The 278,892-nt window shown below is 45.0% G+C and overlaps 23 protein-coding genes and 2 non-coding genes across 45 annotated transcripts in view; 13 read left to right on the forward strand and 12 right to left on the reverse strand.

The window, feature by feature from the left end:
- The first annotated feature begins 9,141 nt into the window (after window positions 1-9,141).
- On the forward strand, window positions 9,142-28,409 carry Verm (LDLa and CE4_CDA_like_1 domain-containing protein vermiform). Its single transcript, XM_076791715.1, has 6 exons — window positions 9,142-9,232; window positions 12,059-12,191; window positions 14,410-14,540; window positions 24,177-24,326; window positions 24,793-25,715; window positions 27,413-28,409. Exons 1-6 carry the CDS (start codon window positions 9,184-9,186, stop codon window positions 27,644-27,646), a joined length of 1,620 nt encoding a protein of 539 aa, XP_076647830.1. The 5' UTR covers window positions 9,142-9,183; the 3' UTR covers window positions 27,647-28,409.
- A 1,015-nt stretch (window positions 28,410-29,424) lies between these two features.
- LOC143356075 (guanine nucleotide-exchange factor SEC12) lies at window positions 29,425-32,083 on the reverse strand. Its single transcript, XM_076791460.1, has 4 exons — window positions 31,706-32,083; window positions 31,241-31,617; window positions 30,466-31,160; window positions 29,425-30,396 (listed from the first exon to the last, which is right to left on the reverse strand). Exons 1-4 carry the CDS (start codon window positions 31,841-31,843, stop codon window positions 30,311-30,313), a joined length of 1,296 nt encoding a protein of 431 aa, XP_076647575.1. The 5' UTR covers window positions 31,844-32,083; the 3' UTR covers window positions 29,425-30,310.
- An 11,302-nt stretch (window positions 32,084-43,385) lies between these two features.
- LOC143356186 (uncharacterized) lies at window positions 43,386-46,677 on the reverse strand. Of its 3 annotated transcripts, none has more exons than XM_076791666.1 (6): window positions 46,469-46,677; window positions 45,673-45,704; window positions 45,487-45,588; window positions 45,217-45,403; window positions 44,799-45,131; window positions 43,386-44,459 (listed from the first exon to the last, which is right to left on the reverse strand). In XM_076791666.1, the coding sequence occupies exons 1-6, from the start codon at window positions 46,541-46,543 to the stop codon at window positions 44,013-44,015; spliced, it is 1,176 nt and encodes a 391-aa protein (XP_076647781.1). In that variant the 5' UTR covers window positions 46,544-46,677; the 3' UTR covers window positions 43,386-44,012. The 3 variants fall into 3 exon arrangements, with proteins under 3 accessions (XP_076647781.1, XP_076647780.1, XP_076647782.1); XM_076791665.1 differs by having other exon boundaries at window positions 45,478-45,588; window positions 46,469-46,674; XM_076791667.1 differs by having other exon boundaries at window positions 45,478-45,588; window positions 46,246-46,593.
- Window positions 46,678-47,217: 540 nt separating this feature from the next.
- Window positions 47,218-88,334, forward strand: LOC143356120 (uncharacterized). 5 transcript variants are annotated; one of them, XM_076791548.1, is made up of 11 exons: window positions 47,219-47,531; window positions 58,598-58,721; window positions 72,011-72,955; window positions 78,801-78,875; window positions 80,057-80,300; window positions 82,378-82,780; window positions 83,508-83,635; window positions 85,419-85,538; window positions 86,211-86,228; window positions 86,752-86,899; window positions 88,069-88,334. In XM_076791548.1, the coding sequence occupies exons 3-11, from the start codon at window positions 72,011-72,013 to the stop codon at window positions 88,163-88,165; spliced, it is 2,178 nt and encodes a 725-aa protein (XP_076647663.1). In that variant the 5' UTR covers window positions 47,219-47,531; window positions 58,598-58,721; the 3' UTR covers window positions 88,166-88,334. The 5 variants fall into 5 exon arrangements, with proteins under 5 accessions (XP_076647664.1, XP_076647663.1, XP_076647665.1 ...); XM_076791550.1 differs by having other exon boundaries at window positions 86,211-86,222; XM_076791549.1 differs by lacking the exon at window positions 58,598-58,721 and having other exon boundaries at window positions 47,218-47,531.
- On the reverse strand, window positions 59,916-59,987 carry Trnaa-ugc (transfer RNA alanine (anticodon UGC)). Its single transcript has one exon. It is a non-coding gene; the product is annotated as a tRNA-Ala (tRNA).
- On the forward strand, window positions 73,543-73,704 carry LOC143356880 (U1 spliceosomal RNA). The gene has a single exon (XR_013082744.1). It is a non-coding gene; the product is annotated as a U1 spliceosomal RNA (small nuclear RNA).
- A 97-nt stretch (window positions 88,335-88,431) lies between the features above and the next one.
- Ars2 (arsenic resistance protein 2) lies at window positions 88,432-97,034 on the reverse strand. 4 transcript variants are annotated; one of them, XM_076791544.1, is made up of 16 exons: window positions 96,753-97,034; window positions 96,219-96,363; window positions 95,840-96,130; window positions 95,423-95,617; window positions 94,130-94,196; window positions 93,790-94,049; window positions 93,548-93,720; window positions 93,325-93,456; window positions 92,931-93,175; window positions 92,720-92,860; window positions 91,909-92,157; window positions 91,670-91,840; window positions 91,344-91,606; window positions 90,936-91,211; window positions 90,715-90,840; window positions 88,432-89,537 (listed from the first exon to the last, which is right to left on the reverse strand). In XM_076791544.1, exons 2-16 carry the CDS (start codon window positions 96,338-96,340, stop codon window positions 89,459-89,461), a joined length of 2,790 nt encoding a protein of 929 aa, XP_076647659.1. In that variant the 5' UTR covers window positions 96,341-96,363; window positions 96,753-97,034; the 3' UTR covers window positions 88,432-89,458. The 4 variants fall into 4 exon arrangements, with proteins under 4 accessions (XP_076647659.1, XP_076647661.1, XP_076647658.1 ...); XM_076791546.1 differs by having other exon boundaries at window positions 95,840-96,118; window positions 96,219-96,360; window positions 96,749-97,034; XM_076791543.1 differs by having other exon boundaries at window positions 96,219-96,360; window positions 96,749-97,034.
- A 412-nt stretch (window positions 97,035-97,446) lies between these two features.
- Window positions 97,447-102,104, reverse strand: Alphasnap (Alpha-soluble NSF attachment protein). Its single transcript, XM_076792759.1, has 5 exons — window positions 101,881-102,104; window positions 101,094-101,290; window positions 100,753-101,018; window positions 100,498-100,671; window positions 97,447-100,377 (listed from the first exon to the last, which is right to left on the reverse strand). Exons 1-5 carry the CDS (start codon window positions 101,967-101,969, stop codon window positions 100,228-100,230), a joined length of 876 nt encoding a protein of 291 aa, XP_076648874.1. The 5' UTR covers window positions 101,970-102,104; the 3' UTR covers window positions 97,447-100,227.
- Window positions 102,105-102,472: 368 nt separating this feature from the next.
- Window positions 102,473-105,675, forward strand: Hdm (meiosis specific with OB domains hold'em). Its single transcript, XM_076791422.1, has 8 exons — window positions 102,473-102,823; window positions 102,898-103,029; window positions 103,441-103,709; window positions 104,322-104,544; window positions 104,647-104,763; window positions 104,837-104,996; window positions 105,089-105,296; window positions 105,446-105,675. The coding sequence occupies exons 1-8, from the start codon at window positions 102,703-102,705 to the stop codon at window positions 105,638-105,640; spliced, it is 1,425 nt and encodes a 474-aa protein (XP_076647537.1). The 5' UTR covers window positions 102,473-102,702; the 3' UTR covers window positions 105,641-105,675.
- Window positions 105,676-105,713: 38 nt separating this feature from the next.
- On the forward strand, window positions 105,714-108,073 carry LOC143356053 (uncharacterized). Its single transcript, XM_076791423.1, has 7 exons — window positions 105,714-106,301; window positions 106,412-106,624; window positions 106,686-106,867; window positions 106,932-107,124; window positions 107,201-107,369; window positions 107,446-107,586; window positions 107,937-108,073. The coding sequence occupies exons 1-6, from the start codon at window positions 106,056-106,058 to the stop codon at window positions 107,580-107,582; spliced, it is 1,140 nt and encodes a 379-aa protein (XP_076647538.1). The 5' UTR covers window positions 105,714-106,055; the 3' UTR covers window positions 107,583-107,586; window positions 107,937-108,073.
- Window positions 107,581-109,964, reverse strand: LOC143356054 (uncharacterized). Its single transcript, XM_076791424.1, has 5 exons — window positions 109,280-109,964; window positions 108,778-108,992; window positions 108,382-108,454; window positions 108,214-108,300; window positions 107,581-108,100 (listed from the first exon to the last, which is right to left on the reverse strand). Exons 1-5 carry the CDS (start codon window positions 109,507-109,509, stop codon window positions 107,917-107,919), a joined length of 789 nt encoding a protein of 262 aa, XP_076647539.1. The 5' UTR covers window positions 109,510-109,964; the 3' UTR covers window positions 107,581-107,916.
- Window positions 109,965-112,558: 2,594 nt separating this feature from the next.
- On the reverse strand, window positions 112,559-116,749 carry LOC143356794 (uncharacterized). Its single transcript, XM_076792768.1, has 6 exons — window positions 116,585-116,749; window positions 115,693-115,905; window positions 114,771-114,946; window positions 114,350-114,508; window positions 113,316-113,664; window positions 112,559-112,734 (listed from the first exon to the last, which is right to left on the reverse strand). The coding sequence occupies exons 2-6, from the start codon at window positions 115,892-115,894 to the stop codon at window positions 112,574-112,576; spliced, it is 1,047 nt and encodes a 348-aa protein (XP_076648883.1). The 5' UTR covers window positions 115,895-115,905; window positions 116,585-116,749; the 3' UTR covers window positions 112,559-112,573.
- A 1,747-nt stretch (window positions 116,750-118,496) lies between these two features.
- Window positions 118,497-153,321, reverse strand: Picot (putative inorganic phosphate cotransporter protein picot). Of its 2 annotated transcripts, none has more exons than XM_076792685.1 (8): window positions 153,004-153,321; window positions 125,427-125,617; window positions 124,237-124,479; window positions 123,618-123,705; window positions 122,376-122,602; window positions 121,969-122,118; window positions 121,354-121,728; window positions 118,497-120,832 (listed from the first exon to the last, which is right to left on the reverse strand). In XM_076792685.1, the coding sequence occupies exons 1-8, from the start codon at window positions 153,086-153,088 to the stop codon at window positions 120,647-120,649; spliced, it is 1,545 nt and encodes a 514-aa protein (XP_076648800.1). In that variant the 5' UTR covers window positions 153,089-153,321; the 3' UTR covers window positions 118,497-120,646. The 2 variants fall into 2 exon arrangements, with proteins under 2 accessions (XP_076648800.1, XP_076648799.1); XM_076792684.1 differs by lacking the exon at window positions 153,004-153,321 and adding an exon at window positions 137,099-137,761.
- A 9,915-nt stretch (window positions 153,322-163,236) lies between these two features.
- LOC143356747 (putative glutamate receptor) lies at window positions 163,237-170,125 on the forward strand. Its single transcript, XM_076792681.1, has 11 exons — window positions 163,237-163,519; window positions 165,352-165,515; window positions 166,134-166,457; window positions 166,776-166,891; window positions 167,479-167,649; window positions 168,135-168,376; window positions 168,644-168,852; window positions 169,056-169,330; window positions 169,411-169,605; window positions 169,681-169,833; window positions 169,904-170,125. Exons 1-10 carry the CDS (start codon window positions 163,369-163,371, stop codon window positions 169,787-169,789), a joined length of 1,956 nt encoding a protein of 651 aa, XP_076648796.1. The 5' UTR covers window positions 163,237-163,368; the 3' UTR covers window positions 169,790-169,833; window positions 169,904-170,125.
- On the reverse strand, window positions 169,578-171,888 carry LOC143356753 (dynactin subunit 5-like). 2 transcript variants are annotated; one of them, XM_076792688.1, is made up of 6 exons: window positions 171,765-171,888; window positions 170,862-171,043; window positions 170,593-170,780; window positions 170,123-170,234; window positions 169,819-170,050; window positions 169,578-169,714 (listed from the first exon to the last, which is right to left on the reverse strand). In XM_076792688.1, the coding sequence occupies exons 2-5, from the start codon at window positions 170,907-170,909 to the stop codon at window positions 169,853-169,855; spliced, it is 546 nt and encodes a 181-aa protein (XP_076648803.1). In that variant the 5' UTR covers window positions 170,910-171,043; window positions 171,765-171,888; the 3' UTR covers window positions 169,578-169,714; window positions 169,819-169,852. The 2 variants fall into 2 exon arrangements, with proteins under 2 accessions (XP_076648803.1, XP_076648804.1); XM_076792689.1 differs by lacking the exons at window positions 169,578-169,714; window positions 171,765-171,888 and having other exon boundaries at window positions 169,807-170,050; window positions 170,862-171,056.
- LOC143356741 (protein PTHB1-like) lies at window positions 171,780-178,368 on the forward strand. The gene is made up of 12 exons (XM_076792670.1): window positions 171,780-172,054; window positions 172,117-172,205; window positions 172,842-173,106; window positions 173,398-173,708; window positions 174,109-174,239; window positions 174,507-174,684; window positions 174,824-175,069; window positions 175,663-175,908; window positions 176,855-177,147; window positions 177,220-177,390; window positions 177,813-177,950; window positions 178,032-178,368. Exons 1-12 carry the CDS (start codon window positions 171,780-171,782, stop codon window positions 178,266-178,268), a joined length of 2,580 nt encoding a protein of 859 aa, XP_076648785.1. The 3' UTR covers window positions 178,269-178,368.
- A 12,297-nt stretch (window positions 178,369-190,665) lies between these two features.
- Cv-2 (crosveinless 2-secreting protein) lies at window positions 190,666-212,953 on the forward strand. 2 transcript variants are annotated; one of them, XM_076792678.1, is made up of 11 exons: window positions 190,666-191,455; window positions 197,717-197,860; window positions 203,506-203,591; window positions 205,056-205,158; window positions 207,472-207,648; window positions 208,284-208,466; window positions 208,685-208,944; window positions 209,322-209,481; window positions 209,792-209,979; window positions 210,064-210,461; window positions 210,713-212,953. In XM_076792678.1, exons 2-11 carry the CDS (start codon window positions 197,773-197,775, stop codon window positions 210,969-210,971), a joined length of 1,902 nt encoding a protein of 633 aa, XP_076648793.1. In that variant the 5' UTR covers window positions 190,666-191,455; window positions 197,717-197,772; the 3' UTR covers window positions 210,972-212,953. The 2 variants fall into 2 exon arrangements, with proteins under 2 accessions (XP_076648793.1, XP_076648792.1); XM_076792677.1 differs by lacking the exon at window positions 190,666-191,455 and having other exon boundaries at window positions 197,555-197,860.
- A 613-nt stretch (window positions 212,954-213,566) lies between these two features.
- Epsiloncop (coatomer subunit epsilon) lies at window positions 213,567-215,226 on the forward strand. Its single transcript, XM_076792533.1, has 3 exons — window positions 213,567-213,996; window positions 214,147-214,620; window positions 214,699-215,226. Exons 1-3 carry the CDS (start codon window positions 213,901-213,903, stop codon window positions 215,005-215,007), a joined length of 879 nt encoding a protein of 292 aa, XP_076648648.1. The 5' UTR covers window positions 213,567-213,900; the 3' UTR covers window positions 215,008-215,226.
- Window positions 215,227-215,489: 263 nt separating this feature from the next.
- On the forward strand, window positions 215,490-221,573 carry LOC143356742 (poly(A) RNA polymerase gld-2 homolog A). 6 transcript variants are annotated; one of them, XM_076792675.1, is made up of 11 exons: window positions 215,492-215,733; window positions 216,296-217,075; window positions 217,142-217,530; window positions 217,612-217,799; window positions 217,868-218,151; window positions 218,232-218,400; window positions 218,479-218,622; window positions 218,697-218,825; window positions 218,898-219,087; window positions 219,398-219,513; window positions 219,587-221,573. In XM_076792675.1, the coding sequence occupies exons 2-11, from the start codon at window positions 216,890-216,892 to the stop codon at window positions 219,748-219,750; spliced, it is 1,959 nt and encodes a 652-aa protein (XP_076648790.1). In that variant the 5' UTR covers window positions 215,492-215,733; window positions 216,296-216,889; the 3' UTR covers window positions 219,751-221,573. The 6 variants fall into 6 exon arrangements, with proteins under 6 accessions (XP_076648788.1, XP_076648786.1, XP_076648790.1 ...); XM_076792673.1 differs by having other exon boundaries at window positions 215,490-215,766; window positions 216,296-217,530; XM_076792671.1 differs by having other exon boundaries at window positions 215,490-215,733; window positions 216,296-217,530.
- A 2,339-nt stretch (window positions 221,574-223,912) lies between these two features.
- On the reverse strand, window positions 223,913-229,459 carry Upf1 (Upf1 RNA helicase). 2 transcript variants are annotated; one of them, XM_076792544.1, is made up of 5 exons: window positions 228,807-229,459; window positions 227,746-228,023; window positions 227,512-227,667; window positions 226,678-227,271; window positions 223,913-226,606 (listed from the first exon to the last, which is right to left on the reverse strand). In XM_076792544.1, the coding sequence occupies exons 1-5, from the start codon at window positions 228,993-228,995 to the stop codon at window positions 224,464-224,466; spliced, it is 3,360 nt and encodes a 1,119-aa protein (XP_076648659.1). In that variant the 5' UTR covers window positions 228,996-229,459; the 3' UTR covers window positions 223,913-224,463. The 2 variants fall into 2 exon arrangements, with proteins under 2 accessions (XP_076648659.1, XP_076648658.1); XM_076792543.1 differs by having other exon boundaries at window positions 228,795-229,459.
- Window positions 229,460-231,468: 2,009 nt separating this feature from the next.
- Bib (MIP channel family protein big brain) lies at window positions 231,469-250,812 on the reverse strand. Its single transcript, XM_076791848.1, has 4 exons — window positions 250,025-250,812; window positions 248,599-248,725; window positions 235,383-235,590; window positions 231,469-233,379 (listed from the first exon to the last, which is right to left on the reverse strand). The coding sequence occupies exons 1-4, from the start codon at window positions 250,332-250,334 to the stop codon at window positions 232,225-232,227; spliced, it is 1,800 nt and encodes a 599-aa protein (XP_076647963.1). The 5' UTR covers window positions 250,335-250,812; the 3' UTR covers window positions 231,469-232,224.
- Window positions 250,813-254,612: 3,800 nt separating this feature from the next.
- Window positions 254,613-261,608, forward strand: Gli (carboxyl ester lipase-like protein Gli). Of its 3 annotated transcripts, XM_076792668.1 has the most exons (10): window positions 254,613-254,750; window positions 256,040-256,347; window positions 257,073-258,231; window positions 258,397-258,587; window positions 258,657-258,843; window positions 259,007-259,112; window positions 259,186-259,381; window positions 259,513-259,628; window positions 259,821-259,849; window positions 260,184-260,352. In XM_076792668.1, the coding sequence occupies exons 2-10, from the start codon at window positions 256,084-256,086 to the stop codon at window positions 260,216-260,218; spliced, it is 2,283 nt and encodes a 760-aa protein (XP_076648783.1). In that variant the 5' UTR covers window positions 254,613-254,750; window positions 256,040-256,083; the 3' UTR covers window positions 260,219-260,352. The 3 variants fall into 3 exon arrangements, with proteins under 3 accessions (XP_076648783.1, XP_076648784.1, XP_076648782.1); XM_076792669.1 differs by lacking the exon at window positions 259,821-259,849 and having other exon boundaries at window positions 259,513-259,638; window positions 260,184-260,320; XM_076792667.1 differs by lacking the exon at window positions 259,821-259,849 and having other exon boundaries at window positions 254,616-254,750; window positions 260,184-261,608.
- LOC143356722 (armadillo repeat-containing protein 3) lies at window positions 261,595-267,309 on the forward strand. The gene is made up of 14 exons (XM_076792633.1): window positions 261,595-261,615; window positions 261,679-261,941; window positions 262,164-262,488; window positions 262,584-262,771; window positions 263,021-263,039; window positions 263,080-263,283; window positions 263,351-263,513; window positions 263,575-263,732; window positions 263,793-263,948; window positions 264,020-264,258; window positions 264,341-264,505; window positions 265,968-266,177; window positions 266,338-266,725; window positions 267,018-267,309. The coding sequence occupies exons 1-14, from the start codon at window positions 261,595-261,597 to the stop codon at window positions 267,294-267,296; spliced, it is 2,778 nt and encodes a 925-aa protein (XP_076648748.1). The 3' UTR covers window positions 267,297-267,309.
- Egr (TNF superfamily member 12 eiger) lies at window positions 267,305-271,838 on the reverse strand. The gene is made up of 6 exons (XM_076792683.1): window positions 271,769-271,838; window positions 271,314-271,685; window positions 268,837-269,483; window positions 268,632-268,743; window positions 267,687-268,007; window positions 267,305-267,610 (listed from the first exon to the last, which is right to left on the reverse strand). Exons 2-6 carry the CDS (start codon window positions 271,677-271,679, stop codon window positions 267,437-267,439), a joined length of 1,620 nt encoding a protein of 539 aa, XP_076648798.1. The 5' UTR covers window positions 271,680-271,685; window positions 271,769-271,838; the 3' UTR covers window positions 267,305-267,436.
- Window positions 271,839-277,057: 5,219 nt separating this feature from the next.
- Window positions 277,058-278,892, forward strand: part of LOC143356666 (caveolin-3) — a 5,296-nt gene continuing 3,461 nt past the window's right edge. The window contains exon 1 of the mRNA XM_076792549.1: window positions 277,058-277,211. The gene's annotated coding sequence lies outside the window, so the exon portion shown is untranslated. The remainder of the gene's footprint in view (window positions 277,212-278,892) is intronic.

Raw genomic sequence — 278,892 nt, forward strand, 5'->3', positions numbered from 1 at the left:
GACCGTTCTGCTGCTCGATCCTGAAGATGCTCTCGAGGATCGTCCAAGGAGTGCTCCTCGCGATCGTTGTAAGCATGAAGGAAGAAGAAAAGAGCAGGAGAAAAAGGTCTGCGGGTCACTGTGCTGCTCGATTACGTAACCGTGTGACCTTCAGCATTCGATTCTCGCGTGCGAAACGTAATCTCTGCGTTTTCCCCCAGGACAAACCCCGGCGATCGCCGACAATGATCTCATAATCCCGTGAAAAGAAACGCGCTATCGATCTTGCGGCCGTTGTGTTCTAAACGACGAACGGTGCTTGTCATTTTGTAATTTTTAATTTTAATACATTCTTTTTATTAGGAACACCGTCCGAGAAATCGATAAAGAAATCAAGAATCTTCAGACAGTCTTCGAGAAGCAAAATGGCGGTCGTCCATCGGCAGGGTGCACGAGCAAAATGGAAAACATTGTCATTTTGAATATTGATATCATCGAAAAAATCGATATAATTAACTCTTTGCACTCGAAGCTATTTTTACTCCAAAACGAAGCATTCCTTCCGACCTAGAATATTTTTCCCTTCTATATATTCTTTGTCATGTTATACATAGAAAAATGGCAGAATTTACTCGGTACAATAATGCAATGTTTAGTAACTTATTAAATACAAACAAATTTAATAATGTAAAAGATATTTTGAATAATGATACAGCCATTTTTAGTAGTGCCTTACAGCCACCATTCAAGCGTTAAGGGTTAAAGATGTTCAGACGGTTCAGACAGTTTTCGAGAAGCAAAATGGCGGTCGTCCATCGGCAGGGTGCACGAGCAAAATGGAAAACATTGTCATTTTGAATATTGATATCATCGAAAAAATCGATATAATTAACTCTTTGCACTCGAAGCTATTTTAACTCCAAAACGAAGCATTCCTTCCGACCTAGAATATTTTTCCCTTCTATATATTCTTTGTCATGTTATACATAGAAAAATGGCAGAATTTACTCGGTACAATAATGCAATGTTTAGTAACTTATTAAATACAAACAAATTTAATAATGTAAAAGATATTTTGAATAATGATACAGCCATTTTTAGTAGTGCCTTACAGCCACCATTCAAGCGTTAAGGGTTAAAGATGTTCAGACGGTTCAGACAGTTTTCGAGAAGCAAAATGGCGGTCGTCCATCGGCAGGGTGCACGAGCAAAATGAAAATTGTCATTTTCAATTTTGATATACCGCGGCGGTCTTTTTATTAAGAAAACCATCCAGAATATCGATAATTAACTCGAAGCTATTTTAACTCCAAAACGAAGTTTTGCAATGTTTAGTAACTTATTAAATACAAACAAATGTAATAATGTAAAAGATATTTTGAGTGATGATACAGCAATTTCTGGTGGTGCCATACAGCCACCACTGAAGTGGCTAAGGGTTAAAGATGTTCAGACGGTTCGGAGAGTGTTCGAGAAGCAAAATGGCGGTCGTCCATCGGCAGGGTGCACGAGCAAAATGAAAATTGTCATTTTCAATTTTGATATACCGCGGCGGTCTTTTTATTAAGAAAACCATCCAGAAAATCGATAATTAACTCGAAGCTATTTTAACTCCAAAACGAAGTTTTGCAATGTTTAGTAACTTATTAAATACAAACAAATGTAATAATGTAAAAGATATTTTGAGTGATGATACAGCAATTTCTAGTGGTGCCATACAGCCACCACTGAAGTGGCTAAGGGTTAAAGATGTTCAGACGGTTCGGAGAGTGTTCGAGAAGCAAAATGGCGGGCATGCATCGGCTGAGCACACGAGCAAAATGAAAAGTCAACGAGGCGAAGGGTCCTAGGCACCATTAGTGGGTCTCTCGTCGATTTGTCTGGTGGCCGGTGTGTTGCATAGGTCAACAGAGGAAGATTAAAAATAGACAGAGAAGAAAGGGGAGACGGGGCACCGTTGCACGGTGTGGTGAACTACGAAAACTGGTTTCCCTACGGCTCCCCATATTTATTCTACGGTGAACGTGTGCCCCCGTTGGCATCCCGGCGGGTGCATCTCAACTCGTCAAGGACTCGGCTGGCTGGCTCTCGGCTCTCAGCACGCGTTTAGAAATGCCATTGGATCCTCCTGGATCACAATGCACGCTCGACCCGAGACATTAGTCCACGTCTACGGTTAATTCCTGTGTTCGAAAATACCCGTGCAACAGAACTCCCATAGAAACCGCGAGACGGTCTACAACCGCTTATAGAAATTGCGAATTTCGTTTCGTTTTGACTGTCTTTCATCTCGAGAGACAAAGACGATGTTCAAAGAGCGACGGTTTCGGTTTTACTTTCGAAAATGACTGGGAGAAATTTTTCTGGCGGAGCTGTGACATTTGAAAATAATTTTATGTACATGAATATTGTAGCTCAACCTATTCTCAAGGATACTTTCGATTTTTAATGTCTTCGGGATTTTAGTGTCTCCCTGCAATGCTTGCCGACTGTCCACAAAGCCTTCAGAGTTTCTCGACAATGTCCATTTTAGAAAACCATTCTCCAGGATCCCGACATGTCCTTTAAACTATGCCTCGCACTTCTCCCCCCCCCCCCCTCCCCCCCCCCGCGTTGATGCTCTCCAGAACACGGAGCTCGTGCAACTCGTGCAACAACCGGCATGAATTATTCATAATATTCAATATCCAGTCGATCGAAAACTAAGAGACACACACAGCATCGCCTCGCGCGCCTTGCTCGAAGAATCGACGGAAAACAGACACGCAGAGGGAAACCGGTAAATATCTGTTATTCTCGGCAGAGATAGCGTCGTCCAAGTTCAATAACGAACACTTCGCCCCTTTCCGGCGTCGGCATTGTGCCATTTTCACCGCGGGGAATATTGGCTCTCTTCCTCCTCATCGGGGAGATACAAGCGAAAACAGGATTTACAACCGTGTGTCGCACGATACGGGCCTCCATTGTTCAGTTTCGAACGATATTCCGCGGGCGACGATGAATCTAGCGTAGGACGGCGGCCATTTCAATCCTCCGCGCACTGAAACGATAACATAGTGCTCGCCCGGACGGTTGGTGCTTCGACTAAATCGATTATGCAAACCAGCACTGCATATTATCGTTTCCACTGCGTTGTCGCGGAAGTTTCTATAAAGTGGGATACATTGACAAATTTTCGTGTCCTACACTAGATTCAAACTAGGTCTTCGAATAGACTGAAAGGCGCGTGGACTTATATCTGATTTGTTAAATAAATAATAGTCGTGCAAGTTGATGCGATGTCAATGGATTGTCGTAGTACATTTGTTTCAACTAAAAAAAAAAAACTTTTACACAAGCTGTCCCAAGAACGTTCGTATTTCCTTGCAAAAGGTGATTCCTGAGGTCACGTGAAATCATTTTTTCCTTTACGAAAATGTTCTACGCGGCTTCGCTGAGGAGTTATTAACGAAAAACGTAGGCCAATCAGAGCGCGGCTGCAGCAGACGGGTTCCGGCTCGGCGAATCAGGTCCCGCTGCGCGTAGCGTTGGCATTGGCCGAGCCGGAATCCGTCTGCTGTAGCCGCGCTCTGATTGGTCCGCGTTTTTCGTTTATAACTCCTCGACGAAGCCGCGTACAACATTTTCGTAAAGGAAAAAGTTATTCCAAATTACCTTAGGAATCATCCTTTCGTCGTAATACATTTTTGGAGGGCATCCTTATATCGTATTCTTTATATTGGACTAGGATGTTGTAACTTTTCTGGTACAGAGATGAATTGAAAATTTAGCCGCATCCCATCTGCGTCCGACTTTATTAAATTATTTATTTCGTAGATCGGCGGTCCAATATTAACCAGACGCGTTCAAGATGTCGGTAAAAAAACCAATAAAACGAAATGGAACAAGGAGCCATTCGACGGTTCCATAGCACTGCAGTTTCGACGCTAAACCGAACGATGCAGTTCCGAAGGCCGTTCGATGCAGCTGCAATCTTGCCACGCTTCCAGACCTCTCGAAATTTCGCTCTAGAATTTTACGATTCCCCGTTTGCCATAATCCGTCGCCTCTTCCGAGCACCTCGCACTTTGGACAATTAATTTCCCCCGGCCACGATAAATCACGGAGGTTGCAGCAATGAAAAATTTCTATTAATGTTGCAACGCTCATCGACGTTACATTTATCATCGATTTTTATTAATCGCGGCGCGTCGAAGGTGGAGAGAAAGAGATTTGTGATTTACGATCGCTCGGATATGTTAAACAAGTTATCCTTAGCTATTTTTATTGACAACTGGGAACACAGTGCAGGAAAACACTTGCGTTCCGTGATTAACGACCAGGAAACGTCGGTTTCCTCGGTTTAATCCGCGAATCACAGGGGTTTCGCGGGATCGATGGAAACTATGGCTGTGCGAGAAATCAGATTGCGACCGGCGGATCGTGAATCATTCGATCTCTTTGTGATCGATCGCGCATGCATCATCCACTGTTAAAATCGTCGAAACCAGCAACGACGTTTCTATTCGCCTGTCTCTTGCGATCGAGGCAGATCATTTTTAACTTGCACAAAGATCCGCGATAATTACCGTTTCTATGGTTTCGAAAAATTTACCACCGCACACACAGTCACGCCAATGATCTATTTTTACCGGGAGCCTTTCATGCACCTATCTCCGAATGATTCACCGAATCACCGGACTCGGTTTCGCCATCGTCATTCGCACCGCATTCCGAGCGAACTATAAAATCAAGCCTAATATGCCTTCTTCAATTATTCGTGGGTTTCGACAGCCTCGTTTCCGCTCGAGCGGGTTCACGAAAGCAACTAACATCTTGTTCCCATTGTTAATTACGCTTCCAACTGGGAAAGATCCACAGATTGTGGATCCTACGTTCAGCCAACAATTCTTCGCGCTTCTGTGTATTTTTGCAGACAGCACTTTGGTTGCAACGTCCTGCCGTGTGAAATACAAAAATACAAAATTGATCATTACTCTTCGAGCTTTTCGCCAGAGAGAATGATGCAAGAGAAATCGATTTTTCAAACCGGAATACCACCTTGTGACTCGCGTTTTACTTTGTTTCAACTTGAAGTTAGCTTTTGTTTCCCTGCTTCGTCTTTTTCGGCGAGCTTAGAGCCACGTTGTCCGGGCGAAGGTATTCCTAGCGCCGAACACGATACTGTTATTAACCATTATCTGCAACAGGTTCCCCTTATCTCAGGATTTATTGATATTCCTCGGGAGTCCTTCCTCGACGGACATTATTCGTCGCCGGTGGAACGAGCGTGTCGAGATAAAGGTGAAACACGGTTCTGTGTAGACTATGCGGTCTTCGTGCGAAATGAAAATTCTCTGTATCGATTGCACGGTACTGGGACCAAATAAAAGTTTATGCCTTCTATTAACACTTCGATTGCCAAACTAGAACCGACAAAAATTCCATAAAATCGAAGTAAGTTATTTAACGAGATAAAAATTTTAAAAATTTGGATGCATCATATCGAGTAGTCCTCCAACTTTCTTCCATTTTACAGATCCCAATCGAATTTGTTACAACGAATATATAAGCGTAGAAATTTATTGTAAAACCTGGACGAATAATTCCGTCAACGTGTTAATATGGCGGCTACTGTGCCATTCGGTATTCAAACACTACACTTCCAATTTTCGAAAGATTCTTGATACTGAAACTATTATAGTCGCTATAGTCATGAAGAAGCACTGTTCAATCATAAACCTCTCACGTCGGGGTCTAATTCGATTAAATTGATTAATTAACAATAGAACTACCGAGCCCCAAACGTGACTTAGACTTATCCCTTTATAATAACAGCAGGATTGAATTTGCTCAGGTTTCACACGATTTTTATGGTAACATGTACTCCAAAGAAGAGATGTATTAAAAAATTGAAAACGTTTTCATAGTTTCACTAATGAAAGAAAAAATCATCCACCAGTCATTTTGACTGGTTCGGTAGTTCTAGTGTTAAATTGATCGATTGGAAGATTCTGCTGGAAATATCTTCAAAAATATGTTTTAAAAAATTGCTAAACAAACCTGCGAATCTGGTCCTGAGCAACGTGCATTTTGTAATGAATAAAATCCACCGAAAAGGTCCGCCCTTTTCGTCCGAGGGTTAATAATGCCGGTGCTTTGTACCTACCCGAACGATTTTAACATTTATGCAAAATCAGGTGTGTCGCAAACGTTATTGGGAACGAGCGTGCCGTGAATCTGTTTTTCGGCGGGTTTCGCAGAAATTTCGCGAACGTCGCCGAAAGAGACCCGAGGACAGGGCTCACACGCGCGCAGCCTCGAAATCGATTCGAGGACTATCACCGATGATAGGTTCGCTTTGTCTTTTTCTTCTTTTCTTTTCTTTAATCCAGACGAGAATGTCGTTTCCGCCAATCATCGCTCGGAACGCTTTCGGAGGCGATTAGGAGGACCGGAATATGTTTCGTTTCACAGGCGAGACAGGCAACTTTGAAATCGACAGAGTGCGGAATGTGTTATTTACTGTGAATAGCTGACGCAGCGTTTTATGGATTCTGGCTAGTCATCGGACTTTGTAGAATTCTTTTTTTTTTTTAACAGGGTTCTAAATTATTTCGCCATTTGTTTAGTTTGTCGAACAATTCCTATCCGAGAGTGGAATATTACAACGAGGTCCGTTTTCTTGACATTTTCAGTACCAGCTCGGCAGCCTTAAAAATGCCATGAAAATCATTTATTTGAAATCAAAAGTACACTCTCGACGTTCTCGCATTTCGCAGATCCTCACCGAATTCGTTGCGTTGAACACAATAACGGCAACATTCATGCATTCGAGAAACTCTGTCCCCGAATTTTGGTGGGGACTCGAACAATGGACTAACGAAAGTAAACTAACGAAAGAAACAACAGCAAACGGTGCTCAACCAACGATGTTCAAGTTGGACGCCGTCCAATTTATTTTCGGACGGGAGAAATAGAAAGAAAGCGTTATGTGTGTATTACTAAAAATAACTGCTGTAATTTCTAAGAGAAAGCGGCCAATTAACAATGCTGAAAAAGACGTCGGTTATGTGGCGTTTAAGCGATAGGATCAAATAGACTATTACTATTACATCATTGAAAACAATTACATTAACAAACGTACATTGTTAAACCTACCGCGGTCAAAATGACCGGTTTTATATTTTACGATTACTGAAACTGTAAAAATTCATTTATGGAAAATAGTGAAACCCTTGTCCAAGCACTTATTATATTGAAAATTACGAACAATCTTAATAAATTTAGTTAAAACTACAGTTTAAATACTGTTAATGCTTGTAGTAGGTTTAGTGTTAATATTTACAAGTGGGTCGATGGCTTTCCGGAAGAGTAATAAGATCGTAAAAATATGGCGGCCCGATTTTTCAGTGGATCAACAAAATCGCAAAAATACGCGGGAGTGAACGGATCAAACTGACGCTCGAAAGACGCTATTCAAAAAGGTCTCGGAGTCCACCCAACGGTAATAATAATTTTCGGAAGCACGTCCAAATGGGTTTTTCGACGTCCACAGTCGTTCTACGCGTAAGAATCGAATCGATACGAGCATCGTCACGATAGTTCTCGTCGGATTGCGGTATTCTCTCGCAATAGTACGTCTCGCAGAAGTTATTTCGCCGGGAACGACGTCGGTAACCTTTTACCGCGTAAACCGCAAATTTATTGGCCACAGGGTGCATCCCCGTGTTGCGCAAAACGCGTCGCGAAATAATAAAAGAAGAAACGGGGCATTATTGCTTTTTACACCGGCCGGGTGCATATATTTTCGAAGCTCGTTCGCGAATATTATAATTTACGGCCGCTTTTAACTCCTTCGAGATTGCTTGAACAATTCGTATCTTGTCGGCTTTATTCATTTATCGCGTCGCGGAATGTTTCGTCGAAGAAAACGAACGTCCGAGCGTGTGTTAAATATTCATCGTGGAGAAGATCGATCGAACGTTCGGACGCGTGTCGTTCTCGATCTCTTTCGATGGAGGAGACGAAGAAAATCGATACCCAGAAGAAACGATCTGGGTGCTAGAAAACTGGGGGAATCGAAGAAAGTGGAACAAAAGTTACGATATTCGGGCCGGTAGAATTTTTCCCAATCATTTCGGATGATCGCGGACTTTCTCGAACATCAGGATCGACGCTAGAAATTTCAATCTTATTCCTGTCCGCGATTCATTTGTAACCTGTCCCTAATCGCTATCCACCATTATTCGCAGCCATGAGGGTCCACAGCAACATAGTGATCACCAGTCTTTACATTTGCAAGCTACTGGAGCTACACAGACATTTATGTCTTTTCTTAACACTAGGTTTACGGGACCCGTCAAAATGGCGGATTCTAATATTATTAATTTACGATTATTGAGATTGTGAGGATCCATCCACGTGGAATTACTCAACAAACTTATTTCCTTAGGTATACATTATTTAAAAAATGGCTGAAAACTTGGATAGACACAATCTTCTTATTTTTATAAAATAATGTAAAATACTCGCTTTTAATGCTCCGTAAACCTAGTGTCAATAACTCCAACAATCCTCAAATACTGCAACAGCTTGTCTAAATTCCTCGAATGTTTCTGTGCGTCAAATCCACGCATTCCCGACACGAATATATCAACCTCACAGCCATAGTAATCGCTGGACTGCGGATTTCGATGAGAAAGATGACTAGATGAGATAGAAAACTGTGAAAACACTCGAAGAATCCACAAATCTTACTGTATCACCCTAAAAGAAATATCTATGTAGCTGCTGTCTCTCGCAATCAATGCAGAGAATTTTCATTTTGCCACATATGCCTGGAAAATCGGCCATAGCTCTTGTTAACCGGTTACGAATCGTGGAAAAATCAATTTTCGTGGACAACGGTGCTCCATCGTGTTGCATATTTGCGAATGCGAAGTGGCGGAGACAAGTTTTCGGTTGGTCGTTTTGCTCTTAGAGGAGCAGAACGAGAGAGACGCAGACAGAATGGAATTCGTCGGATCGGTCTCGGGTTAGGATCGAAGGATCGGTTCGGATCTCGGTGTGGAGAAGGTGGCAGCACCGTCCGGAAGGTGAAAGTCCTTCGTCGAAGAGGAAGGAGTGGTGGTGCACATATAGAGGGGCGAGAGGGCGCGGCTTGTCCAGACACTCTTTGTCCCGACGACGACGACCACGGCGACGACGACGACGACGATCACCATGTCGCCGAAGTTCCTGTTCCTCCTCGGATCCCTGTTCGTGTTCGCCGGTGAGTACGCAAATGAAATCTCTTCCGTGTTTTCCCCGCGACACCCTCGCGACATTCAAATTTACCGCCGGAAATCGCTGGTGTCTCCTCTTCGAGCGTCTCGGAGATCTTCTCGAGTCAAAAGTCTCCGGCGATATACACCCATCGATCTTTTTTCGATACCGTTGATCCTCGTGCATCTGGTCTTCCACAATCTTTCCTCGCAAACATCGAATCACTAATCGCGCGCGTTTCTGTACGTCGACGTGTAGATTTCGTCCCGTTTCTCAGTGAAAGTTCTTCGAACAGAACCGAGAATCTCAGTCGACGAGAACGAGTTCTCTCTCGAAAGAGACGCATTCAGGTTCCGATCGGCTGTTTACTGGCGGTGAAAGTTGTTTTCGACGCTCTGGACGTTCCCTCTCGATCGTACGAGATCCCGAGAAACCTTCGATTCGCTCTATTACAGTTATACTCTCAAGGATTTATACTACTGTTTTCGTTATTCCCGTCGATTCTCTTGTTTTGCCTTCGGGCGAGGCTCTCGATACTTTTCTGATATATTTCAATTCTCCGAGCGATTTAAACGTTTATAGATCGCGTTTATACGATCCCCGAGGTGTCGGAAAAGTGAGCAGTACGTGTAAAAATGTTAGGGTATGGTTGTAATAATTAGTTGAGAATTCGGGAGGTTTGAGATGCGCGCGAGCGCTCAGAGAGATCCGGAGACTTCAACGGCTGCATAAGCGGTGCGTTTTACTGCGGTGCGCAACGGTCTCCTTCTGAACCTTCCCATTTAATTATTTATTTATCTGTAATTATAAAATCAACATCGATATGTTGCCGAAGCTGTAAGGAATCGTTCTATATAATTTTATTTCGTTAATCTCCGAGAACTTCAGTTTTGTGGATTTTCTATCTTAATCTGTGTTGAGGCTCTTGAAACTTGTAGCTGCTGGAATATTTATTTATTTACAGGATTACACATACACGATTACATGAATTCGATACATATTGAAATTATACAGAATATTCCACTCAAGACTCCTCCAATGGCTAGAACAGAATTTACACTCCTAACCTTCTCAAAAAGAAAAAAATATATATAAACCCATTCTACTTCAATCTCAGCAGTCGCAACATTCATTAATTCGTCGAACGAGGTATACACATAGTCGTCACATAAAATTGTACAATTAACCGAACGAGAACTTTGCCTGTTGTATTTTTATACGAATTCAGAAAATCATTTTCTTTATGACACAAGATTAGATTTTGCAGAGTTCGTCGCGTAGGTCGAGTTAAGAAAATGAGGCTGTGTTAAGTGGCGAATTGCTTGATCTTATTTAAGAATAATTATTTTCGTATTGCTCTGTACATTCTCCCCAAAAATTCCGTCATTGACCGCAAAAATGAAAATTCTCCGATAGGAAACAACATAAAGTACTCCGACGAGCGAATTATTTTTCACTTAGATAGAATAGAATATTTTGACGCCGTTGGAACAAAGAAACGTTTTCGAAAAGGACGACAAAGGCGGCAACGGGAATTTTTGCATTCGCAGTGACCGTCGCCGACGTGAAAGTTTAATGAAAGACGGCCGAGGTCCGGAAGCGGTCGATCACGATCGCGGATCACGATCGAGGGGGATCGAGAAGGGATCGAGGAGTCGGCTTTAACCGGAGAACCTACTTTGGAGAACCGCTGTCGCTTCCCTCCCCACCCCCGCCGTTCCGTTGCCCTGACATTTCCAAGACTTTCTACTTCTACGGGGGTTCACCGACCCCTGAACGTGTTCTCTCTGTGTCTCTACGATCTCCCTGGATCGCAACGATCGCGACATTTTCCGCGGTCGATCCCGCCGCGACTAGAGAACATGCCCTTTTTATTCAAATGTCAGAAACGACGCGCTCCGTTGTCTCTCCGTGTCCTTTGGCATCTTCGAATCGAACGGGGGCTGTGATCCCTTCGTTGATCCACGGTGGGAGAAACGGTGATCATGCTTCTTCTTCAGGTTTTTCTAGATTCTTATGCAGGATTTTCGTAACGAATTTTTCTTAGGGACTTTTCGTTAGAATTTATGTGGGGAATTTTTCTTTAAGGATTTTCATAGAGAATTTTTCTGGAGGATTTGTTTCTTTCTTTAGATTTTTCTCGGAGAATTTTTCTTTAAGGATTTTCATAGAAAATTTTTCTGGAGGATTTTCTTTTTCTTCAGATTTTTCTCGGAGAATTTTTCTTTAAGGATTTTCATAGAGAATTTTTCTGGAGGATTTGTTTCTTTCTTTAGATTTTTCTCGGAGAATTTTTCTGTAAGGATTTTCGTTGGAAATTTTTCAGAACTTTTGGTAGAGAATATCTTTGTGCAGGATTTTCTTTGAACAGGAAAAGGGGAAACTTTTATTTTTAATTTTAAATAGGAAAGTTTTATCAGTTCATCGATGGCAACTCAAGTTATCATTTCAATCTAGCCGAATAAAGATTGATTGTATTATTAAACCGGTTCTTTCTCAATTCCTCGAGCAAAAGAACGAACTGTTTCCTTTTCCTCGGGAAAGGAACAAGATGGCTACGTGTGTATGTAGGACTTTTTGTCGTGGAGCGTAGAAAGGCGTGAAGTATTATATTGATCGTGTGGTCGCGTTAGAGATTGTGCTCGTGAATCGAGAGTCGTTTATGTAATCGTCGATAGAAAGTACGTAATTGTCGATGGAGGGATGATAATGTTTTTCCTTTTGAAATTGTTTCTCTCTCCGCGAATTATCGAGCAGTCGGAGTCGATGTAGAATTAATGCAATCGTTGTTATTTAAATTCAGGTTGTAGTAACGTAACTTTTTAATTTTCAGTGTCGCTGGTTGGAGCCCAGGATGACGAGGGCGGCGACGGACTCGACGCGAATGCTGAAGAACTGTGTCAGGATCGTCCTGGAGACGAGTACTTCCGGTTGAACGTCGAGGGAGACTGTCGCGATGTCGTGAGGTAAATTTTGCAAAATCATTAATTACAAGGATCGTCTGCTACCACAAGATTTAAATATTTCGATGGTCAATTTTACGGAAGATTAATTCTCCAAGATTAAATTAAGCTCCGCAAAACATATGGACTTTTTCTTTTACAATTGAAGAGTAGTGTCAATCAGACAGATCCATTTCTCTTTTAAACTTTTACTTGTTAAGTCCGACATGTTTGTATATATTGCTGATTTGTTAATTACAAAGCAACACGTGCAAGTTTCGTTTAGTATCACTGTTATTTGACACAGTAAATTTTTCAAAATCATTAATTACATGGATCATCTGTTACCACAAGATTTAAATATTTCTATCGTCAATTTTACGGAAGATTAATTCTCCAAGATTAAATTAAACTCCGCAAAACATATGGACTTTTTCTTTTACAATTGAAGAGTAGTGTCAATCAGACAGATCCATTTCTCTTTTAAACTTTTACTTGTTAAGTCCGACATGTTTGTATATATTGCTGATTTGTTAATTACAAAGCAACACGTGCAAGTTGCGTTTAGTATCACTGTTATTTGACACAGGAAGTGTAAAACAATACCCTAGCTATTTTAACACTAGGTTTACGGAGCACTAAAAATGACTATTTTACATTTCCTTATAAAAATAACATGAATATATCAATGAAAATCTGTAGCCACTTTTTTAATAATATATACCTAGAGAAATCAATTTGTTAAATAGTTCCTCATGGATCCATGTTTGCAATCTCAACATTCGTGAATTAAAAATATTAGAATCCGTCGTTTTGACGGGTCCCGTAAATCTAGTGTTAACGCTGACAATATCAGTTATTGGAACTAAGAACATTTAAGAGTCCTCGGGTTGAAGGAAGTGAAAGGGTAGCGAAAGAGTAACGGCGGGAAATTCGAATCACGCGGTGCCGGTAAAACGAGTCCAGAAGGACGCGGCGGGAATAAAACATGTCAATAAGTGATCGGTGTTAACGGTATGCAGCGAGGTAGTAGTCAACAAGTCGGTAGAAGGCAAGGCGACGTCAAAGGGGAATTCAAAATGGCGAATTCCTCCGGTTCCTTGGCGATCGAATTCCGCGTTCGAAGGTTCAAGGCGAGCCTGATACCGGATACAGGACTACTCGCCTTCCAACTCATGCAAGTGACGACACATAATGTCCTGACTCATTCGAGCGTGAATTTACCTAGCCAAGGACGCGATCAGAATCGTGTGCAATCAGTGTTGCCAAAAATATAGACGCTGCACAGTCTCCCCGATAAACACAGACAGGATACACAGTCGATTTTTGAAGATGATTTCCAAACAAAATAGTGTCCAGCATAAATGTGTCCAAAAATATGAACATGATACAGTACATTTTTAAACACGATTGCCATCCACTGATCGAAATAACTAAATATGGCCATAATACAGTATATAACACTAGGTTTACGGAGCATTAACCCTTTGCACTCGGCGCTATTTTCATTATAAAACGAAATTTTTCTTCCGTATTAGAATATTTTCATTTTATTCATGCGAAACTGATTCGATTTCGATTATAATATTTAAACGTTTAGTAATCTGTTAGATACAAATTTTGTAATGTAACAAATATTTTGTAAAATTTCTCGCAATTTCTTTGAAATAATGCCACAATAATTTCTAGTGGTGCTTCAGAGTCACCACTCGAGTGCAAAGGGTTAAAAGTGAGTATTTCACATTACTTTATAAAAATAAGAAGAATGTGTCTGTCCAAGTTTTCAGTCATTTTTTAAATAATATATACCTAAGGAATTAAGTGTGTTGAGTAATTCCACGTAGATGGACCTTCACAATCTCAATAGTCTCAACAATCTCGTAAATTAAAAATATTAGAACCCGTCATTTTGACGGGTCCCGTAAACCTAGTGATAATATCCACTAAAAATGTTTCAAAAAATATAGACACAATACACTAGTAGGGCGTCCAACAAAATTGCGAAGATCGGGTTAAAGTAATGTCCAATAAATCAATAAAATTTCCAACTAGTCGATATAACATCCGTCGGAAACGCTTCTACAAGCACGTTACAATACAAAATTCCAGTAAAAAAAAAACAAATTGCAAAAAACGACCAGAAAGAACATCAAGGTCGGTGGAACAGTGTAAAAAGCGTCGCGAATTGTTGGCGATCATTGTCGACCGATAAAATCGAACCAAAGGACCGTGAAATTCGCAGATGCGACAAAGCGACCGAGATCGGCGTGACCAGGTTGGCGACGGTGCGTTGCCCGACAGGGTTGGCCTTCGACATCGAGAGGCAGACCTGCGACTGGAAGACGAACGTGAAGAACTGCGACCAGCTCGAGAGTAAGCAGAACGTTTCACGAACCCGTTAACTAAACAACGCCCCGTTTTTTCTTTCTGCCCGGATCGAACAGGTGCACCAAGTCTGGACTGAAACAGATCACCTGCCCGAGCGGATTGGCCTTTGACCTGGACAAACAGACCTGCGACTGGAAGGGCAAAGTCACCAACTGTGACAAGCTCGAGAGTAAGTCGAGATGCTGAGACCTGGCTGGACCGGTACAGCAATCTCCGTTTCCGGTCCCGGTTTTCCCGAAAACGTGCGTTCGTATCACCTGCTTCTTTGCGAAATCTCACCTCTGTCCCACCATTCAGTCTTTTCTCTGTGGTTTTTTTTACTGCTCCGGAGAGTCCTTTACAATTTGTAGAAGCTTTGAAAATTAGTCCGAAGATCGCCAATTTTGCTATTCTCTTGGAGCGTTGTTTCAATTTTTCTGAGGGTTCAGAATGTGTCGATCTTATTTTCCGAGCTTCTATAAACGATTTCTAATTTAGTTTTGACTTTTCTCAGTGGTTTCTTTTTTACTGCTCCGGAGAGTCTTTTACAATTTGTAGAAGCTTTGAAAATTAGTCCGAAGATCGCCAATTTTGCTATTCTCTTGGAGCGTTGTTTCAATTTTTCTGAGGGTTCAGAATGTGTCGATCTTATTTTCCGAGCTTCTATAAACGATTTCTAATTTAGTTTTGACTTTTCTCAGTGGTTTCTTTTTTACTGCTCCGGAGAGTCTTTTACAATTTGTAGAAACTTTGAAAATTAGTCCGAAGATCGCCAATTTTGCTATTCTCTTGGAGCGTTGTTTCAATTTTTCTGAGGGTTCAAAATGTGTCCATCTTATTTTCCGAGCTTCTCTAAACGATTTCTAATTTAATCTAATCTAATTTGTCTTGTACAATTTTTTAGTGAATTTTTGAATTTTTCCGAGCTTCTGTTTTCAATAAATAGTCAATAGGGAATTAAAAATACAGTTTCGAGGATTTAGATTGAGCTGTGTCTCGATCGGCATTTTATATCATTTTTGGATCGTCCACTTTTATTTGAAGAGTTGATTTTTGTGTGTTTCGAGGAAGTTCGCAGAGGCACGGTGTGGATGCATTTTTTGGGGAAAAGCGCAGGTTCCTGAACATTTAGACTGCACCTTCGTGTCAAGGATGCTGCGAAATGTTGTAGGGGAAACGGAGTAGCCCGGTTCGTTCGTAGACTCGCAACGTAGCACGCACCATTCTGTAATTCTACTAACGCACGATTTATCCTCACTTATATCTTGACTCACCCTTTACTCTTCTCGTCTCCTCGTCTCTCTACAATCTTCAAACCTGGATCTTCATGCGTTTCTAGCATAATCAATCGTTTCAACATCGGCACGATCGGATAATAAAAAAGAATTTCATTAATCGATATACCGAATCTCAACTCTGAACAGAAAATGTAAATTAATTTCGAAGGATTTGCAATTTGTTTCAATAATGACATTACAATATCGGTGTGATCGGTTGATAATTTCATTGCTCGATGCTCGGTTACAGTTTTGTCCGTAGATTTTGCAACACTTTATTATCCGTGTTATAGTATTCTGCTAAATAGAACGTTACGCGAACGTTGTAAAAATGGCCGTCGATCGCGCGAATGCCAACAGAAAGTGAAAATGTGCCGGCAGTTGCGTGCCACAACGTTCGTAATTATTCGAACGGCTCGTACGAGCAGTCTCCCTCGATTACAGCTTTCTAAATTTCCTAATTAACAAGCAGCCCGCTCTCGAAAGATCAACGCGTTTCTTTCATCCTGAATCTTTCGGGAACATTCGCCAACAGGATGAACGACGCTGAAAACTCGTTCCGCCATTTTTAACCGGAACACGTACTCTGATAATACTTCTTAAGAGGGTATGTTCATTCAGAGCCGTCAATTTTCGACAATTTAGGAGAACACAAATGATTAAGGTTATTACAGATCAAGTGTTCCAAAATTTCGCATAAATTTCTTCACACACATACAACAGAGATATCTCTTTATACGGTGAACTCAAAATTATATCAGTATCAACGATAGTTTTCTTTTTTACCGCTTTAAAAAGTTTCTGCTTCATACGACTGCCATTTTGTTGAAAATTGTTTCTCCTTCGTCATTCTTTTCGAAAGATAAGAGGCATGTGTGTAAAATTTGAGGGGTATTGACCAATTCATTGTTGAGACGTCACGGGGCAGCCGTGTAATTTAAATAATAATAACTTGCACGAAAATTACAGTGTTATTATTTTTAGTTTGTTAAAAATTGTTTCTCCTTCGTCATTCTAGTTCGAAAGATAAAGGCGCGTGTGTAAAATTTGAGGGGTATTGACCAATTCGTTGTTGAGACGTCACGGGGCATCCGAGTAATTTAAATAATAATTACTTGCACGAAAATTACAGTGTTATTATTTTTAGTTTGTTAAAAATTGTTTCTTCTTCGTCATTCTAGTTCGAAAGATAAAGGCGCGTGTGTAAAATTTGAGGGGTATTCACCAATTCGTTGTTGAGACGTCACGGGGCAGCCGAGTAATTTAAATAATAATAACTTGCACGAAAATTACAGCGTGTTAAAAATTGTTTCTTCTTCGTCATTCTAGTTCGAAAGATAAAGGCGCGTGTGTAAAATTTTAGGGGTATCGACCAATTCGTTATTCAGACGTCACGGGGCAGCCGTGCAATTTAAATAATAATAACTTGCACGAAAATGACAGTGTGTTATGCTGAAACACATGCGGTAGAAGTATAGAAAAATTTCGAGACGCTATGATAGCCTAACTTTTGGGCTTTTGATCTCGAAAGTTGATCTGAAAAGTGACAGCTCGGCATATCCCGTGAAGCGAAAAATTCGGCGTTGATTGGAAAGAATCGAGGGAAAACGGAAGATTAGAGTAGTCGTATTCGGTGCTGGCACGTTCGAATAATTGCGAACGGCACCGTGCACGTAAGTGACTTTCGAGAGACGCTGTAATCTCCGGTCCGGCCACTTTCGATTCGCCGGTTTCAAGACAGGTTTCGATTTTGAGCGAAAGTATGCTCGCGGGTTCTGGCCGAGAGACGGGGCGCGGAGACGAGAAGCTCTCGAGCGGTCGCTCTCGAATTATTCTAACCCAGTTTCGAGCCCATATTCTCACCGGTTTATATATATATTCGCTTACCCACCTTTCCTGCTCCCCTGCTAGCTCGGTGTCCCGTCGACTCACCTTGCTCGACTAACAACCGTGAAAATGTGAACACGCACTATACCCACCGCCTACGGTCCGGTGGAAAACGCTTGCCAGATTTGTTGCTTCACGTGCCGGCCTCCTTCGCAGACCTCGCCGTGCGGGCCCCGCCATTTTTCCGATAAATGTACAATATACCCCGTTCAGAGTAGTACGAAAGAACACACTTCGGTTCGAGTCTCGGATTTATTTCGGCCGAAATTAATTCCTTTGGTGTGGATCTTTACGCAAAATAAAAATGTCCCGACTCGATCGCGAGAAACGGAAGTGAAATGAAAGGAAACTTTTTCTTTTAAGAGTAGCGAAAGAGGTCAGGAATAATGTCACAATGTTCTTAACCAGTTGAGCGCGTTCGACGTGTGTACGCGTCAATCCGAAACGTAATTCTTTCTCGTTTTGTTTTACTGTTTTCGTAAAATTTATAATAGCCGCATTTGGCCTGCGTTCGACGTATATATTCCTCATTTGCTCGATTTTAACTCTTAGCACTCGAGTGGTGACTCTGAAGCACCACTAGGAATTATAATTGTTGAAATTGTTGGCATTATTTCAAAGAAATTACAAAAAATATTGCAAAATATTTGTTACATTACGAAATTTGTATTCAATAGATTACTAAACATTTAAATGTTATATGTGGAAATCGGATCGGTTTCGTATGAATAGAATGAAAATATTCTAAGACGAAAGAAAAATTTCGAGCGCAAAGGGTTAATTCCGCGCCGTGGGGGATTTCTCAAATTAAACTCCACAGTTAACCGGTTAAAGTCTTCCCTTCGTTTTTTTTTTCATTAATAATCATACCGATACAAACGTTCTTGTGGAGAGTTTCGTTTTTTGACAAACATGGCTACAGTTTGAGACACTGTAAAAATTGGAAAGAATTGTTAATAATTAATTGAAGCAGGAAAGAAATGTTTCGATTGTTATTACCGTCTTGTAACGGACGCAGAAAATTTGTGTTTCGCATAAAGATCCGCAGTCTAACGCCGACCGTTGCTGTTACCTCGAGGATTTTCATTAATTTCGCCGCAACTACGAATAAAAATGAACTGTCCAATTTCTCGAAATCTGTCGAACAAGACACCCCGAAATTCGAAAACAAATGTCCCGGTCGATTTTCAATAATGAAACTCTCGATTGCCAGCTACCCCACGCGCAGAACGCGTGGTCTGATCGCGCAAAAAACCGCAAAGAAACCTCGACCGATCTTTGAGACACGTTCCTGTCGCAACAGCCCCGGCCGGCTATCGAATCCGCAATTTTATCCGAAACCGTTTTTGTTCGGCAACAAAACCTCGTACCGTAACCGTAACCGTTCGGCCATTTTGCACGGGCGTCGGCGAACAAAAGGAAAAGTTCGCGTTAGACATATTGCCCCACGGTCTGTCTCTCGTAATCGAGGCTGGCACGCAACCGCTTCTTAGCTTTACAGTAAAATCCGCCTCACACCTGTACATATTATTAAACACTGCCCACGTATACATACATACATACATACATACATACATACACAAGTTCATACATGCGCGAGCAAACGTATAAAATTCTTTTCTCCTCGCTCCAGGTACGAGGTAGCACGTTCTCGATCGCTGATCTCTATTTTTTCTCTCGTCTTTTTCTTCTTCTTCTTCTTCTCCCCTTCTAGGCATCTCTTTCTCTGTCTGTTTCTTCACCGATCACTCTCTCTCTCTCTCTCACTCTCTCACTCTCTCTCTCTCTCTCTCTCTCTTTCTGCATCTAGATCGGTTTCGCTTCGACGATCTGGCCTCCTTACACCAGAGCTCCTCGTTATTCAGACTCGAGGCTCGCTTTAGCCGCGAGTACCACGGCTATCGATCATTTCTTTCTCCATTCTATCAGCCTCCCCACCTCTCTCTCTCGCTCTCTCTCTCACTCTCTCTCTCTTCTCTTCATTTCTCTCTATCTCTGTCTCCAATTTTCATCTCGTCCTCGAGCCGTCATCGAGCCGAGTCCTGCGTGAGGCTTTTCTCATAATATTCCCTCTCTCTGTCTCTCTCTGTCTCTCTCTCTCTTTCTCTCTCTCTCTCTCTCTCTCTATCTCTGTTTCTCTCTCTCTCTCTCTCTTCTCTCACGGTCGAACAGACTCGTCAGTCGCAGACTCGTCCTCCCAGCAGATTTAATTGCTCCGATTCGCTGTTCCGAGGGGCGACGCGCCTTTGAAAGATGCAACAGGAGAGGGAATCGCAATTAGAAGCTCGCGCGTAATTGTTGCAGTTCTGTCTTGGGCTCTCTTGTAAATTCGTGGCTCTCGAAATAGTTTTCCTTTTTCTTTTTTTCGGGATCGAGAGCCGTCGTCCTTCTTTCGGGGCTACTTTTTCTTTTTCTATGTCTCGGAGAGTCATTTTTTTATGGTTTCTGATGATATACCTGTGGAAGTCATATTTTTATGGTTCCTGAGGATATACCTGTTGAAGTCATTTTTTTATGGTTTCTGAGGATATACCTGTTGAAGTCATTCTTTTATGGTTTCCGAGGATATACCTGTGGAAGTCATTTTTTTGTGGTTTCTGAGGATATACCTGTTGAAGTCATTCTTTTATGGTTTCCGAGGATATACCTGTGGAAGTCATATTTTTATGGTTCCTGAGGATATACCTGTGGAAGTCATATTTTTATGGTTCCTGAGGATATACCTGTGAAAGTCATTTTTTTATGGTTTCTGAGGATATACCTGTGGAAGTCATATTTTTATGGTTTCTGAGGATATACCTGTGGAAGTCATATTTTTATGGTTCCTGAGGATATACCTGTGGAAGTCATTTTTTTATGGTTTCCGAGGATATACCTGTGGAAGTCATTTTTTTATGGTTTCTGAGGATATACCTGTTGAAGTCATTTTTTATGGTTTCTCAGGATATACCTGTTGAAGTCGAAAGTTTACTGGTGACTTTAATGTTTTTTCTTTTCTCGAGGCTGTTTTCTTCTGAAACTTGTCTCTTCGAAATTCACTCGTTTCATGCTGTACGCCTGAAAAACAGTAACACCGTTAAGCCTTCGTTAAGAATTGTACGTTGTTTTATTCGCCACAATTGTGCAAAGCGATACATTCGCACTCCGCGCATTAACGAATTACAACACGAATATATTAAAACAGGAATTGAGTGTACGCTAATTGCATCAGCGAGTGGTTCGATCAGATAAAGAAGAAATAACGACCGTGTTGTATTCTAATCTTGTTATTATAAATGTAGTGTAGAATTTGATAGACTTTCGAGAAAATAAAAGTAAATGCAACACTCTATCCTTTGTTGTATATGATTCGCGTAAATAAAATTCTAATCAATTTTTGAGAATCCGGTGTGTTTATCAGGCCAATTCACAGTGTGTAACAAATACTATGCATAAATTACCAGAACAACAAAGTCAAAGTCAAATGAAAAATACTCCGAGTATTTCAACACTTTTAAAAATTAATTACTCTCTCTCTCTCTCTCTCTCTCTCTCTCTCTGAAGCACCTGTTGCGTAAACAGTCGACCTCTCAAACAGAAAAGCAACCATATCAAAAAAAGCCTCACCAGAGTCACCAGACAAATCATTTAACATGTTCGCTACCACCAACAGTCTAATTAATTTTATACACTTTGCTATTTAAGACCGTAATACATAGCATAATATTTGACACAGTTTACTCATAGTTAAATTAATTTTATCCACTTGGTTGTCGGATTTTAATAATGTTCAGAAATGTTACGACAATCTCCTGCCAATTTCTTTCGACATTTCATGGAGGAACGTTTAATAAAATATTTGAACCATTAAGCTAAACGACAAAAAGCACTAAATTGTTTTAGTATTCCATAAAGCTGGCGCGTTGCATAAAACATCGTAACAGTGATAGCGAGCATGTTGAAACGCCCAAACCATATCGGAGCAGTTGAGTCGGTTTTCAAAATCGAATTCGAACGCGTCTCTGTTCTAAAAAAACAAATAAATAAATGAACAAAATCAAAACGGAAGAGAATCCGTCTCTCCTGAAATCTTCTGCTATCTGTTCTCGCCTTGGTCCGCGGCCATCATTTCCAGAAAAATCGCCTCTAAATGTTTGTCTCTCACGTGTTCTTTGCGTGCGAATCGCTGCGAGCCCACGAAAAAAAAAGAAAAAAAGAAAAAACAGCCGAATCACACGCATCTCGACGTTCGAGTATAGTTTATTGTTTCCTCGCGATGGTTCCTCCGAAAATAGAGCTGTCTGTTCGAGGCTCGAACGAGATCTCTCGATGGTTTCCTCGAGGAATCCGAGGAGAAATCGGCGCCTCTCTCTCTGGCGCACGCGCGCGGAAAATAATTACTTTCGATCGTAAGAGAAACTTTCGTTTCTCGACCCCTTCCGGTGGATCGTTTTGCATCTTCCCGTCGCAAGCTGACAGCCAGCAAAACCAGATCCGCACCCCGAACAGAAAGAAAAACTGAATCGGCGAACAATCCGCCATGGAAACCCAGCCAGTGGCGTAGGAACGACTCTCGATCACTCGAAATATACAAACGACAGATACCAGCAACAGAAAGTTCTTTCCACGCACAAAAAAAAACCCATTTCCCTTAATCCGATATTCATTAACACTTTGAAAACACTCGAAAATCCCATGGAATCGAAGCGCAGTTGATTCAGCGACACGGGGTTGCAAAATTCCATAAAACTCGGAGTAATTTATCTAGTGAAACGAGGATTGCAAAATTCCATAATATCGGAGTAACTTATTTAGCAGAACAAGGATTGCAAAAATTACGAATACATTAGCGTAACGATTAATTTTCACTGTTAATCTCCGTGCTTGTGAAATTTTGCCGATTCAAAGGAAGGAAATGGATTTAATTTGCTGTTTAATTATTTTCGGGAAGAACTTTCTCGGCAAACTTATTGACGCTTTCGCGACAGAGATTGAATCGTTCGTCCCGTTACGGGGTGACGTTTAGGATCGAGATCCCGGGAATCTTGATCATAGTTGGAACAGTCACGAAAGCGTCTAGCTCCCAAGTCACACGTGTATATAATAATGTTTGCGTGTACATATTAGACGACACAGCCGAAACCAACAACGGTGAATCGTGATTCTCCGTAGAAGAGGTAATTAGTTTGACGATTAATACTTGAGATGGCGAGAGGTACCGTACAGCTTTGGACTTGGGTAAACATTAATTCAGCACGTGACGGCTTTAACCCTTTGCGGATCGTCCCAGAAACGACGGATCCGACGTGTGTTGGATCGTTCCGATCGATTTTCATTGATCCGAGCGTTCCGTGGGAACGCCGCGCCGCGGAGGGTTAATTGCGTTGCGTTTGAGACGAGCCTCGTAATTGGGATCGATTCCTTCATCTCGCTTCGCGTGTCGATTCGGCATAATTCCCTAGACAAATCTTCCTTGACCCTTCAGCACTCGAGTTGCGACTCTGTGGCGCCATTATTAAATTTGTTCGTATTTAACGGATCACTAAACACTTAAGTATGAGATATTACAACAGATTCTTATCCATAAAATTAACAATAAATGCGACTGACGTATATTGCTTTGTAACAGTGACAAGACCGTGCCCACTCAGACTTCATACAACTTTTATTGTAATATGTGCTTCAATGAACAGGTTCATTAGAAAATTTCCGATGAAAACATTTTTACAATTTCAGTAATTGTAAAAGAAAAAATTAGGAACCAGTCATTTTGACTGTTCCGGTCGTTCTAGTGTTAGAAAAAGAATATCCTAGATCGGAAGAAATATTTAACACTAGAACTACCGAACAAGTCGAAATGACTGGTCCCTAATTTTTTCTTTTACAGTCGCAGAAGTTACAAAAATGTTTTCATCAGAAATTTTTCAATGAACTTATTCATTGAAGCACATATTACAACAAAAGTTGTATGAAGTGAATGGATACAGTCTCGTCACTGTCACAAGGCAAAATATACATCAGTCGCATTTGTTGCTCGGTAGCTCTATCGTTAAAAATCAACGCTTGATTAATAAAACAGTCGAAGAAGTAATTCCCGCGATAAGTTTTAACTCAGCTATTTTGATTGCAACGATCACAATTAAATTTTTAGGTAATAAACGGGTTAAAATAGCTCCGAGTGCGAAGGGTTAAGTTCGTTCCGAATCGATGCTATTTGACAATGTTTAAAGTTCCGTTTCGGGGTAATCAGAGATAATGAAGAGTTGTTAACCGTGTTTGTTAATCACTGTGCGCCAGTCGCGCGACTCGTCCTTCGATCCAAGTAGATTGTGGTTCCTGCGCCGCTGTGTAATCCCTGTATATAAATTGGGGGAGAAATGAAAGTAGACCTGTACGACACCCCGCGGTAAACGTCGAACAGGAGAGCAGTAGTATCGATGTAGTTGGTGTGTATCGAGGTCGCGGGAACCGGCCCCGCTAACGAGTATTACGTTTGCAGAGCCGCGTAAGGTCTTGCCCATCCTGAGGACCGACGAACCGGTCTGCCCCGAGGGGAAATTGTCGTGCGGTAACGGCGAGTGCGTCGACAAGGAGCTCTTCTGCAACGGTAAACCGGACTGCAAGGACGAATCCGACGAGAATGCCTGCAGTGAGTACCTACGCTGACGATCGATCGATCCCCTCCCCGATCCCACCGACGTCCATCCTTCACAAAATTACCCGAGACGAGATTCCGAAAGGATTCTTCGTTCAAAAATCCACGAGTTCCAAAGGTCCAAGATCTCTGAACTCAAAGGTCCAAAGGATTATGCTCCGAGAATTTCGAGGTCTACAAGTCCTAGGATCCAGGGATCAAAAGGGACCAGAGGTGGGTCCTTGGGTCCAGAGATCCAAGCTCGGAAGAGTTCTATAATCCTTCAAAAATTCTATAATCCAGGATTTCAAAATCCTGCAATCCAGGGACTCGAAGCTCGGATCTCCCCGTAACCTCAGAAATCAGAGAAAACTCTCCGCGATTCCAAAACCTCAAAAGAGACTCCGAAGAATCCCTGGATCCGGAATTTCCAAAAGCCGAACCCCGAATTCCAGGCTAACCGCGTCGTTTGCCATTACAGCCGTGGAGACCGACCCTAACCGCGCGCCGGATTGCGACCCGACCCAGTGCGTACTTCCGGATTGCTATTGTTCGGCGGACGGTACTCGAATTCCTGGGAACATCGAGCCGTCGCAGGTGCCTCAGATGATCACGATCACGTTCAACGGGGCGGTGAACGTGGACAACATCGATCTATACGAGGACATCTTCAACGGGCAGCGTCAGAACCCGAACGGCTGCCAGATCAGAGGCACCTTCTTCGTCTCTCACAAGTACACCAACTACTCTGCGGTGCAAGATCTTCATCGCAGAGGCCACGAGATCTCTGTGTTCTCTTTAACGCACAAGGACGATCCCCAGTACTGGACCCAGGGAACTTACGACGACTGGTTGGCCGAAATGGCGGGTGCCCGTTTGATCATAGAGCGTTTCGCTAACATAACCGACGGCTCCATCATCGGTATGAGGGCTCCCTATCTTCGCGTCGGTGGCAACAAGCAGTTCGAGATGATGGCCGATCAGTTCTTCGTCTACGACGCTTCCATCACCGCTTCCCTGGGACGCGTGCCCATCTGGCCCTACACCCTCTACTTCAGAATGCCGCACAAGTGCAACGGAAACGGCGGAAATTGTCCCTCGAGGTCGCATCCGGTCTGGGAGATGGTGATGAACGAGCTGGACAGAAGAGACGATCCGACTTTCGACGAGTCGCTGCCCGGTTGTCACATGGTCGACTCTTGCTCCAACATTCAGAGCGGGGAACAATTCGCCAGGCTGCTCAGGCATAACTTCAACAGGCACTTCAACAGCAACCGTGCTCCGCTCGGACTTCACTTCCACGCTTCCTGGCTGAAGAGCAAGAAGGAGTACAGGGAGGAGTTGATCAAGTTCATCGAAGAGATGCTGGCCAGGAGCGACGTGTACTTCGTTACCATGGTCCAGGTCAGTGGCTCTTTCGCAATGCTCTGTATTAGACTACATCCTCTTGTCTTGTCTTCTCAGGTCCTACGGAAAAAATGGACGAATCAAATGAAATTTTCGCGCAATTCAGACACCGTTCCCAATTGATTAAAATTATTGAGGAAAGGGAACGCACATTTTTGTTCGACCTTCGTCTCTCGGAATTGATCGAGACGATTTTTATTTTTCATGAAGACCTGCTGTGTAGATTCTTCTTTCTCACTTTTGTCTTTCTAGTTTTTTCTTCTTCTTCCTTGTTCTCCAGTTTGGAAGAAGCATCCTTCAATTCTTCACGATTGATCCTTTTTTCTTCGTCTTCTCGTTGGAATTTCCTAAAAGTAGATTTCTCAACTCGCTTCTTTCGTATAAAACGTTCGCAGAATTGAGAATATTATTACAGCATCTTCCCGAACACTGTGTCCAAAGTGTGTACAATGTCTGCGTGTTTGAACGTTATCGACGAAAAATGATCGATGAGGGAGCTGTTAGCTGGACAGATGATGAAGGAGGGATACAAGCTGGATTCTTTTAGAATTTCAGTTTGATGGAGATGCGGAGGAGTGCCCGCAACGACAAGATACGCTCGAAATCGGTTTCCGATCGAGCCACCGCGTCGCTAAAACTGTTACCACGACCGTTTCAGATTATTTCAATCAATCTCCGTCGTTCAATCCCGCAGCATCACCGAGTTTCTCATTCCTGATCCACGAAGCCCCGCGTCGTGGTTTTATTTCGCTTCGCTGCAATTTATTTTCCGCTTTCAATCTGACCGGTTATTCTCTATTTTTCTCCCCCCTCTCTCTCTCTCTCTCTCTCTCTCTCTCTCTCTCTCTCTCGTTTTCTCTTCGTCTCGTTCTGACAGGTTCGATTTGCTTGCAAGCTCCCTCGACCGCTGTTGTAATCCATTAAGACTCCTTCTACAGCTTCTATTCCCGAACGCGTTGTTTCCATTTTGTTCACTGAACCACAAAATTATTCCTTATATAATAGTAAAAATCGTCTGCGAAGATCGTTATAAAAATATTTGTCGAAGAAAATGAAAATCGAAAGATGATCGAACACAATTGAACAACATCAAATTACAGCACCGGACATAATGTTACTGTCGTGATTTTGACAAAGTTCAACGCTGCTACTAGTCTCTCAAATTTAACCCTTTGCACTCGAAGCCATTTTAACGCGAAAACGAAACATTTTTTCCGACCTAGAATATCTCCCTGCTATATATTTGTTTTCATGTTGTACATACGAAAATGGTGCAATTTACTCGTACAATACTGAAGTGTTTAGTAATTTATCAAATACAAACAAATTTAATAATGCGAAACATATTTTGAATAATGATACAGCAATTTTTAGTGCTGCCTTGCAATCACCATTCGAGTGCTAAGAGTTAATGCTAATTCACTTACACGAAATATCTATCTCTCTCCTCAATAATTCAATGAAACAAGTATGATTTCAAGTTCGTTTTCAGAAATGAAACGGAGACGTTAGAGATGTAATTAAACATGGAATTAAATCTTTTCCAAGAAAATAATGATCGAAAGCCACAACAGTTAAGAGTACCTGATACTCGTCAACGTCGAACAAAAATGAGAATTAAAAATATGAGCAGTACGAGATTGTAGAATCGTATCGAACATTGTCTGACCAGCAACGTCCCATTCTACTTGCAGGTGATCAAGTGGATGCAGACTCCGACAGAGTTGTCAGCCCTCCGGGACTTCCAGGACTGGAAAGAGACCTGCGACGAGAAGGGTCAGCCGTACTGTTCCCTTCCGAATGCGTGTCCCTTGACGACCAGGGAGCTGCCAGGTGAAACCCTTCGCCTGTTCACCTGCATGGAGTGCCCGAACTATTACCCGTGGCTGTTGGACCCGACCGGTGACGGGTTCACCGCGAACAAATGAGCGGTCGCAGACAGCAAATCGGTCGATCGAGACCGCGTCGGATCGAGGATCACGCGGGATCGATCCTAAAGACCGTGCAGGATTTTCCATTATAGAGAGAGAGAGAGAGAGAAGCGGGGAAAACGTTTCGCGACGCAGGATGTTTCCTACCGATGAGATTGGAGCATCCTTCGAGTCGAATGCTGACGCGAAATCATTGCAAAATTTCATTAACGGAACCCTATCGATTATTCTAGAGGAATCGTCATTCTAGAAAATTTCCTTCAGAGCGTCAAAGCTCGAAGGATGTCTGCAAAAATTGATCGATAACGCGTACAGACTTAGGTAGAATTTTTCTTTTTGTTTGGAAGGGTATGTAAGAAACGAGTTGTAATTTGTGAATTAATTTGAGAGGATTGTCCTTCGCGTCAGGATTTTACAGCAAGCGTTCGCGAAACGTTTCGATCGCCGATTGCGAACGAAAGGATTCGCCTCTTGAGAGGAAGGAGCGAGTCCTCCGAGAGGACACTCGACTTGTACATAACCACCGTATTACCTTGCCCTCCCTGAGTACCCTCAGCTCCCCAGAATCTCACCGGCTCGTCGGTCCTTTTGCTGAGGATCGATCGTCATCCGGAAGGATCGTCGCTCGAAGGACTCGACGCCGGATTGTCCCTTGGTTACACGTTTTTTTTTTTTAGCGGTTAAGAGGCGCGCGAGAGGTTAACGTGATTTTTAGAATATTCCTTAAAGTATTTCTGAATAAACGTTTTACGAAAACTTACGCCCTGCGGTGTCCCTTCCGTCTCCAGTTCATTACAAAAGATCCTTCTCGTCCCTAAAAAAGAAAGGAAGAACATTTTCCTTGATGAACAATTCATTATTCGAACGCGTTAAGTAATTAAGGATTTGTTTCTTTAGCTCGAGTAAATTGCCAAAATTCTTATTCTTATTATTCGAACGATCATTTCGACTGTTTAAAATTGCAATTTCGAAAAGAGTAAAAACAAAATGAAAGCATCGGAGTTTAATTATCGTTAGAGCGATCAATGTTTACTTAGGTTGCAATTTCGAGGATTGCAAGCGTTGTGTCGGTCCTAGGAAGCTTCCCGTCGACAAATTATCGTGTCCTGCGCCAGGATCGAAGCATTTTATTATTCCAATCGAGGACACGCTCCCGGTAGCCTTGAAAGTAATCGATAGGCGGCAGCCTGCGGTTCGTAAAATGTCACTTCATGCTCGTCCTTTCGATTTCGGACAACATTCCTTCTCGGCCACGAGTCCTGATTCAGCAATCGAAATGGCGGGGAGCATTCCTTGGACTTTCTTCGGGATCGACTCGCGAGAAATTTCTCTTGGCAATTATCGAAAGATGTTTACTTATTTTGTTGCTTCTAAAAATATGTTTACCCATTAACGATAATATTTAGCACTTTACTTCGTTACAGTATGTCCATTCGTTTCGAACTGGTAATTGTGACTACGACAGTAGTGTTTAGTTACAATAAATATGTATTACCTGTGCACTAGCTTATCGTCAAAATGAATGGATAATTAACTTGAGAAGTTGCTTGTTAACACGTAATTTGTTTCGCTATCTTATCTTCTCCCGTCTCTAAGATTTAAAGTGACAAATATTGCGTAAAGATTTCACATTCTTCGCGAAGCAAGAATTCATCTACAAAATTTATATTAATCATGGTATTTGCAGGTTTAGCGGATAATTAACTGTCAAACCTACCCTTTAACGTACAGTTTGTTTTATGAAGAGTTGCACGCTGTAAGGGAAATGAGGATCCTTTCTTTCATACGTTACAGTTTATTGCATTAACAAAATGTACATTCTTATGTCCCTATACACAACTCGTCGCACAACTTTGATTTATGAATCGGTGAATCATCCCCCTGGTATGAACTCTCTATGGCATTCTTATTCCTTACGGGAAACTCTCGAAACGACAGAACGCTGTGTACCGTGCGAGTGTGTGCTATTTATACGCGACCAGTTCACCTTGATCTGTCTTTTAAAAAAGAAAGAAAAAAAAACGAAATCCGTCGACCATTTGTAGGAGACACGGATTGCGAGAAGAGGAAAGGATAATGGAATAAAAATGGCGTCGGACGCCGAAGAATATACACAAATGTGGTCACCGTGTACTAGCTTGGCTAACTATACATGGAAATATTGTACAGAGTAAATTATTTAATTTATAAATAAATGCAGTAGCCGAAAGAAGTCTCGCCAAGTGTTCCGTGCACGAAGAAACTGCGGCCGTAATACGTTTGTCTTTAACGAAGATAGTGTCTCTAACACGTGGTAAACCATTGAGCTCTAGACATCGACGTATCTAGGGAACGCGGGAAATTAATAAAAGAACGTCTATGTACAATAATGCTTGCCGAAAACGGTGCAATATTAACTGTTTATCACAGTAGCGTCGGATTCAACGTTGTTAAATAACCGAGGGTCCCCGGAGGACCCTTCTAGGAAATTGCAAATAATTCGGTGCATCGCTGGAACCGTGCACACACGCGTTTGTATAAGGCCTACTTCCTTCTCTCTACTTCCATTAAGTTTTACGAGCCGGGAAAGGCGTGTGAGAAACTTCGATATTCGGTCCGATATCAGACAATCCTAGAGAAAGTGCTGCTCCTCGTGATCGCATCGTGAACATACGTCTTGGGTCATATCCCGAGGTAGCTGCAGAAGATGAACGCGGCGCAGATGCTGAGGATGATCACGATGGTGACGAACCAGAATGGCAGTGTGTCTGAAAGAAAATATATTATCAACAACTCCTCCTTCATTTTCTGTAAGATTAGGTCGAGTAGATCCTCACGTCTAAATGGGATGCTGTGTATACAAATCTTGTTGTCCACCGAGATGCTGACGACAGCAGTTTCGGTGTTACTGGTGATCGCTGGACCATCCAGTTTGGTAGGCAAGAACTCCAAACCAGTTACGAACATGCTATGCGCCCCGGGAACGTGTAGAGCTCTCCTCAAGCTAAAGGCCACGTATATGTCCACGCTGCCCGAGAACATTGTCCCGACAGCGACGAATTTTCCATCGTCGGATACTGCCAGCGCGGATAGCGTTTCATAATAGGGCGCTACCTTCACTATGTTCCCAGAATCGATGTCCCACATCTGCAGGAAGCTGACATTCTTCCCAACCACGGCGTTCGACAACATGAACAGCTGCGTCTTGGACTTGTCTTCCACCAATTTCGGGAATCGACATCTTTTGTACATGTACTTGAGGCCATTCGGAGGCGACCATGTCAGTTCTTTGTACTTGCTGCCGCTGTTCACATTCCACAGGAAAGCTTTACCGTCTTTCGCGATGCTAGCGATCAGCACGCCGTCCAGACTGAAATCTATATCGTCGATCTCTTTCGTATGCGCGTTTAGATCGTGCAGCAGTTGCAGTTGTGGGAACTTCCACAGTCTTATATGACCATCCGTGCCACCGGTGGCCATGTACTTTCCGTCTAGGCTTATTCTGACGATCCTCTGCAGGGGCTCCTCCTCGCTGTGAACATAAAACATAGAAGATAAAGAATCAACTCGAGAGACAAGTAAACGCATCGCATTGTAAGTATCGATAGCTACCTAAAATCAGTCTGTACACTGTCGGAAGGCTTGACGATCAACTGTAACTTTTTGGTCTTTATATTAGAGTTATCATCCTTGATCTCCTCTATCCTCTCTCTCGAAGCATTGCTCTCCTCTGTGTTTTCTGTGCTCTTCCTGTGCCTAAGACCTTGCTTCCCACTATCCGTCTCTTTCACAACTTCTCCATTCTCCACAGTGACCACCCTGGTGTTTACATTGTACAATTGACAGTGGCTCTCCTGGCCAGCTGTGATCCAAGTTCTCCTGCCGTCGTTGTAAGCTGTGCAGTTCATCACAACGCTGGGACCCGTCTCGTGTCTAGTTACCTCTTCGGCTACGAACTGAGTCCCGTTGTGCGACAACTCAAATATTTCCTGCAACGGGATGATGCGAATGAACGTGGTACCGACTGTTGAACATGATTTTTGTTCGACTATAAGGAAAATTAGAAGCAGTACTCACAAATCCATTGGCCACACCAGTTTTCGAGGATCCTCCGCCGCCACCTACGAGGATGTGTCTGCTGGTCAGCATCTGCAGGGTGTACAAGGGGAAGTTTACCCTGGCCAGCAGGCCACAGTTGTTCCTCCTGGGTGGCATGATGTCAAGTGAACGCCTGCTGTGCCGCAAACCTTCTCTGTTTTTGATCGCTGTCGCCCAGACAGGTGTCCGTCGATAGCCGAGGATCGCGACCAGCTAGAAAATCCGAATGCCGTCCAGTTGCTCCATCACGTAACGAGAAATCTGTTCCCACCGAACATTGTTCAATGTTCAATGTTCATTCGGTCACGTTCAACCCTGGCGAAACAGACGACAAAACAGCGATGAACACGTATTCAATCACAGACGAGGTACAGGATAGACCTATCGTCGAATGTATTTTTGTGGCCCAACTGAACCAACTGGTGGCTGTATTACCAACTGAAACTAAAATCTGCTGACAGCGTCGTCAGTGGTAGGAATTAAAATTAAAGATAGCTATATATAGTCACTGCAGTCTCGCGAATGCAATAGAATATTGTTTTCTAAAATGCTTCGACGATCTCAAATACTAATTTTGATTATGATTAGTTAAACTTTGTGTTGGGTATAAATAATAAATTAATGAATCACAGACGAGGTAAAGGAGTAGACCAATCATCGAATGTATTTTTGTGGCTCACGTCCGCAGGGCTCTAGAGCCCCCTTACCATTTTTGTGTCAAATCCTACCGTATCGGTCGGAACTAATATTGTGGAACCAATATCACAGACGAGATGTAAGAGTACGCCAGTCACATTATACTGTTTCGTGTCAAATGATATGAAATACCGAGTAATCTTAATTAGAAATCTTAACGAGAATCGAGTATCTTGTATACTTCGAATAATCACGCATAAAAGTTACTTTGACATGCTTTAAGACATGCTCAAGACATGCTTTAAAAGTTACTCTGTATCCCGAGTTCTATTAGCCATTTTTACTAAAAAGATTAGGTGGTAAGATAGCCAAGAGGGTATTCGACAGCATCATTCGTAAGAGGAATTCTTACAATCGTTAAACAAGCAGAGACAATAAATTTATCAGTGTACATTTATCCGTGGTTCAAAAGTTATTCTGTACCTTGAGTTTTATCACTTTTCTTTACTAAAAAATTAGGTGACAAGATGGTCAAGGGAGTGCTCGTCGACATCATTGGCGAAAGGAATTGTTATAAACATTTATATTATAACAGGAGGTAAGGTTTATACAAACGGCGAGATGATAAGGCGGTAAATCAAGCGAGCCAAGGACGATGGGCAGCGGATTTGATATTTCGGAATTTTGGAAACGATGGCCTCGCGACAAGTATGACAACAGACGTAAACAAAAGGTTTACGTTCACCCGAGGCCGGCCTCGAGCTCGACCAGCTGAGCTATTGTCAACGCCGGGACACGGTCGCACCGAGGCAGTTCTTATATGGATGCCATAAACTTTTTGTTTGGTAATCCACATAAGAACTGTGGTGGCCCGAAATGGTTTTTGCGTTACCGGAGTTACCTGTACGATAAATTAATGCGTGCGAATATTCATGGCTTGAAAGTTATTCTATATCTCGGTTTCTATAATTTATTTTTACTAAATAATTAGTTAGCATGATGGTCAAGGGAGTGCTTATCGACATCATTGGCGAAAGGAATTGTTATAAACATTAACGAGCCACAAATAACAAATTTTACAGTGAACTGCGTACATAAATTAATGCGTACGAATATTCATGGCTTAAAAGTTATTTTATATCTCGGTTTCTATAATTTATTTTTACTAAATAATTAGTTAGCAAGATGGTCAAGGGATTGCTGGTTGATACCATTACCAAAAGAAATTGTTATAAACATTAAACAGTCAGAAATAATAAATTTTACAGTGAATTGCGTACGATAAATTAATACGTACGAATATTCATGGCTTAAAAGTTATTCTATATCTCGGTTTCAATAATTTATTTTTACTAAATAATTAGTTAGCAAGATGGTCAAGGGATTGCTGGTTGATACCATTACCAAAAGAAATTGTTACAAACATTAAACAGTCAGAAATAATAAATTTTACAGTGAATTGCGTACGATAAATTACTGCGTGCGAATATTCGTAAATTAAAAGTTACTCTGTATTTAGAGTTCTATAATTTATTTTTACTAAATAATTAAATGGTAAGATGGTCAAGGGAGTGCTTATCGACATCATTGGTGAAAGGAATTGTTATAAACATTAAACAGTCAGAAATAATAAATTTTACAGTGCATTGCGTACGATAAATTACTGCGTGCGAATATTCGTAAATTAAAAGTTACTCTGTATTTCGAGTTCTACAATTTATTTTTACTAAATAATTAAATGGCAAGATGGTCAAGGGAGTGCTTATCGACATCATTGGGGAAAGGAATTGTTATAAACATTAAACAGCCAGAAATAATAAATTTTACAGTGAATTACGTACGATAAATTACTGCGTGCGAATATTCGTAAATTAAAAGTTACTCTGTATTTCGAATTCTATAATTTATTTTTACTAAATAATTAAATGGCAAGATGGTCAAGGGAGTACTTATCGACATCATTGGCGAAAAGAATTGTTATAAACATTAAACAGTCAGAAATAATAAATTTTACAGTGCATTGCGTACGATAAATTACTGCGTGCGAATATTCGTAAATTAAAAGTTACTCTGTATTTCGAGTTCTATAATTTATTTTTACTAAATAATTAAATGGCAAGATGGTCAAGGGAGTGCTTATCGACATCATTGGGGAAAGGAATTGTTATAAACATTAAACAGCCAGAAATAATAAATTTTACAGTGAATTACGTACGATAAATTACTGCGTGCGAATATTCGTAAATTAAAAGTTACTCTGTATTTCGAGTTCTATAATTTATTTTTACTAAATAATTAAATGGCAAGATGGTCAAGGGAGTACTTATCGACATCATTGGCGAAAAGAATTGTTATAAACATTAAACAGTCAGAAATAATAAATTTTACAGTGAATTCCGTACGATAAATTACTGCGTGCGAATATTCGTAAATTAAAAGTTACTCTGTATTTCGAGTTCTATAATTTATTTTTACTAAAAAATTAAATGGCAAGATGGTCAAGGGATTGCTTGTTGATACCATTACCAAAAGAAATTGTTATAAACATTAAACAGTCAGAAATAATAAATTTATCAGTGAAATGTGTTCGATAAATTAATACGTGCGAATATTCATGGTTCAAAAGTTACTCTGTATCTCGAGATCTATTAGGTATTTTTACTAAAAAATTAGATGGCAAGATGGTCAAGGGATTGCTTGTTGATACCATTACCAAAAGAAATTGTTATAAACATTAAGCAGCCAGAAATAACAAATTTATCAATAATTACTATCGCGGCGAACGAAGTCTGGCGAAGTTAGTTTGGGGTGGGGGAGTTGCGCACCGCGCACCGCGCACCCCACCACGGCGTCCGCGCTCAGTCAGTCAGTCGTGGTGCGCACTCAGGACGGAACGGGAGGGCTCCGGGACCAGAAGGACGAAGGACCTTGGAGTTGACCAGAGGTTCTCCAGAGCTGCCCTGGCCCACCCTGGCCTACCCTCACCTACCTTCGAGTGGACCAGGGATCCTCCAGAGCTGCAGTGGACATCAATGGTCAACCCTGGTCCACCTTAAGGTTCGCGGTCGGACAGCGGTTCCTGGAAGCCGTCTCCGCTCACCTTGGTCAACTTTCAACAGCTGGTAAGTGACAATACAAATATACATTTTCTATTTTGGTATATGTGTTTATTCAACGAAAGCCGTCAATTACACTGTCCAACACCAAAAAAATTTTGCAATACCTTTTGGGTGATTCTTATACACTTTGTCATCCTAAAACCGAATCTGAAAGTAGAATTGCTCCATCACGCAACGTTTTCGAAAAATTTTGGTTTTTGTAAAAATGCCCGATTTTGATACGAAACGACGTGTTACGCAAAAACTAAATACGCGAGAAAGTTCAAATTTGAGTCAAGGGATAGAGGGGACTCTCCTCTACATATTCATATAGTCAATTATATTTTTATGTACTTCCTAATAGTTGTAAATGGTTGTTAAAGTTTGAAAATGTGCCGACGCGGGTACTTTGTACGCTCTATTTTTGTATTTATGTGAAAAATCCTTTATCTAGCAGGAATTTACTATACAGGAATGCATTCTACAGACATTTCTGGTAAAGAAACCATTCACGAAAAGTATTTGGTTCCCTTAATGTACGAGAAGGATCAGAAAATGTTAATTGACAGCGTGTGCGCGACGCGTTCGCGCCAGACGGCCATTGCAGCCTTTTCGCGACTCGCCAGGGCCGTCGCTATGCGTAGTCGATGTTGCTACCACTCAAGTATGTCTTTGCTTACTATGCTTAATTAAATACATTTTTTTTTGTCTTTTTGGGTGCCAATCATTACAAAAGATTATAAAAATACGAGTTATATTCACATTTCATTGTGGAAATTAAGCATTTGTAATGATCAGCATTTATCTTTTGTAATGATTGGCACCCAAAAAGACAAAAAAAAATGTATTTAATTAAGCATAGTAAGCAAAGACATACTTGAGTGGTAGCAACATCGACTACGCATAGCGACGGCCCTGGCGAGTCGCGAAAAGGCTGCAATGGCCGTCTAGCGCGAACGCGTCGCACACACGCTGTCAATTAACATTTTCTGATCCTTCTCGTACATTAAGGGAACCAAATACTTTTCGTGAATGGTTTCTTTACCAGAAATGTCTGTAGAATGCATTCCTGTATAGTAAATTCCTGCTAGATAAAGGATTTTTCACATAAATACAAAAATAGAGCGTACAAAGTACCCGCGTCGGCACATTTTCAAACTTTAACAACCATTTACAACTATTAGGAAGTACATAAAAATATAATTGACTATATGAATATGTAGAGGAGAGTCCCCTCTATCCCTTGACTCAGATTTGAACTTTCTCGCGTATTTAGTTTTTGCGTAACACGTCGTTTCGTATCAAAATCGGGCATTTTTACAAAAACCAAAATTTTTCGAAAACGTTGCGTGATGAAGCAATTCTACTTTCAGATTCGGTTTTAGGATGACAAAGTGTATAAGAATCACCCAACAGGTATTGCAAAACTCGAAAAAAGTTTAATTTTGTTGGACAGTGTGATTATTTCTGTATTTTTAATTCGAATTTGCTCCGGAATTTTTCACAAGTTTCTTTTCTTGAAATTACATTATATTATATTTTTGACATAACATTAGTACTCTGAAATTTTATTATATCATATTATATTTTTGACATAAAATTGGTATTCTGAAATTATATTATATTATATTTGTAATATAAAATTGGTACTCCTCCGATCGGAGGTCCATCGGGGGCTCACTCACGAGCCGGGCCGAGCTTGTTGTTTGTTGCGTCCTAATTTCGCTATATTTATTTGTGATTAAAATTGTTCAACTTTCAAATTAAAAATTATTTCTGAACTTTCAAAAGTTCTTATCCTAAAATTTATTTATCTGACTTAAAATTGGTATTCCTCCGAACGGAGGTCCCTAAGGGGCTCACTCACGGGTGCGTCCTGTGGGTGAGTGCGGGTATTAGCGAATCCGGAGCGATCCAAGCTTGTAGGTTGTTGCGTTCTAATTTCCCTATATTTATACCTGATAAAAATTGTTCAACTTTCAAATTAAAAATTATTTCTGAACTTTCAAAAGTTCTTCTAAAATTTATTTATCTGATTTAAAATTGGTATTCCTCCGAACGGAGGTCCCTCAGGGGGCTCACTCACGGATGGGGCCGTGGGTGAGTACGGGTATTGGCGAACCCGGGGCGACCCTAGCCTTTATGTTGTTGAGTCCCAGTTTCGTTTGATTTATTTAGGATTGGAATTGTTCATCTTTCCAATTGAAATTTATTTCTGAACTTTTTAAAAGTTCTGTTTCTTAAAATTGCTATGACCCTAACCTTTATGTCGTTGCGTCCCCATTTCGTTTGATTTATTTCCTATTGGAATTGTTCATGTTTCCAATTGAAATTTATTTCTGAACTTTCAAAAGTTCTTATTCTAAAATTTATATATCTGGTTTTAAATTGGTATTCCTCCGAACGGAGGTCCCTCAGGGACTCACTGCTGTGGGTGAGTACGGGTATTGGCGAACCCGGGGCGCCCCGAAGCGCCACCTCAGTAGATGGAAGTTCTGACTTCATCTACTCTTAGTTTCGTGTCGGGTAGGCCGTACTTGTGTACGGGGTTATTTTGGCTCTCGTGAGCACGTTAGATTCGCACTCTTGTGCATGTTAGGTAGGCCGTACTCGTGTACGGGGTTAGTTTGGCTCTCGAGAGCTGGTTAGATTCGCACTTTTGTGCATGTTAGGTAGGCCGTACTCGTGTACGGGGTTAGTTTGGCTCTCGAGAGCTGGTTAGATTCGCACTTTTGTGCATGTTAGGTAGGCCGTACTCGTGTACGGGGTTAGTTTGGCTCTCGAGAGCTGGTTAGATTCGCACTTTTGTGCATGTTAGGTAGGCCGTACTCGTGTACGGGGTTAGTTTGGCTCTCGAGAGCTGGTTAGATTTGCACTCTTGTGCATAGTAGGTAGGCCGTACTCGTGTACGGGGTCTTCATTTCTTCATCGAATACTTCGGCGTTACTTCATTTTGTGTCTAATTATTATTAGTCTGTTTCAGTTAAATCACAACAGTTCACCATGATTATCGTCGAACGAAGACAACGAATTTTAAGAAGACTTCACAGTATTTATAAGTTCGTATTAGTTCTCGAGCAATTATTGTGTTAGATTTACTTTGTTAGTTTCGCTTGTTGATTTTGGTCACAGCCTTCTGCTGTGACCAGTTGGTAGCGTCACCCTCGAACCAGAGCCTTCTGCTCTGGTTCGCTTCTTTCATTTTTCTTTTTTGTAAATCTGAGCCTTCTGCTCCATTTTTATTATCTCTTTCATTGTTCAGAGACTTGTCTGACTTAGTTTTCTTTTCTCACAATAATTGCTCGACTTGCATGCGTGCGTTAGTTATTAAGCTTGTTTGTTAGTATTATATATATGTCGAGTAATTTTTGCCCTAATTTGACTTTGCTTGGCTCGATTTTTGACGCCGACACAGCCTTCTGCTGTGTCGGTCCTTGCTTGTATGTACCAGACCGGTTGGTATCGGTATTCGGCGTAGATCCATTGAGAGGGATGGTTGAGAGACCTGTTCACTCGTGTAAAATCCTCTCTGCTGTAAGGCCACCCGAGTCGCCTCAACGCTAGTCGTTGTCTGGCGACAGGTGGGTGGGGGAAATGGGTATCGTTTGAACGCTTCTCTCGGCCATCGCTCTTCGTGAGGACACGTCGGGTATCGGTGCTGGCTGGAGTTGGTTCTGCAAGCATTGTACGCGTCGCGTCACCCTCGATCCAGAGCCTTCTGCTCTGGTTCGGTTTTGTTTCTCTCTTCGAAAGAATCAGAGCCTTCTGCCTGATTCGTTTTTCACCCACCGTGGATCGGAGACTTCTTCTCCGACTCACACATTTTTTATCCGCAATAATTACTCGACATACGCTGCGAAATTTAGTTTGTAAAACTCGAAAGCGTCGTTGTAAGAAAGGGAGTCAGAAGGAAGCGTATTGAATTCCTTCTGGCTTCCTTTCGGGTCTCTCGTGCAGCAACCTCCTCGTGGTGAGACCCGGGCAATCGATAATATTCTCTATTTGTTAGATCTTCTATTATCTTGCAAATAAAGAATAATATCGAGCTAATGGCTGCTCATTTATAATTTGCGATAACATTGTGAAATCAAATTTAAGACGTACTGATAATAAAAACTTGTGTATTTAATTGAATTGTGTGTCTGAATTTATTTTAAACCTGCATGGGGTGGGCCAAGGGTCCTTCCTGCTTTCCTTCGCTCTTTCCTTGTTTACCTTTGGCCCACCTACGCCTTCTTGGCACCTCCTATTAATTATTAATCGAAACACACACTTCTTGTTTCGGAATACTTTTTCATTTAATAAACATCGTACATTTTTTCTGGATTTGTAATTGAAATTTGCTCCTGAACTTTTTAAAAGTTCCTTTTCTTAAGATTGGAATTGTTCATCTTTCCAATTGAAATTTATTTCTGAACTTTCTAAAGTTCTTATCCTAAAATTTATATATCTGGTTTTAAATTGGTATTCCTCCGAACGGAGGTCCCTCAGGGACTCACTGCTGTGGGTGAGTACGGGTATTGGCGAACCCGGGGCGCCCCGAAGCGCCACCTCAGTAGATGGAAGTTCTGACTTCATCTACTCTTAGTTTCTTGTCGGTTAGGCCGTACTTGTGTACGGGGTTGGTTTGGCTCTCGTGAGCCGTTAGATTTGCACTCTTGTGCATGTTAGGTAGGCCGTACTCGTGTACGGGGTTAGCTTGGCTCTTGTGAGCTGGTAGATTTGCACTCGTGTGCATGTTAGGTAGGCCGTACTCGTGTACGGGGTCATCGTTTTGTCTTTATTTCATCGTCTTCTTATACTTCGTTGTTCCTCCATTGTTTTGTGTCTAATCATTACTAATCTGTTTCAGATTGAGTACAACAGTTGCAGAAATTTATCATCGAACGAAGACAACGCATCGTACGAAGACTCGTTTCTTCTTCGATTATTTCTGTGTTCCTCCATTTTGTGTCTAATTATTATTAGTCTGTTTCAGTTAAATCACAACAGTTCAGCATGATCATCGTCGAACGAAGACAACGAATAGTAAGAAGACTTCACAGTATTTATAAGTTCGTATTAGTTCTCGAGCAATTATTGTGTTAGATTCACTTTGTTAGTTTCGCTTGTTGATTTGGGTCACAGCCTTCTGCTGTGACCAGTTGGTAGCGTCACCCTCGAACCAGAGGCTACTACTCTGGTTCGTTTCTTTCTCGTAAATCTGAGCCTTCTGCTCCATTTTTATTTTCTCTGGAATTGTTCAGAGACTTGCCAGATTTAGTTTTTTTTTTGGCTCACAATAATTGCTCGATTCGAGTGCGTGCGTTAGTTATTAAGCTTGTTTATTAGTATTGTATAAATGTCGAGTAATTATTGCCGTAACATCACTTTGCTCGGTTCGATTTTTGATTCCGACACAGCCTTGTGCTGTGTCGGACCTTGCTTGTATGTACCAGACCGGTTGGTACCGGTGCTCGGCGTAGATCCATTGAGAGGGATGTTCGAGAGACCTGTTCACTCGTGTAAAATCCTCCCTGCCGTAAGTCCACCCGAGTCGCCTCAACGCTAGTCGTTGCCTGGCGACAGGTGGGTGGGGGAAACTTAGGGTATCGTTTGAACGCTTCTCTCGGACATCGCTCTTCGTGAGGACACGTCGGGTATCGGTGCTGGCTGGAGTTGGTTCTGCAAGCATTGTACGCGCCGCGTCACCCTCGATCCAGAGCCTTCTGCTCTGGTTCGGTTTTGTTTCTCTCTTTGAAAGAATCAGAGCCTTCTGCCTGATTCATTTTTGATCTCCCGTGAATCGGAGACTTCTTCTCCGACTCACACCTTTTGCTCCGCAATAATTACTCGACATACGCTACATGGTAAAGTGACCTTTTCCGTCTGTGGAAAAGGAATCTTTACCATTTAGCGATCTGCGAAATTTAGTTTGTAAGATTGTAAACCGTAGTTGTAAGAAAGGGAGTCAGAAGGAAGCGTATTGAATTCCTTCTGGCTTCCTTTCGGGTCTCTTGTGCAGCAACCTCCTCGTGGTGAGACCTGGGTAATCGGTATTATTCTCTATTTGTAAGAACTTCTGGTAATCTTACAAATAGAAAATAGTATCGAGCTAATAGCTGCACAATTATAATTTGCGATAACATTGTAAAATAGAATCGCGTAGAGGGCGTAAGAAATATAGTTGTAGGTATTTCCGGTATTGTCGGTATTATATCCTCTCTGACGTGGATGTGGGATCTGATCCAGGCTAAAAGTTGGTATAGGGGCAGCACTATACCAGAGGCACATAACCACCGGGCGTGAGCACTCTTATACCCTCTTCGGTTTCAAAAATATTTGAAGAAATGTGAGGGAAAATTGTGCGCGAGATATAAAGATATGTCCAACATCTTTATTAATAACGTCGGTCGTTGGAACGAGCCGCAACGACGGACTTACACAGTAACAGGTGCAACGATCTCTTAAAAGCTTGGACTTTTTATTTCGTATTTTGATTTATAAAAAAATACACGTTAATACATGGTGTGTACGTGAAATGACGCGGTACAGTACATATTTTTTGTTCTCCGGAGTGACGAAGTTTTATCCCGTTCGGTCTTTAAGAATAAAGTCTGTGATCGGTTGTAACAAATGTTTCTGTTTAAACCTTATGATTATGAATGGGAGGGGATCTGTATCGATTCTCTTCGCACAGTATATCAATACTTCGCGTTGTCTCGCGATTAAAATTACTTCGAACGACGCTGTAATCGTTGTGCTCACGATAAGTCTCCGGTTTACAATGAAATCTTTGCTTTCCTACATCGCTCGACGGAATTGATATTGTACGCTTTAACACGTCGAAACGATTACTTCTTATTTTTCCGGTTTTTCCCCGTTTCTTTTTTTCTTTTTTTATCATTTTCGTGTGCCGCTGTTCCATTCACACACTCGCGCGATTCGACTCACTCGCTCTCTCTCTTTCTTTCTCTCCCTCTTACACGTACATATTGTCCTCAACTTCATTCTGGCTGGCTGCTTTTGGATGGACACTGTATTATTGTGTACGATTAAAACTCATCGATGCGACAACTAACGTATTTTCACTCCTAAACTTATCGCCTTATCGACACCCGAAGCGCTGTAACGATCAATGCCGCCATTGCACGAATTGCATGCAATAATTGGAGCATCTGAAACATTTCCGGCAAATACGCAGCTTTTATCGAGAACAATTCTTTCGATCCGAGAGCGTCGATGTTCTAGGCCGAAACGATTTATTCAAGGCCGTATATTACGAGACTACAGGAGAGGTCATCGACGTTATGACCTTCAAACGACTTTGAACGTATACACCCTCGGATCGAACAATTTTCTCTTTCGCTCGTCCAGCAAATAGAACTAGAAAACATCTTGTATATAGTGACTGAAATAAGGATTAGAACGCTCAGTTTTTTGGGCACAATTTTGCATAAACAAGTGCCATATTAATGTATAATATGTGCACTTCTTTACAGAAAGCTATACCTAAAGGAACTGGCGATTCCCACATTAATTTCAAATGTTTCGCGCCATGGTACGGTCGATAAGGCGTGGTGGCGATATACGTTTCGATTAACAGTTACGCGGGAAAATTAAATTCGATGTATCAAATGCACGGTTCGATCGAGATCGAGAACAAGCCGGGCTCGAAGATCGTCTACGTAAGATCTATATCGTCGGTAACGGTTCGTTAAAAGTTAACGTGTCTTCTGGGAAAAGGTGTTTGTCATATTAAGTTAAACTGCAAGCTATACCACAGAGCTTAAGTAGTATGTACGCCGTTATCGATTATTATCGCTATCCGGTTCGGTTCGCAAAGAGACTCGCTAGAAAATAGAACGTGTACTAATGGCGGTGGCTGTAGACGCGCGCTCGCGCGAATAATAACAGAAATTACAGCATCGAGTCGTTTCTCTTAATCTTGTTTTCTTTTCTTTTTTTTTCCTAGGAGCTGTAGGCGGTGTCTGCTTTTCGTTGGACGAACTTAACTGCCAAACGTTACGCTCCCATTCGCTTGGAACTGCGACGAGGAGTTGGCCAGCCACGTTTAAAAACACAGTAATCTCTCGATATACAGGGTGTTTCGTTTATCCTGAATTCCTTGTATTTCAGTTGTATTCCGCGGATACAAAGAATCGTACCAAGAGGAAGTTGTTCGGTTCGGAACGACGGACATTGTGATACATGAATTTTCTTAAGATCATCAACATTTCATCCGTGCTAATATCGGTTTTTGTTATACACGAGTTTCAAGTCAGTAGAATATATGATAAAAAATATAGAGTTTCATTTAAAAATTTAAACGTGACCTTCGCAGGACTCTCCGAGGTCGTCGCAAAGTTAGATAACTATCATCGGGATATGTCTTCCTCGATACCGCACAACGTTCGTCTGAAACATTTCTTTGGGGTTTTTAATTTAAACCTGGCATACTGTATATCGAGACATTACTGTATACTGATTACTTGTAGGGGGAGGGACAACGACATCTGACGTTGAATTCTTAATGATTAATTAATCGTTTCTTGATACGCTTAGACGATTTGTCATGTTTGCTGCGGATCCTCCTCTTGCTCGGACAGCAACGGGATGCCGTTCAGCTGATCCACGTTATTGTTCTCCGTCTCGTCCTGCTCGGAGAGCAGCGGCACCACTTGCTGGTTATTGTTGTCCGTTTCGGATGGTCGCCTGCTCTGCACGGACAAAAACGACATCGGTATCGTGCCCGATGGGGTCGTCGGCGCCGATCGCGACAACCATCGTTTCGTTTTGTTCCTTGAGCTTGGAAGTCCTAGCGGCATGTACATCTTTCCTCTTGTTCTCCGGTCTCGGTGAGAACCGGTCACGTCGCCTGGACTTAGAGGCCGTTGCGTAGAGCCGTTCCCGTTCGTCGTGCACAAAACTTGCGGTCGGTTCTGATAACAAGGCAAAACGGTGCTATGCCCACTGGGTAGCTGTGGCAGCTGCTGAATTTTATCTAGAAGTTCACGTAACTACCAAACGAACCAGTGTGTTAGAAGACATACGAAACACAAGGTCTACAACAACATACAATTCTTCTATTTGTAACCAATAGATTACGCTGTCCACCAAATTTTAACCATCACGCGAAACACAAAGAAACGGTTGAAATTTTTGTGACAGCGTAACCTGCGACATTTTCTTGCGAGAACAATTTGCAGAAGCGTGTACACCTGTATTATTTGCACATTATCTCGCTCTTTGAAAGCAACTGTCGCAAGTGAGTTCAACTTGCCAGTTTTGCTCTCTCAAGAAATGTCCCAAGTTATTTGCTAGTGTATTGGCATCTTAATCAATGAATGGATTAGCACCTCTATCGTTGGACTAGTAGCCCGTGGCGGTGAACACGGAGATTGAGCAGCTAAACTCGATATGTCAGACGTTGTCCTATGATTAGCCAACGAAACAACAGACCCCACGTCCATGTTCTCCATCCTCTCGCATTCGACTGCCGAAAGTTCGTCGGCGCTGTTGTTACTAGAATACGGTGGTGGAATTATGGTATTCATTTCGTTCACCAAGGAATCCAGCGTGCTGGCCTGAGAGAGCGACCTGAAGTACCGCATTACGAATCCTGAAGTTCCTTTGCCATTCCCCTCGTCGTATCCAATTACTAAGGGATACAGATCTGGCTTGGCTGTGACCTGGAACATACCACGTACATTGGAAAGCGAATTCACACAAAAATTCATTAAGTTGATGGATTCTATAATACTGTACAGAGTGTACCTCATTGTACGGGGGAGGCAGGGCTTGAACAAAGGAACTACAGTGACTGTAATGCGGAGATGGATACCAAGGGCCGGTGGAAGCTCTGTCGGAAGAAGCACAGTCTTCCACCATGACCGAACGATGGCGTCTCCATAGCCAGCAACCGCATGCTGCTGCTATTGCCAATCCTATAAGTACTGCTGCCCTGAAGAGTCAAACAGTACGACATTAACACAGCTGTCAAGACACATCGGATACACATAAATCTAAAACACCGACCATAAGTACCAGTAAGTCCAAATCAAGAAATTGAACATGTCTGATGCAGAGTGCAGCTGGAATACACCGTAACAACAGCCGAAGGAACAGCACTCTTTTGGAGGCGAGCAGCTGAAAAGTATCACCAGGACATAGTTGATACACTTCCGTAGCAACATAGCAAGTTCAACGGTACAATATGTTGATTCAACTTACACATGCCCCCCATTGCACAGCCTAGAAGAAACCTTAAAATCAAAGAAGAAACATCAGCGATACGCTACATACAAAGTTCATAGAATCTCAAACATGGTCTATGAAAATGAAGCGGATACATTGCATGCTATTATTATTAGATTGTGGATTTTGTGCATTTTTGAGAAAAGATTAGAAGAATTCAAGAGCATGAACGTGTAATCTTCGATTGATAGAATTTATTAAAGAATGGCTGCTGTGTCTTACAATTGATTGATGCAGAACATTTTAATTTCGCACGAATATCCACAGTCTACTTATTATTTCCCATAGGTGGTCGAATCGAACACGGAACATAACTCGGTGGTAAAAATTCGGAAATGTCCCAACACTCGTTGCGAGAAAGTCCGTGGATGCTGCCGTGTCTTATCGAGGAGCATCCGACTTCGTAAAGGATTGTTTTCGTCGCACGGTAACGAGGTACGAGGGTACATGGACGGAAGAGGACGAAAATTAAAAGACAGCTCGGGCGTGAATAAAACGGGACTGCGGCGAGCTTATCGTGAAAATAAGTGGACGTGATGAAAGACTTACGCATGAACGAGAAATACAGCGGACAGGGGTTCATTGTCTAGACACGGGCGAACCGTGCGTAAAACCGACGTATTGATCGGCCTCGGGCCGAGCAGAATAGAACAAGGAGACACTGGTACACGAGATATGCGCTAACATTCTACGGGGCTATAGCATGCTGCAGCGGTACACACGACGGCTGCATCATTTGAGTAGCCGAGTTGTTCGTCGTCGCCGTCCTTACTTGATCGACGAACAGCAGCGTCAGGAGTGCGGTCAGCACGAGCACATCGAACGCGCGGCCTACAGCTTGCACCATAATTCTATCACGGAGTGCATGCCACCGCGCCACCTTATATATGCATTTCGTTTATCATATATGTATCTAGCGAAGGCTGCGGAACAACCCGCCTTCCTTCCTAGTGCAATTCGCTCTTCCGGGCCTCGCGCTCCCCGTGATTAATCCATAATTAACCACCATCGTTATTAGTCGAAATTGACCCAATTTCCCGTTTCAGGTAACCTTTCGTTTATTTCTGTTTATCTCGTTACGTACAGTCAACATATAATTAAACGAGAAACATTGTTTGCTAGATTGAAGCTATTTTATAATTTGATTGGATGGAAAAAATGATCAACTAAAATATTCCGATAACTCGACTGTCTCCTGCTTTTTAAAAATCAAAGTTTATCGATATATTTACAAGACTACATATCTTGATAAAATGATTTTACGTATTTATGATAAAAATGAGTAGATCGAATGCAAAACAGCAAAGGCATTTAAAGAATTTAAATTCAAGTCAACAAGACTTTCTCCCGCGCATTTTTGTCCGACCACCCCCATCGTTCGTCGATCGATACATCGATTCCTCGATTGCCCGCGGTCGGTAAGGTAGATGATGGTACGGCCAGAGAAGGGGTGGTGGCGCGACGATCTGATTGGGCCGCGGGGCAGCCGCTGATCGGCGATTGGTCGCCGCGGGTTGTGTACACAGTCGGCATGGGGGCCAGCGTATCTCGTGCTCGCGATCATTCGGAGTTCGCGCGTCGTGGAGCGCGGGAGTGTCGCTGCGCGATAGTCACGCGCCCTTCTACACGTTGTGTGTTGTGTCGTGTCGCCGAGTGGAAAACGCGGGCTCGATCAAAATGTGACAGCCCGAACGGTCTTTCTGGTGCATCGAAAACAATCGACAGATCGTTCGACGAAGAACGAACTTGACCCGGACAGTCGACGACGTGCCGGCGACCGCGAGAAACGTTCCCGGGGAGCATGAGTTTGGCGAGCGCGTGAAGTTTGGCCAAAGGTGAGTCGATGTTTTGTGAATATTGCATGCGTACTTTGCGCTGTCCGTGAACGTTGTTTCCACCGAAAAATCGTTCGCGGTTCAACACCGGGAGACCGGAAAACGTTTACTTTCTTTACTCGGTTGTTTGCCGGATTACGCTATGGTGTAATCTTGCTTACGGAACGTCACTCGGACGTAACGCGATAGTGTAACGCACTGGCATTGCGGGACAGTGATTTACGGCATGAGTAACGCGTTCCCACGCGGCAGCTGGGTCGAAATTGATAAACGAACTGCCGGATGTTTATGCTGCTTTTAATTGTTGCATACAGGTTCTGGTTCGTCGGTCAGCTTTGTTGTACAGTTTTGCCAGATTTTGTAGACCGGTTTTTGAGGGTAGATGCCGGCTCGAATACTTACACTGTGTTCTTGATAGATCGATCAGTTCGATTGCTGGATCGATATTGATCGATGGATCTGTGGAAATAGTAAAACATTTTATGAAATTCTTATGTAAATACTTTCGGGAAGGACAGGATCGAGGATTTAATTGCGAATAATTAATGAGATTACGCGCATGATTTAATTTGCTCCCACGAATCAAATTTACCGCGCCTCGGTTTTCGACTTCCTGTCACTGGATGCGTTCCACGAAACTCGTACTCAATTTCTCTTCCTCGAAACTTCGCAATGTGCTATTATCATTATAATTTTACGGTATGGCGAGCAAATACAGCGGGGGGTAAAACGAAACGATTAACAACAATATACGAACAATATGTTAAAAAACCTAGATAAATAACTGAATAAATAATGGGAGAAAATAACAATTGGTTTGCAAGAATTAATAGTAAGAATAAATATCACGAATTAGTAGGTAGAATTAGTAGCAAGAACTAGTAGTAAGAATAAATATCAAGAATTAGTAGCTAGAATTAGTAGCAAGAACTAGTAGTAAGAATAAATAGCAAGAATTAGTAAAAAGAATAAATAGCTAGAATTACTAGATAGAATTAGTATCAAGAACTAGTAGTAAGAATAAATAGCAAGAATTAGTAAAAAGAATAAATAGCAAGAATTACTAGCTAGAATTAGTATCAAGAACTAGTAGTAAGAATAAATAGCTAGAATTACTATTAAGAATAAATAGCAAGAATTACTAGCTAGAATTAGTGGTAAGAATAAATAGTAAGAATTACTAGCTAGAATTAGTAGTAAGAATAAATAGCAAGAATTATTAGCTAGAATTAATAATAAAAATAAATAGCAAGAACTACTAGCTAAAATTAGTAGTAAGAATAAACAGCAAGAATTACTAGCTAGAATTAGTAGCAAGAATTACTAGTAAGAATAAATAGTAAAAATTACTAGATAGAATTAGTAGTAAGAATAAATAGCAAGAATTACTAGTAAGAATAAATAGTAAAAATTACTAGCTAGAATTAGTGGTAAGAATAGATAGCAAGAATTACTAGCTAGAATTAGTAGCAAGAATTACTAGTAAGAATAAATAGTAAAAATTACTAGTTACAATTAGTAGTAAGAATAAATAGCAAGAATTACTAGTAAAAATTACTAGCTAGAATTAGTGGTAAGAATAAATAGCAAGAATTATAATCTAGAATTAGTAGTAAGAATAAATAGCAAGAATTATTATCTAGAATTACTAGTAAGAATAAACAGCAAGAATTACTAGCTAGAATAAGTAGTAAGAGTAAATAGCAAGAACCACTAGCTAGAATTAATCGCAGACAACACGAATAGATAGGAAGAATTATTATCGAGAGTAAATATCAAGAATGAGGAGCAAACTAATGATAACAGATTGAGACCAAGAGTGAATAACAAGAATTTCGAACGGGTACAAACTCGTGCGAATTGCGAGGGTAGTAATGTTGACAAAAATCAGTATCGGCGAGTGTTCCGATGTCAGTTCAAACAAAGCGTTATCAAACGAAGTTGTACAACTTGTGTCGTACGATAATCGCGCGTGACGCGCGCTTGTATGTTTGTGTGCGTGTGTGCGTAGGGTCCCATTAAACGATAGTGTGCGTTTCATTGATTCGCGACGGGCACTCGATTCACGTTTCGCTCGGGAACGTTAATCTCGACGGCCGCTTCCGGGAAACGGAAGGCGCTTCCAGCGAGTTCCTCGTACCGGAAAGGGTCGCGTACACAGCCGACTGAAAAGTCTTTCACGATTTGCTCGTCCGAAAGCATCAAGGCCGCTCGGACTAAAATTTATTTATATACCTATTATACGCACATCTATACATAGAACATTTCCGCCATCAACGACGTGGTTCCCGGAGAAACATTGTCGTCGAATCCTTTACGGGCATTACGCGATCGGAGGCGAAATATAAAAGAAAAAGTTTGTATTTATCGTCGATCCCGCGAACGATTATTTTATCCAGGTATGCATGCTACCGCTCGCGAACTGGCACGGCTTATGCATATTGCATGCGTGTTCGCGTACTATCGCTGGGAAGAGGGTTTAGACTGTCCTGGCCATCGAGTTTCCCCGCGCTTCTTTGTTTTCACGAGCCTCTTCGACACGCTTCGAGTCCGATTCGATGATAACGGGCCCCGGCCAACGCTGACCATGCTCCCGACCAATCGATAGTCGAAGCTAGTCACCTCGATTTCCCACAGTCCCCATAAATCCATCGCGATCCGTCCTAAATAGATCAAGAACCATTCCGTTACCTGTAAAGCTTGCTCGAACGCGAAAAACGATGATGCACCATCAGATTAAAACGATTCAGGAAAGAAACGAATATCTATTTGGCTCTCCTATACCTTGCAATTAATACAGTTTTTATTTTTCAGACAAATCCGGGGTCTATTAACTCCTCGATGTGGCGGGTAAACGGTTTGAATTTCAAATGAAACTCCAATTGATTAATCACGAGGCTCTCGGATTCCAGCGTTCAATCACTATAATATCCATCGAAACGCACCGCTAAAAACGGAAGCTATCGATTCGACGCTATTTGAATCCCGTTCTAAATTCGGTTGGTCCCCGATCGGGAACGAAACGCGTTCAGAACCGCGATGCACCCGGTTCTCCTCGGAGAGAAAGAGAGAGAGAGAGAGAGAGAGAGAGAGAGAGAGAGAGCAAGCCATTAATATCGAATCGATCGTCGCGCAACTATGGTCGATCGGAGCTGTTGCAAAGGGAACTCTCTCCTTTCTTGGCCGAACAAAGAAGTTCGTTCATAGTTGGCGAACGGTGTGCACTCGACCGCCTGAAGTGCATCCAGCGCGGCGATGCACTCGCGCCAGCCTTTGAAAAATTCGGCGCGAGCAAGCGTCGACATTCCTCTTCCGGACGTTCCGCGCTCATCCCGCGGGAAACCCGACGAAATAACAAACCACCAGTGTTTGGTAACACGTCTTGAACGAGATACCTCGCGTTTCATACGTGGAACTTTGCTGTTGCGAACATTCCACTTTATATTGCTTCACTGCACTTCATTCATTGATCCTATACATTTTGTTTTGTTATATTTTATTTTGATCTATTTGGTTATATTTTATTTTGATCTATTTGGTTATATTTTATTTTGATCTATTTGGTTATATTTTATTTTGATCTATTCTATTATATTTTATTTTAATCTATTCTATTATATTTTATTTTGATCTATTTGGTTATATTTTATTTTGATCTATTTTATCATATTTTATTTTAATCTATTCTATTATATTTTATTTTAATCTATTTTATCATATTTTATCCCGTTTTCTTATACTATCTCCTTACATCCAACTTCGTTTTCTTTAAACATTCCTTTTTTCCGCCGCATATTTTCGCCGTATTGTTTATTGCAGAATCGAGTTCAATAGGGCTTGCATTGTACTTTGTGGAAAATTGATTTTCGGTTTATAGCCAGAGTTGCAGGGGCCGAGGGAGTTTTATTGTGCGCAAAGATCCGCAATCGGATAAATCGATGTATATTTTAAGAATGTATGTAAATTGCTGCCGGGCATGGCCAGCGATAAAATCGTCAGGCAATGTATTAGCCCACGTGTACTTGTTACGAGCGTTTTCTTCTACCGGAAGTGGTACCAGACCACGTGTCGGCAAGGGCGTGATCGCTCGACTGCGAGTTATTGCACAGCATTTTTCGGACTTCTTCAAGTGTCTTGTTGAGAAGCGAGTAAGGTGAGATGTTCGTTTTCTAAAATTTTCAAAGAACGCAACAAAACTAAGGATCGATTGTTTCTAGATGAGAATATAACTGGTCGGCGTGAACCCTCTCGGCAAGAAGAATGCTAATAAAATGGAAATGCCTGGTTTTGTGACAAATTACGTCGAAGAGCGTGCGGGGGTTAGACGCGTGTAGGTTTGGGGGGTTGAAATATGGGGAACACGGGTCGAGCAGGTGAGAATAGGCTCGCGGTGCTCTTCCGCAGCGAGTCGGGGCCGGCCACTGGGAACTTTTCCTGGATTCGGCCGACTGACGCCGCCTATTTATATACCCCGTCGGTTGTAACTGGCTGCAATATAGCCGGGTAACTCGGTTCAAAGTTTGCCTAGCCCCGGTGGCGGATCAGAAAGGGTCACGTGAACTGGTCTCCAAGCCTAATCGATTTCATCGCCGCCTTCCGGCTTCTTCTTCTTACCCGAAATCTCTCGGCCTCGACTTGCGTAAGCTGCTAGCCTAGAAAAATTCACCTCTAGAAGTGTCCACACCTATACAAACGTATCTACATATCAACAAAAATCGTACTATAAAGATTTAACCCGTTACCGTTAATTTTATAGGACGGTCAATAGGTTCCGTTGAAAATCTTCCAGTGCGAGTCGATAAAGCAAGCCGCTAAGTTCAGAGTTCGTTGTACAGTGGGATTCCATTCATTAGAACTTCATTTATCGGAACCATCGCTGTCAGAATACCCAATTTACCGAACTGGTTACTGGGCTCCTATTATGCGAACTAACTGTTCGGAGCTCGCAGCATACCGTTTATCCGAACTTGTAGTATTCGTAGAAACAATCGCGCAACGCTTCTTCCGCTAATGCTTGAGAAACACAGAAACCCTACTGTCTACGTATTCGAATAGGTGAGCAGAAATCCAGTTATACGGACGAAGAAACGATAGTGGAGGGGAGGGTTAGCGGACTCGGTTCGTTCCCCGAAAACAGTTTGCATAAATCGAGTCCCACTGCATTTCACTGTGGCACACTCTCCAGACATGGCCCCGGCAGGCTGTCATCTGTTCAGGCCCCTCTAACGTAATTTTTCCGGGGAAATAATTGCATTAAAGAACTGAAAAAATGCGCACTGATCACTTCATAGTCAGGAAACCGCAGTCCTTTTCGAAAGGGCATCCCTAATCTACAAGCTATATGGGGAAAAGTACTACAAAATGGTGGAGAATACTTCCAAACATAATCTTGTAGTCTTGGATAAAAGCTGAACACACCGAATTCAGTTGTGCAAACAAAATAATTTGCGAGAACGTTAACCGCTTGCGCTACAATTTATTTTGTGATCAGAACTTCTTTTATGGCTATAATCTACTAGGAAAAATAGAAAATTTATATTTATTGTATAACCACGGCCAAATACTGACTGCGATAAGATAGAATTTCATTTCAATTGAAAGGGAATTAATGATATACGTATTTAGAACATTCTGTTCGGTCTTCGTCACGAGTCCGACTCTTCGAGTTTCGAATTCGGAAAAAATTGTGGGATCACGTTGGCATAAGCGTCGCGTGGCTTGTCCTATGTAGCCGAGTGCCGCGCGGCAGGTGTAAATAAAAGCGAGCGGGTATAACCAACCCTCGGGCAGCGAAGCGCGGCCAGCCGTGACCATTCTCTTCTGCCAGTTCCATTGTCAGCTGGTCTCTTCTCTCTGTTCTTGCCACCGCGGGCCGCGCTCCGCTTTCTCGCATACTAATTCCCCATCGAGGAGCAGTCGACGCTCCCGTCAATCCGACGGGATCGTGGAAAACTTTTTTCAAGCCGGATCCCCTCGCAACAGCACTCTTTTACGAGGCCTCCTTAAAGCGGCCGGGAGAGAAAGAGAGAGAAAGAGAGAGAGAGAGAGAGAGAGAGAGAGAGAGAGAGAGAGAGAGAGAGAGAGAGCCTCGCGTGGAAACGAGTCCGGTGCGTCGACTGGTGACAGGAAACGATGAGGAGGGCAGCAATCATTGTCCATTGTAATACTTTCGAGACGGGAGGGAATGCGCCGCGAAAATTGTACCTCGTCGTCTCTCTCTCTCTCTCTCTCTCCCTCTCTCTATTTCTCTCGTTCAACTGATAGAGTCTGATAAGAAAACTTGTCGCTCTGAACTGCTCGGACCTCGAAATTTCAATTAGCAGCTGTACCAATGCCCTTTACAAATTAAATCCAGCCCTGTTCCATTCAGGAACAACTGAAATACATTCTGTAAAACAGTCTCGATCACTTACTGCAACCTACTAGTAATTGACATAATGATCGATACAGATGGAAACACATTTCTTCCGATCTAGAATATTTCTGTTCTATTCTATTCTATTCGTACAATATTCAAATATATATATATAATTTAATTGTTTAATGTTGCTTCAACATCAGAGGTCATTAGCAACACGGTACATTTTCTTACAATATATTACACAAATTTGTATCCTTGATATACTTGGCAAGACCGGCGATATACTCCTTAGAACTTAACAGAACGGCTAAGGATCTAGGCAACTTAGCATTTTTCCTTTTATCCTCATATTTTTTGCATTCTATTATTAGGTGGTTTATGTTAATTGGTACTTTACATATATCGCAGATCGTATTTCCATTCTTATTCAACAAAAATTATTATTATAATAATAATAATAATTCTGAGTGCGGGGTGTGTGGTTATTTCTGAGTGCCCAATTCTGATTCTAGAAATTGAAGTTTGAATATGTTTTATTCAAATGTTTAGTGATCTGTTGGATATAAACGAATTCAAATTGAATTTTTAGTGGCGCCCCGGAGTCCCAACACCAGTGCCAAGGGGGACTATGCGAGAGTACTATGCGAGAGCCACGAATTAATTCGTAAACCTAAGCTTTGCTTGACCAAGAGGAACACTCGTTCGCTTTCCGCGCCGAGGTGTTTTTAACGAAGATAAAATGACGATCTCTCGGATCTCGCTCGGTTTTCCAGACCGGAAGAGGTCGGCACCTGAAATAGAAGCCACCCGTTCCGAAATTAAACCGGCGGACACGTTTGATAGAGGAAAACCAGTCGGCCCTCTCTCGAGTCTCTTATCTGCCGATTAAGGGCATGAAATTAAAGAGGGCTCTCTCCCTCTCTTTCTCTCTCTCTCTCTCTCTCTCTCTCTCTCTCTCTCTCTCTCTCTCTCTCTCTCTCTCTCGGTATCAGTATGCAGACACGACGCGGTCAACAGTACTGTAGTTAAACCACGCCGGGTATTTATATCCTCGGCTGCGATCAAACGAGCTCTCGCGACTGCTGTCTTCGGTAAATCGCTGAAGTCGGCTCCTCGTAGCCGCCTGAACACGTGTGGAGTCTCGTGTCCCATATATGGGCCATTGTAATTTGAAAAAGTTCGTGAATCACGCGTGATTGGGGGCAACTAGACGAATTAACCTGCGAGCGAAACAAATAAAACGATCAGATCAATGCTTCCTGACGTTTGATGCTGTCTAATCTCGTTTGAACGGGTCACTGTGTATATTGTAGCTCGCCGTGCGAAGTTGCCGAGCTTTGAAATTCGTCTCCCGCGTGTTGCAATGAATGCAAACATTTTCTATTTTGCATAAAGATCCGCAGTCTACGTAATGACGTTAGCAAACTTGTTAAATCTTCTCGCAAATCTTCATCAAATTTGCTACACTGAAAATATTACCGCACAAAATTAATTTTTAAACTTATCTAGCTTTAAACTGTCACGAAGCAAAGTTTGCCAACGAACCGAGAACCGTGCCTGAATTTTTGTGCAAGACTCGAGGATCTGGTAGGAAACGTAGGAGAATGATTAGGCTAGCGGCGAAAAGGAAGTTTAAGGGGTCGTTTGCCCCGGCGCGGCGCGGCGCGGCGTTCGTTCGACGGGAGTAACTTTTGATCTAAAACTGTTAGCGCGCGCGGAGATCTATGCTGTTATAATTGCCGATGGTAGTTATGAATCCCCGTGGAATTTCTCGAGGCATGGGTCGGGAAGCTCGAATCGTTGCGATCCCACGTAAGGAACCCGCGCTCGCGCGCTAATTGGCGCGATAATCTCGGCGCGCATTCCCTCGCGTAAACGCGAGGAAACGCTTAGGAAGCGCGAAGGAAACGCGGTGATTCGGGATCGCGTGACTACGGGACGAAACCTGTTCCCTCGGATGCTCGGGGTCACCGGGCAACGAATCCGCTGGATACCGCGGATCCGACTGATAATCCCTAACCCATTTCCTAAGCGATACGTCGCCGGATCGTTCCGACGTCGATCCCGTCGATCACGATTCTTCGTTTTCGCGAGCGCGAGGGTGCACGACCGAAGACGCTGCGAACACGTGCGAAGGACTCTGAGAGGTGTCCGGAGAGTGCTGGGAAACTCGAGGAAACGATACCGAGGGCTTGGAGATGCTAGAGGACGCGGTCATGCGATATAGCGCCTCCGGGGACATTCAATGACCGCTCGGAGAGGAGCGCCACTGAGATAATCTTAGGCGATTTTGGATACGTTCAAGATATTTTTAGAAAGTGTCGAAACTCTCTAAGAGACCAGAGACAATTTTAAATGATAGAGAGCTCTCTCTAAGAAAGTCTACCGAAGCTCTGAACAATTTATTTGCAAAGAATTTGTTTTGCTTTTAGTTCTGTACCGATCGTTGAAGAGGAAACAGCTTTAGGTAAAGCAGACTGTGTTCAAAATATTCTAAAAAGTATAATTTTCTTTTACAACCCTTTTACACACTTTTTCATTTTCATGCGGGATTTAATGCAACGGTAACAACAAAGAAAATTTGCGATGTTTACGGAGATGTATCGAAGGTCAACAAGTGTCAACGTTGGTTCAGAAGGTTTGCTGCTGGTGATTATGATCTCTCTGACAGGCCTCGGACGACCAGTTGAATTTGATAATGACACCCTAAAATCACTGGTGGAAGCTGATCCAAAATTAAGTATACAAGAATTATCGAGAAGCCTTGGGTCCGCATGGTCAACTATACAAAGGCACCCACACGAAATGGGAAAGGCATACAGGCAAGGAATATGGGTACCGCATCAATGATCTGAGACCAACAAGAATATTCGTTGATCAATTTGCACTTGATTGCTATCCAGATTTCGTAGAGATCCATTTCTTAGCAGAATCGTTACCGGAGACGAAAAATGGATTCTTTACGATAACATAAAGCTTTCCAAGCAATGGCTTTCTGCAAATCAAACCGCAATATCAACCCCTAAACCTAGCTTATCACTTGGAAAGGTGTTACTGTGCATTTGGTCAGACTGTCGTGGCATAATTCGCTTTGAGTTGTTGAAACCTGGAGAAACAGTTACTGCTGAGTTGTATTGTCAGCAATTACAACGGCTGTATTCAGAACCATTGAAAAAGAGGGCATCTTTAGTCCACAGAAAAGGTGTAATGCTGCAAATTGACAATGCCAGGCCCCGTACAGCGAAACTCACTCAGGAAAAAATTAAAAAATTGCAATGGGAAGTTTTACCGCACCCCCCGTACTCACCGGATATTGTTCCCTCTGATCTTTTCAGATCTCTGGAGCATTATTTAAGAAATAAAACATTCTGTAGAAGATGCAAGGAGGCACCTTGAGTCATATTTTGCTTGACGAACTCTGGATTTCTATAAGAGGGGGATTGAAAATTTGCAGGAAAGATGGCAAACCGTCCTTGATATTGATGGAGATTATATAATAAAAACTTGAATTTACTACAAAGTTTGTTTTAGATTTCAAAATAATTGATTACCTATGGGTCCCCCTAATATTTTCAAACCTCTTGGGAACTCCGAAAAATTCTAGGACGCTCTAAGACTCTTTCAAAAAATCTTTGAAGCTCCAGAGTACTTCAGCAGACCCTAGAAAATTCTGCGACAATTACAAGGACGTCCAACAAGCTCAGATTGGTCCTCCAGGGAGTAGAGTTCGAATTGCAGATCGGTTTGAGCGACTGTACGAGAAGAGAAACCTGTTTACGGTCAGGGTCACCCGCGGAGTGGCCTAATCGCGGATTCCCGCGATAATCCGTAACCCATTTCCCGTGACGCGATCCGCCCCCGCTTCGATATCGACCCAGATAGAGCGTGCTTAGGATCGCGAGCCTGACTCCTGCCGTTTTATTTGTTCGATGCTCGGAGATAGTCGCGCGACACCGCGCGATGAATTGATAGTTTAGAAAAGAGAAGAGAGAGAGAGAGAGAGAGAGAGAGAGAGAGAGGAGGAGGAGGAGAGAAAACGGCCGATTACCGCGACGATCGAGTCTAATTAGGCTCGCGAGACGAGCGCGTCGCGTCGACGGCGCCCGTTTATCACTCGACCAAAGAGAGGAAGAGAGGGAAAGAGAGAGAGAGAGAGAGAGAGAGAGGGAGAGAGAGAGTCGAAGAGGGAGTCTTTCAAGCGACGCGGAACAGTGCGCTCCTTTCAATTATTTATTTAACAGGCAATCGACCTCTGAATGCCGGCACTCCGTAGTTCTCACTGACCGGGCTTTTGACAATAATAATAATAACCGGTGGCTTTATTGGTCACGCTACGGCCGTGGCAAACATAAAAATGAACGAGACCGAGCGTAAACATTCGGTGGTAAGGTATATTAAAAAATGTCGACTCGCGATGCAATAAACACTGTCCACCGGTACTGGATTATGAGGTCACGCCACACGAGTCGTTCTTTTTTTTAACCGCGTTTCATACGGATACGAAAGTCCGTATCATTTTATTGACCAGATAGCTTTATCAAAACTTCGTCCTTTATCCGTCCCTTGAAGTGTCCTCCCATACGATAGTACGATCCATACAATGTGTTAAACGCGATGTGTTCCTCTATGAAATACTGAAACATTTAATTAGATCTCCAACGGTCCGGGCGACACGACAGAAATAATTGTTAATAATTTCCTTTAGCCAACAGAAGAAGAAGAGACCGGGTCGAGCGAATCGCAAGCGAAGGCAAGAGAAGAAGAGTGGGGGAGGGGAGAAAGATTTCAAGAGAGCCCGTCATGCGATAAGGGGATACGTAACAGCAAACGTAAGTAGTTCCTTTCTTTCTCCGTGGTGTCCAACAGGTTCGCGATAAATAAACGAGCGGACGAGGGACGTGGGGTTGGGGGGGAGGGAGGGAGGGGTTTAAAAAAACAATTGACCACGGTGGGTTCCTCGAGGAAAGGGTGATCCCGAGGGACGGGTCGGGCGGGTCGGTGCGCGCGTCACTCGATAACGAACTTTCTTTTTTCATCGACGGTTTCTCCGAGTCGGTGACGGCCAGTTATGAATTTTATGATTTATTCGTGTTGCTCGTGGCGAGGGGAAGATGAGCTGGAGGAGGATGAGGAGAGGAGGTAGCCAGGGCCGAACCAGGGCCGGCCATTATAGCTGACCGTATGAGTTACGACTGTGTGCATGCCAGTGACGTGCAGTCATCGGGCCAACGCTTGGTGTGCCGATAGCCCTGCGCTTTTCGACCCTATACTTAGCGGATAATCGACATATAGCGATATACTGCGCTTATTAGCGGGTATAATAAGCCGGTCGGCTTCTCCTTCGATTATAGTCCGCTCTTAGAGCCGGCTAGCCTGAACCCTTTTAGCCAAACTTTCGTTTGATATTGCCATTCGACCGTTCCGACCCCGGGAACTCGGGATGCATTAGGCGCGCAAATAAATTCGACGTCTTTAGCTTTCATTCAGAAAGAAGAAGGTATACATTACGGCCTCGAAGTATTATTCGCCATCATTTTGTAAAATCTCGAGTCGATTGCCGCTTTAATTGTCCCGAACTCTGCCCGGGATCGGCGATTACGCGTTGAAGGGTTCAAACGCTGCTAAGAATCGAGTCCATTATCAAACGTATGCACGCCATAACGAATCCATGAGAAATTTAACGATGCACGTTAATTACAGTCCCGCATGGATCAGCTAACACCGTTTTACCGAAAAAACTGCCTCCAAGCTGTGCACCGAAGTCGAACATCTTCCGAGCTGGAACATCTCGCGAAGGAGAATAAGCAGTCGACTCGGCGCGGCTCATTTTTCAACGTCGAATAAATAAATAAATCAACGGATAAGAATTTTACGAGCGCGAGTTATCTGCGGCAGGTCGGGAGTGCATCTGTCGCCTATAAATATCGGGTATTGCACGTAAATAAAATAACGCTTGCCACGCGTTGTGGGTGTGAGGTCTTAAAAAAAAAAAATTCACGTCGAAAAAGAAGAAAAAAAAAATTTGGAGATGCCGGGGATCGAACCCGGGGCCTTTCACATGCAAAGCGAACGCTCTACCACTGAGCTACATCCCCTCTTGAAAGGAACGGCTCAGATATCGTACTATTGGTCGGCGGAGCGACGCGTGCGTGCCGGTGCCACTTACTCTCGATTTTAGAGGCCACACGATTATTACGCGAGCAATGATTCGCTTGTTAATTGGCTGCGAGACATTGCACATTCATAACCTATAAAAATCTGCCACAGGTAGTCGAACATTTCATACATAAATCCAGCAGTAACACTCCGGTGTGTTTATTGCGTTTTTTAATCGTTCGCGACGACGGCTGTTGAATGATGCAGCTGCTAGAGTACGGATTTCGTGCACGTTTTATTGAAATGATTGATTTTTTACTGGAGATCGCGATGCTTAGATCCGTTTAGGCAGCTGCTCATCAATTTTAACCTTTTAACGTAAAAGTCCGAGAATACTCGGGTGTTATAATATAATATAATACACACTTTTACAAAATAATTGTTAAGTTAAGAGGTCAAAGTTGCCCAGAAAATATAACAAAGTCTACCCTCCGAACTCTTATGTCGATAACCACAATTTTATACGATGTTCAATAACGTTGCACTTTATAGCTCCAACGAATACTGTTATGCCCCGAATGTGAATCAATCTATAATCACCTACGTGCGTAAAAATCTACAATAATGTTGCCACTTGTCGGGAAAAATATTAAAGAAGTTTGAAAACGAAATGGAAGGTGCGTAGATAAGGTAGAGTGACGACATTACCGGCAAAAAATGGTTTTACGTGCCTCAACTTTTCATCCTTATATAAGAATATTTTGTCGCTGGTAAAGGGCTCATTGGAAAGAGGAAGGTTCAATCTAGTGCGCGCTGGTCAGGAGCTGCCGAGATTATGCAGATATTTGGTAACATAAGCGTTCGAAGTAGGCCAAAAATTGACGATGCGCGTGCCGTGGAATCCGATTATTTTTATACCATTGGATGAGTTTTCTGGATGAAATCGAGAGCAGCGCGGGCTAGAAAATATCTCCGGCTACAAATTGAACTATATTTTGTCTTAATTAATTAAAAAGTCACGTGACTATGCCGGGCCCTTAATATTTGGAATACTTTTGTGCCAGTACTGGAAGGAGTCGGGGTACCGTTGATCCTCGGATGCAGGATCTGTCGTTCCGCCGATCGACGATCTACGAATTAGCAAAGCAAATATGAGGCGGGCGGAGATAATAAGCGTTCCGTTGGGAACGCGGAATTAATGGCCGCGGACCCGCCGCGAAACCGGGTACCGTCGGGTAATCGCGATACCCGTGCCCAGAAAAATCGGGAGAGAGCCCCGAGTCCAGAGTCGTGGCTCGGGCCACGCTTTCGTATAATGCGCCATTGTTGTTCCCTCGATATCACCGCTGCACACGAGAATGGAATAACGGCCGAGGAATCGGCGGGTATCGTTGCCGAACAATCTCTCTCTCTCTCTTTCTCTCTCTCTCTCTTCGATCATTCCGGGGGTGTGACTCAGCTGGACCCCCCTCGTTCCGTCTCTCTCCTTTCTTTCTTTTCTGATTCTTCAAAGAACAGGAAACGCGACCCCCTTCCTGAATCGATTAAAAGAAACTAGCGAATTTCTTTGGCAACAGCTTCCTTAAACCAGCCATTTTCTTTCTCTGTTCTATTCCTTGTGCGTCCATCCTTCGCTCATTGTTACTGTTTGCTCTTGCGTCTTGCAATTCTCTGAAAGACTGTCGTGGATGCATGAAGCTTTGCGGTTGCACCGGTTGGAGAATACGAATATTGCATTTCTATGAAACTGCGCCATTTTATTGGCCAATTGCCGCATAGAATGTGTCGAAAAAATACTGCAGTATCATTGCAATTTTCTGTTTAGATAAAATTGGAACGTCACAATTAAATATTTCAATAGAATTACAAAATTTTCCGGAGAGTGTAGACGTTGCAGTTTTAGGGAGCTGTGCCATTTTATTGGCCGATTACCGCACAGAATCTGTCGAACAAATATTGCAATATTTGCAATTTTCTGTATAAAAAAAATTGAAACACGGCACTTAAAGATTTGAATAGATTTACCGAATTTGCAAAGCATCTGAAGAGTATAGAGATTGCAGTTCTAGTAAGTTGGGCCATTTTATTGGCCAATAACCGCACAGAATCTGTCGAAAAAATATTGCAATATCTACAATTTTCTGTATAGATAAAATTAAAACACCGCAATTAAATATTTGAATAGAATTACCAAATTTGCAAAGCATCTGGAGAGTATAGAGCTCTAGGAAGTTGTGCCATTTTATTGGCCAATAACCGCACAGAATCTGTCGAAAAAATATTGCAATATCTACAATTTTCTTTATAGATAAAATTAAAACACCGCAATTAAATATTTGAATAGAATTACAAAATTTGCAAAGCATCTGGAGAGTATAGAGTTCTAGGAAGTTGTGCCATTTTATTGGCCAATGAGCGCACAGAATCTGTCGAAAAAATATTGCAATATCTACAATTTTCTGTATAGATAAAATTAAAACACCGCAATTAAATATTTGAATAGAATTACCAAATTTGCAAAGCATCTGGAGAGTATAGAGTTCTAGGAAGTTGTGCCATTTTTTTGGCCAATAAGCGCACAGAATCTGTCGAAGAAATATTGCAATATCTGCAATTTTCTGTAGAGATAAAATTAAAACACCGCAATTAAATATTTGAATAGAATTACCAAATTTGCAAAGCATCTGGAGAGTATAGAGTTCTAGGAAGTTGTGCCATTTTTTTGGCCAATAAGCGCACAGAATCTGTCGAAAAAATATTGCTATATCTACAATTTTCTGTATAGATAAAATTAGAACACCACAATTAAATATTTGAATAGAATTACAAAATTTGCAAAGCATCTGGAGAGTATAGAGCTCTAGGAAGTTGTGCCATTTTATTGGCCAATAACCGCACAGAATCTGTCGAACAAATATCGCAATATCTGCAATTTTCTGTATAGATAAAATTAAAACACCGCAATTAAATATTTGAATAGAATTACAAAATTTTCAAAGCATCTGGAGAGTATAGAGCTCTAGGAAGTTGTGCCATTTTATTGGCCAATAACCGCACAGAATCTGTCGAAAAAATATTGCAATATCTACAATTTTCTTTATAGATAAAATTAAAACACCGCAATTAAATATTTGAATAGAATTACCAAATTTTCAAAGCATCTGGAGAGTATAGAGCTCTAGGAAGTTGTGCCATTTTATTGGCCAATAAGCGCACAGAATCTGTCGAAAAAATATTGCTATATCTACAATTTTCTGTATAGATAAAATTAAAACACCGCAATTAAATATTTGAATAGAATTACCAAATTTGCAAAGCATCTGGAGAGTATAGAGCTCTAGGAAGTTGTGCCATTTTATTGGCCAATAACCGCACAGAATCTGTCGAAGAAATATTGCAATATCTGCAATTTTCTGTAGAGATAAAATTAAAACACCGCAATTAAATATTTGAATAGAATTACCAAATTTGCAAAGCATCTGGAGAGTATAGAGTTCTAGGAAGTTGTGCCATTTTATTGGCCAATGAGCGCTATTCTATAATATGCCGAAAAATGATTGCAGAGCAGGACGGAGTAGATTTCCACGAATTCTGGGATACGGGATTGAATATTCGAATCGACGGTGAAAAATGTCGGCGGTGAAAGGCCGGACGCGCAAAAACCGGCGACGGGGTTCGCAATTCGCGAGCGATCAGCGTAAAAACGCGCGACTCGAGCCGCGAAACGCTCGATAACAACGTTGTCCGGTGCATCGATTGCGGGCGGACGATTGCGATACATCCCGGCCACGGGAACTGGAACGTTCCTAACGAACGGAAATTCTTTCGCTTGTCGATTGAAATCGAGGCGCGTTTTCCTTGTCCCACGGTGACGAGGCAGCCACGCCGCTAACGATACACCATGTCGTTTCAACCGGCGACTATCTGTTATGCGATCTACAACTGTGTCGAGCCAAAGTTTCGAATCACCTGAGAACTATACTGAAAATTCTCCCAGAGTCTGTCGCGATCGTCGGACAGAAACAACTGTCGAAATTATTCGCTCTCACCTGTTCGGACTTAGTGCAACGGCGCTGGGACACACTTCAAAAACCATTGTCATCAATTTTCTGAACGGTCACTAAATTATTTTCACTATTTCGCCGTTTCGGAATTAATCCTGTAGTGTCTTCTGGATACTGAGAAAAATTCTCTGTTGTCAACAGTTTTCGAAACAGCCGTCGAAATGATTTATGTTCTTACCTCTGTCTTAAATTCGCGCGTCGCTGCTGGATCCTCGATCAATTCTATATTCTCGTCAACGATTTATAAAGTAAAATAACAGTCGCAGAAGCCCTAAGCTTTTCTACAATGGATCTCGTTACTCGTAGATCCGCAGAAAAGATCTCTATTACCATCGACATCTTTTAAAGTTCGTTGCAACGGAAAGAAATAGAATTCGTCTCGTTACAACGTCGTTATGCGCAAAACTATTTTCGTTCCTGTTCCATCGTTTAGAAAGATCTTTGATTGCGTACGTTGAGGATCGTACGATCCAGAAATATGTTTGGTAAATGTATGTAATTATCAAGCGGTACGGGGTTATCGTTTATTCAATGTATTCAACATATTCGCGAACGGTATTCGTTATTCGATGGAGATCGCAATCACGCGAGTTTCTTTCAGAAAAATTGCTACATATCGAGCGGAGCGACATGCGATCGAGGCCGGCATCGATCATTCCTCCCTCGTCGAACGGTTTCCGCGGGAAAAAATTGGGAACGGCTCGTTAGAGGAGTCCCATTCCTCGCATAATTCGAAATTTAATAACCGCGTGCCCGTTGCCGATCCCTTCGCGATCGACTACTATTAACAGCGCCGCAATTAAATCGACAACCGTGTCGATTTAATCACGAGCACGCACCGGAAAGTCCTTCACTGCGGGATAAGACACCGCAAACCTGTTTCTCGAATGTTTTCCGATTCATAATGCAGGAAATAGGATTTATACATCTGAAAGTTTCAAAGACACGGACCATAATGCATTGCATTGCCATAATGCATTGCGGGTCTTCATATTTTGCAACTACCGGGCATGGGAGAGTCCCGGGAAATTTTTGTGGACCCAAACAATTCGTCCTCAAAACGCGAAGTACGAAATATATAGTAATTTTAGTCATTTCAATTTTCACTCGTGAAACCTCTTCTGTTTAATGGCGCCCTCTGTTTAATGGCGCCCTCTGTTTAATGGCGTCTGTCGGCCCCGCAAACTTTGTCCTCGATTTTCGCAGAGCCAACGCGCGATACAGAAAAATCTGGTACGGCTTTCGAAAAGTTCACAGCCGACGTTCGCGGGGATATCAAAGATTCCGAGATTGCTTCTGGTTACTCGTCGAAAGAGGGGTCGGAACTCTCGAGGTGGAAGAATAATGGCGGCGCGAACGGTCGCGCAATTAGCGTCCGACGATCCGTCGAACTGAAGTAAATGGCGGCGAGGGGGTCTCTGCAAATTGAACGAAAGGCGAAACAGAGTGGCGAGGGAGCGGAATTAAGTGTCTCGTTGGGGAGCGTCCCGAACGATTGTCGCAATTATCGCGACTTGACTCTCCGATTGATCCCGGGATAGCGAAAGCGTGTCTGACGTCATCGCCTCGTGGATCCTCGGCTCGCGATCCGCGCGCGATCGAGGGGAGAGCTTCTCTGGCAAACCGGTAAAAATAAACGCAATCTTCCAGAAATTCTCCGTTTACCCTCGTTACGCTCCTCGAAAATAGCTAGATTTCTCTTTCACACTTTAACACTGCCGAATCAGCCACTTGAAAAATTCCACAAAATCAAAGTAATTTATTTAACGAAACAGAAATTAGAAAAATTAGAAATTTTCCGAATCTTAGCCAGATAGAACGAATTAGCTAATCAAATCGTTGTTAAATGTGGACAAACAATTTTCACCCACATTATGTGTGTTTCCGAACGTCTCGGTGAAGAGAAAACGGTTGATCAAATTCCTTTTCGCAAGACAAGGTAGAATCACGCCTTAGGATCTCCGACAAACGGAATTTCGTTTTGAAACTTCTAGTTTGTATGCTCGTCGCGTCTCGATCATTCCCCACGCGCGTCCATCTGCTCTGAGTCAACCGCGGCTTCGATTGTGACGCATTCGACGAGGTAACAGGATCGAGCATCGTCTTTTACAAGCTAACGAGGAACGCGTTTTCCGACGAAAACGATTGATCGATCGACGACGATGAAAATTCCGGTTGACGAAGGACGACGACGAGCATGACGCGCTCGGAGACAAGCGGAACAGCCACGGATGAGGGAATCTTCGATTTTAGAAAGGATTCGCTTGCTTCTCGACTCCCAACAGGATTCCGACGATCGCCAATTGGATTCCAAGCGTTCCCGATAGGATTAGAACGACGGGATTATACCGCCAGTTCTATCGCGTGCGTTTTTAGGGTACATTGTGCGCTTGGAACGCGAGGGCGGGAACCTTTAATTTAGATTACGCGTTTGTGGAGAAAATTAGTGGCTGGAACCAGTAAAAACGTCAGAAGAATTCGAGAGAACGTTCAGGATCTTTGTGCAAAGTAAAAATGTAACCGAATCAAAATTTGTTTCCCCGTTTAATAATTCGAACTCGTTGACGACAATTACGCACTTCATGCATTCATGTAGTAGGCGCCATTTTGACGATTGTGAAACTACACACACATAGAAGAAACTTGATAGTGTTCGCGGGAGCTCAAACTGACGCTTCAATATCGCAACGAGCAATCCAGAAGTGGTCAATTTGGATTCCCAAAAGTCCAATCTAGGACTGTACGGTCTCCAAAATGCCCGTTTGCACGTTATCGTGGAGTGATTTGTAATATTCGGCGGCATACTGCCTCTCGCAAGTCGTCCGAAGCGAGCGTGACGTCACAAGATGGCCGCCGCTCACAGATTTTCTTAAATATCGCGACATTTAGCATGCGTATCGCGAAAATAAGACCGTACAGTCCTAGCCGGGACACGTACAATGTCGGTGCTGTGTATTTTTAGTCGATTACTTATTCGAACACGAAAAACGAGTAATTAGCTTTGCCTATTGACCGTTCGCAGGACTATAGCGTGACGATCAACTCCGTCTAGATCCAATCAGGCCGTCCTGAAGTAGAAGAATCGAAACGATCGAAGAGTACCGACATGCTATTTTCAACGTTTCGAAAACGGTGACTCTGAAGCACCACCGGAAATTGTTGTGGCATTTCAAAGAAATTACAAAAAATATTACAAAATATTTGTTGCATTACAAAATTTGTATCCAACAGATTACTGAACATTCAAACACTATATGTACAAAATCGGATCAGTTTCGTTCGACTAAATTGAAAATATTGTAAGACGGAAGAAAAATGTAATTTTACATCGAAAACAGTGGCGAGTGCAAAGGGTTAAAATCCGGGGGACAGGAATCAGTTCTGTTTAAGTACCCGTGGAATGTCCACCGCTTATGAGCTCGGGGTGAAACGCGCAATAAGATGGCGGCGGTGAGGGGGGGAGGGACGGGGAACGGCGTGTCGCGTGCCAAAGGCAGAACAACAGGTCCCGGCAGCGGACTATAGCGTACAGAGCAACGCTAACATCGATATACCTGTGTGCCGACGGAGGACGTGAAGCCGGGCCACTGACAATGAATGCGGAAACCGGCCGCTGCCGATGAAAAGATCGATCGATCGACATTGGGCAGCAATGCAATGCGGGTCCGTGGAAGGTGCGCGGCGCGGGTAGACCGGTTGTTTGCTCGCACGTGTCGCGCCATATGTCCAGTGCAATGGGTGCAATGGTTGCAATGGGTAGCCGGGAGCTAACGTTACGCACCTATCGGCGTCGATTACGTCAGAGAGACCCGGCCCGGTTCGAAACACCCGACATTCTTGCCCGAGTGAATTTGCGAGCGTTGCTACAGCTGTCGCAGATCGGCCGATCTTTTCGCGGAGTCGAAATATGGTCCGGTCGTAGGAAACTTGAGTCACCCCGTTTGCATTGTTAGCGAACACACCGGGTGAGTCAGTTGACTGTCAACGAAAATTTACTCGTAACCTACTTGTTGCGTCGGGAAACGTTTCGAACAAAAGTTGTTAGACGATGAATGTGACGAACCGGATCCGGTGTAGACGAGCGTCATGATACGAGGAAGCCCGGAGGATCGGTTTCCATCGAACGGACGCGACCGTTTGACCGTTTTCGACCGATCGAGCACGAGCCAAGGGAAACAGAGTGGCGAAAAGGGTGGCGGTAATCGGTCGGTCGAGTCCCGAAGCTAATTGCTTCTCGTCCACGCTTCTAGGGCTGCCCTGTCTCTTCTTACGTTTCGCTCTGTTCTATTCGCCGTGTACTCAATTAAAGGTTAACCAATTAGCGGCGCCGCGAAAGGATTCGGCGCAGCTGACGCGCGCACCACGGTGTTTCAGCGAACCCCGGGGGGGTTACAATTGCGGAATAATTGAGGAATTGCTACGAGTGCTGCCGCGTGGGTCTCCGACACGATAAACAACGCGTTTCTCCTTTTTCGCAATTGTCGAGACGACAAACTTGCCGATCGTGAAGTCACCGGGTTATTATTGTTATTGTCGTAAAGGAATACGCCTCGTTCGGGGCTCCACGGTTCTACTGTGGGGAGGGAACGACTAGGCGAGCAGGGCCGCGCATCGGTTGATTATGGCCGCGATATTTGCATAAACGATCCGCGATCCACCGTCGCACGCGTCTCCGCAACGTGACTAATTGCGCGCGGGACTGCGTAGCCGCGCACGTGCGCGCCCGTGCGCTGCCCCTAATTGTCCGTCGCGAGCCTAAGCGTCGAAACGGGCCCTCGATTAATCACCGACCGAACCAATTACGACACACGCTGGACCGGAACGGAGCCGTCGAAGAAGAATCGGTATCTCGGCACGCGCCGCACACGATTCTCCCGCGATCTGACAAATTGCTCCTTCTTTTACGGCCCCTTCTCCCCCCCCCCCCTCCCCCCATTCGAACGACTATACGAAACTGCTCCGAACCCTAATTCTCGTTACCCCTTATACAGTCAAAGACGTCATCCTTATCCGGTGACATGCGATTGCAATTAATCCACGAAACTGGTGAAATATCTACTACACAAGGAAAATTATTCCGGTATCTTGTCAACTACTTAGGATTAGGATACTCTGTTTGATTCGCGACGCAAAAGTCTGATTCTCGAAGGGTCATCGCGTTCGAAGGAATCAGGGTGACCTTGAAATCTCCGGAACGCCTTCACCCACGGAAAAGATGTTTGCATCACAATATTTCTCTCTGTGTGCCATGTAAATTTTGTATGTACAGTGAATTCTCGATATATGTCAGCTACACGGGTCTTGTCCAGGTGACATATCCGTATATGACATATGACGTATACCCCACATTGGTGGGGATAATTCCGCGACGATTATCGTCCAGGCCTTGGCGACATATATAGAGAAATACCATTTTTCTATATTGTTACTAATAACGAAAATATTTTAGGTGGACCGTGTGTTACTCAGCCTTAACAATTTCAAATATTTTCGTTTATCATTCCAAAGATTGAAAGCCTGTATAATGTATCGGAATGATTGCGAATCGTGTTGTTATCGTCGTTAACGTTATCGTGGAGGGATTGTTGTGTCCGGGGAAGGTCAGTGGCCACCGGTTCAAGGGCCGGGGGTTTAAAGACCGATCGAATAGTTGACCGATCAACGGCCGATCGTCTCGATATCGATTCGTTTAAACGGTCATAAAGCGGGTCTCGGTGTTCGGTGGTCGTGGGAGCGTCCAGCTTTTTCTCTACCCACATTCGATAAACGAATCGATAAACGAATCGTTCGGCCTCGTCGCTTCCTCGGCCGGAGCCACACCGAGCGAGGAAAAAACGAGCCGGCGATCATCGGGGACACGATAATTGGCGAGGAGAAGAGGGCCGGCACCGGCCCACAAAACGCTTAATTATATCCACGAGGCAGCCCGCTTTTTTCCCCGTTCTCTCTCTCTCTCTCTCTCTCTCTCTCTCTCTCCTACCCTCGCTGTTTATCTCTCTACCCCCTTCTCTCTACCCCTCCCTCCCTCTCTCTCTCTCTCTCTCTCTCTCTCTCTCTCTCTCTCTCTCTCTTTCTCTTCTTTTTCCGTGGGGAGCATAAACTGTCATGAATCGATCAAACTACTCGTCGAAACGCTGCGAGCGAGGCATCGTCGATCGCGTGGACGACGCAGGTGGTCGACGGCGCGAACTCCTTGATCTTTGACCACCTCTACCCTTGTACTCGCCATAAAAAACTCACTATTGACACAGTAATCTTTTGCTCGTATTTTCCTCGCGAATCTCACAACTGCAACATCGCGGTGCTGTCCAGGACTACGGATTCGCTGGCCCACGAATTTTCCTTTTTTAGTTTATGCACGACACTGTAAGTCCTTGTGCCACCCATTCTGGATATATTAAACACCCTGTATAAGTGAAACAGGCAAAATACGAACACACAAATTCACTAATAATTGCGTACTAGTATAAATCGTTGTTTCGAACAAGTCTTGTCGCATAATTATTTGGCCATTTTCCTTGTGCCACCCATTCTGAAACACCCTGTACGAATGAAACGAGCGAGATACTAACGCACAAATTCGCTACTAATTACGTACTAGCATAAATCGTTGCGTGGAACAAGTCTTGTCGCATATATTTGGACATTTTCCCTGTGCCGTCCATTCTGGAACACCCTGTACAAATGGAACAAGCGAGATACGAACACACAAATTCACTAACAATTGCGTACTAGTATAAATCGTTGCTTCGAACAAGTCTTGTCGCATATATTTGGACATTTTCCCTGTGCCATCCATTCTGGAACACCCTGTACAAATGAAACAAGCGAGATACGAACACACAAATTCACTAACAATTGCGTACTAGTATAAATCGTTGCTTCGAACAAGTCTTGTCGCATATATTTGGACATTTTCCCTGTGCCATCCATTCTGGAACACCCTGTACCAATGAAACAAACGTGATAGGAACACACAAATTCACTAATAATTGTGTACTAGTATAAATCCTTGCTTCGAACAAGTCTTGTCGCATTTGCTTTTCCATTTTCCTTGTGCCACCCATTCTGGAACACCCTGTACCACTGGAACAAACGTGATAGGAACACACAAATTCACTAATAATTGTGTACTAGTATAAATCCTTGCTTCGAACAAGTCTTGTCGCATTTGCTTTTCCATTTTCCTTGTGCCACCCATTCTGGAACACCCTGTACAAATGAAACAAGCGACATACGAACACACAAATTCCCCAATAATTGCGCACTAGTATAAATCGTTGTTTCATACAAGTCGTGCCGCATTTGTTCGGCCATTTTCCTTGTGCTATTCTGGAACACCCTGTACAAGTGAAACAAGCCAGATACGAACACACAAATTCACTAACAATTGCGTACTAGTATAAATCGTTGCTTCGAACAAGTCTTGTCGCATATATTTGCCCATTTTCCCTGTGCCGCCCATTCTGGAACACCCTGTACAAATGAAACGAGCGACATACGAACACAAAAATTCACTAACAATTGCGTACTAGTATAAATCGTTGCTTCCAACAAGTCTTGTCGCATATATTTGAACATTTTCCCTGTGTTACCCATTCTGGAACACCCTGTACAAGTGAAACAAGCCAAATACGAACACAAAAATTCACTAACAATTGCGTACTAGTATAAATCGTTGCTTCGAACAAATCTTGTCGCATATATTTGGACATTTTCCCTGTGCCACCTATTCTGGAACACCCTGTACAAATGAAACAAGCGAGATTCGGACCTACAAATTCCCTAATAATTGCGTACTAGTATAAATCCTTGCTTCGAACAATTTCCGCTGCCTCGTCTCCAACTCTCCGTGCAAAATCACCGGTCCTCCCTGAAATCCTGTCACCGGATCAGGAACACCCTGTACATTCGGTACTGGTTCAGGACAATGTCTAATGTCTGATCCTTCGTTGCAGATGGAGAATCAAGGTTTCGAGGAGGAGCATCAGCCAGGTATCGGCTCATCCGAGCGATCCTTCCTCGCGTCGAGGATCGATTTCTCCGGGCACGCGTCCGGCTTGCACATGGCGGACAGCCACGTGTACGAGGACATTCTCCCTGGCGTGGAGCAGATCGGCAGGATCTCTGGATCAGCGGATCGCGATCGGACACCGGCCGATCGGCAGATGATCTCCCAGATGGAAGAGGAGCGGATCTCGCGGATCGGCGAGTTGACACGCGAGCAGGAAGAGTCCTGCGGTTTCCGGCGGAATTTGACATTGCCGTTTCGTCGATCGAGCGTCCTCGATCTCGCGGGCGCGAACAGTTCCGTCCGCGTGACCAGCAGAGAGAAGAAGAACAGCTGGAACGAGGAAGCGGAAAACGCGGAAACGATCGCGACGATCGAGAAGGATCGAGAGCCGAAGCAATCGAACGAGGCCCGGCCGAACAGGAGGCGCAGGAAGAAGGACTGCAAGCACTGCAAGAGCAAGATCGCCTCGTACGATCGAGAATGCGAGATCGACGAGAGGGAGAACGAGGAGGAGACGGTGCTCAGGAAGAACAGGGACAATAAGCGGGGACAGTTCTCGCCGTTGATTTCCAACGATCCCAGGACCATCCTGGATCCTTGCGACCTCGCCGCGATCAGGACCTGCGCTCCCAACGGTGACGCGATCCCTGTCAGAGGAAACAACTCGCTCTGCGTCTTCACCATTTCCGAGAAAGCTACCGGATCGCCGAAAAGCCAGGCCAAGCTGATCCAGCTGGAGGACACCAGGATCAAGGAGGACAAGCCTAACGGCGCGCAGGAGAAGAGCAGGGCTGGGATGAGGGTGAACTCCATCTACTCGCAGGATAGATGGTACGCCAAGGAGGCGCCTATCTTTTGCACCGATGTCAAGGAGCATGGATCCTTTCAGGTGAGCAACAGTATTTTACATTCTTTGTTGCTCTACGGAACCGTTAGAACTTTGCCAGCCGACGAATAGACTGTGGATCTTCGTGCAAAATCAAAATTGTCCTCGATTTAAAAAGCACAAGATGAATGAAAATGCCCCTTTCAAGAATTTTTAGTAAGTAGAAAATTGTCTGCGCCAATTGAAAGACACAGTAGTCATCTAGAAGCTGTTTTCCAGTTTTAATAACCTCAAGTAGTTAAAATTTTTTTTCCACAAATAAACTTTCATAATTCCAATATAATACCGGCGATGAAACCGTGATAGGTTTAGCGTTGAACAAAGTTAGGATTTTGTAACATAATCATTGTATACGTTCATTAAACGATGTTAGAAAAAATTCGTGTAAGAAACGTAGGGTTCGGTCATCGGGTGCTGGTCTCTATAGATTCAGTGTAGAATGAGAACCGCTGCACCGGCGGTAGAATGAGAACCTTTGTGGCACGAGTAGTACTCGAGTCGACCGCTAGGTGGCTTCGCCAGGGATCAGTTTCTCGCAAGTAAAGATGTACGACGAATAGTATAAGTAGGAACGCAAAGCGAAGGAAAGCATACTTACCTGGCGCAGAGGTTACCGTGATCAAGAAGGCGGTTCCTCCAGGGCGAGGCTTTTCCATTGCACTACGGTTAGGCTGACCCTTGCGAATATCCCTAATGTGGATATCTCGGGCGTATAATTTTTGGTAGTCGGGACTGCGTTCGCGCTGTCCCGGACAAAATAATTAAAAAACAGAAAATTTTTTCTATCTTCTCTCTCTATTTAGATTTTCTTTGACCCGTCTGTTTTCAATGTCTGCCATTTTAGTAAAATGCCTAACATTGAAACATGCGGTCAATCCGTTTTCGAATATTAACTACTAATTCTATAGACAATATACCTGCTATTTGTTTTCAATTCCGTCTTTTCGTCTATATAATTATTAAGAGTTTTATAATTTTCTTTATAATTATAACTGATTTCCAATTTTTGTAGACAAATTTTAAGAAAATAGAATGAAATGAAAATGTAGTTACAAATCAAAGAAAAATCGTACTGAATTCTATCGAATTTTATATTAACCAACCCCTTAGCACACTCGAATGGTGACTAAAACCATTCGTGGGTAAGGGCACCACTACAAATTACTGTAACATTATTCAAAATATTTTTTACGTTATTAAATTTGTTCGTATTTAAAATAAGTCACTAAACATTTCAGTATTGTACAAGTAAATTGCACCATTCTCGTATGTATAACATGAAAAAATATATATAGAGTTAAAATAGCTTCGAGTGCAAAGAGGTTATAGCATTCTTTCAAAATTTTTATAAACCTTCTTAAAGATCCGCAATCTAGCTATATAATAATTTAGTAAAATTGTAAACTGAATTGACTCCAACCGAATTTTCCAAAGTCTCTGAACAATTCGGAAAATAGTGAGTCCAAGAAGATGGTGTCTGATTCAAAATCTGTACTTTGCTGGATTATATTAGGGGTACCCATAAGTAATCAATTATTTGCAAAGAATTATTTGTTTTGCTTTTTAGTTCTGTACCGATCGTTGAACAGGAAAAACGCGTATTCTTTTACAGTTTTCGGTAAAGCAGCCTGTGTACAAAATATTCTAAAAAGTATAATTTTTTTTACAATAATAAAATGGCGTTGTACCTTCCGAGGATCATATTCGTCATTGCATACGTTTTCATTTTCATGCGGGATTTAATGCAACGGTAACAACAAAGAAAATTTGCGATGTTTATGGAGATGTATCGAAAGTCAACACAAGTGTCAACGTTGGTTCGGAAGGTTTGCTGCTGGTGATTATGATCTCTCTGACAGGCCTCGGACGACCAGTTGAATTTGATAATGGCACCCTAAAATCTCTGGTGGAAGCTGATTCAAAATTAAGTATACAAGAATTATCGAGAAGCCTTGGATCCAAATGGTCAACTATGCAAAGGCACCTACACGAAATGGGAAAAGCATATAGGCAAAAGGAATATGGGTACCGCATCAATGATCTGAGACCAACAAGAATATTCGTCGATCAATTTGCACTTGATTGCTATCCAGATTTCGTAGAGATCCATTTCTTAGCAGAATCGTTACCGGAGATGAAAAATGGATTCTTTGTGATAACATAAAGCGTTCCAAGCAATGGCTTTCTGCAAATCAAACCGCGATATCAACCCCTAAACCTAGCTTATCACTTCGAAAGGTGTTACTGTGCATTTGGTGAGACTGTCGTGGCATAATTCGCTTTGAGTTGTTGAAACCTGGAGAAACAGTTACCGCTGAGTTGTATTGTCAGCAATTACAACGGCTGTATTCAGAACTATTGAAAAAGAGGGGCATCTTTAGTCCACAGAAAAGGCGTAATACTGCAAATTGACAATGCCCGGCCCCGTACAGCGAAACTCACTCAGGAAAAAATCAAAAAATTGCAATGGGAAGTTTGACCGTACCCCCCGTACTCACCGGATATTGCTCCCTCCGATCTTTTCAGATCTCTGGAGCATTATTTAAGAAATAAAACATTCTGTGGAAGATGCAAGGAGGCACCTCGAGTCACATTTTGCTTGACGAACCCTGGATTTCTATACGAGGGGGATTGAAAATTTGCAGGGAAAGATGGCAAACCGTCCTTGATAATGATGAAGATTATATAATAAAAACTTGAATTTCCTACAAAGTTTGTTTTAGATTTCTAAATAATTGATTACTTATGGATCCCCTAATGCAACTACCGGGTTGCATGTTGTATCGGGGGGTCAATTCGACCCAGATTCGCACCAGGTCGACTCAAGGTTCCGACTCGAGAAGAATGGCAAAGAGTCGTCGCTGGGAACGAAAGGGTGGTCGGGAACAAATGAGACGAGTGTCTCGGCTCGCCCGGGGAGTCTGTCTAGCGCGACAGGTGGGGTCTCTCGTCCCGACCAGCAGTCTCTTCTCGAATCTTCCTCTTTCCGTTCTATTTCGAATCGTAGACGACGACTGGCTCTCTAGCCCCCACTCTAATCCTCTCTCTCTCTCTCTCTCTGTTTTGGCTAGTCCACGTGGAATGCTCGGTTTTCGTCGACGTGATTTCTTTTCGGTCGGTCGGCTTCAAAGAAAGGGATCTCGTCTGTTCGTTCAGCTCCTCCCCCTCGACTTCCTCTATCTTTCTGTCGACGCGTCGAAAAGACTCGCGGCCGACGGGAATATATTCGCGTAATTGATGCCTCGTTTGTCTGGAACCACGCTGAACCCGCACCAGCACGAGATCGTTGAACCACTCTCCGCGCTAAACTCCTTCCACCGTTAAACGTTTCGACGCTTTTGTTCCTCGAGCATCATCGAATCTCTTTCATGCGAGATCGATCAAATCCGAAATAGAAATTTTCTCGTCATTCCAATTTTATTTTCCATGCGTTGGAGTCAGGGTGGAACTACTCACACCACCGCGGTGAAACGCGAAAGACATTTTCACAGTCTTTTATGACTTGTAGACGGATATGACTGTTAGGTTTCCAGCGTGCCCTGTGTATTTCAAATGCGACGGCCGCCGACAACCTGAGATTTCGTCTAAGAGTCGGTCACCAGAGCGGCGCAACTGACTCGTAACGAGAATTCACTGTATCTAGTTACGAAAGCCGTTCAGTTCAGGTGTGACGCAAGGTGGCCGTCATTATTATTATCGCGACGATTATTGCTAACGCGGTGTGCGTCATCGCGGCGTCGTTATCTATTCCGACGAAGCGCGATCGCTTCGGCCGTTGGTCGGCAATATTCGCGGCGATCGAGAAAAACGCGATTAACGGAAGAACCGCGAAGGCAGCGTGTACGTACGAGCTTAATTTAGTGGTAGCGAGCGGTTTCGAGCTGTCAACGTCGGCTTCCTCGGCGAACAGTCTGCCCGAGCAGACGGACGCGAGGAAATCGGGCGCGCATGTTCTCTCTCTCTCTCTCTCTCTCTCTCTCTCCTCTCGGCTCTTGCCGTTCCTCTTTCTCTTCCCGCAAGACTCGTCCTCGTTCGCGTCGCCCGACGTCTCCAAAGGAACAAAACGGAACGGAAGTGGAAAAGGTCTATCTATAGCCAGACGCGATGAGCGTCTGCCGGTACCAAGCCGCCCCGCTCGAGCCTCTCGTAAGTGAACACGCGTGAATTCCTCCCGAAATCGCCCAACTAATTCTCTTGTCAGCCCGACTCAGTTCTCCACGAAGTATTCACGTTTCGCCGCGAAATTCGCCGTCTTGCAGATCGTAGTCGCCAAAACCAAATTCGTGCAAATCGAACCCGCCCTTTTGAAATTGAAATGCAAAATACTTATTTAACCTCTTAAAAGCCACCGTAGTTGCGTTACCGTTACCTCTCGCAAAAGCCACTATAGTGGCGTCATCGTTCGAACCGATGCTTTCCACACGGAAAGCCACTATAGTGGCGTACAGTGCTCAACCAGTTAACCCTTTGCACTCGGCGCTACTTTCAATCTAAAACGAAATTTTTCTTCCGTCTTACAATATTTCCATTTTATTCGTACGAAACTGATCCGATTTCTGTATACAATATTTCAATGTTTCGTTATCTATTAAATTCAAATTTTGTAATGTAACAGATATTTTGCAATATTTTTTGTAATTTCTTTGAAACAATGCCACAACAATTTCCAGTGGTGCTTCAGAGTCACCACTCGAGTGCAAAGGGTTAACTGTGTCCGACGAGTATACTCGTCACGAAGGAATGGCAATATTTTCTGTCATGACGAGTATACTCGTCAAAACAGCTGTAATTGAAACAGCGGTTAATTTTTGCGACGCAACTTAGGTACACATTTTTCGAAGAGGTCGCAACAGCTAACTGGTCAAGAGGTTAAGTATTTTGCTTGATTCTTGAATATTTTCACTTAATTCTTAAATTCTCGAATATTTGCGACAGTTTGAGGGGAGCTTCTCCGATTCGTCAAACCGTGTAGATGTTAGTTAATAATTTAATTTTGAGATTGCCATCTCCGTTCTCGATCTTTTTCTACCAGCGACTCGGACGTCCTGAGATGACCTTCAATTCGGAAAATCGCGGTTCTTCGTCGAAGAAAATTCGTGGAAGAGCTAAAATGTAGCAATCTCGCTTTGTCGCGGAGTTGACGTGACGAGACGATTTCGCGAATCAGATTACGACGCAGTTAGGGAGATAACAGAGCCCGCGGATCGAACGTCGATTCCCGCGGAAGGTGAAGCGCTCTCGGGAAACGGCGGTCAGTTCGACTCGAAGCACCGGCTCGGCATGTTTCTTCGCTCGCGTCCTATCCCCGCGGAACATCTCGCGTCGACGATTGCCGATCGTCGGTGTTAACACTTCCGGCTTGTCGCGCATGATCATCCTGATGGTGAACGTCCACGTGATTCGAAGTGAAACGCTGTTCCACCGTCGGAAGTTCGAGTTCCAAATCGGCGCGGCCATCGGGGAACTGTTCCGGTTCCAATTGAATTGTCAAACTCGACGACAATTATGCAAAAATACACGCCAGTATGTAAACTAATAAGTCCACGGCTCCACCGTAACGAAATTGCACGAATTCATTTGTCTCGCGCGGATAGAAAGTTTCGAATCGAAAGTCTTCTTCGGGAGATCGTTAGATTGTTGATATTGACGGCTATGTATGTTCGAAAAAGGGAAAAATCGCGAGACACGAAGTTAATGTATCGCGATCTTCTGGGAAAGGTTCGCGAGAGACCATGCTCGGACGAGTCTCGATCGGATTCGAGAATCTTCGCGAATCTTCGTCATCGGTGGCGACACCACGCCTCTCTAGCTTCCTGGTAACTGACTTTGAACCTCTATCGGAACACAGATAAACGATTATCGAGACACAGCGAACGAGAAAGGCCAGCTCGAAGAGAATGCGGTGCCGATGGCTGAGTTTCAGGTAAAGAGACCGAAAGACGCACAGCGCGTTGACAATGAACAATTAAAAAATTCAACTCTCGTGTTGATATTACCCCTTCGTTTTGCTCGGAGAACTTTCCGACCATGACGCAGGTTTCGCACTCGAAAAACATTTTGCAAACGAAATTCCAGACCAAATACTCTGGCAAATCTAACTCGCTCTTTGGGGAAATTCAAAGTCCGAACTGTAAAAGGGTGAAATTAATCCCTTGCTATTTATTTTGTGGCTGTGGTGATTGGAAGTTATCGTTCAGAATTTCGTAGAAAAAAGAAGAGAATTTTTATTGTTTGTATTTCGGTTTTCTGCAAAATGCTGTTATATCGACAAAATGGATGTTTATTTCGGTTCAAAGGAAATGAACCCCTTGCGCTACCATTTATTTTGTGATTATAATGAGTAGAAATGTTTCATCGTTCAGAATTTCATAGAAAAAAGAAGAGAATTTTTACTGTTTGCATTTCTGTTTTCTGTAATATGGCTGTAATATCGACAAAATGGATGTTTATTTCGTTCAAAGGAAATTAACCCCTTGCGCTACCATTTATTTTGTGATTATAATGAGTAGAAATGTTTCATCGTTCAGAATTTCATAGAAAAAAAAGATAGTTTATATTTATTGTATGCCTATCTTTTCTCCAAAGGATACATACATCGACTACAACAAAGTAGAATTTTATTTCGGTTTAAAGGAAATTAACCCTTTGCACTCGAAGCTATTTTAACTTCAAAACGAAACATTTCTTCTGACCTAGAATATTGCCCTTCTATATACATATTTTCATGTTATACATACGAAAATGGTGCAATTTACACGTGCAATACCAAAATGTTTAGTAATTTATTAGATACAAACAAATGTAACAATGTGAAAAATATTTTGAATAATGATACAGCAATTCTTAGTGGCGCCTCAGAGTCGGGTTAATAGCATACATATTTATTAGACTCTGTTCAGAATCTTCATCACGAGTCTGACTCGATATTGTAAGGCAAGGGGTTAATTACATATTTCTCAGACTCTTCGGAATCTTCGTCCGACTCGTTGAAATTGAAAATGTCGAATTTGGTCCGTGCGGGAGCAAAAATTGTTGAAAATCGCGACACGGCGAGATGTGGGAAGGGAAACAAAGATCTGAGGAAGCGGATCCCTTTGATTTCAGAGGGCCTATTCCCTTCCGGTGCGAACGCAGACTCCGTCCTCGCAGAATCGCGCGAATCAACGAAGAAGCGTCAGGGCAGAGCCGCCACCGCATCCGGCCAGACTGCGAAAACATCGGCACGGCTGGACTCTGCACTTGGCGCGACCTCTGAAGACTTCCGGTTGCTCGAGGTCCTTGGTCCTTCTGCTGATACTGATCCTGGCGCTCCTCGGGATCGGCGCCGTTGCTCTCTACATCGTCTTCGGTGAGTTCTTCCTTCGATACACAGTGTTTACTCGATGTGTGTGTCCAAAACGCGGGTCAAGGGACATATATGGGTCACGAGATTCTTCGATCCACGCGACCGAGGTGTCTCGAACTTCTTGGTGCACAGTGGCGCGGTAGTGGGGATAGTTCTGAGACTCTTATCGGCTAGGCATTTGGGACATATACAGAGTAAACACTGTACAATTCTACAACATTCTTCAACATTCTACAATTTCCCGAACCAATATCGCATTCGGACAAACTGCCTTATCTAATCGGTGGACTGCAGACTTGTGCATTCCTAGCTGATAAAATTGGTCAAATGCGATGACATACTCGATGGAAGCCAATACAAATTTCAATTATTTTTTTATTTTCTACACGAAAATTGCTGACCTCTAAGATCTGCGAAAGGACCTCGGTATAATTGATTCACTGATCAGATCAAGGACGTTCTTGTCCCAAGGCCTTCTAGCACTGCTTTGCCACAAAAATGTTCGGAATGCTCGAGGATGATCGACTGCGGATTCTTAAGCAGAAAAAGAAATTTTCTAAATTAATCGCGAGATGCAGGAGCCACATAGTCATTTATTTCCTCAATTCAGTAAGTTGAAAATACTACATCTTGAAATTCTCCGGAAGTTTTTACTGTTTCGCTTTTGATCTAATTATTTTTATTCGTAAATATTCCCTTGATATACGACACGTTCTGGAAAAATTGTCCACATTGAAAATATAAATAATTGCACCGATACTCTTGAATTTTCGCCAGTGTCGAGAGATCCGGTTTTGTACAAAGATTATAAAAAACATTGAGGGTCAGAAAGCGAACCGGAAGTCGAGTAGATTTTTGCACAGCAGGGGCGAACTTGGCAAGATGGCGACAGACACGTGGCACAACAACGCGTCGGCCAGAGTGGCGAAAACAAATGGCCGAGGTTTTGTTTCTTTTTCTCTTTCTTTATTTGTCAACGGGAACATTGTTCTTCCGCGGCGGATGGCCCGATCGAGTTGAAGCCGCGTGCACAGTCTCGTTTGTGTACTCAAGGCGTTGACCGTTCGTTATTTTCCGAGCGACCAGTTATTTCTAGAAGACGAGACCGACGTGTCCACTCTTTCATGCATCATACGGCCACGTGTGCCCCGCAAACAGTATTTCCAAACAGATCGAACAGAGAACAGAGATTTCAGCGATCGAGCGTTGCACTCTGTTGGCACTGGGGCCTTCGTGAACGACCATGATCGTCTCAATGACGTCCAGCGTTGCGTATTGGCCCACCTGAAACAATTTTACCACCGCCATTGTTCGTTCCACCACATTTTCCTCAAACATCTATTTTTCCTTCCTTGGAAAGGAACCTTGAAAGTAACTGATACGTGTTGTCTCATAAAAATGACGAGGTCAAATCTATTCGGATTTATATTTATTTAATCATTTCCCACGAAAACATCTTTATAAGTAATTGTAAAATAAAAAATCTGGTCATTCTGGGAGGATTAGTGTTAACCCTTAGCACTCCCTTCCATATTTCCCTTCAATATATATTTTTTTTTCATATTGTTCATACGAAAATGGTGCAATTTACACGCACAATAATGAAGAGTTTAGTAGTTCATTAAATACAAACAAATTTAACAATGTAACAAATATTTTGAATAATGACACAGCAAGTTTTAGTGGCGCCTTATGGTCGCCATTCGAGTGCTAAGGGTTAAGTCGATCGACTTCGAAATAAGCTTAACAAGTAAATAATAAGTGCTGGACTATCTTTAGAGCGTCTACAATCTTTTTGTTGGTCGTCTAGACTCTAGATTAGTATGTTTAAGTATGTTGTTGCGTCATCAAAGCGAGACGTCGCGACGTGAAAATTGTAATGTTCACGATGTAACGCGTACTCGCACAATCAATTAAGAGCACGCCAAGTAAGTATCATCAAATCCGCCGGATTTTCTAGACTCTAGAGGTATGAATCTAGAGGTTAAAATGGTAGACTATTAAATTTGCTGTAATAGACGATATTTGAAAATCGGACGTTGTGCAACGAGCTAATGTGATTATTTTGACGGATTGGCAGAGCCGGAGAAGCTGCAGATCATCCAACAGTACCTGAAGTCGTCGGCGAACGACACGTCGACGGACGGAAAGACGACCGCGGGAACGTTGTTGACGAACGCGTCGACGACGACGCCGGCGAGCAGCACCCTGATCGCGAGCGTGCTTTTAAGCGGCGACCAGTCATTTCCGGAGAGCGGCGCTCGTACCACCGCGGAACCGGAAGCGGAAGCGAGCAGTACGCCGGCCGTCAACTCCACCAGATACTGCGACGACTGTCTGAACGGGGAGGTGTGCGTCGCCCTCGTCGACGAAGAGGTGCCGATCTGCAGGACCAGCCTCGATCTCGAGGACCCGACCGGATGCGCCGGCTTCTGCCTCGTCAACAAGCAGAAGTGCCATCGCCTCGACGTCGACGCGTTCAGGTGCAAACCCGTGACCCAACGAAAGTCCGACTGAATTCCTCTTCGGTCCAAAAATCCAAAATTACAGAGAATCGCGCTAACTTTGTTAACGCGTGTACTGCCGCGAGAATTTCACTCATAGGAGCTATCGAGATTATTAACACTAGAACTACCGAGCAATAAACGCGACCGACGTATATTGATTTGTAACAGTGCCCATTACTTCGTGCAACTTTTATTGTAACATGTGCTTCCATGAAGAGAAAACATTTTTACAATTTCAGTAATTGTAACAGAAAAAATTAGGAACCAGTCATTCTGACTGGTCCGGTAGTTCTAGGGTTAGAAACAATCGTTACTTGATAACTAAGCTCTGTCATACTATAGCCCAGCTCGTTTCAACGCTAACAAATTCAGTGGTATTAAAACTTCCGAAGCTTCTAGTTGCTGGGCCTAAGTAGCCAAGCCAATTTGGCATTCTTTTCGAAAAGATAGGAACGCAAATTATGTCTCTTCTGGACCACTGCGTATGAACATCTGTCTTCTTTAGTCGAGACATAGTGAAATACAAAGCAGAATATAGTTTCATAGAAAGTTGATGTCATAAATAGCCTCAAAAATAGTAAAAAGTAGTTCCCCGACTCTGTCCCACTCGTTGGACGGAGTATAGCAACGGAAGGCCATTACGCATGATTTACACTAAAATTCGTAGCTAACAGATGCGTATAAAGAAAATGTTTGTTGAAAGGTGCGTGGAGGTGGAGCACTACTGCCTGGACGACGAGTGGACGTGCACAAACACCCTCTGCATCCCCTTGGAGAAGCGTTGCGACGGCCACATGAATTGCTACGACCATTCGGACGAGTTCAATTGCGGTAGGCGTCGTTCTCCTCCGTTCTGATCCCATTGGCCCACTTTTTTCTTCGCGACCCATAACTTCTCCGTGTGTGATCGGCTTTGTCGCGGCTCGCGAGGCTTCAGTTTGCCATCTTTCGCTGGAACCGTCGCGACTAATCCGTCGGGTAAAGACCTCCTCGATGGAACCGACCGTCTCCGAGCTTTCTCCGATTCCAATCCGCGTCTTCGCTTCCTTCCGTAGCCAATGGACTTCTCAACGGGGCACAGAAGTTTGCCAGACACTTGCAGTGACTTACTAGAACCTTCACAGAGGCCACAGAATTTTCTCAGAACCTCTACCATTTTTGTTGTTGGTCATATTGGGTCTCCGAAAGCTCTACGATGTTTCTCGAGGCCCTAGAATACTTTTTTGGACGTCTACAATTTTTTGATGGGCCATGCAGAGTCTCCGGAAGCTCCACCATTTTGTTGAAGAACCTAGAATAATTTTTTGACGGTCTACAATTTTTTGATGGGCCATGCAGAGTCTCCGGAAGCTCCACAATTTTGTTGAAGAACCTAGAATACTTTTTTGGGCGCCTACAATTTTTTGATGGGCCATGCAGAGTCTCCGGAAGCTCCACAATTTTGTTGGAGAACCTAGAATAATTTTTCGACGGTCTACAATTTTTTGATGGGCCATGCAGAGTCTCCGGAAGCTCCACAATTTTATTGAAGAACCTAGAATTCTTTTTCGGGCGCCTACAATTTTTTGATGGGCCATGTAAAGTCTCCGGAAACTCCACAATTTTTTGATAGGACATCTAGAGTCTCCGGAAGCTCCACAATTTTGTTGGAGAACCTAGAATAATTTTTTGACGGTCTACAATTTTTTGATGGGCCATGCAGAGTCTCCGGAAGCTCCACAATTTTGTTGGTGAACCTAGAATAATTTTTTGACGGTCTACAATTTTTTGATGGGCCATGCAGAGTCTCCGGAAGCTCCACAATTTTGTTGGAGAACCTAGAATAATTTTTTGACGGTCTACAATTTTTTGATGGGCCATGCAGAGTCTCCGGAAGCTCCACAATTTTGTTGGAGAACCTAGAATACTTTTTTGAGCGCCTACAATTTTTTGATGGGCCATGTAAAGTCTCCGGAAACTCCACAATTTTTTGATAGGACATCTAGAGTCTCCGGAAGCTCCACAATTTTGTTGGAGAACCTAGAATAATTTTTTGACGGTCTACAATTTTTTGATGGGCCATTCAGAGTCTCCGGAAGCTCCACAATTTTTTGATAGGACATCTAGAGTCTCCGGAAGCTCCACAATTTTGTTGAAGATCCTAGAATTTTTTTTGGACGTCTACAATTTTTTTCAGTGGTCATATAGAGTCTCCGGAAGCTCCACAATTTTTCTGAAGGCCCTAGAATTTTTTTATGGACGTCTACAATTTTTCTAGTGGTCATATAGAGTCTGTACAAGGTCTACACCTGTTTTGGAGGCGTTGGAATTTTTTGAGAATGTCTACAATTTTTCAAAACATCATATAGAGTCTTTGGAACGTCTAAAAATATTTTGGAGGTCCCAGAATTTGTTTGTACAATACTTTAACAGATCGTATAGAGTGTTTAGAAGGTCTACAATTTTTGTGGTGAATTGTTTTATAATCTGCAATTTTTGTCGTGGGCCCTAGAATTCTGTTGAAGTTGCTGCAATTTTTTGTACCCCGTGTAATGTTCGCGGGTCATCGACGCAGACGTGATGGAGTAACGTTAATGAAAGTATGAGGTAACGATAACGCGTTGGTTTGTTGCAGCCTGCGATCCGGAGACGCATTTCCAGTGCGGTAATGAGACCTCCTGCCTTCCGTTGGAGAAGAGATGCGACGGCAAGATAGATTGCTGGGACGCAGCCGACGAGATTAATTGCACGCTCGGTAAGAAGGCCACTGGCGAGAGACGGCCGCCGTTGGCTATAGTATCGTCGACTGGTCCAAATCACCGCGAACCAGTTGCGAATCTACTTGTTGACTCTATCACCTCGGTCAGAACGTTAGGACCCCTCTACATAACTGTCGATCTTTTATCTGTCGCGACTGTACTCTCCTGATAGCAATTATTACATTCTCGGTGAAAAGAGATCGTGGAAAGGCTGACAATAATTAGACTCCGGATTTTTCAGCAAAATAATCGCTGATGAAGTCAATGGTAAGAAAAGGAAGCTGGGCGAGAATACATTACCTCTTTCAATGAATTTAAGAAGCTGATGATAATCAAGAATGTCATTGAATCCTTCTAATGTTCCTACAGTTTTGTATTTGAATTTTTTGGCACAAATGCATAAAATCCGCAGTCTAATAATAATAATATAGTGACACTATGGAACGTCTTTCCTACGGGAGAAATCGTTTTAGAAATGCACGCGATTTTCTCCGCGAGAGATCGAGTCTCGTTGGCCAGTCGAGATATTTACAAATCACGGTGTTTGCCTCCTTTTCTCTCTATATTTTTGTTCTCTATCTCTCTCTTTCTCTTTCTCTCTCTCTCTCTCTCTCCGTCACTGGCTCTCTTCTCTGAACTTTCGTTATTTTTTCTGTTCTCCCTCGTAGGTGGTAAACTCGGTAGGTGTGAGTACATTATTCGTTCATTTTGGGGCCGCATGCAACAACACCACGCTTGCTCCTGATCGCCGACACTTTCCTGCTGTCCAAGACAAAGATTCCTTTGATTTTGCCCGGTACACAATGGCCGCTTTTCATTGCGCTCCTCAAGCATGTACACGGAATGATCTTGCACCAGAGGAGAACTCCCATACACACACAGACACACACATACACGCACACACGCGTGTCAAGTGCGATTAGTGACCATTAATCTCTTCAAGGACGCGTCAGCTCATTGAGACGACACGTTGGACCTGAATGGTCGCGTTTGTGCGAGCACGTTGCTTTTCCGAATTTTTAACGTCCCTGGATAGATCGTCCTTGAGGAGATCGAATCAATGTCAAGCATCTGTCCGCGACCATTTTATGGTCGCGCCATCAGCTTTGAACTCTCCGCTTGCACCGCTTGCTACGCTTTCACTAACCGATATCCCAAGGCGTTCACGGGAACGGCGAGATTACTATGTCTGTTGACACAACTGTCCAGCCTGTCCTTCGGAGAACGAGTTCCCGTGCAGCAACGGACAGTGCATATCGGAGGCCCGTTTCTGCGACGGCCTGCCGGACTGCGTCGACGAGTCCGACGAACCGTCCGGTTGCCAAGGACGATGCAACAAGCAGGAGTTCACGTGCCAGTAAGTCCCCAGAGGTCACAGCGATGGGATCGAGACCGTAGCTTCGTCCCCTGGACAATGCGAACGATGGTAGCAACAGAGTTATCAAAAAGTCTTCGCGGTCTACCTATCAGAGTCTCCTCTAGCGACTCTCTGCACGAAGGACAATGCGTGACATCGGTTCGCCAGCAGGACTGACAGCAATAGTGGAAATACTGTGACGTCACATATTCTCCTCGCGCAGAGAAGCTTTTAATACACTGAATACGCATCGTTTGGTAACCCTGGGTAGCTGGCTCTAGCCCAAGTCACAGGTTGCACCGTGGGGCATTGTCCCGGGGCCCTGGCAAGAGCAAGAGCAACGAGGCCACGCCCACTGAAGGCATTCTAGACAGAAAGAACAAGATAGATTGCCCCGTACTTCTGTGTGGGAAGTTCTGCTGCCCTTCAGGACCAATCCGCAGCTATTCAAGGGCAAAGTTGCTCGTGCCCTTTATTTCTGGTCCACATTACAGTGACCAGAGTGACATTCACATGACATTCAGTGACATTCTCCATATATGTCAACAACGCAGGTCTTGCCAGCGTCATGTATCGTCCAGGAGACATTCCCGAGCCGTGTTATGTTTACTCCTTCACGGCGATAATTCCGCGACGTTTATCATCCAGGCGTTGGCGACATATACAGGGTGCGGCGCGAATTAGTCCCCACGATTTTTCAGCCCCTTCGGATGAAATTTTTCTTACCAAAGTTAATCAGTATTTAACCGACAAGAAATTGCAATATTTTAAATTTAAAAAAAAATCGATTTTCAACAAAAAATCAAGGTCGCCGTCATATCTTTTAATGGAACTGGGTATTTTGAACTTCATAATATTGTAGGCGACGTCGAAACGAATTCAACGACCTGTTATACAATGACCTTCAGATGACCTTGAAAGATAATATCGCCATGAATCAATTGCTAGAATATTTGAAATATTTCGACGGTACGCAATAGCAACGCCTCATATAGAGAAATCAATAGAGAAATCAATAGAGAAATCACTGTGTTGGGTACCCAGGAAAGCATTAGCTAATTCTTTGTTGGCCCGTAACTTTCTTGTACGCTATGATCTCGATCCCATCTTCTGAGCAGACGTTGCTCCCGACGCAACTGTTAAGTATCCTTTGTTTGAATTGCACACAGAAACAATAGGTGCATCACGAAGGGGATGAAGTGCAACGGTGTCGACGACTGCGGCGACGGAACCGATGAGAGGCACTGCAAGCACCGTTACCGTTGATCCCTCGTGCCGGTCCGAGTCTATATCACAGTATTTTTTTCTTACGGGAAGAGAGCGACAAGTGTAATTAATGTATATATTTATACATATATATATATATATAAATATACCATTGTGCCGTATAGATATGCAGCCGATGCATAATAAATTGTTTAGAAGCGGTACACACGGTTGACTGCAATTAGGAAATGACATAGTTTATTGATGTATCATAAACAATCGGTTACAAGTGCCGTATTTTGTACCGCGACGTCTTTTTCAATGGAACATTATACACAATTATAGTTTCCCTTCATTTTTCTCCGCGGTGCTACAGTTACACAACACGTACGCATATATATATATATATATTTTTTCTCTCTTTTTCTCGCGCTCCCTCGCGTCACATCGCCGTAAACAAAACGAAACCGTTCTCGTCACATTTGTACACATCCGAGAATCCCGCGAGCCTTCCAGAAGCCAAGCCGATCGATTTTCGCAAGACCGTCAATTCAACGCATTGCACGTCGCAGCTTCGTTCGAAACCGCTAGAAATTCAAGTTGAATCTTCTAAATAAGAAAAAATACGTTTTCAACGTAGACTCGTCGCATTATAAACTTATACATTCACACTGAAGCAACTTTTCGTCGCTCATTGTTTTGTCTGCTTCCTCTTCTTCCGTTCGGTAAACGGAATGGACTTTTGCTATAGTCAACGAAATTGACCAGGCTTGGCTGTTGAAAAACTCGCGGTATACCATATATATATATATATTTTTGTATACAGTGGATTTCCTCGCTCCTGTATAAAAATTTCGATCACGTTCGCAACACGTTTCTATAGTTTTACGCGAAACTACGGCTAATCCTTGATCCGAACAAGAAGCGTCCAATGCGTTAGATATATACAGGTGTACAGGCTCTGTCGCCGAGATAATTAATTAAACTCTCGAGGGCGGACGCTTACGACAAGAATAGAAAAGGTCGCAGATGCACGCGCGTCCGAGACGAGTCTTCCACTTCTGAACCGGAAATGGGCACGCGATTGAACAGTCTCTTTTCTCGATCGTGGCTACTTCTTATACTACGCGTATTTTTGAAATTGATTTTGATTAACGGACGCAGTCTTCGCGACGAGGCGGTGGTACGGATTCCAAGGTAGCATGGGTCGTCTATCTCGAGAGCGTCCTGTGAATCTAACGCAGGTCCCGGGGGTTAACTGTTAGCCATAGAGAAAACAGGATCGTGTCCTCCGTTCGCCCGAGATCATGCGGTTTTCCATGGATCCTCTCGAACGTGCCTCGAGGCGGGATTTTAGAGGAATTCGTCCGGCTCTCTCGGTGCGTCGAGATCGCGATAATGAATGACTGGTCGGAAGTCTCCACCGCCGCCGCTGTAACGTTTGAACAACAATTAGAACTTGTGGTAGTTTCGTGATGACCGGTGACGTAGACAACAAAGAATAATAGAAAATGGTGGGAGAGGACGAGACCTCGAGAGGTGCGTGTGTGTGACGTGTGCGACGTGCGACCAACTGGACGTAGGAATTCGAACGGAGGCATGGGATGAAAGAAAATAAAAGCACACGTGTAAGCAGTAACAAATACGTTTATTTGTTAGTCCCTTTCTGGTACGGTTACACAGCATTTGCCGATCTTTTCTCGACCCTCCTCTCTCGTTCCCTTCTCCCTCTCCCTTATCGACAAGGAACGTGACACGAGAAGCCTGCTTGTTAACACAATATCTACCAGCGATTACTTCTGAATTTTTGCAAATCCACGGTTGAAGGTTTTTCGTTCATAGCTCGTTCAACAGCTATAGCAAATTCACCTACCCCGTGAACACACGACGCACCAGTAACGTGATCAATCATAACACAATTCGTGAAAATCCTACTGACAGGCTTCCGATAGATAAAATGTTCAATTACACGTGACGCAAACTTTTCATTCTATTCGTCGGAGTGTGTCTGTACCGTGACCCGTGAAAATCCGTGCGAGTCCCGTGTGTCAAGGGTCAATAGCATGGGAAAACGTGCTGATTTTGTAACACAGTTCTCGTTCCCGGTATTTCTTTAAAACGCTCGGCGATCACGTGCGCGTGTTACATAATCCAGATTAAAAAATCTGCTAGCACAGAGTCCGATATATATATATATTGCTTAGGATTTTCTCCCCGGTTCTTTTTGTTTTGTTTTTGTTTTTTTGCCGTTTACAGGCTGTCCGCGCAAATTGACTCGAGGGTTGCCGGTTAAACTCGGATTAAACTTAGAACATGTCCATGTCTGGCTGGTCCAAGTCATTATAACTAACAATAGGCCTCGAGGTTGAATCCGGGGCAGCCCTGTAAAACAGTGGATCACACCACGTTCAATACACGTCGCCGAGAAACGAGAAAGAAATGAGAACAGAAGAACTTCGAGACGGTACTTTGTTTGCGATCGACGGGATTTATTGTTGATCGTTCTCTAATTAGTCGCTCGGGTACCTTCGACAAGCGTCGCCCGCATGCCAGAGATTGCGTACAACATGCGAGTCGCATGCCACTCAGAAAAATAATGGATTCCTTACCGTCCTCTATTGAAACCGCCGCGATTTGGACGCGGCATTCCGAATCCACCGCCGAATCCTGGCCCGTAACCGGACCCGTAGCCTCCTCTGCTGCTGCCATAACCGCCGCTTCCGTAGCTTCCGAATCTGCGGAGATGAAGTTGCACAGATCAAACAAAAGAATTTCTAACTTCGCATCAAGACATCCAAATGTAAAGTGGAAATGTTGCTTGGACACTTACGTGGAGCACCCGTACGGGGTGAATCCCTCGCGCATACCCTCCCTGGGCGGTGCCTTGCTGCCAGGATGCTCCGGCAACTGCGGCCTCTTCGGGTCCCTCAAATAGTTGTTGAAATACTCCGCCTCCGCCTTGACCTCGGCCACCTTCTCAGCGTGTTTGTTGAAGATGTGTTTCCGGATGAAGTCCGGCCCTTTGAACTTCTTCCCGCTTAGCGGACACAGCCACTTGTCCTTCGACAACTCCTGCGTGTTCGCCTGGACGAACTTCTCCACCTCGCTGATTCGATGAAGTCAAGGAAACCATAGGACAAGGCTGCAAAGACTAACAAGGAGAGGTCACGGTCAGAAGTAGTTTTACCAAGACAGTGACATTTCCTTGCGAGATCTTTCTGTTATCCGAAAAGGATACGTTTCCGCGTTCTTAGCGCCGAGCTTGTCGAACTCTTCCTGGGACAGAGTGGCGACCGGCTGCAAGAAAGCGGCCATTTTGCTCTCGAAGTTGCGACAGTACTCGGACAACTCGGTGCTGGAAACTTTGGCTGCTGGAGGCGATCCTCTGACGTGCATTATGCCGCACCTGTTCGGCATCTCGTCCTCGTTGGGGTACTCGCAGTGGTTGTAGTAGTCGACCGAATGGACTACCCGCAGGTAAAGAATCAGTCTGTCCAGCACCTGAGGAAGGAAGAGGATTTAGATGATCTGATGGAGGTCGGTTGACGAACGGTGATATGGTACCTTGACCAGGGTCGGATCTCTCTCGATGGGACCATCCCCGTCGCCTCCCAACTGTCCCTCTTCCTGGTCCCCAGACATTCCCAGCAACTCTTCTTCCTCGGCGGACGCCTCCTCTATCAAGTAGTCGGTTATGTTCTTCAACACCGGATTCTTCGAGGACAATCCAAACGCCTGTGGACACAAGGAGGTTTGTAGACATTCTTTCCCGTGGGAGAGGCGTTTGTTCAACATCGACTTACAGCTTGCTCGACTTCGTGAGCATTCTGCGCGCCTTTAGCCTCTTTGTTGTCCTCTTCCTGCTTGGCCGCGCTGTCCTCCTTCTTGTCCTCGTTCCACAGACCGACCCTGTTGTCCAAATTGTGCACGATCTTCGCACTCAGTTTGATGTCGTGTCGAACTATTTGCTTGTGCGGCGTCAGACCGTTCACCGCGCGGATACGGCGCGAGAGATCTCTGTTCACTATCGCACCCAACTCGCAGTCCCTGAGCTATAGCAATCATAAGTTCAGCAAGTTCGTTACTATCAGCGTGTCTTGCTACTGATGCGCAAGGTTTTTATTTTGCATTAACCCCTTGCACTACTATTTATTTTGTGATTATAACGATTAGAAGCTCTTCATCGTTCAGAATTTCATAGAAAAAAGAAGAGAATTGTTATTGTTTGTATTTCTGTTTTCTGCAAAAGGCTGTAATATCGACTGCGACAAAATGGATGTTTATTTCGGTTCAAGGGAAATTAACCCCTTGCACTACCATTTATTTTGTGATTATAACGATTAGAAGTTCTTCATCGTTGAGAATTTCGTAGAAAAAGAGAAAGAAAGTTTATATTTATTGTATGCCTATGTTTTCTCCAAAGGATATATGTCAACTACAACAAAATAGAATTTTATTTCGGCTTAGAGCAAAATTAATAACCTACATATTTATCGGACTCTGTTCGGAATCTTCATCGCGAGTCTGACTCGATATCATAGGGCAAGGGGTTAAAAGCGGTGTACAAAGCTTGTCGATTGTTAATGAGATCCGGGTTCGGTACCAGCAACTTACACGAATATTATTCAGACTCCAGCATATCTCCTTTATGTTCACTTGTCGTTCGAAGGACACCCATCCTCTTCGAAACCATCTCCTTTCCGGCTGAGGATCCGCTATGGCAACTCGTAGGAATCCAGGGAATCGTTTGCACATCTGCTTGGACAAAGGTAAGCTTAGTAAGAGGAATGCAACCGCGTTTGGGTACGGCAGATTGTTAACTGACCGCCTCCACTTCCGCCTTCGTGATGGTAGGCGCCAAATTACGAAGAAAGATGCTGCTGGTTTTGTGCAACGCTCTAGGCTCTTTCTCCTTGTCTTCGCTGGCCAGGTCGATCACAGCTTCCGGCTCTATCGCGGCCTTTTTAGGCTCCGGTGGCTCGCCGTCGGACTTGTTGGCTTCCCCTTCCTCTTCTTTCGCTTCTGCAGCTTCTACGTTCTCGTTGCTCACGTCCGCTTTCTCGACGGCAGCTGCGAGACAACGTGTTCGTTAGTTTGACTTCACTGGCAGGTATTGTTCGCGTCTCGCGAGAAGAGACCCGCGACGGCACAGGGACAAGCAAAGTTCGCCTAATTTCGAGTCTCTTCTCGCGAACAATACGCAATTTATCGAGACTCACAAGCTTCTTCCTTCGGCGGGTCAAGCTTGTTGCTGTCGCTACCAGAAGAACTACTGCTGCTACTGCTGCTGCTACTGCTGCTGTTACTGTCGGTACGCTTCCTCTTTTTGGCGCCACTCTCGTCAGTCTTACCTATAGCACCGAATTAAAATTTGTAGATCAGCAGAAAATGTGATTAGAAGATAAGCAAATGTTTATGCTCGCGAGCAGGAAGAAGAAGTACCGTTTCCTTCCATTTCGTCGTCTTTTTTCGGTTCCTCCACGTTCACTTCGGGTTTCACGGGGTCCCCGGACCAGTCCTCCTCCTCGATACTACTCTTCATTTGCACTTCCATGGGCTGTCCGTTCTTAAACGTTTTCTCTGCACGCGAAGCCTCTTCCGGTTTACTCGTGTCACTACCGAGCAACAATTACAAATTAATCGATAGTTCCTGTTTCGATGTTTTCAGGTACTAGGTTCCTCACCTGTTGTCCGTCTTCTTTTCAACCGTGGGTTTGCTTCTCGCGTCTTCTTTCTCTTTGAAAGTCTCTCTCGCGGTCTCCTTCGAAATGATCGGGTTCACCGGTTTCAGATCTAGAACTTGCAGATCTTCTTCGGTGCCGCCTTCCAGTTTGATCACCACCGCGTCCAACAAATGGAGAAGAGCGTCCGACTGGTCGGCGTCCACCGAAACTTTGTCAATTTCTCCGACTTCGAGCATTTCTAAGAAAACTTCGACGCGTTTCTGCGAAAGAAGATCAGAGTGAGAAAGAGAGCCAGGTGAACCAGGTTGAGGAAATTCTCTTAAAATCCAGAAACAGATACCTTGAGAGCAGACACTTGTTCCTCCTTTCTCTTCACCGACTCTTCGGGGTGATACTTAATTTTGAACCTGGCAAAATCGACAGAAACGTTGATATTAGTCGCGTTTCTCCGGGCAGACTTTCGTCGATAGGAAAGCAAACAGACGTACAATTTTGTGGACTCTTATACGGTTATGGTTCGTTACGTTCGGAAAAAATAACATTGAAATCAAAGATATATCAGTTAGTTTCAGACTTCCCGACAAGAATATATTCTCTACACGCTTCTATGGAAGCAGCTTCTGTGTATGCTTATCGATTGAGATTATCCGCGGATCGTGAACGATCACTATGTACGTATAGACAATAGAGAAAGAGAATGGATCTGAACAGCGACCGAGATATCACGGTCTCCCTCCTCCGCGCTCGGCGCAACACTGTTCCTCTCGTGATCAGAAGCATTAAACTCATTATAATCCTCGTTTTCGCGCTCGAGGCACGATTACTTTAAACAATTAATCAGTTTTACTGTCAACATTGGTCAGTTACAGAATGAAGCCTCACCTGTAGGTGTTATTACAACTCGCATTCGGTTTTCTCGTCGACTCAGAGATCTATTTGCGAACGATTGCGTTCTCATCGTTTCGAATTTCAGTGAGAATGATTATAAACGGGTTTAAAGCGCGGCCTACCGCGAGCAGAATTTTGGGCTTTGCGCGCCCAGCTCGCATTTCTCATTAGCTACCTAATAGTACACTTTCGTTCGAATCTTCTGCGATGCGCGTCACGCGGTATGCATAAAATGTACCGGGAAAAAATAAACGAGCGAGACGAGATCTGTGCCCAAGACAAGGCGTTGCTGGCTGTATGGCTGTAGGGATAGACAGAGAGAGCTGGTCATATTGGCTTGAATATTACCGATAAAATGGTGTCTGCAATTTAGCAAAAATTATAAAGCCGCTTACACCCTCATCCCCTTTTCTGGCCAACGTGTATGCCATCCTTGGTGCATACACGCTAGGCCAGAAATTTCTTGATAACACTAATTAGGATCCAACGATTATTTTCTACAGTGGACGATATGGTATATCCACGGTATGGCAAACAGGCATAGAGAAACCGTTTATTCTCGTCTCATGCGAGTTTTAGTGGTACATTTAGTGTTTTAATGTGGTGAACGCGTGTGTCGGACCACTGTAGAAATTAATTGCTCTTTTCTTTCTTTTTTTTTGTATTCGCGTTTCAAAGCACGGGGTTGAGCTGCATGTTACATTAAAAGTGAATAATTGCAAGCAGACGACGAAACGAAATATACCATTCCTCGTCCTTGTGGGCGACGAAGAATTCGTTCAACTGTTGCCGCCTGAACTCCAGCTTGTACTCGTTGTAACGTTTGATGGCCTCCTCGTCGGTGATCGTGTCCTCCTGTGTCCCGAGGAACGCTTTGAACGACATCATCGGCGGCTGAGTCTCCACGTTCGAATTGCTGAAGTTGCCGGCCACCTCCCGACTGCATCAAGCGAACGAACAGAAATTAGGATCGGTTAACGCGCGAGAAAGCCGCCGGTCGATGCTACCTCAAACGAGCCAGCAGGCGTGGAGTGAATCTACTCCGTTTTTGCATGATCAGTATGCAACCTCTCTTTTTCATGACAAGTCGTCGACGTGCTCAGAATCAACTTTCCAGAAAAGAAAAGAATATCGTTATAAACACAACAGAAGAAACACAAACCTGCTGCTGTTACCATGGTTTCCATAGTGATGATTGCCATGATGCGGAGGTGGATAATGATCAGGACCCCATGACGCAGCCCCACCTCCTCCACCTCCTCCTCCACCCCCGTAATAATCGTGCCCGTATCTGGGGCGATCGTCCCAGTCCGCTCTCATTCTCTTCATCGGAGGAGCCATTTCCTGTGACCTGGCCGGACTGTATCTATCCCGTCCTCCGCCTCCTCCGCCACGATACTCTCTATAGTCCGGACGTTGCCTAGGTCGACTGGACCACTCTCTAGAATAGTTGCTGGCATTACATCAATGAGAGAAAGTATTGATAAGTACAATCTGGTAACAGATCAGAAACCGCAGAATACTGAATAGATTTTAATTACCTGTCGACCCAGTCATCTCTTCTCCTATCGTCTCTACGACCTTCCCTTGAATAAGATTCGGTACGTTCCCCTTTGAACTTGTCTCTCCTCTTCCTGTCGTACTCGTCGTCCGAGTCACCCATGGTAAAAAAATGTTACGTCACTTCTGAAACGCGTAACAGGTAGAAAACAATTGGAAACGTATTTCAGAGATCGACGAGCCACCGATCTTGAACCGCAGCATACCAGATGGGGGTTAAGTGGACAATTGGAGCACATATATTTCTTGGCGTTAATTCGCGCTAATACTTCCGAGCATTCTTCACCGAAATTAGATTCGAAAGGAAGTACGCAGTTGGGAAAACGTTTGGCCAGGAGCCAGTGCTCGTGAAGGAATTTTCGAACGAAATATTCGAATAACGCGCGAATACGGGTCCTCGGAACGACCGAACTCTGTTACGTTTCGTCAGCTAATCGACTCGTGACGCTTCCGCGAAGGAATCGTGCGAGTAACGCGTTCGGGTGGAAAGTAACGAATTGAAATGGAGTACTTACATATATCAGGTACACCGTTGGAGGAAATTAAAGTCCGAGCATAGAGGATTTTTGTCACCCGTTACCGTGCGTCACCAAACTTGACCAAAGTGTCCCTCTTGCCGTGAGGTGCGGCGTCAGTCGCTATCACGGCCACGGCGTAAGACCATGGCAGAGAGGAAATGAGAGTGCTCACGCCCGGGATTTTAGTGTCCCCGGTACAGTGCTGCCCCCTAGTCTAATTTTTAGCCTGGACCAGAACCTGCATCATCTTACCTGCATCATTAGCAGCGGAATCCTAATAATGCCAGAGTGGATACTACTTCCATGTTAAAACAGGCTCTTCTACGTAGGCTCTGATCCAGCCTAAAAGATGATGCAACATCCAATACAGGCTAAAAAGATGATGCAGGTTCTGGTCCAGGCTAAAAAGTTGATGCAGGTACTGTTCCAAGCTAAAAAGATAATGCAGAAAAGTGGGGACACTACAACCCCGAACGTGAGCACTCTCATTTCCTCTCTGACCATGGTCGCTAATGTCGCTATCGAGGCTTCGTTCACTATCGATCTCTCTCAGCGTTCGAGACCCGCGAAATTCAAACGTAAGAATCATATATAACGCGAAGCATACTTATGCTCGTCGTTGTTCCAACATAATCAATGCTGCAATTCTAACAAACGGGAATGGAAATATTTTTAACGCGTCGAATGCGGATTAGTAATCAATTATCTTTATTTACAAAGTAAAATGAATGTATATCATCCACTACGCAGAATATAGCTCGGGAGAAGCTACGACTTCTTTTCGTACGTTATGCTGTGTAAATAAGTTTTCTATAACAAAAAGAGAACTACGCATGCTTCGAACGAGTAATTTCATGAAATTACAGAGATTCATTAAACTTACGTGGTATTGTCTATTCCGCTACAATGCTACAGCTTGGAAAATGCGTACGGTGTTAAATTGTTTTTATTGCGTAACATATGTAGGACGTTTTTATAAAATGATTATCAGTAGACTGCAGATGTTAGTGCGAATATTAGCTTTTACTTGTCGTCGGCTCAATCAGCTTCCAAATAAAATAAAATAAAAGTTTCATTGGACATTGTTGAACTTGTTATTGCTGTGAGCACTAGACATCAGCATAGGATATATGTATATATAAATGCATACAGTCCACAGTCTATTAATTGTCTAAATATTTGTTGTTGCACATATTAATTACCCTTATTGACAACAAGGGTGTGTATAGCTCTTCAAGCAAGTAAAGGTTGCTATTAGAAAACCTATCATGTGGTGCTTTGAGTTTGACTTTCTTTGTCGCATAGTAGAGTGTCTATAGTAGCGTATTAATCATTTAGAGACACTCGGCATTACAACGTCGGTTGAGTTACAAAAGGTCTGAATCGTTCGTGTCGTAGTTTCATTTTAATTACAATTTCAGAAATCATGTACACAATATGCTTACACGAATAAATAAATAAATAAATCTTTACAGGCGAAACCAAAGATTGTTTGGTGGATACGTTTCCAGAGTATCGTTAATATTGTACGTTCACGCCGACTTCTCCAGGTCACAAAGAACCGTGTCAGTCTCAAACGTAATACAAAAGAGTGTAACAAATATAAACAACGAAATAAACTTTTCAAGTACGCGGTCAACAAACATTCTTACACACTTGTTCGCTTCAATCGCGTGTCCACCGAGACGACTCTTTCTCCTTTCGAAACACAAAGCATGTTTATCGACAAAAGCTTAACGAGATTAGCTCCGCGAATTATCAGTTTCCAAAGGACAAGGCCGCATTTTAGTCATTCCTCGGATAGTGCTATAACATTATTATTAAATGATACGGTATAGTCCGGTAGTACATATAGTTCGGTTGGATATGAACCTGAATATTATTGACGCCCAACGCTTTAGAAATAGATTTACACTCTTACATTGTCAAGCGGATCGTATCGTTACGTCAACAGTGTGTAAACAACATATAGTATTACTATCAAGAGAAATAGTCGTCGCTCACGCAGGATCCAATGAATAAATTTCTGTTTACTCATCGATTGACAAAGTAGAATTAATATATGCGTATACCTCTATATATATATGTAAATGTATACAAACAACTTATTCGTGGAAGGTTACATACAATAGTAATAGTAAATTCTACGCCTTACATACATCTAGTTCCCGCGACTTTTTTCTATCGAAAACAGACCATTCGCCCCGTCTTTTTACAATTGCAACCGCTTCTTCGAATGAAAAAATTATGAATGATAAATCATGCGCATTGCAAGTTCCGTTGCCGTTGCATTCGAGTTGTAACTTTTAGTCCTACTTAACAAGGGAACTTTTCCTTTTGATACATATATGTATACGTAAGAATGGAACTGAGTATAATTACAAGATGCTGTAAGACACGAGTAACCGCGAATGAGTTAACATAATATAAATTAGTTTTGGGTGCAACATTTCAAAGGCTTTGTTCATCTCTAATGCGAACTACATTATATCTAGTCTCGAGTAAAAACATACATTGATGAAATAAACTTTTAACAATAACATAAACGTATCTTAGTAACGTAAAGCATTATTATTTTTACTTAAATGCGTACTATGATCGTATTCTCTCGTTCCTTTCCCAATTGACTTTGAACCAAGCAAACGATTCGGTAAAACCTTTTTAAAAATTATGTAATGTACAAAAAAAGAAACAACCAATTGATTCCGTGTTCAGAAATTCAAATAAGATAGATTAAAAAATAATGCACATTTCACATTCATTGTTTTGATACTCTGGCAGTGTATAGATAACGACTGACAATTTATCAAATATTTCCAACAACTTCGAAAGTGATACTCCTAAAAAATAATGTTGAATTATATTATAATTCATAGTAAGCATGGCCTACTATTTATTCAGTAGCCAGATGACCTTATCGTTTATAATTAATCCGAATCACTAGTTAATGATAAATAGTAACAGTTGTTAAAAATATTACACATGTGTAATATTGCATCACATCTACCGAAGTCGCTGCTGAACTTACGAAAAACAATCTTTTTCGGAATGATAATTCGCCGCGGTCGCATGCACTGAAATTAAATTGCACAAGCTATCACTTTTTTTGGCAAGCTATTTATATATTTATAAGTATAAATACCAACAGGATTCCAATATTATTTAGTTCTATATTTACTTGTATGCCCTGTTATAACGGCATATTGAACTAGTATATCCCATAGAATACTTGACGTTCATTCTGTATATTCTTTGATGGCGATCTTCTATGAATAAATATTAAATGAATCGATGAACAGTACGTGTAACAGTTGCCAAGTGTGCAAGGAGGTGTTATGAAAAATATATTTGGGTATAAAAAACGAAACTACTTTACAAGTTCCACTGAAAGCAGGGTATGACTTAAAAAGGAATACACATAGACTTGGATTAATATTATAGACAGGAAATAGCACGAAGATGGACCAACCGATCAGCGTAGATCCGGGTTATCGTTAACTTGTTTTTTAATGCGTAATAATACTGTCGTGTACCATTGATCCAATCGTGAAATGGAATCATATTCCTTTACCGCTTCTGTAAATCCCTCCAGATGTTGTTCCTCTAGGTGTTCTATCAAAGTCTGAAATGAAAATTCAATGATCCATCTTATGAAAACGCGAGTGAAAGTTTCCGTGTGCGTTCCAACCTTGGACTTGCGTGAACCGTATTAATCAACGAAAAAGATGTTTACGCTTCATACCTTTATTAATTTATATTCTCTAGAGTCTTGGAATGCAGGATATTGTTCTTGGTAACGTTCGATCGCGTGCTGCGCATTTAACACGTCGACGCATAAGTGACACAGTGCCGCTCGGAAGAAATACTCTTTCGCGCTGTACTTCAATAAAGAACTTTCTAAAGATGAAGAAGCAACCTGTAGCAGAAAAAAGAAAGTTATACGATTTCTTGATCCGTAGAAAGCATCTTAAATGGCACGAATCTAAATTATTTTTACCTGTTCATAAATTTGAATAGCCTTATCATAGTTTTCAAGTTGTGCAGCGTACTGTGCAACTTTCAAAAGACACTTATTGGCAGACGAATTGCTTTCCTCCCCACGGAAATAGTCAGCAGCTTGTTCGTAATGATGAACGGCTCTTTCGAGATCTACTGCCTCGCTTTCGTACATTTCAGCTATACTTTGATGATGCTTGGCTGCCATTGTAAATCTACCCATGTCCGTGTAAATCTCAATTGATTTCACCAGACAGCTAATGGCCTCTGCAAGCGAATAGAAGAGATTAGATGTTTCTTTCTCGAATAGAGAAAATAGTTATCTTGCGAACATGACTGTACCATTTATATTCGATTTTTTGAAGCAATTAGCAGCATCTACATAATTGTTAGCCGCATCATGCCGATTCCCTGCTTTTCCATGGAGTTCTGCTGCTTCGTAGAAAGCACTGCCAGCTGAACTCCACTTCTTTGCCATCTTGAACATATTTGCAGCACGTTGGTAGCATTCTACTGCCTCTTCTACTTTCGACGAACTTCTGCAATACATAAAAAACATTGGTAATCAAAACAATAAAAATTTAAAAAGAACACAGAAATTACAAGTACTGTGAAAAGAAGCTAAAAATCAAATATTTCCGAAGTATTTGGCAGCCTCAATTAGTTGGGACAAAAACTGCCTAAAACAAAATAACTCTGATCTAATCTATCGAGTATTACAAACAGATTTCATTTAATGGTTAATGGTATGCAGGAAAACAACGTATCTATATTGAATTACGGGTCATTATTTTTGTCAGACTGGCGATAGCGTCTTATATTAATTTCATTGGCGGAGAATGCGTTAATTTAGTTTCGACACGCTATATCGCGACTGGACGGCAACTGTTATATATGTACACAGGTATACGTGCATACAAATGCACACACGAAGACACACAGTGCATCGAACGATTCGAAATGATCGAGAAAAGAAACGTCGAAGAGACGCGAGTATACCGTTCAACAGAAAATGAACAGGCGAAGATCCTTAGGTTGATGGATCATGATAAATAAATAACGAGAGCCGAGAGAGACTGCTGGATTCGGTGTCGGGCGAGTTCAAGTAAATCGATGTGGATAAACTTACCCGAACAGAGAGCCGAAGAATCCTTTCGAATTGAGCTTCTTCTCGGCCTCGGCCAGCAGCTGCATCGCCTTTTGTTCACTGTCAGCCATCGTCACTTTGAATCCTGACAAACAATCAGTCGAAATAAATGTCTCAAATCATGAACGTCGCACGAACAGTTCACCTCTCCGAAAAAGACGTCACTAAAGTCAATGAAAGTGAATCGAGTGTCATCCGCGGCAGGTTAGCCAACGTTCAAGAAAATCGCTACCGGGGATTAAGTCCTGTTCACAATCGAGCTGCGCGCTACCAGCTGCGCAGTCGACGTTTTATTTATAATTTATTATTCACAGTTTAACTCCCGGAGGCTTATTAATAGAATCTTTAATAACTGTGTTACATTTGAAGGAGCTTTATGTTTCTTTTTAAATGTTAATCTTAAAAGAAGTTATTGATTCGTGTATTATTTCACACAATTTGTTAGTGTCTATCGAACAATTTATTAACGAACCTGAGGCCGGGATTGTCTATTTTCGATTTTTAAGGCCATTGTTTTTCCATTTGAAAATTAATTATTCGAAGATCTGTCACGTGACTGATCCGATCTTTCCGTTAATAAATGGACCAATCAGAGGTCTGTCACGTAACCGAGCCAACCGCCATTACTGTTGCGTCTCATTCTAATCTTTGGGTCGAACGAGACGTCGAATTCGAGTAACAGTTGGCAGTAACGGCGCCAAAAATAATTTTCCATTCATCCCGAGAATCCGAGGTCAAAGTTCGAGAAAGACAGTGTTATCGATTTGATGAGCGTATCCGAAAATTAAAAGGAACATCTCGAGGATGTCCGGGGTGAACAGACAGGCGTTGAACTCGTTGCAGCCTGGCGCGCAAAATGCGCTCGTGATCGGCATAATTATAAACAGTTTCAATATGAAAACGATCGATGCCACCCGATCGAGGTGTACGAACCTTATATAGCTTATATAATATATAATTTATATATAATTTATGAACAAATTGACCTAACATTTTCAGTTAACCACGGTGAACGTGGAGTATGGACATTCACGTTACGCGATTCCGAGGAATATACGATAAACGTGACCGTATGGGGTAGCGTGCAATTCGTAAGAAAATTGTCCTCGGAATTCCATGTAGGCAGCGTAGGTTTGTAACCAGTTGAAATCGTTTCGTTACTGTTTACCGTTCTTTCGAATCGGTAAGAATGTACAGGCTGATTCAAAAGCGCTGGGCCAGAGACTTTCGAATTACAGTATTCGCTCCGATTTGTAAAGCAATCAGGAAACTTTTCAATTTCTGGTTTTCCTCTCACGAGAATTTGACCAACATGTCTGTGAAATCTTTCTGACAAACAGATTAGGATGACATTATTGCGCGATCTAGCGTCTGCAGGGGAATCCCCTAGGAATGGGAACAAAATTGATCATTAAAATAGATCTTCCGATCGCTCTTGGAGCGAATGCTGTAACCTGCTTGTGTGTACGCGTATACACAAAGCTTTCTACTTGAGTCTGGCAATGTGATTTGAATGATTATTATTTTATATTCAACATACAGTAGAAGTGATCAACCCGAAAGTGCAGGAACGTCGTCCAGAAGATAGGAACGAGCTCTTTGTACCCTCTGTGTCCAGTCGATGCAGTCTCACGGTCAACGAGGGCAACGCGCTGGTGCAAGCTCACGATGCACCAACCCGCTCACGATACGAACCCCTTTTGATGTACCCAATTAAGAGCCTAACCTCAACGCGAACCCTGAAAAACATTTTTGACAACCTGGAGGCGCTACGCGATCAATACGTCGACGTCTTGATCGTCGTCACATTCGTACGTTTCGATTTAGATCGATTCCATGCGTGGTCGAATCGATGATTTCACATAAACAATCGCTATTAACATATATTAAAATGTAGCGGCTGTTCGATTATCTACAAAGAGATAATTCTATATGCAAAGATAAAACAAAGACCAAGTTTTGGTATTTATTTACTTTAGGGTAGGCAGCCTCGACAACTTTGACCTTGGCATATGTTGTCAAGGACATTCTCCCGATTAACATCAAAGAGGTTTTAGCGGTTGCTCGTTAAAATGTTATTATTATTAAAACAATAACGGGCAACGGCGAAGATCACTTGGAGATTAGTCTGGGAAGTGTCTTTGGCAACATACAAAGATCAAGGTCATCGGAGCTGCCTAGATTAAAGTAAATTAGGCTTCTGTCTCTCGCATGGTTCAAGTACTATTTTTCTCTCGTATACTGATTTCCACCTGTTGCCGAACGCCCTGTATCTCTGAACATTTGATCGAGATCATATTGGGTCATCGACCCGTACGCAAAGGCGCGTACTTAAAACAAAAAAAAAAAAACGCTCGAGAACCTTCTACACTTTCCAAAGATAAATGCTAGGTACTACGGTTAATTCCTTGTATAATTGATAGGTCAGCAATATTCGTAACATAATTACACGGGACGGAAGAAGCATCAGATTCCGGAATTTCGAGGCAGCAGACGGATCCAGTGATGAAGTGGCATCGTTGGTGCTGTGGGAGAACGAATGGATCGATAGGGCCGCATTTTGGGAGCCCAAGAAGACTGTACTTTTCCTGACGGAGGCCCGGATCGGTTATGATAATTTCAAGAAAAAAACAGTCCTGTCGATAGGTTGTCACTGAGAAATACTATGTTCAAGCAATTACAACCGATAACTTTAACGAAACCTGCGTCAGAATATGTCCGCGAAGTTTACCGTTCGTAAACTTTCAGTTAGGAAAACTCTGATCACCGAGAACCCTGATGCACCGCAAACAACGACTATCAGGAATTCCCTGCGGTGTTACGATCCGGATGTAATGTCCGGGAACACGTTCGCGTCACCGAATCGTAAGAAAAAAAGAAATTGTACATCACCGCGAAAATGAATGCTTGTTCTATTCCTGTAATTCTTTCCTGCCAGCGGATACAATTTCCACCGTGATGACTATACAGGAAATTTCGAACAGGTTGAACAAAGCGCCGAAAGCAGGGGACAGGCTGCAGTTCGCTGTAATCTTAAAGGCCTACGTAATGGACATAAACGTCGACAGCAGGAATCCTGAGATCATATCTAGTAGATGGTCTCTCATTTGTCATCTCTTTTCTCACCATGAGTAGCATAACGCCAGCTGCCCGAATCGCACGATTTCACTCGTCCTTTCATTTTTCGCAGCGCGTTGTGCAAGAAAATCGTCCTCGACCAAAACGACTCCTGTATGAACCTCGAATGCCCGTCAGGAAATGGAACACGCGTTCCCATGAACGTAATGAGCCTTAACTTGAAGGTGAACCTAAAAGACGACACGGGGTACCTAATCGGCTGCAAGCTATCAGGAGATGTGGCCGAACGCGTCCTTGGCTGTACAGCTGCCGAGTTTCAGGTTACTATGGATATATGTGTTTAGATTAGGTCAAAAGTTCGTACCCGATTTCGTATTAAAATACAACAATGGGCACGAATTTTTGCAATGACCAAATATTTTCGAAATCCGCCGCTTTCTGAAACCATAAGAATACTCATGGACTTTAGGCGATGATAATCCCCCAACGTGAAGACTTGAAATGGAAATATGCATTGGAGAAGTGCGACATCCGGTTGCACATCTTTGGGCCAACGTCCACCTTCCCGAATGCGATTTACAATATTTTGTCAATCAACAACAACGAAGACGAAGACGCAGACACGCAGCCTCTCGACGAGATCATCAACTCGGCCGATCTCTAAATGTTTGAATATCGCTCGTTTGTTGCAACAATGACTCGACGGTCAAACTTAGTGTTTCGATGAAAATTGTGATTTTTCATGTGTGTCACTGTTGCAGTACGTTAGCGATATCATGCACTACGTGTTCTTGTTGTAAAGTACAGCAGTATTTTATTGTCAACGATATAGTTTGTAACGTTCTGTTTCCACGATAGCGTGGAGTTGTTAAAGAATCGTTTTCGATGAAAAATAAAACGTACTTCAAATTTGATTCCGCTTTCGATCAGCTGATTGGTAAATACGCGGTTCGTGGTTATCTATAATTGTCTATAGTCGCGGCGGAATGGTTCATGCAAAACGTCATTCTTGATACGTGTGTTTTGTTAAGTAATTGCATTTTGTACGGTTATCATAGTTGTAAGTTTAGAGATAAAAAATGGAAGTGGACGCTCCCGCGAAAGCAAACCCTGTCGAGGTTATAAGAGAGGCTATGAGAGAATTAAACTATGCGGAAAGGAAGGAACAACGTACGAAAATATTGAATATAAATCGTGTAACTTTGGGCAACATCCTGTTAGATTCGGCTTTCACACCGGAATTTGTTGTCGAAAAGGCGAAAGCACTTAGAAAGAAACCATTACCAACAGAGGAGTACAAACAATTACAAAGTGCTCTTATTCAGGTTAATTAATTTTAATTGCTTGTGACTCTAAGCGAGTCTATTTTCCATTGTCTCTAATGGTATACATGATTCTATCAGCTCCGCTTAATGTGTTTTTCCTTCTATGTCAGAGCGAGGAAAATGTGAAAGCATTTTTAAAGGTGGACAATATCATATTCGCCTTGGTACGTGATTTCTCCAGTCATAATCCAGTTTTGCAACTATGCGCTATCAGTTGCTGTTGTAACATAGCCCTGGGAAATGACAGAGCTTGTACATCGTTGACCAAAAGTATCTCGCCATACCTTATTACAGAATTAGAGAGTTTAAATTATCCTCTATTGGTGAGTAACAAAGTGTTCATACGAAAAGATGATAGGAATATTGTATTTTTACTTTTCACAGGAAATTTGCATATGGACAGTGGGTAATTTGGTAGCTGAAAGCGGCAAGGCCTTCGAAATTCTTCACGCACAAGACTGTTTAAAGTACATTACGTCGCTGATATGCCATTGTGATAACACGATTTTGGCCTCTGTAGCATACGCAGCTATGCATTATGTGCATATTGGTTTTCAGCATATCCTGTAAGGCTTGTCGCTTTGTTTCAATATTTTCTAGAACTGTAATCAATAATACAAATGCTTTCAGCGAAAATGAGATGATTGAACTGGTCAAGACGAGTACACAGAGAAATCTCTCTTTTGAGAATCCATACTTTATATGGCTGCTAGCTTTATTGTCTTCTCACATTGTCTGCAACACGTACTTATATAATACAGTACCTTTGGTAGTCGATTACTTACACCAGAACGCTACAAACAACATCACTGCTGTAACAGAGGTATGGTTTTTCCTGTCAGTATTTCTGTACGTTCAAAGGAGTTCATAATACAAATATTCTTCTGGTTTCATTTTAGATCACAGCATGTACGAGGATATTAGCCAACACTGTTAGCGAAAGGTCCGGGCAATTAGCGAGATTTCTTTTAGAAAATCCAAAGTACACGGAATCGAGTTCATTGATGTTAAACAGATTACTCTCGTGTCAACACTTACATGTTAGGAAAGAAACATTATGGTTGATAGGTAGTTATAAACAATTTATTATTAAATGAAACAGTGAACGTTAAGGTTTTAATGGGAATAATAAATAATATTTCAGGCAACCTTTACAACCATGACTGCTCCGACATTAAACACATTATACGAGATATTATACCCAAACTGTCGTCTCTCAAACAAGCAGTTCTCTCTACAACACAACAAACTATGACACTGAATACCGATTTAACCGTTTGAGCAGGTATATCATGCTTAGCAATATATCGATCACAGCATTCACATGTATACATACAATGCGTTTCATTTATCTTGCATTCCAAAATTTCTTAATCTTCCAAATGAAACTATACTTCGTCCTGGGACAATTTTTTCGGCAGAAACATCGGAAATATTGAGGAATCCAAGAAAAACGGAATACCCTGTATGTATCATTAATAATTATTGTAAATGGTAAAACACCTTCCGGAACGTTCTGTCCCCATACTCGCATACAGCGTTTCGATACAAAAATATTAAAGTTGTTACTATACAATGTCAACCGTACTCGCTAACAATTAGAACCGTATTCATCTTAATAATTCATTTTAACAGGAATAAATTGTCGTATTCCTATGGAAGAATGGTCGTCCCTCGTAACGTCTTCTATACAGGGTACTTTCACTAGATTGAAGTAAATGTGACCCATTATGTCCGCCGTTGGATGCTTGCTCGCTTTTAAACAGCGGTACAGTGCCTCGTCGCAGGTGCAGTGTGATCTGCGGAAGGTGAGAACAAGGTTGACATGTTTCACAGTGGCCCGCAAACGATATGTGATAAATACTTGATCATGTACTATGCAACAAATCCAATAAAATTCTATTTTTCATACTTAGTATACAAGGAGTAATTGGTGAGGTTGTATCGCGTTCGCTGCGCGCGAACTTTAACAGGACAGAGATCATGGCTGCGACAGCACCTGGAACAAAGCGACGCCCAATTAGAGCAAAGGTCTCTGCGCTAATCGAAGCGAATATAATTAAGATCGATTTGCGCTAACCTATCGATTTCCACTTCTTGACCAAGGTCGTGGTAGCCCTCCGCGATGTCCCCTGTCCCGCACCATTTGGTCCCTGGAACAACAATGCACGCTGCATCTTCCGATTCACAATTAATAGACTGCGGCTTTTATGCACTTAGGAGAGAAACGAGTAGGCGAAAGAATGCTATTTGGTTCCTGTTTCTTACAATCGATGCAGACAACTTTTATTTTGCATGAAAGATCCGCTGTCTAATAAGTAGACTGTAGAGCTTCGTGCAAATCCTCGATTTTACCAATTGTTTCGTAAAGAAAATTCAGTTTGTCAACAGGAGGATTACTTGTGGTAAAAGTACGATCAGAATACATAGAAATCCGCAGTCTATGTGTAGCAGCGTATTTATTTCAGACAATTACCTGGAAGAATGCCTGAGAGAAGGGACAACGAGCTGCTCACGACGCGCGTACCCCTGCTCAAGCTGTTGGACATCGAGGATGTCAGAACGTCCTGTTGTATTTTATCTAGTAGCTCGCACTGTTGCATAAGCTTTGTTATCTCGGGGAACGATACCTGCTGCGGAATTGTCGTCGCGGACAGGTTCCTCAAGACCTCGTTAGCCTCTTCTTGCTCACTAAAAAGATATCGCTTGTTTAAATCAGGACTTTCTTTTCGCACTTGTCATTCGCGTTCAGATATGAAAATGATCCTCAAAATTAGGGGTTGGGAGTCGTTTATCTTGGGGAAATATGTAAACACTGAAAGGCATAATAGTTCCCCGGACAAACGACTTGTAACCCCCACACGTTGACCGATTTCAGGATGGTTTTCTGTTTTAAATGATTGTAAACCGAGAAATTCGAAACTTCAGAGTATTACTATGGTTTTAGCGCGCTTGCGGGACCTGCCAGGAACACTCACTAAACTTCGATCAGGTCGCAGTTGTGCAGCTCGTTGTTGGTCCCGATGTCGACCACCGCGATCGTCTGATCGTGATAGTAAACCGCCGTGATCTCACCCCTGACGGGAACCCTGGGCCTTGGCGTGGTTCCTGTCAGCCCCTTGAACACGTTCTTGAAGAAGATCGGCTGCTGCACGCTGCTGGAGCTTATCGCCACGACCAAGAACAATACCCAGCCCCGGAAGCACATCTCGACCCCTTAGAGTACCCCTGAGCTACACGCAAACAACACAGCACTGCGCGTCTTTCCGTTCGCGTGACCGTTTTATTCGCATTCTGACGGTTCCCGTGGGGGAGTCCTGTGTTAGATCATCTCCGCAACGTTCCGGGGAAACGGTCCCAGGAAAACTGAGTTACATCGTTGATGCGACCGCGAAATTTATCAGACATAAGTGCGATCGATCGCGGTCGCCCCTCGGTTCCTCCCGGGGAACTTTTCTTCTGGTTATGACTTATTTAAACACTATTATAGTCAACGTTCGCGCCGCCACAAAAACTTGATTGTCTTCGACTGTCGACGCAGCGTTTTTTCCGCGGAATCTGAAAGAAGTGTTTTGATTTTTTCCCTGTGTCGGGTACGTTCGTTTTTCCTTCCTTTTTTAAATGCGCCGAGTGGCTCAGCTAAAAGTAGGTCGCTCAAGTGTCTTCGATTTGCTATTTGTTCGATATGCGCGAAATATTTCTGATCAGTAGACTGCGGATCTTAATGCGAAATGAAAATGTTCGAAGTCAATTGTAAAACACGGAAGACCGATGGGAATGTACTCCTTCGTTTGGTAATGTGAATAAGTCCAAAACGATGTAGTAACGTTCTTCAATCTTTCCAATGTGTTCACAATTTTGTGTTTTGTCTGATCATTCTTTTCATAAACGCATAAAGTTCGCAGTCTACGCCACTGTTTGCACTCAAGGCTTGAAAACACTCGAACTTGAGGGTCCGAAACAAGTTTCAAACAGTACGTCTTCGTCTAAATTATCTTTCGGAAACGCAAGGAAACTTCGCTTAAATAGCATTTTTCTTTTAGGAATAATTATTAACTTCTCAACATTTTCCCATCGCGAGCGATTCGAGTAAAAAATAGATAACAAGAAGAACATTTACGTTGGTTCCGAATAACTTTAAGTCTTGTTTTCTTGATTATTTAAGATCCGTCAGTTGCACCGGACTCTTTTCTACCATTAATCATTCCTCGCCCCTTTTTTCACAGGTGATATTCCCGTCGCGTCTCTATCATTGAATAAAAAGCTGCATGCCCGGCGTTAGGCGAATTCGGCCTACACTACACCATGGAACAGCAGCATCCACCGCGGATGCAAGCCACCCTTCAAGGTCCCGCTGCGTTCGCCGTCCCCGTGATCACCTCAAGGTTGCACAAGACACTTATTCGGACACCGTGGGGACGGAGAACCATTTTACATAAAAATTTCACCGAGGGAGTAGAATGACTGGAAGAAACATAATTCCCTGGTTCAGGACCGCCGCGCTACCGATCTCTGCTGCGGATCCATCACGCTACAGATCTAGGGGGTCTCCAGAGTGGAGCAGGCTATTTTCCCCGAGGCAAACAGTGTGCGCACGTTTACTCAAATTTGCGGGCCGCGAACCGTACCTGGTTGACAGGGTTTTCCGACTTGTATCATCATCGATCGGCGCACATGTCTCGCACACTGAGAAACTGAGCGCACAAAAGAAACACTGGAGGATCGACAGAACTCGCCTCGCCGGAAACCGCTGTTCCTGTGAACGTTGCGGCTTGCGTATCTATAATGCACGCAAGCGCAAGCGTGTCAGGAAGCCGACCCCGTCGCCGATCGAATCCAGGATGTGTATAGCCTGCCAAGTTTAAGAAGATCCCCCCCAAAGGAGCGGCCAGTCCGGATCCCCAGTGGTGGGAATATCATGCTGGCCTCTGGCCCCTCCTCTACCGCCTTGGTAATCATTTTTAAAGTTATCAAGCTGCACGGCTACGAAGGCTGTACACCTGTGTGCGGCTTTTCCCTTTACCGACCCCTCTGCTCTCTCTCCCACTACCGGCGGTTTTCAACGCGTCGTTACCGAGGTACATTTGGCAGAGACCAGCTGTACGTACCGGGGGGACCCACATTCAGGGAGACTAGGACAAAGAAAGTAGGACGAAAACGTAAGAAATTATGCGGCTAGCGAGTGGTCTACTCGGCCGACGATCCCCGATCATGATCTCTTCGAAAGAGAAATCCGTCGGAACGCGTCAGCTGCGTTAGGAGAATTGAGCCGGCGCGATCGATACGTACTCGTGCGATGACCCGAGCCGTAACTAACACCGTTACGCACCGGCGAATATTTTGTAATTTTCAAAAGTCTACGGTCGATAGTTGAAGACTTTTTAATGGCTCCGTTTCAATTGTGAACCTACAAGTCGGCTCCACTAACTAGTCTAAGTAAACATCTAAGAATTTTCTTTGGGATTGTAATGTAACGGAAGATTTTTAAGCTTCCGTTTTGGTATAGTGCAATTATTGGAAGTCCTATTAACAGGATTCCGGTAAGCAAAGTGTTAGGGATCAGAGATCTTGTTATTCTGTCCGGACACCTTGACCCATCATCTGTCGGTAGCGGCTCGATAGATCTTTTAGGTGTACGCTTCGCAGCTGAGGTTTTTCCTGAAATATCTCTAAAATAGTTGTGTAAATGTCTCTTGCATCAATTGCTGTTTGTTTGTAATTGTCAATGTAAATGATGGTTTTTAACAGTAGGTTTACGGGTCAAAACGGCGCGTCCCAATATTATTCGTGACTATTGAGATTGCAAGGACGCACACACGAGGAATTATTCAACGAATTGATTTCTTTGAGTGTAATATTATTCGAAAAGCTAAAAATTTGACACATTCTCGTTACATTCATAATGTAACGTAACATAGCCACTTTTAGAGCTCCGTGAACCCAGCGTCAGAATATTATAAATCTTCAAGTGGACGGATGCGAAACGGTCGATTTATTATCCCGAGTTCGGGCAGAAGTTTACAAACGAAGCGGACGTAGTTGCAAGCGAGTCGAACGAAACGTTTACAAACGAGGTGGATTGAAGTAGAGTGCACACGTACTTGGAAGTAATTTTCGACTGGAGTCGGCCATCGTTAAGTATGTACATAAGTATTCAGTTTGATAAATAGCGGACAATTTGCAAACTGATAATTCTGCGGCGATAATGGCGCGGACAAAGTAAAACGGAACGGAATCCACCTTTCTTTCTTGTTATGTCTTTTCTTTTTTCGTTAAGACTGGCTCGATTTCAAGGGTTGCTGCTCGTGAGATGACGAGGTCGTTTTCGCGGCAGCGTTCACCGGATACTGGTTTCCAATCCGTGTTGTGCTCAGCGTGATGCTAATAGGCGTAGCATTCGAAAGTTGCTGGCGGACCGGGCATTGACGGTAGCCTGGAACGAGAAACTCATGAATATCGACGTTCGTTTGGAGAAATATTACCGCCGTTTTATCTGTCGTTAGTATGCAGCCTCGTTCGATCTTCGCAGAGTAGTTCAAGCGAAGAACGACCTTCCTCTTTTGACCTCTGACGAAGCTAACGTTGCGCTAGAACCGATCACATTGTCGATCGTAACAATTGAAACCTGGAAGATCTCGTTTTCCTTCCCGGTTCAATTGCCATTTGTTGTTAACCCTTTGCACCCGGTGCTATTTTAATTCTAGAACCAAACGTCTCTTCCGACCTAAAATATTTCCATTTTATGCACAGGAAGTGGAAAAACGCTTAAAGTACTTATTTGAAAATTGTACACATTTAATAATGTGAAAAATATTTTTGAGTAACGGTATGACAATTTTCAGTGACGCCCCAGAGTCGCCAGTCGAGTGCAGAGGATTAAAAATTTGCCAACAAACACCGCGGAGCAAGAGGATAACGTTGGGCAGAGGAGGACTTCCCGTGACCTTGGGCAAAGTCAACGAATACGTCACCGATCCTGAGGTGTAACAACCGGGAGTAGGTTTGCTTGTTTACCGGCATGATGCGGACCGGAACAGTGGCAGCAGATAGGGTTGTTCCGGGGTCTGGGACAGAACTCGACGCTGTGCGGTTCTCCGCATCGAACGCATCGCGGCAGGTGTCTGCAATTGGCAGCCATGTGCCAGAATCCCTGGCAACGGTAGCATTGAAGGACCCCGTCCCCCGTTTGGAAGTTGGTCGCTTCGAGGACATTGTTCGCCATCCCGGAGCCTGGTTGCATCGGTCCACCTCCACTTCCGGTTCCTCCGCGCCACCAGCGTTCCGGAATCGCGTTGAATCGCGCGGCGCCGAAGAAGTCCAAGCCCTGACGTAGCAGCAGCTCGTAATGCCCGGCGTCCAGCACCTGAGAAGCATACTTGAACAGTCGAAGCCAATGACCGGATCGTCATCCTTATCACTTTATCTACCGGAAGCCTATTAACGGGATTTTCAAAATGAATTGATTAGATTACGTTGTCGAGGATGAGTCGTTAGATTGTGACTGAAGTTTCCGTTGAAGGAAAATAATTTCCGGTAGATAATGTGTTGCGTTTTTCATGTAAATAGCGTCTTTGGACTTTGGACTTGTTGTTACCGTTTTATCGTTAATCGTTCTGCAGTTAGCAACGTTCACAGGCAGCTTGTTAATGGAAACGGGTCGGTTAACGGCCATGAAAGTAATGGGTTCGAAATAGGACTAGGAAGAATTCTATTTCTTTACAGTTGACGCGGACGGCGTTTCTAATCGTTTTGTAATAACAGGTCTGAAGAAAGTTGCCCGTAGCAGATACTCTAATGATGTAAACACTTTCACGGATCGAGCAACAGCTCTGTGACAGTGGTCGTTTCGAAGCGGTACCGGAAGTGAACCCTTAGCACCGGAGTGGCGATTGTGAGGCGCCATTGACAGTTGTTATATCATTACTAAAATTTTAATACGTTACTAAACGTTTGAGCACTGTATGAGCGAATTGCATCAGTTTCAGCAAATGAAAAAGTATGGAAGAAATGCTTTCGAGTCGAAGTAGTTCCGAGTGCAAAGGGCGTACCTCGACGCGGACGTATTGACGCCAACGTTCGACGCTTCCTGCAGCGACGCCCTGCTTCGACAGCGCGGAATTGATGTCCTGAAGAGGAATTGCCCAAGGCACGTCGCGTAACAGCACCGCCTGCCTGTAGCGGGAGTCTTTTGCGGAGAACCGTGCTACCTGCGTAACAATAATTGTTTGATAAATCCTCGATCGGCTGTCTCAACCGGCGGTATCAGCGGAAAAAAGAAATTCCGCAGGAATTCTCGAAAAGTTGCGCGATCCGAGTCGTTGCGCAAGGAAAGCGCCTTGCGCAAGCGAGAGAGAAAGAGAGAGAGAGAGAGAGAGAGAGAGAGAGAGAGAGAGAAAGAGAGGGAAAAGTGAGCTGTTGGAGGGACAACAAAAATGTTTGCTACTAGCAGAACCATTTCAACATGGATACTTGTACGGGTCCTTCGAAGACACGTGCCAAATCCCCGCGTTGCAGGAGCTTCTCGGCGTCAGCTTCGCGAGCGAACGCCGCGATCAGGCCGCAGGGAGTCTCGGAAACGTGCCAACCTGCCAACGGGTCCGAGATGCGGATCACATCTTCCAGGTTCGAACGCAGCAGTTCCCCACCTGCTTGGAAGCAATGGATTGGAAATGATCAGATACGTTTCGAAAAATCGTGTACACTCTAAGCGAAAGCAATCATTTCATTTTTATAAGTAGCCCGTTACTTTTTGTGGCGCTAAAAAACCTACGAACAGGTTTTTGGTCAATAAAGCGCCAACAAGAATTCGAACTGCGTTTCTTTTTTCCATTTGCAACTAGTTCTGCACGTGTTACGTGTCGAATGGACATTGCAGAACAAGTTGCGGGGACGCTGGCGCAACCACGGCCGATTACATCAGTGCTCATGGTGGACTCGTTATAGCAGCCGGATCACGGCTTTTCGATTATGCTGGCGCCGAGCATTCGCAAAATGGCTTTGCGCCACTTTGAAAGAATGTGAAAATTACCAGTGGCGACTCGTAGCTGAAATTGTTCGTGCGCGTGCGCCCGACAGTCAAACATCACATCAGTAGTTCCATACAAAGATTTTTGTATCTTTTTATTATATTAAAGGTTAGCGATAATATCAAGTGGAAATAGGGGGCGCTGCAGTTCCACAGTGCCTATACGCGAGCCGCCACTGGAAAATTACAATAAAAATGCGTCGGCAGTTGGGACAAGAATTGTTTTTGGAAGTTATTCCAAACCCGCGTTATTTCTAACCCGCCCAAACGTTGTTTGCGCTATGTATGCATAATTCGTAGCGTTCCGAATTCGGAGAGTATGGCAGCCATTCACGCGATGGTCTGTTGAGACAAAGAGACGGCTACCTTGCGTTCCTTGCACTTGGCCTTGCGGGCCAACGGCACGCGATATGTAGAGGGAACACGTGAATTCTTCTTGGCCGGAAGCACGTGCTCGGTCGTTGCAGAAATCAGACGCGTTCGGTTGCGGGATCGCGACTTGCGTCGTCGCATCGTCCTTCTCCTTCTGAGGGGACTCTTCCTCCATCCTGTGCACCTCGTGCACCATCCAACGAGCTCCTAATCGACAAAAACATTCTTGCTATTCTCGCTAGAAAAGAAAAAACTATCCACGGTATGTATTGGCTACAAGGGCGATCGAAAGATCTACTCGGAGAGCGTACAGATTTTATCTGCCGGTGCTTGTATGGTAAGTAAGATGAGGTAAGACGGTTTACTTATGCTTGGTAAAACCTTCGCCGGGGTACTCGGCGAGATTTTTTTCGATCGAATGAATTTAACCGTTTAACCGGTTACTATCTAGGTATACAGGTAATACGGTCACGCTGCATTGAACACGAGTTAACAGTTTTTACGTCGTCGAGAACGCGCGACTATACTCGGACGTCTTTCAACGAATCTCTGACATTCGATGAACGTCCAATTCCGTGGAACCAGTGTAATCATGAAATTGCTGTGCACACCAATTTCCGGTTGTATGATAGTCGAAACAACTTTGCTGGCAGACTCGCGTGTTTCTGCGACGGAGGCTGATTACGAGGTTAAGCTTATCGTCTAATTGCGAACAAGATTCAGAAGGACAAAGTCGCAGAACGCGAGCGATCGGTTGAGTATGATCTCCGAGGATTTTGTCCTTTGATGATGACAGTACGATGATGACTGTGCGATCTCTACCGTGATACGAAATCCATGATTTTCTAATTAAGGTTTTCCGGTATCGATGCGATAGACAACGTACCGATTTCCCGTTGCTTGATTACCGATTCCCAGCCACTTTGTCTCGGGCCAGTATGTCTGGTGATGATCGAATCACCTCAGACGTTTTCTCTGTACGTCGTATTCACGGGAAAAAGAAGTCAGGGCCGAGAAATACATGGCCCAATGCTGGAGCCATTAAGCGGCTTCTTTCACGATCGCAACAATATCGTTATACTCTCTCTTTTTTTTTCCGAAATCGAAAATCCGATTACTTCGCTGCGGATAGTTGCCCGATAAAATATCTGTCAATGTTGCGTGCGTATACTACTGCTAACGTGTCTCCTCACGGGAATACGGGAATGCATTCTAAGATCGACTCAAATTTGATTTCTCAAAAATTACAAAATTGCAACGGCGAAAGTATTGAAATACATCATTCAAGTGATAATAATCCTTGCCGCTTTTGCCATACGAATTAATGCAAACACCGGCAAGAATCATTTGCTCCTTTCAAACGTCCGTACAGCGCCATTCCACGTAGCGGCAAAACTCGCAAACTGTTAGCTAAATGTTACCGACAGTTGGACATGTACCGACTGTCGGTAACGTTGACAGCAGTTCTCGTTCTTACCGCAAGCGACGCCACTATCGCCAATGTTTCTTGGTTCTGGTCCAGGCTAAAAAGATGATGCAGGTTCTGATCCAGGCTAAAAATTAAATTAGGGGGCAGCACTATACCGGGGACGCTAAAATCCCGGGCGTGAGCACTCTCATTTCCTCTCTGATATATATTTATATATCACTTTTAATATGTATGATTATTGAAAACAATTAAAATTATAATTATAGCAAAACTTTGTTCTGTCATGTAAATCTTTCCTTGTACGATGTTCCCTAACGCAATGCTTATGCGATTAATAAATTCGAATATGTTAATTTCGTTCCCCTGAAAGAAGGACTTGAAAGTCAATGCACATCAATTTCTTTTTAGATCTTAGTCATTTACGAAAGAACTCTAATTGAACGGTACATGACTGAACGAGCTACCGACAGGATGGGAATGAACCTGAACTTGTTTCTCGTTGGAACAACATTTTATATATACCTGCACTCGTGTATTATCACATATTTCCTAATTTTAACCATGAAAATACAGTTTTCTCGGGATCGCACAAATGACAGTGTCGTTTCCCCGTGCGTTGCGCACAACGATCTTTATACAAAAATATCGATTCGAAATATTGTTTGGACCATCGTGGACTACTGTAAAACCTCAACAATTCTCCGGCAAGGGGGATGCGTGTAATTGTTCCGCGGTGAAAAGTGTTTGCAATCACGATCGTCGACGGGTTACATATATACATATACACAGGGATATACATATACATGAGGGGCATACAAACGCGCACGTATTCCGCGAAGAATCGGTCGCGCGGCGCGATTCGCGTGATCGTGGGCTCGGGTCGCTCGTTTCGCGTTCAACTTTGTACAATTAATCGGCGGTTACCGGATAAACGAGAGAACGACGACGGTAGCGATCGGTGAAAGTGTGTGGAAGGCACTTCCTTGGCACGTGATCACAGAAGAACGCAGGTACTGTGCAAACAACGAGTTCGCGTGGTCCTGAACGAGCCGAAAGCGTCTCGATCGTCGAGGAGGACGCTGCGAAGTTTCGTTTCATTATAGATCGGGAATTCAAACAGAAACAAACCGATTCCACGTAATTGTCTCTGATTAACTGACTGGTCCCCGTCCGTCTATCTGTGTGCGAATGAAAAAAAAAAAGAAGAAGAAGGCACGAATTGAGAACGGTGTTGGTTCTGTAGCTACGTGGTTGTTCGGTAACGACTCTAAGACTGATGTTTGTCGCGTGAAAAATGGTCATGAGAACGATGATGATGACGATGAAGACGATGACTGTATGACGAAGTCGACGACGATGACAATTATAATAACAATAACAATAATAATTATTATTACGTAGTATTAATAATAATAATAATAATAATAATAATAATAGTGACAACAACAATTATAATTAAAAAAAAAAGAGAAAAATGCATTCCACTATGCAGGTGTAAATCGTTTCTTTCGAATGTTTTTTCGTGGGCGTTCGACACGCGATTGCGGATCGAATCGGATCGGATCGGATCGGATCGGATCAGATCGACGCGCCCGTTTCTTTTTTGTTCTTATATATGTTTCCGTCTGCTTTGTACACGTCGTATAAATAAGTAGGAGCAATGATTCTTCTAACGGCTAATAACTTAGTAGAAAGATACGCGTGGAAATATCTACAAGTATGTATAAAACCATTGTTGTATTGCAACGTGTTGCTCCTGGAACGCTCTCGAAGCGAAGGGTTGCTGCGCGAGAGATCGTGGATCGAGGATGGTCCTCGCGGATCGATTACCGGGCGGTTGTTTACGTACAATACAAAATGGCAGTTGTGTTGCAATAAAACACGCGGGCGCGCAACCAAGAAGGCGTCGAACGCGAGGCTGATTTTGCTCTAATACTGCTGCTTTCTGAACGATCGAGCGATTTTTCGGGCCATCGGCCCGTCTGGCAGACGTTTACCCGCCGTTTACCCGCGACACCCGTCCATAGTCTCGGGTGTTTATATACTTTACTTTTGACTTCGCCGGTCGTAAGGCACGTAACGTGTTTCGTTAAACGAAAAGGGACACTATATAAAAATGTAAAATCTGCATTCGCTCGTCTCACTCGCTCGACTTTCCTGCTTCTCTATCTCTCACACTCTCTCCCTTTCTCTCCCTCTCTCTCTCTCTCGTATCACACGCACAAAAACACACTTCCGTTTACTCCTGATTCCATTCGAACATCGCGTAGCAACAAGACGTTCAATTCGACTCGCCAGAACAGCTCCCCGAACGTCACGCTGATATTTTCGGGAGTCTAGCTTATACATAGTGTTCGCCCACGGTTGAGAGGAAATATAAAGGGTTATTCCTTGATACAATACGACACGGAAATCAAGAATTATGTTTTAAAACTTTTAACAATCTCACCGATCAAACCAAACCCAGCGAACCAACCAATTATATGACTCACGCTACTGGTAGATCGAGGGGATCTTGAATCATTTGTAAACCAGGCTATAATCGTAATTTTTTAATTCTTGACTTTCATGTTACATTGTCCCGAAGAGTCGCCCAAAACTCTCTCAACCGTTAACGAGCAGCCTGTATATTTTCACAACTAGACTGCGGATCTTTATGCGAAATAAAAATTGTTCGGTTATACGGAACGGAAGTGAAATGAATGTGCCGTTCCTCTTTGAACGAGGTTAATCATTCGAAGACCATGTAACAACCATCATTCAATTCTTCCGATGTCTTCGCGGTTTCGTATTTAGACCGAATCGTTTTTGTCACGAATGCATAAAATCCGCAGTCGCAGCTGTCTCGCGTTCGATATCATGCGAAGGATCGCCGATCAAAAACGTCGACGCAACGATCGCGGAGAAGTCCCGGTTAAGTCGCTACACAAATATTTGCGAAGAAGATCGCGCGCTCGGCAATAAATATGTAGGAAGCGATGAACCGTGCACGGATCGCGAGCCATGTTACGAAGCTGGCCATGCTCTGGTTGGATAGATAGGGCCGGGAAGGGCCGAGGGCAACAAAGTGGGGGGCTAGCTATACCCCGCTCGCTCCGCCGTCCGATCTCTCGGATTCTCTGTCTCGACAAACATCGTCCCCGCAGGATATTCTTGAAGAACGAATTGCGCGTATCGTTCGGTAGACTCTGTTCGCAAACAATGCGCGTCGGCAGAGCTTCAAGCGGCTCGACCGGTCGACAGTACCAAGAACGCGAACACGCCTGGCCAGTAAACAATCGGCCCCGCGTTCCTTCCGCATCCCAACTTTCCAGCTCCGCATAGCGTCGCGACCCGTTCTGGCAACCGATTCGACTGTTTCGCGCGATTCACCGAGCACTGTAGAAACGGACGCGCTCGCCGATGCAAAAATAGTCCATCGCGCGATCGAATCGGCGAGAGAGGGTCCGAGGAGCCGCGAAACAAAGAGAGAACGAGAGAAGGAGCGAGCGAGCGTCCGTCGCGCGACCAGACGCGTCGTCAATGCTGCGTCTCCGATATTGTCTTCACCGACTCCAACCCCTGCTTCTCGTGCTTCTCCTCATCCTTGTCTGGGTTGTCCCACGCTTGCCTCTGCCCGGACCCGAAGATTATGTAGAACACCGCGCACACGATGTATACGCCCGCCGAGATCATGAACACCAGGCTCCACTTCTTCTGCGTCGGCTGAAACAATCAAAACCCTCCGGTTAATCGATCCGCGCGGACAATGTACTGCACTGCCTCGATAACTGTCGCAGGGTCACTTGGGAAGTCCAGGATCCAAGGAACTAGCATCGGATACAGTAGAACTTTGCTTACTTCTCCGCCATCCGAACGTTTAAAGGTATAACCGGGGCGCATGTTACACTCCGTGAAATTTATAAAAGGTCTCCAAGACTCATAGTGACTCAAATTGCTCATAGTGGCTCTAAAAGAATCGGCTAGTGTAACATACGTCCTTCTTCCTCTTTAAAAAGCGATTTCATTTACAGAGACCGATTCTCTAATTGCTGCGTCGAGCAATGAATTAGTTTTACGTCTCCCTGTAAACTTCATGAAATGTATATGATAATGCGTTGCAGCAGAAGACATTTGAGTGGCAGATGTAGCGCGACAGTTCTCGAGGCATCGCGTTGTACACAGGGGACAAGTTGCTCGAGGCAGAAACAAGCCCGATCAACGAGATCAACGTCAAAGGTAATTACCGTCCCGACGATAATGTATCCGGCGGTGATCGGGGCGAGAAGCCCGGCGAGGTTCGCCAGGCAATTGGTGAAGGACATCAGCACCCCGGCGAACCTCGGCGACACGTCCAGGTGGTTCACCTTGAACCCGGAGTAGATGCCACCGTTCAAACCGACGCCGACGGTCAGGATCGCGACCGTCAGCCAGGAGTTGCAGCTGGTGTACGAGGCGCCGATCAACGCGATCGCGGGCCCGAATTGACCTATGCTGTTGATGATCTTGCGCGTGTACGTGTGGTTGAACCTGCCCGTCGAGATCATCCAATCGGCCACGTGGGAGATGAACATCGAGAAGAGCCACATCGCTAGGTACGGGAGCGAGGAGATGCTGCCATTCTGAAATGAAGACGTGAATCGTTAGGATCCAGAGGGTATATTATGTTAAACGATCACAACATTCACGGCATACACCCATACTTACACTCAAACTCTAAATCAAACTTATTCTATTGCACCCTAACCTTTGGCATTCTTAAAATTCTCTCTCTCTCAGTGAAGCCACCACCTTTCTTTCATCTTGTAATATTTTTTCTACACACAGGTGCGGATCCGGAAGGAGTAAAGAACGAGAGTTACCGATTTAATGTCGAAGTGGAGAATTTGCTTCATGAAGGTGGGCAGCTCGGTCATCAGCGTCTCGTATCCGTAGTTCTGACCCATGTGGGCGATCAGGATGGCCCAGAATGGCATCGAGGTGACGATGGAGCGCCACGGCACTGGAGGAGACTGCGCAACGCCCGAGAAAGATTATTCACAGTGTGTACAAACGATAGAGGAGAGGACATTGATTTGCCATAAATGAATATTTATAATTTCAACAATTCGAAACTATTGAACCGGTTAGCACGTTTCATTTTTCCATTCGCTCTGAGAATCCTCCAGTTAATCCTTATTCTGAGAATTTCTGGTTTAAAAAATAGAATGAGTATCTCGTAGTGCTACCCCACCCTCTATAGGAGAAACAATAATAGTACTATACTCACGGTAGCTCCGGCGCTGCCCCACAGAGCACTCAATATATATTTCTTCTCGTCTTCAGGGATACGAGGATGGGTCTCAGGGTCCTCGTAAACCATCAGAAGGAACGCAACACACCAGACAGTGCCGACCGTTCCGAACACGTAGAAGATCGATGGCCAGCCACCGTCGAAGCCGTATTCGGAGAGGATCCCGCTCAGCGGCATAGATATCACGGTGCCGAATTGGGCACCTGTGTCGCAGCATGTGAAAAATATCGTCGATTAGTGGTGCGCGTCATCGAGAAGGACGTCGATAACGATAGAAATAGAAAGAGAAGTGGACACGTAGAACAGGCATGTCCAAGCGACGCGAGCCAGGTCTACCGGCCAAGAAGCACGCCCACTAAACCAAACCACGCCCCCCGGAGAGCCACAATAGCTCGGCGGGGGGCTTTGGAAGCTAGAATACTCGACGAACCTTCTACGCAAGCCAAGCCACGCCCCCCGGAGAGCCACAATCGCTCGGCGGGGGGGCTTTGGAAGCTAGAATACTCGACGAACCTTCTACGCAAGCCAAGCCACGCCCCCCGGAGAGCCACAATCGCTCGGCGGGGGGGCTTTGGAAGCTAGAATACTCGCCGAACCTTCTACGCAAGCCAAGCCACGCCCCCCGGAGAGCCACAATCGCTCGGCGGGGGGCTTTAAGAGCGAGCTTACTCTCCGGACCTTCTGCGCGCGCCAGACCACGCCCCCAGGAGAGCCACAATCGCTCGGCGGGGGCTTTGGAAGCTAGTTTATTCGCCGAACCTTCTGCACGCGCCAGACCACGCCCCCCGGAGAGCCACAATCGCTCGGCGGGGGGCTCTGAGAGCGGCTTCCTCGCCGGACCTTCTGCGCAAGCCAAGCCACGCCCCCTGGGGAGCATAATCGCGCGGTGGAGGGCTCTGGAAGCGAGCCAACTCAACGGCTGCCTCCACGAGCCATCCTCGCTTCTCCCTAGGCTGGCGAGAGGCCTACCTGGACATGCCTGACGTAGAAGAAGAAGAAGAAGTAGAAGTAGAAATGTAGAAACAGAAGTAGAAGACGGAGCGGGAAAGGAAGAAGCGTGTGTCGAGACGGAGGGTCGATCCGGCAGCCTTTGGGTACACGCTCGGGTCCATCGTTAGGCCGCGGGCAGCCGAGAGAACCGGCATTCGGGATTCGCGCGACGAAAGGAGGTCTAGGGCCTCGTAGAGCGGTATCGAGGAAGGCAGCGAACGAGCTTACCGGCGTAGACGAAGGCACCCATCCTGCTGCGTTCATTCGGCGGTATCCACTTGGCCAGCATCGCGTGCGTGCAAGGCACAATTGGACCCTGCAATAGGGATAATCCATTCCTAGGGGGAGGAAATACACCCGAACGATCAAAAAGCGTTCACACAAGACACGGCAATTTTCGTCGTGTTAAGTATCACTTTTCTTTAACCTGTTTACTGGGTGCGGAGACGTTTTCCCATCCGTTTACTTACGAGTGCGCGTCTCGAGTCTCGTTTCGGCGGCGAATATCCTTTTCGTTTCTTTTTTTTTAACGCACAGACATCCACAGACACACAGACACGCCAGACGGGCTATCGTAAAAACGTATTGATCCATCGAGCATTCGGTTCCCGAGCTTGGCATCTCTCCGTTGAACCGCTGGTTCGTCCCGATTCTTTTACGCACGAGGTTCGAAAGGGGTTTTGTTGCCCAGTGAACAGGTTAACGTGTTTCGTTTATACTCTTTCTTTTCTCGCTATTCGTTCCATGATCGCCACTATATATATATATTTTTTTGTTTGTTTCCGATGGACGAGTTGTCGAGATAGAGAAAGATAGAAAAAAGAAAAATCTTTATTATCCAACTTACCTCGCCCAGGCCTTGGATGAATCGGACCACCATCAGCCAATAGTATCCGGCATTGGCGGCCACCGGCACCAGCAAACCGAACACAGAGTTGATCAGCATCCCGACCCCGAGGAAGTACTTGGACCCGTAACGTTTCGCTAGTATACCGAACGGTATCTGCGTGATCACGTAGCCGTAGAAGAACGAGCTCAACAGGTAGCCCTGCATGGTGCTGTCCCAGACGAATTCGCCGTCGCTGTGGCTCTAAAACCGAACGACCAATTGCTGATCACACGATCCAACAGATTCCAGCCATCTGGTCGCGTTCCCATAACCAACTGGTGTTCACGGGCGTTCGCCGTGTCAGAAATTTCTCAACGCTTCAGCTACTCTAATTCTTCTCTGATAACTGGACTGCGCATCTTTATGCAAAATAACTGTCTACGTTAATCGCTAGGAACCAGTACCATTTTCTTTTGTTATGAACAGTGGTCGGAACTGAAATTAATGCGGCTGTTGCTCCAGAAAATTTCAGCTTCCATGCGCACAGTTCCATACAAAGATTTTTCTATCTTCTTATTACATTAACCCTTTGAACTCGGCGCTATTCTCATTCTAAAACTAAATTTTTCTTCCGCCTTGGAACATCTTCATTTTATTCGTACGAAACTGATCCGATTTCCACATATAATATTTAAATGTTTAGTAATCTATTACATACAAATTTTGTAATATTTTTTGTAATTTCTTTGAAATCATGCCACAACAATTTCTAGTGGTGCTTCAGGATCACCGCTCGAGTGCAAAGGGTTAAACGTCAGCGACACGTGTGAATTGTGTTTGTTGACGTTAAAGGAATTTAAGAGTGTCGATACACTGTCTCGAGAAGTCGAAGATTGTTCAAGAAAGGTTACAGCCTCCTGCAATTGATACGAATAATCTTTATTTTGCATAAAGATACGCAGTCTTGAAATTAGTATTGTCACGGATACAGTGAATCGTCCGGGAGCCGTGTTATGTTTACCCCCTCACGGGGTATAGCCCGCGGTGGGGATGATTCCGGGACGTTTATCATCCAGACGTCGGCGACATATATAGGAGAAATCACTGTATTGCGCGTGAAGAATAAAAATCGGTGGTGGGTGGAGGGTTCGGAAGCCTGGTGAATGACTTCCGTTAGCTGAAGCGTTCAACCATGATCGGATGCTTACGGTAGAGACGGCCGACGCGTTATGCTCGTAGCCGCACTCGTGGGTCGGAATATCATGCTCGTCTTGGTCACGGATCGCCGTATGGTTCACCATAGCGACGATCGCCACGGACATGTTGGTCCTCATCACGTAGGCGTTCGCCATACCCAGGAACAGCATGAACGTGACCACATGGCGGGAGCCGATCCACCCTGAAACATTAAAGATACCTATCACAGTGAGTGATCGTCGCAACCCTTCCTGCGTTGTTACGTAACCGAACGATATCGGCGAGAAGTACAGATAACGCGTATCGCGATCACCTTGCGCCGCCGGTTACGTCAACGGTTGTAATCCGTTTTTGGAAAAATTCTGCGCGGTTTCCCCTGGCGATGTTAACCCTACACGACTAAACATTCGTCTAATAATCCACCGAATCGGACGGCGAGTCGGTCCTCGATGTATCAATCTCGACGGCGGCGGCGCTTCCTCGAAAATGATTATCAATTATCTGCGATCGACCGAACGACCCCGCAACGCCCGTTGCGTCACTTGGCTCGCTACGTGCTCGCCTCTGCGAGCAACAAGTTAACGCGAGATCAAAAGAGACAACGAGAAAGAGAGAAGATATCTCCGCTGCTCGATTCAAGGGTAGGATGATCGATACTACGGTTCGCCGAGAAGATCGCCAAGTCTGCGTAGATCGTTCAGTGCCGGCTCCGAATGACGTCGACGCGATCGGCGCCGCGGAGCCGATTCATCGTTTCAACGGAATCGATTACGGCCGTCTGAGACGCGGAAAGATAATGCCGGCCGACTTGGTTCGACGACACTGACGTAGTAGCCTGATTTCGTCTATAGGCAACTCATTATTCGACCGCGATTGTCCTTTACTTTACTCTAAAATCGAATGTCTTCGTACAGGAAAACAATTGAGCCAAATCGATTAACTCCACCTTTTGAAATATTTTAAATTCAACCTCTTAAGCACTGTACGCCACTATAGTGGCTTTCCGTGGAAAGCAGTAGTTCGAACGGTACGAACCACTATAGTGGCTTTTGTGCCCTACGCGGACAGGCGCGCCGTCCCTGGGAGACAGAGTTGCGGACAAATGCGCGCCGTACCTGGGGGACAGAGTTGCGGACAAAGCGCGCCGTGCGTAAGAGGTGAAGTGTCAAAGCATTTGATTTAGTCACATGTATATTATTCATATTATGTATATTATTATGGAGTTAATCGATTCGGCAAGTGCTCTAGATTCCTTGGTCATCACCGCGTATACGGTGTCCCGAGATGACCGTTCGCGTGTAATTAACCGCAGCAGGTTGAATCGCGATTCAGCACCGATTTTCTATCGGCTTCGTGCACCGATGTCCTTTCGGCTCGGCTAATCGCGAAGTTTCGCGATGGTCGTTGGCTAATTTGGTCGCTGTGTGCGGAATTTGAGGCGGAGTGCCGACGAGGCGGTTCCCGAGCCGCGGACAATGCCGTTTTCCTCGTTTGCGACATTTCTTGCAGGACAGAGGCCTCTTTAGCCAGATATTATTGTGGTAGCCTAAAACAGCCAAAGATAGAGAGAGAGAGAGAGAGAAAAAATCGTCACTAGACGCGTCGATAATCCGGAAATCGGTATCAGATGATTTTGTCACCGAACGGTTCCGAGGAAGCAGCGTACGTCGTTCGTCGACGGTCGTTTAAGATTATTTAATATGTCTGTGTTATTTCGCGTTACGTAATTAGTCGTGATTATACTGTTGATTTTCGCTAAATATATTCCTGTTCAATTCCGATCCCACATAATTAACGTTTATTGCGCGTGGACGAGAGCGGAACCGTGAATCACGCGAAACACGCGAAACACGCGGGATCGACGGTCCCGTAGGACGACCGCGCGATACACTTTTCGCACGTCGGTTATTTATACAATTTCCGGCCGATAAGATCGAGTAATAATGATGCAGCTTATTATTAGATCCGATGCAAGCTTTATTTTCGGCCCGCAACCCATCGCCGTACTCGCGATCATTTTGCGCAGCTTGTCGCGCCCGCGAGCCTCGTAAAGGTGCGAGTACACAGACACTTGCGACATTTTTTTTTTTGCCAGAGAGATTCTCGCGACAGGTGCGAACGCCTTTGATTTAGCAGCCAGCTAGTTGAACTCACTCGCGACAGTTGCTCTCGTAAACGAATGTGACTTGTGTTTGTAATTTAACACTAGATTGCCGGATGAAAAAGCAGGTATCTGGTCAGTTAGTGATTCCCTCTGATAACGAGCTGAAAAACCAGCGATGTTTCACGAAAAATTATTTAAGTTTCTCTATATATCAGGGGTACCCATAAGTAATCAATTATTCGAATTTGTTTTGCCTTTAGTTCTGTACCGATCGTTCAAGAGGAAACAGTTTTCGGTAAAGCAGCCCGTATACAAAATATTCTAATAATCTTTTTTATCATATTCGTCATTGCATAATTTTTCATTTTCATGCGGGATTTCATGCAACGGTAAGAAAATTTGCGATTTTTATGGAGATGTCTTGAAGGTCAACAAGTGTCAACGTTGGTTCAGAAGGTTTGCTGTTGGTGATTATGACCTCTCTGACAGGCCTCGGACGACCAGTTGAATTTGATAACGACACCCTAAAATCTCTAGTGGAAGCTGATCCAAAATTAAGTATACAAGAATTATCGAGAAGCCTTGGATCCAAATGGTCAACTGTGCAAAGGCACCTACACGAAATGGGAAAGGCATATAGGCAAGGAATATGGGTACCGCATCAATTATCCGAGACCAACGAGAATATTCGTCGATCAATTTGCACTTGATTGCTATCCAGATTTCGTAGAGATCCATTTCTTAGCAGAATCGTTACCGGAGATGAAAAATGGATTCTTTGTGATAACATAAAGCGTTCCAAGCAATGGCATTCTGCAAATCAAACCGCAATATCAACCCCTAAACCTAGCTTATCACTTGGAAAGGTGTTACTGTGCATTTGGTGGGACTGTCGTGGCATAATTCGCTTTGAGTTGTTGAAACCTGGAGAAACAGTTACCGCTGAGTTGTATTGTCAGCAATTATAACGGCTGTATTCAGAACTATTGAAAAAAAGAGCATCTTTAGTCCACAGAAAAGGTGTAATACTGCAAATTGACAATGCCCGGCCCCGTACAGCGAAACTCACTCAGGAAAAAATCAAAGAATTGCAATGGGAAGTTTGACCGCACCCCCGTACTCACCGGATATTGCTCCCTCCGATCTTTTCAGATCTCTGGAGCATTATTTAAGAAATAAAACATTCTGTGGAAGATGCAAGGAGGCACCTTCAGTCATATTTTGCTTGACGAACCCTGGATTTCTATAAGAGGGGCATTGAAAATTTGCAGGAAAGATGGCAAACTGTCCTTGATAGTGATGGAGATTATATAATAAATTAAGAAATGAAAACTTGAATTTGCTACAAAGTTTGTTTTAGATTTCAAAATAATTGATCACTTATGGGTCCCCCTAATATATAGCAATAAAGTCGTAAACGAATCAAATTGATTCGGCCCGAATCTAGTGTTAAACGCTTCCTCGCCTCGGAGATCGATACTCGGTCTGTCGATCTTCCTCCGACACCACCAGTCGACGATCGTCGACCTCGGCGATCTCCTGGATCCAACGGGATCGAATTTTCAGCTCGAACGCGCAAATTGAACGCTTCGAGCGACACACACGAGCGAGTGCAAGATGCGCTATCGTTGTTCGCGTTATCTCGCACGATAGTTCGCGGCTATAAACATTGCTACCTTTATCTATTCTTTCGCAGTTACATCACTTGGTGTATCGTGCAGTTCGAACTGGTTTGCTGCGTCTTATCGAGGCCGAGGGTCAGACGTAATTTGCATTTGTTTTACAAGCTTCGAGTCGTTCCACCCCCGGGAACAGATGCTCGAGGGATCGTTCGAATCGGCCGCGTGTCGCCTGACGTGATCGCGATCGTCGTCGATCTACGATGTAATTCGAGAGAAGATCGCACAATTTGCAGCGTCCAGAAATTGGTCGAACCTTGAAGACCACGCGAAGGTTAATAGTTCCATGCTTGCACGACTGCTTGCCAAAACGAGAAAGTTTACAGTAGCCCGAACGTGCGGAGTGCACGTATGTTTGCGTTCCATTTATAGCGAATCCATCTATAGTAAATCGTATTGGTTTGTCAATTGATAGCACTAATGTCACTACAGTTGTTTTCCCAGATACACATATGGAGACTCGAAGCATAATTCGTCAGAGACTATTTCTCTTCCTCGAGACACTTGAATGCGGATTTTATGTATTTCTGACAAAAATGCGAAACGGGAAATAGCGAAAATATTAGAAAAATATGAGCGTATGGGGCACGCAAGTTCGAGGAAAAATTGCGTCAACGAACGCTCGAAAACAACAATACGCTGACTCGATCGGGAAACCGCGAGATTCGAGCCGTTGCGAGCGCGCGGCCGCCGGTGCAACATCGCGATGCAATCGACAGATCCGATCGAGTTGCACGTGTCAAGTTCGAGGTTTGTTCGTAGCGCTCGCAAAGAAGCGATGTCCGAGGACGAGAAGGCTCGTTGGCAGCGCGACGAGTCGTGCGTCAGGCGTCCCGACGTCGTCGACGCCGACAATCACTATGTAGAGATGGCATCGAGTTCCGTGCGTGCTCTCGAATCAATTTCGGATCTCGATAATTATACTCCTACCATTATCGATCGGAATTCGAGTTTACTTGGACACGGAATTTCTGTACCTCGAAGTGCTCGCAGAAAAGAAATTAGATCTATCGTTTGCGCTTGGCAAGCAGTTGCACATTCTCAGCCACGCCCAGTAACGAAGCCACACCTATTCGCGAGATGAGTCACGCCTATTCTACACAAAGAGAGCAGTTACGCTTAGGAGTAACGATCTCTACAGCTAAATTTTTGGTATAGCAGAATCTAGGCTGAACAACGGCAAAGGAAGCCACGCCCACCGAAGCCGTTTTACACAGAAAGAACCAAATTGATGATCTTCTATATCTTTCTATGTCGCCATGTGTTCTAAAAGGTTGCTCCGAGTAGATACGAATACAGATTGCTCTTAGGGCCACTGTTTCAACTCCATTCAAATTGGGCGCGAAGAGGCCACGCCCACTTAAACGACTCAACATGGAAATAAAGCGAGATGGATAGTCTCGTTTGCTCTGAAAACTCTATGCTCATGGCTACACATTACCCTGAGGAGCGTTCTTCAAGGTTGATTGAGATTGAGTGTAAAGAAGCCACGCCCACCGAAGCCGTTTTACAGAGAAAGAACCAAATTGATGATCTTCTATATCTTTCTATGTCGCCATGTGTTCTAAAAGGTTGCTCCGAGTAGATACGAATACAGATTGCTCTTAGGGTCACTGTTTCAACTCCATTCAAATTGGGCGCGAAGAGGCCACGCCCACTTAAAGCACTCTACATGGAAATAAAGCGAGATGGATAGTCTTGTTTGCTCTGAAAACTCTATGCTCATGGCTACACATTACCCTGAGGAGCGTTGTTCAAGGTTGATTCAGATTGAGTGTAAAGAAGCCACGCCCACTTGGGATCTCCACGGAGGGATCGGGTTAATGATATTTAAACAGGGATAAAGGAAACCACGCCCACGCGAAGCAGTCTCAACAGAATGAGCGGGTGGATGTTGTCCCGTCGGATGCTTTCCGTTTCCTTTTCCGAGATAATTGCTCCGTGACCCTCGGGGGCAATCTAGGAGGCTGCCCAGGGCAAGGAACGCTCGTGGACCGTGACGCGAAGGGTTCGAGCGCAATCGACGATCGTTCGAAGCTGCTTGCGAAGTACTTGAGCCCATCTCTAGTCGGGTGTCGCCGCCGAGCAGCTGACTAGCAGCCGACGAGCACGTGCTCGCGCGCCGAGTCGGTGGAAATAGCTAATAAAGCCGCCCAAAGCCGTGGCACGCGCTCCGCGGAATCCGCGTGTGTGTCCCGTTCGCGCAATCCTCGGTCCTCCGAGAGGAGAGAGGAGCGATCGGCTCTCTTTCAGACCGAATCGGTTTCCCCGCGATCGAACGATCGACTCGGTTTCGTCCGACGACCGACAGCCGAGCGACCTTTGGCTCGTGCCACGCCACGGTCGGAATTCGACTCGAGGAAACCGAACGGTCGCGCGATTACGTATCGACACGGTGGCTTATCGCCCGCCCGAAATCTCGAGCCGATGACTGCCGATTCCGAGAGAGCATCCCTTCCACAGACTGTGGATCTTTAGGGAAAATCAAAATTTCAGACTCACTTGGGATGGTCACGTGGCTTTTTAAATAATTATTTCCGTTCACAGACTTAAGATCCGACTGGGTCTTGATCCGACGGGTCTTAAGTCTGTGACTAAACTTGTCACATTTTTTCCTCTGTATTAGCGATATTATGAATTCTGGAACGTGCTTCAAGTTTTCGGCTTTGTTTCGCAGGGAATCAAGACAAAATATAGTTTGTAGCTGGAGATATTTTCTAGCGCGCGCTGCTCTCGATTTCATCCAGAAAACTCATCCAATGGCAGAAAAATGCTCGGATTCGAATTTTTCGCCTACTTCGAACGCTTATGTTACCAAATATCTGCATAATCTCGACAGCTCCTGACCAGCGCGCACTAGATTGAACCTTCCTCTTTCGAATGAGCCCTTTGCCAGCGACAAAATATTCTTATATAAGGGCGAAAACTTGAGGCACGTGAAACCATATTTTGTCGGTAATGTAGTCACCCTACCTTATCGCGAATCTACGAAGACCCCTTAAGAATGTTAATTTTTTCGAATAATTTTGACTAGATGAAAAGTAATATTTCTTGCCACTATCGGCTTCAAACAAATTTCCAGTTATCCTGTAACCTGTTATCATATTTCCCACAGATTGCTCTGGCTCGAAAGTAATATATTAATGTGATCCAACGGTTTCAATCTTTCCGATAAATTGAGCTACTCATTGTTTTCACAAGTGCCTGAAATCCGCAGTCTAATCGTCTCGCATGCGAAAAGCTTCCGGTTGGATCAATTTTTCACTTCGCACCGACAATCGTGTGTTTGATCGGATTGTCCCGAAAGCTCGTTCAGTTCTTGTCTAGCGCACACATTGCGATGACGCGGCGTGGTTAAATGAGGCAAATGTTGCCGACAATGTTGAACGTGCGCATTACGAAAGAACTTGCGGAACGAGTAAATATATACACGCGAAGACTCGTTCGATTTAAGCCTGTTGATTCTTTGGGATCTCCGTCAACAATGCCGGATACTTTAACGATCAGGTGTGATTACGCTGCGCACGAAAACGTGGTTGAAGAATCGATGGCTCTGAATGAAATGAACTGAGCGACTCTTCGTTCTTGCATACTTTTACTGCTGTATTTAATCGGAGACCAAATGTTAGTTTGCTTTATTTTTCTCGACCCCGTCTGCGCACCGGGTCGTTTGCGACTAATTTTATTGTTTCAAGTTTCCCGAAGATCTAGAAAATTCCGCAACTGAGGCGCCACTAAAAATTGCTATTTTTTTTTTTTTTGTTAAAACACTTCGGTATTGTACGAATAAATTGCGCCATTCTCGTATGTATAACATGAAAAAAGATATTCTGGGTCGGAAGAAATGTTTCATTTTAAAATAGCTTCGAGCGCAAAGGGTTAATATATAATCGTCGGAAGGTCAACTGTTTAAACGGGTGAAATTTCGCTGAGGACATAATCGACCCAGGTTGCGGACGGAGGGTTAACGAAGGTATTAAGGGCCAAGGGTGGTCACGTGACTCTTGCTGAGTCAGCAGTTCGATCACTGCTGTACAATTTCCGTTCACAGCCGTCATAAACCATTTTTCGCCTATTATCGTCGGTAACGTGGTCACCCTACCTTACCGCGAATCTACGGAGTCTTCTCTTTCGTAAATACCGAGGCTTAATTACCGTATTGTGCTCTTCGATCGCGAATGGAATATCTAGGAAACTTCAGCGGTGATTTGTGAGGCAATCATTGCGGAGTAATCGTTCGCCCACAGGCTCGGTTGACGAATCGCATGCAAACGATGGACGAGTGTGCTATCTCGTCTTTGGCCTGCTCAAGGTCGAATTCTTTAGCAATAGACGAAATCGTTTTTTCGGTTGCGATCGAGCGGAGACGGACGAGAGCACAGAATGAGGAAGAATATTCGCGAGTGTAACAATATCCTTGAATGGGTTAAACGTGCGCGCGCGCGCGCGCCAGGAACGCGGGAAAAAATCGATGGTCCCGCGGACAATGCCAGTGGACACGCACGTTCTTGCTCGAAACGTGTAATTATGTACGGTAATCCCGGAGCAGCGTAGCGATAACTTGCGGAACAGATTGTCGATTTCGCGTTCCTCGTCCGCGATAACGCGCGGCCTTTGCTAAAAACCTCATATCGCTGGTCTTCGAGAAAGTTAGGACAATTGTCCCGGCCGATGTAAAAACTCTTTGATAGTTTTGCGACAAATACGCTATCGCCGTTTCCATTTAGACTACCGCGCATAAGAATAGTTTAGCAAAAAAGAAGCTCCACCAGATAACCCCACCACCGACCGTTAAAATTCAGTTTCTCCGGTTTGCAAATTTATGCAAAGCGACCGATAACGAAGGTTACTTAACGTCGTCCGATGATAAGATACATCACGCTAATTAATAGTAAATCATGATGCAATATCTTATTCATCGTGAACATTGCAAAAATTTCACCGGCAGATAACGCACCGGGGAATGCACGTACGTGTGGGCTGTTCTTGCGATACGAACGAGTCATCGATTACTATTATTAAGTTTTATCTCCGACGGAATCGCAGGTGCCCGTTATCTGGCTCGGATCCTCCGATAAATTTTGAATGTTTCAAGACGGAACTGGGGAAAACAAAAATTTGGAACTTTCCGAAGAGTCGTTTCACCCCCCACCCGGAAACTATAGCAAGGAGAAAATGCTGGATCATGTTGCGAACGACTCGAGTTATCTGCACAGGAAGTGTTAGAATTTTCCGAATTTTCTATTCGTGGAAAGTAATTTGAATTTAGGTCGGTAACACGCTCTGTCGGTAAAGGGCGCGCCGATAAAGGACCTGTCGATAAAGAAGGTCCCGACGCATTCGTCGGTAATGGAGGCTTTTCCATTTCCCTGCCTAAAGGTTCGTCATTCTAAAAAAAGAACCTCTACACGATTACACGCATAAACGCAAGTTTCGAAATTGCAAGACAAATATATGGGAAAAAACTGATATAATTTCTATGTTGACTTTCGCGAAACAGCTCTGGAAAGTCGGACATTCGAAGATTCATTGTTCGTAAACAATCTAATTGACTCCAAGACGACAACACAATTGTGCAACCATCGAATCTTTTCCAGCACTCTAGTCACGTTCGCCAGCTTCCGGTTTCAAATATACTGCTACGATTTCGACATCGGATGTTCAGCCACCTCTTCGAGGTTCCAGATGTGATCATCCTGAAACCCGTGACATTTGTTTACACGAGTCGTTACCTATCGGAGAGCTTTTCAATTGCCACGCTCGCCGGCGACGCGTGACAATCCGTTTTGCATAAACGAAGTCGAATTAGCTTCATGCGCGGTACTCAAACTCGCAAAGCGTGGCGTAACGTTCCGGGAATCCGCGGCCAGGCTTTGTCGAACTTTTCGCACGCTCCGTTGCATTTCGCAAAATTCTGCAACCGCGAAATTTCCTCGAGCACACAAGTCAATCGGAAGATCATTGCTTTCGCGCTAGGTCAGTTCGCTGAATAGCGATTGAATTTTTTGGCGCTATTAATAATTTATCGTTGAAAGATAGCAAGCACGAAACCCATTCAAATTAATCAACTAACATTTGAACAATGATGCGTAGTTAGAGTTCGTCGAGTTTCGTTGGCCCGGAGCCGTCATTTAATTAACCGGCACAATTACAAGATCGATGGAGTCGAATTGGATGTTAATTAATGTAAATTAACTCTTGTTCATTATTTTGGTATTTTCTGGCCGGGCATGTTAAATGGATGCCGAGCGTCGTTGTAGATTACAAACGAACTTTGTTCCATAAATAATTAATTAAAAAGATTGTATACATGGACGCGTAAGATGCACAGTGAAGAGAGAGAGAGAGAGAGAGAGAGAGAGAACGCGCGGGAAAACAGTTCGGCAACAGGCAACAGAAGAAAAGAGAGGAGAGCGAGAACGTGAAAGTGGACGAGGAAAATGTTAGAACTACTTGACGCGGGTACACCCACGCGCGATTATTTTTGCGTGTACGCCGGCTAACGCGAACTCGTCACAGCTCACGCCTGCGAAATGCAACTGACGCTAGCGACAACCACAAATTGAAAAAACGAACCCACCGCCGCCAAATGCCTGGAGGAATCTTCAAGCTCGACGCTTTAACCCTCTGCTCTATAATATCGCGTAAACAAATTACGTCGAATCATCCGAATTTACTCCAACCGACCATCTCATTCGTACCGTCATACACTACCTAGTCTAAGGGATCCAATTACTGTGGGAGTAGTACCAATTGCCTATATTAATTATACTTACTTTTAAAGCACAATCAATATTGAAAAAGAGATAATAATTAATACAGTAATTGGTACCCCCATAGTAATTGGGTCCCCCACCCTATCTAGGTAAATAATTATTTCGAATCGAGTATTGGTACTAACACCGTTCCTATTAGAATTCTCGAGTAATTACCGCGGATTTTATGCATTTATGGCAAAGTTGGTAACAAAGTTGAGTTGTTTGCAGCCTATTAAAATTATTAAGACCCGCAATCAATATTGATGGAACTCCTTTCTCTCGCGATTGATGCACAGACGATTAAATCGGTAAAGAAAGAACAAGTTAGAAGTCGGGAGCGGGAATGTAAATAAATCCCGAGGTTCTAATTGCGTCTCGAATTCGCCGATCTATGCGTTTATGATTCTTATTGACAACCGGCGGCCGGTCGTTTCATACTTACCGACTCGGAGTACACACACGCTCGAGCTTTCCTCGAATCTTTTACACCGGAAAAATCAAAGCCGAGTGTACTCGCTTGTAAGCGTCGAAAGGAGATTAGTTCGATAAGGGTTCGGTATTGTACATCGTCGAGTTACTCGAAAAGGATTAATAAAGATCGCGGCGCGAATATCTCGAGGCGATAAATCCTGATAAGAACAGTGTTCGCAATATGTATCCGAAACGAGTGCTAAACTCTCCGAGACGCACCGACTTTCGGATGGATCGAACAACACATTTCGATCCGTTGAAACCGTTCCAAATTTTCAGCGGATCGAATCTCGTTCGAATTGTTATCCGATTTCCGAAGTGGATCGAAGCTGTTCGTTCGGACGTCAAACGACTCGAGCCTGTGTCACCGAACGGCGAATTTCGACTTGGAAATAGTTTCCGAACAATTCGAACGAGCACGGAGCCGTGTCGAGCGACGGAGACGCGGCCAGCCGAGAGAGCGAGAACGAGAGCACGTGGTCGGCGACGCATTTACCGACGTACACGCACGCAGGCAAGCGGACACGCACACACGGCCGCGTGCGCACACGTCGAATGTTTCCAGGAGACTCGGCGAGCAAAGTATCATCGAGTAAAACTACTGTAGTCTACGAGCACGGTAGCGGTTTCGCGTGGCAACGATCCTAGGTAGAAGCGATCGAGAAACATACTTCGTTTCCTCGGCGTGTTGTCCTCTTCCTCGAGGCCGGGTTGCTCCCATACAAGCACGTGGCCATTCCGTCCTCGGTTCTCGCCGTTGGCTCGGCCGTTGCCGTTCATCCCGCCTTTGCCGATTCGCTGGCTCTTTCTCTCTCGTTCTGTGCGCTCTCTAGCCACGGCCACAGGCGATGAAGTAGATATCCTCGCGGCTCGAACAAGACGAAATTCGGGGACACGCGACTCTCGCTCGAACGCGACAGAAGACACGAAGAAACCTCGCGGGACGGCGAACGTCGACGGTTCTCGTTTCCGTCCGTGTACTCGCGATTATTCACGGAATTGTTTCGCTGGCCGACGACAGGCCGACGGGAGAGCGAGCGAGCGAGCGCGACAGAGAAGGACGGTGCGCGAGAAGTCGCTCGGGAGTGATAGAAAGAGAGACAGATAGAGCTCGAGAGACACGACGCGACACGAGACGACGACACTCCCGGGAAACGCGAGAACGTGCTAGGTCAGCATCGAACGGTCACACTGCGCGAACGGAATCGGCTTCTAAGCGGCGAATCGGTTGACGGTTTCGTGTACACCGATAACGATGATTAACAGCGATCTCGTGTGTGCTCGGAAGCGAGCACGCACCTGCCTCCTCCTTCTCTCTCGCTCCTTCGGCCGTGTTCGGCCGGCGTTCGGCGCCCCGAGTTTCGGACGAGCCGAAGCGACGGCGGCGGGGCGCGAGGGCAGCCGAGGCGCGAGCCCCGCCAACCAATGGCCGGCCAATCGACGGGTAATCGGCGCGCGCAGACGCCGCATCGGCCCACGGTTGGCCGCGCCCGCGCCATCTATCGTTCCCGACCCGATCCCACCAATCGCGGCACAGCGCGCCAAACTGGCCGCCGTGCGCGGCAACCGTTCGAATCGTTTTACCCGTCGTAAATCGAAATAACTGAATGGTTGTTCAACAGTTATGTAAAATTCCTTTTTCTTTCAACTCTGCACCCTTCGACGTATTCCCGAAGGCGTTCCTCACAGCCTTCTGCGTGAACTAAGCAGATTTTTGTTGGTCTTCTCGTCACTAAATCACTTTTTTATCGTTCGCAGTTTACCTAGCGCATCTTGGGAGGCGGGCGACGCGGGCCTGACAGTTTTATCATGATCACACAACTTTGATTTCTCGGTCTCTTCCTGTTTGCCTGCGAGCTTTGAAACACGTCGTGTCGGGAGATAAACATTTCGGAGATCTCCTCTCCGACCCGAAAATGGAATAATCAAATTATAAAGCGTCGTCCAATGTCCGAGTCCATTTCGGGAAAATAAAATGGAGGCGTCGTAACGTTGAAACCCGAAGATACGTCTAGTCATCGAATGTTCACCGTCGCAGGGTGCAAGTTCGTCCGGAAAATGTAATCGCGGAATGACTGATCAGGAAAAGTTGCAAGAATGATTCCTAGAAAGTGAGCTTGCAGGCGGGACGCTAGGGACGGGAGACGCTAGAGATTCGTCTCCGTCTCGCATTTAGACAGGCCGAGGCGATCTATTAATCGGGAAATTGCGTAACAAGCGGTTTGCTTGCGATACCACGGCTCCGAAATCTCGCAGGATCGCGGGACCGCTTGTTATCGCGGGATCGGGTTACCGGGGCTAATCTCCCTGGCGTTATCAGATCGTCGACGCCAATTATCGTGGCGCGGAAATCGCGTAATCGCGGCGCGGCCTAACGTCACGATCAGCGCCAAGGATCCAAGACTCCTCGAATATGTAACGCGGCGTTAGGGCGACGTGTTCTGCGACTTCGCGGAATCTTTCGTCGCGCGTTATCGCCCCGCGAGATTTGCTCGGCTCGATCGCGTCGAGCAGCGTCGAGCGATGAGTCATCCTCGTGATACGCGCATAACGTTTGTTTAACCAGAGTCGCGCTCGCGTTTCGCAATTAACGCCGACAAGGACGCATTGACGCGACGCGACGTAATTGACGGAGAAACGGAGCAACGCCCGAAATCGTTCCGAAATTCTCGAGATCGATCGATCGGCTCGGGAATATCGTTAGCGCGGGCGGAAGAGGCCCGCGGACACGCGTTAACGTTCGTATTAACCGCGCGTCGCCAAATCGCGGTTTAAAATAAAGATGCCGCGTCGCGCCAATAATAGCTCGCGAGATTCTCGTGCCAAAAAACCGTCACATCTCGTCTCTAGCGCAACGATCACGTCTCTCCGGCTTTTCTCCTCTCTTTCCCGTTTTCCTGCTCGATCCTCGACCGTGCGGAGATCCGCTCGCGGACAGATCGAACGCGATGACGCTGCGGAAACGCAACGCTCGCGAGCAGATTCATCTTAACTCGGCGAATCGTCGCGATCTCGTCGGCGGATCGTGAAATTACCGCTACGCTCCTTGACTCAGCGATATTCCGGCGACGATGACAGCAATAATTTGCTTAGAACAAACAATTGTCCGCCAATTTATGCGTAATAACCCGGCTAAATGTAATCTCGCGTTTATGTAATGTCTTTAGATGAAGGCGCATAGTCGAAACGAGCACCTGCGCGAGCTTCATCGAGGTGTTAACATGAACGCGTTTACAACGCAACTTCGAATTTTCTCGATCCTGCTAGCATCAAGAGCGTGCTCTGGAATTATAACTGAGAGTCGTTCGGCCATTGCCGCTACATCGTGACAACAGTTGCGAAAAGACAACAATGAGATGAACGTGACATCGCAAAGATAGTTATCACGGGAAAGACATTCTTTTCTAATCTCGGAACGCGATTTCCCAACAGGTAAATTCGTCGGTATCTCGTTGTCGGTCGATAAAGAAAGTTCCTGTTCGCTCTCCGACAGCGTTGTCGGTAATGTAGGCTGCACGGAGTCTTCGATCGATAAGGAAGGTATCTGATTGCGCAACCATCGGTAAAGTGAAGCTCGCGACGATGGACGCTCGATAAATCTTGCATCGAGACGATCGACCGGCGACATTCTCGGCACGGTTGCCGGACACAGACGATCAATTTCAACCGAAATGGATCGCGTTTCACGCGCGACTCGTCGCGGCGACGTTCCCGGCCAGCACGACCTCGTTGTTCTTGGTCGATCTAGTCTCAGGGCATCGCGAGCGACAACAGGAAACGGTTGGGCCCCTAAACGCATTATTCACTTGGCAAAGTGGAAAATAACGTCCGTCGTGGGCGAGAACCGAAACGACCTGCACGCGATGCAGCCGGAAACGCCTCCGGAACTCGAAATTTAAACCGAGCCGGTCGTCCCGCGCGAAATTGCTCGCAACGAGAGCGCGGTCGCGGCGCGGCCGCGCGACCGACATCGCCTCGAACTTTCCTCGCGATTCGTGTCAAGGTGTACACGGTTTTCGCGATGCTATGCCGCGACAACGGCGTCCGCGGCGACGACGCGCCGCGGCGTCCAAGACATTCTACTCGGAGCGCGCCATTATTCACCGTTCGCGTTTTCGAAACCCGACTCCTACGTTGTTCGAATACAAACGAAGCATTCAGAGCCGAGTCGCGCTCTTCCACGCGTGTCTCTTTCTCTCCTCTTCTCGGAGGACTGTGTGGCACCATGGGATCACGTAGCTCTCGCGTTACCGTTCCCCGTCGAACGATGTCATCGATCTACGTCGCTGACGTTCGTTCGCTTCGGTCGATCTCGCCTCGTGGCACATTCGGGAGACACTCGAATTGACTTCCAGATTGAACATATCTTGGTAACAAAAAAAAAAAAAAAAGAAAAAAGGTATTTGCAGTGGTATTAATCCACGTTAATTGAAACATCAAGTCCAATCTAGAAGCCCCGGTCCGATTTCGGGAAGTCCCTCCTAATGATTACAACAGGAATATTAAGTCTAATTAGCATCTCGGATGTCCCTACCGAGCGGTCACGAGAAGACGACCGGCGATCATGGTACTCACAAGAACGAAAAATGTTTCGAATCTGTATGAATCAAACGTCGTGCGAGATCCCACGTTGGAGCAATTATTTCCGTATATAATAAGTAAACGCGATGGCTGGGAACTTCATTATCGACGCCGATTGCGACGGGAGTCGTTGCATAACGCAAGGTATGCAGCGACAAACGACCAGCGCAAGTAAAAATATATGCACGGAGAAGAAATAACAGATAACGTTAACGGTTTCAGGTAGCAGTCAAGGCCCGCGTCGGCGACCACGAATTAGCAGGAATGACGAGAGGAAAGCAGATCTTCGGGTGGATTCGAACGCGAACCGAGGCAGACGGTTCACGAGGGAGACGTCGATGTCTGTCGCAGGAGACGATCGAGCGACTTCGATCGGGATCGAAAGTTCACCGCGAAAGGGCCACGCTGTCTCGGGCATCGGGGCACCAAGCTGAAACGCTCCGGGGGACACTCGTAACGCGTTCGCCACGGACTTTCTACTTTCTTGGAGATTTTAACGTCACCGTGCGGATCAGGCCTTCCGGCATTCCGGAATCCATGCTTACAAGTTACTTTTTTTTCACCAAATAAATAAATCATTTTCATGCGGGATTTAACGCAACGGTAACAACAAAGAAAATTTGCGATGTTTATGGAGATGTATTGAAGGTCAACGTTGGTTCAGAAGGTTTGCTGCTGGTGATTATGATCTCTCTGACAGGCCTCGGACGACCAGTTGAATTTGATAAGGACACCCTAAAATCTCGAGTGGAAGCTGATCCAAAATTAAGTATACAAGAATTATCGAGAAGCCTTGGGTCCACATGGTCAACTATGCAAAGGCGCCTACATGAAATGGGAAAGGCATATAGGCAAGGATTATGGGTACCGCATCAATGATCCGAGACCAACGAGAATATTCGTCGATCAATTTGCACTTGATTGCTATCCAGATTTCGTAGAGATCCATTTCTCAGCAGGATCGTTACCGGAGATGAAAAATGGATTCTTTATGATAACGTAAAGCGTCACAAGCAATGGCTTTCTGCGAATCAAACCGCAATATCAACCCCTAAACCTAGCTTATCGCTTAGAAAGGTGTTACTGTGCATTTGGTGGGACTGTCGTGGCATAATTCACTTTGTGTTGTTGAAACCTGGAGAAACAGTTACCGCTGAGTTGTATTGTCAGCAATTACAACGGCTGTATTCAGAACTATTGAAAAAGGGGGCATCTTTAGTCCAGAGAAACGGTGTAAAACTGCAAATTGACAATGCTCGAAACAGCGAAACTCGCCCAGGAAAAAGTCAAAGAATTGAAACAAAGGTTGGGCAACGCTACCAAACATGTCGTGCCCGAGATCGTTCCGTAAACCCGAGCGATTATCATCATAATTATTATTGTTATATTCTAAGGAGACCGCGACGATTCTGGTCGCGATTACGTGGTCCATTGGAATTCCGTGGCGGGCCCGCGCGTTGCCTTGCCGATAAATTATTTCCGCCTGGATGGTCGGTAGATCGCTCGCTCGCTCGTTCGCTCGGTTGTCTCCCTTCTCGGTTCTTATTAGCTGCGCACGTTTTATCTATTCGATTCGAGCACGACGATTACCGACAACAAGAGGCGAGCAAGTCTCGCGCCATGCATTATTCAGAAGCGCAGTGTGTGAGGAATCGCGCGGGATTGAATTCCTCTAAGGTCGAGATCGCGTCCTTGCGCGGCCCTAAAAACCAACGGAAAACGGTGCAGCCTCGTCCAAGCCGAGGATCGACGTCTCACTCTCGATCAAAGCTACTTGCAAGCCTACCCGACACGTTGCACTGCAAGCTTTGGAGCCAAACGTCGTCGGAGACAGGTAGGATTCTCGATTATTCTAAATGCTCCTCCTCTCTTTGTAGACTAGGCGTGGCTTAGTCCAAGTGGGCGTGGTCTTGCCGCTCCTAGCAAATTCAATGAAAAATCTTGATCTTGTAAAATTTGAATCCTCCAAGCTGGGTGTCGTCGAAAATAGAAAGGTCTCTCGAATTCAAAAGTCTTGTACTCTCTCTGTGTAGACTAGGCGTGGCTTAATCCAAGTGGGCGTGGTCTTGCCGCTCCTAGCAAATTCTATGAAAAATCTTGATCTTGTAAAATTTGAATCCTCCACGTTGGATGTCGTCGAAAATAGAAAGGTCTCTCGATTTCAAAAGTCTTGTACTCTCTCTGTGTAGACTAGGCGTGGCTTAATCCAAGTGGGCGTGGTCTCGTCGCTCCCAGCCAATTCTACGAAAAATCTTGTCAAGTATGAATCCTCCAGGCTGGATGTCGTCGATAACAGAAAGCTCTCTGGATTCCAAGAGTCTGCACCCTCTCTGTGTAGACTAGGCGTGGCTTAATTCAAGTGGGCGTGGTCTCGTCGCTCCTAGCCAATTCTACGAAAAATGTTAGTCCTGTCAAGTATGGATTCTCCAGGCTGGATATCGTCGGAAACAAAAAGCTCTCTAGATTCCAAGAGTCTTGCACCCTTTCTGTGTAAGCTAGGCGTGGCTTAATCCAAGTAGGCGTGGTCTGGTCGCTCCTAGCAAATTCTATGAAAACTCTTGATCTTGTAAAATTTGAATCCTACAAGCTGAATGTGGTTGAAAATAGGCTGAATGTGGTTTCTCGATCCAGCGAGTCTTGCACATTCCTCGTACAGAATGGGCGTATTCGGACCAAGCAGGCGTGGCTTCGCTGCTCCGTATGGCACTTCGTCATTTCCCACGTAGTCGAGACACTTGTCGCTTCCGCGTCGCGCGCACTATCGCCCTTGCACGATAAGGAATAGCTTCCGCAGGCGGAAAAGTGCGATCGCGAACTACAATCGGCGAATCCAGGTCGGCAGTTCGCTTCAGAGGATCGTCGAGGATCCGACCGACCGGAAACCGATCCTGCGACGTGTCCATCACACTTATCGGAAATGGACCGAACGAACGAGCAGCTCGCAACTGGTTACCCATGCATATTTATGGGGCACCTATGCTCGCGACGCGACGCGTCGTTTTTGCGTCGAACGAGTTCCACCGTCGCGTCACCGATCGATCCGGTTTGTCCCTTATCGCGCCGCGGTGCGCTCGCGCGAATGCAACTAATCTGTTCCACCATGTAGGTGGTGATCCAGTATGCTTTGATTCAGCTCCGTAAAAATCGGCTACTCAAGGTAGACACAAAGGAATCGCAGCGCCGCGCCGGCTCGAGAGACCGGTCCAAAGTCCCTACCATAAGCTAACTGTTTCCATCTTCAGAACGGAACTTCGCTCCCGACACCTGCATTCTCGCGATACAAGACCGCGTATCGCGATACTTCGCGCCTCGGGAAATATTTTCAACACCTCTACCGCGCTATTTGGCTACAGTTTCCTTCAGCCGTGTTCAGAATTACTCGGAGCTACAATTTCATTCAACCGTTCGTGGTATCGCTTTATAGATTGACGCATCTACCTAATTGAGATGTAACTGGAGGACGGTGTATTTAAAGAAAATTGTAGTTCGTAGAACGGATGACAATGTCGTGATAATGTACACGATGGTGTGAGCTTGCACCGACTAAACGTATTATCAGATTAGCCACCAGAACCTTGTGTTTCTTCCCGTCGCGTCAACAATATTGCGCAGAAATATAAATACTACAATTATTGAGTCATCGCATAAATAATGTTGCTTGTTCAATCTATTTTCCAACACGGAAGTCAATGTCACTTGCGAGAATGGCATTAAAAAAATTATGGTGAACACCCCGACGATTAAAAATAAACGTCGGTACACTAACTTTCTCGTTGAAAAATAGATGAGAACCGAAATTACTTACGGGATGATCTAAATAATATAATTAGCGGACAGCGAATTTTATGCATTTACCATAAAAATGTATAACCTAAAACGGTGAAAACATTAGAAGAATTTAAGAATACTGTTATATTATTTTCAACCTATTAAACATATACACCCCCGTAATATCTTTGTCGTTTGAAACCATCTGGAAAGAAGATAAAATTTATTTTGGTTTAAAGGAACTTAATGAAACAAGCATTTAACCCTTTGACTCCGAAGCGCCACTGAAAATTGTTGTGGCATTATTTCAAAGAAATTACAAAAAATATTACGCAATTTCGCAAAATATGTATTTAATAGATTACTAGACATTCAAATATTATATGTGGAAATCGGAACAGTTTCGTATGAATGGAATGAAAATATTTAGTTTTAGAATTGAAATAGCCTCGAGTGCAAAGGGTTAATAGACATTTCGAATTTTCCATCTCGAGCCTGACTCGATAATTACGGAAGGCGTTAAGAAAGACAATCAACTTGTACGTCACTCTAGTTTGTTCTAATTCAGGTAGAAAAATTGCATTTTGCATAAATACCCGTCGTCTAGTAATTGGTAACAATTGTAATGAATGGTTGTACAGTATATCCAAAGTGTGTAAACACCGATTCGAATTCGGAAGGTGAGACAACGTACATCGCGTGTCCGACGCCTCTGGTTACGTAAGTGGCACGGGAGAAGAATCTCGGATAAGATAACGATTTTAATAAGGCCCATTCCACGCGCTTGTCCAGTCTACGCGACACGTCGCCATGTTTCCGAGGGATCGCTCGACGGAAATCGGATAATAACTCGAGTCCCGATCGGCCCGAGATACGATCGTCTCCGGTATCTATCGCATCGCTGCTTCGGAGCGTCTGCTTTTACGTAAACCGAACGCCCCGCTTCCGATCTGCCCGTTTCCGCTCGTCGCGCTCCATCGATCCCGCGATCGAGAGATCTACCGGCCGCCGAAAACCAGCCGAATTCGCGACCGGCGTCGATCACTGGAAATCCAGATTTCGCAGAATTTTTTCTCGAAGCTGGTAGCCTGGAAGCATCTTCACAAGTTCAGTAATCGTAGGATGAATCATTTTACGCCGGCAAGCGTGTAACTTTCTATTTGCGATCGTCTTGCGACACAGTAGCGAAAGTGGGCACAGCCATTTTACACCGTCCGGTAATTCTGTTGTTAGTACTATTCATAAGTTGTACGCAACGCAAAAGTAATTCTTCCGACACACAATACCGTCTCGTCTTCCATTTTGTTTCTGAATGTATACCTGTAGTCGTATTTTGATTGATCGGATTTGTATTGCCTTCGTACGAGCAACGTATTATCTTGTCATTAGTAGAAGAGGTATCTCTTCTGGGAAATTTTTTAATAAATTCCAATAATAAATTACAATAATTTTAACGTGCGTGTCGATCGAGAAGCCGAAGTATGTGATTCGTTGCAACGTGAGAATTTCCATCGAATCAGCGATTATCCCATGAAAACCGAAGGAAGATTCCGACCAACTGTCATTAGCGGACGTATCGACGCAACAATTAATTCTGAAATCCGAGCAAGTAATTGCATCATGAGCGCACGGGTGGCGCGACGATCAAAGCGTTGAACGGCATCGTCGCTAGGGCTGCGGTGCGAGCCGAATTGAAAATTAACACTCGATTTCCTCGAAATCAATCGACAGTCAAATTACCAACGATAAGCAATTTTCCGTGGTTCAAAACCACTGATAAAGCGGGCCTCGGCAAGTTGATCCTGTCAACTTTGACAGCGCCGTGCATCACGTCCGCCGGGTCCTGATAAGTGGACAACTGAACAACCTAGAAAATGAGTCACTGAAATGTGAAGCAGCGGAAACATCGAACGAATTTAAGAGTGCCATTTGTGGCGCCTCGCGGATGCCTAACGGATGCTAAACGTTCCTACTTCGCATAAACATTCGCAATTTACACTATTTTTGTTTGTTATGCATGGTCGCCGTTTTCGAGGTCGATAGGACGAACTACTGAAGAGACAAGCTCGCAGATTCTGCCGCGTCGTACGACAAACTAGAAAACAAAACGCTTCCAACCGTGACGGTTCTAGCAGTAACTTTTATTGGTGAGAAGAGGTCGGACAGAGGTCACGGTGTCGAAGGATTTCGCGGGAGATAACAGATGTACAGTCACTCTAATATTCGGACGCTCTTAAAAATCTAAACTTTGTCAATATTGGACTATACTACTTGAATTTCTTTTCTTTTTTGAGGAGTTAGAACCATTGGATCGCTACTAATATTCCAGAATATACCAGAACATTTCAGAATATTTCATAATATACCAGAATATACTAGAAAAAATTAGAGTATTCCAGAATATATCAGAATATACTAGAAAATACTGGAATATTCCAGAATATAGCAGAATATACTTGTATATTCTAGAATGTATCAGAATATACTTGTATATTCTAGAATGTATCAGAATATACTTGTATATTCTAGAATGTATCAGAATATACTAGAATATGGTAGAATATTCCAGAATGTAGCAGAATATACCAGAATATACTTGTATATTTTAGAACGTGCCAGAATATACTAGAATATGGTAGAATATTCCAGAATGTAGCAGAATATACCAGAATAAACTAGAATATGGTAGAATATTCCAGAATATAGCAGAATATACTAGAATGTGGTAGAATATTCCAGAATATAGCAAAATATACCAGTATATACCAGAATATATTAGAATATACCAGAATATTCCAGAATATACTAGAATATGGTAGAATATTCCAGAATATACTAGAATATGGTAGAATATTCCAGAATATACTAGAATATGGTAGAATATTTCAGAATATACCAGAATATATCAGAATATACTAGAATATGGTAGAATATTCCAGAATATACTAGAATATGGTAGAATATTCCAGAATATACTAGAATATGGTAGAATATTTCAGAATATACCAGAATATATCAGAATATACTAGAATATGGTAGAATATTCCAGAATATAGCAGAATATACCAGAATATATTAGAAAATACTAGAATATACTAGAATATGGTAGAATATTCCAGAATATAGCAGAATATACCAGAATATAGCAGAATATACCAGAATATACCAGAATATATCAGAATATACTAGAAAATACTAGAATACGGTAGAATATTGCAGAATATAGCAGAATATATCAGAAAAATTTTTGTTCACTTCATGCGGCAACCAATTGCGCCAACTTCTTAAAAAACAATCCAAGTCGTACGGCCCAATATTAACAAAAATATACGTTTTTGAAAAGCGTCCGATTATTAGTGGGAGTCACTGTATGCAAATAGCTCCGCTCCGAAAGATAGAACACGACCGGTACGAAACTCGTTCCACGAAATCGAAACTTTCCGAGCGTGACCGCGGTCACCGTGACCACCTCCGGTGACTGTTTCGTGCCAGGTGGGACGAATGGTGTTTTCCAGCCGTGTTCCCTCGCCCCGATGATCGAGAATCGCGTAGAAACCAGTGCGCGACCGGAGACCGTTCCTTTGCCGTACCAATTAACGGCTCGAACCACCCATTGTCACCGTTTATCGACCTTCCTAATTCGCCTTGTAAATCGAGTCCAACTAATTTCTTCGACAACGCGAACACTCGGAGAATCACGCTGACCGACCAGATTCTCCTTTGCCCACACAAATTTCGACAATTTTCCTTACCTCGGTTGTAGAGGTACATTCTGTACATTCAATAGTCATTTTTTTATTAACGATATTAACATATTGAAAGCGTGTGAATCGAGTCCAGCTAATTCCTTTTTCAACTCGACCGCTTAGAAGATCGTAATGTCCGAGTGTTTCTTCAACTTTGAGAATTTTTCTCGCCTCTTCTGGGCAAGCTACGCAGAAGAATTTAGCGCAGGAAGATTCCACATACTCTCCCCGATAGAACAGTATATTTTTTTTATAACATTTCGACGCGTCGGAATCGACAATCTTTCCATTTACTGTGAATTCTCCAGGAGACATGAGCAGTGCTATGTTTACACTCGGCGTGGCCCCTCACGGAGTATACCCAGCGGTAGTGGGGATAATTCCGCGACGTTTATCGTCCAGACCTTGGCGACATATATAGAGAAATCACTGTAAACCAACTCTTCAGACTCCAATCTTCTTATCACCGGATAGCGGAGAAATATGCAAAATCTAATCACTAGCGGATACAAAAATTGAAGATATATTATTTTCAACGGTATACCATTATTATAAGATGAAGATTTTTGCTAAAAAACCACTGATCACGGTTTTCTTCGGATTAGCAGCAAACACAGAAATCTCCGCGAGCGTCGAAATGGCGGATCCCCGTCGAGACCATCTCGAAAATTCGTTTATTCGCGGCTCGATCGCGACAAAACTCGATTCTTACAATTTTTCTATTACAATGAATCGAAAGCGCGTCGATCTCAGGAGACGGCGACGCAACAGCGCGAATTCCGCGCGTTTATCAGGTGCGGGCGACGGTTTCGCTTTCCCTGTGACGCGATAACGCGTTGCAACGAGAAACACGCAACCGGCGTAGTCTCTGCCGGGAAGGAAATTACGCGAACGTCGGTTTCATCGATTTTTCGAGCGAGTAGGGGAGACCGGAGTAAGTTGATACAATGCAATTATCTGGACACTAGGTGCATGTAGCACAATAATGCCTGGGTATTTCGGGTTTGTCGGTTAACTCTTCCGTGTGATGGAATTTACGTCTGGGTATGCAGGACGTGGATAGAGCTGTTATCCAATCGTTCGCGCTTTTTTTTTCTTTAACGGCAAAATAAATATTCGCGTTTCGCTTCTGGAGCTGTCTGGAGATATTACATAAAACGTTATATATTTCGTTTATACGGTCGTTTTTCTTTTTAATAGAGATGTACTTATGTAATGACCACCGGTGCGGCCGAGGGCCAAGTGAATAAAATTATCCTTTCATTTTTAAGACTAGGTTTACGGAGCACTACAAATGACCATTTTACTTTGTATATACTATAGTATTTATACTATTTTATTTTTATATCTATCAAAATTTGTAGAAATTCTTTTGATAATACATACCCAAAGAAATCAATTTGTTAAATAATTCCTCACGGATGCATCCTTGCGATCTCAATATTCGTGAATTAAAAATATTAGAATCCGCCATTTTGACGGGTCCCGTAAGTCTAGTTGCGGCGTCTTTGAAAAACGTGTGCCTAAATTGCGTCGCAAAAATTAACCAGTTAGCTGTTTCGTCGAGTATACTCGTCGGAGACAGCCAACTAATTTCAGTCAGGTTAATAATTTCAATGAGTTGCAAACGATATTTTTAAACTTTTCTTATCTGCGGAATGTTTCAATTTTCATGCCCACATTATTACCATAAATGCACAATATCCGCAGTCTACTTATTTTGTACATGTTTTTCCTGAAGTTATGAAGACAGTATATAAAGAGGAAGTTTCGAGGAATATTTTAGCATGCTTTTTTAGCGTAATCGATTCAAACAAAAATCGCGGAGAGGAGAAACTGAAAAATGTATGTTGACCCGGTGCTTCGCGCGAAGATTGGCGTAAATGGAGGCGAAACCGAGAAAAAAGAATGGCGACGCACAAAGACGAGCGTTTAACGATCAATCGAGCGAGTTATACTCGACGCGCGCTCGATTTACGACCGATCCAGGGATCGCGCGCGATCTACGGTCGGTGGCGGGCGACGCCACGCGATCCAACAGCCCCGCTCCTCCTTTAGAAACCCGTCGATTATCGAATGCAGCTAGTTCCTGTTACCTGCTGCACTTTGTAAACGAATTCCGTGAAGGTTGTATACATGACGCACGATCGAACAGTATCGTTCTCTATTTTTCTTGACCGGTGCAATTTTTAATCGCGCCTCCGACGACGCCATTTTCTTGTTTGTCCAAGCCGGACGATCTATATAACTATACGTGCGATGTATTCGTTCGGCTGCTTCCGTTTCGCACGATCCGTCTCGCAATGATCGAAAACGGGAGAGTATTAAGAAATCATTAAAGTGACTCAATCCGAGCGAACGTGACTGCGGAATTTTTATTAGAAATGAAAAACGGGTTGGTCCGTGGCGATCTTGCGCAAGAACGTGATAGTTCGCGCATGCAAATCGCGCGGATAAAGAGAAAATGATTTCTGTTCCGCCGATTTGCCGGCTTTCTCAGAACCGTGTGTCAACGTCGCGAGTCCGAAGAAAACTTAGGGTTTATGGGAACGAGCCGCAGCTTCGATTATTCGTTTAGCATTGTTGAAACATTACCGCGTGCGAACGTTTCGAAATCGACTGCGATAACTGCGTTCGGTTGGACATTAAGCATCGCTCCGACCGAAGGGGTCACGAGTGACCCGGTATCGGCATTCCAGGTCGCTGCCGGACACGGTCGCCTATTCGAGGAACACCTGATCGTTATTATTAGATCGAGGACTTTTATGCGAAAACTTTTATACTTTTCTATTTTTATACTTTATCGCTAAACTTACCAGGTATTGAAAGTATTGATGTTCATTTTCACTAATAACAGATGCTCGGACGAGGAAATTTGTCCGATTATTTTCCACAAATGATAATTTCTATGAATTCAAATTGTAATTGGAAAATCTAAAATCGGTCTATTTGATCGAGCTTCGGTGTTAACGGAGAGTTTACGAAAAAGAAATCTTCCGCTCGTCCCATGTTTCACAAGAGTCCCATAAAAACGTTTTATAATTTTTATGGAGCGGCTCGGTTCACGAAATTAAAGCTGGAAGCTTTAAAACTTATCGCCGAGATTATTGGACTGGGGATTCACGTACGTTTATGGTATTTGTAAACTCGTAAAACGCGATTAGGCGTTTACACGAACATTAACAACTTGTTTTTCGCGTAGATCTCTCAATGAATACAAATTGTTCTCGTCATTTTTTGACACACCCCTTTGTAACGCGATCGAACAGCCATTTAACAAAGTCCGTACACACATACATACGTGTTTCATATAGCAATAATTGGCAAGAAATTGTTTAAAAAGACTATACATTTTCTGCCACATGCATACAGTAATTTTTAAACAGGTTTCCGAACCACCTCCTTAACACTAGGTTTACGGAGCACTAGAACTGACTATTTTGCATTACTTTATAAAAATAACGAGACCGTGCAATCCACATTTTTAGCAATATTTTAAAAATAATATGTACCCAAAGAAATAAATTTGCTAAATAATTTCTCATGTATGCATCCTTAGTCTTAATAATTTTAAATTAAAAATATTACAACCCATCATTTTGACGGGTCCCGTAAACCTAGTGTTAATAAAATGATGCGCATAAAACACTGTTAACCCTTAGCACTCGAATGGCGACTGCAAGGCGCCACTAAAAATTGCTGTATCATTATTCAAAATATTTTCTACATTATCAAATTTGTTTGTATTTAATAAATTACTGAACACTTCAGAATTGCACGAGTAAATTGCACCATTTGCGTATGTATAACACGAAAAAATTGTATATAGACGGGAAATATTTTAGATCGGAAGAAATGTTTCGTTTTGGAGTTAAAATAGCTTCGAGTGCAAAGGGTTAATATTGTCACAAAAATACACAGCAAAAATAATCTTGCGAAACTTTCAATGTTTCGAACCAAAACGAAAAACGCGATCGCGTGTTCGCTATGGATCAACATGTTTCTATGCCTAATTTTACAAGATTAATATCGCTACACGTTCGCAAAATCGAGTTACGAAATACAGGCTTTCAAAAACAATTAAAAGAGAAAGTGTTGCTAACGAAGAAAAACGCGATCGCGCAATGGATCGCGATCTGGATGGTTCAACATTTTTCCACGCCTAATTGTCGTATTAGATCGTCCCATAACTTCGTGCCGTTTACTCTTGTACCATTTAAATTCTAAAAATAAAATATTTTCGCAAAGACATCATACCGTCACTATAAAATTTCTGCGGTTTTTCATTAAAATATTAAGAACTTATGGGACGACCTAATAGAAGATTTAGAACGCGGTAAATTCATAATATAAACAGTCGAGTTCGGAATTACAGGCTTCCAGAAATGATACAAGGCGACGTATCGGGACACGAGCGATTTCGGGAAGGAGAGAACAGGATCGGGGTCGCTGTGGATCACGATCTAGAGGGTAAGACTCACCGGAGGGTGGCGGCACCTCTGCCTCGAAGACCTCTGGCCTCTTGATCTCGAGCTTGGGGTCCACGGTTCCGCCGTTCTTGTACATGATGTTGGCCTAAGAGTGTGATGTTTGCTCCTCGGACAAAGAGAGAGAGAGAGAGAGAGAGAGAGAGAGAGAGGGAGAACACGCGGTCTCGGTCTCGGTCTCGATCTCGGGATCGCGAACACTCGCGCTCAGTTCTCGCCGACACTGTCCAGGACGGTGCCGAACTCGCGACACTTATTGTTAGCCGCGAACACCTAGGGAACGTCGGCCAATTAGAGCACGAGCCTGGAGCCCCACCGACGGCCCGACTCTTCCTCCTCCAGCACCTACCCGCTCCGACCCGCTCCTACCCGCGCGGAACGCCGCGAGTCGATACCGAGCGCCGCGCTCCTCCCGAATCGACTCGAATCGCCGCCGGAAATCCGAAGGATCAAACGATTTCGGCCCGATCCCGACTTTCCTTTTGTCCCGCCACCTCATCTCGCCCACCCCCCTCCTCGATCCTTCGATCACCGGCAAACAGACTGACACGCTCACGTCGATCACGACGATCGAGAGATCCGCGAGGAAAGTTACCTGCGCATCTGTTCGCCAGCGATCTAGACTGTTGCGAAAAACAATTGCCAGGATTTTTTACAGGAATCTAATCAACAGATTTCGAACAATATTACAAGAGTTTAGATCATTTGATTCGAAGAGTTGATATAATTTTAGGCAGTGGGGGCTCGTGGCTGAAATTTCTGGAACTGTAACAATTCCATAGAAAGATTTTTGTATCTTTTTATTGTATTGAACGTTGTCCACGATATCAAGCGGAAGTGCTGCAGATTTTAGGTAATACCAGCTGGTTCCAGTTCCACGCTCTAGCTTCCGCCGTAAGCCTTTTTAATTAACACCCTGGCACCGTTCGACCATAAAGTTAACTTTCGCTTTTACACAGATTACGACCGAGTTGTGGACAGACGTCTTCTTTTTATGGAGCATCGGCTCCGATACCCGTTAACGCGCAAGAGGACTACTAGAACGACGCGAGGCGAGTTTAATGGGCTCTTTAATGACTGTACTTTACTCGAAAGAAGCTTGATAAGCTCCCTCTAAACGATAATCTATCGAGAGAAGCTATCAGATTATACTGCTCGAGACAACCTATTGCTTCACCGATAGAATCACCGTGCCCTTTCAACGATTTATTAAAACAAAAATTTACTTTCAATCTCATTCACCTCCGATCACCGGTGACTTACAAAATGGCTTCGGCGAACCGTTGAAACACGCGCGAAACGATATTCGGAGAGTTTGCAAGATTTTTGCGATAAGCTCGATTGCGGAGAAAAAGTTAATTGAATATCGAGGTTCACCTTTTATCGCGACCAGTGCCCGAACGAGATCTGTTGGTCTCACCGGGTCGGAATTAGCTTCGAGCAAATACGAAGCGGTTCTGAATGTCGATGTTATCTAAGCTGGCTGGCTTACGCCGCCATTTTCCCGAGCAGTATCAAATTTTCGAGGCGATTGACCCCTATTCGGGCGTTCTTTAGGACGGGACGCGTGATTAACACCCACTGTCTCTTTCCACGTTGATCTAACGTCGCGTGGCGTTTCGTTTTTCCGATCCGGCCGGTCAAAGGTCGATTTGACACATTTCTACCGAGCTACATAATTTAAGTATTGAGGACCAGCGTACCGGTGTTCTTTTTATCATTCGCGCGCTGACAAGAGCCTCGGATTTGTCGAAAGTCAACAGTTCGTCTACTAGGTGTTTCGCAGTTAAACGCTCCTCGGAACAAGCTTCTTCGCTTACGAAATTTATGATTAACCCTTTGCGCTCGGCGCTATTTTCATTCTAAAACTAAATTTTTCTTCCGTCTTAGAATATTTTCATTTTATTCATGCGAAACTGATCCGATGTCCTCGTATAATATTTAAATGTTTGGTAATCTGTTACACACAAATTTTCTAATGTAACAAATATTTTGTAAAATTTCTCGTAATTTCTTTGAAATAATACCGCAATAATTTCTAGTGGTGCTTCAGAGTCACCAGTCGAGTGCAAAGGGTTAATAATTGATTAAAGCAGTTAGTACAGTCTGGCAAGATTTGTTTGTCCTTAGTTTTCTGGGTGCCTAACAATACCAGAAATGGATGAAACCGAGGACGGTGAAACACGAAAACATTAAACGTTATTTTTGACCGGTCGGATCAGGTAAATGAACTACTGCGCGTCGCCTAGAAGATTTACGAAAGTGTTGCGACACCGGCTGGCGAAAGGTAGCGCCGGGAATCCCAGGTGTTCTACAGACTTCTTGAAGAAACGGGACTGGGCCCGAATACGGCCCAAAATTTCCAGCGATCTACGATACTTCCCCTTTCGAGGGAATTTCTTGTAAAGAAATCGCGAAAGCTTTCCCTTTTCTTGCAATTTCCAGCGCGTCTTCCCTTAAGGGGGCCGGCAGGCATTTGACCTTGACTGTCACGCTATGTTACGCTATGCCTTTTTTCCTAGACATTTTACGTCTGAAATAAGTAAGTAATCAATTAAAAATGCATACCACCGTGTTTGTACATGTCTTTGCTACGTCTGTACAGAGCCTTTTTTTTCGATACGAACACTAAATCTCTCGAAATTAAGAGAATCTCTCTGCGGCAGCCATCTTGTGACGTCATACTTGCTTCAGAGTTCGAATTTTCTGCCGAATATTACAAATTACTCCACGATGAGGTAGAAATTCGCAATTTGGGCTCCATACAGACGTAGATTGGACTTTTAGGAAACACAATTGACCACTTCTAAACAGCTTATTGCAATATTGAAGCGGTAGTTTGAAAAGGTTCTGACCCATGCATACGGACATGGATTTCAAACCATGCCGGCCCCCTTAACGGTCACGCGAGGTCACCTTGGCACCGACCAATAGGAAATAGCGCCGACTGCTCGATAACGTCGCGCAATGACCCTAAAATCAGAACAATCTATTCCCGTGTATCAGTTTTCCGACTTTTCTCAATTTCCTCGGCATCTCCGCTCGAATCAGCTCATAACATCTTCTATTATCACGTGTCGTGACCGACCAATAAGGATGCAGCGGCCACTGCTCCGTATCGTCGCGCCGCGGTCCCGAGCAAACAAGAGACACCTATGGAATTCGTCATATTAGGTTGGGCAAAAAGAAAATCCATTACTTTTACGTGAACTTCAAGACTTTATTTAACATGCTTCGGATTGTCCGATTTGGGTCAAATGTGCACCGTTTTGTTCTATAATTTGATGCCATTTTGAAGGTAGCTTCATAAAGCCTCTCTCATAGAAGTCTTGGTCCCTGTTGGCGAAAAACTCTAGTAATCGATTTTCACAATCTTCTCTTACTTGGTGGGACTCGAAAGGAATCATTTATTACGAGTTGCTTCCACATGGCCAAACAATGAATTCGGATCTCTACTGTCAACAACTGGACCGTTTGAATCTAGCGATTGACCAGAAACGGCCAGAATTGGCCAACAGGAGGTGCTGTGTTCTATAGTGACTCGCCAGAAACTCCGGGAGCTTGGTTGGGAAGTTTTGACGCATCTACCATATAGTCCGGACCTGGCACCAAGCGATTACCATGTTTTTCTTGCATTGCAAAACTTCCTTGGTGATAAGAAATTGGCATCAAGAGAAGATTGTGAAAATCGATTACTAGAGTTTTTCGCCAATAGGGACCAAGACTTCTATGAGAGAGGCTTTATGAAGCTACCTTTAAGATGGCAACAAATTATAGAACAAAACGGTGCATATGTCACCCAAATCGGACAATCCGAAACATGTTAAATAGAGCCTTGAAGTTCACGTAAAAATGATGGATTTACTTTTTCCCCAACCTAATAGAATCGGAAGAGGGGACGCGTTAGTCATTCCGCGACGTTCGAGAACAGCCTTGGAACTCCGTAGCAGCCCCGCGAAAGGTCGCGATTAATGTAGTGCTCGCGCGCACGCGTGCGCACCTGCGCAAACAGTTTCGAACGGAAACGAGAACAGACGCGGACCACGGTCAAGGCGAGCTGGTTCCGCGAGCGTATCCTCGACGTGTCTCCACGGGAAACGTCGCGTCGACGAAAAATCGCGGAGCCGACGGGTCAGCGGAGAGAACAGGAAAGGGAGACGAAGAGAGACACGACGAGAGAGAGAGAAAGAATCTGGTCGGCTCGTCTAACGACGAATTATTCCGATCACGAACGGTCGCGCTTAACGAGACCGACGCTGATGGAAATCAACTATTCTCCGGAGTGCCCCGGCCGACATCTCGCCGCGACCTCGTGGGTGGGTCGACAAACCGTTGGCCGACGGGCCACGGTCTTGGGCAATTGTTATTTCGAGTCGATAAAGAAAGAGACGGCGGGCCCATCGATTTTATTTGTTCGTCGAATCGCTCGCTGTTCCCGGAACAAGCGTTTCCTCGTTAGCGGCGCGCGATTCTGCTGGGCGCTTTTCGGTGGACGCTGTTGGGCGTGGTGAAAAGAGCTCGGAGGCGGAGCCAGGGCAGAGGGGCGGGGCCGAGACTGCGGTAGTGGGAGATGAACGTATTATTTTCTTAGAGAAAGAGATATTGGGTAGGGGCAGACTGCTATCGAGCAGTGGATACTGTTCCCCAGGGGGCGCTTTTCGGTGGACGCTGTTGGGCGTGGTGAAAAGAGCTCGGAGGCGGAGCCAGGGCAGAGGGGCGGGGCCGAGACTGCGGTAGTGGGAGATGAACGTATTATTTTATTAGAGGAAGAGATATTGGGTAGGGGCAGAGCGCTATCGAGCAGTGGATACTGTTCCCCAGGGGGCGCTTTTCGGTGGACGCTGTTGGGCGTGGTGAAAAGAGCTCGGAGGCGGAGCCAGGGCAGAGGGGCGGGGCCGAAACTGCGGTAGTGGGAGATGAACGTATTATTTTCTTAGAGAAAGAGATATTGGGTAGAGGCAGACAGCTATCGAGCAATGGATACTGTTCCCCAGGGGGCGCTTTTCGGTGGACGCTGTTGGGCGTGGTGAAAAGAGCTCGGAGGCGGAGCCAGGGTAGAGAGGCGGGGCCAAGACTGCGGTAGTGGGAGATGAACGTATTATTTTCTTAGAGGAAAAGATATTGGGTAGGGGCAGACTGCTATCGAGCAGTGGATACTGTTCCCCAGGGGGCGCTTTTCTGTGGACGCTGTTGGGCGTGGCGAAAAGAGCTCGGAGGCGGAGCCAGGGCAGAGGGGCGGGGCCGAGACTGCGGTAGTGGGAGATGAACGTATTATTTTCTTAGAGGAAGAGATATTGGGTAGGGGCAGACCGCTATCGAGCAGTGGATACTGTTCCCCAGGACTTGAGACAGCTCTGAGAGTAATTGTTTAACACGTTCGCGAGCGGTATTTATTTTAATAATAGCCTTCACAGTTGCAATATTCCATTAGCACAGTCTAGTATTAGAATTTGTTTTGCCTTTAGTTCTGTACCGATCGTTGAGGAGGAAACACGTACACTACCGGCCAAAAGTAATTGACCACATATAAAAATCGCATAATTTTCTTAAAATTGAACCAAATGGGTTGCGATTTCTTGACACGTTAAATGACAAAGTTTACTAAGTAACGGGTAAACGAAATGTTGAAAAAATTGGTATTGGTCGAAATTGCGAAGAAGAAAGTTAAAGTAAATTTTTTCAACTTTTTTATCTAAGCCTGTAATGAAACTTTAATCAATACGTTTTGTAGATCTACGTTAATTATGTGTATGGTGAAAATTTCATCTAAATCGGTGAACGTTGCTATGAGCAATAAACATTTCAAGATGAGGGCTTAAGAATGAAAGTCGCAGATATTCGGCATTATGTGATCACAGTTAAATGTTTATAACTCATAACGATAACGATAACCCTGTAATAATGTACAATTTTATATTTAATGCACAATTGGTTCTGTACCGATCGTTGAGGAGGAAACACGTACTCTTTTACAGTTTTCAGTTTTCAAACAGTATAATTTTTTTTTACAATAATAAAATGGCGTTCGTACCTCTCGAGGATCATATTCGTCATTGCATACTTTTTCATTTTCATGCGGGACTTAATGCAACGGTGACAACAAAGAAAATTTACGATGTTTGTGGAGATGTATTGAAGGTCAACAAGTGTCAACGTTGGTTCAGAAGGTTTGCTGCCGGTGATTATAATCTCTCTGACAGGCCTCGGACGACCAGTCGAATTTGATAATGACACCCTAAAATCTCTAGTGGAAGCTGATCCAAAATTAAGTATACAAGAATTATCGAGAAGTAGAACATTCTGGGAACATTCCGTAAAAGATGCAAGGAGGCACCTTCAGTCATATTTTGCTTGACGAACCCTGGATTTCTATAGGAGGGGGATTGAAAATTTACAGGAAAGATGGCAAACTGTCCTTGATAATGATGAAGACTATACAATAAATTAAGAAATGAAAACTTGAATTTACTACAAAGTTTATTTTAGATTTCTCTTAACCAGTTAACTGTATTTGACGACAATACTCGTCATAAAGAAATGGCAATATTTTGTGTCACGACGATTATACTCGTCAAAACAGCTATAATTCAAACGGTTAATTTTTGCGACTCAGGTACACATTGTTCAAAGAGGTCGCAACAGCTAACTGGTTAAATTCGTTTTATCACTCTACTGTTTCATGTATCAGCTACCGATTGTTGCTATAAAATATCTTGATTGGATGTTACAGTGGACAAGGTCAACGGGAGGACCCGATTAAGAGCATTCGAATATCGACACGTTGTTTGCCTGGCGCCTGGTTGTTTTTTACGGTGCCGAGCAAACAAAACGGGGTGGATTCGTCACACGGCCGTCGCCGGTCTTGACGTCAAACGAGCGAATAAAGTTTCTGATCCGTTGTTCCGAACGAAAGTCGGCATTCGAAAGGGAATCTGCGTCGCATGCTCTCATACGTCGGTCCCTCCTCTCGAGCGCGCGCGCGCGAGAAGGTGCGAGAGAACGGGAGCAAAGTCTACGCCTCGCCTTTCTGTTCACGGCGATATCGCGCGCCGTTCCATTATTTGTCGTCCGCGATTGCAACGCTGCCTCGTGAACACCCGCGATCCGGCTGTAAACCGCCGCGAAAGTAAATTATGGTAATGGCACCGGCCTACGGTGGCCTAAGATAAACGACACCCGCCAAGGTGATTGCCACGCGATAACCGCAAGATCAACGGCGAGATCCCCCGCGAGGGATCTCCGAGCCGGATCTACCGGCGGGTTTCGATCGCGTCTGACAACCATAATTGAACGTCCCGCACCGACCGAATTCGAAATTGCCGCGTTGTCAGGACGACGCTTGTCCTTTCTTTCGCATCGTTTCAACCCCTACCGCTATAACATCGATGATATTCATTCTCTTGGAACTGATGTAAAGCTTGTTGTTGTCGCCATAACGGAGAAATACATATTCATACAGCAGATAGCAGTAAATTCTAATCAGTTGTTAATTCATTTCCGCGTTGATGTACTAGATGTAGTACACGGTCAGGATCTATAAAATACAAAAAGGTGGAAAGAGTAGTTTCAGTATCATGCATCTTAATTTTGCAGATTTTTATCTCGGTACATTAATTACTTTGAATGTATGGAATTTCTGAGGCGGGCAGTCGTAGGGTTAAAGGGAGAGACTAGAAGCGCTAGGTACCCCGAGTGGGCGTGGCTTCGCGGGCCCGGTTTCGGGGGAGCCCCTTATTGTCGGCAGCATGCAGTTCGTTATTGCTAGACCGCTTATTAGACTGCAAATATTATGCATTTATAGAATTGTTGGTTTTCTGAAATCGACAATACTTGAAGAATGTGTGCGCAGAAATGTTCAGCACAACGAGCCAGCGAATTCCAACGTCGCACTAGCGGAGGATTACCAGAACTACGGAATTTGTTGAAGAAAAAAACTTGTTAAGAGCCTCAGCTACCGGAAAGCTATTATTAGGCATTTGAACTGTAACGTGTTTAAACAATACGTGACAGAATTGTTTTCTAAATGAACGACACACGGTGGCCGAATCGATTACCTTGACAAACTAAACTAAACAGGAACTTGATTAGATAGTGCACAGTCGCGTTTAAAAGTTCTTCCAATTTTCGTAAGTCATCCCGTAAAACGTTGGACGATTGAAACATTTTTATCTTCAAGAAAAAAAGAAAGTCAGTATGGACCATACAAATTTAAGAATTAGGTGGATCAATTTAGGAGACCAACTTACGTTTGACCTACAGGTGTGTCAAACGAAAGCTAATGCAAGTCTCCGGAAAATGTAATGCAACAACACAGAAGGTACGATCTTTCGTAACAATTACACCAATCGGAATGAATAATTGACTTACTAGTAAAATGTTATAGCTTATCTAAACTGGAGGCAAAATTACGTCGACCGGCGTCGAAACAGTTGCGTCACGTTGATACTTATTGTACAGTGTTTTTTAACAGAGTGGCGTTACCAAGCGGCATGGAAACTACAGTTTCGCGCTAAAAAATAGCAACAGAAATTATTGCAATTTAGGTTACTTTCCCCTGCGATCAATAATAGCACGAGTGCAGCGTCTTTCAGGAGGTTCTCGCGGGGAAAATCACCAGGTAAATTTACTCAGGTGCGTACTCCGCTAAGAATCCGTAGCGCAGTAAGCGCGAAGATCGCAGAGAGGAGGGATCGAGACGCAGGGGAGTTTGGGGGCTGGTGAAAACGCGGAGGAAGAGGGGGAGGCCTCGCGCAACATTTTCCCACAAATCCGGCTTTGGCTCTCTCAGCTCTTTGTCGACGGCTGCGAGCCTCCCGCTCCTCCTCCGCCACGGACGAACGACCGACGCCGAAGATAAGACGTCGGTGGGCTCGACGCACGTGTCAATCACTATACCGTCACGCGACACGCCGATGCGATCTTCGGGCAAGGTCTCCCCCTCGCTCGCTGCTCCGCGTTCGCACCTGTTTTGCGATTTTCTCCTCCTTTCTCTCCTCACCCAGCCGTTTTCCCATCAACGGCAAATCTCGGGAACAATGCGTGACCAATACAGTAATCGTAACACGATATTATCCACGCGTTATCGCCACTCGAGTCGTCTCGAGACTATTTCGTACGTCACGACGCGATCGAAACTTACGGAAATCAATTGTTCACAATTCTGGTAAAAACGGCCCACGAGCCTTGTTCACCCAGTTCTACAACGATGATTAATTAGACTTTCGACAAGGCTAATTGCACATGTACGATAATGAGTTCTCTGTTGAAAGTATGCAGAGATGGGGGCTCGTTATCGATGACGTATAAACATGCCGCGAGTGTTACAATAATTCATGAAACACGTCGGTGTCCGCGTCGACGATCGTGTTACTGTACGCCACTATAGTGGTTTCCGTGGAATGGATCTGTTTGAACGGTACGAACCACTATAGTGGCTTTTACGCCATCCGCGGCCAGGCACGCCGTACCTGGCAGAGAGAGTCGCGGACGAGAACATTCAGGCGAGCGAATATGTTTGCCTAAAAAGATTACCATATGTTTTTCAAACATTGGCGAGTACACCGGGCAAACGTTTAGAACCGATACTCTGCTTTCGATTAGCGAATACCGTATTCCATCTTCATTAATCACGAACGTTTCGAATAATCTTGTTTTTCACTGTCGGCGGAGAAGTTCGCACAGTGAATTACTTATATCTTCGTCGTATTCATCATCTAGGGACTAATTAACGAATCGGCGATGACTCGCCAGTCTGTTAACAGGCGAAGATTAATAAGTGACGATCAATTGTTCAAACCGATAGCGATTTCATTTTCAAACCGACCGGTTATCTCGAGTAACACGGCTTAGTGGTTGCTTCTCGAAGGGAAATTTGCCGAGCTATCTTTCTATGGAATGCGGTTATTAAGAAAACCTATTTAAATTTGAATAAGATATTAATATACAGTGTCGCGATTGAAATTATCGCAGCTATTGGAACGTTGAATTCCTCGGCTCCGAATTGCAGACTTTCGGAACAATCGAACAATTCGCTTTCTTACAATCGCCGATACGAAAATTGCTAGGAGTCAAGTAAGCGAAGAGCTCGACAGAGTCGATCAAACATTCACGTTCTTTTAAGAACGGGTTAGGCTCGTTTCATCGATCGTTTTCGGGGGGGGGGCTAGCTATCATCGGAACTTTCGAATACCGGTGATTCGAGGAACCGGCCGCGGACCGTTATTTTCGAAGGCGATTGTTTGCTGCCGATTGTCGGACGTCGGCTGGTAAATCATTCAGGATCTTCGTCCGTTGCGTGGGCGTGTCCCCGGCGACGTAACTCGCTCGCATGAATCTCGATCGAGTCGGTCTGCGGTCGAGATGCGGCTCGTTCGGTGGTTGCTCGTCTGCTCGACGATTTTCCGGAGAGCGGCGGCCCTCGACGAGACGTTCCCTCGATTAATCGTCGACTCGATCGATCTTCTGTTCCCACCGATAACAGTGTCGGCGCATCTCTGTCGCCTGGGACAAGGTAAGAGAACCGTGCCGGACGAAATCGTGGGATTGCGCAACACGACTGCTCGGTGCAAACACGCGATTGCGTAGGCGTTCCAGCTTAATAAGTCTCTGTATCTTTCTCTCTCCACCTCTCCTTTACTCTCTCGGAAGAGGCTGAGCAATCGAGAGAACGAGCTACCCTCGCCCGGGAAAGAAATCAAGTTTCACAACTATGCGAAACAGCCTCTACAGTGTGTGATCCAATTGCTAGAGCCACCTGCGTGTTGCATGATCGTGAAAGCTCCGGATTTTCAGACACCTTAACACGTTGATACCACCGTCACGGATATACGACGTCTACAGTCTTGCAGTTTATCTGATGATAGTTCATTCTTTGCTGTCTAGAGTCATAGCACACAGCATAATATTCCGTGACTTTCTTCTGTTAGATCGTTTAACACTAGGTTTACGGTTGTTGAGATTCACGAGGAATCGTTCAACAAATTTATTTCTTTGGTTGTGTATTTTAACCAAATTACCTCTTCTCATCTTGATAAAGTAACGTGAAATGGCCACTTTCAGCGCCCCGTAAACCTAGTGTTGATCCAGCGCGGTCCAACGTGTTCCCACTCCTTTTCTTCAGAACGTCCTACAAAATGACATAGTTTAATTGCGTTTCGATAGTTGGCTCCATTTAAATCGCGAATTGCTATTTCGTGGATAAACCTGTTTAGACGATTCGAGAGAAGTGCAGTTCCAAAGGGTTAAACGTTTCCAACATTCAGCCTCTATCAGGTTTATCAGTGATTGCAGCCATCATCGGCTCAGACGAAGGCCTGCAAATATTCGGCTTTTATATTGGGTTTAATCAAACCTTTATGACTCGGTCGAGCTGCTTGTAATTGAACACAGAACAACGTACGTCAGAGATGTAATAGATTTGTAGGAAACGTCGATCGACACGATAAACTCCCATCGCGGAGAAAACATTACATTGTCGGCTGATATAAAAAAATCTGTGGAGTGCCGAGAAACGCGATGAAGTGCTCGAGCACTTTCATGAACAAAAGAGATGGTGACGAGATAATGATAAATGCTCTTGTTTCCCAATCCCCTCGACAATTACTATTTTTCATTGTCTTTCGCAGATAGATATAGTGACGAAAAATCGCGTATCGATTTTTCATAGAGATAGAACGACGTGAGATTGTGTACAAGTTACGAAGAATACAGTTACAGAGAGATAGAATGAAGAAAAATCGCGTGTAGATTGCTAGAGATTATCAGACCCCGTGCAACCCTCAGCAATAATATTTTTCATTGAACGCATCCTATGATCGAGAAATCCAATATTGCGTTTGAAAATAGAAAATCGATGCAACAAAGATTTTGTAATCGTTTTCCTATCGGTAGGATTCCTAGATGACTGCGCGATATTAAGGAGAAACATGAAAAGCTTCTTCCATGGATTTATCCCGAAAGATATCATTAGATTACGTTACTGTAGATGACTCGTTCGTTTTACGACTGAAACAGCTACTGCCGCTGAAAACTTCGCTCATTAATCCTCTGTTGCGAATCACTCGATAACGAGCAATCTCCTCCCTGTACTTCTCGCAGACGCAAGATAACTTGACTTATTTTCACTTAACTGCATAGAACGGAATTGAACTTTCAGTTCCGAGAACAAAAAAGACGACAGCAAAAGTCGGAGAATTTTCCTCGACATATAAAGATGACTGAACGTTTCGAAGAATAAATACATTCGCATTTTATCATCCTACTTGCATTGCTATACAAACGTTCCCTCCGGCCTGTTCGCAAAACCGCAATCCTTCGATTCTAATGTTTTACGATTTTCTTTAGAAGATGCAATCGAGTTGTCTCGCGAGATGTCGACGGCAGGATTGATCCACGAGATCTACAGAGACTCGGATGGGTACAACGGGCGACTGCGCGATCCAGAGAATCATCGGATGCTGCGAGTCCTGGACCTGGACTGCGATTACGCGATTCCGATGCTGCTATCGGTGCGATGGTTAATCCAAAGTTTCTCAATTCCTATTCCCCCTGTTCCAAAGTTCTTGCGAGATCAGAGACAAGAAAAATTCGTCGTCAAAGGGACAGAATTTCCAAGTTACAACGTGCGAAGTCGCCCACTAGACTTTTTTGCGTTTCTGAAAAAACAGTAGAAAAATGTAAAGGCTTTAAAAACACTATTGGTATCAGTTTCGACTCATTAAAATTATCAACCGAGGAAATAAATGTCTATGTGGCACCTGTATGTGGCAATACCGATGCAGATAATTTTGCACAAAAATCTGCAGTCCATTCGTGGTGCTAGGAGAATGAAAACGATGTGAATAGAATGACTAGAAGCTGGAAATTGAAACCTACACTAACGAGCAAAACTGAGTCTACACTATTTGAAGCAACATAACTTTTTAAAAATTAGATCAAATGACTTGAATTTTATTGAGAAGTTAGAAGTTAGAAGTTTGTACACCTCGTCTAATAAACTAATCCTTCTAACTTCTCGATAAAATTCAAGTCATTTGATATAATTTTGAAAAAGTTATGTTGCTTCAAATATAGCGTAGACTCAGTTTTGCTCTTTAGCGTATGTGCTCAAATTGCGTTGGTTCCAGGCGAACGAGATCGAGATGTTCGACGCCCCGAACAGATGGCTTCTGCTCCGAGATCGACGATCGTCGAGTTCCTCGGATCTCGCGTCGATCGCGTCTATCTTCGAGGACGCGAGGGTCCTGCCGAACAGCGAGGTGTTCCTGGCGACATCCCGTGCGAATTTCACGGAGATCCGGTCGATCTACAGACGGAGTATGATCGGCGAGGTGGTGATCGAGGATCGAGGGACCTGGACAGCGGACGGAGGCCTGTGCGCAGGAGATCTGATCGCGACGTCGCGGCGTCGGCGGGATCTTCACGGGACTCGGCTGAAAGCGTGCATTGTGGTACCTAAGAGCAATTATGTGCGACGTGAACGCGCGAATTCAACCCGATTCCGATCGTTCTCTCGATCGGTCATCGGCGATAGAATCGTTCGTAGAAGCGTCCGCGATTTTCGACCTCCCCGATAAGATAGGAAATTGATCTCCTCCGATCAGATATTTTTTCTTTCCCGTTGGCTTTTCCGAACAAACACACGGGCATACGAATCGAATCGAATCGCATCGCATATCCGCATAGTTCTACCGCCGTCGGGATCGACGGTGGATTTACGAGTGTGCGTGGCGCAACGATAAATCAGCCCGGTGCATTTGCGTTCGTAGGTCACCGATCCTGATACGATCAACCACTTAACCGATTACGGAAATAAGCATATAGATACAGTAACGAAGGCCAATTATGCCTGGCTGCTGATCATGATGGCGAGGATAAACGCGACGTGAGTATCCTTCCCGCGTTTTCCCGTGTCCTCCGTTCGAACGACCCCGGTGACATTGTCTTGCGGAAAATTTTGCAAATTCGAACGTTCGTACGGACGTTGAACAATTTTTTTTAATTAACGAAACCAACGTCGATTTCAAGATTGGAGTCTCGTCTTTGAAATGAGCCCTCGTTGGCCGCTGTACGATTTTTTTTTGGTCAAGTTATCGAGCATCGAATGAAAGGCGAGCCGCCAAGACTATACCTAGCTTAATTAAAATTTGTCTTGGAATGTTCATCCGCTTTCCGACCGATGGAAAAATGAAAAAGTTTATCCGGTCTGTTTTTGCGAAAGAAGCGGCGCGAGGTACTGTTTTACCTCGATGCTGTTCCTCATTGGCTGGCGTCTCAGTGACGTCGGGGACCACGTGATCGAGGTGGGGGGACACAGTTGTTGCGATTGGGCCATGTACTGCGCGGAGACGGAAAGAGAACGAGTCAGAATCCTCTTTACTGTCCTGTCGATCTTTCTGTCTCCAAGCAGGAAAATAGAAAATTTTCACATCTATCGAGGCATTACCGTGGTTCGCAACGCTTACTGTTTAGCATAGACATCTGCACTACGAAGTCGTGGGGCTATCCAACCGGGAACGGCTCGTGGAGCGGGATGACAGGGATGGTGCAGCGTCGCGAGATAGACATAGGAGGCACAGGCATGTTCCTCATCCATGAACGGCTGGACGTAGTGGAGTATTTGCAGATATACACGCGAATGCGGTAAGGGGTCGCGCTTCTACGACGGAAGATTCCCAACCAGGAAATTCAAATCCTTCGGCAATCGGTAGATCCCATCAAAAGAGCTAACTCTTGTCTTAAAATAATTTCCCTATCTCTTACAGTATGCTACTTAGCAAGATAAGATTGAAAAATAGCCGAATCTTCGGAGCCAATTTTAACCACTCGGAGGGATTCAGATAGCAAAGAAACATTGCGTGATACACGCCTATGGCTGCTCTATGTATCCTCAAAGTTTCGTAACTTCCTGAATATCCGAGACGGATGTTAGTTATAAGTAGACTTCGGTTTTTGTGCATTTACGACAAAGGAAACATTAAGAGAATCGAAGAGTATGGACACATTTTGTCCTGCTAATAGCATTACAAGAAGAAAGACATTTTCATTTGGTTCCAGTGCCTTAGTAGAAGAAAAATGTTGATTTTGCATAAAGATCCAGAGTTCAGTTATAACTGGCGATATCGCAGATTTGCCTTCATATTTCGTCAACCCTTGCTGTCGTCGGTGAACAACATCTTCACGATGCCATTCCACCGGTCTGTCTGGCACGCGATCGGCGTATTCCTGTTTCTGGTCCTGGTGATGCTGTGCTTGTCGACCAAGTGGGAATTTATTCGGGGCACGTCGGACTACTGGCAATCGTTGAACCCAGCGGAGCAGACGTTCAGCGACAACCTGATGGTCGTGCTGGGCGCCGTGGCTCAACAAGGTAGGCTAGCTTCTAAGATAGAGCCACCAGAGGCTGGCTGAAGAACGACTGTTACCGAGACATCACTGTAAAGACCACCACATGCGCTCCATCCCTTTTGCTTGTTCATAAGTTACAATGCAACACGGAAACACCAACATCACATACACAGTTCGTCCCGCATTGCAACTTATGCACGTGCATAAGGGACGAGAATGTGGAGCGTGTGTGCCGGCCCTCATACGCATTCAGGAGTCTAGAATCGAGACTCGATCCCAAATCCGACAGGCTACTACTACGAGCCATACAGAGTGCCGCCCCGCATCGTCACCCTGATGCTGTTGATCGCTGCGATGAGCCTGTACGCCTCCTACACAGCTAACATCGTGACCCTACTTCAGTCATCTACCGATATGATCAAGACCCCGGCCGATCTGTTGGTCAGTCCGCTCAAGTTCGGTGCGCAAGATATCCTCTACGCTCGTCACTACTTCAAGGTACGCGTGCACTATGCGACTGGTCGGCGTAATCTTTAAAACTGGGATTCCATTTGAGAGTAAAACTCTCGCGAGTCGACACTGTATCGAGAGCCATTATCAGCACTCTCAAATCATTGGAGTGTGACTCTTAGACAGTGTCTTCTCGTAAGAAATTGTACCGTCGAGAGCACCGTCGGTGTAATCGTGCTCCGACCGCACAGGAATTCACAGACCCGGTGAAAAAGGCGATAGTAGAACAGAAAATCGAGCCGAAGGGCGGCAAACACACCTGGATGAGCCTCTCCGAGGGGATACATCGCATGAGGACCGAGATGTTCGCGATGCATGTAGACCTGGGTGCCGCCTACAACTTGGTGCAGGACACGTTCCTCGAGGAAGAGAAGTGCGGCATCGAGGAGATCGACATTCTCAACAAGAAGGATCCGTTGATGATTATTCAAGTAGGGTCGCCGTATAGGGAGGTGTTAAGGAACGCGTAAGATTCGCAGATTGCGCAGCAAAGAAGCGTCCTGTAGCACAGAGTCGGCCGGTGAATCATTTCCGATGGTTTTTCAGAGCTTTTCGGGTGCACGAGACCGGACTGAAGAACAGGGAGGAGCGTCTGCTGTTCACGCAAAGACCCAAGTGCCACGGGACCACTAACTTCCTCAGCATCGGGATCACCGAGTGCTACTTCGCATTGGTCTCGATGGGATACGGAGCGCTTCTGAGTCTGTTCGTGTTAGTGCTGGAGCTGCTGTGGTACAAATGGTACAGCCAGCAATGCACGTCCTGTTCTCTTTGTCTAATCTCTGCTCGCCTAATATCCTTCTCGACGTTCCATAGGCGACACCGGCCGACGAACGAGATTGATTGGCCGCTGGGAGAACCGGTGTTCGATACCACTGTCGTACAACGTCCGGATACAGACAAAGGATTCAAGTCGGTACAGTGAACAAATAGAGATTGAAATAAATAGAAAACCTTTTTATGCACGAGGTATGTACAACAGCGGGGGTTAAACTCGGGCCGGCAGAAAGTGCCGATAGTAGTTCTTAGTGAATTCCAGCATCACGTCGAGGGTGCAGTGGGGCAGGTCGTCGACACATCTTGCTGGATTGCCGGCCACCCGTGAAAACGGCGGAACTATGGTCTCCGGAGGTACAACCGCGCCGTCCTCAATGTGACAGCAGTCCTTCAGGATGCTCCTCCTTCCCTGTACAATGAAATCAAGTTACTTTGTTGTACTGTCCACAGCTTTGAATAAAATGATCGCCCATGTACGTACTATCACCGCATCTTTTCCTATGTATATGTAAGAACCAACCATCGCTGCATTTACCACAGCACGTTCTCCCACAAAGACATGGTCTCCCATCGTCAGGGGGAAAAAGGCAACCCTGAACAAACAGAAGATGTAATGTAGCAGGCTTTATTTTCTAGAGCAAGGGCAAAGTATCATCTGCACGCTAGATGATGGCTAGGTAAAGTATATAAGTTCTAACTGTAAGACCATTCTTTGGCCAATAGCAATAATGCATGCGCTCCCTTACAGTCGCATGCATTATGGCTATTGGCAGAAGAATCGTCTTAGAATTAGAACGTATACACTTTACCTAGCAATCATGTGGCGTATGAATGACAGCCTGATAGCCTTGTCAACAACATAGTGAATAAATTTAGAATAATGTAAAAAATGATGATACAGACATTCATGCAAAGGAAAAAGATGACAGCCAACAAAAAATCAGTACTAACCCTCGGCTGAACTTCTTGAACGGTGGCCTAATAATGGCGTTCTTGCTGATGATGCAGTAACGACCCGTCCGAACGTTCGCCAGGTCGCCACGAATGATAGCATCTGACTGCACGATCACTTTCCCATGCAGTACAATATTTTGCGAACCGCAAAGAACGGTCTGTCTGCTAACCTTGTTTCCCGATGCCTGAAACACCGAAACGCGAGGTTATGTTTACGGGTTTTCTCTTCCCCAGTCGTTTCTCCGTCGCAATACATTTTAGTTTACCGTTTCGACGTACTCCGCCTTGCTGTAATAAACGTCCTGCGGTTCCATGGTCTTTATTTCAATCCCAATCGAATCACCAAAAAGGAAACTTTGAATCGACTCCTCCTATCTGTCACTGCGACATTTCCAGTATGGCGGCGGGTCGTACGTCGCGCATGCGCTCGAGGCGGTTGATTCGAATTCTGTAAAACGAAGCGCAAGAAAGCTATTCATGGTATTCCTGTTATTTGGACTCACCGGTAAATCTACAAAGTAGATAATTCTGCGGTAATTCATAATTTATATTCTCGCACACATACTAATCGTTGGCGTACCTAGTATTTGCAAAAAACGATTTGCTCATTATGGATTGCTCACTCGCCGAGGCCGCCACAAATTCGAACTCTCCCGCCATCTGACGTCCATGGTGCGAACCACAACGCCACATTTGAATCTGGCGAATTTTCCCGCGTTTCTTTATTATCACATCTACACACAATTTTGATCATTCGTATGTTCAACACGAAATACGTACATTTTCTAAATATTTGCAGTGTAATTGTTACGGCCTGTTTTTCGAAGGGAAACGTCTGAAATGCGTTCATAATCGAAGAGCTATCCACTTTGTAGCTATTACTCGCAATACAGGAACGTAATGGATGATTGTTACGGGTACGAGCGAATTACAGGCTTCTCGTTCGAAAACGCAGCAGTTGAATTACAGTCCGTCCTCAAGGCCATCGAACGCGCATCCATACTAAATAAATAGCACTCGGACGGCTTGCATGTTTTGGCGTCGCGACGCCATGGAAACGAGACGTGGGAGGGCCGGAGTCCAGCAAGGCATGCAACCAAACACCGACGTCAACGTCGATCGTCGACGCAGGTGTCCGAGGCTCATGGACTCACCTGTCGAGACCTCACCTGTCAGCAGAAGCGATGTCGTTGTTCAAGACAAAGGAATGGTGGAGAACCGCGTGCGGTGCGAATGAGACCTTCGATGGACGATGTCTGCTGGTGACATCGTTGTTCGGCGAGGAGAAGAAAGATGTGCTCGTGGTGGGCAGCCACGACGGTTACCTCAGGATCTACAGTCCCTCCTCGCAGTGGATCGAGGAAACCAAGTCCCCGAGCAACTATAAGTCCACGGACTCGATGATCGAGACGAGGATCGGCGACTGCATCGTCGATATTCGAACCGGGAAGTTCGTCTCGTGAGTATCTATGCCGCGCGGGAAATTCAAAAATCGTGGAACGAGAAAGTGACTGGTTACAGGGGCTCGCAGGATCTTCGACTGGCGGTGCTGACCTCGAGAAAGTTGATAGTCTACAATGCCACTCTGGCGGATGGTTCTACGGAATACGGTTTGCTATTTAACATACATATTATGGTATTTTCATTTTGATTCGATGGTTTCAAAACATTTTTGTAGAAATATGACTGACTGAATGGATAGACGATGTTCTAGATGGACCCAAGTACCGATAACTTTAGAGTGATCTCTTAATTTTGTTATTTCTAAATAACTAATCTATCACGTGGAATAACCTTGCAAGGATATATGAAATGAAATAGTTGTATTGCAAGATTTAGATGTTTCTCATGCTCCTTGTGGCTGCGTCCATTTGCTACTACCGCAGCGAGCGGGTTGCCAGGTCATAGGGGCACGAAGGAGCCACACGGGTTGCCAGGAATAAGGGGCTCGTAGGGGCCGAGCAGGTTGCCTAGCTAGAGGGGCAGGAAGAAATTAGGCAGGTTGCCTACCTAAAGGGGTACGAAGAAGCGATACGGGTTGCTCGCTGGCTTCCTCGAGACAACGCCTCGAGCTAGACTAAATTAACGTTAACGACGTGTTTGAAGATCGGTACGGTTACGTTCGCCGAGGATAATTCCCGGTCGCGTCAGCGTGAACCTTTCTCTATCCTGGCCGGGGCAGATCGTCTCTCGGTTTGACCCGTCGACACAGTTTCATTCCGTGAACGCTCAGTCTCATCCGACAGGGGATCGCTGCGACTTGAATGTCGCCTACGAGCACCCGCTGCCGCGGTACCCGGTGTCCCTGACCACGGGACCCTTCGGCGGCGTCCGCGGAAGGGACTTCCTCTGCGTGCAGTGCCTCGACGGCACGCTCCTCTTCTACGAGCAGGAGATGTTCGCGTTCAAACAAGTCCTCAGGAACCGGCTGTTGCCCGAGCCCATCGTCTACGTCGCGCGGAACGACCTGTTCATCACTTCGAACACGTCATGGTTGCTCGAATGCTACAGGCACGTTACCTCCTATCTTAAGACTGTCGTCAACACTGAAGCAACATCGAGCGACCGTTTGTTCTTCCTCGTTTATCCGGTAAAAGCGGCAGTTTTTTCAAGATAGTTGCGACATCAACTGAAAGTTGCTCGTTGTTGCTTCAGCATGGACACAGCTTTACATTCTAAATGGGGTTCGAACCATTCGCGATTAGTCTCATTATAACTGACCAAGATATCCGTTGCGTTTGATCGTCCCATGAGTTTTAGAGATTTCTAGAGATTCTAAGATCGTCTACGGAGCTTCTACAGGTACCAAAGCATGGCGGAGTGGGTGCGAAGCGACGCCAGACGCGGCAGCAACGACTCCGTCGACGACAACGAGGATAATCGTCAACCAAGGAGACAAGGTCGCATCGAGGCGGACCAACTAGAGCCGGACTGGACGTTTAACATCGGGGAGGCGATCCTGGACATCCAGGCGCTCACGCTTTCTAGCTTCGAGATGGGGATCGTGGTCCTTGGCGAACGGCACCTATACTGTTTGAGGGACAACTACGCGACGGTCAAGTACGCCAAGAGGCTCGAGTACAAGCCGCTCTGCTGTCGAGCTTACGTTATCGGTAAAAGTTCGCACGATTCGATTAGCGCTTATTTAATACTTGGCGATGGCGATTATTCAATACTTGTCAGAGACCTATGATGCACAGCTCAAGATTTCTTATCGAGTTTTTTAACTCCCTGAGGGATTACTATTTAGAAGCATATTTCTGATAAAATACAGTGATCGAAAATCCTGCAGGCTTCCAGCAAGTAAATGGTTAAGATAGACCCGAGTCCAACAAATTTGAACAATAAGCAGATCATTAAGCTGACACTGCAAGGCTGCTTCGCGCGGCTTATCGGCAGGGTTAAATTTCTCAGAAGCTGACAGCGTTGTAGAGAAACGATTTTCAATTGAGAATATATAAGAATCGCCTGATGGTCGTCGAAGCGCGAAACTGAATGTTACATTGATTCCAGAGCCGGACGGAAGACTGATGGTGATCGTGGTGGCCGACACGAGCACGCTGATGATCTACGAGGGCACCAAGCTCAAGTGGTCGGCGCAGCTGCCCTTTGCTCCGGTGACCATCGCCAGGGCGCACCTCCAGGTAAAACGCGCGCGTACGAGAGGGCGAGAGAGAAGAGGCTCGAACATGGACGAATGACGCCGGGGCAGTTATCGTTCCGACGTTATCTGCCGGTTATCGCAGCGCGCAGCGTCGAGCAAGGTTGCCCCGTCGTCGTTTTTCCGGAAGATACTAACTGCCGGTTATTAATTGGCTCGATACCGAGAAACGGCGACGGTCCGTCTGCGGTAGGAGCGAGCGGCCTGCTCCGGTTACGGGTAACGATCCTCTTCAATGCTCCGGTTACAGCACCTGCAAGGTGCGATCGTCGCGCTGTCGGACGACGGCCGACTGGAGGTTTGCTACTTGGGTGCGGAGCCGGGTTTGTTCGTCGCGCCACCCTTGCACTCGAGAGGGTACGATTACGCGGCCGCGGAAAACCAGCTCGCGGAGCTCAGGGCGATCCTGAAGAGGACCAAGCCTTCCGGTGAGTCGCCCGGCCCAGAAAGAACCCGAGCCGTTCAAGTATTTACAAGAGTCAGACGGAACTATTCAGTTGGCTGTAATTACAAATGAATTGCCAACGAATAGCCACCAGTGTACACATGAAAATCGCGTTTAAATAGAGGGTCGATCCAACGATGCGATGACGGACGCAGAGCTGATCGTCGCCCTTAACGTTTCACCGGATCTCGAGGTGCTTGGACGATCCATCAACGACGATGACGGCAAAGACCAGGACGATCGACCGCTCGCTTGCAAGGTTGCCATAGAGTTGTCTTCGTACGCGAGCCTTCTCGACGTCCAAATCTGTGTGGAGGTTTGCAAGCCGCTGACGGTGACGCACGATTTCCAAATCATCCCGAACCTGCGTAAGCAATTCAGTTATTAGTGTTGGCACTATTTCTGTTTGCACGAAACGATGCGCAGTATACTTGGGAAATGAATATGAAATGTAGGAAGGTCGTTTAGAAGTGGCCTGAGCGTTGTCCTAGCTTCGGGAGCAACGGAACCACGCCTATTAGAGCAAGCCACGCCTATTAGAGCAAGCCACGCCTACCCGTGACTGGCCACGCCTACTCGGACCGGCGTTTTAGCGCAGCTGGAACACACGGAGGAAATCTTTAGAGCTACTAATTAGTAGAATCAGTAGAAAAGAAACAACTCGTATTAAAGGCGTGACTCGAATCTTCAGATCTACGGTGGTTTCATTCGGTTAAACAAATTTGCTGGAACACACGGAGGAAATCTTTAGAGCTACTAATTAGTAGAATCAGTAGAAAAGAAACAACTCGTATTAAAGGCGTGACTCGAATCTTCAAATCTACGGTGGTTTCGTTCGGTTAAACAAATTTGTTAACGTCCGGGCAAACGTTCGAATTTACAAAATTGTTGGAACAAGAAAGTATGTTCGCTTTCTTACAAAATGCCTTTAGTCATGTATTAATTATCAATTTTCGTCCAGGTGATCGGCACATCCTAGAGACAACGGTCTACGCGAACGGGGATCTGCCGCCGCTGTCGTGCGAGATCGTCGTGATCGTCACTTATCGAACGGACTCCGAGGACGGAGGATTGCGAACGGTTCGGAAGGCCGGTCAGCTGCCGCTGAAGATGATGCTGAAGAGCTGCCCGCCCGAGAACGCGACCAGCTTCACGACCGTTATTAAACGGAACGAGCCGCTCGTCAGCCTGAGCCATCTGTTTCCCGGTAAGCGAACCGGGCGAACTCTGCTCGATCCTGATTCCTCGAAGAGTCTGGGCGGCGAACACCGACGGCCCGGGCTCCCCTACGGTGTTCGGAAAATTACGATCGGAATCAAGAGGTTCCGGGCCGCAGCCTAATACGATAATGGCTGCCCCGGAACGACTGCATTCGGCGTTCTCCTTTTTCGGTCGGTCGGCGTTCACAAGGGGCAGTTTACACCGTAATCCCTATACTTCCAGAACAGGGATGTCTAAACTAGCCTCGACCAGAGGTCCGTTCGCACGGGGTCAAATAAAACCGTTTAGTTCCTTTTGCCTTGACCCTGCAACAGGGTAACAACAGGGTTGGATCATTCTTACAAATTCTTCCAACCTCCCCGATTCGGTCGTATCGAGCCAGATTGACAAGAAAGATCGATTATCCATTTTATCAACTACGACGCACTTTGTAAAAAAATCTGACAATAATTGAGAACAATGCTCCCGATAATGTCTGGCTACTGGATTTTTTTTTTAAATCCGGTACCTCTAAAACTTCTATGAAAAATATGGATTGCCTAATCCCAAAGAATCTAAAACAGATACTCATTAACACTAGGCTTACGGGAGCATTAAAAGTGAGAATTTTACATGACTTTATAAAAATAAGGAGAATGTGTCTATCCAAGTTTTCAGCCATTTTTTAAATAATATATACCTAAGGAAATAAGTTTGTTGAGTAATTCCACGTAGATGGATCTTCACAATCTCAATAATCGTAAATTAAAAATATTAGAACCCGTCATTTTGACGGGTCCCGTAAACCTAGTGTTAATAATCATAGTAAGACGAAACTAGCATGATAATACAAACTTGGTCGTCCGTCGGATCACTTCAATATAAAATCAGGAATTTTAAGTTACCGGAATTTGTTAAGAAACCGGAATAAAACGTTGCCACCCTGTTCACAGAATTGACGGGAAACCGGACCCAGGGGCAGAGGCAGAACATGAACGCGTTAGGGATGCGGCACACGAGAAACGACCACGCGGTCACGATCGTTTCCGGCAACGCGAGCAATCGGTATCGGGTGCAGTCGAACGACGGGCTGTCGACGACCTTGGTGGTCCAGCAGCTGATCGACAGGTTGGAGGAGAAGTCGCCGGGGGGTCTGTCGGCGACCATCGGCCAGAATCACCTTCGGCTGACCCAATCCCGAATAGAGGCGCACTTTCTCGCTCGCCGAAAAATCGAGGCGATCACGGTGGGGTCGCAATCCCTCTCGCTGCCGGCCTCGCAACATCCAGAAGCTCATGGTTGTCGTTTTCTGCGCTAGAACGAGATCGGGCTGCTCACCGTTCAGCTGAGGAACATCGAGAAGAAGATCCTGCGCGCTGTGCGCGAGAGGAACACCGGATCCCTCGCCGACACTGGGCTGCCGTTCCTCCTCGAAGCGACCTACGCCTCCATTTTCGCGCGTCTCGAGGACCTCGTCGCTGCCAGAACGGTAAACTCGTGGCAAAACACCTGCAAAATTGTATCAGATACAGTAGATTACAAGACTGCGGATTTTATGCGTTCATGAGATGGCGCAATTTGAAACAGTAAAGGAATTAACACGGTCCGAGGACGTCGATACGTATTACTTTCAATTTCTCAAGATCAGAAAAGAGAAAACGAAATGTTGATCTGTCTTCTGTTTCTCGAAATTGATCCACGTTCATCTTGCACAAAGATCCGCAGTCTATATAAAGAATCGCAAAGACAGAGTATTTACTCGGGTCATTTAACAACCCTACAAGAAGGCAACAATGTTCGACGCAAACTTGTCCAAAAGACTCAACGACACCTGTCGTTCAAGCACTCTATAAACTTGCGAGTTATGCGAGGGTGACTGGAGCTTCGGTTAAACTGCATTTCTCGTTGCAGGCGCGGGACCGAACCGGCCACGAGCTGAGCTGCAGCTGCAGGCTGTTGTTGCTGCTGTTGCGATTGAACGCGAGCCAGGAGAAGTACGCGGCGATCGAGGCTGCGATCGGTTTCGATCCCAGGCCCTGCGACCGATTCGTAAGTAGAATCCTCAGTTCCCGAGACGCTGACTTTTCCTCGAACGTTCCTCGCCACCTGTCGATTCGTTGCACGCCGCAGGACTGGGAAGAGATCGCCGACGCTGCGCTCACCGCCGTTCTCAGGTCCGTTTCCAAGAAGCCCGCCGTCCTGGAGACGAAACCGACCGCGTGGAACGCGATGGCGCCCATCGCGTCCGTCAAGGAGCTGGCCAAGCTCAAGAAACGCTTGGCGCACGCGATCGAGCGCGTGGACGACGCGAACGGGTCCGACATCGCCGAGGTCGAGCCCGGAGATCAAGACCCTGCGGCCTCTTAACCCTGCTGTGGGGTCTCGCGCGACCCCGACAACGTTTCCTGTACACCACCGACTTCCGCTGCACAGTCTTTGCAAATACACAGAGTCCCCTCGAATCGTACTCTTCTATTTTCTGCACTCAACATCCCCTGGAGCAATGGCGGCTCGCGTATAGGAACTGCAGCATAACGTTTAACACGATAAAATGATAAAAACATCTTTGTACGGAACTCTGCACAGTTGTGCGGATACGCACATAGGAAGCTGAAATTTTCTGGAGCTGCACCCAAAATAATTTCACCTACGAGCCGCCATTGCCCTGGCGATCATCCTTAACTCTGTTGTGGGGTCTCTCGCGACCCTGAACATTTGTGTCAATTCTCAGCTTTATACTACGTAATCGAGCGCTTGGTTTACGTTCTGATGCGTCCGTCGTTGAGCGAACATTATCGTAGAATGAATTACGATTGTCTGATGATACGTGTACATTTTTCTTTCTACTTTTTAAAGTGTAGTTTTGTCTGTTGAGGCTTTCGGGTGTAAGCCATGTCCTAAAGGAAGATATTTCCCAACGTTTCGCAAGCATTGCAGCTAGCTTCATCAGGGGGTCAGAAGACACACTGATACAGTATTACTGATACTGATACTGATACTGTATCAGTGTGTCTTCTGACCCCCTGATGAAGCTAGCTGCAATGCTTGCGAAACGTTGGGAAATTTCTTTCTTTAGGACACGGCTTACACCCGAAAGCCTCAACAGACAAAACTGTATGAATCCGGGCCGTGAAAGTCTCAAATCTCTGACTTTTTAAACTGATTTACCGAAAAATAAAATACGAACTCTAGGCCTGCTTAGGGTCGGGATCATCAGAATCGTCGAATACTTTGTCCAACTGGAATACTCTCCTGGATATTTAATAACGATAATGGTCATAACTGCCATTGTATACGCGACACATGACTGGCAATATTGTTGGCTTATTAGGTAAACGAGTAGAGTATAGACACTTTATTTCACCTGGATGCAGGTAGTCTATGAAAACATGTTAGCAGACTGGTATAGTGTGCCGTTGCAGTTGCGCGAAGTAGAAGCTTCTCTCGATTTTTCTCCACGATCTCCGCGCGTCGCCTCTCGATTGAAAATAATGACATCAAGGTCGCAGACGTTGTTCGTCCAAGGCTGGGAGAAGACGCTGCGCCAGCTAGAACGCACGAAAAATCGCCGCGGGAAGCTTATTGCTACCACCATTCGTTCCGCTGTTCAGACGTTTAAACAAATGCGACGCGCCTCGTTTAGAAAACAGTCATGGATTCTGCATAACATACTACGGCCCTAAACGGTGACGTGTACAGAATTGCTTTCACTATCTTTAACTGTGAGATTGCGAACGCGTTAACACACCAAGCCTACCAAGTATTGCAAGTATAATATTAAAAGTATGGTGCACATTGCTTTCGGAGACTGAATTCACGCGGATTCTGCGCCGTTTTCATCGGAGTAATATACTTCAATTTCCCATGAAGGAATCTCTATAATTTCAGTAATTGTGAAACAAGAAACCGGTCGTTTGATCGTGGCAGCGAGCGCGTTGATGATCGGCGAGCTGTGTAAAACGCGGCTCTTGTACAAAGCGGTTGTACAATAGAATGAAAACGCCGCACGATTGAGACCGATCGCAGGGGACGGTAACTTTTATGTAACAGCTCGTGCGTCGCGAACGATCGGATAATTTTGTTCCGCGGAGTATTCAGCGGAGAAACCCGAGGAAACGCGCGGCTCGGCTCGGATCGCCACCGGTGATTCATTCGGCAGCGAGACGCGAGGCGCCGCGATTCTGCTTTTCCGAGGTTAATTAATCGAAGGAACGCGAGCCGAGAGGTCTACGCTCGACAAGGAGCCGGCCTCCACAGTGCCAGCTTTGTCCGCGGATTTTCTTCTGGCCGAATAATGAGCGCGGAACCACCGCCGCCGTCTGCTTGAAATTTTGTAACCCGACGAACTTGCTCGATCGCCGATTACTCTGTTACAAACATCATCCGTTGCACGGTTCAATCGAGTCCTCTCGAGTACGTTTAGGTCGACGCGTAAACGCTCGTTCGATCCCACGCTTTGAAAGATCCATACGAAGAGCTCAGGTCGACAAACGGTCATCTTGTAGGTCACCTCGGAGGTGACCGGTTGTTGCCCCGAATATTTACAGACTGTTTGTCGCTCCGAACGATTAGAAAACCTAAGTGGGCAGTCATGGCTAAATCGAGCCGACCGTTTGTTGCCCTGAGCTCATCAGATATCGCTCGCATCGCAGAACGGATAGAATATTAGTACAATTTCAATTGAGCAATCGACGAATTCGCTTTCCCAGGCATATTTCAAGAAAAACGTGGACGAACTTGATTTACTGTGGGAGTACGGACATTGTTTCGGTACATGGGAAGCAACCTGGCAATTGCATTAGCATATTGTCGACTTGATCTTTCACACGAATTTCGTGAAAGTAGCTGACAAGTATTGCGTTGGAAGAACGACAAGATCGAGTTTATCTAGGTTTCTCGCGATTTTCGTTAGAATTGGACTGCGGATTTTTATGCAAAATGAGAATAGTCTTAATTAGAACACACAGGAGCTTCGCAGACATTTACCGTGAATTCTCGATATATGTCGACAAGACGGGCCTTGCCAGCGTCGTGTATCGTGTACGGGTATACCCCGCGGTAGTGGGGATAATTCCGCGACGTTTATCATCCAGGCCTTGGCGACATATACAGAGAAATCACGGTGTATCGTCTCTTAACACTAGATTTACGGGACCCGTCAAAATGACGGGTTCTAATATTTTTAATTGAATATTATCAAGATTCTAAGCATGCATACGTAAGAAATTATTTAGCAAATTTATTTCTTGGGTATATATTATTTTAGAAATATTACTAAAAATGTGGGCAGCACGTTCTTGTTATTTTCATGAAGTAATGCAAAATAGTCGCTTTTAGTGCTGCGTAAACCTAGTGTTAATGTTATCGGATTGCGGGCGTATCTTGCTCGATCGAAAACCGTCTAGATCGATCGAACAGCTACCGATCGAAAACCGTCTAGATCGATCGAACAGCTACCGATCGAACGTCTCGTCGATCGACGTTTCGTTTCGCAGGAGATCGAATGCGCGGAGCGGTCTGTTGCTAAGAAAAATGAGCTACGAGGACGCGGTTACGTCTTAGCGGATTCGCAACGGTAATCGTTCCCGCGACGGATCGTTCTTCGACTTCCGGGAATACCGATCGTGAAGCTGCGGTCCGAGGTTCCGCGTAATTCGCGCGCTTCTTTCGCAGGCGGAAACACGTTCGCAGCGAACGTTAGCGACGGGAAGAATCATCCGTGGAGAGAAAGAAGGTGAAAGAGAAAGAGAGAGAGAGAGAGAGAAGAGAAAGAAGAAGAGGACCCTCGCGCGCAACGTTCGTCACCGGTGGATGTCTCATCGAGGATGCGGTATTTCCTCTAACGCGCCGCGCCGCACCGTTTCCGACGATGAACGAGCGTTCGTCGAATCGGCCTCGGACAAAAGCCACCGCGCGATAAAACCGCTCGCGATCGCGGCTGAGGCACGCACGTTTTTCGCGAACCGAACTCGAAACGCGGCTGTATCGTGTCGGCTCGATTGCAAGTCATTCTATCCGAGACCGTTCAGACACATTACCAGTAAAGAGTCTTTTTTTCCAGCTGGACAATTCTTGTTAACGAAAGCCTGTGTCAGAAGAGATGATGATTTTGCGGCGCTTTGGCTAGACGCAGGTAGAGGCTGCCCTGTGGGGCACTGTGGCCGGCCTCCGTCGACATTCGGAGCAACGAAGCCACGCCCACACAGGACGGGCCACGCCTACTCTCCAAAGAAATAGGAAGACACAAGTATTGCTCAATCTTTGGCACCGTTTGCTTAGATGCATCGACACGTTAATTGCCACGTCAGCGACGTCTAACCGACACAATTTTTTTACTAGATTACAACGTTAATTCGTACGGCGATAGTATAAGGAAACAACAGTGACTATAATAAATCCTGACTTATCGGTTACGGGTTCGATGAAAACATTGATTAGATTTCTTAGAACTCGCGCTGGCGTGGCATTTTTTACTAATTGCTTCCGGTAAACAGCGACACGATACTAACATAGTCCATGTTTAGATTGTTCTTGGACGCACAGTCTCGGACGAAGAGCGAGAGGGCAGCTGAGAGAACAATACAATAATGTCTCCTGTCTTTGTTCGCGACGACGCACAGTGGGCCTAAAGCGCCAAAACGTGGCCAAAATGCAAAAAATGAATTTCACGTTAGAGGTATGGCTCTTGCCGTATTGGATTCTCAGGTAATGACTGTATAAGAAGCCGAAGGTAAAAATGCCTTACTATCTATACCTGCTAAATGGCGGGAGTACAAATACTCCATACAGTCGTCTCGCAGTTTTCGTGCAGTGAACTACGTTTCGAAAAAAAGGTGTCAATTTTACAATTTTTATGAACGCTGTTCCTAGAAGTAAATACTGTACATAATAATAACATTGGATTTCTATTAATTAACGTTTGGAATGTATGAAGTGAACGATAACACTTAGTGCACAGATTTTACAAATGTATACTAAAACTTGTAGATTCCACAATATTCCACGGAGATTCTTGTCGAGTCTTGTACTAGATACTATTATTTACCATTATTTTGAAAAAGTAGCTGCCCAAAACTGCCCCTTTCGCAACGCGATTCATTGTTGTGACGCAGAGGTGGTCATAGTACTAGTTGCAAGCATGTTTTCTCGAGAAATGTAGAAGTTATAATAAAATTTGTTCAATAAGCATTGTATGGTTCCACTTGTAGGCTTTCCTCTCGGACGAAGAGGCGACGCGACCCTAAACGACGTTCGAACGCAGCTGTCGCGAGCGGAGCGAACGCGCGCTCTTGGTGTCGCGCGCGCGTTGAATCGCGCGTTGCAGTCGCGGCGGTGTTTTCGAGGTCGTTCGAACGCGATTCCGAACGACGCAATCGGGAGCGTAAAAGGAAGAAGGTTGCGGCGTGCACGGTACGCCGCTTGTAATCTTGATCGGGTTTCCGGAAGCGACGTATCCTGCAGCGGCCGCGGACGAGGCGAGAAACCGGCGAGGACAGAGGAAACGCGCGCGAGAAAGAGAGCGGAGAAGGAGCTCGGACCGAACGAGGCAAAGAGCCAGAGCCTTTATCGGTCCGCTCTCTCTCTCTCTCTCTCTCTCTCTCTCTCTCTGCTGGAAACTAATTAGCGACCGCCGCTTGCGTTGCTCTCGCAATCAATTGTTTCCGGAAGGCGAACCCGATTCTCGTCGCGAGAAATGGGACAGAGGACGCGGAACGCTTTTCCGAGAACCGCCGGGGGTCCACACAGATGACACTCGGAGAGAACGGTGTCCTTCGTTATCGTCCTGGACGGTGGAGCTTCCCCTAATCGCCTGGCAGGGTCAGCTGATTGTTGGAGACCTTCGGGTGGAAATGTTTCTTGCGTCAGACAATTGGCAATATTTCAGAATATATAGAACGACACATACTTTCGCTAACAAATGGATTTGTTCCGAGGTCTGCTACCAAGGTCTTCAATTGTTGTACCAGTGGCTGTAGAGTTTGTTGCGATAGAGCAATTGCAACAAGCAACCGAAAGGGAAACACCACTCTTCATTCTTCTCTTGCATTGGAATATTGATACAGTAGGATTTTGTTACGGAGTACAGACCGCGGACATCTGTACCACCCGCGGATTGGTGAAATGAAAGAGAACGTTTGGCAAAGTTTAGTTAGCGGAGATTTATCGTTTGCAACGGTCCATCTCCTCTAGGTGGGTGTCGTAAGCCTGGTCAGCAACTCGTACGACCTTTTCAAGAGCAAAGATTCATAGCGAATCCCATTTAAACGAAGTCGCGACTCGCTAAACTTTGTATTCTACCGTTTCTATTACAAAGATGTCACGGAAGCTGCAAGCGCACGAAGATTCGAAGCCCGTCGCTTAAAATGCAACAGTCGCTGCGATTATCAATCATGCACAGTCACGCGTAATCGCAGCGAATTGCTATCGGGTGAACAGCGGATTTCTATCAACTATGCGAGAATCGCAACGAAATTACAGTTTCTCTTCGGAGTTCGTCAATTGCACCGAGGACAATCTCGTGTCTCTCGCAGATGCTGAACTGCAAGACGTTGTTGCAGTGTTTGCCTTTCTGCCAGCAACTGGTCGAAGATTGAGTTATAGAGCTACTGAGAGTAGGCGTGTCCTATCCTTCATGGGCGTGGCTTCGTGGCTCCGTGGCGAAGACGCTGCATCCTGAAAAATCAAGTAACAAAGATCACGATCTACTTTGACACGAGTTTTCGTTAACGCTGTCGAGGCAAAATGTTTGCCGAATGCTCCGGCGGGCAGGACGCACGGTGGGAGTGCAAACTCTTCTGGGAAAAGCTTGTGTCGGACTCGTTATCGGCCGGGAGGATAAAGACGGTTGGTCTCGGGCATTCTTTGACATCGTGAAGTCGGGCGGTGAACGCAGAAACAAGACCCGCGGGGTTCCACTTGAAGATTCCTCTGTCCGGAGAGCCGCGATCGCGGTAATAGTACATTGGCAGAGCGGAAAGAGGGGTGGAGGTATCTTGTCGGCACGCATGATTTAAGAGCGGACCACCTTGCCGAATTCTCCATATCACCGTGAACCGGACCACCAATGGAGCTCCACCGACGTGGACTAAGTCACCGTGAGAGCGGTAATCGGGGATAACGAGGGGCCGGAGGGCCCACGCGGTTAGAAGAATCCTCTCAGGACTTCGTTCCGACCAATTACCTTGCTCCTCGACTCCTACCCTAAATACCTATTGCCTCTCTACTTCGGAGGTCGATATCCGTGCGGGCCGGGGCCCCTGGCAGGCCCGCGGTCGGTTTTCGGTGCCCTTATCCTCTCGGACCCCTGGGAACCGGCCATTTCACGCTTTTCTTCGATCGAGCGAGCGTACCTCTTCCGCGGCGTGCAGAACGATTGCGCAGAAATTACGTGCTCGCGCGCAAAAAAAAAAAAGAAGCGCTCGGTTCGACGGATCGCGTGAATCATCGCGAGAACGCGTCCGCACGGCTCCGATTCGAGGAAAATCGATGCGGCCCCCTCACTGCGAGCGGGTCCTGTAGATCAATGGAAAGATAGAAAAAGGAAAAGAGAAAGAGCGCTAATGACTCGTTTCCGCTACCCTCGCAAAATTTATAGCCCGACCTTGGCTCGAGCCCCGAACACCGATCGTTTCCGACGAGGTGCGTCGAGGCGTAGGATCGCGCCGGAAATAGAATTGCGACTCCGTCTTGCGCGTAGTTCCCGACTCGTAGATCGCGCGCGACCGAACTGTTCAAGCATTCGCGGTCGGTTTATTTTCCCAATTCAAACAAACTCGCGGCAGAGCCCGTCCCGCGGCCGCTCGCCGGGAGCGCCTGGAACCTGTCCGTCGGTACCCGCATGGTTTTTCTCCGTCGCGTCTAATTGTGACCGAGAAGAAACGCGTCCCGCGCCGTCCAACGGTCCGTCGCCCGCGGAACACCGAGCCCGAGTAGCCCGACGCGCAAAAAGAAGACCAACGGGTCCCGGAAAGACGCGGGGACCACCGCACCGTCGCGTCGCGGCCCGGCGTCTTCTAATCGTTCCCTCGGTCCTCGCCGATGCTTCTTCGGCCGACGCTACTGGCCCCGGGAGCCACACTGGACAGGGGTCGCTCTGTGGGGCAACACTCTGTTCCCGCTGCATTGGAGGCGGCGACAAATTGCACTCATTCAGGATAGTCTGTAATAAGATATAAGTATTTAGAGAGTTAGAGATTTTCGGAGGGTGCAGAAGCTAGATTGGCCAAGGTCGGAGCCCTACAGGGCAATATTTTGAACTGCTGAGAGCAACGGAGCTGTTGCACACCGGGGGCACAAGGTAAATAGTCTTCTATTACTAATAGTTTTCTACAGAGACACAAGCAACTAGGAAGTTAGACTTTTAGAGGATGCAGAAGCTAGATTGGCCAAGGTCGGAGCCCTACAAGGAAATATTTTGGACTGCAGAGAGCAACGAAGGCGTCGCACACCGGGGGCAGAAGGAGAATAGTCTTCTATTACTAATAGTTTTCTACAGAGACACAAGCAACTAGGAAGTTAGACTTTTAGAGGATGCAGAAGCTAGATTGACTAAGGTCGGAGCCCTACAGGACAATATTTTGGACTGCTGAGGACAACGGAGCTGTTGCACACCGGGGACCCAAGGTAAATAGTCTTCTATTACTAATAGTTTTCTACAGAGACACAAGCATTTAGGAAGTTAGAGATTTTTAGAGGATGCAGAAGCTAGATTGGCCAAGGTCGGAGCCCTACAGGGAAATATTTTGGACTGCAGAGAGCAACGAAGGCGTCGCACACCGGGGGCAGAAGGAGAATAGTCTTCTATTACTAATAGTTTTCTACAGAGACACAAGCAACTAGGAAGTTAGAGATTTTTAGAGGATGCAGAAGCTAGATTGGCCAAGGTCGGAGCCCTACAAGGAAATATTTTGGACTGCAGAGAGCAACGAAGGCGTCGCACACCGGGGGCAGAAGGAGAATAGTCTTCTATTACTAATAGTTTTCTACAGAGACACAAGCAACTAGGAAGTTAGACTTTTAGAGGATGCAGAAGCTAGATTGACTAAGGTCGGAGCCCTACAGGACAATATTTTGGACTGCTGAGGACAACGGAGCTGTTGCACACCGGGGACCCAAGGTAAATAGTCTTCTATTACTAATAGTTTTCTACAGAGACACAAGCATTTAGGAAGTTAGAGATTTTTAGAGGATGCAGAAGCTAGATTGGCCAAGGTCGGAGCCCTACAGGGAAATATTTTGGACTGCAGAGAGCAACGAAGGCGTCGCACACCGGGGGCAGAAGGAGAATAGTCTTCTATTACTAATAGTTTTCTACAGAGACACAAGCAACTAGGAAGTTAGAGATTTTTAGAGGATGCAGAAGCTAGATTGGCCAAGGTCGGAGCCCTACAAGGAAATATTTTGGACTGCAGAGAGCAACGAAGGCGTCGCACACCGGGGGCAGAAGGAGAATAGTCTTCTATTACTAATAGTTTTCTACAGAGACACAAGCAACTAGGAAGTTAGACTTTTAGAGGATGCAGAAGCTAGATTGACTAAGGTCGGAGCCCTACAGGACAATATTTTGGACTGCTGAGGACAACGGAGCTGTTGCACACCGGGGACCCAAGGTAAATAGTCTTCTATTACTAATAGTTTTCTACAGAGACACAAGCATTTAGGAAGTTAGAGATTTTTAGAGGATGCAGAAGCTAGATTGGCCAAGGTCGGAGCCCTACAGGGCAATATTTTGGACCGCTGAGAGCAACGAAGGCGTCCCACACCCGGAGACACAAGGAGAATAGTCTTCTATTACTAATAGTTTTCTACAGAGACTCAAGCATCTAGGAAGTTAGAGTTTTAGAGGATGCAGAAACAAGACTGTCCAAGGTCAGTGCCCCACAAGGCAATATTTTGGACTGCTGAGAGCATCAGAGCTGTCGCATACCGGGGACACAAGCTGAACAGTCTTGTACTACTAATAGTTTTCTACAGAGACACAAGCATCTAGGAAGTTAGAGATTTTTAGAGGATGCAGAAGCAAAATTGTCCAAGGTCAGTGCCCCACAAGGCAATATTTTGGACTGCTGAGAGCAACAGAGCTGTCGCACACCGGGGACACAAGCTGAACAGTCTTGTATTACTAATAATTTTCTACAGAGACTCAAGCATCTAGGAAGTTGGAGACTTTAAGGAGACACAGAAGCTAGACAAGACACCGTGAGAGGCGAGGGTAACGAAGCCACGCTCGTTCAGGACAATCTATACATAGAGACGCAAAGGTCTACTTTGTTGAAGATCAGAATAACAAAGCCACCGTATGGTCGTATATTACCAGTATGCTACTTGTTTGTGATTTTAGCCTAATTTCCTGAGTTCCCGATCTTCCAGATTGAAATCTTATGGATCTCCTGTGAAGTCGGACCGCGAGAGCAGCAAGCACCAAGAATTTGGTCTGCAAAACGATGAATTTGCAAAACCTATAATATGAACGAACAACGAACAATATTTCATTTGTTATTCGTATTTCGAACAATGCCCAACTCTTTAGACGGGCGAGTGAAAGAAAGAGAGAGAAAGAGAGAGAGAGTGCGAGAGACGAAATGGTTGGAGGACGCGCGTGGAATTCCGGCGGCCTTGCGCTCGTTACGCGAAAGCAAAAGCGAACGTGTCCGCACAGTTGGCGAACGCTGGAGGATTCGCCCCCCTGCGGCGAGGAATCGCTGCGATCGCCAGCGATCGCGGGACGATCGATCGCGATCGTCCGTGTTGTTTCTCGGATCGACGGTACGCAACGAGGGTCGTAGCCGCGATAATAAGCGAGCTCCGAGAGCGGCGAGACACAGAGGCACAGAGGGATCGCGACTCGTGCCTCCCGCCGGTGCATCGGCTTCTTCTTGCCTTGTTCCTGCTTCGCGACCGGTCGCGCGCGCGCGCTTCCACGAACCGGAGAGGACCTAACGAGCGGCAGGTACGCGCTCTGCGAGCCGCTGCAACGGGGGACCGCTTCCACTCGACGAAAGGCCAGGCGGAAAACAGAGGCGGACGACGAAGAAGGGACCGAGAGTAGCCGGTCGATAAGCATCTCGGGTACAATAAGCCAAACCGGGAGGATCTCTTTCTCCTATTCTCTTTCCCCGGGGGTACTCCTCGGCCAGCGAACATAATTCCTCGCTGTTTCCCGTTTTTCTTTTCACGTCGAGGACACGGCCCGTGCGGGGCATGGTCTCCGTTCAAGCTAAAAGTAATATAGAGTAAGGATCTCCAAGGAATATCGAATCTAAACTATATATAAGGAATACCTATCTTATCCCATGGAAATCGAGAGCCTATTTTGATTAGGCGTGGCTTCGTTGCCATCCACAGATCGAGCTAGGCTCTCCGGTGCAATCAGAGCAAGAGAGGCCATCTCCGATGATACTGGGAGCAACGAAGCCACGCCTATTCGGGGCAGGACACGCCCACTCTGCTCTGATCGTGCAAGGCTTTGCAGCGCCAGGCTTTCAGGTGGGACAAGCGCGTGCATGATTTGCTCCTTGGGGCGTAACCTTAACTCAGGGCTGCCGAACTTCTTCCACGACGCTGCATACGCTTGTCTGATTAGTCAGACGCACGCGGTTGTGTCACAGGCATTCTGCTATTCGCTGAAAAGATTGCCACCTCTTTAGGTGTATCGCCAAGACTTCGCTCAGCTTGCCGTTCCGGGTCTCCTCTCATGAGACGCGCGGTACTCGTACCCTAACCTACTGAAATTCGCATTAACGAAGCCACGCTTACTCGTGGCACTCTAGTTTTGTCTGTTGAGGCTTTCGGGTGTAAGCCGTGTCCTAAAGGAAGAAATTTCCCAACGTTTCGCAAGCATCGCAGCTAGCTTCATCGCGGGGTCAGAAGACACACTGGTACACTTCTAACCCCCTGATGAAGCTAGCTGCAATGCTTGCGAAACGCTGGGAAATTTCTTCCTTTGGGATACGGCTTACACCCGAAAGCCTCAACAGACAAAACTGTATGACGCCGGGCCGTGAAAGTCTCAAATCTCTGATCGTGGTACTCTACATGAGGACGAAGAGAATGACATAAACGGCCCTCTATCCCCTATTAACACGGTTCATCCATCGCGCTGAGGAAAATGCGGATTCGAGGGCAGAGAGCGCCGCGTGCTGGTGCTCGGAGCGTGGAGGGACAATGGTCCCGCGACTAGCGGTGGAGATCGGTGTCGAAACGATAATTGAATTAGTCCGGGCGAGGCGAGGAGCGTGCGGTAGCGCGACCGAGTTCGCCGGTTGTCGCTCTCGGGTCGTTCGAAATCTCTCTGCGAGAGTTTCTCTCGAGCGCCGTTCTCTTCTCCGGTTCCGAGAGCGTACTACTCTCCCAGCCGCTCGCTGGTTCTCCTCCTCCTCCTGCTCCGGCGTCTCCTCTCGCGTCCACGCTCTGTCCTCTCCGGCTCCTCCAGTTTCTCCTGGTGTGTAGATATCGGCGACTCGCGCGCTACCACCACCACCACCACCATCACCACCACCGAGCATCAGCTTCGCCATCGTCACCGTCGTCCGCCACCGCAACCGCTGTTGCTCTTGCTATTGCTGTTGCTGTTGGTGTTGCTGTTGCCTCGACCGCTCCGACCGCTCGGACACGACCATCTCCGCCGTAGCCACCACTCTCGGACGCTGCGCGGCTCGGCTCGGCTCGGCTCGCCTGTCCCCTCCGTGCCCCCGGCGGCTCCGCCGTCCACGACGGGACGGGAACCTCGTTACTCCGGCGGGGCACGGTGGTGGAAGTCCGCAACGGAACTTTGGTGCAGCTGCGACGAGCAGCTGACGCGGAATCCTCAGTTAGTCGGTGTTCGGACTCGAGTCGCGAACGAACGCGGCCCGATTTCGTGCTCGTTCGCGAGATACCGCTCTCGCGCGCGCGGTCGACGCGTACCACCGGAGAGGAAAACAAAACGCAAACTCTCTCTCTCTTTCTCTTTCTCTTTTTCTCTCTCTCTCTCTCTCTCTCTCTCTCTGTGCGTGTCCGTCTGTTCGTCGGCCCCACCGGTGTTTCTCAGTGTTGCGTTCGATGTCTGTGCCGAGATAGAGTTGGTCGATTTTACGAATCGGAGATGAACGTTGCAGGCGGTGATTGAATATCTGCGGTGATAGATACATAGGTGAGAAAAAGAGAGACCAGAGGCAGACAAGAAAGACAGACAGAGCGAGAAGAGAGGATACAGAGAGGCGTGCGCGTTCGGACGCGTCTCGGAAACCTGTGTGCAAAGGAGAGCGGGAAACGCTCGTCAAATGAACGGACCAGCCTCGGACGGTCGCGGGCAAGAGAAAGCAGCCTCGTCGACGCGTCGACGCCGTGTGTCGAGGATCCGCGACGACCCGTCGTGTGCCGTCCAGTGGTCGTCGGCCGCGCGGACTCGCCCCGGCGGTGCTCGAGCGAGCGCGTTCTCGCTCGCGCTCGAGCCCGCGCGAGCGCCGCGAGACTCGCTTCTTAGCCGCCATCGTCCTCGTCAGAGTCGTCACCGCACCCGCAACTAGTTCTCCTCGCCGCGGCGAGGAGCCCCCGCGTCGTCACCGTCTCTTCTGGTGAGTGGTAAAATCGAATAGAAGCGGATCTCGCGCGACCGAGGATCGATGATCGAGGAGCGACCCGATCGAGGACCCGAGGCGGCGCGGACCCGTCTGACAGCGGTGCACGGCCAGACAGATGTCGCGAGCGGCGCGCGATCGAACCGAGCCGGCCCGAATCGGCCCGAACCGATCCGAGACACGTTCTCCGTCTCGTTCGCTCGCCCACGTCGCCTCGTAAAGTAGGCGTCCGTGTAAATACAGTGGCTCACGAAAGTATTCGAGCGCTCGCTATTAAAAGTTTAAACAGTAAAAATATACACGTTAGCCTTAAGTTCTGAAAGTAATGCTCCCAGTACTATAAGGCGCAGGTGTCGGGATCGTATACACAAAAGCTCGGCCGTGTCGGATCATGTTTATAGAACTACACCTATCGGAACCGTGTAACAAAAGTATACGAACGGCGTTAATTATGCGCACCTTCTGTTTTTTCTGTCGACGCATTACCCACCGGCTATTATTTCGTAGCCTCTCGAAATCTATATTTTGCATATACAACACGGATACCTCGGTGTCTTTGTGGTAGTCATGACGTTGCCTGCAGACGTTACGTCTAGCTTGTATATTTTTAATGTTTAAACTTTTAACCTCGAGCGCTCGAACACTTTCCTGCATCCATTATGTACGCGCGCGTACGCTTAAGCTACGTTTTCACGTGACGGTCCGCGATTATCTTCGCTTTTGTTTACGCTCCTTTCGCCGGTTTTTTAATCGCTCGCGGGTCACCCCGTGGAACACGGCGGCCATGCTCCTGGAAACAGTAGTGGTTTTCTCGAATCGAGACGGAAACATCGGCGAAACTTGCCGCTCGCAATGCTAACCGCCCTGGTTTCCTTCCTCCTCGTCGCTGGTGAGCACCATTAACCCCTCCAGAGATCGGTAAGGATCGACAGGTAGAACGGACGCGTATGAAATCATTTCGACTAGCGTTTTCTCAGGCTGCGTATAACATTGAACTCGTTTTGCCCGTTGCGTACAGAAAACCGGTACTTCTATTGAACTCGATGTTACCGGGGTAGTTTCATCCCTTCTGCAAGGTGTCTTCGTCTTCTTACCATGGTAACACCGCGCATCCGGATCGCCTGCGACAATAACGGTGTCAATGATTATAATCAGTCTTTGCTTCCAATTACATCTGCACTGATAAACAACCGTGTAAAACGCCGGTCGTTCAACCCTCGAATGACGGTGACCGAGTCGATTTTGACCCGGTATCTCAGACGAATCATCTGGCTATTAATCCGGTGATTAATACTCTCGGGACAGTTCAGCGTTCCTCGAGGCTGGATCGAAGCTGTCACAGTAGTTCGAGAACCTGCTGATTCAACCTGCTTGTGCCTGTGCGATCGCATTAGCCGAGGGTGTATATATTCTGTTAGTCATAGCTATTTTTCTCTCGCCGAAAGGGTGACGCACGTTCGATCGATCGTTACCTAAAAAGTTCACATTTCAGTAAAACGTACTAAAAAAGTCTAATTCTAATTCCAATCTTACGCTACCCCCCCCCCCCCAAACGTTGCTTCAACAGCGAAGGGATGAAACGAGATTGTTAAACAACGACCTAAACGAACTGGTGGTACCGTTGAAATCGTCTACTTGTCTAGAGAGCCTAAATATACAGGGCGATCAACCAAGTATACCACCCGAATCACATGTAAACTATTTGGTATATAAAAAAATGGTTTAAGCGAAAGTTGTATAGTTTCAAAAGTAGAATATAATTTAATAATTATTTTATGTTCCGTCTTGCTCTTTTATCAAGATATGAAGGCCATCCTGAGTTCTTTGTCGTAAAGGGTAAATTTCAATCTCGCGGTTGAAGTGAGAATCGAATCCTGCATAAGAAGCTATAAGGGTATATAGGCTGAAAAACTAATAGTTACCGAGACGTTCCCCACAAATGAATTTGGATAATGCTCAGAATGTTCTCCACTGGAGTAAATACATTTGATAAATGTATGAAATGTATTAAATTTAGATAAATGATCTATGGGTGATTTAGGCGGCACATCCTGTAGAGAATCGATGGACGCTTCATCGTCGGACGATTCAGAAGCTTTCTGAAGCAGAGGAGAGACGAGCGTGAGCGCGAGAAGACCGAGTTGTTGCGAAATCCTCGGCGACAAAAACGCCGTGGGGCGACCTTAGCCATAATGTCACGTGAAAACGTAGCTTTACGGGCGCGCATACCGACGCACACACGCGGCCAGGTTGCGCGCAAGCCCTTCTCGCAGTGCACGCACCTGTTCCGTTGTTGTCGTTCCGGCGCGCGGCGTGCTTGCACGCGACAGCTCGTGCCCGTGCCACTTGCCTGCCGTTGCTGCTGAAGAGTACAACGTTGCTTGTCCCTCGACGGAGATGTACCGACGGAAAACTTGCTCGCATCATCTCCGTCGTCGTCGTCGCTCTTTTCCTCGAGGGAATCGTCCTCGCGGTACTCGAGGAACGCGATATCGGCCGCGGATCCGCGTGTCCCTCTTGCTCTTTCTCTCGTTCTTTCTCTTCCAGTCTCTCTCTATCTCTCTCGCTCTCTCCCTCTCTCTCTCTCCCGAACGCTTCGAACCGCTTGCGAGTGCTCCGGTAAACTCGCCGGTGCTCTCGGCTCGAGCACGCGAGGTCGCAGCCTTCCCTCTCCCTCTCTCCCTTTCTCCGTTGACGCGTCTCTTTGTCTTTCGACTTCCTCGGCTTCCCACCTATACGTTCTCCCGTCTATACTCTCGCTTCTTCTCGCGGTCTCGCTCCCTCGCGTTTCCCTTTCTCTATGGGAGCGCGTGCCGCCGCCGATTCCGCACGGAAAAATCATGGAGGACAGCTCGCGGACTATGAATTCCACTCGGAACGAGTTACGTGATCAGCAGATGGATCGGAGCATCTTCTTCGGTTCCTGATCTTCTTTCGCTCGCTGCACCCTTTTCAAAGTCTTCCTCGCCTCGCAGTCCCCTTTTCTATATACTTCTTAATCGGCATTTCGAGATCGGGGGAATTTTGAGCTGAAAAGCAAAAACGAATGTTAACGCATTATTTACCGGTGATTATTTCATATTTTTTGGAAGACCGATCCATGACCAAGGATTTTTTAATGGACCTTTCAACAGCAATTTCGATCGTGAACCAACGAGTCACCCTCAATAACGCGTTCTAGTAATTCCGTTTGCGAAACACTTCTTGCGAAGGAATCGTTTTTCAAAATCGTATAGAACGTTACTCAAATGTTTTCCCAGGTGTATCGGACCCTAGTACTTCCGTTTGTGTAAAAGAAGATTTCTGAGCGTTCATTCGGAACAGTACAAACCATTGAAAAGCCTATTAATAGGCTTCTGGTAGATAAAGTGTAAAGAGCAATACAATCGAACTCTCTTCGTGGTCGAAAAAGTAAACCGTGGACCGACAAATCGATCGTTCAGATTCCATACAGACAAAGATTGTTCGATTCCCTTTCGGAGATAGGAGATACCTCCCAAAAAGCGGAAGTTTCTGACAAATGGTTTCCGGCACAATTGTTGCTACGTCAGAAGTAATCTCAAAGGGTTCAACTGTTCGCCGGAAGCCATGTTCGTCGAATACTTCCAAAGGCCCGAGTCAAAATCGAAACATCAATTTGCAGGAAACTAGTGTCCTGCAAGTATGCAGTATTTCGAAGCTCCTGGAATACTGAACTGGATCATGCGATCTGCTGAGGGTTGATCCGCCGGAGGAGCGTTCACCGCGAAGCAGGTTCGAAGGCGCCGCGCCGTCTTGCGTTCGCGCGGCTCCGAAATCTCGTTGGCCGAGCGGTTCTCCGATACTTGTTCCTCTTCTGGTTCCTCAGCCGCATTCTTCCAACGACTCTTCTTTATCCAACGGTCGAAATCGCAGATAGACGAAAACTGGTCCGGTCCATTAGGCCGTCGAAGTAGGAGGAGGATGACGATGCTCGGGGCTCGCAGCGTGTCGCATCGCGTCACGATGATCGGAGGCGCCGCGCCGCGTCGCGACGCGAGAGGAAGATGGCCAGGGTCGAGAATCGATCCGGGGGCCGAGTGGAAAATTTCGCTGGACTTTCTAGGCTCGGTGTTGCGCTCGTAGGATTGGCCGCATTCGCGTCCGCCGCGGCCGTAGGAGAGATTCGATCCGCGAGACGCGCGGATTATATGCAAATCCTGCGCGGCGAACACGCTCGGCGTTCGCCGGTTGGGCGCTTAGCGCCCCCGGAGATCGCGAGAGGATCCTTGAGCGCTGAAAATCTCGGCGCCTGGGTCTGCGTCTTGCTGCGATCGAGACCCGCCGAGCCGAGCCGAGCCGAGCACCGTGACGGAGCGGCGCGCGAGCATGAAAACGCGCGAACGAGAGAGCGAGAGACAATGGCCGAGGGAAAATTCCGTGAATCGCGGTCGAGAGCGCGAGAGCTCGGATCGATCGCGCTCGAACGATTGCGAAACCGAACGCCTATCGATCGCGCTCGCCGCTTGCCAGCCGTTTACACCGGCCTCGCCCGCCGATTTCCTTATCCTCAGCAAACCCTCCTATAACGCGGTTTCCACAGAGAGCGGAGCAACATTTACGATTTCTATCAAATTCAACTTAATTTTAGTAATTCTGAATTTCTTGTAATACGGTTTCCGGTATAGTACGAATTAATCGCGTTATAGGAGGGCTAACTGTAATTATTCTCGATCGGATCCCGCGGATCTATCTGCGCAACTGCGTGCCGCGAAACTCGCTTTCCCTCTCCCTCTCTCTCCGAAGGGCGAGTCTTTCTGGGAAACGATAGGCCGCAGAGACACCGGCAGTTATGGCTTTTTCGAAGAAAGATTCCGCGGGCCGCGCGTCACTCGTCAAAATATACACCGATTCAGCGCAAACACGCGCCCACAGACGGAAGGTTACGACGCCGAGCGTCGTCGTCGTCGTCGTCATAGTCGTCGCAACGGGAGCGAGCCAATTCTTCATTCCGGTTCGCCGAGCGTGGACGCAGGGTGGCTGCCGAGGGTGCGCTGTGAAATAGTTCTGATCGTTATTCGTTGATGTGCCAGGCGAGTGAAACGACCTCCGACCTACGGACAGGGAAACGAAATTTTAAAACTTTGTCTACCGGAAGTCTATTAACCCTTTGCGCTCGGGGTTGTTTCAACTCCGAAAGCAAACGTCTCTTTCGGACAGGAATATTTTCATATGATTTATCTTATTTTTTGGATATAAAAGTGATATTACTCTTTTATGATTGATAATACTCTTTTATTCCAGAACTTGTTAAAGCATTATATAACTCAGTTGTTTTCCCTTGCGTAGCTTTGCCAATCTATGTAGAACAGTTGAGAGATAGTGCAATTGTTGTTGCGTACCACGAAATTATAGCATTATTAATGAATGTAATGTAATTCAGTAGAAATGTTCAGTAATATATTAAATACAAAGAAATTTAACAATGTGAGCAATTATTTTGAGTAATGACATAGCAAATTTTCCGCTTCAGAGTCGTCACTCGAGCGCTAAGGGTTAATAGAATTCTTCTTTTATTTAAAAAATCTTCTTTTATATAATAATACCCCACGAAATGATTAGATTTATCAACCGGCTGTAACTCGTAGATTTACGATTGAAATTGTAATTGCTATTGATCCGGATCGATTAAAAAGCTCTTTCAAAAATTCTATTTAGAAGATATATGTTTATGGTTGTGCTTACCGAAGAAAGAACCCTCGCGCGTCGTCCTCGTCACTTCCGTTTCGAGGTGTACGACAAGGCTGTAAAGTGGAGTCGTTCATTTATTATTTATCGATGCGCGCCTGGGTGGGAACACCCCACGACACCGGGACGGCGAAATGATATAATAAAATAGGTATAGTGCTTAGTTGTGCTCACCGTCGAGAGGACCGTCGGCGTCGGTGCTTCCGCCTCGGTTCGACACTGTGAAAATTTTCATTTGTTAACGAAACGAACGATAACTTAATAATTCGACTTTCTGTGATCAACAGACAGCGGACGTTTATGCGAAATAAAAATTGTGTATTGACTATAAGACCCAGGAGAACTGCACGGACATTTATATTTTCATTTAATAATTTTAGTGAGTCGAAAATCGCAGCATCTCGTCTACTCATTGTTTTCATAAATGCATAAAATCTGCAATCGAGTGATCAATTTTGAAATACTCCTCAGAGTCGGTGCGAGGTCCAGACGTCCTCCCCGAAGGGTTAATGCATGAGCAAAGTATAACAACCGTTTGGTATATGTGTTCAGAGGATCGTCGCCGGCGAGAACGAAGGACGAACGGGTTGCGACCATCGCAGACGAGGATGGAGCCGAGGACGCCGTTGGCCCTAGCTCTGACCCTGACCTTGCTGTCGTCGCTCGCAAGGTGCAACGCCTCGGAGAGCATTATAGGTGAGTCGGTATATAAAGACGTTTTCGCCGGTTCGATTCGGCGGCGGGCCGATCCGCGCGGCCCTACTCCGTCCCGATCGCGTTCTCCGCTCGCGAACGCGTCACGCTCCATTTGCGGGTTTTCAACGCTCTATTCTTAGTCTATCACCATTATCTCTGCATCTATTTGCGTCGGTGCAGGCCGAGTAGAGTGGAGTAGATTGGAATCGCATTAAAACAGAATAGAGTGGAACTGAGTCGAGTAGTGACAGAATAGAGTGGAGTAGAGTAAAATAGAGAAGAATAGTGCACGGCAGAATAGAATGGAATAGAGTAACAGTAGAGTAGAGTGGAATCAAATGAAGTCTAGCAAACAAAAATAGAGCAAGGCAGAGTATAGTAGAACATAGTCGAGTATAATGGAGTAGATAGGAGTAGAATTTATTATAACAGAGTGGAGCAAAACCGAGTATAGTAGAGTAGAGCAGAGTGGAGTCGAATAGAGTCAAGTGGAGTCAAGTAGAGTCAAATACATTCAAGTAGAATTGAGTAGAGTCGAATAGAACCTAGTAAAGTGGAGAGGAATAGAATCAATTAGAGTAGAGTAGAATAGAGCAGAGTGGAGTCGAATACAGTCAAGTAGAGTCAAGTACATTCAAGTAGAATTGAGTAGAATCGAGTAGAGTCGAATATAACCTAGTAGAATGGAGAGGAATAGAATCAATTAGAGTAGAGCAGAATAGAGCAGAGTGCAGTCGAATAGAGTCAAGTAGAATCAAGTACATTCAAGTAGAACCTAGTAGAGTAGAGTAGAGAGGAATAGAATCAATTAGAGTAGAGTAGAATAGAGCAGAGTGTAGTCGAATACAGTCAAGTAGAGTCAGGTACATTCAAGTAGAATCGAGTAGAGTCGAGTAGAGTCGAATAGAACCTAGTAGAGTAGAGAGGAATAGAATCAATTAGAGTAGAGTAGAATAGAGCAGAGTGTAGTCGAATACAGTCAAGTAGAGTCAGGTACATTCAAGTAGAATCGAGTAGAGTCGAGTAGAGTCGAATAGAACCTAGTAGAGTAGAGAGGAATAGAATCAATTAGAGTAGAGTAGAACAGAGCAGAGTGTAGTCGAATACAGTCAAGTAGAGTCAGGTACATTCAAGTAGAATCGAGTAGAGTCGAGTAGAGTCGAATAGAACCTAGTAGAGTAGAGAGGAATAGAATCAATTAGAGTAGAGTAGAACAGAGCAGAGTGTAGTCGAATACAGTCAAGTAGAGTCAGGTACATTCAAGTAGAATCGAGTAGAGTCGAGTAGAGTCGAATAGAACCTAGTAGAGTAGAGAGGAATAGAATCAATTAGAGTAGAGTAGAATAGAGCAGAGTGTAGTCGAATACAGTCAAGTAGAGTCAGGTACATTCAAGTAGAATCGAGTAGAGTCGAGTAGAGTCGAATAGAACCTAGTAGAGTAGAGAGGAATAGAATCAATTAGAGTAGAGTAGAACAGAGCAGAGTGTAGTCGAATACAGTCAAGTAGAGTCAGGTACATTCAAGTAGAATCGAGTAGAGTCGAGTAGAGTCGAATAGAACCTAGTAGAGTAGAGAGGAATAGAATCAATTAGAGTAGAGTAGAACAGAGCAGAGTGGAGTCGAATAGAGTCAAGTAGAGTCAAGTACATTCAAGTAGAATGGAGTAGAATCGAGTAGAGTCGAATATAACCTAGTAGAATGGAGAGGAATAGAATCAATTAGAGTAGAGCAGAATAGAGCAGAGTGCAGTCGAATAGAGTCAAGTAGAATCAAGTACATTCAAGTAGAACCTAGTAGAGTAGAGTAGAGAGGAATAGAATCAATTAGAGTAGAGTAGAATAGAGCAGAGTGGAGTCGAATAGAGTCAAGTAGAGTCAGGTACATTCAAGTAGAATCGAGTAGAGTCGAGTAGAGTCGAACACAACCTAGTAGAGTAAAGTAGAGAGGAATAGAATCAATTAGAGTGGAGTAGAATAGAGTCGAATTGAGTAGAGGAGAGAGGAGTAGGATCAATCAGAATCTAATAGAGTAGAGTAGAGCAGTGTTCAGTCGAGCAGGGTGAAACACAGCAGAGTAGAATTGAGCCTGATAGAGTCGAGTAGCGCAGAGTAGATAGGAGTAGAACCAACTATACTAGAGTAGAATAGACTCGAGTTGAGTAAAGAAGAGAGGAGAGGAGTAGGATCAATCAGAACCTAATAGAGTAGAATAAGGCAGAATATAGTCGAGCAGAGTAGAATTGAGCCCGGTAGATTCGAGTAGCGTAGAGTAGATATGAGTAGAACGAACTATACTAGAGTAGAATAGACTCGAGTTGAGTAAAGGAGAGAGGAGAGGATCAATCAGAACCTAATAGAGTAGAATACAGCAGAATAGAGTCGAGTAGAGTAGAATTGAGCCCGGTAGAGTCGAGTAGCGTAAAGTAGATAGGAGTAGAACCATTTATACTAGAGTAGAATTGAGTCGAGTTGACTAGAAAATGGAGGAGAGAATAGAGCAGAATAGAGTATAGGAGTAGAATAGAGCAGAGCAGGATAGAGTAGAATAGAGTCGAGCAGAGTAGAATTGAGCCTAGTAGAGTCGAGTAGCGTAGAGTAGATAGGAGTACAACCATTTATACTAGAGTAGAATTGAGTCGAGTTGACTAGAAAATGGAGAAGAGAATAGAGTAGAATAGAGTATAGAAGTAGAATACAGCAGAGTAGAATAGAGTCGAGCAGAGTAGAATTGAGCCTAGTAGAGTCGAGTAGCGTAGAGTAGATAGGAGTAGACCCATTTATACTAGAGTAGAATTGAGTCGAGTTGACTAGAAAAGAGAGGAGAGATTAGAGCAGAATAGAGCAGAGTAGAATAGAGTAGAATAGAGTCGAGTAGAGTAGAGAGGAATAGAACCAGTTAGAGTGGAGTAGAATACAGCAGAGTGGAGTCGAATAGAGTCGAGTAGAGTCGAGTACATTCAAGAAGAATCGAGTAGAGTCGAGTAGAACCTAGCAGAGTAGAGTAGCGAGGCCTAGAATCGCTTAAAATAGAACAGAGCAGAATCGGATCGGGTCGAGTCGAGTATAGTCGAGTTCGAAGGGCAAGTCTCGGATCGGAGAGCAATCGGATTGGTCCGGGACGTTCAGCGATCGAGGGGCGGGTCGTTCGCTGCCGGTTCCGGGTCGCGCGGGTATCGCGAGGGAAAGAGGCCTCTCGCGTTTCCAGCGCGGAGCGAAACCGATCAAAGAGGCACGCAGAAGAGAGAAAGAGAAAAGAAGGCGAAGAAAAAGGCCGTGAACACCAACGCCGCGTCCTTTCTCGCACGCATTCCTGCGCGCTTCGACCGATCCGCTGAGATTCTCGCGGCGCTTTCGATCTCGATCGCAGCCTCGAAACGCGTCGGCGACGAGTCGCGGAGACCTGCGAGTAGAACAGGTGCTCTCCTCTCGAAAACCACGATCGACCCCGTGTATTTCTGTACCCTCTTTCGCCTGTGTTTTCACGTTGTTCGCAAATTATTCTTACCAACGCGAAAACAAGCGCAGCGAGAACGTAACATCGGGACTGGTGTGCATCAGCGTTCACAGATTTCTGTTAGGTTCTCGGAAAAATCCATGCGAACTGATTGTACACTCTGACACTCTGTTGCTCTGGTTTTTACAACGAGTAAACTTGCTTTCTTATCGTGAATCCATTGCGCTGGAGCTGCACAGCAGCATCAGCACATTTCACGCGCAGACCTCAACCCGTAATTCCACATAATCGATTGCACAAGTTTCAATAACACGACGTTATAATAAAACGAAGGAAGGAGAACTTCTACCAAGAAATGCACAGACGAAGAAAGGAATAAACACGAGGCCGACCGATCCGTGACTCCTGACGCAATTATTTTCCGGAACCGAATAGCCCGCAAGTAGAAAGGGTGCACAATAAGCAGACGCGTTAGACCATTTCAAACCAAGGATCACTATACAGATTCTTCGCTTATACTTTTGCTTACTTTTCCTCACGATCCCCCGCAACGCGAGCTACGACTCTCCATTTGAAATTACAGCAATTAATGGGATTCGTGGATCAGCATATACCAGACAATTTTCATTCACAACTAGACTGCGGATTTTATGCATTTCCGAGAAGAAAAATAAAGAGATTCCCCAGTAACTCGTGCGCGCTCTTACGTTAGAGACAGCGGGGCGACGGGACCGGGGAAAATGGGAGATATTCCAACATCGGCTTGGATTGTGCACCCCGACGGCAAAGACGTCGGAGTCGGTTCGCGAGAGCGAGCACCACGCTCGCCGGTTCACGTGGAACGCGAAGGTCGGCCGTCTGAAACGGTCGACGTCGTTGCGGATCGCGGTGCCAAGGTATGGCGTGGATTATCTCGTGGAGAAATCGATATCGTGCGACCGCGAAGCGCGCTGCGCCGTATCGCGCCGATTCGATCCGATCCGTTTCCACGACGGGCCGCCGCGCCGCGCCGGATTCGATTCGCTCGTCGGTCATGTTGGATCACCGGTTACTCGCAGCCTCGGTAATCTGCGTTTAGCAATACACTCTCCGGCTTGAATCGTTTCACGGCCCTTCGCACCCTGGACGAACCCAAAACTGCGACACGAGACTCCCTGTTCAACAGAGGCCCTAAACACTTAAAAAATGTTGAGGCCTCCTTACACAGGATCGCTTCAACGCAGGATCCCTAACCACATTTATCTAAGGCAATTTCTTTTATCCTGCATAGCGGAGGAGTTGTAGCGGAAAATAACTTACACTCGCGTAAAGATATCGAAAGAAATGCATCTATCAAGAAAGCAAAGTTCAGTCGCTCGTTTGTGTATACTAACATTTCAGAAGTCGGGCTACACAGTTTAAGACGCTCTTAAACTAGGTGGGTGGCATCTTTTCCACTCTACGGAAACTCACCCCTACGATGATTACTAGACTGCGGATCTTTGTGCGGAATAAAAAATTGCATCAATTGCAAGAAATGGAAGCCAGATACACATTTAATTATTTCTAGAATAATTTTAACGCGTTGAAAATAGTGTACCTTCATGCCACCGATCCATTCCCATTAGAAATGCCTAGAATCCGTAGTCCAGTGATTACAATATAAACGGTTAACCCCTTTCCACGATTCAACACCCCAGAATTTCGAATTGATGTCTATATTAGGTCAGTTCAAAAGTTCCTGCACGATTCCTTATTTTATTCGCGTACGAAATCCGGCACGAACTTCTGCACTGGCCTAACAAAATGGCCGAATACAGTTTGCGACACTTCGTCTGCTGCACCGTGTCCAAATCCCCAGAAAATCGGAGAACTTGCGAGCTGATCGCACCGTGAGACTGTAGGACTTTAACGAGAGGCGATAAGTAAACACAGTGATTTCTCTCTATATATGTCGCCAAGACCTGGATGATAAGTGTCGCGGGATTATCCCCATTACCGCGGGGTATACCCCGTGAGGGGCATCGAAGCTCGAGAGACCTCGGACACGCCGAGGAGTATAAACATAACACGACTCCGGCATGTCTCCTGGACATTTGTTGTTGACATATATCGAGAATTCACTGTAGAACCTCGGTTTTAGAAGTACAAGTACTCGCGGTTCGCTTTCGCCCGGATTGCAACAATGATCAGCGTCGCGGGTTTGCTTTCAGGGAGCCGGGAGACGTGCGAGGTCGAGGGAGAAGACTTCACCGTCGACAAGATCCCGAACACGAAGTGCTTCAACTGCATTTGCAAGGTAAGAATTGCGATCGCGATCCGTCGGCTCGGTCGCTGGTGTTTTCGCCTCGGCGACGCGCTATCTGTAGACCTATCGGTCGCAAAAATGCTTTCGAGTATCGTCCGCGACTCGGCTCGGCTCGGCTCGACCGCGACGGCAGCTTGAACTGTCGGCGAACCGGCAATTATCAGCGCGTTTGGTTCGTTGACTCGCGACGAGAATCTCTTGCTCTCGGTCGGTTGGGTCGCGAGCCGCGAAATCGATTATCCCGCGGACTTAGAAATTTTCGAATCGCGAGAACAACACTTCCCCGAGATTCTGGATTGACGGTACAACACCCTCGGATTTTTCCGCCTGTCCAGATCCTTCAGAAATGGTGTCCTCGTTTCACCTCAAACTGTTTCGCGCGAGCGCGCTACCGAGCGAGAACAGAATCCGCTTACAATGGGAGGACCCCAACTGTCCCACTTTGATTCTAACGAGCTTCTGTACAACGATAGCATACAGGTCAATGATGCTACACATGAAATATTAGCCGTAGTTGCTTGATAGTTCCAAAGATATAAACAATTGAAGTCACAGACTCCTTTATATACACGCATTAGGTCATCCCATAAGTCGTGTCGCTTCTTATCGCACTTAGCATACATAAACGTCGTGCTATTCGACTTCTTTTCGTGTAGCTCACCGACATGCGACAGCTTGAAATGTGCATTCGAATATTTTCGATTTAACACTAGAAATGACGCACATTGCTTTGTGACAGTGACAAGACTGTGCCCATTCAGACTTCATACAACTTTCATTGTAACATGTGCTTCAATGAAGAGGTACATTCAAAAATTTCCGATGAAAACATTTTTACAATTTCAGTAATTGTAAGAGAAAAAATTAGGAACCAGTCATGTTGACTGCTCCGGTCGTTCTAGTGTTAAACAAGCGGAGGAACGAGTCGACGTCGCGTTCAGTGTGAATTTGAAAAGGGCGTCGGAGCTACTTTTTCCCGAGGAATACACAGACATCGGCAGAGATCAAAGTCGGACAGTTCCTTCGCTGGTTCGTCCTGACGGCCTCGCCGCTCGTCCTTATTCGAGAGAAAAAAACGTAAAGGTCCGTTCTCGTCCGCTCGTTCACCGGCCGCGAGCGGCGTAATCTTTGTTATTTTCGAAAGCCGCGACCTTCTCGCGCTCGCTGCGCGGCTACCCGGCGTGACCCGCGTTCAATTGCCGCTTTACGCAATTCGGCCGCGAGATAAATCCCAAGGGTTTAATTATAGGTCGCGATAACGCGTCGACCGCGAGACCGCGAGAAGCAATTGTGCACCGGCAGAATCTCGGCGATAGTCCCGGGCCCGATAGCGTTCTCCGGCCCGAGAACCGAGAGACTATTCGGCCGCCGTCCTATCGAAGCACAGAATTCTTCTCGTCCCCGGAAGCTCGTCGTCAGCTTTTCTATTCTCTCCTGTCTCTCTGTGTGTCGCAGAACGGCTTCGTCGAGTGCAGAAAGCAGCACGAGTGCCCGAGCATCGAGGGCTGCTACACGCTCCTGGAGCCAAGGGAAGACGAGTGCTGTCACAGGTGCAAAGGTATGGACAATCCAACCGGGATTATCGCGCGACGCTGAACGCTGATCCGTTCGACGAAAACACGGTGACTCACCGCTCGGATCTTGCTACCGAGAAAACTGTAACGAGGCCCCAGGTCGCGAGTTTTCTGAAAAGTGGTACAAACATCAGTATCAATAGAAAATTGCGAACTTATTCGCGAACACAGTAGACAGTGAACCACACTAGACAGTCGTAATCGTTGTCGATTGTCACTTTTCCACAGTAATAATGGACTTCGACGAAAGACAGTCAACAATAAAACTGAGTCTACACTATTTGAAGCAACATGACTTTTTAAAAATTAGATCAAATGACTTGAATGTTATTGAGAAGTTGGAAGGATTAGTTTATTAGACGAGGTGTAAAAAATTTTTGAAAAGAATTGGTCGGAATCGCAAAAGAAATAGGAAAAGTTGGTTTTTTCAACTTTTTTATCTGAGTCTGTATTGAAAATTTAAAGAATGTATTTGACTCGCTCGAATAAATTATATCCACGCTGAAAATTTCACCGATATTGGTTAATTCGTTTACGAGTTATAAACGATTAAACGTGCGATGTTAAGTCGAAAATCGTGAAACATGGCAATTTTTCCACTTTCAAGCGTTTATAACTCGTAAACGAATTAACCAATATTAACCAATATTTACACCTCGTCTAATAAACTAATCCTTCTAACTTCTCAATAACATTCAAGTCACTTGATCTAATTTTTCAAAAGTTACGTTGCTTCAAATAGTGTAGACTCAGTCTTGCTCGTTACTGTATATACTATTATACGATATTTTAATATATTAGATCTAGATTTTGTGTATACTATAAACAGACGCTTCGAGCTTTAAAACGCGTCCAGGCTTACGGTTGCAACGCATACTATACCAGGACAGTTCTAAATTCTTCTAACGCTTGTACTGTTCCATGTTTCTCCTATCCAATTTTTCTCATAAATGCATAAAATTCGCAGTCTAGTGAAACATTGCTGACCAGTCGACGACTCTCTTTCCACTGTGTTTCCGGGATAATCGGGCTGCGATGACCGGTGTTCTCCGTGTCTAAATTGTCATTATACTCCGGTGGGACCGCGGCGTGGTCATCCAAGCTTCCGGCGTCGGACTCGAGCGTGTCCGCGCTTTCACTGAGCCTCGGCTACGCTTCGGCCGTCTCTTGAACAAACTGATCTGCTCCTCTCGTGAGAATTCGTATCGTTCCCGTGGTCCCGAATCGCTCCAATTGCCTCGGAGCTCGCGCGAACGAGGGTCACGAGCGCTCGGGCTGTTCGCGATCCGCGAAAACGAGCAACGCGGTGGAGTTTCGGACGAGAGGAATGCCCCGGGGCGCGGAGCATTGTTCTCGCGGCACAAAGCCGCTTCTGTTCGCCGATACGGCTGATAAACCCGAGGAACTTCGGCATCGCTGCCGTCCTCCGGGCAGCGTGTTTACACCGGCCTGTCGTCGACCGACAGCCGGACAGATGCGCTCTCGACCATGCCGCGACCGCGGCCGCGGCCTCCTTATCTCCGGCTCTATTAATTGGGCGACGCTCTGACGCAAAACAACCGTTCCAGTTCGCGCGACCCGCCAACGCGGCTCTTCCTCATCGAAAAACCCTACAGCCCGGTCGTTCACGGAGCTCGGACAGCTTTGGCATCAGATACTAAATGCCCCAGCAAGAAACACTCCTGGTACCGCGTTAGCTACTACTCTGAATGCATCAGGACACGTACTGGCACGCTGATTAATTCTCCGGCCCATATTCTTACTCTTCCTCGTCGAAGCAGCCTCCGGACTAGTCTCTCCGGATATCAGAGGCTGCAAAAACAATGAATTTCAGCTCTAGATGCACGGTCATATAAAATAACATAGGGTTACAAAGGTAACGGTAACACTATTAAGGCTTTCGGGGTGTGAGCCCAAGACACATCATGCTATCAGTATACTATCAGTGTGTCATCAACCCCCTGATGAAGCTAACAATGCTTACGAAACGTTGCGAAAATAATTCCTCCAGCTTACACCCGAGAACGTCGACAGTGAGAACTGTAGAATGACTGGCCGTGAAAGCATCAAATCTATGAAACAGTATAGGCTTAGGTTATGTACTGGTACGTCGACTGATTTCGCGATCCTCGGTTAGCGGGTCGACCGTCGAGAATCTTCCTACTCCGCGATCTGGAACGTCCTCGGTACTTTTCCGCGCAGCTCGCTCGCGCGCCGTTTGTTTGACCAAGAATCCCGAGCGGATCCCAGAGAGTCGATTTCTGTCCGTCGTAACGCACCGATCCTCTTCTGGACAGGATGCTTGAGGAACGGCGTGTATCATGAGTCCGAGACCGAGTGGACCGAAGGGAACGACCCGTGCCGGGTGTTCACCTGCAAGGCTGGCGTCGTCACGGAATCTCGGCTGCACTGTTACACCCCCTGCTCGAAGCCGATACCCGCTCCACCTGGCCAGTGCTGTCCTGTCTGCGCCGGTAAGTGTCACACGTATCGATGTGATCGTCTTGATCACGCTTCTCCGCGATATCAACACTTTACCTAGCGGAACACTATTCCTATTCGGTAGTTGTGCTGTACCGAAAGGAAGCTTAGAAATTTCACATTGTAATCTGAAACGAAATTGTTAGACGACGTTACTGGAGGTAACGCGTTGGTTCAGAATTGAAATTGTTGTTGCTGTTGAAAGACCCGCTAAAAAGTCTTTAGCCATGAGCTTTTAACACTTTAACGACCGCTCACGCAACATGTGTGTGATGCCACCGCCGAAGGTTGTTGGCCAGTACCACACTCTTTGTGTGATAATTTATAAATGTAAACAAGTGTGGATATTGCTATTGGCTTCGTATTTCATCGCCACGTCTTTGATTTTAGGTAACTATTGCCTATTTTTTATTAATTCTTCAAAAATACTGCCGGCCCCTGGCGACGTTTCACTGCGCAGACGTGCGGTCGTTAAAGTGTTAAAAGTTGTGAAATAATCGCCGGTAGGTAATGCGTAAGCTTAGCGAAACCGCAGAACAGGTACCTATCATCCGGTTTCGATGATTTTTAGATATGTAATGAATCCGTTGTTCTTAATTGTCCTTTTTGGTTGCTCGGCTGTACACAGGATGCCACGTGAACGGACAGGTGGTAACCGCGGACAGATCCGTCACGACCACCGAGGACCCGTGCGTGACTTGCAGGTGCAACGCGGGTCGGTTGATCTGCGCGAAGCGGGCCTGCCCGGTGCTGCACTGTCCTGCCTCGAGGATCGTCCGCGATCCTGGCGAGTGTTGTCCTCGATGCAAAGGTAGGTGTACCCGAAACTAGCCCCGCTTTTCAGAAGGTCAGACGGTCAGGCCTTTGTCAAAATTAAGAGAATAATAAATTTCAGTTTGAATTGCAATTGTCATATAATGTATGAGAGCGAAGAGGGGAGTCCTCTCGAACGCTGGGAGGGAATAAAATAAAAGGATGAGAGGATAAAATAAAAAGATAATAATAGAAGCATGCTTAACGCGCGAACAGGTAGCGGAAGATACATGTCGCCGCCGAAAGGCGCGTGCATGCTCGGTACCAACATCTACAGCACCGGGAAGCAGTTCTTCGCGGACCAGTGCACCCGGTGTAGCTGCTCGAACTCGGCGGTGACGTGCGTTAGGGAGACGTGTCCGGTCCACGACTGTCCCAGCGAGCACCAGATCATCCTGCCGGGTCGTTGCTGTCCCCAGTGTCCCGAGATCGAAGAGGTCCGGCCGTCGTGCACTTACGCCGGCAAAACCTACGGGGCGAGTATTTTCAAAGTTACTTCAGGGTTGTTAGAATTAGGATCAGTGGCGGCTCGCGAATCTAACATTATAAGCGACTGAGGGTGCGAACACACTGGCAAAGTAACTTGCGACATTTTCGCGAGAGCATCTGGCGGAAGTGTGTACAAGTATTTGTAAATATCGTTTACACATTGTTTCGCTCGCTGAGAGCAACTGTCGCAAGCGAGTCGCAAGTCACTTGCTAGTGTATTCGCACCCTTAGCCGTTCTAATACTCGAACATGTTTCCTTGGTTCGGATAATCGAGGTTCTACCGTAGTAGAGAGCAACGGAAAGTTAGCGTTCACGCGGAACATCCTGATCGTTTGTTCAAACGTCCCTGTTTGCCCTAGGCAGGATGGCGAGACTTGGAAGCTTGACTCGTGCAAGGCTTGCGCGTGCACGCAGGGCAAGGTGCGTTGCGTGATGCCGATGTGCCCGCAGTTGAACCTACCCTGCCCGCCGAACTCCAGGCTGGAACACCCGGAGGGCCAGTGCTGTCCACGCTGCGTTGAAAGTAATCATCTCGTTCGATCGATATGCATACAGGTTTTACATTCCGAGATCCCCCTTTCACAGATCGTACTCAGCCTCTTGCAAATCAAGTTTACCCTTTCACGTGTTGAAGTAGCTGAAAAGAAAACAGATTTGTAGAAAAACTTGAGTTGCAAAAGATTTTACCTGCGTAAGAGTTAATTTGGAGTGCAGAAACATGAATATGATCTACAAAATGATTAATTTGGAGTTGGCAAAACCTGTAGCAATCCACCTCTAGGATCTCCTAGGATTATGATACGTAAACGATGCCGTTTCCTGTTTTCCCACAGGCGACGGGGTCTGCACCGTCTTCGGGGATCCGCACTACCGTACGTTCGACGGCAAGTTTTACAGTTTCAAGGGCGCCTGTAAGTATCAATTAGCCAGCGACTGTGCCGGCCACACGTTCAGCGTTCGGGTGACCAACGATGCCAGGTCGACGAGGTTCTCCGCGTGGACCAAGACGATTGCTATAAAGGTGCTTGCGTCGCGTTGATCGAATAGACTTGTTCTCGTCGACGACATCCAAAGCGCGACCTCCTGACCATTCTATGACCCTTAGGTCGGTGATCTGAAGGTGAATCTCGGGCAGAAGATGCGCGTCAAGGTAAACGGGAAGAAGGTGGAGGTGCCGTACCGAGTGGCGAACCGGCTCGAGGTGAACCGAACGGCGGACAGCATAGTGGTGTCCACGCAGATCGGGATCAAGGTGTTGTGGGACGGCATCAGCTTCCTGGAGGTGTCGGCGCCGACGTCGTACAGAGGCCGGTTGTGCGGTCTCTGCGGCAACTTCAATTCCCTGCCGAAGGACGACTTCGAGAACCGGAAGGGCCGGCTGATGCAGGACCCCCAACAGTTCGGCCAATCGTGGGCGGTCGGGGCTAAGAAGAGCTGCGTCCGACCGCGACCGGCGCCCAATCTGGACCGCGAGAGACGTTGCAGAGGCCGCAAGGATCACCGGTGAGCTCTTCTCCGTGTTCTCCTTCATCTCCCGAAAAATCTGAAGGCATAAGTTGCGACTCGTCAGCATTGAATGAAAGAAACATTTAAATGGTGCTGAGAGTCCAGCCCTCTAGCATCTAGCAGACGCTAAATGTACTATACTGACACCTTAACGCAGAAATTAATTTTGTAAATCTAGACAAATTCCGTCTCCCATCTGCGGAAGACTTGGCTCTCAAAATATTAAATGCAATACCGCATGATCGCAGGTTGTGCAACCGGCTGAGATCGCAGATCTTCGACGCGTGCCACAAGAAGGTGAACCCGACCATGTACTACAAGGCTTGCCTGCAAGACATGTGCGAGTGTCCCGGGGAGAACTGCTACTGCGAGTCGTTCACCGCGTACGCGCACGAGTGCAAGAGACTGGGCATTCAGTTACCACACTGGCGGAAGTCGACCAGGTGTCGTACCGGCTGGGACCAGGTCGCCGCGGGAACCTCGTTGCTTGGCACGCGATTCCCTTGAGAATTTCGCATCGAGTCGCGTCGCGTGGTCGCCGTTCGCCGTCTCCGCAGTCTCGAACGCGCATCCTCTCGGCTTCGGTCCTCGAGGGAGAGACAGGGAGGCAAGCTACGGTTGCAGACATTTCTTCCGGAACGGTATCCTAAAGTGTATTAACACGTGTAGCAAAATCCAGAAAAACAAAGACCAGCGCAAGGAAGGATTTTGTAATACTACGTGCATGCTACCCCTCTTTAGAGTACCGTTCCACAAGCAATTTCTAAAACCGTGTCTTCCCGTTGCGAGTCGCAGGTACTTGTTCCCCGTACCCTGTCGACCCTCCACGAGCCGAAGCGCGAGATGTACGCTCGACGAGAGTGTCCGTTCTACTAGTCACCCGTTCCCCTGGGAAGATCGAGATATCCCGGGCAGAAGATCAACGACGACCGTCGATCGTCGACCGCCCACGGGAACGGGAATCATCCCGGAAACCCGACCCGCGACCCACTCCGACGCCCGAACGGTTCCGGAGCACCGTGCAGTATTTCGGCCGATGAGCAGGCTCGCGGCATAGCATCTACCTAACGATCCTCCGTTTCGTCCCCCTTCTAGATTTAAGAGAATCGATCCCCCCAACGTCCTCGTGCAGGGTATTCTGTGTGTATTCCGAGCGAGCGAATCCAGATCTGTCGATCGGAGCCTCGATCCACGCTTTCCGGTCCATCCTCGGCTGACTATCTGTAAGATAGAGTCACCTTTCGTTAACGCCAATAGAACGAAATTAATAGCGTACGTGTTTAACACTAGGTTCGCGCGAGCACTGAAAGTAACTACCTCACGTTACTTTATGAAAATTGAAATTTTGAGCGATTTTTTAACCCTTTGCACTCGAGTGGTGATTCTCAAGCACCACTCGAAATTATTGTGGCATTATTTCAAAGAAATTACAAAGTATTACAAAATATTTGTTACATTAGAAAATTTGTACTGAATAGATTACTAAACATTTGAATATTATATGTGGTAATCGGATCAGTTTCGTATGAATGAAATGATAATATTCTAATACGAGAAATCTAGTTTTAGAATGAAAATGGCGCCGAGTGCAGAGGGGTAAATAATATATACGCAAAGAAACGAATTTATAATTGAAGATAAATTAACAAAAAAAAAAAAGTAAATTAAAAATACCAAAACCTGTCATTTTCACGGGTCCCGTAACCTAGTGTTAATAAAGTCTTTGTAACAACGATTAAAGTGTCTGCATCAACAGAAGCGACCGTACGCACCACGAAAATATGTTTCCGATGTAACATGTCGTAGAGTATACTTCTCTAGAGACTCCTCGATCGTTTGTGCTTCATTCTCTGTGTAAAATATTCGATTGCATCGATGTCGTCGTAAGAGAAAGACCAGTCAAATTAGGGACCAATGAGCGATACCTTTCTTCACTTTCTTTTTGGCGAGAGGTTCAAATTCAATATGGCCGCACAAAGGACCGCAAAGCGTTACCCTCGACGAACCGTCTCACCGATCGTGTATAGACGAACGGGACTCGGCGAGAAAAATTCGCGTCCCTTTTCTACGATTACTTTCCTCGTTCGATCGTACTCGCCACTTTCCAACTTTCTTCGCTTCGCTTTTCCAACCCCTCTTCCGTCCCCCAGTCTCGTCCTTGACCTTTCCCCGTTTCTTTCTTTCTTCCGGCTTTCTTCGGATTTATCTTATCTGTCCCCTCGTAGAGTACAGAGCGCGAGGATCGACGCACACACCCTCGTGTACATGTGTGTTCGATTCTGTGAGTGTATGTGTGTGTATGTATGCGTGCGTGTTCGTGTGTGTGTGCACCGTGTCGATGTAACCGGCAATGTTTCGCGGAAGAACCGCAAATATACTTGATAGTCCAAAGCTTTAGCCAATTTTTAACGACTATACATAATAGCGTAGAGATACTCTGGTACGGACCGAAACACGAGCAAAATAAACGACGTATATATTCGTAAGAACGATTCTCGTTTGATTTCATCACCGAAACCCCGTAAAATCGAAAGATTATTTACCTGTCACCTCGTTCCACTCCGTTTTTGACATAGGTAAGTCTACTCGAAGCTTTCCGACAATGGACGATCTGCAGGAGTGATTTAAAAGTTGAAGGACCTTTTCGGAGGACAATCGCGGGACCAACGTGTTAGTCGACTACCGTTTACGCGCGAAATGCAATTTGATTTGGAACATGCAATCATTCTACTGTTCAGTTTAGAAACGAACCTTTGTCTGATACTGTCGGTATTGCAGCTAGCTTTCGAATTGAAAGGGGCGGCGACGAGTCAAGGAGATGTAGGGAAAGGGTGGAGATCTTGAGAAGGGGGTAATAGAAAAGGATTTAGGGGTGAAGGGGATCTAGGGGAGGATTTAGGGAATGGAAAGGAAGGGAGGGTAATGGAAAGGAAAGTGATGTAATTTCCTCTTTGCTTTTATCATTCAGAATTGTGATGATGGCGCCATCTGAGGCTGGAACCAAGTACTAAATCGTTTAACTGCTTGCCCGTTTTGCCGTAGATGCCGCTGCGATGTGTAAACCAATTTAATATTATTTGAAATGACCGCAAACATTATTTATTAAATTATTATTGGTCAACAAATAATCTGACACGACAGAGCAAAGAGTTTTTTTATTATATTTTTCATGAACTTTTATGTCCTTACTTATATGTATTTAAACATAGATTTTGAACACTGTGTCATGTTGTGTAAATATACATAGTTGTCCACGTGTACATGTATTTGTGTTGAAAGTAAAATAGCTCTCTTATGGGAGCATTTTATTTATTCGTAACAATTGAACAATATTTTTCATCTATTGCGGTAGTCAGTAAGAATTCCTTGATAAATCTTCCCTGTTATCAAAGTCGGTATTGCTGGTTAAAATAGTATGCAGTATTGAAAAGACAATATGGCCGCGGATAAGATCAGTCAGTTTTTCGGTGTGAAAGACAACTTCCTCATCGGTAATTATCAAGAATGCATCAAGGAGGCGCAAAAAATAAAGGTTTGCGTTATATTTCATACTACTTCGAATATTATTCTCGTTGCATGCTGTCCGATTCAACAGTTGCGTAGATGACGTGTGCTTCGCGTCAGCCAGGTGTCTGTCATTTCCGAAACAACTGGTTGTTTAACGATATGATTTTTGTTGCAGCCGTCTACGCCAGAAATGGCGATAGAACGAGACGGATATCTTTACCGCGCGTATATAGCACAGAAAAAATATCGTGTTGTGCTGGATGAAATCAACAGTTCGTCACCAGCGGCACTTCAACCTCTAAAAACATTAGCCGATTACTTTGCCAATCCCGATCGTAGAGATTCGATACTCATGCAACTGCAAGAAGGTGATACCTCGAATTGCAACTTCTTGATCGCTGCAGCCACCATTTACTACAACGAGAATAATCCAGAGGCGGCTCTTTTGATACTCAAGGATACAGAGCACTTGGAGTGTCTGGCATTGAAATTGGCAATTTTCTTGAAAATGCACAGAGTAGACCTTGCAAAAGAGGTATTGAAAACTATGCAAACGATAGACGAAGATTCCACTGTGACTCAACTGGCTCAAGCGTGGCTGAACATCAGTGGAGCGGACAAGTTAAACGAAGCCTATTACATACTACAAGTATATATAGAAATATTTTAGCAAATATGTATACTTTTCCTGGATGGTGTTTTATATTTGTTTGTTTTATTGTTGTAGGAAATGACAGATAAATATTCCCGTACCAGTACAATGTTGAATGGACAAGCTAGCTGTTTCATTGGGCAAGGCAAATACGATGAAGCAGAAACAGCTTTACAAGAATCGCTCGAGAAGGATAGCAACAATCCAGTCACTCTGATCAACATGGTCGTTCTTTCTCATCATTTAGGAAAGCAACCGGAAATTATTAACCGTTATCTGAGCCAATTAAAAGAGTCTCATGCGGACCACCCATTCGTTAAAGAATATTCCCAAAAGGCTTCAGAATTCCAAAGGCTAGTGAAGCAATTCTCTGTGTCTGCCTAAACACATTCTATGCATTCTTTGCGAAATATTCGTATATTTTTCTTAAGTTAAGTTTCATAAGACGAAGGAACATTGTCGAAAGACACACACAATGTTTGTAACAACTTTACATAGAGTAAAAAGATATATACATACATGCGATTTAACTCATCATGAAAAGATAAATTTAAAATTCTGTAAATAGTACGAATGAAACTTTAAACAATAAAGACATAAATTTAGGAAGGAGTAGAAAAATTTTTGAAGAATTTGCAATTCCTGCATTCGTCGAATGTACTCGTCACCGTTTCGGAGTGAGCACAGCAGCGCACGCTTTGAAAACTAAAAGATTAGAAAATTGGTAGCCGAATGATCGAACTTTGCGATCGATAGGTATACGAAGAGATTTGAAATGTGAAACGATCGGCGAATGTTCTCGCGGTTCATTCGGTAAATTCGCGAATTTCCGTCGCGCGTCTCGCCATCTGACGTCGGGTTCCGCAAGCGTCTAGTGTCAAGCCGAGGAACGTCTATTACGTCGAGGAATTCGAAAATTTAAACGGACAAGTCTCGTAGTTGCTCCGGATGCGTTAAAAGTGTCAAGAGCCCCGCGGAAATCCCAAGGACGTGTGTTCGTCGCGAAAATAGTAGACTCGACAGAAAGGATCGTGAGACACCGGTGGTCCATCCAATTCCGGCGGGAGATACGACTGCAACCAGCCAACAATTCGAAACATCTTCCTCTTGGTAATAGCGTGGAAGCGACACATGAAATCTATAGTAACTATTTTGGCAAATAACCGAGCGATAGATCAAACGAACACAGATCCTCGCAACATGGCGACACGAATTTGGTAGACGATCACACGACGTTAACCACACTTCGAAGCCACGATGAATTCTGTGGCAATTCTTTCGGTACCTTTGATCTGTCGAGATTTTTCTGTTATCTCACAATTGCCATGTTCCGTTCGGCCAGAATTCCAATTTTTTTTTCGTGTTATTTATGAACGTTGTCGTGAACGTTAATCGCCTCGACAGGTAGATTTTTTTCCTAAACGAAACACCTTTCGAATGTATCCGATCATTGTAACCCCACGTATGTTTACAATGCCGATCTCGGCGCGTGAGTAATAAGTTCGAAATAATTTTCTAATTATAAGACGTTACGATGTTAGTTTCATGTAACCTTAACACATTCACGCGCAAACACACGGATTTCTATGGTATACACAGCTCACGTATATATTCTAACAATTCTCCTAGTCCTGAGCTCGCATTCATAATTTGTTGTGTTTCGTTGTTGCAGGAACGCACTTTGCAAATTATAGAACATTGGAGAACACGCCGAGACCTTGGGATACAGAAAGTTTTAACATAGAACTTTGGCTCTTGAATAAAAGCACTGTCTACTATTTGGGATTATACGGCGATAAGCAAGACGCAATCTGAAAAACGAGCCTATGTATATTCAAAGTAATTTATAGTTGCGAAGGAATGACATGCATTGAGAAAAGAGATACATGGTTCATACTTAGTTTTTCAAGGACATTATCAATTTATACATTATTTATTTAGTAACTAGCAAGATATATACGCTATATATATATATATTTAATAACTTATTTTCTTTACTATTGCTCATTGAAAACAAACAAAAAAAAAAAAGACTACATTGTAACTGCACTGAAAGGAACGTATAGGAGAAACAGAGATTCATATACACGATTAATTTTGTTTCATGCCTCTTGACGAATAAAAGCGGCATAAATTAATGTAACTAACATTCGACATATCTTTGATTTTCCACTGTGTATTGTGACAGCGTCACCGTTAAAGATACAAAGTTTTTTTAGAGATTTAAGTAGTACTTTTAATACCATTCTGCACATTCACTTTGACTATGTATCACACTATGTACCCGCCGCAAATAATGGTGCAGATAATGGGTGGCCAACAGGCAAATGGACAGTGTCCACCGGTTCAAACGCACGCAATGCACATTCACAATACAAGTGCGTTCCATCAAGCTGAGTACACAAAGTATCGACCAGATGCTTGTACGCAGAACAGACATCAGTTGGTACAGGTATTTCCTCCCGCGAATATCGTTGATGTTCAATTATCTTACGGAGTACAAGCAGTATTCTTGCAGACAGGATCTTACCCGTTGGAATTATTGCAATTGATGGGCGTTGAAATCCCTTCACTGCGACGCATAGAATACGTGCAGTCGAATAGCGGCACACCTTTGGGAAATTGGCAGAGACGCGTAAACGCATCGAACAATTCGCCTATTATACCGTCTCCTCATGTCGCTTTTAGACCAACCAACAACGGTTTGGTAAAGAAGTCAAATTGGTATAGTAAACCCGGTAAAAGAACTTCGTTCAGAGAAACGTTCGGAAACAATGAGAAATATGGTAGCGATAGCGGCTTTAGTTCACGTTCACCTACACCAAATAAACACCAAATCGATAATAGTCTAACAGAAAGCTCAGATGAACGGGATTCTGTCGTTTCTTCTGTTGAACAAAACATGAAGTAAGTATTTTCTATTCGGTAAGAACAGAGTAGGTATATCTCTCGAGCAACATAAATTAGAAGACCTTTTTCTTTTTACAGGAAACCACAGAAACCTCATTCAAATAACGCTACAAATAACAATAGAGCAATGCAGTACGGTGTAAATTCAAACACCTCTACTCATCAATTTTATCAAAATCAAAGACACGTTAATTGTTATCCTCCTGCGATGTCAACATCTAGGTCCCAAGTACAGAATTATCAAAATAAAAGGAGATACCAATCCGGTACGTCTGTGTTTACAACAACGGCTGTATCCTGTTCGCATTGGTCTAACGAATAATTGTATTTGCAGGAAGAAACAGTCCACCTCCTCAAAGACTACAACGAAGCAAAAAGTATATAGGATTAGTGTCGCCGAGTTATAGCACGTTTCCGAGACACGGAATTGCTCCAGACCGATTCCTTGCTAGATCACACTTGGTCGAAGTCACTCGCACACCGGACGACCTGCTCAATGGATCTATTTGGGATAATCTTTCCAAAGATATCTGGTCAAAGTTTATGTTGAATCAACAGACTGAAACAGTTTACAGAAACAAAATGATGCTCTGGAGATACCTCTATATTTATATTAAAGTAATAGAAATACTATTTCACTGTATTGCTAAGGCTTAAAATACGAGCGATCTATCAACATTGAAATGTTTCACGTTTAGACTGCATTTCCAAAGTACGGTTTATTTTTGGTTGGATCCACGATGAACGGATTTGGATCGGATAATAGTGATGTTGACATGTGCCTGTTAGTGAGGCATACGGAGATGGATCAAAGAATCGAAGCTATTGGGCATTTGGAACAAATATTGAAATGTTTGAAAAGATGTGGTATGTTGATTTCAACGATACAATTATGTTATCGGTGCACGCTTCAGCTAAGTAACACAATGTATTTCGTGTCGACAGATTTTATAGAGCAGTTGGAACTTATACAAGCAAAAGTACCGATCCTGAAGTTCCACGATTCGATACAAAATTTAGAAGTGGATTTAAATTGCAACAACGCCGTCGGAATTCGGAATACTCATTTACTCTATTGTTACTCGCGAAGTAAGCTTCCTATAGGCAGCGCAATACTTGATTGAACGCGGGACAATTCGACTAATCATTTAATTAATTCATAGTTGACTGGAGAGTGAGATCATTGGTTCTCGTCGTCAAACTTTGGGCCCAATCTCAGGATATTAACGACGCAAAAAACATGACCATATCAAGTTATTCCTTGGTTCTTATGGTTATTCATTTTCTACAGTGTACGTGGAACATTTCGCATTTCTCTGCAACAAGTTCGACGCATAGCTGACGTTATTCGTTTATTATTTCAGGCGGTGTCAGTCCTCCAGTATTACCTTGCTTGCATTCTCTTTACGAAGGTAAATTCACACCGCACACCGATATCCATTGCATCGATATGCAAGAGGAAATAGACATTCCACCTGCTGTACTACGGCCTAAGAATCGACAGTCGTTAGGGGAACTTCTAGTTGAATTCTTTCGATATTACGTTATGTTCGAGTGAGTATGATCACGTCGATATTAACTCTTTCCCGTCAGAGCACTCCAGAACATGATGGTACGCGGTTAGTGCACTGTTACTGTTACTTTTAGCTAAGGAAGTTTTTGACTGTCTGGTCTAGCGAACTAAGGGTTTTTGATTTGAGTGCATTTTGAACTAAACGCATATAAATGTGTCAAGAATACGATAGTAAAATGCGCTACGGTAAAAGTGCCTTGCCAGAATACTTCGACGGAAAAGAATTAACGAATGACAGTATTAAATTTGACTGTACTAAAATACAGTACTAAATCAATGATATTTGAACAGTTTTAACCAGTACGCGATATCTGTGCGGCTGGCTAACAAGATTCTGATCGAGGAATGTCGAAGAGCGAGGTCCTACAAAAATGATCCACACCAATGGAAATATTTGTGCATCGAAGGTAATATATTTGCAGACAATAGGATTATTTTCTCCATCTAACAATTTCATGAGACTTTCTCACACTTTCTCAGAGCCATTTGATCTAACCAACACTGCAAGATCAGTGTACGATCCTGACGTGTTCGCGAGGATCAAACGCGTGTTCGACCGCACGTACCAGATCTTGAAGGAGCACCACGACCTAGCCAGGATATTCGTCAAGGTGGATTCAGCTGCTTCCTATATCGTTACGTAACTGTCGTTTGCAGGCTAGTACAGAAATTTGTCTTAGTTAGGGTAATTTTCTATAGGGGAGCAGTTTATTTTTGCAACGGGCCTCGAACAACATAATCACGAGGCAGCCAAACTGATATCCTTGCCACAACGAGATGTCGAATTAACAGACATGTGGTAGTTCTCTACGCTTACCTCGAGCTAACACGCTCGTAACCTTGTGATAGTAACCTGCGCTTGCGTGCAATGGCTCACCTGTTGCGTTTTCCATCGTCGAATTTTTCTTTCGTTTCGTTCCCGTGTTTTCGAATTACATTTTCCTGTTTTTCTTTTTTAATGTGCAATGCCACTTACATTACGCACGTTCATATTACACGAAGCGAAACAAAAATCTATCGATCGCGATCATTCTTTACGTATTCATGAAGATCACTCGAAAAATATTTTTGTTTGAACGAAACGTGCAAACGTGCAATACACTTGAGAAAGACCTTGAATTCGATCGAGAATTTGATAGCGCGTTCTTCTCGCCCGAACATCAATTATTTTTTGGTGAATTTGATTTCTGACGTGTTCTTCGCGATCAAATTTCATTTCTTTTCGAATACATATATGTATAAGAACATGGTGCCTTACAATTATCAAAAAATACTAAATTCGATCGTTGAATACATGTAGCTTCATGCTGAACAGGATGAACTATTTCAGTTTTTAATGATGATTATTCACAGCGAAGAAATGAATATTCTTAGCCTAATATGTCGGGAAAAATGAATTTACATTGAGATATTCAATAACAACACGTCAATGAATTTTCGTCTATATCAGAGATATTCATATACAAAAACAAAGAGGTACTTAGTCTCGATCAAAACTCCTAATATAATCGTAAATTTATATTTAAAAAGTAATGAAAAAAAAGTTTAAAAGAGAAAAAAGACAAAAAATTATTGTTCGAAGAAAATAATAAGAGAAAATTAAAAAAAAAAAAGTTTAAATATAAATCGACAACATCGAACTTCTCTTCAATCAACGTATCTTATTTAATTGTTGAAGAAAATCAAATTTACTAAATGAATAATAATATTACGTACGTCTTATCGTGATCAACTTTTTGGTCATTTACAATGCGTGCCAAAGAAAGAAATTGATTTCGTCTTTCGTAGCTGAAGAGATATCTTACAATTTAAACATCCTACTCGACGCGTATTTTCTTTAAAAGAAAGAGGCACGCCAATCAAATATGCATTTCGGAATTTAAGAAATAGACTGAAAAGTACTATACTACCATAGAAGTAATTCAAATTTCATCGTTATCTTCGAAAACTCGTTATGTAGTCACCGAAGTTCCTATTTTCGATGTAAATGTGAACACTGTCTTTTGATTCCGTTTCTAGTCTGCTGTTCACGTTAAAGTATAATGTAACTCGTTGAATGATACTTAGAAAACAGAAGGCTGTGTTGACAGTATAAACATTATTGACCGAGGTACCCCGATTGCTGGGCCTGTGCGAACGAACCTCAACCAAACTGGATTCTTCTAAAACGTGAAATCGATGCCTCGTTAACGATCAGTTCCCAAAAATTACTTTGTCATATTCGGTCCTTGCGACAATAGTTATCTTTAGGCAGGCCTAGCAAATTTTTCTAATCAATAATTTACTTATTTTTGTATGAAATGTAAAAGATCTAACAGACAGAGAGAAATACCTTGTTATCTCCCCCCCCCCCCCCAATCGTCAATTCTACGCACATCCAACGCCAAAGTTTAAAAGTAATAGTATATCAGACTTTTGTAACTTTCATTTTGCTGTTAAATAAAAGAAATATTTATATACGTTTAAAGTATCGCCTAAATCATCGGTATGTGACCATCCTTCGGTTGGAAGACAGAACCACCCATAGTTCCTTCGAATTAAATTTTATTCGTTCCATAAGGTTTCACAATGAATTTTCATATATTCTGCAGTTAGCGGTGCGCTGTTGGTCGGAAAGGAAAAAAGAAAACAATTTTTGGGTTTTCATAATGCTGTTCTTTCCATTCGCTTTTTTTTAATCTCTCTCTCTCTTTAATTTTCTGTTTATAATCATCTTAAAATTCATTTGTCTCTGTGAATCGATACAATTACCGCGAGAAGCTAACACAGACGGAAAATTAAAGTAGCAGGGGTATTCGTGCGTGTGTGAACGTACTGTAAGAGGGTAAAAATGAACGAAACAAAAAGAAAGCGTGTCAGAATTCAAAATCAGTAGATACAACGATATTTTTTTGGTCAGTACATTAGAACGAGTAAAATACGTGAACGCTAAAATGGACTATTCACACCGTTCACGGGCAATGAATGGAACACGTTCCTCGAAATTTTTCAGACGCGAACTCTGTAGATCTCAGAACTGCATCCACCGCGTTTCGTCGGGTGTTCATGCGACTCTGTGTACGCGTGTGTATGTTATGTATCATTGTTGGTAGCTACACGGGAACCGATCTTCGCCCGTTGCTCGGTGAACAAAAAACCACCGTTGATTCTCCACCCGCGTTTTAAATACATACGTTATTGCCATATTTCCTTTTTTCCCCCCGTTTTGTTTTTCTTTTTTTTTAATATAATGTTCGACTGTCATAGTCCTACCAAAAAAGAAACATAAAATACGTACATATATATCCGAGAATTAAATATACTCGTTTCGCCATAATCGCGCTCTGTCGACCCCTGCAGTAAATAAAATATATACACGTGGTGTACGCGCGGTCTAACCAGAAAAATAGAAACTAATTAACATGATCGGAATTAGGTCAGTATAGGATTTCCTTGTTCGGTCAGCATAATCGTCAACATCACGCCCCAAGCCTGTGAGAAGGACTCCATCTTCGTGATGATATATGTTTTTTTTTTGGGTGTCGGCCTCGTACTGTTCGACGACCAATTCAAAAGTTTGGCGACTTTCGATCGACCGATGTTCTCCGTCGGTAAAAACATGTTCCTCTCTCTCTCTCTCTCCGAGTTCCCCGGCGTGTACACGCGTTATTGTCACTCCCATCAACGGTTTACGATCTAGGCGAGGGTGGAAAACAGATGATGATGATGATGGTACAAGCCACCATGAACGACGCCAACATCTCCTGGCTTCGGAATCTCTTTTTTTTCTCGAGCCGTTCTCCTTCGTCTATCTTCGGTTCCCAATTCTGTTCTCGACTCGGGCAGCCAGTCTCCTTGCGCGCGCTAGGTCATGAAAATATTCGAACGCTTGCAGCCAGCAGCAATCACGAAAACCTCAACGAACTCGAAAACAACGCGCGGACCGGTACCGAAAAAAAAAAACGTCTGACGATGATTTCTTTTTAGACGCGATACGATTCGAATCAGCGGGATAGCACTGTCAAAGATTAAAGGCCAACCGATCGAGTAACCGCGAACGGTTACGAAACATTTACTATAAACAGACGTTGTCCAAAGGTCACGGAAGAGAACGTAAGCGCGTGCGGACACGCCACGGAGCAAGAGATTTACCTTTTTGCAAGACCGTTCCCGAGAGTCCTCGTAACAACCCGTGCTTATAATACATGTTCCTCAACAAACTGTTTTACCAAACTGCGCTCTCGACGACTCAGCTGTACCCTCTGAAACATCCCCGATACGATGCTTCTTTTGTGCGTCGTTCGTCGCGATTCCTCCACCGGAAGTGCTCCAACAGATTCGTGACCCCTCTCGTTGTGTAGCCCTCCCCCCACCCCCAAAGGGAGATCGGTAAGACACGTAACGCGCGCATCGATATTCCGATATACATATTACCTCCGATTCATTCGACTCTCCCATTCGGTTTCCGTGAACTATTAATATTCGCGACGTTACGTCTTCTCCTCCCCTTCGTCGTGCAGAGAGATTCGTGCGTTGTCGTACGTTGAACTTACTATATTGGCACACTTTGTCGTAATCTGGTCGAGTCACGAAGCGCTACACCGTTCCCGCCGTTATCCTCTTTTCTCTTTATTATCGATTATCATTATTATTATTATTATTATTGCTGCTTTATTTTTTTTTATTTTTCAATATTTTGACGTTTTTTTGTTTTCATTTGCTTGTTGGTTCGGTTGTTGTTGTTGTTGTTGCTCCTGTTGTAATTCTAGCGTCACTCGATCCCCGCGATAAAACGGTCCGTTCACGATAAGCGCGTGTCACGGTGAGTTGGTGGTTTTTTTTCTTTTCTTTTTTGTTTTGTTCTTCTTGGTGGTGAATTGTGTGTCGTCTCCCAGTCTGAACCCCCATTTATTTTGGTTACCGTTTTGGCGTGTCGCCGCACACTGTTCCATCCCCGACGATGTTTATGCCATTCGTTTGTTTGTTTGGTTTTTTACGCCCCCCGGTCTTCAATGGTTTTTCTTTTTGTTCTTTTGTTCGCATCGACGGTTCGCTTTTCCGGTTCCTTTTTTCCCCCATTTTCGTTTGTTTCATTTCCATTTTTTTTTGTGTTCTTTTGGTTCTTTTTCTTTTCGCGACGAACTCCTCTCTGTTGTTGTTTGCTGTTTGCTTTTTTTGTTTGTTGTTGATTTTAAAACCCTCTTTAACGCCGACGACTGCGTGCATAATAATCGTACTCGATCGCCTCGAGCCGTTTTACCGTTTTGCGCAGTTAGTGATTTGTGGTTGGTTGGTCGAAGAAGAATTTGTCGAACGAGCCTTCAGTCGCTCCCGCGACGCTGCATAGCAATTGCGTTGCTCAGCCGTACGGTCTCGGCTCAGTATGGCTGGGAGAACTGTCCCCCGGCTTGTGACTGTCCTGACTGATAAAAACCACTTCGGTCACCTTGGTAGGTCGAGTCCTGCGACAACAAGCCGTCCATCTGCGACTGGAACTCGCCAACCGCGAACGAGTCCTGCGAGAGCTCCGCCTGGCTCAGCCCGGGCTGAGAAAGACTGAAGCCCGGTTGAGACATGCCCTGAGTCGTGCCCTGGGTCAACGGCAGACCAGGCTGACTATACGGTTGGGTGTTTTGCTCCGTCTGACTCAGTTTGCCCATACGCGGACCCTGTTTGTTTTTGGACAGAGCGGTTCCACGACGGTTCCGTTGGTTCTGCCTAGCTTGTAGCGCTTGCTGATGCTGATTGTAGAATCTCGGTGGCACGTGAGCCATGTTCATGAACATGCCGACCGGGACCGGCACATTGTTCATAGCCGCCTGTGCCCTCTCCGGACTGATGTAGCTGATCGTGTCGTGGGTCCTGCTGAATATGTCCAGCGGTACGTTCCTCTGATAATACGGATTATGGTTCTGCGTCCCGTTCACCTGAGTGCCGGATCTGTCGTAGACCGATCCCGGAATCAGAGCCTCCCTGGCGTCGTACATAGACGTGGACATGAAATGGGAGCCCGGATTCGCAGCGTTGACGAGTTTTTTCGGCTTGGCGAATTGGATCATCGACTCTTTCAGATTGTTCAACGGTCCCTCGACGAGCACTTTCTGTTCCTTGTAGAAACTTAACAGATGATTCCAAAGTGGTTGCTTCGACAACACCTTTGGGTTCCCTACGATGATTATCCCATACTTGGCTCGCGTCAGAGCGACGTTCAAGCGTCTCGGATCGTTCAAGAACCCGATGCCTTGGTGCTCGTTCGATCTCACACAGGACATGATTATTATATCCTTCTCTCGACCCTGGAACGCGTCCACGCTGGCCACCTCGATCTCTTGGTAGAGCTTCGAGTGCAACGAGCCCTGGTACTGCATATACTGCACCAGGTAAGCCCTTTGTCCCTCGTAAGGTGTTATCACGCCGATCTGCTCGGGTTTCACGCCACAACGTAGGAAACGCGTCGCTATTTTCTCGACGTTCGACGCTTCGGTTCGATTCAAATAGGATGTTCCGCTGCCGGCGATTTCTTCTTGTCCTTGGGTGACGTAGAAGAACATGGGCTTGTCCGGCGCGGGCCAGGGAAAGTCGATCTTCAGCAACTTTCTCTCGTCGGCGCACACGCCGTTCTGCAGAGAGCCCTCGTAGAAGAAGTTCGACGGGAAGCGCGATAAATCTGGGTGCATACGGTACTGCACCTCCAAACGGAAGGGTCTGATTCCAAGGACAACAAGCCTCTCGAACAAAGACTGCGACAAGCCCGCTCTGGCGGCCTTCTTGCACATGACTACTGGCCCTAATTGGCAATGATCGCCAACGAGGATCAGCTGCTTGGCTCCGAGTACGACCGGCACCATGCACTCGGGCTCCGTTGCCTGCATACTCTCGTCGATCAGGATCGAATGGAACTTCAGTCTGTGCAGCCTCGGATCACCTGCCCCGACACAGGTGCAGCAAATCACATCGGCCGCTTCCAGCAGTTCCTTCTCCGCTGCTTTTTTCAGCAATCTGTAGCGTTTCTCGTCGACGCTCGACAACTCTCCCGTCTCGTCCTTCAATTGTTGCAGCTTCTGCAACTCGGTGTTCGTCTCCATGTTCTTGATCTGATTGTGCAAAGCCAGGAAGCTCACGGGAGAGTCGATCGCTTCTCTCGATTTCGCGCAAAGTCGCACCACCTTCAGATTCGACTTGTGAATCTTCTCCGTAAGTTGGTCGACAGCTGTATTCGAAGGAGCGCACACCAATACGGGTCCACCGTTCTGTTTCACCAATTGGTAAACTATCGTCGCGCTGGTCACAGTTTTCCCTGTACCAGGTGGTCCTTGGATCAATGACAACGGTCTCTGGACCGCGTGCTTCACGGCGTACACCTGAGACCGATTCAAGTCGGGCAAATTCGGAGCGCTAAAGTGTTTAGGCAAATGACAACGGAACAGAACCTCCTCCACTTCGTGGCCCAATAATCTGTGGTAGATATAAGCGGACACGGAAGTGTCATCCACGGCGAATTTCCGTAATGCCAACTGCATGCTACAATGGAAAAGCGTTTGTAGATTATACGATCGAACCGATAAAATCCATGAGCTTTCAGTGTTACTTACCGGTCGAAGCTTGTACTCTTCCAAATAAAGTCAACAACAAAATTACTGATACATTCCGTTGGAGCCCCGGAATTGTTTTTCAACTCTATACCAACTTCCTCGCCGTAATTGTCAGGGATTTTGATCACATGCCCAATGCCCGACCAGGGCTTGTGCAGTTCGCCCAAGTAGCGGAGTCTCAGTTCGTCCCCGTGCATTAGTTTCATGTCACCGTCGGTTTTGGCCAACATAAAGTACGCGATGGTCTTCTTGTTCAGACCAACGTCCCATCGAACCTCGATATTCTCTTGCGTTTGAGACTCCTTCAAACGTTTATCGTAGTCTGCTTCCAGCTTCACAAGAGGACCGAATATATTCTGGTATTGATAGCCATCCTCGTACCGCAGAAGCACTTGCTGCGGCTCCTCATCCACTCCGGGTTTCTCTAGGTCTTGGAAGGTCGCGTCAACGTTGTCGCGCCACAATTCTTCCAATTTGTTGATCTGCTGCGCAGAGATCTGTCGAGCGCGCAGCTGTTCCTGTTCGGATGGAATTTTCACCAGCCACGCGAGAAAGCTGCGGTCCTCGATCAAAGGCTTCCATTGTTCCTGGTCCCTAAAAAGCATAACATTCAGAATCGCAACAACATCGTTGCATGGTAACTGGCCTAATAGTTCAAATACTCTTTAAAACAGGATAACTTTTTTCAAATTCCAACGAACACTTTTTTTTAGAAGCTAGGAGAATCAGTTCACTAGATGATGTGTACAAAATTTGATCGATATTTTCTTTACGCATCACCTGGTAAACTGTCACTCTATATTTGGAATTTTTTTTCTTCAAATCAACAATTACCAGTTCATGTCCTTCAAGGAACTTTGAGCCGCACACGGTTGTCTACAGAGTAGGACAACAACAGAGTCTGCTTTTGCAGGAATGAAGCCAAGAACGAAAACATTTCTAACGGCGCAAGAGTAGCATTCCAGAACTGTTTCTCCAAGGGGACCATCCCTGAGTATAAAGGAAAAAACATGTAGTATAAATGTAAAAATGTCAATCAAATGAAGTACGCAGAGTAAAACACAATACCTGTGAAGAGTGACTTCCTTGTGCTTTGCTCTGACGAGATGATTGATGATATGCGATCCGGATGTATTACCACGTCCATTGCAAAACCATTTGCGACAGACATTACACATAACAACGCAAGATGCTTCATGAATTCCACAATATTTACAAGCATGTTCAGGTAAATCGCGATTATAATATGCTTCCTCCTCCTCTTCCTCGAACTGTAACTCGGCTAGGCTCTGCGCAGCTCCAGAAATCTTCAACTCCAAGGAAGACCCACCGCTCGTTCCATTAACCTGAAAAGAATAATATATTACTTCCAAATATTAGTCCCCCCTTATTTAATATACATGAACCGAAGCTTGAGTTTACTCTAATTTCCCGGGACACGTTAACGGAAGCCTACTCGGTCCCCATTACGCTAACCACACATGTACAATCATTATCATTAGACTGATCTTTCTGCAAAATAAAAATTGTAAGAAACAGAAGTTAAATGAAAGTACATCTCCTCTTTGAATAATTTGCATAACACGAGAGTAACGTGAAATAACATCATTCGACTGTTCCGATGCCCCCAATAGTTCTGTATTCGACCAAGCTGTCTTTCTCATAAATGCATAAAGTCCGCAGTCCAATTATCATGCTTGACGCAAGTGAAAAAGCTGCGAAGCGTACAATTGATTTTGCATAACAATGCGAAACAACGTTCCTCCTCGGAGTATCACATAACCTCTCAATCCCGAGAAAGTTATTCTTAAAAGATCGCCTCCGAAATGGAACCACGTTCTTGAGGGATCGCGGCGTGCTTAGCGGACGTTGGCCCGACGGTGCGTCACCGGATTCGAGCGAAAAGACACGGAAAAAAAACCGTTCAGGAAATGAACGCGAGGCGTGAACGTGTGCCCGCTGGTTCTCGGTGGCGTGCACGTTAAAATTTAAAGAGTCACTGAAACGAACCGGGACCAAACGGTGGGGTTCGCGTTAACCGCGAGGAAAAACTGTTGGACTCCAAATTGGTTCGTGCGGATAGGTTAGAGGTTGAACTTGAGAAACATATGACGAACCAGAAAACCAACCTGTACGGGCTGGCTAGGTTGACTCTGAGCAACATCGTGCTGCGAGGCCTGCGTCTGACTCGGCGAGGGTAGGGTAAAATCGGTGAAGTCGAACTCGCTGCCCTGCGTGTCCGCTCCGATCAGGTCCGCTTCCTCCGGGTCGAGGAACGTGAGGGTTTGACTGCTGGGACCGTACGCGTCGACGCTCATGCTGCTGCGATACGCGACGTCCTTTTCGTGTCCCTGCGATAAATGGACTGTCTCTCGCACGGTTTGGTGAACACCAGAGAACACCGTTGTCGCGCGCGACAACTCTCCGCTGCCGAGGAACGTTCCCGGATAACGTTTCTCACGGATAACGGCAAAGACACGACCGCGGTGCCTGTACGAATCAACGGTTCAACACTTTCGACGAAACTGGCCCAGAGAGAATAAGTATCCTACGCCATACTTCGTCTCGCGCAAGTCTCGCGCCCACCAACACCGACACCAAGTCGCACACACAACTAACTTTTCTCCTTTGCGCCTTGCTCGTCGCGTGTTACGTCATCAGCTGATCTCGAACCTGAGTTTTCCGAGGACTCGGCGAGAGAACGTACGGGAATTCGACGATTTCGTTAATTTCGAGACCCACCGACCCGTGATTTTATCGCGATTCGATCGTTCCTGTCGATTTTTCTTGAATTCTTTATCGGTTAGACTCGTCCGATAAACCGCGGATTCCGTCGCGTTCTCACAGATGGCGCCAACCGACCGGTTCGACTTGTGGCGCCTCCGCGAGATGGAAAATTTGAATAAACCAGTTACAGTTTCCCCTCTTTCTTTATTCGTCAGACTTCTTCGGTCTTCTTCTTTCTTTCGCTCATTTTTTATCACCTCTTCAGGGTAAAGTTGTCCAAGATTCGAATGAAAATTATGAATAAATAGAGAACGCATAGTATGAAATTTAAATTTCCCGCGCACCACTCGGCTAGTAGTTACACCACAGACGAGGTATAAGGATAGACGTATCATCTTATGGGACTTTATGTCTCATGTCCTGAAATATCGACTGTTCAAAAAATCAGAGATTTTTAGAATTATTCGTTTATTTTCTTATATTCGCGAGACTTCAGTGACTATATATAGCTATTTTTAATTTTAATTCCTACCACTGAGGATGCTGTCAGCAAATTTTAGTTCCAATTGGTAATACAAGATGTGACACGAAAATGGTAATGGGGTTACGTGACCCCAAAAAAGCGGGCCACAAAAATACATCGGATGATAGGTCTACATTATACCTCGTCTGTGGTTACACGTACCGCAAGAGGGTGACAGTATCGTTTTCACAAAAAAACCTATCGAGTTACACGATTCTGCTCCGTTACAAAGCGATATTTCCGAGAAAATGTTCGAGAAACGAATTGTTTGATTCGATGGGGTACATTATGATGTAGATCATTTTTTATAGCACCGTTTCGATTACCTCACTGCACTGACTCAAGAAAAATGTCCAAAAAAGGCGCGTTCAAGGTATCCAGAAATTGCCGAATCAGCTTTCTCTCTTTTTCAATATCAGGAAGTCACGGTATCATTCTCTGTCTTCCATTTTTATATTCTGTGGTTTGAACTATCAGGACCGCTAGCAGTAAGATTAAAAAAAAATCAGGGTCAGGTTCAATGTAAACGTTTGTGAGTATTGATGCATTTTCGTATGTATTTTATCAAGTAATTAGGAAACCATATTTTTGTATATTTTCTAAGTCACTTTCATCGATTCGTTTATTGTCGAACTTGTCTGTTTACGTACATACACGAACGCAACAGTGATCGTAATCTACACTATAGCTACGATAGAAAATAATAAATACAAAGTTTAATATATATATATAATATGTACAAAACACTTGTTTTCGTGGATTTATCGATAAGCAAACGTTTGCAACACGTTCGCGCGTTTTGATAATTCGCTTTCTTAATATTTCTATCAAATACCAGCGTACATCTCTGTAAATGATACGGCCCTAGTAGACAAGATATATTGTAAATTTTATTTTCGGAAGTCGCGAAAATGTTTGGCCTCATTCAACGGAGATTGTATAAACTATAAACTGTCCTACGATATTCTCTAATGACGATCGTTCGATGCGTATGACTACTACCAGTATATAAAAAGGTAATTGATCTATTTAACAAAATGCTTCTGCGAGATCAGTCTTGTGACAATACACTATTTACGAATCCAGTCAGACTGAATCGTCGATTCAGTTACCATCTTTCGATCGAGTCGGGTAAACCAAATTGTTTCGTTGCAATTCGAATCACGATCGCAATTTGAAATCACTCGTTCGTCAGCCATCTTGGAAGACACGTAACGACTTCCCTCACGTTCCTATTTGAACATCCCGCGCGAATTCTGGCGGGAAACGTTGGCGTTCGTGAATCGGAATTGAATGTCGTTTATTCAACGCGTTGACTGCCGAACAATCACCACGAAATCAAAGTAATATAGTTGATCAACCCACTTGCCTCACAATTAGACTCCAGATTATATTACAAAAATGAGGGAAACACAAAATCGTGAAAATATCAGACGATTTTAAGAATACGATTATATAGTTTGCGACTGATAAAAATGATTGGGAGAAGAAAGAAATGTCTGTGGAAATTCTTTTTTCCGAAGAAAATCCGGAGTCTACTTATAATATCGAGTCAGACTCGTGATAAAGAAATTCAACTTTTGTTTTTTTTTTAGAAAATCATGAATGGCGAAGATATCGGCAAGGATAGTAAATGGATCGGCAGTGAACGCGTCAAGGATCGAAGATAGTTCGCCCGACTCGAGCGAAGAATGATCGTAAGGTAGTGCCGTCGAATTTCACGCGTAATCGCGACGAATCTCAATGGGATAAATGTTTATGGTAGGCTTTTGGTTTCAGGACCGAAACGATCGGCTCGACGAACAGCAATAAGTTACCGTTCTGAAGTGGCCAAAAGTTCCTGCGTGCGAAACATCGTCAAACATATTCGCACGGTCGCCAATAGATGTCCTCCGCGTTCCGACACATCCCAACGGTAAGGATTTACAGCAATGTCTCGACGTTTGCGAAAACCTCGGGACCGAAATGTTGCTTATACCGTGTACACCGAGTCTCTCTTGTATACTCGTAGTCCCCACACCATAAGCGATTATTTTCAGGCCCGAGGTTGGTCCACTCTCGGAGCGAATACTGTATCTCCTTTCTCTCTCATCACATATATAAAAAAAAAATGGCACACGTGGATGCTTCTTAGCAAGGCTTCGACCCGATGCGAACAAGCATCCAGCCGATCTCCTCAGAACGTTCCAAGCCATAGCGACCGTTTGCGATCGCACGGTCCGGATCCGTCTCATCAATCAACGCCTCATCGACGGCTGCCAGTCTCAGTTAGTCCACCGACAAGGTCGCATCTATAGTCAGTACTGTGGATTCGGCGAGTTCCTTTGGAAGTTTTGTTGACTCTGTTGCAAGGGTCCAGCAGGGCTGGGTCTGCCTTGGTCTCGGTATTGCGGGGGGCCTGGGGGTCCGGTGGGTGGACCCGGCGGGCCTGGAGGCCCGGGTACTTTCCCGTAGTTCCCTCTGGTGGAGCCTTGGTAACTGCCATAAGCGGAATCGTCGCTGCGCCTAGAAATGTGACCGTACATGCTTTCCGGTCTCCTAGAATTAGCTGTGTTTTCAGAATTGACAGTCAACTGCTGCTGCTGCTGTTGCTGCTGTTGTTGTTGTTGTTGCTGCGGTTGTTGTTGCTGTTGCTGTTGCTGCTGCTGGTGGTGATTCTGTCCCGGGTTCTGTCCACTACCCGATGGTGGGCTCTGGCTGGCTGGCGGAGGGGCAGGAGCGCGCCCGTAGATACTAGTCCCGGTGGATACGCCGTAGATCCCGTTCTCTCGGGTGCTCAGGCTGGTCGAGATCCCCCTGATCCCGTAGATGCTCTGGGTGCACTGTTGCAGTTGGTTCTGCATGTTCTGATTGGTGCTGTTGTGGTTCTGGGTGGTCTGAGCCGGGGCACCAGGCGCGCCCTGCGGTGGCTGGGCCTCTCTCGAGTTTTGGGACGCCGTCTGTCCTATTCTGATCGGGTACAGGCTCTGGGCTGGCACCAGCGGACCCGGCTTTGGAATCATTAGGCCGTCCTTGGTCCCAGCAGTCGATTTCGCGTACACACTCTGCGAACGATTCAAGTTGGCACGGGTCAACGGCGGAGACTTGCAGTACAAGGATTTGGTGCCACCGTAAATCGATTCGACGCGTTCCAATGCTGTGGGCGGCGCGCTGTAGATGGACGAAGAAGCGGCCCCTGCTACAGGACGATAGGTGGCGTACGCGCTGGGAAACTTGGGACCCGTGGGCTTCTCCAGATCGTCGTAGGTGTCCTCGTCGGACCTCATCGACGAATTGTCCCCGTCGTCCATGTCCCGCGAGTCTCTGGACCGTTTCGCGTTCAGTACGTACTCGTACAGCAACGCGGCAACTGCGCTACCCGACAACGGACCCACCCAGTAGACCCAATGGTTGTCCCATCGGTTGCTGACGAATGCCGGACCCAGGGCTCTGGCTGGATTCAGGAAGGGGCTCTGAAACAGAATCGTTCGAATGATTATTCTGCTCGAGCTGGCCTAGAATTCCTAAAAATTAGCTTAAAAAATAGGACGCGGCATTAACACTATCGTGACGGTTTGTGTAATGTTCAGTCTGTCGAGTTCAAGCTAAAGGATAGACCTAGTTTCAACTCTTTGCACTCGACTGTCTCCACCGAGGCCCCACTAACAATTACTCTACTACGATTCATTACTACTACATTAGTAATACTACTACATTAGTTCATTACTACTCTAGTACACTACTAAGATAAATTGCTAAAAGCTCGAGCGGAAGCTTCGAGTGCAAAGAGTTGATTCGTCTCACGGTACGAAAATTTTGAGATTGATTCCATCTATTCTCTGAAAATAGGCAACAACGTGTCGTCTCGGTCAATGAAACCACCGCAGCGTCTTCGGTTACCCGGAAGAGGTAAAAAACGGTTCGACTACTGGTTGCGTCATCGGTTTCGAATGGATTAGGAGGATCACCGGTTGCCGCAGGACTAGCTAACGATGAAGGAAGCGAGCTGCGATTCCTGGTTACACGATCGGTTAATCGATGTGTCTCCAGGGTTTAGGCGATACTCCACCGGGTCGGAAGTCGTCATCGGATACACCGAGGACACCGGAGCGTCGGGTGCAAGGCGTTTCGGCGCAGTAGTTTCGCGCTTCTTTTTACGGGTTGCATTGTACACACACTTTCCGGAGCAGGTGGCAACGAGATCGAGTTCTCTTTCTTCTTTCTTCTCTTCTCTCTCTCTCTCTCTCTCTCTCTCTCTCTCTCTCTCTCTCTCCGCCGTCTTTCTCTGGCCCCGGAGCCCCCTCTTGCCCCCTGTCATCCCCCCGTCTGGCCTGTTCGTAGAGCGCAGGTGCTCTTTAAAGACGCGGACGTGGGTCCGATTCGAAAGAGATCGAGAGAGAGAGAGAGAGAGAGAGAGAGAGCGAGAGAGAGAGACGCCTCGGATAGACCGGTTAGTCCAGAGGAACGGAGGAAAGGTGGCCGCTATCACGGGATTCCGGTGGGGGACCTCGTGGTTTCGGGCCCCGAAGAGATAACCCTGGGCCTCGTTAGCCCTTGCAGCAATAGCCGGGTATCCGGGTACCGAATCTTAATTTACTTTTTACCCAATTAATACGTCCAACTCCTAAAACACCTACGCTACTCATTAAGGGCGTGTTCTGATTTTTCGTCCCGATTACTCTTCCTTCGCACTTTCATTAACTCGTTCGCATCATTCGCAATTTCGTACCTAACGGTATGTTGAACAAATATATACAAAATTACCGAGATATAATCAAGTATCTTCTTACGGTAAGAACATGTTTTCCAAAACATATAGCTCGTGTAATTTTTATTATTTTTGCTTGAAACAAGTCGCACGTATTCTTCAAATACCGATGGATATGTGTGCAAAATCCCAATACAAAAGATTCAATCATTTTTCTGTATAACTTCCTAAAAATTCGTGTTAACACTAAGCCTACCGAGCCTTAAAAGTGACTAATACATGTTGTCTTATAAAAATGACGAGATTGAATTTATTTGGATTTTGTGCGGTTGGTAATATAATACATGCTCTCCTAAATATATTTATTCAATCATTTCCCACGAAAGCATCTTTACAATTTCAGTAATTGTAAAATAAAAAATATTCAGTAGATTCAGTGTTAAAGCGACCTGGAAAATCAGAACATCCCTTTAAAGGACGGCAGAATTATACTCGGAGAATTGTTGATCTTCAACAACTGGTATAATTTTGTGTAGAAAAAAATCTGAAAATAATCTGCCTATGCTGAATGGCGAATTGTCTACCTTCATGCGTTTGAGCTCAGTCGTTCCTTCTTGCTGGTGTAAAACAGAGTGAAGTAGAAGTGGGTATCCAAAGCGTTAACTCTAGCTGAACAAATTTTTCGCAAACAAGTCGTCGAAGAATACCATTTAAGGCCAAATACGATTTCTTTTCAGTGGAACGCGTTCGAGGCAAGGTTTCACTCACCGAAACTAAGGTGGCCGCCGTGTATGCTGCGGCCAACACGCCAGCTGGTTTCGAGGAGATGGACATCGGCAGGGTTTTCGCAGACTCCGAGGTAAAATGCGCGAGAACGATCAGCACGGACAACGCTAGCTCCACGAGGAGCCTCTCGATGGCTCCGTTCAATCGGCCGGGTGACGTCAAAGTTTGTGTGTTCGATGGCGTGGTCACCCTGTAACAGAAACAAGTTGTATTTAGCATTGCATGACACTCTAATTGCAAGGCTTGTAACTATTTATTAGGCACGCTCCCTGTACAGTCGAAACTCGATTGCGGCTCGACTGAAAAGTTGAGCAGCAACTCGCGGAGAGGATTATCGATTGGCCTCGAGATATCATTGAGCGACGCATATGGCGTCGTTTCGCGACAACTACCGCTGTCCGCGACACAATGCACAGATGATTTTCCCATTGAAAGCGACACCGACTCCCGACACACCCCGTGGCGACCCGGTCCCCGCAGAGTAATGTTTATATTAGCCGGTGCAACCACGACCCCCTCTGTTTCCTTTGCATAAAACCCCGTTAATTTTCTCGCCTCGTGCAATCTTATGGGGTCACAGGCACGTGACCCGTTGCGCCGCTCGCGCTGACCGCGTGGAGTTCACCGATAGCCTAAGCAGCCTCCAGCCTGCCGCAGAAAATTTAAGACAATGGAAAACTTCACAACATTTTCTACAATATTCAACGACGCACTATAGTTTCAACGAATATTTTTGTGTCTCTGTTTCACGACTAATTTCTTTACTGTTTTAGGTCCTGGAAAAAATTCTGGAATACGTATTGGAATCTCTATTTGAATATATAATCACCGGAACGTTTAAAGCATTAACGGAGACAAAATAAATATTGGAAAGAAAGAAATTCAAGGGTGAAATTTCGTTCTCTAGATAATGGAGTTAACTAAAAATAAAATCTTAAATCCACCACTGTTCGTTGGAACCACCAATGTCGTCAGAACCATAAAGCGGTGAGAAAAACCGCTGGGTCTCCTATGATCGCGGTCACGCAGTCCCACGTGCAATTTCAGTGATCGGAGCGCCACTATTTCGGTTCCTCCTCGATCCTCGAGCCCCTCGAGCTATCAAGGGACCACACACCTGTGCGGAAACATCTCTCTGACGTCGGATTACCGGCTGATCTTCTCTCTAAACGGGCAAAGATCGCGGTCGTGTTTCACGATAAAAAGCTCTCCCCTCGGATCGATGCAAATGAGAGCCCCCTCTGCTCGCGTCACGAGAAAGAGAGAGAGATCGAATTGATGGAAACAGAAATGCAGATCATGACCACACAATTGGGATTAACTGCGCGTCGTCCGTGGAGAACGAGGGTGGACCCACGCCAGAAAAAAGTAGAGCTCCTTTCGCGAGTCTGTACCATGATAAGCGATATTTTATTCGCTCTCATCCTCGCTCACTGTCGAGCTAGTTCAGCTATCCAAGATGTGTCTACACACGGCATGAGAGTCGCTCGCGCAAGAAATGTCGCAAGTTGCATGCCAGCGTATCTGCGCGTTTAAACAGCTCGTAAACGAGTGCACGATTCGTTGTGAAACGTATTAGTACACGTCCATCGAACCGTGTCGAAGCGATCCGACTGAAAGGTGGTCATTTAGCTATCGAGTAGCGTCGGACTCCCTTAATCGCGCATCTGAACTTTCCCAGAGGGCAAGACTTTATAATGGAATCGCTCGTGGATCTCCGATCGCCGTGTAATCGCATGTGGCGGTTTTCCTCGAAAGGGAACCAGGGGTGTGCTGAGAAGCGAGGGGGTGTCGAACGGGGTCCATATCATAGAGAGGGGTTGCAGGACTCGATATCAATAGCTCATTAAACACGACAGAGGCGCGCACCGCAACCGACATGACCGCTCTCTCTCTCCACCCCGAATTGAAATTTATTTAAAAGCATCGTGTAATCCCCCCGGGGGCTGTTTACCGGCTCCCCTCGCCTCGGTGCGAATATGGGGCACAGGTTGCACGCGGTGCTCGCTCTCGAGTCAAGTGCACGAGGGATTAAACGGTCTTCCGATCGACTGATCGCGCGGATCTCTCGGTTCTCAGTTCTCGCCGCCTGCGCCGCGCCGCAAAACGTGAGAAAACACCGGCGAAACAATCGCCGGGGGTATCGGGTGCCCATGCGAAACTGCATCGCTACACCTCTGGTCCAGGATTCGTGTAACAGGTTCCCAGATGCACGGCAACCCACCCCTTCCGTCGCAAAGGGGACCGTTTCCATAAAATAGATGGGATTAATTCATAAATTTTCTATTTTCTCACATCTAGTCATGTAGAAATCGGGTTAACGCTAAACCTACCACGGTCAAATGACTGGGTTACTAATCCATAATTACTGAAATTATAAAAACGTAAATTCAATTTTCTCGTTTCTCGTAGTTTCAAATAGTGTGGCAATTCTAAATGTCGCCTTAGAATAGAAAAGGGTTAACCCTTTGCACTCGAGTGGTGACTCTGAAGCACCACTAGAAATTGTTATGGCATTATTTCAAAGAAATTACAAAAATTATTACAATGTATTTGTTACATTACAAAATTTGTATTTAACAGATTGCTCAACATTTAGATATTGTATGTGGAAATCGGATCAGTTTCGTATCGATAAAATGGAAGTATTCCAAGACGGAAGAAAAGTTTAGTTTTAGAATGAAAATAGTGTCGAGTGCAAAGGGTATTGCAAAGTACTGTTAACGAAAGATCGAAAATTAGATCTTTTCGGTATCACTAACTGAATTACCAAGAGTTGATCTTAATTATCGATTCCAGCTTCCCTGCATCTGCCCGCAAGATTTCGTTGAAATTCTTGGAACGAATATTTCAAGGCTCTGGAACAGATTTCGAGGATTTTTCACGGGTACCTTGCGCGTTTCCTGCACGAGAGACCCGCCGCACATGGAAGGAGAGAAATACGAAGCGACAAAGCAGGGGGAAAGGACTCGCTTTGAAAGCAGGTCGGATCAGGATTCTATTCCCTTTTCTGAACGGGAGGAAACGGCCAAAGAAAGGCAGCAGGAAGCTCGTACACCCACGAGCAAATTCTCTGGCTCCGTCTTCGCGAAGTGCAGCCGATAATAACCCCTGAGAGTTCAAACTCTATTCGAAATCTACCGAGAACCACGAATTTTTCTCGTTCAACAATCACCGATAACCATACTGCGGATCTCTATGCAATACTAAAATTGTCTGCGGTTAATTTCAAGACGCTACGTAGACATTTATTCCGTTACTAAATAACTTGAATAAGTTGTGAATAATACAGCAGTATCTCTAAACTCTATAAACGTCGTTGTCTAAACTCTAAAAACGTCGTTTTTTCCATAATTCTCTCTACTTTTTAAATAATTGAGCACGGCACATCGACTTCGCGCAATCATTCTTGAAATTTCTGAAATAGAAGTATTCTCTTCTTTTAAATTTACGATCGTTCCTATTTCACTGTCGGTCAGCTTTTCCCCACGCGACATTGTAGTTACATTATGTAAGAACAAAATTTCAAATGTATAATTTTAAGTACACAATTACTTCCAACACTGTGACTGCGATTAGAGTACAAGATCGACTGACAAAAAGCTACTGTCTTATAGTTTTGTCGCGACGAGAATAGCATGTTTACATACATTCCCAAGTTCTTGGAATTGTAGCCTTCGATATTTCGTAGAACTGTAGAATATACTTCTATATAATATAAACGATAACACTATGAACGAAGGAAGACAAAACTCAAGACAAGAATTTCGTAAATGTCTTACAGTTTTGTCGCTTATAGTGTATCAATTCATCGGTGCTAAAATTAACTGGACTGTAAGCGGAGAGCTTCGTTGTCAAGTAGCTAACAATTATTATTAATAATCGTCTCTATGATTCAAACAGGCAAAACTTGTGTGAATCGCATAAAACTCGCGGTGCCAGTCAACGGTGATATCGTAGCTGATTTTCATTCTTTCGTCTGACTGAAGGAGAGTCAGAGCGAGCTTACAACGAGAAGGAGAGTTTCGGGGCGGCTGGATGAATGGCAGGATCGCGTCCGGGAATTTTCGGGCGGCTCGTAAATTTCCGTTCAGCTTTTTTTCTCCCCCGATGCACCGGTGTCTGGATGATCCACCGTTCGTAACGGATCGACGTGTGTCTACGAAGGCGGAAAACATCTGCCGGGCCGGTCCGCGTTCGATCCTCTGGCCGAAAGGGAATCATTTATGGGCTCCGAAGGTTGCTTTTGTGAGCCGCGGCAGCGATGCTCGAAAGGAACAGGACCACGGGACCGCCTGGATATTCCTTTTGTGCAACATGTGGCCGGCACGTGTTTCCCCGTAGAAAGCCACGCTGCCACCGTCGCCGACGTCGGACCGCGATTTATATAGGATCTGCCGGAGGAGAAGGATCCAACGTTACGATCTACGGACAGCTGGCTCCACTCTCCTCCGTCTTAACAGGTCAATAGGATCCTTTCATCCTGGAATAGCGAACTATCGTGTCACGGTTACAGAAATCCTTGCCTCGTGGCCCGTTCTTGCAAACTCTCCGAGTCGCAGGCTAACAATTCTAACACAGCTTTCACAAGGGAAGTTTCCCAGAAAAGCTTCGCAAAGATAGTGAAAGTTTGCAAAGTTCTCGGAAATAGTATCGGTGGGCCTTTCTTCCTCCGCAGCAATTGCCTCCGAGAAAAGTTTGTCCTTCTCCAAAAAATTTGTTACAAAATATCAGCCCTATTCTTATTGTAATCCAAGGGAACAAGAAATCCTGGCCTCGTGGTCCGTTCTTGTAAACTCTCCAATTCGCAGCCTAACAATTGTAACACAGCTTCCACAAGGGAAGTTTCCCAGAAAAGCTTCGCAAAGATAGTGAAAGTTTGCAAAGTTCTCGGAAATAGTATCGGTGGGCCTTCCTTCCTCCGCAGCAATTGCCTCCGAGAAAAGTTTGTCCTTCTCCAAAAAATTTGTTACAAAATATCAGCCGTATTCTTATTGTAATCCAAGGGAACAAGTTCGGAACAGTTTACTTGGCACGTATAATTGGACGAGAGTTTAACACTAGATCAAAACGACGGCTTCTACATTCTTTAATCTACAATTATTGCGATGGTAAAAATCCCTTTATAGGAAATGTATTTAACACATTTATTCCTTGGAACATATATTATGGTGAAAACTGCTAAAAATCTGGCTGAATATATTCTTGATATTTTTATAGAATAATCCAAACTGGCCACTTTTAGTACTCCGTAAACCTAGTGTTATATATAACAGCAACGGTGACTCCGAGACTAATTGGTGCACGCTCTGATTTCAGAGGATCGAAGCAGACCTACAACTTCGAGGAACAAACGGCCAACGCGTCAAGTATTCGAACCCGTTAAGAGACCAAGGGACTCGATCCCCATTTAAGGAAGGTCGACACGCCGCTGCTCGAAAAGCCCAGCGCTTAATTACGTTGGCCGTTAACAGGCTGGCGGCGGCTGCGCGTGCATCTAATCGCGCGCAGCGTACGATCGAGGAGCCCGAGAGATTCTTGAGGACGAACACGTGGTTGCGAGACCATCTGTTGGCATCCAGCTCCGGCTCGGAGCACCGTGTTCACTCCGCAGCCGCCGCCGCCGCCGCTCCCTTTCTTCCCTCCTCGGCATCGATTCTTTCTACGTCTTCGCATTCAGAACCGTTTTTCAACTACTACTTCAAAAGCGGATCTACGGAATAAAAAGCCGGAGAACGCTCAATGGGAACGGTGCACTACTCCCGCGAACGTTTCCTCCGACGCTCTAAACTTTCAAGTCTAAAGAAACTGGAAGATTCAGCGACCTTGACGCGTTACTGCGCTATGTCAAAGAAGAACTTGAAAATCGTCTCTCGAAAGATATAGTAAGAAACGATTGAACTGCGTTTCCGCGACTTAGCAAGCGCAATTGTATAATTTTGTTGAGAAATCCTCGGCTGTGGATTATGAACGTTAACACTATTCCTACCGCGACCGGTCAAATGAGCGTTCTTGAAATTTCGATTGGAATTTCCTGTATGCAACGCAATTGAATCGCCTTTAAACTTCACGACTTTTCCTAAAATATGCGTATAATACATTTTTCAATATTCACTTCTTTTTTATTGTGTATTTGCTGAGAAAAATTTGTATTGTGATTTATATCTTTTTGTAATAGTATTCTTTCGAAGACTCAATTCCGAAACTATAAAGTCGTTACAAACGAAAGGTGATGCAGTTGTGGCATGATTTTACTGAAGTGTCGGTAGGAGTAGTGTTAACGAATTCGCAGGAGCATCTTCATTCGACAAGAGGTTCGTCGCGGGCGTTTTTTAAGGTTTACGAGGGTGGGGCCGAGAGGCGTAAATTTTCCCAGCGGTCGACTTAAATATTTAGTTTAAGAAGAGTCACCCGGCCGTCGGTGGTTTAAGAGCTGCCCGGGAAAGTGGGGCCACGTGTTCCAAACGCTTCTCCGTTTTTTCGCCGGGTGACAATTTATTTTTACTAACCGGAGTGAGCGAGAGAGAGAGAGACGCGAGCTCTCTCGGTGGACGCATTTTCCGAGGCCTGAAATAACTTACCGAAAGAGGAACAGTGGCGTTAGCAGCCGGAGGAGAGGGAGGGGAACACCACGACCGAGGCTGTAAAAGCTAAAATCGCGACGGCTCTTTGTGCGGACGGTAAAAGGTGTTCCGTGGAGCAGGTAAAGCATTCCTACTGAAACGGCTCTACCTGACCCACCTGGCTTTCACGCTACATTTTCGGCCGAACAACAGTTTCTCTCCTTATACATAAAGGGAACCGAAGCGCGGCCGACCCGTGCGCCAAATCAGAAAATATTTCCATGCCGGCGTTTCGTCGGGCTTCGCTCTTCTAACGAAATGATGCTCGCAAAAATCCCCGACGCTCGCGCCGTTTCTCTAACTCGATCCACTTTCTCCCGAGTTTCCTCTTAACCGGTGTTTGCACAGAAGTTCAGATAGTGTTACGACAGTATTTGTACACTACACTGGTTTTCAATGGAAATGGTAATTGTACAATACCTTGCTCAAATATTAATAGCGAATGGCAACTGTATATTTTCTCTCACCTTTTTCCAGGCTCGGACGTTCCGTGATTCGAGTGGATACCTCGAGGCTCAATACGAGTCGGAAAAGCAAAAACCTCGTGATGAAACGCGGGTTTATGTGTGTTTGACCGTCGACGGAGATCCGGGAGGTCGGTTTATTCAAAGCGGGACTTAAGAACTCAATATCAAGAGGTTCTCCACGAAGCTTAGGATACTGCAGGCCGGCTATGAGCGCCCCTATATCAGGCTCGCTTCTACAGATACTTCTACAAGCGATGAACACTCGATAGTCAATTTTGCTGTTGGGAAATTGCGAGGATCCAAAGAGATATGGAGAGTTTTTTAACCCCTTGCGCTCGGAGCTATTTCCATTTCATCGCCAAACAGTTCTTCTGACCTAAGAGGTTGTTACAACATTACTACTAACGTTAGAACTACCGAGCCCTAAACGAGACTGATGTATATTCCTGCACAATAATAACAGGATTTAACCCTTTGCGCTCGAGTGGTGACTCTGAAACACCGCTAGAAATTGTTGTGGCATTATTTCAAAGAAATGAGCAAAAATATTACAAAATATTTGTTACATTACAAAAATTTGTATTTGATAGATCACTAAACATTTAAATATTATATGTAGAAATCGGATCAGTTTCGTGTGAATAAAATGAAAATATTGTAAGACGGATGAAAAATTTAGTTTTAGATTGAAAATACCGCCGAGTGCAAAGGGTTAATTTATTCAGATTTAGATAGCCCGTACATGAATAAAGTGAACTAAAAAGTTTCTGAAGAAGATAACTTTACAAATTGTAAAAGCAAAAATCTGAAATTCCTCGTTTTGATGGTAGGTAGTTATAGAGTTAATGATGTAAACAATATTTTGAGTAATGATATAACGATTTTTAGTACCGCCTGGGTGTGGCCATTCGAGTGTTTAATAAAAGATGTCCCCAGTTGTAAGTTCCAATGAGGGTAAGTGAAAGAAGTTCTTGAAAGTAAGATGGCGAAGGGTTCGATTGACCGTTCGATTATGTTTAGGAGAAGAACAAGAGGCAGGTACAGCGGGCGAAGGCGTGATTTTGGAAGAAGAACGCGTCGCCAATGATTCGAGAGGACAGGAAACGCGCGACCGGGCTGTCTCCTCGCTGGACATCCGGCGAGCCACGCGCACACCGTGTCTGGCTCGACGTCACAACACACCTGCTTCCTCACAGCTGTTTCCTCGGTCCGTGGTGGCAAACTCCCTTGACAAATAGGTTTATACCTTCGGGTTCCTCTCCCCCCTGGAACCCTGGCTAATTCGTCCGGGAATCTCGGCGAGCGCGTCTCGGAAAACTGCGGTTCTTTTCTACTACCCTTAGCTTTACTTCATGTATCCTTCTACTTCCATATCGCTAGAACGATCAAGCGCTGCGAGCAGAAGCGTTTCCAAAATATTTCACAAACACACATGAAAATTAAAGGATCACTGTTGTTCAAAAATTGCCCACGTTCGGAAAATTCGTCTCATTTTAAAGCTTGAACCTTCCGCTTTCGAACTCCGTCGTTCTTTTTTCTCGACGAAGGTTTCTTCGCTGTGTAACGGGTGAAAATATGAGCATACTCTTTTGTTTCCGAAAATTTTGTAAATTCAAACGTTCGTACAGTAATCAGCAATTTTTTTAATGAATGAAACCAACGTGGACTTGAAGATTAGAGTCTCGGCTGTAAGATGAGCCGCCGATGGACGTTGTACGATTTTGTTTTGCCAAGTTGTTGAACATTGAATGAATGTGCTCCCCAAAAAATCGCCTTTAAAAAATTGTCTGGGCTCTAAAAAAAGTAAAATGGCGGGTCGTTAGGTCCCGCGCGGATATGTAATGGGAAAATCTTGTAGCCCGTTGATAGTAAATTCTTCACGGATGGTTAGACTCTCGCGGTTTCCGATTCTCCCATAATATCTGGTTACCCATCCCGCCCCAGTGTTACGATTTATCGGCTCCGGGCCCTTTTCTCGTCTCTATTTCCCTTTTTATTTATATTCCAGGGTGCAGGAGCAGCGGGCTCTGTCGCAGCGGGGGCAGCGCATCAACCCCTGTCGTTCGGCTGCGACGACGCAAGGATGCGTGTTTTACAAACGCCGCCGCGCCGCGACTCGTTCGCAACAGATGCAAGAATATGGGCGCCAACCCTCTCTCTCTCTCTCTCTCTCTCGCCCCGATCGCTCGTCTTTTTTGCCGCCCTGGTCCCCAGAGAGAGAGAAACTGCATCCTTGGAGGGATGACGAACTCGACCGGTTAACTAGAGCATTGTTCGATTATTATTTCGGTACATATCGCGCACTTGTTGTCTCTTTGTGCGGTCGTATGGCGGTCAGAGGGTGGTTCTCGTCTCTAAGGGATGACTGGTCCTCGCCACGATAGCAAACATTCTCTCCTAGGTTTTTTATCGGGATATCAACCCCGATACGCGAATGCATAATTCTGTCTCCCTGTGGAACGCAGTTTCCCATCGCGAGCACTATTTTTATATTTAATTTATGTGTAGGACCGGAAGTAGTCTTGCAACTTTCCAAGTGTTCACAAACATCACGGTCGATACTCGAAAATTTTGATCGTTTTTACGCGTTCGATCACCTGTTCTCCAATCGTTGCAGTGTCACCTGTGCGCACTGAACCTGCAGCGGGTCACAGGTTCACACAGGTTGCGCGGATACTCGCGGACCCCAGAATACTCTGATCGCAGGAGGGTTGCAGGGCACGGTAACGCCGCCCCTATACATTCGCGACCCCACAAAATTTCATCGATACTCTCCGTACAGAAATAACAGGCTAGCAGGAAAATACTGTTCCATATAGGGGTGGCCTATAAATCTATAAGTCCAAGTTTATAAAATTATTTAACGCGTTCCCTACCAGCATTTCTTCTCTTGCCCATCTTCGTCGTTAAAATGTTTTAGGAAATGCAGGTATAATGGAACAATTTAAAAGAATATTATACTGTGTACTTGGACTTTAGAAGTATATACAGTAACGAGCAAAACTGAGTCTACACTATTTGAAGCAACATAACTTTGTAAAAATTAGATCAAATCACTTGAATTTTATTGAGAAGTTAGAAGGATTAGTTTATTAGACGAGGTGTAAAAAATTTTTGTAAAAAGTTTCAATTGGTCGAAATCGCAAAAGAAATAGTAAAAGTTGGTTTGAAAAATGGAAAATTTAAAAAATGTGTTTGATTCGCTTGAACAAATTATATCCATGCTGAAAATTTCACCGATATTCGTTGATTCGTTTACGAGTTATAAACGCTTAAAAGTGGAAAAATTGCCATTTTTCACGATTCTCGACTTAACATCGCACTTTTAATCGTCTAATAAACTAATCCTTCTAACTTCTCAATAGAATTCAAGTCATTTGATCTAATTTTTAAAAAGTTATGTTGCTTCAAACAGTGTAGACTCGGTTTTGCTCGTTGCTGTATGTATGGTATGGTGTAGTGAAGTCGTCCCTGAAGGGTTGAGGAAATAGAAAAGCGAACTAAAAAGTGGAGCACACCTTGTACGCACACGAATGATGCAAATGGGTTAATTCGGAGGTTGCAAGTGGCAAGAGCCAGGGGCACGGATGGAAACAAGGGAAGAGTATAGCAGAGAGAACGAGATGAAGGAGGCCGAGGAGGAGGAGGGGGAGGACAATGATCCTCGGAAACGCAGGGAAACATCTGCCCGGTCCCTCCGGATCACGGCATGTCCTCCCCTTCAACGAGCCGATCGCGTCGTGAAACTTGTCCCACCTTGGCATGCATAGGTATTCATTATCTTGGTCTTTGGTGCACACACGCTCGATCCCTCGGTCTCTTCCCCTCCCTTCTCTCTCTCTCTCTCTCCGGGCTCACCTTCTCGCGGATCTTTTTTGGTCCACGAAACATCTGCGGCAGCTGCGAGGCGGTGGCCTGCCGCAGGACTCGAGGAACGAGGCAGGTGCTCGGTCTTCGAAGAAGCTTCTCTTCCCCCCGCCCGCCCCTCTTTCGCCGCTGCCAATTACGCGTGCCTCTTTCTGCCCATTCTCCTTCCTCGCTTTTGCTTGCTCTTCAATCTCTTCTCTCCCTTTCTCTCTCTAATCTTCTCGCTAGCCTCCTTCCCCGTTTTCTTTTTGTTTAAATCGAGCATCTGGAACCTCGCGCGAGAAGCCTTTCGACTTTAACCCTGGAACTCTGTGCTCACGAAATTTCAACGTTTCCACTTTCGTCATCCTGTTCTGTGCAACGCGCACATTCGATTTTTATTGTCAGGCCTTACTCCGAGAAACTAATTTTCTCCACTTGCGTACTCAAAGTCATAGCGCGTAGGGATACTCAGGGACCTTATGATCATCTTCCACTGAACTGATTCAATTTTATTTCAGCCTAGAAGCTGAGCAACGAAAAATAGCTGGACGTGTTAAAAAATTCATAGTTCCAAACGAGGCAAAAGTTTTAAGATATTAATATATATATATCAATAACTGAAAGTGAAGAGATGACACGACCAATGACCAGATATTTTATGTTTCAGGGGATTGGAGAGACTCGGTAAAGAGCATCAGTGCATTTGATTTCCAGCGGTAAGCATCCCCCGTGAAGGTGATTGAAATTTTTAAGGGGGCACACGTCCCAATCCTTTTTTTCTAGACTAATAAATTCTGTTGTTTTAGATTGTTGGCTCGGCCGGTTGCAGAGGGCAGTAACGAAATAAATGGTAGCACAAGCCAAACTGTGGGCAGGTACAGCCGGAGGTTGGTGTTACGAGGGACGGAGGTAACGGGGGCAGGGCCGAGGATCCGGTCGTGCCCCCCAGGGCCCCCCTTTTTCTCCATTTTTCTCTCGCGATATTCGACGCACGAGCGAGACCACGGCACGTGCACGAATCGAGTCGCAGCCGCGGGCCGATCCACGAAGATCTCGTTCCGCAACATGATCGGGACCGGTCTCGCTCGTCCAATTACGGATCCTTCGGCGGCCCACAGATTAATAATACTTTGGAGGAATTTCTTATACTCGGACCGAAGACAGTGTTCAATTTTCGAACTTCCGTCTTCTTTTCGGAGCGAAGAGGAGCACCGAAAGAGCAAGGTTGTTGTCTCTTCAGTATTGATTTGTTTGTGGAAAGTTAGAATACTATCGAATATATAGTATATAGCTTCGATCGACGAGCTGAAGAGACAGACGGCGCTGCTAAATATATGTATGTTTGTTTTTTCTACACGAAATGGAGCGGCCAAGAGTCCTCGACTGCCATATCTGGCAGCTGCTCTCTCCAAGTCCGCGTATCTCGGTTTTTCTTTGCCATCGAACGTCTCTTCCGCACACCGCGGTCGAAGAATCCCTAACGTTCCGTTTATCTCTCGCCCAGAGACCTCTTTACGATAAGGAGACGTCTCGCGCGAGCCATTTCTCACGCGATGTCCTTTCCAAGCTTTCAGAAAATACACTCGTGCCTAATTCCTCGCTACACCGCGGATCTTTACGCGAAATAAAAATGTTCTTCATTAATTGCAAGGCACTGGAACGAATGAAAAATTTGCTTCTTCTTTCAATCGTTTTAACAAGCCGATGCTAATATATCGACACTTTTAAATTCCTTTTATCTCTCCGGTATTTCATGTTTCACCTACTCATTTTTATCACGAATGCATAAAATCCGCAGTCCATTCCTAACGCCAATACAAGTGATCGAACCGGGATTTAATTAAAACGAACGCAACTGTAATTGTTAGACCGCGGATCCACGTGCAAAATGCAAACTTGGCAACAATTGAAAAACGTGGGAACCAAGTTATTTCGCTGTTCGGTGGTTTAAGTACATAAAATCCGCAGTCCATTCTTACCGCCAATACAAGTGATTGAATCGGGATTTAATTAAGATGAATGCAACTGTAATTGTTAGACCGCGGATCCACGTGCAAAATGCAAACTTGGCAACAATTGAAAAACGTAGGAACCAAGTTGTTTTGCTATTCGGTGTACATCAAATCCGCAGTCTAATAATTATTTACGTCCAGCGACTCGTGCATAATCGAAGGGTGCCGCTGGGCGATAAGCACGAATAGCTAAACGTGAAAGGCACAGAGATAAGAAACAATTTGTTTTTTCTTTAGGTGAACTTACCCATAAAGCATGGCAGCACCGGCTATCCCACCTCCACACTGTGCGGCGATGTAGAGAGCAGAGCGGAGCAGAGAAATCTTTCTGCAGAGAGCGAAAGACACCGAGACAGCTGGATTCACGTGGCCACCTGCGCGTACAACCGTTTTATCGTTTTATTATCGGCTCACGGGGGCTCCGAGTGTCGAAAGCGACAATTTCCGCCCCTGCACATACGTCTCGTCCAATATTTTGGACACGTTTTCTCTCATCTCCACTTTGTCTTTGTTACAGAGCAAGCGTGGACACAAGACAAATTTCCTAGCTTGCTAACAATCTGTACGAAGCGACCGAAAAATTTCGAATGGCTCTCCGACGATATTTCTTTCGGATAGATTATTAAAAAAAAAAAAGGCTAAAAAATTGGATGGGCAAGTTCATGTTCAAGTTTACAAGTTATTTCTTCTAAAGTAATTTAAAATAGTCACTTTTAGAGATTCGTAAACCTAGTGGTAAGAGATATCAGCTAGTAAAATGATGATTCGAAATTCTTGGCCGATGTAAACGTAGAATATGCGAATCGTTGATGGCAAAGCCGGAAAGACTGAATCGGCGTTCCAAGGGGCTATATTTCCATCGACCGCTAGAATCGGTTAACGAGCTAATCGAGACAAGCGATCACGGCCGGCTGCGAACGCGACAATTGCGATCTCCGTCACGTTTCCATCAGAAGACCTCGTCCTGGCGTCGTTAACCGATACCGTTCCTCTACGAATAATGTCGTTTACAGCGTTTACGGTTCCAAGCGTAGAAACAGACGCCTACAACCACTTTGAACCGTCCCGAACCGTTCAAGCGATTACCGTAGATTCGTGTGGGCTTTAAACGTTGGTTTAAAAAGTTGTTCTGTCTCAAAGAGTATTTTGACCCTTTGAGGACGAGTCGATGGCATCAGGACTTTGCATCTAATTTGAAAACATCAGTATATACGGTTAATTTTCAAAATTATTCCGGACTTCAGTCCAGTTCTTTGAGGAACGTGTTATTTTAGTATTACAAAGAATCCTCGCCCGCAAAGGGTTGCGCAAGAATTTTATTCCGTTTGAGACCTTCACGAGCCGGTGAGCGATTAGAAAATTGGCATGAGGTATCATGTCCTCTCTCAGCTTGTTCAAGGCGTGGGGAAAGAACGACATTATTTATGGAGGTAGATAGGGCTATCGTTAACCTTTTGTGCTCGAACGGCGACACCGAGGCGTCGCTAAAAATTGTCACGCCGTTATTCAAACCTCTATTTACGGCACTAAATTTGTTTTAAAATGGCCTGAATAATTTTAGAATAGATAAATTTAGAACCGTAAATATTCTAGATCGGTAGAATAATCTTGATCTTGACGTTAGAGTAGCTTCGAGCGCAAAGGGTCGAACGAAGGGGAGGTTGGTCTCTTACCGCTGATGTGTCCGAAGATGAGAGAAATCGCGGCGATGGCGAACCCGGAGGCGACAGCGGTCGCGAGGACGGATAGTCCGCTGCCGGAGACCGCGGAGGACGCGGCGGCGCCGGAAACCACCAGGCTGAAGAGGAAAGTGGCGAAACACTCGACGGCGACCGCTCTCCAGAGCTCGAGGCTGCGCGCCTCGATCGACATCGGCGCTTTCCTCTCGGTTACGTCCGCGTTGTTCTCCCTCAACGCGGAGATCCTGGTCAGCAGCGTAATAATGTGCGCGTCGAGCTCGCGCGACAGCGTTTCCGTTGCCATGGTCTCTGCGCGTTGACTTTCTCCGGCGAGCTACCAAAAAGCCTCTGGACCCTCTTCGGAGCGTCGAACAATTGTATCGGTGTCGTTCAGCGTTCGGAGGTCGGAGAGGTCGTCAGAGCATTCTTCGTAACTGTATCACTGGTCGCGTCGCACCCTCGGTAAACCGCGAAACACTCGGAAAATCGTGGAGAGTCGTGAAGATCGTTGGAGCACACTCTGTTGTCTCGTTCCGGGATTTCTCGGGAGACGGTTCGCGACTGAGAGACACGGGAAAGGACCCTGGCGAACGGACACGACCGATGTTGCCGGAATGGCAACGCACTCTCGAGTGACAAGCCGACCTTACGACCACGGCGAAACAAGTGGGGCCCCAGCGAGCCGCTCCGCCACCGCCGCAACGCCCCCACCCTTCGACCACCGGTGCATCTGTGCCTTGCACGCCTGCAGAACCCGAGGAACCCGACCACGTGTCGGGGATGCGCCGCCCCTCCCCCAAAACCCTAGACCCGGCGCACTCGCCGATCCAAAACCGTAAAAACCAGGGTTCGAAGTCATTGTTCACGCGTCCACCGCCGCACAGTGGGCAATTTCGACGAAATCGGATTCAAAATCAAAGAACTTTCGATAGAAATGAGGTAGAGCGATGAAATTTTTTTTCAATTAAAGCTGAAACTTTGTAGAATATGGGAAAAATAGGGAGATTATTACCGTCCAATCATTTCAGCGAAAAAATGATTTCATTAGTTTTTGTCACAAAAATCGATCTTTTGCAAAATCCTGAGGTCGTAGACAAATTTTGAGACCAGATTTGAAATCAGCGTGAAAAAATCTATGGGAAATGATGTGTAGCATGTTAAAAAAAAATTTTTCCGCGCGTGGTATTGGAAAAACCACAATTTTCTTGAAATTGTGCAAGTTTAACGAATTTTCTCAAGGTTAAAAAGCGTTCGTACCATAATCTCCCTATTTTTCTCATATACTACAAAGTTTCAGCTTTAATTTAAAAAAATGTTCACCGCTCTACCTCATTTCTATCGAAAGTTCTTTGATTTTGAATCCGATTTCGTCCAAATTGCCCACTGTGCGCCGCACAGCAACTCGTGTCTATAAAATCGGTGGAACTGAAAAAGTTCCATCTCGTGAAACACAGTGACTCAAACAATTGATCAAATGTTTAATTTTGTTTCAATTTTTATTTAATCGAACACATGCTAATAAGATATGTAACAAAATATTTTATTATAATACATAGTTTTCGTAGTTCGTATAATACAGAATCAACTTAAATATGTTACAGTTTTTAAACAAAATTAAATGAAATTAACAAATTATGTAGCGATCAAATTTTTGAGTCTGAAAAAATGAAATATTAGTACTTCGTATACCCTCGTTTCGCTTTCAGTACGGCTTCTCTACGCGTCTTGGCATACTATCTACTAAACTTTTACACTGTTCAGCCTTAATATTTTCCCAAGCGGTTTGAACTTCTGGCCATAATTCAATAATACTTCTTGAATTGTGATCGAAGTTGGCAACTGTTCTTTTTAGTAAACCCCATAGGTGTTCTATTGGGTTTAGATCGGGAGACCGTGGGGGCCAGTCTAAAACAGTAAAACCATGAGCTGTGTTAACCATTCTTTGGTGATATTTGCCTTGTGTTTAGGGTCGTTATCGTGCTGAAAAATGAATTCTGAAAACGATTAATTTTCGTCTCGTCTGACCATATTACTCGAGCCCAATCGAGATCTGTATAATTTATATATTTTTCGGCAAACTGCAGTCGAAGCTTCTTGTGCCGCTTTGTAAGAAGAGGTTTCTTTATTTTTGCACGTCCTCTTAAATTCACTTCTCGCAGTGGATTACGCACTGTTTCAGCGTTTACGTTAATATCATATTATGGTGTCTGACTAAATTTTTTTGCATCTGTACAGCATTGTCAACGCTACCATTACGGATTGATCGTATGATCAATCGCTTTGTGGTAGTGGATAACTTTGATTTCCGTACTGCTTTATTTTTTAGTATGTTTTCTTTTAAAGTTTTACGCACTGAAGACACAGCACCAACAGGGCACAGTACCTTCTTAGAAATCTCGCGATGAGAAAGCCCAGATATTAATAGTTTCTTAATTTCTGATATTTTACTTGCTTTTATTGGTCTCATTATGAAATGTGACTAAAACTATTTTTTGTATTAATTATTTTAAGATTCTGAGAAAGGTGTACTGTGACCTGTTTTCGTTAAGTTAAATCTACATAGGTCTCTCTGTAAGTTAACACTTGACTCAGATAAACTGAGAAGGACTTGTATCTGAAATCATTTGTTAAGTAAATAATAGTCTTGTTCGAGTCCCTCGGGACCGTCAGTATTTTTATGAAATTCTATCAGTGATCGATGCTTTCAGGTCAGCACGTTTTCTAAGATGGAGGTGTCCCTGTACGAGGGACGAATTAATATATATTTTGGTATTGAAAATCGGACGTCGGACACGCTGACCGAGTCGAAGATGGCAATTACGTCGACGTTCTTATTCCCACGAGTTCAAAGACTACTGTCGAAGTTCCCATAAAAGGGGGATGTACGCACCACAGGACACGAACAACGAGCATAATGGCGCTCATTTAAATCAACTTTCCGCGAACGTCGGACAAGGACAGAGGCGCGATTCAATCGAGTTCAGGAAATTTGCGTTTCTCGTCGAATCGCAAACGTGCCGCCAACAAAAACGAACGGTTTCATCGAGAATGTTCCTGGCGGGTGACAAAGGATTTCGTTTCTATAGCACGCGGACTATGGTAATTGACTCTTACAGAATGATCTGATTCGTTGACGTACGGTTTTGGATACCATGGATATTAACGTGATATTTTTCAAATTTTTCAGAGACGATTCAGCGACCTTTCTTTGCGCGCTTCTCGGTTCTTTTCTTTGCAGACCCCGGTGCTGCTCGGACCGTGACGATTCCAAGGGGATAGCGTGTAATTAAACTCCGCTCGGTTCTTTACTGGGACTGTACACGCGCGGCCGTGTAAGTAAAGTCGAGCGGGGAACGGCTAATAAATCCAGCAATTGCTGTAAATTGGAGAACTCGCGCGGGGGAGATGCCGACGCCGACTACCGGCAAAAAATTGTTTGCTTTGTCCCGCTGCCGCGCCGGCTAGGCTCCAGAAATTCTTCGGAGCCTGTGTTCTCTTCAAGTTTCACCGCTTGTCCCGTTACTTCTGCTTTTCACCGATCGGTAAATCAATTTGCATTTTTAACCCTTCGCACTCGACTCGCAGATGTCGTAAATCAACCCGGACGTCCCTTCCCGAAGGACGGCGAAGAGATTGCTGGCAATTATGCTACTTAAAAGATCGAACAGATCGCGAAGAGTTGACAAATCGTTTTCGAAACAAATTCCGTGTTTTCGCGACCACAGTTTCGGTGAAACGAAAGGGAGAAGAGTAGTATTGTCACGTCGAGAAGAAGCGTTCCTATTAATTTAAATTTCTCGGCTGTCTATTAACTCTTCTCGTGTAATTTCAGCTTGCCGTCATCTTCCTCTTCATACGATCCGAGAGCTGAGAGGACAGCTGCGCGTGCAGTAAGGAAAGCCGGAATGGAAACATGAGCGGGACAGACAGAGAAATGTTCTTACTTGGAAAATGGACCTTTCCTTCCTCTGCACATGTAAAATTAGTTGTAACAATCTTTTTAATCGTATTTTCTTAACCGACATACAGTTATTTATTAGCATCGATTATTAAAGAAAATATAACATCTGCTTTATTTGGCTCCAGGAATCCAAACCATGACCAGTCCACCTACAATCATTTAATTCGTTAGTTCAATAAATGATAAACGGCCGGAACACGCAGGACAAAGAACTCCCATACCATTGCGATGAGCATCACTGATCTAATCTCTCCAGGTATACTCATTCCGATAAGCGTGCCCGTTACTCGAACCAGTAATCTCTGTAAAACTGTTAACGTACTCACGGTAGTGTACTCACAGAGGCGCACGGTTTTCTTCAAACTCCACCGATTTCTGGAGTATACGGTTCATAGTGTTTGTTCAGCGCATTCGATCCGGTTCGAGCGAAGGGCTAATTAGTAGCATTTTCTACACCGGATAGAGCAACGGCACACCGGCTCATCCATTCACGCGACGACATACTTCGACGATCGCAGGCACCCGTGGATCACGCTCCTCGATCACGTCGCAACGTGTATTTACTGGCGAGTGGGCGGCCGATCGCAGCGTGTTGTTTGCACGCGAGTGTTACATTACCGTTCAGTGGCCACGGAACGTTGGACCGAGCAACGTTTTCCCTTGGAGGATTTCGCTGGAAACGCTTTTCCCGGTAAAATGACGCAACGAAACTCCGGATAACGTGCCAACGGGATCATCGATCGATACTACAAGTCATCGGTAAGTTACAGTGAACGCCCGAGTTAAAATTTTCCTAAACGTTAAATCCATTTTTCATCTGTCACCGGAACTCTCGTTGGTTGCCCCTGTGCGCACGCAACCGGGTACGCAGGCATCAATTTTCTCAAATAATTTTCTATATTTTCCTAAAGAGATGTTCTATATTTCCCATAGAATGTCCATTCCTTGAACAGTGTTACATTTACTTATAGTTTCGTTAGCAAATTGTAGTGAACGCTAGAGTTACAATGTTTTACATTTTCGGACTAATTTTTCGATCTGCAATGCTTTACTCGGTTTTCCCCTGTGGGTAGGCAACCGTTTATGCAGGCACGCAATTCCTTACAAAATTCTCTATTTTATCCTAAACGTATCATAAAATCGCTCCGAATGTCCATTCTTTGGACAGTATTACATCCATTTATGGTTTACAAATCGTCCGTAAGCGGTAGTGAACGTTAGAGTTAATATTTTCAAACTAATTCTCCATCCGTCTTCTGTGCGCCCCTGTGCGTAGGCAACCGTTCGCGCAGGCGTGCATTCGTCACATTTCCTTGAATAATTTCCTATTTTCTTCTAAAACATCACAAAGTCGTTTCGAATTTGCAATCTCTGGACACTATTACATCGACTTATAGTTTCAAAATCAAAATTTATGCAAACAAATTTAAACATAGTGTCAAAGTTTTCCAAACATTCTGGTTGCCTACGCAAGGGGCCGCCTCAAAATTCCCCAATTTTTCTCAAGATTCTTTTGAAACATTATTAAAAGGCACCAAGCAGGTACATTAACAACAGTTTCCTTACATATCTCTGAATTTAGAACCATTTTCGACAAGAAATGAGCTAGGTCAAAAACGAAATCGGTAAATTCTCTTCGAGTACTGGTGTTTCGACGAGAGAAACAGGGTGTTGGCTTGATCGCGTGCGGTTCGTGATCATCGTCGGTTTCGAAACCGACTGGGTACCGTACCCCGGTGTTTCTCCGTGGAAAACACGTTTCTGCTGGTGTAACCTTTTACGAGGAACTCGTTGCAGTTTCTCAATGAACGTACGGTACGTACGTACGTAGAACGCGCGTCGTCAACGTGCAGGATTTTACTTTCGTACCGCCTTTCCCTTTTCCCCGGTTCGCGGTAAGTTTCTCGTCGAGACCGAGTTCCCCGGTTTCAACGTGAGCGCGAGCGCGTTTAGGTGAATGTGTCACGCGGCCGTTCTCTGCGCTACAGCCTCACACGGACATACCCCACCTGTCCCTCACCATTTTCTCTCTCTCTTTCTGGTTTCAGTGAAACGCTGTTCCGTAGCACGGGACGTCATAGCACGCGGTAAGATGGCGGTGTACAGGCCGCGCTGGCTGATTCTTCGCGTCTGCTTTCCCCTGTGGTTCCTCGCGTCTGCGGTGCTGTGTCAAGAACAAATATCACTCGGCAGCCGGTATTATGGCCGAGACGGTGTCTATGTGCCCTCTAACGGGCCCGATCGCAGGACCGATACCTATATTTACAAGGATAGGAGGTACGGGTACCGTCCCAGTTACCTGGACCCTGTACACAAAGGACCACCGAGACTGCCGGACGATCGGTACCATTATGAGGTGAGCCCTGCAGAAAACGCCCGTGGAAAATCCACCAGGTGATCATTGTGGACCCGTTTACGCGAGGACGTCGCGTCGACACGCCTCCGTATCGATGACACGCGACGCGCTCGCATACTGGGTCACTCCCATGCGTAACAGCGATGTTATGCTATACACGATTTTGCTTGGTTCGACGCGTTTGAATCGCTGTTCTGACGGACGAACTGAAGCGATAGGCGTCGTCAGGCGAAAATACAAAATTTTTAAGACCAATCTTAAGATCGAACACACGAGCGATACCTCATTTGTCGCAACGTGTTGACGCGAGAACGGCTCGGTCGCGTTGGAGCGAGCGAGATCGGCATGTGTTGCATGCGATCGAAAATCGCAGCCAGTGCGACCGCAGCCTACCGCGATCTTTACCGAGATAAAAGTACAGTACGTTTCAGAGAGTCGTTTGACCTCGATTTGATAATCTACATGCGCGAATCTGGATTTCCATGTATAAGTCATTGCACTTGTTCTGAAACACCCTGTCAGAATATAAATAAAAAGATAGGGTTCAGAAGAAATTAGTGGCTCATCGGGAGAGCTTTGAAAGAGTGTTCAACATACTCCTATTTCATAATATGCGATCGGGGGGTGTTGGGTAGAGGTATTACGACTGGCAGTTTGATCCATTTCGAAGATACACCATGTCCCAATTGCTTCGGACATTCTGTACAGATTGTTATTGTTTTCAGGATACCACGTCGAGACTGCCACTGCCTGGAATACTGGGAGGCTGGCGAGAGGACCTTCAGGGTAGGGAACGGTCCGACTCGAAAACCATGGACAGAGACGTCACTGTCACCACTAGCTACGGCCTAGTGCAAGGATTCAAAGTTTACCTGTACGACGATCCACAAGCAAGACACAGGCCTTATAGTCTGCCGGTAGAGAGAGTCACGAACAATGTCAATGTATTTCTGGGCATTCCGTACGCCATGCCTCCTACGAGGGAGGGTCGTTTCAGGCCTCCCAGACCTCACAGAGGTTGGCAATTGCTGCAAGCCGTCGACTGGGGACCGGCGTGTCCCCAGCCGAGCGCATACACCGGCGCTACTAAAGGAGTCAAAGACGTGGACGAAGACTGTTTATACCTAAATGTATTCACACCGTACATCGGTTCCGGAGTAGCTCAACCGTATGCCGTGATGCTTTATATTCACGGTGGCGAATTCACTCATGGAGCTAGTAACTTGTTTCCTGGCCACATGTTGGCGGCGTTTTACAACGTTGTAGTAGTGTCGATTAATTATCGGTTGGGTGCGTTGGGGTTCCTGAGCACCGGAGACGAGAACAGTCCCGGGAACTATGGGCTATTGGACCAGGCGATGGCGTTGAGATGGGTGTACGATAATATTCGAGCTTTCAACGGCAATCCCGACGCGATCACGCTTTTTGGTCCAGGCGCTGGTGCCGCTAGCGCCGGACTGCTTATGGTTTCTCCTAGAACGAGGGACATGGTCTCGAAAGTAATTGCTCAGTCGGGTTCCCCGTTGGCGGATTGGGCAGTTATTATGGACAAGTACAGGGCCCAGAACACATCCAGGGTGTACGCTGAAATGCTGGGATGCAGCATAGAGAGCAGCTGGAAATTGATTCAATGCTTGAAAGACGGGCGAAACTTCCTCGAGCTGGGTAACCCTCAGCTGAGGCCGCACGTTGGAATGTTTCCATGGGCACCCGTGTACGATCTCAACTTCACCGTGCCCAGCGACAACCTCTACGAAGAGTGGAGAACATCTGACTGGCACTTCTTTACCGAAACGCCGGAAGACAGCATCAAAAACCGCAGGTACAAACGTAACTTGGCATATATGGCTGGCGTGACCACCCAAGAGGCAGCGTACATACTGTGTGAGTAACAAGTTGCGAGACCAAAGCAGAGTTGGAAAAATGTTGTTTCGAATGAAGGAATTATATAAATTATTTAAAAGGTTATCCTAAAGGTTATTCGAATAATGCCCAACTCTGCTACAAAATACTTGCGTTTACAGTGTATCAATATTTTTGTGATTTCAGATAACAACGCCACACTGGCAAAGAACCAGTACACCATAGATCCGGAATCGTTCGATCAAAAGCTCTGGGAACTCGTGCTCCAATATAATTACACTCTGAACCCGCAGGGTGTATACGAAGCTATCAAATATATGTACACTTACTGGCCGGATCCTAGAAACGTTACGCACGTTCGCGATCAGTATGTGAATGTAAGCTAACCGTACTGCAGCCGTGAGAGCGTGTTTGAACAGGAATAATTAATGATCCTGTCTTTTTAGCTGTTGTCCGACTTCCATTTTGTGGCGCCGTTTGACAAAGTGGCGAAACTTCTGGTGGAACAACACGTGCCTACTTTCCTGTACGTATTAAACACAACTATAGAAGCGTTGAAACTGCCACAGTGGCGAAGGGTATCTCACGATACTGAACTCCTTTGGCTCACGGGAGCGCCGTTCATGGATGTTGGTGTGTATGCGGTGTAACGCAGCCTAAAGGTGCGAATGCACTAGCAACTAATTTGCGAGATTTTAAAAGCAGAGGCGTGTACAATGTTTAAAACTTGCTAGTGCGTTCGCACCTTAGGAGATTCGTCCGGACAATGTTCTAACAACAAAATACAATTTTATAGAATTCTTCCCCCAGAAATGGAAACTGAAACGAGACATGTGGACCGATAACGATCGCAACATGAGTCACTTCTTTATGAAGGCGTATTCAAATTTTGCAACGTTCGGGTACGTGTTTGAAATGGCTTATAAAACGCGTTGTAGTCTAGTATAGCGTAGAGATCACGTTACTTTGTTCCAGGAACCCTACACCGTCGCAAATTTTGGGATTGCACATGGAAGTCGCCAGGCAGGGACAATTGCGGTATTTGAATATCAACACCACCTTGAACAGCTCGATTCTGCTGAATTATAGGCAAACGGAGAGCGCTTTTTGGTCCATGTACCTGCCCACCGTTATTGGTCGCTTGGTGCCTACGTATCCACCGGTTACCGAGGTCAGATCACGCTCGTTTGCTATAATGACTAATTGCAAGCAAGAAAAATGCAAGATAAAATGCCCTTTTTACCGATTCTTCCGTCATACGAGTTACTCTTCGCACGAATACAAATGAGAACGTAATTACAGTATTGGTGGGAACCGAAGCAGCCATTGCAAATCGCCTTCTGGTCAGTCTCCACAGCGTGTCTGCTGCTGATCGTGCTATCCGTGGTGTGCTGCATGCTTTGGCGTAACGCCAGAAGGTAAGAAAAGGTAAACAGAACCAAACCCATATGTAGACTACTCCAGGCTCTGGTAGGGTATGCTACCCGATAATCTAGTTGTAGAGCATGCGGGACATGGTTCTGGTTTTACATACTACTTAAACCGTAGACTTAACACTCATTGAATTCCATTTACTAATTGAACGGTATCTCTGCTTACTATTCACGCAGCAAGACCAAGGCTGCCCGAGTGTACGCAGGTAACTGAAACAGCACCTTGCACGTAGTATCCAAGCACGTGTGACATTCAAACACTTTCGAAATTCTCGCTGTGTCCAAGAAATCATAATAATAAGCAGACTGTGGATTTTTATGCAAAATTCCATGAAACTAGTTTCTACCTCGAATAATTCTTCGAAGTTGAAAGTGACGTATCGATATTTTCAAATCCATAAATGCATAAAATCCCCGGTGTAATAATAAGTTTCATAACTCTTTCGGTCCCCGGTCGTAAGTGGAATTGTAGAACGGTACTCAATTTTCTAATACGTTTATCCGGAGCAAGATGCTAATCGTTGTTTCGGGTGTTTTTAGACAATCTGATCACTACTATAGCGGGGACATCCTGATGGTTCGAGACGACGAACCCTCGGAGGGAATCGAGAATCTGACTCGGTCCTCCAAGGAGAACGTCTACGAGTACCGGGACGCGCCGCCGTTGAGGTCCAGAGCCACAAGGCAGAACGAGGCGAAGATTCAGGATCGACTAACGCAGAATCGGAAGTTCAGCTCGACACCCTCGCTCAGAAGCAACTCGAACATCTCGCTGAAGGATATGCGCTCCGAGGGATTCGTTACCAGTTCGCCGAACGGCCATCCCAAGATGAACAAAGCGCTGAGCCAGACCTCGTTACGCAAAAGCAGAACGCAGCTTGTTCAGGGTGTCCCGCAGACAGCTGTATAAAATTCCCAATTTCGCAGGTTTCTTATTTATTCGAGATAGTAATAAGCGAAGCACGGAGAACCCCGTCTCCGTCGAAGACAAGTAACGGCGCGTGACGACTGAATTTTATTAATATTAGAAGGTTCTGCTAAATATTTCATCCGTCCATAAAACCGTTGTATTTGTAATGTACATACATCGATATACAGTGACCGATCAAGTACCCTTTAATCAGAATAACTGTTTGAACGCTAGGTTTACGGAGCACTATAAATAACTGTTTTGTATTACTTTATGAAAGTAATTTAAAAATATTAGGAAGCGCCATTTTCACGCGTCCCGTAAGTCTAGTGTTAAAATTGAAACAAACAAATTGAGAGTTCTTGAGAAGTCGAAAGGATTAGGTAAGGCGCAAAGAAAATTTTGATAAAATTGTGCTGTCTACAACTTATTCCGTTTTAAAGGGTGTTTGATCGATTACGCGAGCCACTGCACTTACTTTATACCATTTTTGTACCGATTTTAGGCTTATAAGGATCGACGTTGTGCCTTGTAGAATATACGGATAGCCTTTCGCGAGAGAGCAACACGTAATAGTAATATATTTTACAATAGCGTAAGCTAGGACACATTACTGCAACGAAACGAATGCATTTTTCATGTACAAATACGTATAATTTGTACGCAGCTACGTGCGTAGTATTATTAGAGGACCCCGCGTAGTTGTAGTCGAATCGATCTCATTCTCACCGTCGACACCGTTCATTTAGGCGTATAAGTTTCAAGCGTTCAATTACACGCACAATCGAATTATATACAATTAAATATATATATATATATATGTATACACACGTTATTATACCGTGCGAGAGATTTTATATATTTTGTAAGATTCACGAAGTACACGTCGCAAGTATTTTAATATCAAAGAACACCGTTGCGTAAGATTTTTTTACAGTTTATATCGTTCAGATACGTTGACCGCGGCCACGTTCATTGTGCACATATTGTTTATCACGTGACGCAATGTAAACGATTTTATCCGACATTAAACGAAGAAACATGGGACCGAGAAAGGCGGAAGTAATGATTGTCGTACGCTAGCTGATCTCTTCCCCTTTACAGTCTGGTTGTTTCTCGGAATAGAAACGTTCGGAGAGAGGAAAGGAGCGCGTAGACCGCCACGAGCAGAGCAAGTACAACTTCGATCCGCTTCGTCTGGAAGTGAAGTATCCTGGGACGGCGATACTGCTCCTGAAATGCCAGGAACAACCTGTGCTCTTGGCGGCGTCCGCCGCTCTTTCCAAATACGGCAGCAAATCCAAAGAGAATTTAGAAGTGTTGTTCGATCTCGACCTCGTGGAGAGCGTGATCCCGTTGATCGAGCACGAAGATTTATTTATCCGAAGGTTTCGTTCAACTTTTCACGCTAGGTTTACGGGACGCGTTCCGAGATTTTTAATCTACGCTTATGCAGCCATTTAATATTACATATTAAAAAAATTTGGACAGACATATTATCGGTATTTGAATAAAGTAATGAAAGAACAGTCGCTTTTAGTGCTCCGTAAACCTATTGTTAGTCGAGCCGTCATTGAACAGAACCGTGTATTCATTGATTTGGAACCTAGATTCGCAGCGAAGCTACTGGCGGAGATGATACTGATTCCCAACGTGCGGAACTTTCTGCTGGAGACCAGTTACTATGTCTGTTACTTCGCCAAAGTGCTGATCTCCGACAAGGACCTGTTCATGCAGGAATTTTCCTCCTGGATATTGGCGGAAATGTCGAGCGACCTGTTCGGCGCGGCGCAGCTGTTAAAAATGTGTTCGCAGCTGAACTTCCTGTTCGAGAAGCTACAGTCGCCTGACCCGGACGTCAAGAGGAACAACTTGCAGATCCTGTTCAACTTGTTGCAGGACCCCGTCGGATCGAAAGCGGTCATGGAGACAAAGGTGTACTAGGGTGAACAGTTAAACAGAGCGTTTCTAACATCTCCCTAACGTGTCTGTTTTGTTCCTCGTTAACGCACGTTCTTCCATCCTTTCAGAACTTTAACTTGAACGTCGTGTACGACCTGTTCGACTCACCCTACCTTCAGATCCAAAGGCTAGCCCTGGATGTAATAGCCAATATAGTGAACAGGAACCAAGACGAGTCGCTGCAGGAGATTTTCAGGAAATCGCACGGTCTTCAAGCTTTGCTAAGGTTCCTAGATGTAAGACAGGGTCGCGTGTGGTCCTGTAATACTTGAGAGGCTACATACACCTTGAAGCGTGGACAAAAGTTTTCATTATAAAATTATTAACACATCTTGCGCGGGAAGCGACTAAAGTCGGTTTTTGTGATGTTTTTACAATAAAATCGGATAGACATGCGTTGCAAAAATACAAAACGTGCGTTGCAAGAATGAATGCAACACGGTAAGACTTTGGCGGCCCGTGCAAGACGTGTTAATGTTATATTATATTCAAAATAAAACTCTAGTTCTTTTAGACCCACCAAGGTGTATGTAGCCCTTTAATCTTGCGTCTCCCTCGGTTTAGAACGACGAGTGGCAAGATATCCACGGGGAGGTACTTAGGGTCCTTTGTTTGGCGTCCGATAACACCGCCACGGTGGAGCTGCTCCACGACATAGGCGGTATCGGGAAGATACTAAAGTACATAGAGGACGCGGCGCACTCGAAACTCTTCATGGAGGCTCTGGACGTAGCGGTTCGCCTTTCTCACACACCTCTGGGTAGAAAGGTAAAGGTATCCTTGCTCGACGAAAGCCGAATCTTATTATTTTATCGGATGCTTGTTTGCTCCGTAGGCGCTCTACGCTCATGGTATCGTGACCCATTTATTGGGCACGCTCGGAGGCAGCGTAACAGCGAACGTATACGAGACCAGTTGCCACGGAATCGGCATGATGACCATGCACACCGAGGCAGCCAAAGAGCTGACTGCCAGCAATTGCATGACAAATATCTTAGGTAGATGTTAGCTACGTTCCTCTGTGGTCGCTTTCCTAAGAAGTACATACACGTATCCTAGATATATTAAAAAACGAATCGTTGAAGTGGAGCACCAGGGAGGCAGCGATGTTTGCCTTGAACCAGCTGCTCAATTGCGACGTAAAGAATTGCCAGGATTTCTTAGACATGCAGGGCCAGGTAGCTGTTTCGATTAGGTCTAGTCGGAAATCATTTCTCCTCTAGAGGGAAGGCTAAAAGAATTCCTAAACTAAACGGAACGGTTTAACGACTCCACAGAATTATCTCGTGTGGCTGATGAAACAACCAGGGAAGATCCCCGTAGAGATTCTGATCGGAGCCATCGAATGCCTGACGACCATAGGAAGGAATCAGTCGTTGCGCGGTGCTGTTGTCAATGCGGAGACTATGGATGTGCTGTGCGCGTCCTTCGAGGTGACCCTTTGGATAGCAGGCAGATTTGTCTAATTGTAAACGATAATGTGAGTTGCTTGTCAATTTTTCAGCTGTCATGCCCAACGACGGTCGAGTACAGGATCGCTTGCTGCAACGCGATCGCTATCCTCTGCGCGGACAAGATCGGAAGATCCGCTTTCCTGAAGAGCCGCGGGCCACACAGATTATATAATATGCTATGTGACGTCAGCTCGGTCCCAACAAGGAACGCAGCCGTCCAACTCATTCAATTGTTATGCGCGGATCCGGTTTTGGCCGACGCTTTCGTGCACACCAGATATCTGAATTAGTAAGCGAACTCCCCCCCACGGACCCTTAGTTTGTTAGATCGTTCCCGATGAAACTAACCGGTGAAAATGCCTCGGACAAAGCATGCTGAAGAACCAATCCTCCGCGAAGATTGTGCCGTCCTGGAACACGTGCATCGACGCACTCTTCGACGCCCACCTGCCGATCAAGTTTGCTTTCACCGGACGACTCTCGCTGCACGACGTCACCCAGAATGGATTCTACGTTCTACGGAGAAACATCTGCCCGTAGGACTTGATTCTTATGAAACCGTCTAACCGGATTATAGTAGAGTCCCTCTTGACCGGCGCGTATCCGGATCTCGGGCCGGTTAATCAAATATAGGGTGTTCGACTACAGGTGGGAGAAAATTTGAGGGCTCCACCACAATAGAAGAGTAAAAAGATTGTAATTTCGGCTTCACTTTCTAGTTATTAACCATTAAAAATCCGCCTAAATGCTGCAACCCGGCCAGCAGAGGTGTACGTTGCTTACGTCATAAGATACTTCCTCGCAAGAATTCGGCGAGTAAACGATTTTTAATTGATAATAAATGAAAAGTGAAGCCGAAATTTTCTCCCACCTGTAAACTGGTCTTTGAAACCCGAGCGACATTGGGCCCAGTATTAAAGCAACTTGAAACGACGCACAGTGGTCCCAAAGCCGGAAAACGTGGCCAAAACCTAAAATATGAACTTTCAGCTAGGTAAGTTTTAAGTCAATTTTCAAGCAGAACCAATCATTTTTTAATGTATATGTCCGCCATATTGGGTACGCCATTTTGTTTTTTATAATTTCAAATACTGATTCGTGGTCAGCGACCCCAAAAACGGCATAATACCAATTTTCAAGCGGAACCAATAATTTTTCAATGTATATGTCCGCCATATTGGATACGCCATTTTGTTTTTTATAATTTCAAATACTGATTCGTGGTCAGCGACCCCAAAAACGACATAATACCAATTTTCAAGCGGAACCAATAATTTTTTAATGTATATGTCCGCCATATTGGTTACACCATTTTGTTTTTTATAATTTCAAGTTCAGATTCGTGATCAGCGACCCCAAAAAACAGCCTAATACCAATTTTCAAGCGGAACCAATAATTTTTTAATGTATATGTCCACCATATTAGATCCGCCATTTTGTTTTTTCTAATTTCAAATACTGATTCCTGATCAGCGACCCTAAAAACGGCCTAATACCAATTTTCAAGCGGAACCAATAATTTTTTAATGTATATGTCCGCCATATTGGATCCGCCATTTTCTTTTTTATCATTTCAAGTTCAGATTCGTGATCAGCGACCCCAAAAAGCGGCCTAATACCAATTTTCAAGCGGAACCAATAATTTTTCAATTTATATGTCCGCCATATTGTATTTCTAATTTCAAATACTGATTCGTGGTCAGCGACCCTAAAAACGGCCTAATGCCAATTTTCAAGCGGAACCAATAATTTTTTAATGTATATGTCCGCCATATTGGATCCGCCTTTTTGTTTTTTCTAATTTCAAATACTGATTCGTGGTCAACGACCCCAAAAACGGCCTAATACCAATTTTCAAGCGGAACCAATAAGTTTTTAATAAGTTATGAGGTTTTGACCACGTTTTGGCGATTTGGGACCACTGTGCGACGTCAAGTAGTTGGGTCTGCTTCGAGAGCAAGATTTCTGAAATTGTCTCGACGCCTGAATTGCAAACAGGTTTCCAATATTGGACGACATCTTCCGGTTCAAGTTCTGCCCGATGGAGCCCATTTACGTGGTGAACTGCATACGGGCTCACTCCTTGGAATCCCAGGATACGTTGCGTCATTCGACCGTAGAAGGTATTGATTGCCGATTCTGGCGCGATCGACGTGAGTCACGCAACTCGATCTTGCAGACAATCTCAGCACCGGAAGAGCGGAGAGCGTGATCCGTCCTCGAGTGTTCCTGTCCGCGCAGATAGAAGGTCTAGAGGCGGAGTCGAGATTTAGCCGTCTGCAATGCGACCCTTGCCTGCACGACTACGTGGAGCTGTTCAAATGCATGGTCGTCGCCGCGGAATCGAAGCGCGTGTACGGTTATACAGTTTGACAAATATCATTTATTGTTCTTCGATAATCATTGTACATCTTTCGCGCAGAGCATCGGAAACGAAGCCGGGATTGACAAACGTGAGCTACGTGGCGTCGCGTGCTCAAATGTTGGCGAAGTTCGTGGCCAAGCAAATGTCGGGACCCGATCAATTCCTCCACTGCATCGACCATCAGCTGGAAATCCATTTGAAAGAGATCAAAGACACTATAGAGACCAGCGTGATACCGTTAGGGGTCCTGCGAATCGGCTCCTATCTCGAGAGAGCCCTACTGTTTAAAGTAATCGCGGATAGAGTGTATCTACCTGCTGCTTTGGTACGGGGAGAGTACGGGAAGGCTTGGGTCGAGATAGCTGTGCCGGAAGTAATGTCTGAGATTTCTTGATCGGGTCACACTCCCTTGATCATTCCTCGTCAGCTATACAGATTGTTCTATTTGTAAAATTCGACGCGGCAATCGGGAAGTCTGGCAAGAATTAGAATAGAACAGCCTGTATGCTATACCACGGGGCAATGACCTGACGAGCTGCAACCCACGCTACCGTGTTATGTGCTTTTTGTTAGTATACAAAGCATGAGTGAGAGCGCGGTAGTAGGGTAGCGGCTCGTGAGCAATCAGTTGTCCAGGCCAGCTATACAAGGTATATAAAGCTAATAAAATGACAACATTGTAGACAAAAGATTCGGCCGAGGAGACGTCGTTCCAGCCTTACATAGAGGGGACCCCAACGTGTCCAGAGTTCCTGACGTTGCAACAGCTACAGCCGCGCGCATCCCAAGCGGGCTCGGTGCCGGTGGATCGTCGTCGAACGACGTTCCCGTCGAAGCTGCTCAAGCCGAATTTCATCGTCGACTTGATACACTCGCCCGGCGACCTGATCTCGATAAACAGTCGTCGGGCGAAGCTGTATCGCGAGCATCAGTCGACTTGCCGACGGGTGTGCCGCGACTGAAACCTCTACAAGATCAGTTCTTCCCACCGTCACTCTCGCTGCACTCTTTGGATCGTAGACAATCAAGAAACACCTTGTAAAATTATTCCGCTGGTAAAATAGAATAATGTTTGTTCAATGTCACGTCTCGGTCACGGGATCTACGTGGGTATGTCTCCGAGTTTGACCACACCGAAGAAACTGTGGATGTCCTCGAGTATGACGCCCCTCGCGGACTCCTCGACCTCTTTCAAGGACAGAGAATCGTTTTTCCGGAGTGGCGTCACCTGCGCCGAGAAACAGGTCTGGTCGATCTTCGTGCCGGTTCTCGTCACCTGGAACCGTGCGATTCGAAAACTGTTCCACGCCGACGTGTCCCGGACATTGTCCGAGAACGAGTTTCTTACTCACCGTGCACTGCAAAATTTTCCGATTGTTCACCTCCAACCGGAATCCGGCTGCGTGGATCGTGTCCAAGTAGTGGATCTGCGCGTACACCAAATACAGCCCGTCCCTCGGTATTATGAGACTACCGTCCTCGAGCATGTTGAAGTGTTGGTCCATTAGTACCCCGTGCATCCAATCGGTGGCCCGCCACGCGGTGAATATCCTGTCCCTGTGACATTGCCCCATGTCCGACGGTTTGCAATTACTGCATTTGCGCTGGCAATTGCTCACACCTGGCAGCTTGCTGTTGGCGCTATAATGAGCGGCGAGGGCGTGCTCGGGCACCTTCAAATAGCAAAGGATCTTTTAAAGAAGCAGCTTGATGTACTGGGCACAAAGGACTAGACAGAGGATCTCTATGCAAAATAAAAATTTTCTACTTGACTTCCAGCAAACTGGAGTGAAATAGAAATTAATGTTCTATAGGATTGCTATTGGCGCTATAGTGAGCGGCGAGGGCGTGCTCGGGCACCTTCAAATAGCAAAGGATCTTTTGAAGAAGCAGCTTGATATACTGGGCACAAAGGACTAGACAGAGGATCTCTATGCAAAATAAAAATTTTCTACAGGATATTTTCTATAGGATGAAAATAATATAACAGTATTTTAAGTTCTTCTACTGTTTGTACTGTTTTATGACACTCATTTTTTTTCTTATAAATGCATAAAATCCGCTGTCTAGTCATGACATTCGTCTTTAAACAATACCGCTGATAGATGGCGACCACAGTAGTTTACCGGGTCAAGTGTACGACCGCCTGTTGATTGATTTCCCCGTGTGCAGCGGTGCATCTACAGTTTCATTAGCGAGCCTGGCGATGGCTATGCAAATACACCGCTGTACACCGGGTTGCCGGTAACAGGCGGACCGTAAAATCGCCTGGCACGATTAGCCATCGTATCATGTACCTGCAAGTGTTTCGCAGAGTCCATTGGCTGCGATTGATAGTTCTGAACATCCGAGTTGTGTTGATTTTCCGTTGCTGGATGGGTAAGGTGTCTTTTGGCCGCGTGTCTGGCCCTGGAAAAAGGAAGTAGCAACTCGCATTTGTACTCTTCAGCTACGAAAAAGCCTTCCCGAAAAATTCACCTCGGTCTTCGTGAAAGATCGTACCTGACGTGTCTCTTCCGGCACGGTTTCTTCGGGGTCCCTTGCTCGTCGAGGTTGCGCTTCCGTTTCACAGCGGCTCTCCATTCCTGCAGCCGGTGCAGCGTCTCCTTAGCGCCTGGAACGTCTCTTTTCCGTTTGGTACTCGGTTTCGGTTGGTCCCGTTGCTCTTCGGCAGACTTCTTATGATCTTGTTCTTCCAGGTGACGATCCTTCTCCGCGTTCCTGCGACCACCGTCCCGAGTCTTCGGCTCCTGGCCGTGCTTGGCCTCGGCCTTGCGCACCGCCGACAACAGTTTCATCATGGCTTTGTCAGCGCTGGGAGGCTGCGGCATCGATGGCACCGGTGCGATGGTCGACGGGTAATCTGGGAAATCGGAAGGCCTGGCCCCGTAACTCGGTGGGGAGAACAGGAGGAACGATCCGGCCTCTTTGCTGGTCGAAGAGGACGCGTGACGGTCCGAGGAAGCTGTGCTACTGTCATCGTTGCTGACGTCGTAGGCGATGTCGTAGTCCGCGTTCTCGATGTCCGCCTCCCCCGGGTCATCGTCGTCGTCGTCGTCGTCGTCGTCGTCATCCTCGTCGTCGTTGTCATCGTCCTCGTCGTTGTCCTCATCGTCGTCATCCTCGTCGCTCGGCTCGGCGGCGTACAGCTGCGCTCAGAATGATTCTCATCACTCGGAAACGAACGGAGTCATTAACACGTTGACTGCCATGTCACCCATATGTGGCTGACGGAATTATTTGTCCAGTTTTTAAAATATTACGTTAATACACAGGGTGAGTCACCGAACGTTAGCACCTCAAATATCTTTGTTGTTTCTAAAGATACGTAAAATATGGTAAGGACAAAGTTGAATGAACAAAAAAAAAAGAATTTTGTTTTTACGTCATTTTTTTGGAGATATCAAGGTCACCGTGACTTTTGTTAAATGGTACCACCCTTTTTTAAACACCTACAATGATAGTCCCTTTCATTAGGAATTCGGTGACTGTAATTAGTCCAAGGTCATTCAAGGTCAAGGACAGAAAAAACGATCTGTGAAATGCAAGAAAGTTGGAGAACTATTTCATATCGTGCGTTCAATTTTTATTTCATTAAATAACTTGCTCTGATGTTATGCAATTTTTGAGGTTCCCAGTCTGGCAGTCAAAGTGTTAAAGGGCGTTCAGATTTACGTTTTCCCGGCGATCGACCGGTCGTCGAACCGTTTAGGGAGCCAACCAGGAACACGTGGTCCCTCGGCTTATCACCGACCTCTCGTGTCACGCGTACCACGCTCGATAACCCGATTACTCGTGTTGTTACACGTGATTCGGGTTATCGCCTGTAATTAATAGCATAATTCACGACCACCGCCGCGACGATCCGTTTCTCTCGTCCGCGATACGATACTCCCGGAGCGACATAGGAGGGCACTCTGCGGTTCAAGCGAAACGATATGCCACTGTTATAAATAATCTCGTTACCTCAGAACTTGATCAGCGAGGCGTACATACATCGCAGAACGAATATTCTGATTTTCCATAAACCGGCAGAATCGAAATCGTCTGCATGAGTCACGAGGGGCAGAAGCTACGTTGACGTTCATTTTGTCCTGAATAACTTTATAGAGTTGAAAACGATCAACTGTAGTTTGAAATCCTTTAAACGCTTCTAATCATTTGTATTTGTTAACCCTTTGCACTCGAAGCCATTTTAACTACAAAACGAAACATTTCTTCCGACCTAGAATATTTCCCTCCTATATATTTTTTTTTGTACATACGAAAATGGTGCAGTTTACTCGTACAATATTGAAGTGTTTAGTAATTTATTAGATACAAACAAATTTAATAATGTAACAAATTTTACACCTTACGGTCGCCATTCGAGTGCTAAGGGTTAACTTTCACACTGATCTGTGAAGTGTGATGATTCGTCCGTGAAAATTGCGAGAAAAAAGAAAGGGATTGTATTTTCGCATCTTGCAGTCGACACAGAAAATTTCTATTTTCCGTAAACGACGGCAGTTTAACGCTAAACCTACCAAGCATTGACAGTATCTGGTAAATATTGCCTTATAAAAATGGCAACTCTAAATTCATTGAGATTGTCCGTAATTTATTCCACTATTTTCCATAAATGAATCTTTATAATTTCAATAATTGTAAACTATAAAACCGGTCATTTGACCGTGGTAGGTTCAGTGTTAACACTAGATTTACGGGACCCGTCAAAATGACGGATTCTAATATTTTTAGATTGCGAATATTGAGATTGTAGAAATACATCCATGAGTAATCATTTAACAAATTGATTTCTTTGGGTATATATTATTTAAAAAACGGCTACAAACTTTGATAGATACATTCACGTTATTTTTACAAAGTAATGTAAAATAGTCATTTTTAGTGCTCCGTAAACCTAGTGTTAAAGATGAGTGTCCTAATTTTTCTATCGAACGCTTGGAAAAGCTGCGATTTGTCGATACCGAACTCACCTGCTCCTCGAACGCTTTCAGCTCGTCCAGGAGGTCCTGCTCGAGGAACCGGTGCTTCAAGGTCTCCACGTCCCGCTTCAGCTCCTCGATCTGCCTGGCGTTCGTCAAGGAGCAGCGCAGCTTCCACGCTTCCAGACCCAAGCAGAGAACAGCAATCATGAGCGCGAGCACGCTTAAAACAGTGTGTCTTCGGGGTCGGAACCACTGTTTGTTGAAGTTCTGCTCGAGGTCCGACTGCGAGATGCTCAGGTTCTCCCTCGAGAAGCTGAGGAAGGAGCGCACCTCCTCCTTACCCCGGACGTCGTTCATCAGCTTCTGCTTCAGCTTCACGACTCTGCTCTCCTCTTCCGGTAGCACGGAAGTCATCTTGATCTCGAACCAATTCTTCAAGTTCACCCGGGTATGCTACTCAAAATCTCGACCGACGGTAGCTGACGCTTTAGGAGACTCTTTACATCACATCCAGCAAGTAGTATGAGATCAATTCATGCAACGTCGTCTTCAGCCACCGAAAGTTCTAACACTGAATAATCCTTTTCCTTCAGGTCTCAGGCAGATGCCAACACTGTGGCCGACTCTTTACCTCGCACGCGGCAAAACCATATTGGGAAGTAGCTACGTGAGAGAGGAATTCCTCCAATGTTGTCCTAAATGCTGAAGATCCTCTTCTCTGCGCGCACAGGTCCGGTCCAACACGGTCGCCGAGTGAAGAGGGAAGAGAAATGTCTAAGAAATTGCCGGTCCATCTAAACACCGAAGATTCTGTTATCTCTGATCAAGCGCAGGCGAGGTTACGAGCGAGCATCGATGAGCCAATTAGTCGACGAAGTCCATGCGAACGGTCGCCGGATCGTTATCAACTGGCTCCGGAGTTGGCCACCGATTCTCGAGCGTTTAGCGACGCGTTCGCCTGTTCGCGTCTTCGCTACTCGACAGCCCCTCGGCGATTACACAATCGCTAAATACGTCGCGATAACGAGCACCGCATGCTTGCACTTTCTCCTTCCATCAGCGGTTCACTGTCACGGGTCGAGCATCTCGGCCGCGAATCGTATCAACAGCCTCTGCGAACGAATCGTGCGCGGTCAGGTACGCGAAAATGATCGGTCGCCTTTAAATGATTTGTCGCACGCTGCCCTCGGCCGACCCCACAGATCTCGCCGCAAGGATCAAGACGTTAAATGTCCCGCATCCTCGACCTGGCCCTCTTTAAAACCAGTCCGGTGGGTTTTTTCTTCTTGGCCAGAGGAGGTCCAGAGGAGGTCCAGAGGAGGTCCAGAGGGGCAGGACCGCCGCGAAGAGAATATCGAAGATTCGACCCCCTTTCGACCCCCTCGTCCCCCTCACCGCCGGAACCCTTCCTCGCTTTTGTCTCCCCTACTCGTCCTCTCGAACGGTCGCACAGTGTTCCGAGCACCGCATGCTAGCTGCACCGGACCCAAAGTCTAACACGCTTTGGATTTTGTGCAATTATGGTAGGGCAATCCGGAAGAATTTAACACTAGATTTACGGGACCCGTCAAAACGACGGGTTTTATGTTTTCTTTAATTTACAATTATTGGGATTGTAGAAATGCGTTTACAGGAAATTTATTTAACACATTTATTCCTTGGAACATATATTATAGTAAAAGCCTGCTCAAAATCTGGCTGAATTCTTGGTATTTTTATAAAATAATCCAAACTGGCCACTTTTAGTGCTCCGTAAATCTAGTGTTAAGATGTATTGTTCCCAGCTTTTTGAAGTTAAGAGATTTCTGCTGGGCACCGGTTCCTTGCGATTGTTGTTCCTTGCAATTTTTAGTTTGCACAAAGATCTACTAATTGCTACTTCCTCTTGAGGATTTTTATGCAGACTTTGTAACTTCCAGCTACAGGAGCCACGCAGACGTACGATTTTCTTCTTAACGATTGTAACAAGCTGGGAATAATACAACTGTATTTTTAAATTCTTCGGGATAAAGTCCCGCGGTCTGGTAATCACATTATTTTTAAAATCCCATTAGTACAGCTAGCTCCCATCTTTCGGAACACTGTGACCCGAGCTTTCAACTTTCGTTTCTTCTTGCCTCTTCGATTTTCACTGAGAATCTTTCCCGGATGATTTTGAGATTCGTCGTGACCCACCGGAAGAGTTGGGGTCGTCGAGGTGATTTTAATTTTTGTGAAAAGTCCTTGTAATCTGATAATTACTGTCTGGTAAACGGATGCGGCACTGTGCAGGTTCAGCGATGAGACGATCTGACTGAAACCGAATCGAAGAACAGTGGTGAACTTGCAAGCTCGACCGTACGAGAAAGAAGCAACCAACGTGCTCGACAGACTCGGGCATACTGATCGTGACTCGTGAGTCGAAAGCAGAAAACACGTCCGAGTTGATTACAGCAGCGCCTTCGTCCCTGGACCTCAGTGGCGTAGATCAGTGATCCATCGACGGGACGCAGCCTCCTCGACCGGTACAATAGCCCCTCGCGATCGATAAAGCTCTCGGGATCGATGGGGAATTACGTCGCCTCGATCCAACTGAAAGTCTTATTATCTTATTTATAAATTAGATCCGCCATACACCGCGGATTTCTATGCGACATAATTGTTTCGATCAATTTTAATCATTTTAAGGAGTTGAAAATAATGCAAAAGGGTTTCCAAAATTTTCAAACGTCTTTACTGTTTTACGTCCGGTCTAGTCCCGTTCTTATCAGAAAATCAAAATTCAGAAATTAAATGACGTCTTTGAAATGCTGGGTCAAGGTCGATCCAATCGTCGCCGTCCGAGGGTTAAATTAAAAATAAGGAAGCGCATAGAAAACGAAATGTGTAAATTGCAAGAGAACGGTGTATACTTTTTCTAGGAATTTTTAATTCGAGCTTAATTGAGTTCCAGCGACTCGAACGAAGTCAGCATGAATTTTTTTCATTTGCAACTTGTTGGCGTCGCATCCGTCCCGTCACGAAGCCGCTCGAACGCCCACTATTGGCCATATTTCTCTCAGAATGCACGCTTGTTCCAGGAAAGGCTGCAACAACGTGGACGAGAGACCCATGCCGGGGACAACATCTCCAATTCCGAATTCCTTCGGGGCAGAGCGAATTTGATACAGAACGGCTCCTGGAACCGTCGCGGCCATGGGAACGCCCGTAAGAACCTCTTCGAGAAATTTCTTCTCTCCCCCGAAGACTATCTCGCAGGAAATTTGTGCTGTAACATGCTTGTCGTCATTGTTATACTCTTAAACTTGTAATAACAAGATACAGAATACTGAGACTGCTTGCTATACTTTCCACTGGTTGTTGCCGCCTGGGTATAAGGCATGGAACATTAAAATTGAAAAAGACTATCGGCGCGTAGTTGTGCAGTAATTAATTCGTCCGAGTTGCTCGAGTTCGAACTCGCTGCATACTACGCCGAAGCGAACTTCGCCTCGGGATTATCAATTCGTAGAAGAGTTCACAAATGTCGTGGATGCCTACGCTGTCGCAACCGCGTTATCAGGAATTCTACAATTGCGAGCGTAATTAGTCACCGTGCGACCACCGCGGCGCACGTGTGCCATTAGCACTGCAATTGAGTCTTCCCGCGTAGGAAGACGAAAATTCGTGATCTGTATCAATTTACTGGTTCAACGAGCCGAAACATACTGCCAATTGCTTCATACGGTCTTTCACCTTATTTCGCCCGATCTGCCCACTTGTTTTTTCCACGACTTTCTTGCGGTTACGGTACCGAGAAAACGATTTCAAATACTCCGTTCGAACGCAACGGTTTCTACCGGACTTCAAACGGCAATTCAGTCGTGAACGAAAAGCCTTTGAAAGCTGATACGATTTGTAAATACACGGCACGAATGTCTTCGAACCCGGAAGTTGGCCGATCGTTATGTTTGAAAGAGTCCAGAATGTTTATTTTGGACGCGAATTTAGAAGCCACGAAAGCGGCTCCCACGTTCCGGAATGAATACCCAACTTCCGGCGACGCGACATTATATTAAGAGCTGTAACCAGCGTCAATTGTTTTCTCGCGTGTGTAAACGTAAACGATTATTCTAACTGGCTGCAGTTTAAGCAACCACCTTCCTTCAATAGGATAATAAGGAATCAGATATACATAAATAGATTTGTGAATGTGCGAGACGCGTATCGTGGATTGTGGGTGTTTCAGGATCGATCGTCACGCCACTGAATCGATGATCAGCGTGCTCCTCTCGGCTAAATATAGCGCCGCAATTGACCAGGGGTTAGGAGTCAAATTCCTGTTTTAGGGGCCATATTATGTTGCCTGTCCTCGGCTGCTTCTTCCCCTTTCATATTCCAGCCGCAATAAACCAATGATCAGCACCTACTTCTACAAAATATTAAACAGCAAAAGTCATCGTCGGTACTCGACGATGGAAACTTGACGCTCGAATGCAAGCCATCACAGGAAAATCAAGTATAGCGTTCTTGGAAGCAGTATACGACCAACAAGAAAAACATGGAATATGCAACCGGTCAGATACGTCGGCTTGTTTTAACGTCAGAAACGCTTCTGGCAAAATGATCATGGGAACAGAATCAAGAAGACAGTATGGCAATATATAAGCCAGTTATGGCCAGGTTCAATTTGAGTCTTCGAAACATAAACATTAAAATATTTGTTTTTTTTATTCGTGCGCGAATGATTCTTGCCGTTTGTGCCATAAAAGGCAACGAATTTCGGCAAGAATCATTTGCTCCGTTCAGGGATCTGTGCAGCGCCACGCAGCGGCAAAACGCTCAAACTTCTAGCCAAACGTTATCGACAGAACTGACAACGTGCAGAGACTCAAGTTACCGACGGAGTCTCGTCGGTAAAGTAGGTCTACTCCTATACCTTGCCTGAGACAGTATCTAGTCGGTGGTTATTGTCTGTATTGTATTGTATTAGGTACAAGACCTATTTGTTTTCAATTGAAATTAGTATTAGTGCATGGCAGCGCCATCTGGGGGATGGTAAGTTTATCGCCTGTCGGTAACATTTGGCTAACAGTTTGAGCGTTTTGCCACTACGTCGATTGGCGCTGTACGGACCCCTCACCTGAGCTTCTCAATTTCGCCACAAGTGGCGCCACTTTCGCCCGCTATATTTAAACAAAGGAAGAAAAGATGCTTTAATCCTATTTAATTTGTCCTTTGAAAACTTCTAATATATTATGATATATTTGAAATAACGGAAGAGACACAAATTTTATAGGCTGCCTGGCTTCAAATTTTGTCGCATCTGTGCCATAGTACTATAATTATTATCCAATAAGTGGATAAATCAAATAAAAAAGGGAACACAACACAGCTTTCTCTATTCTTTCCATCTAGAAGTACCTAAAAATCACATTAAAAAATCTTACAATCCATTCGTTGCTTCTTAATTCGACAGACATCAAATGTTTACAAAACCACTGATATTCCGGACAAAAATGGTTTACCTATATCATTCGCATAAATTCCTATTCACCTCCCGTATGTTGCAAGTAAAATACGAGATGTCTGTTTTGCATAAAAATCCGCAGGCTCCTCATAAATGAATCATCGATCAATCCGCGGTACGTGAACCTCAGTTTCGATCAGCAGCGATCGAACGATCGGGCCATTCACTTTCGGTTCGTCGGGGGTGGTTGCACCCAGGAAGTCGCGTGCTTTCCAGGGGAAGGACAGGGGTCTAAGGGGGTTGAAGGGGGTTGAAGGGGGTTGAAGGGGGTTGGTCGCGCAGCCGCGCTGACCGCTGTCCACCTGGCGGTTTGCGGATTATCCTCCGCCTGCTGGCACCTGCTGTCAGGCAAACATCGAGTAAAACGTGCCAGAGGTTCGAGTCGGTGAACCATAAACGGTGCGGACGCATAAACGCGGGCAAAATAAGGGGAACACGAGTAGCCAACGGGGAGACCAGTGAGTACACAACCCCCCGCCAGGGTGAACGTACTTTATTCGCCGCACGAAAACATAGTCGAATCGTAAAAAACCACGCGAAAATACCCCATGAGTCGCGGAGGCCAGTGTTTTCGCGTCGAGGAGCTTCATTGTGAGTTCTGCTAATTAATTGACCGACCGGTTCGATTTATGGGCCGGCTTCTGGTGGCTGGGATTGCCAATTAATCCTTCGTTGCGTCGGGGAAGCATTGTTTGGAGTATTATTATCCGCAGGCTTTGTTTCAGTTTTTGGTTGCAGGGTGAATAGCAGTTGAATGTTTTTTGAATAAATATTGAGTATAGAAATTGTATCTAGTTTTATTATTTCTTTTCAGTATATACTGTTTGTTCCTTTCCGATGATTTTGTTCTTGTTTTAATGGGAAGTTTTAAGCGAGTCGTTGCAGACGATATTCGTTTCAATTTATACTTCGCTCATGCATTTACTATGGTGTAAGAAAAGAAGAAAAGACAACAATTTTGTTCTTTATATTTATTTATATATTTATTCGCCTGTAATGTCATTTTCCTGGAATAGTAATGAAGATGCAGCAATTAATAGTTCACCCTTCATCGGTGAGATGGTCAGATAGTTAAGAAATTATAAACAAGTTATAATATAATAGTCTAGCATGTACCTTCGTCGAAAGTAAAGTTTCAATGTTGCTTATACACATAGTGATGTTTCTTCGTACTTACTGTCACATTGACGCTAATGTTGTCAGTCATATGTGGGTGACACAATTCATCATACATGTCTAAAAATCGATATTTGCCGTACTTCAGTTCCGCAAATCGAATTTTATTATCATTTGTGGAGCCTTGCGAGAATTGAAGAAGCAATTTATAACTAACTTTAACTTTACAGTTCTGCTTTCGTTAATTAAATTATTAACTAAATTTTCTGGGTGATAATGCGTCAGTTATGTTTGTTATATGAATTTAGACGTTTTATTTTTACGCAAATCTCAAAATGTTTTGCAATCTATGGAAAAAGAGGGTTGACCAAATAAATTAAGGGTTGGTTAAATAAATGAAGGACCGAACAAATAAATTTATCGATGATCAAATAAATTAAGCATTGATCAGATAAGGGTTGGATGAACGGATGAAGGGTTCGTCAAATAAATGAAGAGTTCTGATCGAGCCACATTTTCTGCGTGACACGAATCACTGTTTCTATTTTTGATCATAATTCTGCCACCTGGGTAACAGGTGTTTCGTTCGAGGAAAGCATTAATTTTTCACGCAACCGACTAACCATGTCTCGGAAGTATTGTTATGCTCTTGTATATACTTCCTTGAACTTCGCTTCGCATGAGCTTTACTTTACAACCCTCTTTTTTAAGGGTTTCAACTGTGTTCTTTTGAACGACACAGCTGGTTAAGCCGCAGTCCAATTACGTGCGTAAATTATCAATGAACTTTAGGAACAAGGTAAAACTTTGTGCCTACAATTTACCAGCTGGAATACGGTGCATTTCAGTGTATTGTTAATGGTCCCACAGCGATCTTCGTGACAATCGGGATCGATAATCCCTCGGGATGGCTATTCAAGCTTTCTCGGAAATTGTGTGCTTTCTGTATCCCCGATCAAACATTTTAATCTTCCTCCCCGCAAAGTATTTAGAAAATCTGTAAATCAATCGCAAATCATTCTA

This window comes from Halictus rubicundus, chromosome 8 (assembly GCF_050948215.1).
Source record: "Halictus rubicundus isolate RS-2024b chromosome 8, iyHalRubi1_principal, whole genome shotgun sequence".
Classification (NCBI taxonomy): Eukaryota; Metazoa; Arthropoda; class Insecta; order Hymenoptera; family Halictidae; genus Halictus; species Halictus rubicundus.

What these genes read in the sequence shown, in the direction of transcription:
- LOC143356742 (XM_076792673.1), top strand. Translation starts at nt 216,890, where the DNA reads ATGTATCACACTATGTACCCGCCGCAAATAATGGTGCAGATAATGGGT. An exon ending in TAAAAGGAGATACCAATCCG is followed by an intron (nt 217,800 to 217,867) that starts GTACGTCTGTGT and finishes TTGTATTTGCAG; the next exon opens with GAAGAAACAGTCCACCTCCT. An exon ending in CGATATTACGTTATGTTCGA is followed by an intron (nt 219,088 to 219,397) that starts GTGAGTATGATC and finishes ATATTTGAACAG; the next exon opens with TTTTAACCAGTACGCGATAT.
- LOC143356741 (XM_076792670.1), top strand. Translation starts at nt 171,780, where the DNA reads ATGTCGTTGTTCAAGACAAAGGAATGGTGGAGAACCGCGTGCGGTGCG. An exon ending in GAAGAGGACCAAGCCTTCCG is followed by an intron (nt 174,685 to 174,823) that starts GTGAGTCGCCCG and finishes GCGTTTAAATAG; the next exon opens with AGGGTCGATCCAACGATGCG. An exon ending in CCAAATCATCCCGAACCTGC is followed by an intron (nt 175,070 to 175,662) that starts GTAAGCAATTCA and finishes ATTTTCGTCCAG; the next exon opens with GTGATCGGCACATCCTAGAG.
- LOC143356120 (XM_076791549.1), top strand. Translation starts at nt 72,011, where the DNA reads ATGGAGAATCAAGGTTTCGAGGAGGAGCATCAGCCAGGTATCGGCTCA. An exon ending in CTCGACGTCGACGCGTTCAG is followed by an intron (nt 82,781 to 83,507) that starts GTGCAAACCCGT and finishes GTTTGTTGAAAG; the next exon opens with GTGCGTGGAGGTGGAGCACT. An exon ending in TTCGGACGAGTTCAATTGCG is followed by an intron (nt 83,636 to 85,418) that starts GTAGGCGTCGTT and finishes GGTTTGTTGCAG; the next exon opens with CCTGCGATCCGGAGACGCAT.
- Upf1 (XM_076792543.1), bottom strand. Translation starts at nt 228,995, where the DNA reads ATGAGCGTCGACGCGTACGGTCCCAGCAGTCAAACCCTCACGTTCCTC. An exon ending in CCGTACAGGTTGGTTTTCTG is followed by an intron (nt 228,024 to 228,794) that starts GTTCGTCATATG and finishes TATTCTTTTCAG; the next exon opens with GTTAATGGAACGAGCGGTGG. An exon ending in TCCTTGAAGGACATGAACTG is followed by an intron (nt 227,272 to 227,511) that starts GTAATTGTTGAT and finishes TATGCTTTTTAG; the next exon opens with GGACCAGGAACAATGGAAGC.
- Verm (XM_076791715.1), top strand. Translation starts at nt 9,184, where the DNA reads ATGTCGCCGAAGTTCCTGTTCCTCCTCGGATCCCTGTTCGTGTTCGCC. An exon ending in ATCCGACGAGAATGCCTGCA is followed by an intron (nt 24,327 to 24,792) that starts GTGAGTACCTAC and finishes TTGCCATTACAG; the next exon opens with CCGTGGAGACCGACCCTAAC. An exon ending in ACTTCGTTACCATGGTCCAG is followed by an intron (nt 25,716 to 27,412) that starts GTCAGTGGCTCT and finishes TTCTACTTGCAG; the next exon opens with GTGATCAAGTGGATGCAGAC.
- Hdm (XM_076791422.1), top strand. Translation starts at nt 102,703, where the DNA reads ATGTCCGGGGTGAACAGACAGGCGTTGAACTCGTTGCAGCCTGGCGCG. An exon ending in AAAAACAGTCCTGTCGATAG is followed by an intron (nt 104,545 to 104,646) that starts GTTGTCACTGAG and finishes GTAAACTTTCAG; the next exon opens with TTAGGAAAACTCTGATCACC. An exon ending in GAGATCATATCTAGTAGATG is followed by an intron (nt 104,997 to 105,088) that starts GTCTCTCATTTG and finishes CATTTTTCGCAG; the next exon opens with CGCGTTGTGCAAGAAAATCG.
- LOC143356722 (XM_076792633.1), top strand. Translation starts at nt 261,595, where the DNA reads ATGGGACCGAGAAAGGCGGAA. An exon ending in CTAGTCGGAAATCATTTCTC is followed by an intron (nt 263,733 to 263,792) that starts CTCTAGAGGGAA and finishes ACGACTCCACAG; the next exon opens with AATTATCTCGTGTGGCTGAT. An exon ending in AAGTAATGTCTGAGATTTCT is followed by an intron (nt 266,726 to 267,017) that starts TGATCGGGTCAC and finishes ACAACATTGTAG; the next exon opens with ACAAAAGATTCGGCCGAGGA.
- Ars2 (XM_076791544.1), bottom strand. Translation starts at nt 96,340, where the DNA reads ATGGGTGACTCGGACGACGAGTACGACAGGAAGAGGAGAGACAAGTTC. An exon ending in CGACGAAATGGAAGGAAACG is followed by an intron (nt 93,457 to 93,547) that starts GTACTTCTTCTT and finishes TCGGTGCTATAG; the next exon opens with GTAAGACTGACGAGAGTGGC. An exon ending in GGAGTCTGAATAATATTCGT is followed by an intron (nt 92,158 to 92,719) that starts GTAAGTTGCTGG and finishes TGATTGCTATAG; the next exon opens with CTCAGGGACTGCGAGTTGGG.
- LOC143356186 (XM_076791665.1), bottom strand. Translation starts at nt 46,543, where the DNA reads ATGGTGCAAGCTGTAGGCCGCGCGTTCGATGTGCTCGTGCTGACCGCA. An exon ending in CGCTGCTGTTCGTCGATCAA is followed by an intron (nt 45,705 to 46,468) that starts GTAAGGACGGCG and finishes TTTGATTTTAAG; the next exon opens with GTTTCTTCTAGGCTGTGCAA. An exon ending in CTACTAGTCCAACGATAGAG is followed by an intron (nt 44,460 to 44,798) that starts GTGCTAATCCAT and finishes TTCGTTTGGTAG; the next exon opens with TTACGTGAACTTCTAGATAA.
- LOC143356075 (XM_076791460.1), bottom strand. Translation starts at nt 31,843, where the DNA reads ATGCCACCCAGGAGGAACAACTGTGGCCTGCTGGCCAGGGTAAACTTC. An exon ending in CTGGTGTGGCCAATGGATTT is followed by an intron (nt 31,618 to 31,705) that starts GTGAGTACTGCT and finishes ATCCCGTTGCAG; the next exon opens with GAAATATTTGAGTTGTCGCA. An exon ending in ACACAGCATCCCATTTAGAC is followed by an intron (nt 30,397 to 30,465) that starts GTGAGGATCTAC and finishes ATTTTCTTTCAG; the next exon opens with ACACACTGCCATTCTGGTTC.
- LOC143356747 (XM_076792681.1), top strand. Translation starts at nt 163,369, where the DNA reads ATGCGGCTCGTTCGGTGGTTGCTCGTCTGCTCGACGATTTTCCGGAGA. An exon ending in ACGCTCGTCACTACTTCAAG is followed by an intron (nt 168,853 to 169,055) that starts GTACGCGTGCAC and finishes CCGACCGCACAG; the next exon opens with GAATTCACAGACCCGGTGAA. An exon ending in GAGCTGCTGTGGTACAAATG is followed by an intron (nt 169,606 to 169,680) that starts GTACAGCCAGCA and finishes GACGTTCCATAG; the next exon opens with GCGACACCGGCCGACGAACG.
- LOC143356753 (XM_076792688.1), bottom strand. Translation starts at nt 170,909, where the DNA reads ATGGAACCGCAGGACGTTTATTACAGCAAGGCGGAGTACGTCGAAACG. An exon ending in AGGCGGAGTACGTCGAAACG is followed by an intron (nt 170,781 to 170,861) that starts GTAAACTAAAAT and finishes TCGGTGTTTCAG; the next exon opens with GCATCGGGAAACAAGGTTAG. An exon ending in TTCAAGAAGTTCAGCCGAGG is followed by an intron (nt 170,235 to 170,592) that starts GTTAGTACTGAT and finishes CTGTTTGTTCAG; the next exon opens with GGTTGCCTTTTTCCCCCTGA.
- Alphasnap (XM_076792759.1), bottom strand. Translation starts at nt 101,969, where the DNA reads ATGGCTGACAGTGAACAAAAGGCGATGCAGCTGCTGGCCGAGGCCGAG. An exon ending in CAAAAAATCGAATATAAATG is followed by an intron (nt 101,019 to 101,093) that starts GTACAGTCATGT and finishes ATTCGCTTGCAG; the next exon opens with AGGCCATTAGCTGTCTGGTG. An exon ending in GAGAATATAAATTAATAAAG is followed by an intron (nt 100,378 to 100,497) that starts GTATGAAGCGTA and finishes TTTTCATTTCAG; the next exon opens with ACTTTGATAGAACACCTAGA.
- Gli (XM_076792667.1), top strand. Translation starts at nt 256,084, where the DNA reads ATGGCGGTGTACAGGCCGCGCTGGCTGATTCTTCGCGTCTGCTTTCCC. An exon ending in TTCGCGATCAGTATGTGAAT is followed by an intron (nt 258,588 to 258,656) that starts GTAAGCTAACCG and finishes CTGTCTTTTTAG; the next exon opens with CTGTTGTCCGACTTCCATTT. An exon ending in CTTTGGCGTAACGCCAGAAG is followed by an intron (nt 259,629 to 260,183) that starts GTAAGAAAAGGT and finishes GGGTGTTTTTAG; the next exon opens with ACAATCTGATCACTACTATA.
- LOC143356794 (XM_076792768.1), bottom strand. Translation starts at nt 115,894, where the DNA reads ATGGTGCACGAGGTGCACAGGATGGAGGAAGAGTCCCCTCAGAAGGAG. An exon ending in CCAAGTGCAAGGAACGCAAG is followed by an intron (nt 114,947 to 115,692) that starts GTAGCCGTCTCT and finishes GCTTCCAAGCAG; the next exon opens with GTGGGGAACTGCTGCGTTCG. An exon ending in TCTTCGAAGGACCCGTACAA is followed by an intron (nt 114,509 to 114,770) that starts GTATCCATGTTG and finishes ATTGTTACGCAG; the next exon opens with GTAGCACGGTTCTCCGCAAA.
- Bib (XM_076791848.1), bottom strand. Translation starts at nt 250,334, where the DNA reads ATGGCAACGGAAACGCTGTCGCGCGAGCTCGACGCGCACATTATTACG. An exon ending in CATCTTCGGACACATCAGCG is followed by an intron (nt 248,726 to 250,024) that starts GTAAGAGACCAA and finishes TTGTACGCGCAG; the next exon opens with GTGGCCACGTGAATCCAGCT. An exon ending in GGTGCTGCCATGCTTTATGG is followed by an intron (nt 235,591 to 248,598) that starts GTAAGTTCACCT and finishes TTTCTGTTACAG; the next exon opens with GGTGACCACGCCATCGAACA.
- Epsiloncop (XM_076792533.1), top strand. Translation starts at nt 213,901, where the DNA reads ATGGCCGCGGATAAGATCAGTCAGTTTTTCGGTGTGAAAGACAACTTC. An exon ending in AGGAGGCGCAAAAAATAAAG is followed by an intron (nt 213,997 to 214,146) that starts GTTTGCGTTATA and finishes TTTTTGTTGCAG; the next exon opens with CCGTCTACGCCAGAAATGGC. An exon ending in AAGCCTATTACATACTACAA is followed by an intron (nt 214,621 to 214,698) that starts GTATATATAGAA and finishes TTATTGTTGTAG; the next exon opens with GAAATGACAGATAAATATTC.
- Cv-2 (XM_076792677.1), top strand. Translation starts at nt 197,674, where the DNA reads ATGCATGAGCAAAGTATAACAACCGTTTGGTATATGTGTTCAGAGGAT. An exon ending in GCTTCAACTGCATTTGCAAG is followed by an intron (nt 203,592 to 205,055) that starts GTAAGAATTGCG and finishes TGTGTGTCGCAG; the next exon opens with AACGGCTTCGTCGAGTGCAG. An exon ending in ACGCCGGCAAAACCTACGGG is followed by an intron (nt 208,945 to 209,321) that starts GCGAGTATTTTC and finishes TGCCCTAGGCAG; the next exon opens with GATGGCGAGACTTGGAAGCT.
- LOC143356054 (XM_076791424.1), bottom strand. Translation starts at nt 109,509, where the DNA reads ATGTGCTTCCGGGGCTGGGTATTGTTCTTGGTCGTGGCGATAAGCTCC. An exon ending in TCTCTCAGGCATTCTTCCAG is followed by an intron (nt 108,455 to 108,777) that starts GTAATTGTCTGA and finishes TTGTTGTTCCAG; the next exon opens with GGACCAAATGGTGCGGGACA. An exon ending in AATTACTCCTTGTATACTAA is followed by an intron (nt 108,101 to 108,213) that starts GTATGAAAAATA and finishes CACCTTCCGCAG; the next exon opens with ATCACACTGCACCTGCGACG.
- LOC143356053 (XM_076791423.1), top strand. Translation starts at nt 106,056, where the DNA reads ATGGAAGTGGACGCTCCCGCGAAAGCAAACCCTGTCGAGGTTATAAGA. An exon ending in ATTGGTTTTCAGCATATCCT is followed by an intron (nt 106,868 to 106,931) that starts GTAAGGCTTGTC and finishes AAATGCTTTCAG; the next exon opens with CGAAAATGAGATGATTGAAC. An exon ending in ACATCACTGCTGTAACAGAG is followed by an intron (nt 107,125 to 107,200) that starts GTATGGTTTTTC and finishes GTTTCATTTTAG; the next exon opens with ATCACAGCATGTACGAGGAT.
- Picot (XM_076792684.1), bottom strand. Translation starts at nt 137,207, where the DNA reads ATGAACGGCAACGGCCGAGCCAACGGCGAGAACCGAGGACGGAATGGC. An exon ending in CAACACGCCGAGGAAACGAA is followed by an intron (nt 125,618 to 137,098) that starts GTATGTTTCTCG and finishes TTAATGTTTCAG; the next exon opens with GGTGGATCGGCTCCCGCCAT. An exon ending in GGGTGCCTTCGTCTACGCCG is followed by an intron (nt 122,603 to 123,617) that starts GTAAGCTCGTTC and finishes GCTGCGACACAG; the next exon opens with GTGCCCAATTCGGCACCGTG.
- Egr (XM_076792683.1), bottom strand. Translation starts at nt 271,679, where the DNA reads ATGACTTCCGTGCTACCGGAAGAGGAGAGCAGAGTCGTGAAGCTGAAG. An exon ending in ACTCTGCGAAACACTTGCAG is followed by an intron (nt 268,008 to 268,631) that starts GTACATGATACG and finishes TGCTATTTGAAG; the next exon opens with GTGCCCGAGCACGCCCTCGC. An exon ending in GGAAAATTTTGCAGTGCACG is followed by an intron (nt 267,611 to 267,686) that starts GTGAGTAAGAAA and finishes GCACGGTTCCAG; the next exon opens with GTGACGAGAACCGGCACGAA.